Here is a 231167-nt window from a genome sequence, read left to right as displayed (position 1 = left end):
GCAAGAGGGATGTCTGCATCCCTGAAAACCTTACTTTAAAGATGTAGCAGCAAGACTTCTTTGCCTGGACAAGAGTGAAACAGAGCAGCCCTTTGCCTCCTGCTCTTTCTCTCTCCTTCCCTTTATTTCCCCTTTTCCTGGGCTTTTTTATTTCCGACATACTTCCAGACCAGGGCCATTCATCCCTTGCCAACATGTTTATTGCAGTATTTGTAAGACCATGTGGATGAATGGGTATAAATCCCAGTGGGGAGACTCTGCCTCTGGAGTAACAGGAGCTTTTTGCTTTCTAGTGCACAGCAGTGTAGTTAAGGAAAGGAGTCCTTGATCCTGGGATCAGACTGCTCCTGGGGGAGTTTTACCGATGCAGCTGCAGTGGTTTGCAGGGCCAGGTTGGCACACAGAATCACAGAGTATCTTGAGATGGGAGGGATCCACAAGGATCATCAAGTCCAACTCCTGGCTCCACACAGGACCACCCCAAAACCAGGCCCTATGTCTGAGAGCGTTGTCCAAACGCTTCTTGAACTCTGGCAGCTCGGTGCTGTGACCACTGCCCTGGGGATCCTGTCCCAGTGCCTGACCACCCTCTGGGTGCAGAACCTTTCCCTAACACCCAGCCTGACCCTCCCCTGTCCCAGCTCCATGCCGTTCCTTCGGGTCCCAGCACACCCACACCCACAGGAGCTGCTGTCTCAGCGGAGGTGGAGGTCTGGGACCCCCAAAACAGATGGGGACAGGGCCAAGGAGCTTGGCTGGACACCCGCTGCCCCCCAGCTGGTGTGTGGTGGGGAAGGGCCACGTCCAGGAAGGGCAGCAGGGCCCGGCCAGGGCTGTCTGCCTTTGGTAAAACAAACCATAATTTTGACCAGCATTTTTCTCATGGGAGTATCTACTGCCTCTGAAAATGGGTGATGTTACCAGCTTGTTTTATACAGACCATTATGGAGCTACCTGATCTGGCTGGAAATGGACGCCTGTGAGGTTTTGTGTTTCAGTGCCATCCTCCACCCCTCCTTCTGCTCCATAAAACAAGCACTGCTAGAGCCACAGCTGTACCCATGTCCTGTAGGGTGCCTATTATCTTTCTAATCAACATCAGAGCATATTTGCTTGGCTTACAGAAAAGATTTTTTCAGTGCAGAGGTTGCAAACTGAACCTGTGGGTTTGAAAGCCGGGCTACTTTTGCAGCGTGCACCCATTGGTAGCCGAGAGGCAGAAGACGGCATTTGGTTTTTCTGATGGTGCAAAGGGCAGATGGACTCCGCTGCCTTCCTCTTGTGGTATTGGCTTTGTGGGGCCAGCAAATATATATAAATATTTTGTGGGGAATGTGGCTGGGTAAAGCAGGAGAGAGCATGCTCTTGCAGGAATAAAGTGCTATTTCATGAGTTTTTTTATCTCAATAGATTTTTTTAAATTGCTGTTGGTTTAATCCTTGATATTGCTTTCACTTGGGAGCTGAAGAGTTGCTGGACAGATTATGTAAAGCATGCAGTCTCACAAGACAGCTTTTTTAAACATTCCCAGAGCTATTATATAAACTATCCTTTTCTCACAGCATCCCAAGTTTAGCCTTTGTTGTCTCCTCCTGTGATCTTCAGGACAGTTACTGTTTAATTATTGATATTTACAGCGTGTCAGCAGTTACGTGGTGCTGCAGTTCTGCAGGTAATCCTTGTACACCTATACTCAGGGAGGAAAATATTGTATTACGATGAGTTGTAAAATGATGTAAAATGCTGTTTCCCTTTGCAGATCTGCTGGGAAGGCTGTGCTGGCTCGTTTCTCTTTGTGCTCAGCAGTGCCTGTGCCCAGATCATTACAGCCGAGGCCCCGAGCTGCACGCAAGCAGCAATACCAGCCTGCCTTCCCTTTCAGAAGCTTCCCTTCCTCCAGCTGAGTCCCGCAAGTGGCAGCGTTAGCTTTTGGTAAAAACGTGGGTGAGGTGCCTGGTGAAACAGTCTCTCGTTAGGGCTCAGCCAGCCTGGTGGTCTTTCTTGCAAGCAGGTTTTGTTGGGTTGGGATTTTACACAGGTGGATGGGTGGGGAGCCATTCCCTAAAAATGTCCCATCGCTGCACACCAGCTCACACATCATAAAAATGGGCTTCCAAACAGGGCCCCAGTGACCTCCACTGATAGACTGCCTTGGATGCTGGCTGACAAGGTTAATTGACTCACCTTGGGCCACCAGCTTTCTCCCAGGACACGTTATTTTCCTCAGTCGGACTCGACTAATGGTAAGCCTTTGAGAACGGCACTTCCAAAAACAAAGGGCCTGCTGAGTGAGCTGTTAGTCATCCCTATCCGGGAGAGAAGGGACGGCTGCTCTCACAGCTCCTTCGTCTCTGCGGTGCCCTGCTCTCCGGGGACAGGGCCGTGGGGAGGCTGTGCTGAACCCGGCCTCTCCTCTTCCTCTGCCTCTTCCTCTTCGAGGAGAGCTAAGGGCAGGTCTGCGTGTTTCTGAAGTGCCTGCCAGCTCTCTGCTCTCTCTGTAGAGGAATTGTGGTTTTGTTTTTAAAAGCTGTTTATTTTTAAGAAGTAATGACTAATAAGCCCCCCTGCATTTTTCTAATGATGTCTGACACGTTTTATTTTGGCAAATAGCTGGAGCTCGTTGCTTCCCCTGACGGATGATCTGGCTCCGTGTCTGAGAGAGCTGTGAAGCAGGCTCTGAATGCCTGGCAGGGGTTATCCTCACTCTGTGATAGTGTAGTGCTCCTGTCTGTGGCCACAAAAAATCCCAGAGCACATTTTGGAGAATGTCATGGCCGGATTTCACCTTAGGAAGCTCTTCCTCTATGGTTTTAGTATGGTTTCTCATATTCTTTCCAAATCTGTGTCTGCTTTTCCGTGGCAATGAGGACATCTCCCGAGAAGGTGTTGTACATGGTACGCAAGTGTGCAATCCAGTGCTGGGAAATGGCTAGGGTTGTACCCAACTGGGTGTATCGTCTGTCCTACACAGGCATGTGAGAGCATCACCCCACGGCTTCTCTTTGATCCTGATACACCTCTTCACACAAAGTACAGTGTCATCTTGCATTTCTGTGTAACTGGTAGCTCTCTTCAATCAAAGTTTTGAGCTCATTCTGTGGTCCACGGGTTCCTTTGCTGGAATTTCCTATTAATTAGCAAAATACCTGCCCTCCAGAAAAACTGGCAGTCATCTGCCTGTCCGAGGTACCTGAATTTCTGCCAAACTGTCCATCTCGTGCCTTCTTTGCATAATGCACTCTATTACCGCGCATGCTTAATACAGCATCATTGTCTGGGAAATGGCATTTGCCTTTTGCCTTGACAGGCGTTTGACAGTATCTCACCACCTTTCCTATTATTTCCCCGTCACAAGTTTTACCCATAATGAGGCTGAGAATAGGGGCTGCTTTGCACTTATCACAGAGGTTGTCACAAATAAACTTCTCCCTGGCTTCTTGGAAAGAGCCCCCAGCACCGGGTGGTGTGGCTGTCACTGCCGGGTCTCTCCAGGATCGCGGTGCTCTGATGATCAGCAGAGTCCTGCGGTGCTGCAGGAGGATGCGTCTCTGCAAAGCAAAGGAGTTTCTGCAGGAGGAACAGCTCCTCTGATATTTTCACTCTCTGTACTCTTCGTGCAGGTGTTAATGACTCAGTTTTTGTTCCTAAGCTGTGATTTTCTGTGCTTTTTGCTAGAGTCCTTATGTGATGAAAGAGGGCACCTCCCAGGTTGGTTAAAATTATTTTTTTGAAAGAGAGACATGTATTAGCTTGCTTACCAAATATGTAGTGTTACTTACCGAAAGTAAAAATAACATTAAAATTAACATCTCTCCTGTTTTTAAAACACTCTAGGCAAATTCTCGGTTAAGAGCTAATTACAATTTCAGCTTCAGAAATTTTCTGTTTCTTCTTCCATCAACAGAATTGACCTTGTAGGGGACATACAGAGAGGATGATGATGTTGACAGGTGCTGAAATTAACAGCAGGTTCCCAAGAGCATTTCCTACACATTTTTCAGTAAAAGAAAACCAGAAACAAAAAGCATTAAAACCTTTTAGAAGCCAGAATATTTACTCCAACCCCATCAAAGGTCTCCTAATTCAGAACACACCACATAGCTTGTTGATTGCACTACAGAGCCTGTAATTTCCTTCAGACTACAAAAAGTTGTGAATAACCGATGGCACAAGAAATTTTGCTTGATGATATACTGCCGGTTGAAGTCAGATGTGAAACGGCTCTCAGCTTCCTGTTGTCACATGTAAAACATTACATAAAGCCTAAGGGAAAATGCATGTTTGCTTTTCTCAGAATTTAGGGTTAAGAAGCTGCTGAAACAATACTTTTTAACTCACGCTTGTATATAAATTTAGAGAGATTTCCCTTTTAATGATAGACCAGATACGTGTCGTCTCGGTGACAGATAGCTAAGGCTCCTGGCTAGTACAATAATGTTTGTCAAATAAATGGCAGCGGAAAATGGCTTGCAGTAGTCTCTCTGCCAACAAAATGTGTTTTGCCAGCCCTGTAGGTGGGTGACGGCCGGCCGCTCCGAATGGGGACAGTTATACAATAATAACTCGGCTCTATCACGGGTGATGCTCGTCTATGCAAATGTCGCTGTAATGAATCCAATTAGGTTTCTCTGCATGCAGAAATAAGCTGAACTAGCTGCATCTAATCTGGCTGGCTAGAGGACCGGGGGCATGGCTGCTGGGGGGCACACAAAGCTGGCAGAGCCCAGCCTGGATGCTCCCAGAGCCGGGGGCTGGCGACATGGGGAGCACCAGGGGACAGCACGGCGGCAACCCTGCGTAGTAAATAATTATCCATTTTGTATATTCAGGCATCTATTTTTCACTTTTGCTAAGGTTAGGTTATTGCTTTCTCTTGGGACAGGTAATCATGAAAACCCTCTGTCACTCTTTTTGGGTGTTTCCAGCAAATTTCCCGAGTGCAGCAGAGGACAGATGCTGCTGCGCGCTGAGGCTGTTGTGCAGCCGTCGTGAATGAAACGTTTCCGCACTTAATGAAGGAGGGGGTGTCACTTATTAAAGAAATTTTCCTTTGGGGCCTCCTGAATATTCATGACTTGCCGGTTCCTGCTGATCAATGTTTCTGCTGCCTCGATTAATCAGCTGATCCTGCCAAGAGGTTAAATGGGCTGCAGCGCTGCCAGCAAGCGGCCGGCAGCAGGGGAAGGGGCGCAGGGTGCTTGCCATGAGATGTGGAGAAGAAAGACCCATCTGCCATGGCTTTGCCTTGGTAACAGCCTTCGTGTCACCTAATCATGCAATTGGGGTTTTAGGCCAGGCAGTGAAAAGTGGGTAAATCCTGCGGGGATCTGAATAAACACGGGTAAACTCCATTTAGCCGCACTGACACCGCTGGCCCTGATTCTCAATGAACAGATTGCCTTAAAATCATGAGGATTTCTGTGTGATATGTTGGTGTTCATTTTTGTCTGTCTCCCAAGCTGGGGATTCACCCGATTCATATGCCAAAAGCAACAATGCATTCCCAGGGCACGCCGGAGCAATTTCACGGCTCTCCTGCACCCATTGGAGGTTCCCGCACTGCCAAGAGGTCCTCTCGATGTACCCAGCACAGGTACTGTCAGTCCCACGGTTGGATTTGTCTCCTTCACGCCATCGGGGCAGCTGAGTTTTCCGTGGCCTGGCTGCATGCTTGCAGGGCACAGCATCTCCACCTCTGATGTTTCGTGGCACATCTCTTCCCAGCTTCTGGGTGGTTTAGCTCATCTTTGCAGGTGAAATGGAAACACATGGGAGATTCATACCTGGCTGCGGGGGACCAGCTGAGGAGGTAAGAAGCCTTCTTTCACAGTCTTGAATGTTGAATGCCCCTTCCAATTCTGGCTCTGCTGGGCACCATTGGAACTGCTCAACCACAGGGCACGGCTGGCTGCGCCAGTCTGCCCTACATCCAGCTCCCCAGGCCCAAATCCCCCTGGCTTACTTCAGCCTGACACTGAATTTGTTATGCAGGTTTCATTATTTGGTGTGGTTGAAAGCAGACATACCGCTGCCTGCTGGTCAGCCACGAGGTGCAGTGGGAATCCAGCGGTCAGAGGCCAGAGACCTGTGATCCCCCTTTATACGGTTAAATTGCTTCCCTATACATCGCACCATAATTTACCCTATCAGCTTTCCTATTCCCACGATGCAATTTTCTAATGGCTTAATTATTTTATCCATATGCTAAACATGTGCTAAGCAGGATCCTGTCATTAGCAGCTGCTGACCTGTAAACCTGAGATGCAAGGAAGAAAGCCCAAGGAGTGCACTCCAAAGAAATGCACTCACTGCTGCAGACTGAAAGGAATTTTACCTTTAATCTTGAACACACGATGAAAGGAGTAGAAAAAGGACAAAGTAATACTGCTAAGGCAAAAGACTTTCTATAAGGCTTCAGTAGTAAACTTCTGATAACAGACATGAGAGTGGGAATTATAGCTGAAAGCTCTCAATCCTACATTAAAGGTCACTCTGTGATAAGGTGGCAAGTTCTCCAGCAGGGGAGAAATCTTGCCTGAATTTACCTGGGCTATAAGAAAGCTCCCAGGCCATCTGCAGATAGGAATTTTCCCTTGAACATGAGCTCAGATATGGGTTGAGTTTTTCTTTTATTATCATATCTCCAATAACAAATGATCCTTATCTTTTTAAAGCCAGCAGATATACCTCCTTGCTGTTTGCAGTCCAGATTCTTTCTGTTCATCCAGCAGACAGAACATCATGGTTTATCTCCCACTTCTGACACGCCAGCCTCCAATGCTTTCCTGTTACTTTTCCTGTTAATAATATATCCTATTAGCCTAAATTAATATGGTTGAAGTTGGGAGATTTGTGGTAATATTTATTCACCTTCTTCTATCTCTTTTAGTTTAAATTATTTCAAAATTATTTTCCAAAATATAAAAACACTGGGTCACACAATAATAGTTAAGGTTATTCATGAAGTGTGTACAACAATATGTACAGCTCATGTATGTCTTCTAATGTCTTATGTAGACATTTCCTAGTGTACGTGTCCTGCTCAAGACAGCACCACAGTTGTCTTGTCTAGACCTTTATCAGCTCTTTGAGGGACCACAGACAGGCATCACTTCTAACAGCTTCCCTGTCACTCTCTCAAGCAAATCACTACTTCATTTGTACAGATACATCAATAAGACTTCACAATTTTAGGGCTTTGGAGCATCGCTTTTACCTGTCATGTAACCCTTGATCAATGTTATCAGCTGTTTAAAGTCTTCCCAGCAAGGAGTCACTGTCTACCTTTCTTCACCTGGCCACCTTCACTGCTGAAGAAGTTCTCCATTGGAGTGGGACATTGGCACATACCCTGGCATCTAGTCCCTAGAAGAACTGGAAAGACAATGGCAAGAAAGGCAGATTAGCCTCCCTAAATGAAGTTTGCAATTTAATATGCAGTTGCTATTGCATACTGAGTGTTTGTAATAGAAGTCTAATTGGAATTCATAAATTGCTTGCAGACAGCTTCCCAAAAGATTACTTATCATCAATCTGCCAGTATAAATGACTGACCAAGGTACACGGAAAGTTGGCATAAGATATAAAATCAATCTTATATCCCTTTCATCAGGCTTGGTGGCACAATCTGACAATTTTCCACAGAAAATCAATAGCAATAATAGATGTCTCATTAGCGGCCTTCTCAGTGTTGCTGATTTGGCTTCTTTTGTAGGACAAAAATGTTGGCTGGAGTATTTTTTCTTTCACAGACACTTTCAAGGGATCTGGAAATATCAGAAATGAGCTAATTGTCCAAATTACTGTTAGAAGATTTCTTCAAAAAACGTCCAGTCTACTTTACAAGGATCCAGGCTAACTTTCCAGGGCCTAGGGCTGCTTTCTTGCAGAAATAATTTTCTGTCCAGAATCTGGCATTGCAATTCTCTTGAGCCTTTTCTAGGAAACTGATGATAAAATGAACAAAATTATTTTCCCTCTTTGGTCTATTAAAGATCCACTCAGTCCATCAGCAGACGCTTCTTACAAGCTAACAAAGAGCAAACCAACCTTTTTCTTCCCATGTGGCTGAGCCAGGTGGGGAAGCTTTCAGGCAGGGCTGTGTACCCTCAGCTTTGCCATCATTGCTGTTCCTCCAAAGGGGGTTTCCTTCCTCTGGCCTGGAGCTGTGGACACACTGTCCTGCCACTGACCTTGGTCAGCACCTCCTTTGCCCTGCACAGTGCCTGTCCTTGGAGAATCTTCTTGTACAGAGCTGGTTGAACCATGAAATGTGTAACTGCACTGAGGAGCTCGTTGCTATCAGATTGAAGAAAGATCTTTGAAGAACAGGCTGATGCTGTTCAGCACTGCTCAGCAACAGAAAACACACTGGTGTGATACCAGTGCTGTTCTAGCCACAAGTGCAGAGCACAGCACTGTATGGGCTGCTGTGGAGAAAGCTAACTCCACCCCAGCCAGACCCAGTGCATTTGGCTGGCAGACAGACATGTCATCTTGCATGGGAGGTGCGAAGAAAACCTGAGATTTTTCAAGATCTTCCTATTGCTCTTTCAGCCTCCCCATGGGATAATAACAAAACAGAAAATTCTCCGCTTTAAGATCTTGTCTTAACCAACTTGTACATGCTATCTTGGAAGAACAGCAATTGCTCCACTAGGTTAACAGTTTCAAACAGATGCTGGTTCTTTACAAATTACCTGCTGTCCAGAGCTGCTTATGAGCAACACATTGGCAATAACTCTACTTGCATGAAGAGGAAAACAGCCATGTGTCCACAAAAGAATCTCCTTGTTTATCCAGATACAAATCAGAGCTAGTGATGGGATCCCCAAGTGCTGTTTAGTGGGGGAATCCTCTCCATCAGCTTTTATTGTACAGAGAGCCCTTCCTTTATTGGTTACACACACCATGCTCAGAGCAGTGCACAAGAGCAGCCTCACCCACTGACCCTGGGCTGCGGAGCTGCCCAGTGCTGCAGAGGCTCCACAGCCAGAAAGGGCATTATTTGTATTGTATTGTATTGTATTGTATTGTACTGTATTCCATTCCATTCCATTCCATTCCATTCCATTCCATTCCATTCTATGGAGCAGGGCATCCATCTCTCAGCTTTTTGAAAACTGGATTGTTCACAGGAAAATGGCTTCTCCCACAGTGGAAAAGGCATGTCCTTTTTGTGTACATCTCTTGAACCACCCTCTGCACAGGCAACGGCAATTATATTTACTATTAATCCTTGGCCAGTCTCTTCCATGATTTGGTGAGGAATGACAGGGGTATCATGATGAGTTGCTACACTTGCTTCTGAGCTAGCATTTGCTGCAAGAAATGGAAGCATTTGCACCTCTAGTGCTCGGCATACTCAGATAGGGTTACATACACATCGTGATTTGAAGATCACCTCTGAAAACAATAAAAATAAATTAAAGTTGTTTGGAAAAGGCTCTTTTTCGCAATGATAACACAGACTTTAACTTTGGTGGTTTTAAGGCTCCCCAGAAGGTTGCATTGGAGTGGGTGCAGCAGTGAGTGGCCCTGCTGGGGGGGACAGTTGTGTCTTAGCAAAGACCAGCTCTGCATCTGAGGTACAGATACGGGTGGTCAGCACCCTGGCCTGGACGCCTGTCAGTGAGCTCAGTGCTGGGAGAGCGAGGACAAAAATGCACAGATTATTGTCAGTTTGTTTTAAAATGCTCCTGCCTCTCTCAGCGGCCATGGTTGCTGCAGGGCACGCAGCAGGGCCTCAGCCAAGGTCACCCAGCAGAGCATCACGAGAGGGGAGCAGAGCGGGGGCACGGCACCTCCCTGCATCACTGTCTGATTGCTGCCTTCACAGGACTGGAGACCTTCTCGACCTACACAAACTCTGAATTTCGAATTTCACTGACAAATTGAACATCCTCACCAACAGCGCTTCTGAAGCTCCAAGTCCTCGAATCTTTTTTCCATTTCCTGCTCGATCATGTGTATGCAGCACTGCACCAGGCGGTGGTTGCCCCATTTTCACCTCACATCGGAGCATGTCTGGGATGACCACAATATTTCCGAGGAATATAGGGCTGTTATATTTTCCCAGCTGGGAATCAAGGGCAGAGCTTCAAGCTACTGGTAAAGAAGGGCTCCCTGAGAGGCTGCATTCTCCCTTCCCCAGCAGCTCTCAGCAGAATAAGCCAAAGAGATTTCCAGGAAAATGAATGCACTATCACTCCACTTTCCCTGTTTGCCTCCAAAACTCCTGTTCACAGCTATTTTTTTAAGGGGGTCGTAACCTGCCAAGGATTCTTGGTGTGCATGCTTCTGCAAGGGCAGCGGAGTTAGAGGAGAGGGGAAGACCCAGGAGCAAGTGCGGAGAAGCAGGACCCCTGTGTGGCTGTCCCATGGCTGCATTAGTCTCCTTTTTCCTTAGTAGATGCTATGGGATGCCAGTGGTGGCTGATTTTCCCACCTTGTCCTCAGAAAGCAAAGAGAGCAACACACCTTACCTGGAGTAGGAAGAAAGGATAGGGCATTGCAATGGGAAACCTGCTGGCTGCAATGTACAGAGTAGGACGAACCAGAGAAGAAAAGTTACTGCAGTTTACAGCTTACAGACCAGGCAGTAATTTGTAAGGCATTTTCATATCCTTCAGTGCAAAGGCATGCATATGCGACACCTAGTCAGGAATATAAATGGTAAAAATAATTAGGAAGGTAAGACATGTAGTTTCAGTAACATTATTTAAAAACAATAACAACCTTGATTTAACCCTAAACATTCTGTGGTCAATTCTGATATTTCATTTCTAAGCATTCTTGAGAGAGAATTTTAAAAGCTCATTGACTAATTCACTGCCTTCTATTTCAGGAGAGCCTTGAGAGATGCTGCTAATGAAGACAAATGAAGGAAAAGGAACTTGACCCTGGAGTATGAAATTTTGCTCATTAACTCATGCTTCCAATTGGCTGATTGATATTATTTTGATGTAGATGGGGTAATTAATGACAGGAAGTAATGCAGCAGGATATGAGTTGTGTGGAATGCACTTCAGTCAATCTACCTTTTACTATGTCTTGGTTTATTTGCACTACATTTGTTATGCCACTGCCCGATGCAGTCACCACCTTCGTTCGGAATTTCCTTTACTTAATTATTTTCTTTGTTCTTTTGCTATTTTGGGAATTTTTTGTTTATGTTTCTGTATGTGATTTCCTAGTCTGTTTTAGTAATATGAGGATGCACTTTCCTGGCCATAAGGAATGTGAAACATTCAGCATGTGAAACATTTCTTACAATAGAAATTGCCATTGACACAAGCTATACTTCCTTCCTACTTCATTGGACAGGCTATTGGTATTGCCAGTAAATTACTTGTCACGAATCTCCTCTGTACTCTCACTTACATTATTTTTTTGTCCCAGAAGGAAATGAGCAAAATCTGAAATTTTTAACCCCTTTTTTTTTTTTTTTTTTTTTTTTTTTTTTTTTTTGACTGGGATGCCGGGCAAAAGGGTATGCCAGAACTTTTTAAAACTACACATGCTCCTGGGAAGGAAGTTGCCCTATGGTTTGAGCCAAAGGATTTTAAAACAGTAAAATACCACTGTGCTTATGATTTAGCTTCTTGATGTGTGAATAATGCATATCACCAAAGAAAAAGATGAGCTAAAAATACTGAGTGATGTGACTTGACCCTTGGAACGATCCTATAAATGTTTATGCATGTGAATAATTTTACACGAGCTTACTAAGGTGATAAGAGAATATGCCCAAGAAAAGTTATTGACCTGAATGTTTGTTTGAAGGATCAGGCTGTCATTATGAATATGTTTACCCAGATCCCTTAAAGAAAACTTGTGTGATCACGTTTTGTGTGTCTATCAATCTGTCTTTTGCCTCCTGAACCTTTGGATCCTTTGATGTAAACCTGGTACTTATACTTGAGGTCATACAATGAAGCTTCTTATATAGTACATGGCTTAAAAAATAATAACATTTTAACAAAGAATAATGTTATTTTATGCAGGATGCAAAGCAGAACATTGAAGAAAGTGCCAAAAATGGGAGCTTACATCTTGGTGCTACATGGCAGTTGCCTATGTGTACATCTCCAGATCCAGGGAACTGGGACAGCTCATTTGTGAGTGAGGGAGAGGAAAATGACCTCACATGTCCTGTAAAGAAGAGCACTCAGGTGAGCAATTATCAGACAATAGCTGATGCTCTGGAATTTCCTCTGACAACAGCAATTTGTTTGCTTGCATGTTCTCATGGGCATTAAAAGAGAAGTTGGGAGGACCAGGTACTCCGGCCTACTGAGAGTGACAGTGTGGTGGTTCAGGAGTGCGTTGCCTTTAGATTACAAAAGTAACTTTTGCCATTCCAGACTGCCCCATCCTGCTCAGGTCAACCACAAACATCCTCCAGAGGGTGAACATACTACAGGACATAAAAATGAGATTGTAACTCCTGGAGACACCCAGTGTTGGCACCAGGGTCTTGGCTAGGTACAGAGTGACTGAGTGACTGCTCATCACTCTCCTATACCTAGACATGGCATTCAGTTGTTGTCTTAGACCACGACACAGTGCTTCGCCCCAGAACTGTCTGCATCCCTCACTTTTTATAAATGAAAAACGTTAGGAAGAAAAAATGTCACTTTAAAATGGTGTAATCCATTGGAATATCCTCAGACTGATTCACGTATAGGCTCAGAAATGGATCATTAAATGATCTCATTCTTTAGCCTGTTTCAAGGAGCTAATAACTCCTTTAAAGTTCATAATATATACCCTTATAATTAATATTACTCTGTGTGGGCTATTTTTATGAGATAATAACAACCTGAAGGGAAAGTTCATCATGGTGGAAATATATAATGTAGCTAAGAGAAGGAAAGCTCTCACTCTCTCCAGTGAGAACTGCAGAAAGGATGAAGCAGAGAAGTTTTATCATTCAGCATTTACTGAAAACCTGTTGACTGTTTGTTTGAAACGAGGGGAATGGCCAGCCAGCTGGCAGCCTTCTGAAAGCCTGCGTGTCTCTTCAGAGCAGATGGTGCAAAGCAGAACCTGAGTACAAAGACTTCTTGGTTTGTCTTAGGTGCTCAGAAATTTGCTTCAAGGCACAAATGTGGAATGCTCTATGACCACCGCCACTGCTGTCAGAGAAATAGTTAGGGTAGGAAGCATTTTAACATGGGGAAGACAGCATTTCGTACAAAGCATTTGTTTTCCTGTTGAAATAAACCTGGTTCTGTGATCTCTGTGCCCCAGCACCAAATGCAACAAAAAGTCTACCCCTCTGGTAGACTTTGCTGTCTCTTCCAGCTTCTCCTGCTCCCCTCCACCCTCCCAGAGCACCATCTTCCCATTCCCTACAATCTCCACGCCATGATCTGCCCTCATTTATTCTCTGTAACTCAAACTCATCCCATCTCCTTTGAATCAGAACTCTCATTTTACTTTTTCTCCTTTTGTTCTCTAATGATCATTTATGAGTTAACTTATGCACATTAGAGCTTATATGAAAATAATAAATGTTCTGGGATAATTACTGCTGTAAACTGTCCTGGTTATAACCCTCTCAAAAGTGCAGGCCAGTTGCTGAAACTTTATATTATATGATCTGGAAACATGAAGCTCCCATGGCCAACTATTGATCTCATTAGGTAATCAGTCTGATGGATGTAAAGGCTGTAGTTAAAACTCTGTGGCATTTCTGACTTTTTGTCAGAAATGCTAAAATTATTGTTGATAATTCACTGTCTGCTATTTCTGTAGTAAGAAAATACCTGTAATCAGGCAGACCTCATTGCTCATAACACCCATAATCCCAGCACAGCAGCCTGATGTTTAACAGGAAAAACACTGATTTCTCCAGGAACTGAAGCCACTGCTCTGCCAGAGGCACAAATGCTTAAAAACTGGACTAGGTAACAGAGCTCCCCCTAATGTTGTTTTGATATCATACATCCCCCAGGCAGGCCAGGCAGGCGAGGGGGGTACGGATGCTCAGGGTGATGTACCTGGACGAGGAGACACTGCTACCAGCCCCAAAGGCGCTGGCTTGGCCCACTCTTAATGCTGGGCCCTATATGAGTTTAATGATCACTCCTGCTGCTAAGACCCCTGGGAAAAGGTCTTCATAGATCCTCAGGTTGCTAACTATAAAACAGGAACAAAGTAGAAGCTGTATTTCTAGCCCACCTCTAAGGATTAAAGGTAAATTCCATTCACTGACATGCCAGAGGTCCTTCACTACGGAAGGTCCCAGGGTTATGGCTCAGGTAGAATTTTTCAGCTGCTCTGTTAGTCTTTGAGTGCAGCTTTATGTAATGTTTCTTTAATCTGCCTCGAGGATCTCAGGCAGGATGGCTGCTTTTATTATAACCAGAGAGCCCCATAGCAGATCCTGGTAGCTTTTTTTTCCCTTTTTTTTTTTTTTTCTTCATTTTTCCTTTTTAAACTTCCTTCCACAAAAAGATATGGAAAAGATTGTTGTCTATGGGGAATAAAATCCACCATCTTACATGTACTCAAGCACCTATCTCAAATGCTCAGTGAAAAACTTTGACAATCCTTTAATAGATAGAGGTTATTTAATGGAGTACACCTGTTTCCATGCAAAGGTCCGAAAGCTTACAAAAGCCCAAAAGTCAGATGTGGCACAGATGAATTTAAGAAATGCGTGTATCTTGTTGGGTGGGTGACATTCTGGGTGGGTTTTGAGGCTGGGTTGGGTAATGATGGGAGTTACACTGCCTGTTGGCAGAGCTTGATCTGAAATACTGTCGCACGGTGAGAAATACCACAGAGACTTTTTAAGAAAAGCCCAAAAGAAATGACTTGGGGTAGAAGCACCACACTCCAGCCAAATGTCCCTGCTATGTCCCATACAGAGGAGGGATGCTGTGGGGCTCAGTTAGTGCAACCCCACTGGGACTAAGCATCCTCAGCTGAAGAAAATGTGCAACAAATTCTGGATGCTAATCTTAGCATTAATATTTGAGTAAACATGACAATATGGGACCTACCAAAAGAAGGAGACCAGACAAGTTTTTAAAAGACTTATCTGACTTGTGTGACTTGAGAGCAAAATCTGAACTGAAGCTGGAGATGAGGGAATCTTGAGTGGAAGAACTGGTGTTGCTTATTCCCTTGGATTTATCTGTCATGATAAAAATGGTGTTTAAGCATTTATAATTCTTTCAGATTAATTTCTAAACTGGTTTTGCAAAGTAGAAAAGACTCTCTGGTAGGATTTATAATCAACATCAGGGCAAAGGTTCACATTGTGACTTTAACATCCCCTAAGTGTGTTTATGTGGATGCCTGCAGATGAATACCCACCCTGACAAGTCCTACCTACAACTCAGAGCAAGTTCTCACAAGGGACTATTCAACTTGCTCTGTTGCCCCTTGGAGCACCCTCATCTCCAACAGTACTGCCAGGATCCATGAAGTTATTGTAAGGGAATTGCAAGCTTATCATTAGCTGCAACCTTTGTCACAGGAAAAACTTTGACAGGACTCTTACAAAAGGCTATCTGATGAGAGAAAGGCATCTGATGAGAGAAAAAATCTGTCCAAATGGGAATTTTTTTATGGAGAGGTTTGAACAATACGGCCTGCGGAAAGATGCAAAAGGTGTGAACAAATCAAAGGGTAAAATAAGTGCTATAAAATCTTGTCTTGCAAACATTACACCAGGGATCCCAGATATTACTTTTCCTTAACACTCACATTTTTCCTCTGTCAGTGCTTTCAATGTGATCTAATGCTGCACATCCTGAAAGGTCACTGGTTGTAGGTGGATTTATATAGTCCTATATTTCAAATAGAAATACACCCTTGAACTTTGTGTGTTTGCCCCCTTATATGTCTTCAGGAAATTCTAGAAGTGAAATACTAATGGGTAACACAAATCCTGTGTTAGCCCAATCCAGAGAAAGAAAGGCTGAAAGTGGATATGTGCAAAATGTAAATGGTATCTGCAAAGTGAATAGTTCTCCATGTCCACTGTGCTGGCACAAGAAAAACAGGTACACACTGCAAGGGATAGCAAGGTCAGGGGACAGGGGTGAGGCTGCTTGGGAAGGGTGTGGAAGCTCACCCACAAGAGACTGTGAGAAATGATTTAATCCAGGAACACTAAGTATAAATTCAATGTGCATTTGAGTGACAAAAGTGAGAACAGCAGGGCAAGGATTTAGAGAAATAATGATTTTCAAAACTGACACAGAAGTACAGACATGGAAAAAGATGAACTGAGCACCATAGCCTCAGGGCTAGACAAAATTGACTGGCACTAAACCCAAGGATGAATAAGAAATTCTGGGACATAAATCTCTTTCAGTGCTATAACTCACCAGGATCTAGAGAACTGTGCACTAATTTTAACATTGTTGGCAATCTGGTATTCTTTGATGTTGAAAGAAAATTTCCTATGAAACAAACTAGCTAACGGGGCCCTTTTGCCTCTGGGATAAAAAGGAAGGGAGAAGCAGTATAGAAAAGATTAAAAATGATGTGGGGAAAGCTATGAAAGGCACCAGGAAGCCCAGCTAAAGACCAGACTATGCAAATGCAGACCAGATGTAAAATGAGAAGCGGTGGCATGGAGGATGACAGGTGTTGCACAGAGATGAATAGCTCCTGGGAAGATTAAGAGTGGCCGCTGCTTACAAAAAAAAAAAAAAAAAAAGGCATGCAGGGTGCTGATGAATTCTAAAGATGTGGGAAATGAACAAGAAACGACAGGGAAGGAAGTCAGTGGAGAGAGATAACTAAGAGGAAAGGGAAAAAGGGATGAGGGGAAGAAGAAAGAACTATGAGATTTCAACATTTACTTATCATAAGTTCTCTCTTCACAATATAAAGTGCCATTACCAGAACCATCAGAAGAAGGAAAAGAATGGAGATAGCAAAGATGGAAAAGCACCAGGAATTTGCAAGACTTGAAGGAGACAAGAATTTACAACAGACTTGAAGGGTTCAGATGGCAACAAACGGAGGATGGGGAGAGGTGGTGGACTGGCAAAACTGAATTGCGGGAAAGGGATCAAAGAAGAAACATCCAAGAGCTGGGTGCAAATGAGAATGCAGAGAGGGAGAGAGAGCCTGTTTAGAGAGGCGTGGCTGAGCTCAAAGTGAACCTATGGGGTGAGAGTGGGAAAGGCAGGAGCAAAGCCAGGAGACAGCTGTGGGCTATGTCTACATACTGGAAAGTGTCACAGGGAGGCTGGCTGCTTGCAGCCATCGTGCTAATGCTTTCAATGCTTTTTCACCCCAACAGGGTGGCCGTGCCCAGGAAGCCTGTTGGGAACAGGGCCCAGGTTGGCGTTAACACCCAGCAGCCTCCCAGGGCCTGCTCTGCCAGTGAGGGGCTGGGTGCTGCTGCCCAGGATGTCGCCTGCCCTGCACAGGCGGCCCCCAGCAGGACCAAACCTCCAAGGGATGGGGATGTTGATGGGCTCTGAGAGGACACCACCCCCTTCTTCATCCTCACTACAAATAGGGGGCTTCCAGCAGGATATGGCCTGCTGAGCTGCTGAGTGGGGTTGTGAGTTAAATCCTGTTCAGGTAAATGCAGATCATCACACCACTGCCAAGCCAAAGGGTAAACATTGCAGCTACGAGAAATGCAGAACTGCGTGCAGGTGGCATAATGTAAAATACTAGGCATAATGCATATTCGTGGGGGTAGCAGCAATGGAAACAGACTTTGTATCGTTCCAGTTTGCCGAACATGGAGCCTGTCTTCTGTTTGCAATGGAATCTATCATGTCTGATGGCCTAGAGGAAGTGACAGGTGAACATCTGCAGCCGTGGCAAGCACAGCAGAGCTGGCCAGCAGCTACCCACCTTTATGGAGCTCGCTGTGCACAGAAAAAAATAAAAGCATCACAAGGGTGAGTCAGAAAAAATGCGTCTGTAACTAAACTGGCTTAAACCCTTGCCTCTCAGCACTGCAATCGTCGTTAATATCCAGCAGGCACTGACCTGGGCATAAGGGGAGCGCTGCAGGAGCTCTTCCACCCGCCTCGTCCCAGGCTCCTTCCCCAGCTGTGTGGAGCCACCTGCACGCTCCTCTTCTGCTCACAAAGGATTGCTGTGACATTGCCACAGCTCAGCAACGGGTCTTGTGGATTAAAATGTGGTGGGACGAGGGGGATGAGTACAAGAGGATCATGGCTGAGACAGTGCCATGGGTGCAGAGTGCATGCCTGTATGTGTGTGCGTGCACAGGAGCACCACGGGGGTGCAATGGAAGAGAGGAAAGTAGGGAACCAGATCAGTATCAGAGAGTCAGAGCTATTAAACAGAATATGAAGGTAAGGGAAGGAAAATAGATTTTTTTTTAGTGTTGGATTATTTTTGTAGCATGCGATATTTCAAGTACCTGGTGTGTTTGGTGCGTGGCACTTCATTAGTACAAAAGCTTTGCATTCATAACAAAGAAATGGGCAGTAGGAGATGCACTAACCATGTCTATGTCATCCTGCATGGTGTCCCCCCTCCTTTAAACAGTGCCTGGGGCTCAGACAGGTCTTGGTGCACCACAGGGTGGGACTGTGCGAAATGAGCTCCTAAAGACTGGTCCCTTCTGCTGAGCCTGGGGAGGATGGCCCTGGGATGCTGAGAGCCTGCAGAGTGCAGTAGGATGGGTTTTGAGCAGGTGAGGAGAATTTTACCCAACAGGCACCAAAATGACATGCGATTTTTGTTCTTCAGACAGAGATTGAGCAAGGAAACTCCTGCCGCCTTAAATCACAGAGGTGGTCGGACTGGGACCAGCTGTAGCAGCTGATTTTTATTTTTGTGAGAGACACCACTCTTTGCATACACTACAACACTCTGCAGGCTCTGAAGACATTCTTTCTCTTCCCATTTTTCGTGTGATAGAGCCCTAAAGCCTCTTGCCTTCATTCTTCAATCATCATTTGCTGTGATTGGTTCGTATATGGCCTTTGTTGAGGTTAAAATGATAAAGTTACAGATTTTTTTTTAGAGTCAGGGAGAAGGCTAGAAAAGCTGATTTTAGCTTTAGGGAAAGAATGAACTCACCAAGTTTTGCAGCTGAGTTTTTACAGAGAAACATTTCTTCACAAACTAATTGAGCATATTTAATTAAAAAAAAAATTAAAACTCCCTTAAGTACATATTTCTGCCTTAAATAACTACAGAAATTCAGATGGAATGGCTGGAAGAGGAAAAAAATTATCAAGTCTCATTTGCTTCCCTTACTGCTTCTTGTTGGCTCACTGAGCACATCCACCTTTTCATCCAGATGGTCACTCGAATTTTGTTCTGCTCTGGTTGTTACAGAGCATCACAGACCCTGCACATCTTAGGAAAACCCTTTCCTCCCTCCTTCTCCCAGAGTGTTAAACTGCCATCTTGTAAGATGAAACTAACCTTGCCAATTTGGTATTAAAATAAATTGCTCCGAGTCATTTTTACAGCAGGAACAAAATATAAGAAATGAGTGCTGATACACCCACACAAATACACATACATGCACGCACTCCCACGCGCAGCCATCCTGAGCGAAGGCTGAATCCCAGCTTCTGTACAAATCTGATCTGTGTTGTGCTCGGTTCGATTTGAAATCTGTAGGTTTTGTGGAAAATGCCTCAGAACAGTGTGCAGGGCAGTGATAACACATTCACAGCAGGGCAGTATAAATAGCAGATATGACCTGGATAAGATGGCTGATAAGTTCTGGCTTAGCCACCAGAAGATGCCTCCCCTCCTGCTTGTGGAAAAAAAAAGGATGCTTTGCATATTTTTAACAGAACTCCTTGAGATTCGTGAAGAAAAAAAAGTAAAATGTTCTGAATTGTCCAAGTCTAAGGAGCCCAAGTTTTCACTTTCCAAGATGATTTATAACAAAAATGAATCAGTGGTGCAGAGGTTGCTTACACTTGCTGAAAAAATTATCCCCAAATAATTGATACCACGAGCAAAGCTAAAGTTATGTAACTTGTAGGCACAGCGGGTAAAACTAGAAGATATTCTCTTGCGAGTAATCAAAAAAGACATTGACATGAACTGTCCTCAAACATGAAGGGTACTTAGATCCACAGATCCTGTCCAGAAGCATGGGATGGATGCATTTGAGCTCTCTTTGCAGTACTGCCCAGCTGCTGCTTCAATCCACATAATGTGCACCAGGGCAGTCAGGGTGGGGGACTTAGGACTTACAGTGCTGAGTTATCCATAATTTCCACACTCTTTCAACATGTGTTTGCAAAGGACAACATCAGTCCAGTGCAGAACTTGATAGCGTGTCTCTTGTCTGCAGAAGACAGTCTGTGAACATCATGTACGCAATACCTGGATTTTATTCACATCGAAAAATTATGATTTGTATCAGGCAGGTATCAATACTCTATCAGTTGAAAACTGTATACCCCAAAATATCTTTGAGCTAAAATTTAACATGCAACTCATACTTTGCTTTTACCTTATTAGTTGAATTACTTTAGAAAAGAAATTGAGATAAATGAATACAAAAAATGAACCACTGACAGTAATATTTTTTAGGGAGACAAGCTGCAGAATGAGGTTAGTTGAGTAGAAAAACTGTATTCTTTTCTATGTCTGTGAAGTAGCTTTTTTATTTTTTTTTTTTCCTCACGGGAAATCATTACTCTTTCTGGAAAGGTAATTGAAATGTTCCTCTGAAATAGCTTTCCTCTTGAAATAGTGGCTGAATCCTTCCTCCACCTCATCAACATTAGCTTCCAGTCCTTGTGGAAAACAGTGATTTGTGGAATCAGTGGGGACCAAGCACTTTCTCCTGAGTGTCATCCTTGCTCAGCTGAGCCATAGACTCAAGTGTCTCCAATTTTACAGAAATTTGCAGAGATTTTCTTCTGCTCTTTGACTGCCATTCATTTTGATGAGGATTCTAGGGCAACAAAGGATTGACTGAAAAGATTACTTCAACCACAGAGTTTTTTCTGAGTTTCAAAGACCAAAAAAACTCCTGTCCCCACAAGGCCTCTTCACCATCCCTATGAAGGATGTAGCTCTCTGCATCATTACTGACTCCAGGTCACAGCGACCAGTGATCCCCATCAGGAAACACACCACAGCTGAAAGCACTGGGCATTAGTGGTGACAGTGGGGATCTTAAAGCGTGTTCATCTGGTGTGCTCTTACCCAGTATCTTCCGTGGTATTTTGTGCCTCTCTCTTCAGCACCAGGACTCCTGAGGGCGGATCAGCCCTGTCGAATTCTCACCCCAGCAACTGCTGTGGCAATGGCTGTGAAATATTGCTCCTCTGCTGGCTTTGCTTTATGTGCTTGGTGCAACTATTGAAAACCTTGCCCTAGGGTCATCCAGCCGTGTGTTCCCTTGTCCATTAAAGCAGCTTTCATAAAACAAAAAGATAGGTGCTTTGGAGCCTTTTATGTAGGACAAGAAGCTGTATATTTTTATTATTATTATTTTCACTCTACTGCCTTCCAGCATATTACCTTTCTCTTCCAGACTGTAGCCTGGCTGACATTGAGAGCCTCCCTTTTTACAAATGATTAAAAAAAATCCTTAAAACTATTTTAAAAATGTTCAGAACTGGGAATTTCCTTGGCTCCTCTTTCTCCTTGTTTCTCTGATATCATCAGTATTTCTCTCTCATTCACTGGTAACAGGAGTCAGAGTATCTACCACATGTCACCTCTGGCTTTACTTCACTGTTGAAATAAGAGAGAAGGTTATCTGTCTCTTAAAAACCAAGAAGAAAAATGAAAAGCAACATTTTAGAATTTATTCTGAATTCTTTATCAGCATAGAAGCGAGGGCTGCCTCAGACCTCAAGGTCCACGATCAGAAGCTTCTGCTATTTATTGCTTATTTCAAGTGGACAGCCAGGGAAAGATGCATCAAACAGCATAGCTGTTAAAAGGCTAATACCCACTTAACAGCACAGTATACAGCAACCATTTCCAAACAGAACTTATTTTGAGATTGTGATTTAGCTCCCAATTAATTCAGATGATTCTTCCCTTTGAAGCTTATTTTCATTAGCTGACATCTGCAGATTCTTAGTACAAAATGTAACAGGACGTAGGTTTTTGAAACATTTTAATAGGAATTCTGGATTTTGCCTTCTGCATGTCAGGCGAGTGGGCAAATACTCATCTATATAAATCCATATAATTTCATTGGCTTCAGTAGAGATATGCAAATCTACATCAGATGACAATTTGTTCTATTTATGTAGCTGAAAGCGAATGCAAGATGATTTTAGTTTTGGAAAGTATTTGGAAAAAGTAATTGGTTGAATAACTGGGAGGTTGAATAACTGAATCCAGACATACAGTCAAATCCCAAGTAGTTACTGTGCCATCATATGGTGAGTCACACCTGTGAAAGTTCAGAAAAGTGCTGTAAATCCTAAGCAGAGAGAAAAGAAGGATTAAAACAAGGGAGAATTTTATCAGCATTTATCCAGTATCCTGGGTTAGGATAGGAGGGTAAGACTTTAGCAGGATAGCGTGCATCCATGATTTACTGCTTGATAAAATAATTAGATTTGCTGAGATATTATTGGAAATACTATGGATGTTATGCTTGCCATAAGAGAACAAAGAAACCCACCTTGTCCATGCTCTTACCCTGTAGGTTATTCTTCCCAGTTGCTAGTTCTGAAGGATGCATATGAAGCTGTTAGAAAGCCCTGTATTGACTAAGATGTCCAGTGTAATCCATTGGCTCATTACTGAAGGTAAGGTGCTCATGGGAAACTTAGTTCCTCAATATTACATGTTCTAGTGAGATCTTATTTTCCCAATCCTTATAATTATTTTAAACTTTGCCTTTTGGGTGATTTCTCCTTTACCCCATCTCAGTGCAATTAGCTTTTATTCATTTTTTGCCTGCTCTGTCCTGGATCTGAGCAGCTGCCAGTCTGTTGCTGGGCTGCCTTCCCGAAGCTGTGCTTGAGGCGCTGAATTCAGCTCTGCATTTTGCTGACAGGCTGGGGATTTAGGCTGGCTCTTAGGTGTAGCACCGACTAAAACACCACATTCTCCTTTTGGATACAGTGCTGAGCCTTTTATCATTATTAGGGGTGTTGTACACTTACTGTCCTTATATTAGCACAACATTTATACTGGAAATGATCTTTGGGGAAGTGGGATTCATTCTGTGAGGGCAGTTCAGGTACCGCTGTTTTCATTTATTCGATTTTCTGCTCTCTGCCTTCATTGCCGAAGACATTTCTGTTTTTTCTTTATTTTAATTTAAAATAAAAATAATTCATGGAGACAGGCTCAGGGATCTGACTGCTATTGGTATGTGTTCTGAGCTGTGATTTTTCTTTCAGCAGTGTAAGTGCATCACTCTGTGTGCAGCAGACTATGAAGGCACCAGCAGCCCTTAGCATACGTGGATGTTTCCTGACATTAAAGTCACTTCTGTAAGGTACAAGCAGAACAGTTTGTGTTTGCAGCCTAACTTCAGCACTCCCTTATCTTTTCCCAAATGTGAACAAGCTTACAAAGTTTTTGAATAGCATTTATGTAAAATGCAGAGTCTGCATCTGCATATTAGATACATCTGCATATCAGATGCAAGTTCTCCATAAACAATTGGGAGTCAATGACATGGATTTTTTGTCTGCCAGACAATTTGCTCCTAACCTAGAATAACACTTCCTGTTAGAGATAAGATGTGATCTTTCAAACATATACTAGCACTTTGCATTTCAAGTGTTTGGGAGGAAGATTCTGAAGTTGGAAAAAAAATCATATTATGTATTTTAAGAAAAAGAGAAGAGGGGATTACAAAGCGGAGCTCGTAGAATAAAGATCTCCAAAAGCTCCATTAAGCTCTCCATTAAGCTACTTTATAGTCAGCGCCTTAAAAATAATTAATTGATTGAAATTAGCTACTGTGGGATTGTCAAGAAAAGTCCATACAAAACAAATTAAGTTTCTTCTTTTACTCATAACTGGCCTCAGGAATAGCAATGAAGCAGCAGATGTGCTATGTGTCTGCATCAGTAACATTTATTACATACCTAGAACAAGGTTTTCAGAAGTAAGCTAAGGAAATATTGTATAGGTAGCTCATGAAGTGTGTAAGTATTTGCCTCTAAAGCCATTCTCAAAATGTAAGTAACAGTTGTGTACCATGAAACTGGGAGGAGGTTTCAAGTAGGTTCCTGAAGGGATCCGATCTCTATTAAATAGGTTAATGAACAAAATGAATAATGAAATAAAGAGTCATAAAATAAGCAGATGACTATAAGAAACAATGAGATAGTTAAAGCATTTTGAGGAACAGGTTTGGAATTAAAGATAATCTTGAAAAATCCACAAGATGGCCTAAAATCAGCAGGATAAAATTCAACAAAGACAAGTGCAAAGCACTACCCAGAGGAAGGAGAGATCAAATCCTTAAATAAAAATAGACAGTGGATAACTAGGAAGAACAATGTTTTGAAAGGCTATGAGGATTATATTGGATTACGAACTCAAATACTGGTCAATATTGTGGTGAAGGTGAAAAAGCAGGCTGACCTCAGCGTGGGGGGTATTGACTGAGAATTTTTTGTAGCCTGCAGAAGAGGCATAAGGGGCCTTGTCTGGGGCACCAGGACCAGTGACAGTTTTAAGAAGCGTAGTCTGTTAAATTTGATTAATTTAGCCTAGGGGAAAGAAAAAAGAGAGTAAGTCAAGGTGGTCTTTTTCAGACAGACACATCCAATGGTGACTGTGCTCTAAGAAGAAGAAAGTAAAGGACCAAAGAACCAAACAAGACTTGGATTATATAAGGCAATCCACCCACCCTACACTTGGTGCTAAGGTGATGAAAACCTGCAACAAGGTAGTTAGGGTCGCTGTGGGGTCTACCTGACTGGAAGTTCTTTGAGAGAAAGGTAGAAAAGCTCCTGCCAGAGATGGACTTGCTCTATGCAGTCCTGCCCCAGTGCAGAAAGGCTGTACTGGGAAACCTTTTTCAGACTCCTTCAAGCCCAGTATTTCTAAGGAAATGCCCGGGGGGTTGAATTTCGTACTGCAAGTGAGCAGTAGTCAACAGGTAAGCTCTCGAGGCTTTTGTCATCATGTTCTAGATAACAACACTTGTACTCTGCATTTTGGCTACTTTTTTTTTTTTTTTTTTTCCACCACCAGTACTTCCATTTCTGTCCTGTCATTTCGAGTCCCTCAACTCCAGCCCCCTCTGCTTCTGCTGTTCCCTGCCTACTGTGCACCGAGGAAGAGCACACAATCCAGCTGTTTTGGGATATATTGATGTTTATTGGCCAATATGAGTGGTCAAAAGAGAATCAAAGACCAAAGAGAACATGTATCTGTGGAATTCACTATGCAGCCTTCCCCTGAGTATGAAAACTAATGTGGGTTTCTTTCTTTGATCCAGCTGTGAGTTTCACAGTGTTTGTAGAAACTTGAGGAAGCTTTCAGACCTTCACACCTCTGTCAAACAGCTGAAATCTACTAATGGGATCAGAAGTTATTGGCAGACAGAGGGGGTTCAACAGACAGACAAAAATATGACTGCAAGTGCATTATTTCTTTAGTTAATCAAGCAAAAAGTAAGAATACTTTTGTTAAAAAAAATCTATATTTTATGTTTCTGATTGCCACAATCAATGATGCTGATAAACATTTTCTTTCTGTTTTGAGAGAGATACAACATATTATTCTGGAATTTTCAGCATTTATGAGCATAGTCTGTATATCACCTAATTAGCTTAGGACAGAAATTAATAAATGAGTTTTTAATTTGTTCTGATTTGTTTAAACAATGCAATACTTTCTACACTTCTAGCATTTCCAATAGTTCAGATAAACCAAGATCTTGTGTATAGGCCATATTTGGAAAAAGTAGGTTACAGTTACTGTAGTCTATTAAAAACCACTAACATTTTGCACTGCTATTTTTTCTGCACTGTAATTAGATTCAGGTTGAGCTCATGCAATATCTAAATGCAGACTCCTAGCTCGATAGCTAATAGAATCAATCGAGACCCTTCACATACTGGCATTTTGTTTGCAACAACCGTGGTAGTTGTAACAACTCAGAGGAGCAGGACAGCGGTCAGATGCCTCTCGATTCCCCACTGGAGGATGGCCTGAGGCAGCTCTGCTGGCAGAACTGAGGCAGAAGCACAGCAAACATTGTTCAGTCACAGTAATTGTGTATCTTGGGGACTCCCAGTCCGTTTTCGCATTGTACTGGTCACAGCTGAACAGATTTCTAACACCGCCAACACATTACAAATGACAGGCCAGAGTCATTACTGCGTTTTAATACTAAAATAAAAATACAATGATCAAAGTTTCCTACATCTCTTCCAATCCTTTCTAACATGTAATTAAACATGTAAAAAACATGTAAAACTTTGTAAATAAATAAAAATGTAAATAAAATATTTGGTCGTTTCCTTCATCTAAGAGGATGCTGTCTTTCCATCCTGCCCTGTATCTGGGCAATGAATGGTAGGCTTTGAGTCCTGTGACATAGTTTTTTACAAAGCTGTAAGTAGATGCATGCTTGCAGTAGCTTAAAAACTGTTTGTGTCTCATTTTAGATGTGGCTGTACACAATAGCTGTTTGGGAGCCGGTCTGAAGGGACTGTGGGAGGAGGCCCTGGGGGATGAGAAAGGCTCTTTGACCCCTCTGTGATGCAGAGCCAGAACAGCCGCCCTGGCACCCTCGGCGCGAAGGCCCTCCACCTCTCATCTTCTCCCCATGCCTCATGAACACAGGCAGCACAAACAGCAACCCAGTGGAACAGGAAGGCTGAAGCCTTCTGCCTCCAGCTGTTCCCAGGAGAGAAGGGAACTGGCAGCAGCTGGAGTCGTGCCCTGCCCCATCTGGCTCCTGGCAAACCTGTGTGCTGAGAAGAAGAGCTGCTGGGGGGTGTTTGTGAAGGAAAAGGGGGTGTGGGAGTGGTGGGTGCTACTGGAGAAGGGTGTTTGGGAGGACTGTGAGGAGATCGGGAAATAGAAGGAACTTAATATGCTAAGTACATTAAAAGGATACTTGATAATCGCTGGCCGTTTAGCAGGTGCAATTTCGGTAGGTATTAATGGTCAGGCTCCAGGAGGGGAAGTGCACTCCCATCAGGCAGCTGACCTTTAGAGCAGCCTGCGGCAGTGAAGAGAACCAGCACAGGCACACTGATAAAAAAAATGCTTGTTTATTTATTTGTCACTGATACCTCACCAAGTAAACGATTCCACATTAGCTTAGCTCAATCCTAACAGCTGCTCCTTTCAAAAGCCCCTTTTCTCACTTATCCGCAGCAAATGATGCATCTTCAGGTATTTGTTCAGTGCACTCCAAAGCACAGACTCCCTGTGCTGTGCTAAACTGTAAATATCCGTTTCTGAGCTGCTCAGCATATGCGGTTTCTAAATAATTTCATAGGCTATTCACTTGAGGGAAAGTTCATTACACGTAAATTATTCTTTAACAGTGAATATCGATTGCAAAAACACGGACCACAAAATTAATTTACCCTTAGCTGTATTAGAATGACTATTCCTTATAGTTTCAAATAATTCTAAAATAAGAGGATGCTTTAAGGAGCAAATATATCTTGTCAGCGGTTTAAAATTAGATCATATATTCTGCATGACTGAAATCTGCTCCTTATAGGATGTGCATGCACATGTGTGTGGGGGAGAGGGAAAGAAAAGGATCTTATTACTACTCTTCTCATCTGCACTTTTCAATTCCAAAAGGGAATTTTAGATTAAACCAGAAGGGAATTAATTGTAATTGCAAGGTTTTGTTGCGGACAATCTCCTCTAAAATTCACCCTTTGCAAACTGCTTCCTGTCACGAATCCCTAAGGTAAAAGTAAGATGTTAAGCAGGTGGATAACTTTGCATCAAAGAAAATGGAAAGTTAAGCAGGGTTTATTTATTTATTTATTTATTTATTTTTGTGCTACATTTGTACTACTGGTCATGCCAGCACTATAACTGATGGTTTATTTGGAAAGGCCTAACTGCGTGTTCAGTACTTACAGGTGCTCCCAAAGGCTATGTTTTGGGGGAGCAGGAGGACAGCGGGATGATCGGCCAGCTCTGCCTCCACTCTAAGCCAGTGCCCTGCAGGTCAGCCCTGAAAACCACGGGCCTGTGGGCTTCACTTTGAAGACAGAATTGGGAATTAGCGCTGCGGAGGAGGATGACGGGCAGTGCCCGAGCAGGCCTGGGTTACACAAGTGGCAGCCCCACACGAGGGGACGGGGCAGCACCTGAAGGAGCCCCCTGCTGAGGAGGCTCCCCTCGCCCCTCGCCTCGCCTCAGGGGCACCAGCCCTCAGCGTGACTTTAACGCCCACCGCCCCCTCGCCCCCTCGCCCCCCTCGGCCCTCCGCTTCCCGCCGGGGAGCCGCGGCCGCTCCGCGCCCGGCCGCCAGGCGTCGCCGCCACGCTCCCCGCGGCGGAGCCCCCGCCCCGAGCCGACCCCCGCCTCCTCGGGCGGGCGGCCGCTGCCTGCGGGCGGCTCCTCCGCCTCCGCCCCGAGCCGAGCCGGGCCGGGCCGGGCCGGGCCAGCGGGCCGCAGGTGAGGTGAGCCGCCTCGACGCCTCTCCGCTGCGCCGCCTCCTCCTCCTCCCTCCAGCGCCGTCCTCCCGCCCCGCGAATGGCTGCCGGCTGACTGGCAGCCGAGGCGGCCACACGGGGCGGCAGCCGCCCGGCGCACACCTATAAGGACCGGCGGGGAGGGAGGGAAGGGGGCGCCCGGCGGTGAGGGGCTGGATGTGGCGGAGCTCCGCGGCGGTGGCGGGGAGAAGCAGAGCGCTCCCAGCAGCCGCCGTGCCCCGTGGTCCCGGTGAAGCCGGCAGCGAGGGGGCAGTCCCTCAGCGCAGTCCCCACGCCTTCCTCCTCCTCCTCCTCGTCTCCAGCAGCGGCGCCCGAAGGATGCGGAGCGGCGGGGCGCGGGCGGCGGCGGGGCGCCGCGGGGGGACCCGCTGCTGCTGCGCCGGGCGCCGCCGCCCCTGCGCGCTGCGCTGGGCAGCGCCTCAGTGAGCGCCGTGGCAGCGGCCGGCCGGGCTCGGTGCTGCTGCCGTCGCCGCTCCCGTCGCCGGAGGGGCTGCGAGCAGCCCCGCTCCGCTCCGAGCCGGCGGCGGGGGCCGCCACAGGTGCCTCGGGGCCGGGGGCTGCCCCCCGCCGTGTTGCAGCTCGGGCGCCGCCGAGCTTCCCTCGCCCTGCGCCGCGGCTGCCTATGCGGAGCGCGGCTTGAGTGACTCCGCCGTGCCTGCGCGACCGGCGCTGCCCCGGGGACATGGCTCTGCTCCGGCTGCTCCTGCTCCTGCTCCTGGCCCCGCGGGGGCTCGGCGCCGCGGCCAGCCCCGGGCAGGCGGCGCAGGGCCGGGAGCGGGCGGCCAGAGGCAGGCAGGCTGTTTACAACCACATCAAGAGCCGGGAGCCTCCCCCGGCTCCGCGGAGCCGCTCTACGGAGAGCACCATCTTGGCGCAGCGGCTCGCCGAGGAGGTGCCCCAGGACGTGGCCTCGTTCCTCTACACGGGCGACTCCCGGGAGCTGAGGCGTGCCAACTGCTCCGGCAGGTACGAGCTGGCCAGCCTGGCCGGCAAGTCGCGCTTCACCTCGCACCCGTCCCTGCACGGGGCCCTGGACACCCTCACCCACGCCACCAACTTCCTCAACATGATCCTCCAGAGCAATAAGTCGCGGGAGCAGAACTTGCAGGAGGACCTGGAGTGGTACCGAGCCTTGATCAGGAGCCTCCTGGAGGGGGACCCCAACATCTCCAGGGCAGCTATCACCTTCAGCACGGAGCCTTTCTCCTCGACCCCCCAGGTTTTCCTCCAGGCCAGTAGGCACGAGAGCCAGATCCTCTTGCAGGACTTGTCCTCCTCGGCTCACCGCCTGGCTAACGCCTCCATAGAGACAGAGTGGTTCCACAGCCTGAAGCGTAAGTGGAGGCCGCACCTGCACAGGAAGGTCTTGAACGCAGGCCCCAAAACTTTGGAGAACAGCTGGAAGAGGCGAGAGAGCTTCACGGCAGATAAGAACCACATCAGGTGGTCCTCGCCTTACCTGGAGTGTGAGAATGGGAATTACAAACCCGGCTGGTTAGTGACTCTCTCAGCAGCTTTCTATGGACTGCGACCAAACCTTCTCCCCGAGTTCAGGTAGGAGGAGGGCTCCGCTGCTCGCTCCCTATTCAGAAGGGGGTAAGGTGGGCTTCCCAATTCTGCCCGCTCCTCGGGAAGGTTGCGCTGTGCCTCTGCTGTGTGACCTGATCAACCCTTCCCCGACTGGCTGCTCAGTCACACCGCAGTGCAACCTCAGGCCTTCCTGTTGAGCGTCACCTTCATGTGTCTTAGGGAGCTGTTGCTCGGGAGAATTACTTCTATCTCAGTCTGTAAAACAGGGTTTTCTTTAACTGCTCTTACTGAAACAGGTGTGTATGTGGGTTATGTGCCGGGCATGTTTCTGGAGGAGAGAAGATAACAGGAGCTGCCAGTTGCAGATTATTTCTTTGCAAAAGATCTTTACCGAGCTGTTATTTCTTACTTTGCTGCAGAACTAAAAGTAGCTCAACCCTAGCTGTGATTTTTAACCAGCTGGGAAACAATGTTGTCATGCCGGTAAACTGCAGTTTCTGGTCTTCAGGGCACATCCACTGTGGGGTGCTCAAGCCTGGTCAGTGTGTAGGTGATTGTTTGCCACTGCAGGTTTCTCACAGTGCATGTGGTTACAACCTAAACCAGCAGTTGGGAAGCTTTTCTTGGGGCATTGTTTGTAGGACCCCCACCCCATTGCAAAGCTGTATAGATGATACCTGGCACAGGTGAAGAATTGCTTGTTTCTACTGCTGTTATTTCCGGGAGTTTGCCACCAAGCTGTGACTAGCAGAGAGGAGGATATGGAAGGGCTATTCTTATACCTTGTTCTAACAGCGAAAAAAGATGTGTCTAAGGTGTCTAAGCAATGAGAGCAACCTGTGGGGTATGATATGTCAGATTTCTGCACTGGCACATTTGTAGTGGGGATCATGTGTAATTCTGCTGGGGAATGCCCACTGCCCCGAAGCAGCTTTAGTGAAGCAGCTCTAGTCCCTCAGGAAGTAAGGGAAGAGCACAGAATTTGCTTTGCGCTGTGATTCAGCGGTGGGTGAAGACAGCTAACAACACAGTGGAAATGGAAGAGATTTTGCCACCCTCGAGTGCCCAGGCAATTGTGTATATGAACACTGGCTTTCTTGGCTTAGTTTGAAATCCAGTGGGATCAAGCAGGTATGAATGCAGTCATGTATTCTCATTTAAAAAAAACAAACTTGAATAAAGAGTGGATGATTATGTATGAAATTACCTTTTGCTCTTCACACTTCTGGGGCTGGTAGGCTTAGGGTAGAATGAGCTCATCTGCAGTCTGTTGCTGAATTCCTTCCTCTCAAGACCAAAAGCCAGGAAAAGCTGTACTGCAGAGCTCTCCTGGACCCCAGCAGGGGATCCAGAAAAGTTCAGGGAACTTCTCAAAGTTTGAAATATTTGAACAAACTTGAGGATGCAGATGAAAGCTAGCGTAGGCAGATGTTCTCTTGGTGGGGATGGAAGTTCATGTAACCTGAAGAACCTTTAGGCTGGAGGTGGGGTTGCAGCCACCAACTAAATATCTGAGAAATTAGACTTTGATATGAAATCTAACAGCTTTGTTACCTTCAGCTGAAAGAAGAGCAGGTTTCTTAAGCAGCAGAGACTGAGATTCAACTTCATCTCTGTGCCAAGCTCCTGTGATGCCAGGAAGCATCTCGGTGGTGTAGGTTTCTGCTGTGGTAGCTCGTGCACAGGACACACCAGGTCCACTTGGCAGTAACCCTGGCCAACCAAGGCTACCAGTAGGGGTCCTCCTGGGCGCGGTACAAAGCACTGTCTGTTTTCCTGATTTTCTTGGCCTCCATTTACCATGTGGGATTCACCTCAGTTAAGGAAACAATAATTTGTTGTAACTCAGATATTTTGAAGGGCATCCTTTAGGCACATTTAAGCATGGAGAACTTCTTTTTCATTTAAGAGAAGTTGCAATGGGGTATTGTATAAGTGTTGCATTATTGTTGTACTGCTGTGGGATTGAACAGTTAGGACAAAACCAACAAAGTTTTGTATCAAACCCACAGATGAGTTGATAAACATTTCTAAGAATCTCAGCACGTTTTACTGAGACAACTTGCAACTTCATAAGAAAGCAGGTGAAAAAGTGTGTGTATATATGTATCTTGGCAAAGTTAAATGATCATTCCAGTGTTTCTAGTTTGAGATATGTTACATGAAAGATGGCCTTCTAATAGGCTTATCATGTGAAATGTTGAGAAGATAACTCTGCAGCTCCATAGAAAATACTAAAACCAAAATAAACTTCTTCCCAAGACTTGTGGGACATCTTAACAGTTACACAATATTCTAAGTACCTGATAGGTGTGCAGCCTCAGAGTGAGTTCTGAAGAGCATAAACGGTCTGAAATATAAGCACGTAAAATAAAAATGCAAGATCTAATACAGCAATTAGTACTAGTGTTCTAATAACTACAAGGTCCCTCATGAAATAAGCCTTATTTCCCCTCACCATCTGTCTGTCAGTGACACAATGGTTTAACTTTAAATTCCTATTTAAGGCCCATATGGTAAAAAGCAGCATGTATTTTAGTCTCCATCTTTTTCAAAAGCCACATCGGTTCTCTCAATGAAATATCCCTGAACCATCTGTTAGGAACACTTAATGGCTCAGTTTACATGCTCCTTCCATTTAATAAGGATCACTTTAATGGGATCACTGATGGTACTTCAGTGTGTGCCCCTTTAATGCTCCTCTTACAGTTCATGTACTTTCTTCTTTGCTGACATTTATTAGGTTTATGGCATGCTACATTAGAGTAACAGATTCATGAACTCATTTTCTTCATGGAAAAAGTCTTTTCAAGCTGTAGAAGGAAAAGCCATTGCACCTACCTGTTGGTGTATCTTCTGTCCCAGTAGCAGATGGGTACATTGCACAATACAGTAATGGGAAGAGTTTTATGAAGATGAGACTAATAATACTACTGGTTCTGTTCAACACATGCTACTACTGCAGCACTGTCATCAGTGAGTTTCTGCAAGTGCAGTCGCAAGCAAAGCATCGCCTCTATGTGGTGAAGGGTTGTGCCTTCTGTCAAAGGATGCGACTGTTACAGGCACAGGGCTGTTGCAAACAGCTTGCTATTAGTCTTTAATTTTGTACTCCCCCATATACTTCTCCCTTCACGTGAGGTGGAAGCCAAACTGTGGAGTGAAGGCCAAGAAGGAGAAGGTCTTTTTAGTTGTCTTGACAGGGTTATTGTAGGCCAACTACTGAGATAAGCGGAGAAACCAAAGACGTGTTGATTGTGCTGATGAACGTACTGCAAGCTGTCTGAGGCCAGTGGGACCGTATCAGTGGTGCTGCCTTTGCACTGCTTCTTAGCAGTGCTTGCTGGTGTCTCGTCTGCTTTCCCTGGCCTTTGTTCTGCCCAAAAGGAAGGGAGACGATGTTCCCATCTGCTTAGCGAATGCAGTGCAGACTCATTACGAAGTGAGGAGAGGATTCGCAGAGACTGGAAGCAATGTGTTGGTGACATTAACCATTCCCTTCTCCTTCCTTCCAAAGTCTGCGCTGATGCAGTTTGCAGCTGGAGTTCAACATCTGATGTGTCTAATTGCTCTACAGCTCTCGTGCTGCACAGGGTAGAGCACTGGTAGCGTTTGTTGTTAGTGACCCTCCTCTGCTACTTTCTGTTGTACGGTGACACTGAGCCACGTTCTGCAGCCCACAGTGATCCGGCTGGACTCTGCAGTCCTGCTGTGGAAGTAGGAGGGTGTGAAAAGCTTCACCTTGTGGCTGTGTTCCATTTGCTAAAAGCACTCACTTGGCCCCTGGAGGGGAAATGGGAGGCTCTCGTTGCTTCAGCACTCTAGTGGGTGGGTGGGGAGGGTTACTCCTTGATCTGGAAGGAAAGTGTGCAAGTAGTCTGTTACTAGGAGCATGTGAGTATGAGTGGTTTTTTCCTTTTTTTTTTTTTTTAAAAAAAAAAAAAAAACAACACTCTCCTAGGTCACTGAGTCCAATCTCCTGCTAACCAAAGCCCACTTAATGTAATCAGTTGACTCAACTTCATCTTAAAAAGGTAGCTTTCCCTCTTGGCTCTCCACTTCGATGGCCTGATGGGTTGGGATAGCTTCTTCTGATTTCTGATCTAAATTTATTCAGTTAAATATCCATTTGTTCCTGCTCCAGAACTGCCTTCTGGCTGAAATAGCTGTCTGCAGACATTTACTGCCCTGACCTATTTATAGGCAGCAGCAGGTCCTTCTCCACCTTTGGTTACTGGACTGAAGAAACCAGCCTCCTCCAGCCTCCTGTCAGGAGCTCTCTGTTGCCATGGTCCCTATTTTCAAGTCCTGTTCCAGTGTTCCTTGAATATGGTTAGTCAGATCCATGTGCAATGTTTCAGCCTCATGCGATGACATCAATTACTCCCAAACTCTGATGTATGAGCTGTTGCTCTTGGAGTTCAGAACGTTCTCTTGTGTGCTGCTCTCATTTTCTTTACCGTCGTCGTGTAGTATGTCAGCGTTTTGGGAAGTGGTCCTTGCTCGCTTTTTTTCATCTAGGAGGCCTGAATGCCTTTAGGATAAAGGAGCGGTTCTGCCTCTCCGTGTTCCAGCAAGGTCGTGTTTCACCAAATACAGGGCAGCATTTGCAATCGGGTCTCTCAAGGGCTGCTGTGAGGATGCAATGGCATAATGGCTGTTTTGGCAGAAAGGAACGTACTCAACAAGATGAGTAAGGTTTGGTTTTTTTTTTTGGTTTTTGAACAATGCTGTGTTCTGCAATGGCTGTGGATACCTTCGTTCTGAAGTTTGGCTGAATCAACAGTTGTTTCCTAATATTTTTTTCTTCCTGACATTTATTCCTTCTCTCTTAATTATTTGAAAGGTATTCTTTGGTGTAAAGATTAATCTTTATTGCGCAGTTCAATTCAGCTGTTTTTTTTTTTTTTTTTTTCCCTAAAGGCAGTATTAATGTAATGATTTCCACTGTACTATTAAAAACTACTCAAACCACTCTAGGGTTATCCCATAATGGGGTGCTTAGTTAAGGAAACATTACTGAAGGCAAATTCTACCACAAAGGTAGAACTACCTATGACAAGTAATTTCTTAGGGAATATACTTCTGCTAAATATTTCACAGGTGTTAAGTTGGTAAAATAACCATAAAAGTAGACATAAAAAGAGAGAGTTTCAGAACTTGTAACTTTTTTGTTTTAAATATGATTTAAGTTCTGACTTTAACCACCTCTTTTAAAAAAAAAGTTTCCCCATGTATTTTCAATCTAGTCTCAGTACTGAACTTGGAAAACAAAATTCATTTTAATTGTTTAAGGAAGATTACTAAATGTCATGGCATCATATGTTAGTTATGTAATCTTGAAAATATTTTAAAATGGTGAGGCTGACATCTCCTCCTATACCATGCCCTGACCCATATAACATGATTGAAAGTGCGGGTGGATTTAGAACAGATTTTAAAAATGAAAAGGAATAATTTATTTCCTTGAACTAGAAGTTTTGGATTTATATATGGATTTATATTTCTGAAAAGAACAAAGAAATATCTACTTAGTATGATTTACTGTTGATTAAAGAACCCCCCCAGTATTTTTTAAATGTTCTCTAGACAATCAGTGATGTATGTGCCTTTTACGTATTAGGTCACGGATGAGAATAAACTCGACAATAATGGAAAAAAAAAAGGAACAAGGAGTAGGGAATTTGTTTTGGAAACATGATTTGGATTTCTTCACTGTTGGAGAAACATGGGGGTATTTGAAGAAAGAAGTTAAATATGACCAGGAGAGGACTGAAACACGTACTGTGTTTGTGACAACACTTATGTAGCACGTGGTAAGTTGGAATAAAAGGAATGAGCTTTTTAGGTCAAACTGCTACTTCCAATCCTCTGTTCCCTACCCGTATCCTCCTTGGGTAAGGCTTCCAGCACAGCAGGCTATCAAAGGTCTTTTGAAGGGAATGGGCATGTGACAGTTCTTACTATCGGAGATGCAGCTCCAGGCCTGTCACCTCCTATTCTGTCTATTCACGAACCTGAGCTGAGATTGAGAAATGTTCCCAAAGATAAGAACAAAAGTATTGCTGTTAGGTTAGATGAAAGGCTTATGTAGTTCTGTCTCCAAAAGCAGCTTCTGGCAGGCACTTAGGAAGCAATATAAGAAGTGTTCGTGTATCTTGGTTATATTCCAGTTACAAATAATAAGCAGTACAAAAAACTTTGCCTTTCAGACCGCATCTGAAAGGGCATTGCTAGTAGGTATGGATTGAACTGACCTTCATAATTTAAATTTATTTTTAACCCATTTTTGTCTTCTACAATATAATTTGGCTTTGGTTTCCGTAATATAATTGAGCTGTTTAAAGAGCAATTGTTACTTTCTATTTTTAAATTTGCTGTGTGATAAATTTATTTGGACATCCATGATCCTTGTCCTAGAAAAACACTTTTGCAGCATTCTGCATTCAACTTATCCGGACCAGTCAGATTTAGTTGTGGTGTGTGCTATATATTTTTATCACCTGCAAACTTTGTCAGGGTTCACCTATTTTTGGTTGCTTGTAAACCTGTTGAGCAAAGCAGGGATAACTGTGGTGCCCAGCTTGTTAACATCCCTACAGGTGAGAGCTGACCTCCTGTCACACTGATACTCTCCAGAATGGCTGAGCAGTGGGAGCTTCCTTGGCTCTAAAAGAGTGTAGTGATTAAAGCATAGTTTGCTTTCTGTAAAGGCTCTATCAACTGAGTTCTTTTCAGATCATGATTGTCTACTGGCCTTACAGATTTTATTTTGGACTGCCTTTTTCTGAGGTATTTGACAAGTTTTTGGTTATTTTGGTTAGATTTTGTGCTTCTAACATGTTGATCCTATAATATTTCTTGTTTTTTGTCTTGCCGTCTTGCTTGAGTTTATGCTCTTCCAGGTTCCTTTATTTGAACATTGGTTTCCACTTTTCACTTCTAAAATTTCCCTGCTATCTTGTAGATCTTTAGTGTTAGAAGTGCAGCTGTAGTCAGGCTGAAGTCATCTCTCCTATGTAGGATCCTTCTCATTCAAAGCTCTTTTTGTTCCTAGCCTCTTCTTCCTTATATCACTTTCTGTGCTTGAGGCCCTTTCTCTCCACCTGTCTTGTTGACCCTATAGATAGTAATGGGAATATTTGAAAAATGTCTGTTTCTTGTTGAACAGTCTAAACTTGGTTTCAAGACCTTTTTTCATAAGCAGAATCTAATGTAAGTGGTACCCCACCGTTGCTGACACTGCAGTGTTCCTAAATGAGGTGGTGCCTGGTCACAGAATTTAAACACTAGCAGTACTTAAACACAAATCCTCCAGCAAAAATATCACCACCCCTCAAAGTATCTAGGAAATTCTTTAACTAAAATGCAGGGAAGTCCTCAGGCAGCACTGCATGCCATAAATCTGAAGGCTGAATTGAATACGAAATAATTCTGCAGACAACAGAGGATTCAGCTTTAAGTATTCCACCCTTGTAGTACTCTTCCAAATGGCCTACAGGGATTTTCTTTGCAGGTGAATCCTAATTCATGTGCCCACACTGTTATACTTCACTCTTCAGTTAAGTTTATTTTTAGTGAAAGCTGTTCCTTCTGTGAAAGTGGGCTGAAAAACAGCAGTCATGCTATGGCTAAGGAATCAGGCAAGTCTGTCTGTCCTATCGCTAAGAAATCAGTGATAACTGAATGACCGAACCTAAATCATGTTATATGTAATATCCCAGTAGGCTCGTGTGAATCTGGTGGTTACACTGCAGTGTAAAGGTAACAATAGTTCTAGGGACATCGAGGTGATGTAGAATCCCGAATCTTAACTTTTGAAAATAACTTTGAACAAGCAGGAGCTGTTGATTACCAGTAAGACGTTTACAGCTGAAAGTCACTTGTGAATTTGACAGCAGGATTTTCTTGGATGGCCAAAGACACTTTGAAGTGGACTCAGGTGTCAGGTAGCTTGCAACATTTGAAAATTAATATTCTTGAATGAGCCAGTTTACAAAATAAGAAGGCGCAGAGGTTTCCAGTCTGAAAACCTTTACTATGCTAATTACAGTATGCATTTATCTAGAGGTGTGTGGATTTGCAGATTTGGGACATCAGTACAGAATTCATTTTTCTCATTTCATTGTTTTTTGGTAAGAAAGATTTTTTGAAGGACAGCTTGTGGGGGGTGAATGAATATGGCAGTAAGAACCTAGGAAGGCATTTAGATGTGAGGGACGATGTCTGCTTTGGCATGGGGTAACCATGCCTGATACCTTAATTGTGGCTGGTGAGGGCCATTTGTTTGTCTCTTTAAACCCACCACAGTGATTTTGTTTTCCCCTAGTTTCTAACGCAACACATTATGAGGAAGTTTACATGAGGCATGCAGGATTCATGCTTAGACAGGATTTGTTATCAGTCAAATGAAATATATATGGTTTTGTTGGTGCTTTTGAAAGGCTTCATTATAACTTGGAGAGACTTTTCCCCACAACCTTTAATGTTAAAGGATCTGCTACTGTGTATGGTTCTCTTTATTCCTAAATTTCAGAAGGCTTCTCTGATTCTACAATTAATAGGCTTTAATGCCGTTGATATTTACTGCTTATTACAGAACTGATTATTGTAAGAATCTTATTCATACATTTGCTATCAGCTTCTCCTATTTGCTTGCGATGCTTACAGACACAGCAATAAGTGAACAAACCTAGAAGACAAATTTTGAATGCCTGTTTATCTGAGCTGTGATGACCTCTGTGCCAAAAGCTTCCTAAGATCTAGAGGACAAAGATATTGTTTATCACCATTTAAATGCAGGCAGGCTGTTCTGTGCAGCTCTGGCTTGAGCTGGATGGGAGAAAGGGCAGATGTTCCTTCTGGTTTTTTATGGTGAGACGGTACAGGCAAAAAAATTCTTCTGTTGATACAGGTTTTACAACACGTTGTTACAATGAAATATTATAACTACTGAAACTATCAAGATAGCTGGTAGGTTGGGAAAATAAGCTTAAATCAATTTCTGGCACAGATTTTGAGGCAAACAGAATGCCAACAAACAGTGGTACTGGAAATTAAGACAGACACGAAAGCTTCTTAAATCAAACCTCTGACCCGACAAAATCCTTGATGACATACTTCTTCAATGATTATCTGTTATGTACAATTCAACCAATTCTTCATCTGTAGTTGTCCAAAATGTTAAACACGAACCTGTAATCTTTAGGTCTTTTTTTGTGTAAGGACTGTAAAATTGTGGCGGAAAACAAATATTTATAGTTATAAGGAGATTAACAAAATATACTTACTTGCCAGATGGTCCACAATTACCAGTAATATTGTTATTAACTTATCACGGTGGCTCGGGTTCAGCCAGGCAGCACTGTCAGTGTGGATGAATGTGTTATGCTGACAAACTGAGTCGACTGTCATACAGTTGACGTTTGTCTTGATCACTTCTGTTGAGATAGCAGAGCTGCAATTATTTCCAGTTAGTCCAATAAATGTAACACTTACAGGTAGTTGGTCTGTATACATAATAGGAGGATGTGTTCTTCCATATGTTCCGTTTTCCGAATGCTGAATCAAAAATAACTGAAAATGTGGGTGTCTAGCCGGGCTGTGCCAGCTACTGTATTAATCACAGATGAATTTCAGAAATATAGCATCATGTACATATTGGTGTACCCTACGTGTAATGTTGGTGGGGTACGAGTCTGAGACGGTGTTTTCAAATGGCAAAGCATCCGAAATGAATGCAGTAAAAGGCTGTACCATCATGACGCCTTTTGTAAATGCCACACGTACACTTAAACTTTTTTCTTTTGAAAGCATCATGTATCATCAAGTAGTTGCAAGAGCCTGGTACTACCTCAGCAGGACTGTGATGTCACCATGAGCCGAGCAAATTGCAGAGGTACAGTGAAAAAGGGTTAAAATGTGCTGTGAGGGAAGACAGTGGAAAGCTGTAGTATTTTTTAACTCTCAGGAGAGATCTTCACAGTCCTGCTTCTGGACTGCACTGTTCTTCCTTCCTGTGGATTTTCACCACAAACTCATAAAGCCCTGGGAAAAGGAAAAAGCAGAGCAGTGTAACTGTATTGGAAGTTCAGGTTGTGCTACAGAACTGCAGGCAAGAGATGGTAGAAAGGATAGAAATGTCTGTACCGAGATCTTGAAGACTGGGCTTTGTGGAAAGGCAAGTGTTCTTGTAAGAAGTTTTAACATGAGAATTCAAATGGAAAATGCATTGTTTCAAATGAAAGCACTTTGTAGTGTTCCTGGATAAAGTGTTGTGGAAATAATTTGAAAATAGGTAACTATCAGGCCTCTGTGGCTGAACAGCCAGAAAAAACTGACAAAACTCAAACATGAAATGGAAGTGCACGAGAGGTGGAAACAGGGTCAGGTAACCCTAATATGGAGACACTGAGCATGGATGGGGTTAGGGAAACCAAAGCCCATCTGGGGTTGGATCTGACAAGAAACATGAAGGGCAACAAGAAACACTTTTGTAAGCATGTTGTTAGCAAAATTAGGGCTGGGGAAAAGGTGGGTCTGCTGCTGAAGTGGACGCTTGGCCTTGGACAGGGAACACGGAAATGGCCAGTGATACCACTTAGCAAATTCTAGCTGTGTGTGTGTGCTTTGTAACTATTCCTCCTGCCCCAGCAGTGATTAGTTTACCCTTCATTTTCATTTTGTCTCTTTCCAGAAGCCTTTGTAGAGGGAAAGGAGAGTTGCCTCTTTGACCAGTTAAAAAACGAATGCACGTAAGGGAAAAGCTTTCCCTGTAAAGGAACTGAAGGCCTACTTTCCTAAGGTGTGTGGAGAATCTCCCAGGTGAACCTGTTGCAGTCCTAATAAGGATAGATCAACATTTTTTTTCCCACCACATGAACTATTTTCTATAGAGTAGTCAATGATGACCTAATGCTTGAGAGACCCTTACCAAAGTGCCCTGTGTATAACATGAACTGAGGAGGCAGGCACTTGCCGTAGTCCTGGGCCCGCTGCCTGCTTCATGCACTTGAGCTCTTCACACCTCTATGCAAGCAAAGTGAAGTCATTAACTTGAAGAGCAGATCCTGTCCCTGGCCTACATGTTAGTATTTACATTCAGAAAAGTCCAGAAAACATCAGAAACCTATCTGGTGGGGTCTGTATGTGACCTGTTGAGGAGTTAGTTACATCTGCTTACTGTATGTACTCCAGGAACAGCTGAGGCAGGTATCTTCTTACTAGGTTAAGGTAAACTTGTAACCCACCAACATAAACATTTTAGGAAGCATTAGTGTGTACGGTGTGGCAGCTTTTCCCCTGAGGCCAGTGGTTACCTGGAACCATGGAAAAAGCAATTGGGAGGGGAGGAACTGTAGTTTTAGCATTCCCTGAGGAGGCTGATGTTCAAAACAAGTGTGGAAATGCACAGAGCTAGGAACGAAAATTATTTTTGCATATTCCAAAAGCATGGTGTGTGCTATTTTGAGCTGAATTTGCCAGAACATGCTTAGACATTTCAAGTGATTTCTAAGTGTGTCCAGTATCAGATTGTGTAGATTCTAGGCAGGAGACAGAGGGAGGGGGTTGAAGAGCATCTGTTTGAGCTTCCTATTTAGGCACATAGATTCCTAATGCAGTCTTCCTCTGATCACTAAAATGATGAGCTTGTCTTTCTCCAGTGACTATCTAGCATGTCTGAGGATGAATGTCCAGATATAGCTAGTGTGGACACTTTGGTCTTGGTCATACTGGCGTCAGATAGGAGGGAGCAGTATTGTCCTGTTTTGAGCAAGCTCACCCTTACCCCTGTTCTGATTTTGTTTACAAGTGACCCCTCGATGTCTCTGTAGCATTATTATTTATCATTACAGTTCTTATACATATTGTGCTTTAGCTAAAAGAGTCAACATGCTTTGAGGTGGGCAAGGATGGCCATGTCCTTGGTCTTTGAGAGCTCTTGTGAAAATCTTGTGGTGCATCCCAAGGCCTGGGAAAGAGATCTCTGAAAAGTATGACTATGGTATGTTGAATCTGAGTAAGCTCTGAAAGTTAAGAACTGTTTGTACAGTGCCTCTGGAAGACCTAGAGAATGGCATTTTAAGAAATGATCTCAAAGCATTTTGGTACCATTTATGTAGTGGTAACTACACAATGTATGTTAGGCAGTTTGTTTCTGAAATCTGACATTAGCAAATTAAGAGGTAATGTCGCACCATTTCTGTCTTTGGTGAAGGTGAGGATTAATAGCTGTGAGGGTAGTACACTGCCTGAAAGGGTGGTGGTGGTTGTGCCATGCAAGGTCGTATGGTGGAAATCAAAGCTTTTGTCTGAAGTGGCTGAAACTGTTGAATTAAAAGAAGTGGTACCCTAGACTTACAAAGTCAGTACGGAGCGTTTATCAGTTCTGAGTGAGTCTCTTACGACCTACCAAAATTCGCATACCAACATTTTTGCCAAGTCCAGAGCAGTCACAGCTACTCTCACAAGCTGATGCTATAAATGTTCCACATCTAAAGTCATCTTGGAGATTATTTTAGATAAAATGAGGAAATTGTTGGAGTTTTTTTTAGAAATGCAACTCCAAACTTACAGCTTTTGTTTTCTTGTGGTGATTTCTGAGTTTTTTTTTTTTTTTTTTTTATAAAATGGAGCACTGGGTTTGAAATTGGTTGTTAGCTCTTCATTCACAAAAATGTAAGGGAAACTTTTGATGAGGAAAACACAAATGTTCTTGGTGTCCAACTAAAATAGTTCAGACAGTCGTCAAGGCTTTGTGTTTGGAGGAAGCATTTTTTCTTGGCTTTGTAGGCATCAGTGGCCTACTCCTGGACTGTGCTGCCCTTTCAGTGGCTTGCATCTCTGTGAGAGGAACTAAAGTGCTGTTTTATCAGCGTAGTCATGCAGACGTGGAGAGAGAGGTGTCTGGGTGAGTGCTGGTGGAGGCTGCTGGGCAGCAGCTGGGGCTTCAGAGCAATGGAGGGGCCTTGCTTTGAGAAGACTCCTTGGTGGGGACTGTTTGGGTGGGATTTCTCCCTGGGGTGTGCAGATGTGATGGGATTGCCCCCATGTGATCACCTAAGGCCAGGGAAAACAGGCAAAGTCTTATAGATTATCCATCACAACAAAGATGTGGGTATACTGGGGCAAAAGTAGTTTGCAGGTGGCTGTAACTTTCTGCAGTTGAGGAAGAGTGGAAATATAAGGCTTTTTTAGGATGAAGAGGGTAGCAGACTTGGTGATGGTTAAGCAAAGAGAACGTGGATGGCCCTGATTTTATTTTTTGTTATCGCTTCCTCCTCATGAAATCACTGGAGGGTTGGGGTGTGTCCAGGGACAATACAGAAGACTTTTTGCACAATTGTTTTGTCAAACAGCATTCCCTGGAGTAAAAGGGAGGCTGTTGGTGTCACCTGGCGTGGCAGTCATGTATGGTTCTGGGTGCTTCCTGGCCCCAGTGCTCAGTGTGCCCTCTGGGTTGGCTGGTGAGGCTGCTGGTGTCTGAGACAGAGCAGGTCACTCATTGTGCTTATTTTAGTTCTTTGCTGCATCGTAAAATGTGAAGGGCGTTAAATTATTTGAGTGTGTAACTTATTCATACCTGCCACCTTACATCTATTGAGTACGTGAGATTTGCAGATTTCGTGCCATAATGCAACTCAGCGAGGTCTAACATGAGTATGTCTCTGCGAGCATGGCTTTGGGAGCACAAAAGTCCTCATTTCTCTTCTCAGACATATCAAATCCCATATTTAGAGGAAAAATGTAGTTCTGCTTTGCAGGTTATAGCATCATAAAGAAGTTTGGTGTATTTCTGTAGTCACCGTGTTCAAGGCTGTTTTCTCTTTTTCAGAGGTGTCGTTAAAGTGGACATAAATCTGCAGAAGGTGGATATCGACCAGTGCTCGAGTGAGGGGTGGTTCTCGGGAACGCACAGATGTCATCTCAACAACTCCGAGGTACGTTTGTAAGGAACCAAGCTAAACCTCAACAGGGAGTCTTTCCACTGTGAATAACTTTCTATAGTATAAATGCTAGCTATTTTATAGACTCTAAATGTGGTTTATAGACTGAAAAGACCTTCCTATGCAAGGTGTTATGGTATGCATGAGTTTCAGGAATGCCTGCAGTTTAGGAATATTGGCATTAAAGCAGAAGCTAAGTTACTGTGCAGAAATATAAACTATAGGAACAGAATATCAGTGAAAAGATTCATGAAGTTCTTGCGAGTCAATCAAAAACCATTATTTTACATTCAAAGTTAAAATAAACTTTTAATGTGTGTATCACTTCTGACTGGACAGCCTTGTAAAATGCAGTAGAAGTGGCTGAAATGCTGGTACTGTTCATTCGGAGAAGCTTGGTGTCTTGCAAGAATGGTACAGAATAACAAAATTGGATGCTATAATTCTTTTTTAATAGAAATGCCAACATTTTGACAGAGCTGACTAAATGTTTCTGTTCAACTCCTTCCTGCTTCCCCTTTCTTCTGAAGGCCTGTGTCTGGCTCCGTCTGTCAATGTATCATAGATCATTCAGCTTGGCAAATCATATGTACGCAATGAAACTTAAAAACAAAATATATTCAGTGATTTTTTTGATTACATATAATGTTGTTTTCAAAGGTGCGCATTTGTTATCTGTGAGACTGTGCTCTTCGTGTACTTCTGTACTTTCAGAAAGCACAAAGCACAGGGGAAGTTGAAAGCTGAAAGAAATTTGAAAATTGAATCAAATTAGGAGTTGTTTACCAAACTACTCATAAAATGCTGTTTTATCCAAACCAAAGCTAAATTTAGGAAAAGAATTTGTTTTGAGGAATTCATCAGTTAACATTTTTGAGCAAGAAAAACTCAGAATTGTTGTAAACATCTTTTTTGGTATTTTTCACTTATTTTTTTCTTAAAATATATACAAAATGAGAAATCAAATGTTGTTTGATAAATAAAAACTAAATAAATTTTTCTGCAAATGGATTTTTTTCTTTGTCAATTAGTTTTTGACTTCTAAATTCAAGGGAACGCTTTTCAATATCTCATGTTTCCTCCTAGAAGAAAATACTGTTCTGAGATCTGATAAACCTTGTTTTTTAGTATATGCTAGTTATCCTATACATGACTATGTATTTTGACAAGTGCTTCTCCTTTTCCTAATGTCTTATGAGTGGAAATGTCAGCAGAGGGGTGGGATGGTAAGTTACATTTCTTCCTGCAGCTAAGAAAAGGAAGGGGGAAAAGAAATCTTATGAGAAGACCAAGAAAAACACATGTAAAAGTAAAATGGAAATAATGAAGAACGATCACTGGCGAGCCTTAATGCACCTTTGGACTGGTTCAAAGCCCACTGTTTGCTGTAATGGGTTCTGAATCATGCTCTGTGTTCTTAACATTAAGCAAAACACAATCTGAGTGAAACCATGCTGGAGGTAATTTCAAAATTATACCCTTTTTTTCCAAATCTGAGTCCTTAACTGTGCGTCCTGGAGGGAAGAATGCAAAAAGCTACTCCCTCTTGAAATAAGGTGCATGGCATGGAGTGTTGAGGCAGGGATGGTGTCTCCAGAAGCTATGAGCCAGGGCTGGGTTCTCTGCAGTCTGGACTTTACTCTCCTCCTGAGAGCATGGAGGGTGTTTCTTACCTGCTGAGGGAGAGAATAACACTTTTTTTGTTTTACCTAAAATGTGGAATGTACATTACAGATTAGTTCTTCATGCTGGGATATTGGGCTGATGTTACAAAGGGTGCTCTATTTTTCATAATAGGAAGATGCATGGTTTTATTTTAGTAAGCTTACTGCATAAATAAAATGTGTTCTGTTCTGCTACTGCTCTACTTCTACACAAGAAAAAAGAATGTCCTTGGCTGCTCCGCCAATTTTGCTACCTAGACCTTCATGGCATATCAAAGCCACTTAGGCATCTAGTGACACCTAGATGTAGATGCTTAAATGTGGGTGTCTTAACCTCAGATTTGAATCCTTCCTTTCTCTACTAAAGCACAGATAAGCAATGTTACTCACAGGAACAGGAGTTCTTTAATGAGCGATGCTGTAATATGTCAGCTGGGCTAATGTTCACAGCTTACGGTGTTAATAAGATGGGTGAGGAAATGAATGCCACTGCATGAACAGCTTGTCAACTTGTATGTAGAGCAGAAACCTCTCATCTGTCCTTGACATTTATTAGTGTTAAATCAGCAAGGGTCTCATGGCTGAAAGAAGGTAATGTCAACCTCCCCCAGACCAAAATGCGGCTTGTCAGCAGGGAGTGCTTTTCCTTATTGCGTCTGAAGAGGATGAGACTCCTTGCCTAATAACAGTGACACTGGGATGGGGAGTTGCTAGGAATAATCTGTGGAGAATCTCCTTTTCCTCTGTGGTCTCTTTAGGAGGATTTCTGTTTTCTATACAAACAGATCCCATATACTGCTTTTCACACTTCATTTAAATAGAATCTGCACTGTAGAGTAGAGTAAGGGTAGGTTACATAGCTGTGCAGTAATGCTTTCCATACAGCTTGTCTTATTCTTATAAATGCTAATGAAATGATGTTGCCCATCCTTTCTTTCATCTTCTTAGATGAAAACACAGAATCACCTGCTAATGCTGGAATGCTTTGTCACAGATTACAAAACCAGTCTCAAGCAGAGTAAAGAAAGGGAGCACAGATTTAAGTCTGTTAGACCCTGCTTCATCTTTTTAATTTTGTTGAATGACTTGAGCGTTCAGAGATGCGTTGTTTTTCCACAGACCCTTTGGTAAGCCTTTGCCTTAGCGAAGTTCCCAGTTGTCTCTGGAAGTCTGGTTACCGCACTGCCCTTACTGCTAGGCCAGGTACCGGTGCCATCAAGTCTAAGGCATAAAGCTCAATATTTCAGAGAGATAAATCTCTTCTTCCTTGTCTAACACTACAAAAATATAGCAAGTGACAGAGAAGGGACAGGGGGTGACTGGAGAAAAGAAAACAATTTACAAGTTCCGAAAAGGCTTCTTTATTTTGTATTATTTCAGTTTTGTAGCGGCTAATATTTCCTAGATGCTTCAGGTAAATTTTCCTACTTTCTGTGCTGTCCTAAAGTGTTTTTCTTCCAAACAAAAATGAGTTTAGAGAGGAGGAGGTGCATTATGGCAAATGTAAACGTGCTGGGCGCTGAATAAACCAGAGGTCTTTATGTGCTAAGGCTAAAACAACAAGAACAACAACAACAAAAAAGATGGTTCCTAGTGTCTAAGAGAAAACGAAGGTATTTCTGCTCAAAATACTGTATTGCCTTTATGCGCTCTGGCACAGAATCATTAGAAAATGATCCTAATTTGTGACACTGTGATTTAGCTTTGAGAGGTCTCAAATCTAACCTGATTGTGTGATGGAATAATTGTAGTGCTCTTCCTTGCTTGAAAGAAAAATAGTGTGTGGTTGGGGAATTGAAGATTATTACTACTCAAATACAGAAAATGCCTAGACATCCTATTTCTCCTTTAACCGCTATCTGTCCTAGGTATTCCTTAGGACGTGGAATGTTGACTCTTAAATACCTTGCTTTATCTATGGTGCACTCAAATTGAATTCTAAAAGCAAACTCTGGGAACAGGGACTGAAAGCTTAGATTCCACTGCTTTTAAATTGGCTACCAAGGTCCCTAGTATACAGTCATATTTTTTTTCCTGACTTGCTCTCTTTTGTGCCCATCCCTGATTTCATAGCAGCCTAGATGAACTGGGAGAACAGTGGTCGCCTCCTCCAACCTTTGGATGATGAGGCAGGCAGATGGTGAGGCTTTGCATGATGAAGCCAAACTGTAAAAGTGACAAAAGCCTGCTTCAGTTTCTTTTTTTAACTGTATCAGCTAAAAAGGAAGGGGGCTGCGGCCAGGTGCTCTGTTCTTGGCCTGGGGTAAGAAAGGACAACCCATGGTGAAGCACAGAGCTGCGTTCTCCTTTCTGCCTTCTTCCCTGAAAAAATACACAGGTAATTTGCAGTGGGTGAGGTGGGTAATATATATGTGCAAGACAAGAAATAATCAAATGAGTTGGGTAGGGAACAAAATATTAAAGATAATTCTGAAATTAACAGGAAAAAATTCCTAATAACAAATAGAATGTGCTTTCATTGTACAGACAAGGCTGGTTATGAGAGTAAGAAAGCATGCATTTTTAGTGTTTGAAAGACTTAAAGATTTTTCTCTTAATATACAAGGTTATCTCCCCATACGTTCTGTCAGCAACTGCTTCTACCTTTAGTTAATGACTTTAGAGTCCTTGTTGAGACACTGACAAAATCAAGTCAGAGGTATGTTTGAAGAAATCAGCTGGCATAGCACGTTGAGCTTGGCCGAACGCTTCCAGCCAGCAGCATCAGCCTGTGAAAACTGCAGTGGCTTCCACGCCGTTCCCCCAGCCTTAATGAGACTGCCAACAGCTTGCACTGTGAGGCAGGCTCAGCTGACATCTCTCTGGGTTGCAACAGTATTCCACAAATGACAGCGTGCAAAAATATCTAGAGGGAATGAGAGAGGCAGAGTAAACAAAAAAAGCTTCATTGCTGTCTGTATATAGCGTGTGTATATTTCTGTTTGTAGGAAGATGCATAGGCCTACTGTGTGTGTATTTATTCTGCACAAACACAACCAATGGAGGATGGAAACATGAGAGCAATACAGTCAAATTTTTTCCTGTTTAGCAGGCAAAAACGTTGGTGGCCATTGCGTTTTACTACGGTGTACACAGCATTACAGGAAACCAACAAAAAAGGTGGGGAAGGCTGGGGAGGGGTGTGTGAGGTTAAAAATACAAGTGTAATGGGGTTTGTTTCTCCCAGTGAGTTGGGAGAAAGGAAAAACAGTGCTTTCCAGGTTTTCCAAACAGATCCTTTCTGGTGCCCTTGTCAACCTGGGAAAAAGACATTTAATGCACATATTCTGTGGGACAGGAAGCCTGACAAGAGGTTAAAAGTCATAACCCAGTGGGTCATATCCAGTGACACTGATTTTGCTTACTACTTGCATGAATTTTCTCTCCATTAGGAAAAATGCAGTCAGAATGAGAAGAATGTAAAGAACATGTACGTTGATGATACAATCTGACAGTAAGCAGGGTTTGCAGGATATAGTTAACTTTTAATTTGGAAGTAATCATCATCCCTGGAGTTACAGATTGCATTCAAGATACAGCAGGAGAAGTACCAGCGTAGAGAGCATACATGAGGTGATATTTCCCTTTAGAAGAAAACAAGACCTTTAGTGGTAGAATGTAATTACTAAATACTGCATCAAATCCTGGGCCAAAGGGGAAATCTAAGGTAGGAAGGGAGCAGCTCAGTTTAGTACACAGATAAAGAAAAAATAGTCATCGCTTTTTGCTTTCAGAAGCAGAAAGGGGTGTCTGTCCTGTCAGACTGATGGCTGCTCTTGCCATTCAGTGTGTCTGAAGAACATGCAGTAGACACAAAGAGCATTTAGGATGCTGTTTTAAAAATAACTTTGCATTGTGTGCATTCATGGGAAAAGTCCCTTCATGACAGTATACCACGTCTAATCTGGTACTCCTCCAGCCACCATTACGTTAAATAAGGTAAAGGTTTGTCAGAGCTTTCAGTGATAAACAAGGTGCTATGAAAACCAACTTTCAGTGTAAAGAGCAGTCAGGTTGCTTAGCTACAGCTATCTTTGCCTTTTCAGAAAAAAAAATCTTAAATGACTCTGTTTTGAAGAGTTACTCTTGGTTTGCTGTGTGTTCTCCTAAAGAAGAAAACCTTTGTAATGTTTCCTTTCATCTTAGCAGTATTAACGAGCATCTAAATTCTTCCAAGTCAGTTCTATTTGCAGTGCTTTTCCTTTCCCCAGATTAAAAAGTGAAAAGCTGTAGATGACTGAGTGCTGTCTGACAAAAATTAAAATAGCATAGATGTATCTTTTTTTTAGTTGATAGGCAATCATTGCATGGCGTCGATTACTGGTAGTTCTTTCACATCTATTGATACAGCTTTCAGATCTTTCTCTGCTGGACATACTATCATTATATTGGGCAACACCAATCAGCTGAACTGGTGAGCCAGTCCTTGCAGGATGAGGTGCGCTGTTTTAAAAAGTAAAGTAAAAAGAAGTTAGCCTTGCTGGATTTGTAGAACACTGACATGCCCTCACAGAGGTCTGGGCCCTGTAAGCTTATTTCATTTCATGTGGATATGGGAATCGAGTGATCCTTACACCTTCATTCTGGGGAAGGAGCAGTAGCTAGTATTTAGGGTCCCTTAGTCTTTGTCTTCAGATTCTTGTTTTCATACTGCTCTGTTTTTTTCTTCCTTAAGGTGAAATCATTGAACTTTGTAGGAGAAAAAGAAAAGGCAAACAAAAACTCTATAGTAAGGGGCACTTGTATGAGGTTGGGTGGCTCAAGGGATTGGGGATAGGAGTGTTTCCCACCTCCCTTCCAAATTACAGATTTTAGCTCTGTTTTTGCAGATGTGCTTTGAAGAGAATCTGAGTGTGTGTGAAAAAGCCCGTGTAACAGCTGTAGACGGTGGGGGAATAAGTTTTCCCCTTGTGTTTGGGAAGGAAAGAGATAATGGCCCAGGTATCTAGTTAGCTGGTGGGACATGGACAAAATGTGCCTGGTAGGAGCAAAGGAGAAGTGTCAGAGGGAGGATGGGCACAGGAGCTCGTCCTTGGAGAGAGACTGACAAACTAACTTTCTGTGGCATGAAACTGCAGGTCAAGGTCTATCCAAGGCCACAGAAAACCTTACAGCAAGGAGCCATGGGACTATAGCCAGGCTGGACTATTCTCCTTTGGGAGACTGGCTGAGTTACCTTTCCCACATATGAAGTGATGGTAGCTTTGTCAAATCTAGTATAAATGGAGCAGAGCTTCATCCAGGAGTTTCATTTGTTACCAGCACGTTCAGAGGTCGTACAATATCTGAAAAATCACAATCACAGAATGGTTGAGGTTGGAAGGGACGACTGAAGATCATCTAGTCCAACCCCCCTGCCCAGCAGGGTCATCTAGAGCACGTTGTGCAAGATGGCATCCAGGTGGGTTTTGAATATCTGCAGAGAAGGAGACTCCACAACCTCCCTGGGCAGCCTGTTCCAGTGCTCTGTCACTGTCACACTAAAGAAGTGCCTGTCCCTAAGCATTAAGCATGGTTCGATAAACAGATGGTAATTTGGTACTGAAGCATTTGGTCCGTTCTATGTGAGATTGGATATGTGTATCTTTGAGGACATGCAAGTACTCCAGTATCTTGTGAGATAACATAAAGACCGTTACCCCCATCTTACAGCTCAGACACGGGCAAAATATTCTCTCAGCTGACAGACATCCTGCTGACTCAAACTGATGTGTGACTTCCCGGTGTGCAAATTTCTCTCTCGAGTTTGGTTTCTGCACAAAGTTACATAGAGTGTGTGAGTTGCAAGGGAGTCATGGTGTTCTCCAGCCAGGGCCCAGTCTGGGTTGTCTTTGGAGAGGGGTTTTGGAGTGTGGGTAGCATGCATCCACCCCACACTCTAGATGCCTACAGGATGAGTAAGCATCCTGATGTATTTTTGTAAACCTGTGTCTGAATGGATTTTCTTACTGATCTTCAGTTCTGACAGAATGATCAAAAATGAACAAGCCACCCAAACCCCTCTTAGATAAACACAAAACTGCAGCACTTCTTGTCATAGCAGAGGGTGCCTACTTCATGTGAACCACACAGACGGTTCCTGAATTGGATACTTAGCTATTTGTGTACTCAGGCCATATAATGCAGAAGGCTTTCTGTTTGTGAAAATACAAAATTCTGCTTGAGCAAATATTCTACAGCGAATTATTTTTATTCAAAAAAAGTGGGCTTGAGAGAGTAGATAATGCTCTGACTAAACCAATGGAAAACGATTGTCCCCCTTATCATAACATTTTTATTAAATGTAGCAACTGCTTCTCCTGCTTTTTTTATACTTCATGATACCTGCACAAGAGACAAGTTTAATTTAGCCTTAAGGAGAAAGTTCGTTCCTTTTTTTCTGTAACTATTCTACTTTTTCTATAAAATTAGATTGAACACACATTAAAGATCCCAAGATGAAAAACTAAAGAAAGTAGCTGCTGAATTTTCATATTCAGAGCCATAGCAATAGCTTTAATGGAAACTCATATAGTTTTATTTTTTTTTGAGTGCCGTTTTATAGCAGTGGATATTAAAATACCATCACTTTTGTTCGTGACTTCTGGTAGAAGGTGAATGGTTTCTTTTCTCAGTGTCTTTTTGCAAATACAGAACTGCTTTTTTGTTTGTCTATGCTTTTGTTTAGCTACCAGTAATTCATATCATTTGTTCTTGTTTGCATTTTCCAGGACTGCAAACTGATGGCTATCAGGTCGTCCATTCACTGGGCAGCTGCTAATCTGCTAGAAATTTGGCACTGTATTTGCTAAACTACTTAATAATCTTTTTTTTTGGTGCCTCTGCATTGCTTTGTCTCCTTATCTTGTTTCAGATCATGAATATATTAAGCACTGTCCCTAATATGGGAATGCAGAGTGTTTGATTTTTACTCTTTATCTTTTTGAATATTTTTCTTTTTTGTTCTGGCTAGTTTATAACCTATTACTGAGCTTCATCTTATTAATGCCTTTCTTCTTCATTCATCTCATGCAAGGGTTTTACTCTTATTTCTTCAGTGAATAAGTAGAAAAAGAAAAAAAATACTTCTCAACATCTTGTGCACATGAACTATTGAAGATAAGATATTTACTGTCTTGGATTCTTCCTTTACGCAGAAGAGATGGTGAGGAAAAGTAGATTTTACTGTAGAAACAGATGGGACAATCTTCTATTTGTAATATTGCATTGTTTTCTGTTCATAACAAGATGAGAATTCCTCTGCGGCTAAACTCAGCCCCTAGATTTGCCACAACTATTGTTCACAGGGAAATCAATTTCTATTTTCTTGCATAAAATAGATAGTAGGGTTTGCTTATGGAGTTCTACTCTGCCAGAATATCGTAGTTGCTTTCCACCCTCCATTCCATCTAATCATTGCTTATTTTTTCATCTTTCAAATATAGTTATCTGGGAAAAAAGTAATATTCATGGAGTCGTGTAACTGCATTCTGATTTAGGTGAAGAGAGTCCTGTAACTTTCATCCAAAACATTTGAAAATAAAGCTAACATGGTTAGTCTGACCTAAGAAGCAAACTGAGCTTTCACTAGAGCTAAGAAATTGAATTAGTGGCGACTTATTTGAATAGTTTTTGGGTATGTATATTCATTTACATCTGTCTGTGTGTATGTATACACATCATATTCACAGGCATGCATGCCTATGTGTGCACACGTAGGGAATGTGAACAATCGTTATTTGCACTAGATGATGACTGCTCCGTGATGAGATGTTACAGAGGGTTGGGAGGTACTACTGCTTGTTTAGCACATGGCCCCGTGCTCTGGTACAGGCTGTGGAGGCTAAGCAGCTGGTAAGTAGCTCTGCAGAAAAAGCCTGAGAGTCCCTGGTGGCACCAAGCTGACCATGAGGCAGCGGTGTGCACTAGTGGCAAAGAAAGTCAACAGCTTCCTGGCCTGCATTAGAGGCACTGCTGGCAGGTGGAGAGAGGTGATCCTTCTCCTCTACTTAGCACTGGTGAGGCCACACCTTGAGCGCTGGGTCTAGTTCTGGGCTCCCCAGTACATGAGAGAAGTGGACGTGCTGAAGAGAGTTCAGTAAAGGGCCGCAGAGATGACGGAAGGCTTGGAGCATGTGTGTTGTGTGAGGAGAAACAGGGCATCTCATCTACGTGTATAAACATCTTTTCAACAAAAGGTATGAATACCTTTGAGTATTTTGAGAATTGAGATGGAGCCAGCCTTGTTACTATTCAGAGGCAGGATAAGAACCAATAGGCACAACTGAAACAGAAAGAAAACTTTTTTTTCCACACCATGATAAAGTCCTGTTGCATTGTAATGGAAAACCTCTTGATGATAACATGTTGTGTAAGTCTAGAAACCTATCTACCAGTCAAAGCCCTGCCAAAAAACATCATTTTTTCCTCTTGAAAGGTTTAGAAACCTTTAATACGTTTTGCCAATTCAATCGCTAATCATATCCATCTAACATTGTTGAATAGTTGTTGTGTATTTTAGCATAGACAAAACAGCTTTCTTCCAAGAAAGGAAGTCGGAGGCACTCCAGAACTTGTAAACTTTTACAAGGCATGATAAAACATGCTTATATTTCTAAATGTCCAAGACATACCACAAGCTGGTTTTACACGTCATAAATTGTTACCCTGATGTTAATCACTTTCCCACAAAATGGAATTGCATATATCACATGAAACATAGGAAAATAAGTTTCTAACAGCTTGATTTGTAAAGTCCATGTTTTGAGAAATCATATGCGTTTCTAGATGAAATAAAATCTAGTGACTATTTACATATAAGTTGGTGCTCCAGTACTGGCTAAGAGTGTCAGCTGTGGGCTGGGACCCTATTGTATGTGACATTGCACAAACAGAGCAAATATTTGCCCTGTAGAGCTTAAACTCCTGATTTCATATTGTTCTAGAGCTCTGCAAAGTGAATACTGCGTTATGTAACCTGAGGGAGGCATTTCTTGGTGGTTCACCTACACCAACTTCTGTGGATAACTAGGAGGATGCTTGTTTGAAATGTCTAAATAAAATGCTTCAACCATCTCAATATGAATATTTTGGAAGATTTCTTAAACAAATAAACAGTCAAGATTGGTGTTTTTTTTTTTCTTGGTACTAGTGAACTTTAATTTTGAAGTTTGCATTTTCTTGCAGGATAGGACTACATAATGATGATTGCTTTCTAAGGGACCACTTTATTGCTACAGTCTATGTAATTATGAAAAGCGATTTTTATGAAACATTACTTAGCCACTTAAAGAAGAGTTATTTTTAGAGGTTTAATGCATTTTTCAGTTACGTTTCTGTTCCACAGGTGATTGAGTTGCCTGTAATTATATATCAGTAGATTATTTTAGCTACTTTCTAATATTATTCAACAGAGATGATGCATTGTCATTTTTGTTACAAGTATAACCTAAAAATATTTTCTTCACTGTACACGGTTATAAGGAGTCCCATTTTGTATCTTTGTCATGCTATTGTACTGCACCAAATTTTAGAGTATTTTCCCTATTTTTCTGCATCTTGATTATCACGGTGTTAGATGATGAAAATGTTGGAATACCTGGAATAGATGATGCACTGACTTTGAAATCAACATCTTACTAGCTCTTCCCTAGCTCTTGACTTAGTTTTGTTTAAGTGTGTATATATGTGTATTTCAATTTAAAATTTTAAAAGAAGAAATGATTGATTTTTTCTTCTTTTCAATCGCTTTACTTCTCTCTACATTGACTACCCAGTAAAATACTTCGGAGTTTCTCTCAGCTTTTCCTTCTATTTCATGCTTCTGATCTCTTCTAAGGTATTTCCTATTAATTATGTTTTCTTACTGCCTTTTTAGTGCCTCTAGTAAATTAGCTGTAATACAGGTGTGTGTTTCAGCCTGGAAGAGCAAAGGCTGTGAACCTTCCCCACCCACATGCACAGAGGAGGGTGGAGGTGTGAACCTGGAAGCATTTCTTTGGGTTGTTTCTTTAGCCATTACAGCCATGAGTGCAAATGTGTCATAGGCTGGTGATATTTGCACTGCTAACCATGAAAACCAAATCCAAATGCAGTCCAATCTGCGCTCTGTGGCTTACGGCTGCAGACCAGGAACCTTTCTGGAAGATGTGTGTTAGTCATTCCCATGCTCCTGGGCTCAGGGCAGAGGTGTTTCGTTTGAAGCAGTGTGGTCTGTGCTATAGAGTTGATCAGATTATATTATCTAATACTCCCCGTTGGCTTGAAATATATTCTATAAAGTCACAGAAGTGCTGAATCATTTCATCGTGTGTACCTTTGATCTTGTTACTATTTCAATTGCTGAGGGTTTTTGAAGTATAGTAAATTGTCTCCTCCTCTTTGATGTCTCTTGTAAACTAAATTGGCTGAGAGTCTTCCAAACCCAGACAATTATACAACAGCGCAGTGTGATTTTATTTAGTCTAACCCCATTAGTGAGCTTTCTGCTTCAGAGCTGGTTTCTCTTCTGCTTCAGCCACTCATATTTGTGAAGTTTTTACCAATAACAACTTGACTAATGCACCTGGTGGTGTGGTGGGAAACAACTTAAAAACCTTAAAACTTTTTACTACTCTGTAATGAATTTCAAGAAGATGGGAATAAAGGTGATTGCTTTGAAACTGCTTGTGGCTCGACTCTACAGCAGAGCTGTGAGCAGTCAAGGAGCTGTGCAGGAATGAGGGGTTTGTATTAGTGATGTCAGCTCTCCCTCTATGCTGTGAGGGGTAGCAGCATCTGGCTCGCTGCATCAGCAGCTTGTGTCTATTTTTGAACCTGTTCTGCTCACACACGTGAAAACTATTCTTAACATAGCAGAACAAAAATAGAGGTGTAGTAGAAGATGCTTTGTTTTTCCTTCATGCATCTTTATCAGATTTGTTAACTCAGTGGACAGTTAACAGCCTAATTCTTGTTAAGCTTGACTCTGTAGTGAAAGTTGGTGAAGGATGTCCAATGCGTCTCTTGACAATTTTCCTTGTGCCTTCTTAAGCTTCCCTGCTACATTTTGATTATAGAATCAATCTTGTGTATATTTGCTACATCACGTCTTGTGGAGAGAGACTAACCAACGCTTTGGAGCCCTGCGGAAGTCTGCAAGCCTGGTGGGGAGAAGCGCCGGATGGGTCACATTTCTGTCTTCCCCAAAAACAGCCTGTATGAAGGAAAACAACAAGGAGAGTTTGGATGCTTGCCTGAGACTGCCTGTTTGGCATTTGGAGAGGAAAAGCTACAGATGTGAACTGAGTGAACCTTTTTTAGAATAGATGTAAGAATTGTGGAGCCTTATAATAAGAGCCTTAGGCAATCTTTATCCAGAAGACAACGGGTTTTTAGAGAAATAGGCTGAAACAAGTAATTTACGGTTTGCAGATTCACCCCAAAATGTGGTAGCTGGACATCTATAAGGAAAAAGTTCAGGTTCATATCAGATGTCATTAGACTTCAACTTTGTACAAGTAGGGTGAAAAGGAGAAAAAGACAAAGTAGATTCTCCCTTAGACCACTGCTGACACTGATCTCATGAGACTGAACTCAAGAGGCTGTGCTTTGAATGAAAGATTGCATGCTGGAGGGATGGTGAGTTCTCAAAACACCTGGAGGTATTTCCAACGTAGATTCCAAAATGAATATTTTTCGACACTTCTTCAAAATTGGATTGTTTTTATCTGCCTTTTCTCACAAAGTATTATAGTGCTTTTTCTTGTCTCTGTCAAAACGCCATTAACTGCTATTTCAGATCTCATAGTCCAGAATTTTGAGGCAGACATAATCTGATCTTCACAGTAAGGGCCTCTGGAGTAGTTTCTTCAGGAGAGATGGCAATGTTGGGTAGGTTCTGCAATTTGATACTGAGTACCAGAGTTGCTCTAGTTCTAATGAGGACAAGTATTAAGAACTTTTTTTTTTTTTTTTTTTTTTTTTTTTTAAAAAAAAAGCACTTAGGGAAAAATGTGTAGTGGGTTCTACGTAGCAGATATAAAGACTAATACTGACTTTGCAAAAAATATTGACTTTGCAATCAAGTAGACCATATTCAAGTCAAGGAGAAGGGCTGGGATGATAGCGAAAACACGGCACTTACTGGGAAAAGCACTTGGTTTTCCAGTAATTTTTTTAATGTCTTGTAATAAATCAGGTTATCAATAGCAAAGCAAGTTTTTAGGGCAGTAATTAATGATGGGATGGATTTAGAACTGTCTGGGCAATTCTGAATGATCAATTTCCTCTTGTTGGTTTGTAGTTACGGGTGCTGGATAGGAAGCTTGGAAATGAAGTGCGCCTTATGGCTTGTAAGGAAAATAGTTACAATGATTAAAGCTAACATTTGTTGAACTATGTCAATCTCTGTCCATGAAAGTCATGCTGTTAAGTTAGCTGTGTAAGGACAATAATTTTAAAACTGGGTTGTATTTGTCTCTATACAGTCATGTTTAAAGTATTTATGCCCTATTTGTCAGTTCACAAGTGAATTCTGACAGAGGAGCCATGAGCTATTGCCATATTGACAGTACACCTTGCTGAGTGCTGTTGCTTTGTAAAACACAGCTCAGAGTCTTTTAGGTCATAATAATAAGAAGATCCTTTCTTATTTTTTCTCCTAGAACTTGAAGATTACAACAGTGTTCAATTGATTAAAAAAATGCTTTCAGGCATAAGAAGTAATGAAGAAAAGAGATCAGCAGGACTTTTAGCTTAAAAAAAATAAGTGTAATGAAAGATAAATAACAGGAGCTTATTACTTGAGGATATAATTATTTGAGAGAGCATGGTGAGGATATTGACTAAACAAATCAGATGGTGGAAAAAAGACTTTTTATTAAATATCATAGGTAAACACATAAAAATGGAGGCCTGTTAATTGATTTTATTCGTGGTAAGTGAACCATTTTTATTTGGTGGAATGCTATGTAGGAAGCAGTTGTAAGGTAAGTTACAACTAACGTATATTTTAGACTCTAAATTTAGACTGCTCTTGTGTATAAATTGCTACCAGGCAGTTCTTTCTTTAGAAAAATCCCCGTTTTTAATGTTAGTTTTAGATTATTCAGAAAGAAAGTAATGCCAAAGCTGTTCTGAGACTTTTTTTTTTTTTTTTACCTAGTAAGAGAGAGTGTAATTCAGCTATTAAAGGAGACGAGGATACCTGTGAAATCTTGAGAAAACTCAAAGCGAGAAGCTGTTCCCATAAAGATGATAACGAGCCCTAGTGGGTGCTCTTAGAGAGTTGGTTGGTCCACAGCTGATCTAAGGGTTTTCGAGTATACTGGGGCTGCCAGCACCTTAGATTCCTGCAAAAGCTATGGTAACAATTTTGGCATGCCAGCTTCTTCAGCTGCAGGACCAAACCTTCTGAGGGACCTGGTACTGACTTTAGGCACGATTTGAAGGACTGCAGAAATTCGGCAGCTGTTAATGTTGATACGTTTTTGGATGAAATGAGGACAAAAAAAAGCTGATATGGTTGAAGGGTTGTCTTGTTTTACTATTTTTTCATTGATGCTTGGCTGTAAAATTCACACTAATACATCATTTATGAATCTCAGGGTTTGTGGCTGAAGATGTTAGGAACAAGTAATCAACTGTGTAAGTCTAAAAGAATGCAGAGAACTATTTGTAGTACAAAAACTTGACATTATTACTCAAAGTATAAGATATTTTGTCATGAGGCACTTTGAATTTGAAATTGGAAACTTTTTTTACTGTCAAAATCCTTGCACAGAAATAATCTTAAAAGAAAGTCCCCACAAGTACAGGGAGCTCAGGAAGAAAATATTGAACTAAGTGCGGGTGGGGAGAAAAACTGGTTGCAATTTCAGGGGAAATTCCTCTTGCCAAAAAGGGTCTTTCTGTAGTAGAAATGCCTTAGTATTCCTGACAGATTTCTACATAAATCTTATGTTAGTTTATGTGAAAGTGGAGTAACTTTAGTTGAGAAGCTAATCCCTTCTCCTCTGTAGGAATGTCCTAGGAGAATACTCCTACAGAATAGCTACAGAGGAAATGTCTTTTGGTTTTGAGGTCAATGTCAACCTTTAAGAGTAGCTTAAAAGATAGGGGGGGGGGGGGGGAGGAAGTAATCTCTTCCTTGTTGTTTTTGTAGTGTTTGCTTTGATCTTTTTTGGTGTATTAAACAAAATTAACACATTTTATTTATCTTGGGATGGTGGTGGAAAGTTGGGATGCTTTGTTTCAGCAAGGAAAGCAGTGTCCCCATCCTCCTTTGGCCTTCCACAGCCCAAAAAAGATTTCAAGTCAATCCAAACAAAATACTTTAGGTTCAGACACCAAAGTGAAAAAGCATCTTCAGAGATCTAATTGCAGGTTCTCCAAGACCTGTAGCTCTGAAACCTTTGAGCACTGGTATAAATTTGCACCAAAACCATACGAGTCAGCAGTGCTGTGTGTACATGGAGAGGTTTGGCTACCACAGTCAAGAGCAGCTGGTCCGGTGTAGCCTTCGGAGATGTGCAGCTCTGCTCCTTGCAGGGCAGTGCTGCCATGGCTTTGGTGTAGGATGGAGCTCTGCGCTGCACAGCCCTGCCCTGCAGGTGCTGAAAAGGCGTCAGACTCGGAGGGAGTTAAAGCACTATTTGAGTTATTGTTATATCTCAGTGCTGTACAAAGGTTGCTAAAGAAATTTGTTGTGGTTAATGCTTCTCACTTTTTCCCGGAAGAGAAAACTCTGGTGTTTTCTAGTTACAGAGATACAATCTTAAAGGCATAACTCAGCCTTTGATTTCAGGCAATAATGATTAAGGCTTTGAAAGTATTTAGAAGCTCCCAGAGCCTGCTAAAACGCTTGTTTGGGGAGAAACTACCATATTAAACATTGAATAAGGTTGCTTATGGGTAAAAGGATCCTAAATTCATTAAAATAAACCTGTCTGAAAAACCTTTGTTCTTTGTTCCACCACACAAATTCTTGCCATCAGAGCAGAAATAGATATTTGCCTGCCACCTTCTGCCTTAGTCCTTGAGCTTCTCCCGTAGCTTCCCCATGCAACTGGCAAAGTCTGCAATGCTCTCCTACAGGTGTCCCCCTGTTAGCTGGAAGTTTGTTAGTTTTCTGTAGAATACATTGGCCTTCAGTAGGACATGAGTTGGTGAGGACCTTCCTGGAAGAAGGTGGGAAAACCATTACTTTTTACTTTTGCTCTGCCTGAGAAGTCAAAATAGATCAAATAACTCCATTATGCAAACAAGTGAGGGATACATTGGTCATCTTTGTCGCTCCCGGCTCATGCATTTTGTATATGATATTTCCTTCCATTTAATGAAGGAAAAAAAAAAAGGAAGAAAAAAAAAAAACCCGAAACTTGAAAAACTCGATCCTGTATCCTCAGATAGTAGCTGCTTTTTTTTTTTTTTTTTTTTTTTTAAATAAAAATGTTCCTGCCAGTGCTGGTTTGTAAGAAGCCAGGTCACGGTGTCCAGTTTACCCAAAGTGAAAAGGCTGGATCTAATTTTAAAACTAGAAACTCTAGAAGAGTACATTATTTTTGATAATTATTTTACTGTTATAGTTGATGATTTTGTTTTTATGTAGTTGTGTGCCTGGCAGGGAAGACAAATATTTTTATTTGAGATCTAGGTATTTTAAGAAAGAGTGCAACTGAAATACTGTGCAGAAGGGAGCATATCTTGCAGCTTGATTCATGTCTTAATCTTAACCTGGTAGGGGGAAATGTAACATTTGCAGTTAATTAAATGTTAATTGGCAGGTTAATAAAGGGTTACTTTTTCTTGCTTGCTTGCACTGTTTTTTGCCTGTATTGCATAGAGTTCAAGGAACTGTTTCTGACTGTCAAATCATCAGCGAGCCTTGTATTTTTGAGCAATTTTGACCCGAGGCATTGCTCTAGTAACTGTCACATGTGAAGCATTTAGGTCCCCCCTAAGTCCCAAAACATGACTCAGATTTTTGTTTGTTTTTATTATCCCTTCCCTTTGCTGTTTTATATTTGCAGCTGCTACCTAATTTCTGTATTCATGATTTTTAACAGATGTTTTCACTTTAACATCCACCCATACAAACTCAACTTGAGATCTCAATATTAATATGGGCTCTTGTTTTCTTTTTAGGAGACAAGATCAGGTTAATGTTTGAGTGAGTTAAACCTGACCATATTTGTGTATCATATAGATAGATACAAATGGCTGAATACAGAAATAAGAAGGGAACTTAGTGATCCAGTTGAAACTAAGTTACTTGGTCTTTAAGGTATTGATCAGGCACCTTTCTCCAAAGTTGTGTGTTTTAAAGTTTCAGGTTTAAATGTTATTTTTACCTTGCTTTTCCCAAGTATTTGTATGCACTGTGTCTGCAATATTTGTCATTTAATTGGTAGGTAACAATGTCGATAATGAAAGTTAAGCAACCTAGTATGCACATGTAGAGTCTGTGAAAAGACTTCCAGGACTTACCCTGCATCGTTCACTATACTAAAATGGCACTTTTATTTATGACACATTACTATAAATAAATGCTGATTTTTTTTTTAGGTTGTGTACTCCCACTGGAAAAGAAGAAAAGCAGGTCAGAAAGCATAAATGTAAACACACAAGTGGTTTTTGGAAGTAGGGCTCAGCCCTTAGAGACTGAAAGCTCAATTCTCTTGTGACCGATAGGTGCTGAGCATGCCAAAGGTGTTTTTCCTAAGAATATAGCGAAGAAAGCTTTGATAATCTGGTTGAAATAGTCAAATACTGAAACAAATTTCTAACTGACGTTTTGAGATCAAATTGAGGAATTGCACATTCTCAGGGAACTTAATGACAATATCTGTGTTGTATTCAGTGGCTGTAGGGTAGCTAGACCTTAATAGCCTTACTTAAAAAAAAATAATAAAACAAAAACAAAACAAAAAAATGTTAATAAGAAAGGCTTGAGAACCTTGTTTCTGTATAACACTGCAAACAACGAAAGAAATACATTGAGTGTCTAAAGTCAAAATATTTTTTACCCTGAAATTGAAGGCTCTAATTTTAAAACTGTTCTAGGACCTTGAACCAATATGAGAACAGGAAAGCAGCAGGAACAGGACAGAAGGACTTAAACCTCAGTGGTACTGAAGTGCCGCTTAATTTTCAGCACAGGCTGAAGTCCATTCCTGATTTGAAGCCTGGCTTGGAAGTAACTGATGAAATTAGGTCAGTACCTTTTTAAAGTGGTCCTCAATCAGAGTAGGGTACAGGACTGTTCTCCTTCCATGTTTGGGGTACCCTTCTTTGTAGTGAATTTTTTTGCACACCTCTGGAGGAGACTTGTAGTACCAAACGGGATTGTTTATAGGGCCATCCCGTGTCACTCTTTTCTCTCTAAGGTATTTCCACACTTAAATAAGAATAAAAGTGACAGAATTTGATCAATAAGACAACTTTCAACTTCCTAGCCTGCATGGCATCAGTAGTGAAGACTGATAATGCAGAGTTTGGGACTGATTGCTCCAACCAATGCTTGTGTGAGGATAAGTGGTCTGACTATTAGACAGGTGTGAAGAAGGCATTGAGAATCTCAGCCTTTTCCTTATCCTCAGTAGTCATGTTCCCCACTGCATCCAGTAACGGATGGAGATTCTCCTTGGCCCTCCTCTTCCTGTTAATATATTTGTAAAAACATTTTTTGTTATCTGTTACCACAGTGGCCAGGTTGAGCTCATGCTGGGGTGATACCACAAAGGGTGTTGCCTGGGGTGATCAAAATGGTATATTGGCATTTGTCTACATAACTGAACCCTAGAAGACTCTGGTCTGACAAAGAAAGCAGGCCGTTTTGTTTTTCTGAAGACCGATAAAGGCATACAAAGAATACTAATAGTGCTTATATTACCTAACAAGGCTGGTAAAAGTCCCTAGGCAAAGAAAATGGTGTGTATGTGGGGTTCGTTTCATGGTGGGGAGGGATAAGAAATGAGGTTTGGGGAAATAGAGCAGGTAGGTTGAGCTCCGTGGATCTCATTTGTTACTACTGAGAATCTCTTCATTCTCTGTTCTGTTGCAAAAATGATGATTTCCCTACTGAGTAAAAATCACATTTTTTAACTTGACAGTTTTGCAACAGCAGTAGAACTGATTATTAGTTTTAATAGGCCAGACAGATACTGGAATTTTCTTGTTGATGTGAATCATTGCATAGGTCTCTATGAGTGCTAAGGAGAAATAGGGAAATCTTATTTTTTTCTGCATATCTTATATGTCAGTAGAAGGAGGAAATGATGTGCAAATTTTATTGTAACTCTATTGTTACAGGCATGATGAATGTAAGATTAATGAAATACAGGACCATTGCATTCTCTGAGAAAGATGATTATTACCCTACTCCTGTTACACCTCAATTCACTGGATATAGCAAGGTATTAGGGGAAAAAAAGTGCTGTTTAATGCAAGAGCCATACAATCGAGGAATCATCGTTTCTTTGTCACTTACTCTAAGCATATTCTTAAACATTCATTTTTATTCAGTGAAAAATTATTAAAAGCTATTTTCAAGCATTTTTTCTTTTGTCCTTCCATCTTTAATCTCCATCTCAGCAGTCTGTTAAGACTGTAAGTATTTCAAGGTGAAGCAAACAAAAATTAAAGACACCAGCTGCATTACTAACTGAATTAAAAATAATGTAGCAGTAGCCGGCATATGGACTGAACAAGAGTCCTTCCAATTTTATGTTATTACTCAAGAGATTACCCCAGAATTTGTTTGTTACATCCTTTGTGAAGCAATTCTGTGCAGTAATTTCCTGAGCAAAGACACCAAAAGACCAAGACATTGTGCAGCACAGGTTATAGAGTTATCCATGAATTCCTGCACTAAAATTGGTAGACTACAAGACTATGACTTGGAGAGGGAGAGATCCCTTCTTGGTTTTGCATTTCAAATGGTAAATAATCTGTTTGGCCCCATGATAGGTTTTTCTAGTGAAAATGTCTCTTTTTCCGTATTTGCATTTTTCTAGCTTCAGTTCATTTTTGTCATCATAAATATTACACACCAATTCATACATATCATGTAAGCATCATCCTCATCTAATGATTTGCTTTACTATTGATTAACTTCTTCCACTGCAGGTATTTGGATGGTAATCAAATCAAATTTGCCTTCTTTGTGTAAATGTGTTTCAATCTGAAAAACTCAATCCTCTCATTTATCATGAAGAAGCCTTCCTGTAAAGCACATTTTCTGGAATTCAACTCATTTTTATGGATTTTTTCCTGAATTTACTCCAGGGTACCAATCTTCCTTCACAAACTCTATACACCAGGAACTGGCAGACATCCCAGATTGTGCTTCTCCATTGCTGAATTCAAAGGTGATATGATCTCCCTACTTCACTATTTGATATTTTGCCTGGTCTTGTGTTCAAAGATTATAATTTCTTTAGTCTTTCAGGCAAACAGAATCTTTACCTTTGTTCTTTCTGAATGTTTATACTTCTGAGTAGGTCAAATCTTTTGGGAAAAGAAAAAAAAAGGGTTGGTATCTTTACCCAAACTGTAGCCTGTCATGAAATAGGAAATAATTTTAGTAAATCTTGAATGCGTTGATATTTTAGCTTAGCTTTTTTGTTGTCATTAAGAATTTGAAATGTGAAACACATGCAAGTATTGTATTCCTATATCTGTAAATGATATGAAAAAAAAAAAAAAAGAAATCTGTAGTGAACTATGGTTGCAGGTCTCTGATGCTTCTGTATTTACATAGGATTCTTCCCTAAATGGGTTGGTTACTTAACCAGACATGGTCTTTTAGGTTGGTATCACTGATGCGTTTATTATATCAGCACTTAAAAACATGCCAGTGAAAATAGCAGTTGGCATAATACCAAATAGTTTTATTTAAGAAAGAACACCCTTCAAGGCAACGTTCAACAATATAACAATGCCTAGGTATCAGTTTTCCTTAAAATGTTCCAAATGTATTTACTTCAATTTGAACTGGATGCTGTAATTTTTGATGTATCGTTCAGCATCACCATGCCAGTGTTTAATGTCAGCTGTATTGATGTGAGTCTTGGGTAAATTAACTGAAATCAATGAAGTTGCCCTGATACACTGAAATATGAAACGTATTTAAATAGCTTGGTCAACCAAGGCTTGGAGGAACCATAGTCATTTTATAATTCTTGCTAAATAATTTCATTTTTCTCTCCAGCATGCTTGTAATTTCTTTTTCAGTTCCAGTAAGGTTTTAGGGAAGTATTTGATCTTGGTTGATTTTCTTCAAATGTTTTGGAACCAACCACATGAGATCACAGGCTGTTCCAGAAGTTTGTTAATTTAGCTGACAGAAATAATAAATGTATTTCCCTTATGAGGTTGTGTCACTTCAGCTTCTAATAACTGGAACCAGTCAGGCCATCTTCTTTAAATAAAGAGGAGACTAGCACTAGAAGTCTGTCTAGCAGGGAAGTATTTGTGCATATTTCCTAACCTTTGACTAATTCCTATAGCTGTTTTTGACATTTTGCTTTTATTTGTCTATATGTTTTCTGAAATTTGGACACTCAGACAAGACAGTCTTTTAATTATGTGCCATAATATGGTATTAATGTTGTCACTTCATGCTTGCAATATTCCCCTCCTGATATGTTCCAGAATCAACTGTGCCTTCTTAGCAATCAAGAGTAATTGGTGCTGAATTTCAATCGCTTATTTTTAATCCTAATTAAAAAAGAAAAAAAATCAAGCAGAAAAAAAATGCAGGTATTTAAAAACAGAAGAAATATCTGCATATTCCTGCAAATTCCTAAGGTTATTAACTGAAGACTTGAATTGCCTCTAAAGATTAGCTATTACTATTCATTGTAATTCTTTCATGATGAAACTGGTTATCATATGTTCTGTGTCCTTTTTTAAGTGACAGAACTTAATTTTTGAATAGCTACGTATTAGTAAGGTCCAGCCCAATGAATGGTGAATTAAAGAGGCGCTTTACCACAGCAAGGCTGTGTTTTTCATGTGTTTCTCATGTCTGCTTTGCATCCTGTCTTACAACTCTTTGCTTCTGTGTTAAGATACCCTCACCAGGCACTGCTGTGCAGCATCTGTGTTTTTCTGCAGCCTGCACTATTGAGTGTGGAGAGTAACTGGTTAAAACTCCATCAGTCTGAACCATTCATGCTCATCAGTGGGAACAGTTCACAAGGGTAGGAGTGCATCTTTTCCAGTGAAACTTTCAGATGTCTTAACCCAATGCACTCCAAAATAAAGTAGTTGGATCTCTGTTATGTTGAAGATGCTGACCTGTTTCTGCTGACCTTCTTCTGCCCTGAGAACTTAACTATAAAGTAAAATGCTTCCCTCTCTCCTCTATAATTATAATTATATATTATCAAAGAGCTATCTTAGTGAGTCAAAATAAATCCTGTAATAAACTTGAAGGAAAGACTGTACATTTAGGGACAGTTCTTTGTGCTGGTGTGGCTGTTGACCTGGGAGAAGCGTATCTTCTTCTATTAGCACAAAAAAGTAATTTTGTGATCAAAAATATTCTCAGCTTTTTCAGAAATTTAGCTTGCTCTTGTGTTAGCAGATTTCTAATTTTTCCTTTCTTTTTCTTGCTTGTGTCTGAACAGTTTTGTGAGTTCCCAAAGGGTAACAGCATCTAGTAGGAATGGCTGTGGCTGTGGTAATGGATTTTGATAGATAAATTTCAAAGCTTCAGAAAAACAAAACACGAACTACTTAGGCTGTCACTAACGCAACAGAAGATGGATAATTATGTAGAAAAAATGAAAGCCTCTGAATCTTGTGAACTACTGCTTCTGGTCTTTTGGAGAAGTCTTCCTAGCCTTGACCCACTATCTTGAAAACAACAAAACTATTAACTTACTCTGGTTCAAAACTGTGATTTCTCCATGAGAGTGTGCACACACAACATCTTAAGGGGCTGATCAGAATTGAATGCTAACTTCACGTGGGTGAATTGTCCCAGATCCCTGCTACTGTTTAGTATATAGTATAGCTTTTGATGCTATATATTGACTGACTGAGGTGTCATATAATATTATCTTTGAAGGGTTCTTAATTTTTTTTTGTGGGTGTAGTCATATGTAGTAGATATGCTGCAGCTTTTGTGAACTGTTTAAGAGTACGTTGATTAAGCGAGATGAACCTACAGGCCCTAAATATGGTAAAATTGATATTATCTAGCTTAATTTCACTGTTTCTGGTGATCCCTGTCTTGCTGAGTCAAAGTGGGGCTCTATCTCTGTGTTCAATGCCACTGGTAGGCCTGGACTCCAGTGAGATCTCTGTTTGCTTTCAAGCGCATTTAGACTTGGACATAACATGCAAAATTCCAGCAGTCAACTATGTTTTGTGATGAAAAAGTAGTCTTTCTGCCTCCAGCTGTGTTATGAGCAATTGTGAATTGTTCCTCCCTGCTCAGCTTCTCCATGGCTTTCAATTTATTGACTTAATCATACCTCTAGTGAAGCATCTCCTTTCCAAGCTGGGGAGTCCCACTGGGTTCAGTTTCGCACACTGCTATACATTTTCCCCTTAATTTCTCTTTTAACTTGGCCAGTGTTGCTTTTGGCACTAGGAAGCTGCCAGGTCCGCTGTGAAGGGCAGGTCTGAAAGCACCTGCTGCTTTCTCCGTCAGCAGCACGGCCACAAGGGCCAAAGTATTTCCATTCTTTTCTTGTTTGGACTTGCATGCAAACTTGTGTTCCACCTGAGAAAAAGCTTTCCTGTGCATTGCTTTTCCCATGCTTTACTTGGCTTCCCTGGAGTGTTGGTTTTGTGTTTATGGAGGTACTGTAGAGCTTTGGCTGCAATTAGCAGCAGTTTCCTTGATGTCTGTATTATTATTCAGAGTATACCTCAATATGCTTCATTCCACTGTAAGAGTATAGCCTATATAGTGTAAAGAAGCAAGACACTTTTTAAAATTAAAGTAGCTATCCCATAGCTCATTTTAATTTTGGAAATATAATCTGAGCTATAAAATGCTTCCAATTTTATGGTAGGTGTTGGCATCCTTACCTAAGTATTAGACTGTGGATATATGTGAGAACTAAGGCTAAAAGGGTTATAACTTGCTCCTGCTGCCCCCTTGAAAGCATTGCCTGGAGTGGTACCGGTACCAGTCCCCTGCAGCCAGCGGTGGGGTAGTGGCTGTAGGCTGGGAAGCCCACTTTGACCCCTACATTGTGGTCCACTGGGGCAGTGTATGGCAGTGAGGGTATCTTTAATGTTTAAAAGGACGTACAGTATAAAGGCCGATACTTCAGCACTGTTTCTTAAATGGAATTTTCATATAATGATATTTCTAGTTTAAAAAGAAGTCAATGAAAACAGTACTTGGAACACACGCCTGGTATTGTAAACACCGGCAGAATGCACTAGATGATGTTTTAAAAAGCAGAATGTGCAATTTGTCAGCAAGCAGCCTTCCCAAATTCAGTCAATGGCAAAAAAAGTAAACAGTGATCAGAACTAAACCAAATCAGGGGAAAAAAAAAAAAAAAAAAACTAGAAAGAAGTGTCTGAAGTTTTTCCAGTTATGGACGTCTTGTTATTATTTCTTACGTAAGTGTCAGATTGCGTTTTGTATTGGTGGAGCATGTTGTGGGTTAACTCCAGCAGGCAGCTCAGCACCACACAGCTGCTTGCTCACTCTTCCCAGGTGGGATGGGGGAGACAATCGGAAAGGTAGAAGTGCAAGGACTTTTTGTTGAGACGACAGCTCACCCGGTAAAGCACAAGCCACGCACGAGCAGAGCAGAAGAAGGAATCCAGTGGCTGCTCCCACCGGCAGGCAGGTGTCAGCCATCCCCCGCAGAGCTGGGCCCAGCACGCGTAGCGGTCCCTTGGGAAGACAAACGCCATCACCCCAAATGTCCCCCCCTTCCTCCTCCTTTCCCCCAGCTGTTACTGCCGAGCATGTCACCATGTGGTGTGGGACATCCTTTTGGGCAGCCTGGGTCACCTGTCCCGGCCGTGTCCCCTCCCGGCTCCTGGCGCACCCCCAACCCCTCGCTGGCCGGGCAGCGTGAGGAGCTGGAAAGGCCTTGGCTCTGTGAGAGCACTGCTTGGCAGCAGCTGAACACCCGTGTGTGGTCACCACGATTTCCATCATAAATCCAAAACAGAGCATCGTGTGAGCCTCTATAAAGAAAATTAACTCTATCCCAGTCAAAGCCATGGCATACATAGTGTGATGTGGTAAAGAAACTAATAGCCAAGTGAGATGGTGTATGACAGAAAAAGAAAGAAATCAAGGATACTGTAGTAAATAATCTGTGTTCCTGTTTGTATTAGTGGAAACAATCTGTTTTAAACATTTATTAAATGGATACAGCATTGAAAATCAACTTGAGAAAGTGGCTAATTTTGACTGAGGGCTGTCTTTAAACCAGTTGATGTCAAAAGACATGACTGTGTGCATATATGTTTATAACATAGATGGTGAAGTTTTGCATTTTTGGAGAAACAGTTGTTCGAAGAAAGGTTAACAGAAAGATCTATTTACCCCTTTCCTCAAATAATAGAACAATGCAAAAACATTAAAAAGCAAAATATGATATGCGGCACAATTGAAGTTTTTCTGTTTAAAGTGGGTGAATATCTCTTAAATTATTATTATTATTATTATTATTATTATTATTATTATTATTATTATTATTATTATTTTAATCCTGACTAGTTCTCTAGAGTATCTGTTAGGGATTTCGTGTGTGAGTGCACAAGTTGTTGTGGTTTAGCCCGGCCGGCAGCCAAACACCACACAGCCGTTCGCTCACCCTCCCCCCTCCCTCTCCGGGATGGGGGAGAGAAACGGGAAAGTGAAGTCTGTGAGTTGAGATAAAGACAGTTTATTAAGACAGGGAAAAGAATAACAATAATAATAATAATAATAATAGTATTAATAGTAATAATGTGTACGAAATAAGTGATGCACAATGCAATTGCTCACCACTCGTTGACCGATGCCCAGCCTATCCCCGAGCAGCCGGCCCCCCCCTCCACCCCGGCTAGCCACCCCTATATATTGTTCAGCATGACGTCAGATGGTATGGAATACCCCTTTGGCCAGTTTGGGTCAGCTGTCCTGGGTCTGTGCCCTCCCAGCTCCTGCTGCACCCCTAGCCTGCTCGCTAGCAGGACAGAGCGAGAAGCTGAAAAGTCCTTGGCTTGGTGTAAGCACTGCTCTACAACAATTAAAACATCAACATGTTATCAGCGCTCTTCTCATCCTAATCCAAAACATAGCACCCTGCCAGCTACTAGGAGGAAAATTAACTCTGTCCTACCTGAAACCAGGACAGAAGTGCAGAGCCAGACTGTGCCCTCCTTGCAGCGGGGGATGGATGCACGGGCCTGCTGACATCCACCGCTGAGTCTGCAGTGCGTTCCCTGTTACCAGCTGTGCTGGAAAAGAACGTGCCTTCCGCAGGCTCTCTGGTACCGATGGGTTCTGCTCACGATGTGTTCACACAGGTGACAGTGTACTGTCTATCCCCCAGGAATATGTGCCATTATATGGCTGTTGATTGCCTGTGGTGACAAAGCTTCTGAAATTTTCCTGTTGTTGTAGGATGGCTGTCTCCCCATTACTTTCAGCTCTTTTCCTTGGGGCCAGCTGAATATTAACTAACTTTCCTAAGTCTGTGCTTACTGACCCTTGCATATCTATGTAATTGCCTGCCATCTTCCTAGGAGAGATGCATATGTAAGGAGCTTTCTGGGGTAATAGGTTGTACATTTGTTTCACTCAGGAGTATTCTTCCAACATTTACACAAAAATCGTGTTAAATGGCTGGATATAAATACACACTGCAAAATGCACATAACTCCTATGAATGTGAACACTTTTATTGATTAACCTGTTCAGCGTATTTGCTGTTGTCTACCATCCTTCCCAAACAAGCTGACAGATCCAGAAACAATTCCTGTACCTCACCAGCTGCAATGCTTGTGGTGATGACTGGATTTCCTCACAAGAGTCCCGGCAGCCAGAGCCCTGCAATCTCTGCTGCTGCCTATGGTTACAACACCCAGCTTTCACGGTCTGCTGTAGCCTTTGGGATATGGCTATATTCTGGAGAAGAGCTCTGCCTTTTCAGGGTGTGAGGAGAGCACCATCCTTTATCAACCTTCTCTTCCAGCACTGGTTTGTTTTTGTACTCGAGGAGGTCAAGGTCCGTCTGACTGTTTTCAATCTTTCCCTCTCCAGTTGTGACTAGGACCCTGAGATACTTTCTTTGTCCATATTAGTGACATTCTGGGAAGACACCAAATGGAAAAAGCAGGTGACAGCAGAAGAAAGGATTCTTTCATGCGTTGAGTAGTTGAGACTGAAATTTCTGAACAGAGAATGCCATGGATGCTAAGTTTACATATGTTCAAAAAATGCCTATTGCCATACATTGCTGTGTCCTAAACTCACATGTTTTTTTCCAAGAGATCCTCCTATAAACATCTTTTTGTGCAGACACGTTAGCTGTGCAGTAATCTTCTAGAAGCTGAAGAATTATAAAGATCTGTGTTAAAATTAGAAATCTACACTATTTACAGCTCCCAAAAAAAATACACAGACACAAAGAAATTGTATACAGTTGCTGACTGTGGTTATTATTATTTTTTTTTCCTGCTAAGTCTACTTTCTATTTGATTATCTTGTGGTTGTGGATGGCTAATGGCTCCCTGGGTTCTGTCGCAGACAGTTTGTGCTGTCCCTTAACCTCAGGAGTGGTTTCTGCTGCTGCCTGCCCTGCGGGGCTGCTCTGGCCCTGTGCCACAGGTGACACAGGTGCTGTTATGCCGCAACAGTTTTACAGGGGAAACAGCTGAGATGATGAATAGTTTGCTTTATCTGCATTTTTGAGTGTATAGTTTGTAAGAACTAGCCAACCCAGCCTGGCTGTCCTGAGCTAGTAACTCTGCTAACAAGGGAGGCTTGTTAACTTGTCTGCACCACACCATGCATGCTGATACTCTGCTTCCGGAGCAGAGCAGCAATGCTGCAAGATACAGCTTTCCACTGCAAGGCGTGAGCTTGCTTTTCTCTTCCAGCCTCCACAATTTCGGGACCATTAAGCCATGGACTTGATTCAGCAGCAGAATTATTGCTCACTCCCGCAGTACCTTAGCCAGCCCAGGTTGAGTTTAGCTGTCCAGCAGCTGAAGTCAGAGCTCCTGTTTTATGCAGTACGCATCCCAATCTGTGATGTCATGTGTTTGTTATGTTTTCTTTTATTATAGTTTTTACACACCATGTGCATATCTGCGCATGGTGCAAAAAGGTGCAGAGTTTGCCCCTCTTACTCCATTGTGCTTTGTGTCCACCTAATGTTCACAACTCTGTAGCTGTTGCAAATTATTATGGTATGTAAGTAATTTGCAGCCTGATTCCATATATAGTTGTTTTCAGTGAAAACCCCAGAAATAGCAAGGTGAATTTAACTGAAAGTCTCCTACTCCTAGCTTTGTCAGTTCTATCTGCTTACTCAACCCGGTCAGTGGTATCATCATTTTTGCTGTTTAACTCATGTACAGGTTTGTGCAATGAGTGAGTTCCCTTTCACGTGTAAAGCAGTTTTGCCTGCTGACAGATGTGCTTGCAGCTGGTCAGACCCTTGGCTGTAGCATGGACTTAGCAGCCTGTGTTAAGGTGGGGGCTTCTGCACGAGGTGATGTTGCAAGACTCAGTGTAGTGAGTGTTGTGCTCAGCACTGAAGATGCAGCTTCAGCTGCGACTGAGATCAAGTTAGGTGAATTTGTCTCTTTTTTTTTTTTTTCTCAGCAGGCAACATCTGAAGTCATTTTCAGTGGTTGCTTTGGAAGAAACTGGTTAAGTGATCATAAGACTCTGTTGTCCTTGCTGTAATGTAGAAGTGGTGACAAATTCTTTCTCTGGTATAGAGAAAAGTGATCTGGTCTCTCCTACAGTGTTGCAGTTGTTGTATTTGAAGGAGGACTCGAGCATGGTTTCTTACGATAGCTTGGATTGAGTTGTAGGACTACAAAATTTAGAATATCATTCTAGATCGGTGACTGCTGAAGTGATGGCGTTAAAATGAAAAATTGTCATCTTTTTAAAAAAAATCTCTGTGTTAGGTACTAAATCACTAGAGACTTCAAATTTTGTCTGTCAGAACCACTGGTATCACTGGAACCTTGCTAAAACTTTTGTATTGTTCCTGTAAGAATTTTTAAAAGTTTCTCATTTTTTTTTTTTTTGTCAATTTTGAGAATCCTCTGGAGTGTGACAGAAAGCAAGAAAATTTCATTTAATTCAACAGACTTCAATTTGTTCCAGATCAGCCCCAAATAGAGACGCACATTTATCCCCTCTTGATGCCACTGGAGTGTGTCGTTCACAGAAAAATTGAGTTTGGTCCTTGAATACTTCCTTTGGTCAAATTTAGCTTTAATGATTTTTTTTTTTCATTACACTGGTTACTGCAGTGTGAAAAGCAAAGAGACAGGGAATACATCTCAGTCTGTTGCAGGCTGCTTTATGATGATGCTACTGAAGGAGATTAACAGTAATAAAGCATACCAGAAGGGTATAAATAATGCTTGGAAATTCATACATAACCTTGTATTATTTATGTCTTAAAATATTTATTTACTGTGTGAATTGTGAGATATGACCCCTTAATGCCTGCTTCGAGTCTGCTTTTTTTTTTTTTTTTTTCTTTTTTAAGGTAAAGGAGAAGGTTAATGCTTCGTAACCTTTGAAATGGTCACTAAGCTATTCTTGGATAGTGCAAGGTTCAATTTCTAGCTGCTCCTGAATTATTGGTTGCTAATATTACATCCAAATTGAAATGAGGGGGAAGGAGAGTGAAAAGGTTACAAAAATGAAATTATGTGATTCTCTTGTCTGATATTATGCCACTTCCCAGGAATAGAATAAAATGCTTTCTGCCGTTTGATAATTGAGAATTGCAGTAAGGGATGTTCCTGTTGATGATGGCCTGTGGGCTATTAACTTCCCTTGACTTGAATGATTTTCTGTGAGGAGCTGTGGAATTTGGAATTCACTGAGTCTTACTCTAGTGTAATTTTTGTTCTTTGAATTATTCAAAGGTATAAAAAGAATACAGTAAAGATTACAAAATCATTTACTTTTCCTCTGTCTGAAAATCACCACAACTTAGCAGTGACAGGAATTAATGTTTTAATGTTGCTGAAAGAAAATATTGGTAGTTTTTGGTGTTTTTTTTTAATACAATCTAAAACCATTTGCTACTTTACATGAGGGCTGTACCTTGTGCATACATTAAATATTTCCTAATTTTGGACTTGGATTAAACCAAAGCTGAGAAAAGTGTTCTTAACCAAGAATACTAAGAGCTGAAATCAATCAGGAACTGACAGCCTGATGAAATGTGCCACCTACCTTATAATTCTTTCAGATGGAGACTGGTCTGTAAAGGCAAGTATTCATTTGGGAAGTGTCGGACACATCAAATTAGATATTGTAGCTTTACAGATTGCCACGACTCATTGATTCCAAGGCTATGTAGAGAAGATGCGAATATCTGGTCTGATCACCTGCATAATTCAAAGCACAAAATGTCACTCAGTAATTCCTGCTGTGGAAGACATTCATTTGTCTAGTACGGAAGTAAAAGCTGTCAAGTCTGCTAAGTTGTAGCTGAACTCGTGTATGTCTTTGAGAGAAACCTGCAATCTGAAATTAAAGACTAATCAATGAGAAATTCCCTAGTTTCTTTGGAAATCTATTCCACTTTGTTACTTGTGGCTGGGGATCGCTCACTTTCTTCTGTTAGATTGAACAGTGGTGTGATTGGAGCGCATTAAATGTATGCTAATGCCAGCCTTTCTCCATTTGCACCTTCTTCCTCGTGCACTTTTTTCAGACTGCAGTTCTCGACTTGATGAAAAATGTGCAAAGTGAGATGAAATGACTAAATTCCAGGAGACAGAAGTCTAGCAGGAAGTAAAATCACCATTGAAGAGACAATGAAAGGAGAGAATTTCAACAGCAGAAAGCACCTAGTCCTGTAATATGGTGAATATTGTAGCGGCTTTGCCAACAGGCAGACGTGCTGCGTATCAGCTGAGATAATTAGGGTAGTAGTGCTGAAATCACTGAAGTTGTTTAAGTTTGATTGAGAACAGAATTTGGCCACTTATGATCCGTTTTTAGCGTATTACTCATATAAACCCACAAAGGCTGGTGTAGTTTTCAGAACAGATGTCCTCAACGTTTATTTAAGCAGCCCCATCCAAATGTTCTGACACTTCTGCTTGCTGTGCAGGGTGTTTCTTGAAGCTCTATTTGCAAAACTCTTGGATAGGGAGGAAGACGTTAGTTCTTGCCACAAAAGTGGGAATTTAAGACTGCACAACCAACCTATATTTTGAAGTGGGAATTGTGGAAATGGTGTATGATAGGAAGGTATGTAGATTATTTCTATTAATTCTGGAAAATTAATGGCCCAAATTAATAACCCAAGCTATTCTATGATTCAGGGAGGCATGGCAAGGCTGGGTGTTGAAAGGTACATCTCTGACCTCTTGGTCTAGTAGGATTCTTCCTTTTCTGCTGTGCATGGTAATTTGTGCTTTCTCCCCAGTTCTTATCTGCTTACGTGGTAACTCTTTGGGAACAAGCAGTTAAAATTGCTGAATGCTTAACTGAAGGATGCTTTGCAATGGGAAATGCTTTTGGGTGTTTGTTTTTCAAATGTCACCCGTCTCTCTCACCCCTCAATGTATATGTTAAAATCTGATTACACATGAATGTTGTGCTGTAACGCCAGCCTGCAATATGGTACATAGAATCACAGAATGGTTTGGGTTGGAAGGACCCTTAAAGATCACCCGGTTCCAACCCCCTGCCATGGGCAGGGACACCTCCCACCAGACCAGGTTGCCCAGGGCCTCGTCCAACCTGGTTTTGAACACACACCTCCAGGGATGGGGCATCCACAGCTTCTCTGGGCAACCTGTTCCAGGGCCTCACCACCCTCTGAGTGAAGAATTTCCTCCTAACGTATAATCTAAATCTCCTCTTTTAGTTTAAAACCCATTCCCCCTTGTCCTATCATTATCTGCCCATGTAAAAAGTCACTTTCCATCTTTTTTTATAAGTCGCTTTTAGTATTGAAAGGCTGCAACGGGGTCTTCCCAGAGCCTTCTCTTCTCCAGGCTCAACAGCCCCAGCTCTCCCAGCCTGTCTTCATAGGAGAGGTGCTCCAGCCCTTTGATCGTCCTCTTGGCCTTCCTCAGGACCCACTCTAACAGCTCCACGTCCTTCTTGTGCTGGGGGCCCCACATGTAGTTGCAGGACTCCAAGCGGGGCTTCCCAAGGGCAGAGCAGAGGGGCACAACCACCGCCCTCCCCTTCTGGCCACTCCTCTGTTGATGCAGCCCAAGATGCAGTTGCCCTTCTGGGCTGCGAGTGCACACTGCTGGCTCATGTCGAGCTTTTCATCCGCCAGAACCCCCAAGTCCTTCTCTGTGGGGCTGCTCTCAATGAGCTCTTCTCCCAGTCTTTGCTCATGTCTGGGACTACCCCAACCCAGGTGCAGCACCTTGCACTTGGCCTTGTTGAACCTCATTAGGTTCAAGTGGGCCTGCTTCTAAAGCTTGTCCAGGTCCCTTTGGATGGCATCCCCTCCTTCTGTGGTATCACCTGCACCACTCAGCTTGGTTTCATCAGCAAAATTCCTAAGGGTGCACTTGATCCCACTGTCCATGTTATTGATAAAAATACTAAACAGCACCAGTCCCAAGACAGACCCCTGAGGGACACCGCTTGTCACTGGCCTCCACCTGGACACAGAGCCATTGACCACAGCTCTCTGGCTGCAGCCATCCATCCAATTCAGTGGATACACTGAATGGTCCACCCTTCAAACCTGTATCTGTCCAATCTGGAGATCAGGATGTCGTGTGGGACTATGTCGAAGGCCTTACAGAAGTCCAGGTAGATGATGGTGGTTGGTCGTCCCTTGTCAACTGATGCAGTCACTCCATCACAGAAGGGCACCAGGCTGGTCAGGCACGGTTTGCCCTTGTTGAAGCTGTGCTGGCTGTCTCACATCACCTCCTTGTCCTGTATGTGCCTTGACATTGCTCCCAGGAAGATCTGTTCTGTGATCTCCCCAGGCACAGAGGTGAGGCTCACCGGTCTGTAGTTCCCTGCAAACATATTCCAGCCTGCACCATTTTTGGTACAGCCAACTATCCTGACAGAATTAAACTGTACAAGTGATTTTAGAGATAATTTCTGAATTTGATACGGTGTTGGCTTCCATGGGTTCTTCTAGCTGAGCTGCAGCATTGTGTCTAGGTTGAGAGGTAAATCCAAGCATTTTGTCTAGGTATTGAGAGAGAGATCCAAGTACGTTGCTCCCTTTTCCAAATAACTTTGCATTGTGTTTCAGCTGTCTGCGTACACACGAAAAAGCAAAATGATCTATTTCTGCATTTTTATTTTTGTAGGAAACAATATTTTATAAAAAAAATACATCTTCAAATTTTCTTTAGGTAAGGACATATTTAAAGTTATGTATATTTTATGCATACAATTGCTGCACTGTATTCTGAACTCTATTTTTAACCAATGAAAACTGAACAATTAATTTTTATTTCTGATGTAACGTTACACTGGCATAGTATCTTAAGGTATAGGCAGTTGTCCCTAACAGTATTTATTTTTGTTCAAACATGATGACAAGGCCAAAGTCAGCACTCGTGAAATTAGTTTTGAGGGCAAAATTGCTTTGGAAAAGTAAGTAGGGTTATCCTGATCACTGAATGCAAAGGGATCTTTCACATCCTTTTGCTCAGCAACCAGGGATAGGCAGAAGGGATTTAGTTTTATCCTCTTATCAAGGCTATAAATAACTTCATAATTAAAATATATAGGCTTTGTGAGTCGAAATTCTGAAGCAATTTAAATGTCAAATAGTAGCAATACCTTATTGGTAGACATAGTCAGCTTGTTATGTCTTCTGATTTGGGCTGTGCCTGGAGTCTCCTATATGTGATGACAGCGAGCCTTGGCCTTGGTTTCCCTGAGGCTGTGAATTCATAGTGCAATTAACACTGCTATGCAGCAGTGTCCATTTTTGTCATTGATGTAATTCGGGATCTTATCAACTGCCTGCGTAAACAGCCTGTAAAGGTGTGCTGTGGTGCAGGGGATAATAAGCATCCTCCCTGTTCACTCAGCATCTCTGAGTGATCTTCCCCAGAGGGAACGACAAGAGCTGAGGAAAGAACAAAGGTGGAAGTGCACAGGGAGATGGGGTAGCTCACAGGCTGTCCAGGAGTTCACACATCCCTGCACCTGCCCCGTGATTTAGCTCTTGGAGCCACTGAATATCCCTTTATTGCTACTTCTTCAGAACATGCATGCACTTGTCTACGGTGTGAGTATGTTTCCTAAGCTACAGTGACTGCCTTATTCCCATGTTCAGTATTATACTGCGATAGTTCCTGAGCTCTCATGTAAATCATTCTGGGTAAAGAGGAAAAATAATAGCAGCAAGCCCTGCAGCTGCTCTGGAGATGCTTAAATACGAGGGGGTACTTCCCCAGTTTAGGGAAGAGACATTTTGATGTGGGAAGCCATCCTGCTTTCTTGGAGCAGCTCAACATGACTTCCAGTGCCAGCTGGGAGCAGCTGGATTGTGACCTGCCACAACCTGCTTCTTTAATGTTTTCTTGGGCTTTTAGCACAACGGCTAGGAGCCAGGTGAGAAAGGAGAAAGGTTTCCCAGTGCACAAGCTGCCTTGTTTGAGGCTGGTACCTCCAGGCTGCGTTCTGCAGTACAGCCACACCTGCTGCTTGGTTCCTCCTGTGTTCAGGGAAATAGGACTTATTTAGAAACGTAAACACAATCCTGTCAGAGGAATTTGTAAGTCTGATCAATTGCTTCTCTTTCTGAAAGCAATCCCCAGAGCGCTATGATGTTATATGTCAGGAGAAGTAGCCATGCCCATATCATCACCTGCATGCACAGATTAGCAAATCAGATTGGCTTGGCTTGCACTTCTGTTTTATGCTTTTTCTCCTAAGCTGCCTCTCCTTGCCGCTTCAAGATAAGTACTCTGAGGTGTGACCTCAATCTGTTTCTAAGGGGTGAGAAAAAAATCGGAAAACCAAGAGAAAGCTGAAGGGCAATATGTCTGTCACAACCGAAGCAGAAAACCTGGAAGGAGCTGGTACTAAAATTTCTGTTAGCCAGCGGGATTTTTGCTGATTCACACCCGCGGCAGGTCTGGCCTGATGGTGTGGGAGAGGAAGAGCCGGGGAGATGGATCAAAAGCTGTGATGGTGAGGAGTGACGAGCAATCCGAGCCTCCTTAACGTGACCTGATTTTCGAGAGAGCTGGCATTTAGCGCATTCGGTAATCAGGCCTTTTCAGGTGAATCAAGCTGAGACATCCAGAAATCAGAATATGCACAAGAACTGGCCACTGTGGAAAGTGTTGCCAAGACCTATAAATACATTTGCAGTAATAATAGAAACGCGAGAGGAGAGCGTTGCATCTATAGGAAGAGAAACAATTTATCTGACTTTAAGTCAAGGGAAATTCCGGGCTGTGGCAGATATTTGCTGGCAAAACTTCACGCTGCAGCTTGAAACGCTGCTGCCCCCAGCTGTCTGCGTGTCCCTGCTGTCAGAGACCCCCACCCCTGCTACGGGACAGAGAAGGGATTATGGACAGGTACATCACTTGTACCACTTCAGGCTCAAGTTTTAGTGCAAGCCCAACTATATCAGCTGATTTTCGGAGGCTGGGTGTGCGCTGAGTTGCTCAGGCATGCCGGAGGCAGAACATGCACCTGGGGCAGCAGCCAAAGCCAGCCCTGCTGCCTGCCAGAGCCTGCAGGCCAAATATTCAAAGCAATCTGCAACAGGTGGGTTCTTGGGTGCTTCCTCTCCTTGTGAAGCATCTCAACACTGATGGCCTTTTAAAGAGGCTCTTTTTTTAAAGAGCTCTTTTGGAATAATGGTCTGTGTGATAGGTATGCGCTGTAAACTTGTCTTTTGATGACGATGCAGTCTCAGCCAAACATCTAAGTTATGGTGGGGTTAACAAGTGCCTGCTCTTCATTTAACTACTACAGCTATTGATTTGATCAAGTCAGAGTAATTCAGACTGGAAGGAACCTCAGGAGTTCATATGGACCAAGCTCATTTCGATGCTCCTGGTCTGCCTGAATAAACATATTAGCGTAAACCTTTCCGCTGAGTTTTTAAGTTAAGCTGAGTACTTCAGAATTCCAAGACAAAAATGGGAAATAAAAATATAAAAAGAATTTCAGAGCAATGGAAAGAAGGTTGAAGAGAAGGTATTTAGAGACAGCCAGTCTCCTCCATGCAATAGTAATCTTTCAAGGTCATGGCCAGAACAGCCACAAGTAGGACGGTCAATTTGAAGAAAGAAAATCGAACTTCTAAAGCCAAATGTGCCAGGAAGGGCTCAAACCTGAAGAAAATGATTCTAACACTAGAAGCACTCAAAAGCAGTTACTCAACAGTAGCGCAGATCCCATTGCACTACTGCATTTGTAAAAAAAAAAAAAAAAAAAAAAAAAAAAAGTGAGAGAAAGAGAACAGGACCATCTTTACAGAATTTAGAAAAGGAAACTAAAAGCTTTGAAGGTGAGATCACGGAAGAGACTACCTGGAGAGTTGTTTAAGAACAAATGGATGAAAGACAAAAAATGTAAAAACCATGAGGGAGCGGAGTGCTTCCATCAGCCAGGCACCAAAATGAACTCTGAACAGCCGTGAGGTGTGGTTTAGTGTGCCCTCAGCCCTGGCATGTTGCCATCCCTCCTGGCAGTGAGGTCCTGCGTATGCGATACTGTTCTGAGACACCTATATCGGTGCCAGATGGGTAAGTTAGCTGAAATGTGATGGACCAAGACAGTTAACTAGATGCAGTTTTCCAACTTATCCATCTCTGTAGTTACTGGAGTTTTCTGTGGAATGAAGTTTCTCCCTTCTTTAGGTCTGCGTAAGACACTGAAAGGAAACCCTGATGACCCATGTAGACAAAGACTGCTTTGCGTTGTGGCTCATGTAGCCTGGACCACATTTGGTCCATAGAGGGAAATCTGCAGAACTTCTGCCATCACATTTGGGTGCTTGCTCATTTAGATCTATGCACAATTTCTGATAAACAGAGTTATAATTTATATATAAGTGGATTTATGAGCTCATACTGTTTGTTTCAGATGATCCAATGTGATATTTCTGCTACCACCGAGTGATGAATGATGGATAAATGCCTTATCATATTTACATCCAGAAACATTGCAGTACATTATTCAACGTGTCATATTTATCCACTCCTGCTGACAGCTTTAATGAACTGCAGGTCTTCTAACTTTTATTTTCCTTGTGGTCACTTCTGATTATGTGACCAAAATCATTAGTGAATGGTCAATGAAGTCAGGCAATCAAGCACTTCAACAAACAGCCTAGCACGATTTCATTTGCTAGAACAAGAGCAGAATGATGTTATTTATTAAATAGAAGGTCTAATAATGAAAATACGGTGACTCACAATGTGCCTGGTGGTTTTCTTCTGTGCGATGTAATTCCTTCTCTCTCCCGCCACAAAAATCTATCCCTATGGGAAGCTCCTCTCTAAGTCATATATTTGGAAAAGTAGGACAATTTCAATTCTTCCTCCCAGAAAGGTGCCTTCTCCTCGGGCTTCTGAGTCATCGTGGCTGTGACTCACATGGCTTGCGTTCATGAAGATGAGTCACTCCAAATTTTCTGGCATTAAGGCGATCCTACTATCTATCAGTGTGTTATCTGCTGTACACTGAGAAAATGTTCTGAGCCACACAGTTGTAAGTATGCATTAGAGATAAGTAATAAAAGAGAGGGAAAATCTTTAAGCAAGTGATGGTTAGCTTGATCTCTCCTTTTGGGGGACGGGGGAAGGTGGAAGAAGAGTGTGATAAAGCATGAATTATTCTGGTGGCATTACCAGCTGTCATTCATTTGACTGCCAAGTTCCATGGACAACCATTCAAGAGACAATGTTAAAGACAGTTTTGCCACTGAAGTGTGAGAGAAGACTCTGAGAGGCTGGAATAGCCGACATCTGAAAATAAGAAGCCTTTCACCTCCTCCAATAGATGTAGGAAGGGTGTTAGCAGCTGTAACAAAAAACTGTGAAGCTGGATAGTGATGGCATGATATGTAAAATGCAGGATTAGATGTTCACATTTTTGTGAGCTTTTTTCTTTAAAAAGAGGAGGAAAGTGGTAACAGCAAAAATGGTTGTACTTTTATCATTTGACTGTAGACAGGCACTCGGAGCAGGCTCCTTGGAGGCCTAGGCAGGTTAGCTTTTTGAATTTTCCCGTTTTGCTTTTTCTTCACTTCCTCCTTTTCTTTTAAGTAGGGGAATGGCACCTAGACATAAAACCAGCAGGGAAAGAACAGTATGTGTGTATCTTCTTGGATTGTTATCCAAGAGGAAATGTGTGGAAGGACTTCAGCACCCAGCAGAGCAAACTGCTGTAAAGCTGGGCTATCTCAGGTGGCTGAGCTCCGACACCGAAAACTGGGAGCTCAGAAGATGCAGCAGAAAGAGCACTGGGTTAGGAGGTGGGTTTAGATTCAATTCCCTGCTCGGCTGCTGACCCATCGTAGGACCTCTGACAAATCACCTAAGGTGGCAGAGAGGTTCCTCTACGCACTGCTGAGCCCCCTGTCATTATAGAAAACCATATGTGCTTTTTTTTTTTTTTCTTTTCTTTTTTTCCTGTGGAACACACCATGCCTCAGACTTTTAATTTAAAACACAGCTGGAGGAAGAGCTGCTGCTGGTAGCCTTACTTTGTAATGGCTCAGTAATTAAAGCTCCTGCCCAGGATGAAGGAGACCAGATTCCAATATTCTTCTTTCTGAGTGAATATAGATCCACACAAATCAGAAGAGTAATATGCCACCAGGATAATGCTGTTCTTAGCTGGGACACTCATCTCTGTTCTTGTTGACTTGATGGCACTGCATAACCAAGGGTTCAAGGTAGATTGGACAGGAGAAAAGGGCTGGAGGAAGCACTGGCCTCACTCAGCTGGTCAGGGACGTCACGAGATGGGGAGGAGAGCTGCCTTTCTCTTGCTGCTCCCAGCGCTTTCCGTATTGTGTACAGGGCTGTAGTCATGTGTGAGTTCCTTGTCTTGCACAACGAATCATTAATTCTGTCTGATAATGCCTCAGGTACCTGGCTGAGGAGTGCTCCCCACCTCCTCCCGCCCTCCAGCTCCATTCACACGTGCAGGGTCGAGTGTCTCGTGGGTAATTTTCTTGGGATTTACATGGTGTGGGTTTGAACCTTGTTGAGACAAGAGGGTATCGAACCCACGTTTTTCCACATCCAGTGCAAGTGCTCTAACCCCCAAACTATTCTGTAAGTAGTGGAAAGGGGAAGATGCTCAAATAACCCACTGCAGCAGCTGCGCTCTGCAGGAGCCGGCTTCTGGCAGTATTGGGGTGCCCGCACACCGGGCACAGGGAGGGGAAGGTCCTGGGTACTTGGCTTCTGCGTCTGCTTGGATAGCAGCAGCTCAGTGAGTGTAGAAGCCTGGCTAGGTCTTGTCCAGGGATGCTGTCAACAGGCTCAGAGCCTTCAGTGTTACGCGACCCTGCATTTTTTGCAGGGAATGGGTGGGTGGGTTACCACGTCTAGCAATGAAAGAAGCGCTAAGGCTGAAGTCCACCTGCCGCTTTTGGATGCGTTCCTGAGTGGACTGAGGTCTTGGGTGCTGTGAGGCTGAAGGCTTGGGTTGCCTTCTCTGGAAATTTTGTCACTGAGACTAAAAAGTTTTCATTCGTAACCAATGTGTTTGAACCCCATGGTATTATCTTTATGTTGGAGCTTGTCTTTTTAGAAGATAGCAGCAGGGACATAGGTAAAGAGTTTTGCTTGGTGATGTTTTTGCAAAAAAGTTGACCATTTAGAGTATTTTTTAAAAAATACACATAATTTTGATTGATGTTACAAAATTTGCAGAATTGAGCAGGACAAAACTGATCAGCTTCTTTCTTCTTATTTTAGCGCAGTCTTGTGTGGGAAGGAGCCTGATAACTTTGTGAAAGATAATTTGAAAGAATTCAAATTATTCTGAATTAAAGTTTAATTGTTGCAACATGCATTACTGTAATTATTAGAGTTGTTTAACATCCCTTTCCTCCAAATACATGCTGAGTTTGAGTCAGTTAAAGCCTCAAACCAGTTGGCAGTGTCCCTTTAAAACTGCTTCACTGCTTTCGTTAATCTAAGTGGCACAATAGTGCCACGAAGGAGCTTAAGACATGCATATTTTATGAGTATTTCAGAGAAGCACCAGACAAAAGCAGGAGGAGGCTATATCTAAGTATTACTGCTTCACCTATTGTGACCTTCTCAAGGAATTTTTTAGATAAAAGAGAAGCTGAAGCTTAACTGCAGAGCTGGGGTCAGAGATCATTGGAAGGGGAAGGAAAACAACAATGCAGGGTGTCTGAGGACACTTGCTTCTTGTCACCTTGGTCTGTGCCATCTGATCATCAAATTCTTTGCTCAGAGCTTTATTCTAAAGTTGTTGGAGTCATTCAGAGCATACTAACCCCCAACATTTGTTTCTGATTTTGGGGCAAAATTATGTAAGATGTTGTTTGGGTGGTTCCTATTGTTGTTAACTCTGAATGCTGTGAATTTCATAGGATTCCTAAAACATAATATCCTTTACTTTGTTTCTATAACCTCTGTGAAAACAGCTTTTCCCTTTAATGGGAATGAAGGGAAATGTTTGCTACAATGAAATGCAGTTGTTGCCTGTTTAAAAATAAAACAGCACAGTTGGCATCCTTTTAATGTTTCCAGTCCTAGAATATTTACAGGTTAATTCAACTATAAAACACCATTGGGAATACTAGTTTAGATGGAGCGTTATGCAAGTAAAATTAAGTGTGCAACACACCTTGTGTTTGCTAGGCAATGCAGAGATATGTGGAGTATTTTTATTGCATACAAATACATAGAAAGAACTGCTGTAGGTACCATCCGTCGACAAAGAAGGCAGCCAGGGACAGAGGTGACCTCCACGCATGATGTAGATGGAGCACGCAGGATGTTTTGGGACCAGGTGGGTGTGCAGTGAAGCTGGCAGAGCTTGCTCCGGCTGCTGGAGCCGAGCAGTGTGGTGATCCTGCCTCTGGCCGTGAGGCAGGAGCTCAGCTGGGTGAACGGCCACCTCGGTGAGTCTGCAAGGTGGCGTGTGAGAGGCACAGGATGCTTCCAACCTGTGAATAGGTGCAGGTTGCTGAACGCTCTGACTCTGGGATTTATTTCAGCTTTCCCATGCAGCAGCCTTAGAGGACTATTTGCACCGAATTTTAGAGGTACTGTCAAGGCAGCTGGAGTTAGTTTCCATTATTTACTCACAGGCTTTATGTCTGTGCCATCTTTTCGTCTTCCTGTTCCCATATGGCTAGCTGTGGAAGCGCTGATCGTACCATGTGTGGTTATTGGCTGCCTTCAGCTGACTTCCCTACCTAACAGCAAAAACACGCCATGCCAATGTCAAATGCTGGGTGCTTCTTTCTTCTGATTGCTGCCTCTTTCCTTCCCTTGATTTTGGTTAAACTGAAGTTCACTGTGCCCAGGCATGAGCAGATCTGTACCTCTCGGAAAATGTTTTTTGTTTGCTGTCTTGATGGGATCACAAAGCCGTGCTCCTTTTTTGCAAACTGTCTGAGCAGCACACCTTCCTCCTGGCAGCTGCTGAGCTGTCCCAGTGTGTGGTTGGGCTCGACCTCCGTAGAAAAGCTCACCTACTTTCTTCTCTTCCTAAGTAAATAATGTGCTACATTGACCTCAGGCACCTACGTGCAGCTGGAGTGCCTGACTTCCTGCACAGGGCATTTTAATTTGGGCTTTGTGCTAAGACAGCACATGGTCTTGGATCATCTCTCAGGCAGGGTGAGCTCATGTTGATTTGGAGAAAGGGCAGGGTGAGGTCATGTCTACCAGATTGACTGCACATCCCTTTGCAGCGTGGGCAGGGATAGAAACGGATAACGTAGTTACCTGAACCACGAAATCCTCCCGGGAGTCCTCTAAAGCTCTGCCTCATTTTCAGTGCACTGCTCAGCTACTGCAACAGCTGAAGCCAGGGTTGTACAGGCAGCAGGCTGTGTCAGGTTGGAGCCCGATTGTCCCACATGAGATCGAGCCAGTGTCCTGAATGAAGAGGAGGCGGCAGCCTTGGATCATACCGTTATAGGCAGTAACCTGTCATTCTCCTGTTTATCTCAGTGCTTGCTGGGCCACCCTACGTTCCTACCTTGCTTCCCATGCCAGGCAAAGCAATGCTATAAAGGTCTCAGATATATAAATTTCAGGGCTTTGGGGTGGAGGTAGAAGACCTAGAGACATTTAAAGAAAGGATTTTTTTTTTCCAACAGACAAATAACATTTTTCATATTGTGAGAAATGGGCATACTGCTTTAATGAAAGATCAAAATTTGTGCTTAAGATTGTGAAAACTTTATAGTCAAAGTAAGATTTAGTGTAGGGACTATGAGGCAAAGTTATTAGGCAGGGCTATTTATCTTGTTTATGATATTTTTCTTCAAACTGACAATAATCTATAACTAGGTAGTGATAGCAGAAAAAAAGAAATGCTGACATTTCTATGATAACAGTGGTGCACTTGCAGATGTGACATCCCTTGAAGAGAAGAAAGCAGTAAATGAAAAAAAAAAAGCAGGTTGCTTTGTTTTTTGATAATACTTGTGGCAGACGTATGGAAATGTTGCTGTTTTGATATATTTGTTTGTAAAGTGTGTGGTTGCGACTGTATGAGAACATGAGCCCTCTCAAACAAGGACGGTGGAGATGCTGGGAGATACATGCCACGTCTCCCTTTGGCTTTAGAAGCCCTTGGGCAGGTGCTAGTGGAGGCAGACAGCCGCCGAGGGCTGTGGTTTGGCTGCTGATGGTCAGATCTGTGTTATCTCGTGCTCTGAATGAGGGTGGCTCACCCTGTCCTTTGTTCCAGAGGCCTGGATTTGTCCCTTTCACTTGGTGAAAGCTTGGTGGAGGTAGTCAGGAGAGATCTTTGCAGGTAGCACACATAGAACACTGCTGGCAAGAAAAAATTGCCATCATCCCTGCCAAAAGTTAAAACAGCAGCTTTGAAATCTTTCTCTGAAAGCCTCTGATGCAGCATAATGCTCAGCTAAGCCAGCAGCCCCAGTTTGCACTGTGGTACCCGATGTGCTGCCCCAGCCCCACAGCTCTGCTCTTGGGTCATCTCCCTTCCTTCTGCTTGTCACTGCCTAGGGAAAGGCATGTTGCTGATCAAGTGGAGAGAGGCACTGTATGTAAATTACTGGAAGATTTGACGATAAATGATTAGAATTGAATGTTAGAAATGTAAATGACCCAGACTTGGACATATCTGGGGAAAATTGGAGGATACAGAGGATTATGTTGATGAGATGCTGAGGAAGGGAAAGGTTCAGGCTTGAAGTTTTTAATGAAGTTTATTCATACTTCCATTTGAATTTTCATTTGGTTTGACACATGTATGGTAACAAGGATAGAGGAGCTAAAAAGAAGGAAATAAAGGACAAAAATCTTTTTTGGAAGTGAGGGGAATTCGCGCAACTTCAGAGGGTAAATGTGCTGGAGGCGAGGTGTCAGGAGAGGAAGCTTACACGGGTTTCAGAGGAGCTTGTTGTCTGGTGTCAGAGCAGTCTCTGACTCATGACTACTGGCTCTCAAATGTCAGCCCAGTCAGCCCAGAAAGTCTTTTGCTGAGTTCAAAGATAAATGAAAAGAAGGTCAGGTGGTTTAGCTGGAAATGGCGCCAGGGTAAAGCTGGATGTGATTTGTGAAATGGAACAATCAGTCACATCAATTCAGAGGCAAGTATATGCGTAATATTTACAGTACATGGCCAGATAAGATGGTAGAGAAAGGATCTGGTGTGGGGTATTCAGAAACACAGCTAATGCCATGGCCACAAGAGGAGAGTCCGGAGCTGGAGCAGTACAGGCTGCTCGCCGGGCCTGCAGTGCCACCAGGAGCGCCTCAGGGGGCTGCTGATCGGAATGGTCCCTGTACCCTGGCACGGTGTCAGTCAGTCTTGGTGAGCTGAACTGGAGAAGTCAGATGGCCAAGGGAAAGCCAAGAGGGGAATGAGGCCGCAGTTTGCTGTCCCCAGCTTTACCAGGAACAACCTTTCTGAGGTGCCCCTAGGGAGGAGCTGGGGCTGAGTAGCAGGGCCCCGGCAGCCACTGTGCGGTACCACAGCGGGGCTGACACCATTCCCTGGATTGTTGCTCTTTCCCATCAGCCAGAGACCGTAGCAGAGCTGGTCTGAGCTTGGAGGAGATTGTTTGCTTACCATTTATGCTGTGTTATGTTTGTTTGTTTGTTGGTTGGTTTGTTTTGAAATACAACCTAATAAGAATATATTGCATTTGGGTGGACTCATGTCTTTTCCAAGTGAGGTGTGAGCAAAGATTCAAAGTCTGGGAAAGGGATTTTCTATAGTCTACAAGTGGGGGTGTAGAGACCACTGATGACTTGCCCTTCTATAGTCTTCTGCTAATGCTATTCTAGTACTCCTTGCTCTGTTCTGTTCTGTTCTATTCCATTCCATCCTGAAGTACAGAGAAGTGGATAGAGTGAGGGAATGGTCTTAAACTAAAAGAGGGTAGATTCAGATTAGATGTTAGAAGGAAATTTTTTACTCAGAGGATGGTGAGGCACTGGCACAGGTTGCCCAGAGAAGCTGTGGATGCCCCATCCCTGGAGGTGTTCAAGGCCAGGCTGGATGGGGCTTTGGGCAACCTGGTCTGGTGGTAGGTGTCCCTGCCCGTGGCACTGGGGTTGGAGTTAGATGATCTTTAAGGTCCCTTCCAACCCAAACCTATGGTTCTATGATTCTGTGACCTGGGTCTCTCACTACAGGTTCTGCTTCCCCGAATTGCTGCAAACCAAGGTCATTTTGCTGTTCTCTGGAGAGAAAGTCAGGTCTGCATGCTCTGGGATCGGCTAGTCACTGGGAAGCAATGTCATTGCCAGGCTTCACTGTGCTGAACACTTGCATATTTTTACCAGGGAAACTTAACAAAAAATCTTTTCCATTTATTATTTATTAATGTTGGTGGAGTTATAAACACTGACCTCTTTTCATCCGAGGTCTTTGCTGTCAAATACAGAATGGTTTATGTATGTAATGCCATTCTTGACAGCCTAATCATGCCGTTGGTAGAATCAGGTGTGTTCTGCCTGTGAGTGAGCTGCCTTCAGTGCTACGATCTGTTGAACTGGCAGAGCAGCCTCTGGAAACTTTTTAAGAGAGGCAGCCTTGCTGTTGCTGCCACAAACTGTTCAAATTGCAGGAGGTGAACCTTGGTATCATTATAATGCACAGAACAGATAATACAGGGTTTCATTTTTATGTTGAATAACAAAATGGGTAACAGTTTCTGATAGGAATGAATAGCAGGTTATGGCAGAAATGATCCTGGAGCAGACTGAAATTATTCCCATATGATCTCGGAAAGACTCGTGGTAATATATGAAGATGCTGTTAGTCTTGGGAGGGAAGGAAAAAAGAAGAAACACTGCTCAAGTAAGCTTAGCCTCGTGGTGTAATGCAATGATGAAATGGTGAAGCAGTAAGTGACAAGCAACAGACACTCTGCCACCAAGTTATAAACTGGGATTATAATGCTATGGACTGTATTTCTTCAGAAATATATACATATTTTTACAGAGTAGTGTCTTCATGTTGATATTTATTTAAAACTTGGCTCAAAAACCATGTAAGGCAGGAGGAATTTTTACACCGACTTTGATGTATTTTGGCTTAATTCCGTATTGCACAACTTTGGCATTTTTTTGTTTTCTGTTACTTCATGTATGCTGGTTAGAACTGAGAAAGCTGAAAAATGCCCAGGTAAGCTTCTTCCTCTTCTGTGTCAGGATTTATATAACTAGAATTTGACTTTTCAGCCATGTTTTTTTCAGAGACGTTCACAAAATATTTTGGTGATTTATTCTTGGTTTATTGTAGCTTTTCTCTTCAATGTAATATTCCAAATGCAAGGCATCTCGTTTGGCTTCCTTAGAACACACTTAACCCATGATATGTTCTGTACCCTTATTTATATTACGAATGGCTAGCTGTGAATTATTCTCATTTCTGAATTCAGGTTTCTTTGTTTTTACCATTATTACTATTGGTAAACTGCTTGGCTGATTATATATCAAATAAACTCAGCCTGTAAAAACAGAAAAATGAATGTAGTAAGTAATTTGGATAAGGAAAGAATCATTGAAACTTTTTATGATTCCAGAGTATTCAGTGAAAAATATGATGAAAGGATACCAAAATGCATAGTCAGTGGTTTAAAACAATTCTTACGACTAAAGATAATGGATATATGGAATGACAGCTGTTTACACTGGTAGATAGTTAAAGAAAGCGTGGTTGCTTGTGTATGAAAGCAATACAATAATCCTACTACAAACACTTCATTAGTTTCTAGATAAGTGAGCTTTTGAACTGAACAACTGCAGATGAAGGAATATAAAATTTAAAGCTTTCTAAGTAAGATTATGTGGAGAGAAATATCAGTGTTGCATGCATTCAGTCCACAGCCGCTGAGAAATGGAATGAAAAATCATGTAATTCCCAGACAAAAAACTCTTCCTTAATTTAGCTGAAAGTGTAAATACATATCTGCTAATTAAAAATCTTATTAGAGTGTTAGAATTTCCCAGTGCACCAAAAAACAAATCTTAAATTCAAACAAAGGGCTAAGCACATATGCAAATGTGTACGCGTATCTTCGCTGGAAAGAATAGCTGCACACAAATCAGAGACATTTTTATCAGTAACAGTAATGACAAAAACTAATAGCAGTTATTTATTCACCTCAAACTTGATTTTTTTTTTAAATGCAAAAATGACCTTAGTGAATTGACAGTTCAATTCCTGCATTTTCTTGCTATTTATACATTTCTGTTCTGACACTGAAACTCCTTTTTAGAGGAGGCATCTAATAAGTATTAAAACTCTGTAGACTTACTAAGAGGATAAAGAAAATAAATGTTGCCTGTGTCCTAGACTTTTACTCCTGTATCTCCTGGAAATCTTTTCAAACTGTTGTTCCAGTGCTTACAAGACAGCCAAGGGAAGACGGCAAAGGCTTGTTGCTGGTATGTGGGGAAACAATCTAGGTTCCTTGTTACTTGCTTGCTTTTAAATATAACAATTTTAGAATCTAAATGAGATTAGGAAGTACATTTTTTTCGTAAGCAGTTCTCTGTATTTCGTCCTCATATTAGTATCCATGGTGTTACAACTGCAGCTGTGATTAAGGCTGGGGACAGTCTGATTAATGATGTCTGTCTCAACAAGGTCCAGCCGCCCCCCAGCTGAGAGAAAATTTCCAGTGATTCACAGATTGAAATGAAGCAGACTCAGGCTGTGCAGCTTGCTATCAAGGTCACAAACGTGGCAGATGATGGATCAAATGCTCCAGTGTTTTCTGGCTGTGCTCAGGCCATTGGTGCTCACTGGATAGTTTTGGCAGCTTTGGACCTTAGATTTTGGGACAGATTCTCACATCTTGCAGCTGAGCATCCTCTGTGGTTGGGAAAAGCCCATAAAGAAACAGTGATGGAGGTCACAAATATGCCTCTCGCATTTCATGAAAAGAAATGAGCAGAGGCAGCAGAAAGCTCACCATGGGGAGAAAGATGTGGGGTGACTTCATCTGTTTCATACCAGAGAAATCACATGAGCTTAGATGTTATAAGTGTCCCCATCACACAAAATGATTTTATGAAAAATGAGCTATATCTATAAAGAAACCAGACTTCTTTCATTGTACAGTCTGCAGATTTCTTTTAATTATTATTTTGATGGTAACAAAGGCATTCCAGAGTAGCAAAGAGAGATTTAAAAATGTTAAATGCTGTTGTCTCCCACCCTTTATACAATCCAAGGACTAAAAGCAAGGACTTCGTTTTGTCAGTACTATAAAGCTCTGTGCAGTCTGGGGAGATATTCTTGAGAAGACTAATTTCTAACAAAATTCGGGGGACAAAACCTAGCGCCAACCCACAGACTTGCTGAAATCTTGACTACTAGCCACAAAGAGTACCTGTGCAGGTTGCTTTGATGTGCTTCTGTTCCTCTGTGGCCTTTTAGCTACTTGCCGTTCTGAGATGGCACAAATGGATAGTGAAGTGTTACACAAAGCAACGTTTCACTTGTCAGCTGCACCCCTGCTGTTGATGCTTCTCTCTAGGGAGCCATTGAGTTAAATGGTGCAGAGTCAGCTGGCTGGGTTTTTCTTCTCTCCTATTCAGTGGCTTCACCTCATTACCTCCCAGGTGAAACTGGAGCTGTCTGCATCAGCAGCCTGGTTCTAATTTCAAAGAACGAGTTAGGATTTATGACTATTGACCGCGGAAGGCCAGAGCATTGAAGCACTAGCCTATTTTAAATCTGTTTTACCCAGTTCTTTTGCAGTCGCTGCTGCTAGAATTAATTGTTGGGCTTTTTTGGTCAGTTTTGTTCTCAAATACTGCAGTAGAAAGTTGAAAAAAACGTCGGAGAAGAGGGCAACACTACAGAGGAAATGTATTATAATCTTCCCTGGGACTCCTGAGAAATGGCACAGTAATCCTAGATGTAACATTCGAATAGTGCTTGCAGCTCTTCATTTATCAATTTTAAAAGTGCATAGCTAAATATAGAAGTATGCAGAACATAAAAATGCATTAATAAAAGAAAGGGAAATAATAATGGTTTGTTTGCTTCTCTGCTCTAACAGCTCAGACGATGCAGCCTGAACGTTTATAACTGTCATTGTCAGATACGTTTGAAAACTCATCTTACCTATTATTCTAAAGCAGTTATTTAAAAGATGTAAATCCTTTCATTTCTATGGAGATGAGCAATGACAAATAATTACAAGTGTAAGCTAGGATCAAGTGTATCTGCAAATAAAGCCTGTACTCTCGCAGGACATCTGCAGCTAAATAGTGCCTGAATCCTGGCTGTGCAGTGAGAGGTTCCTTGGCATTCATTTCCTAGCAGGCTAATCCTACAGTGACAAAGCTTAGGAAGGGGAAATCCGTTTTCTTCCTTCCCCCTCGGCATTAAGCGTAACTTATTTAATACAGAGGCAACAGCTACAGCAAAAATCCCAAGCCCTGCTTGTTCAGTTACTCAGAAATTCAGCACAGAAACCGAGGAAGTCGGACCACATGGAACAATTTCACATGTAAGGAAACTGCAGACAAAGAGTGGGTGAAGTGGCAGAATTTGAGAACATTATTTTACTAAACGTGGCTTCATCCTCCGGCACGTTGATGCTATTTGCAGTGCTGCTTCTCACAGGCACCAGGTGGGAGAAGCACTTTGCGCAGAGCCCCTGGGAGCTGTTCATGTAAGAGTGCTCCACCAGTCTGCGAGCCGCATTGCCAGGCAGCTCAGAGGTTACCAGCTTTCTGTTACCACCTGCTCTGAAGACACAAAAATTGCTGAAAATGTGGTAACACAAATCATTAGAGAGGAAGTGTGTTTAGAAGCTGACAGAAGGTGTATGGGGTTGTAGGGAGCTGGATCATCCTGAGGGAGGATGCCCAGCTTCTTCAGCTGATGTAAAGGTGTGTCCTGAGTTGGTGTCCTTTTGGATTACACAACTTTCTCTGAAACAACAGTTAGCTCACATAAACCTGCTTGATGACTTTGTAGTTCCTAAGTATTTCATGTGTCTTGTGTTACTAGCAGTGATACTGTAATTGGGCTTGTCCTCCATTCATTAATCCAAAGAGAAAACAGATTTAATTTTAGGCATATTAAGCTGACCTAACAAAGGAAAGGAGAAGGAGGGAGAAGCAAGAAGCAAAAAAAGACATGGAAGCAAAGATAAAGACAAAAAAAAAAAAAAAGCACAGCAGAAGTGTTCCTGCAGGCATAGCTGAGTGCTGTGAAGGTGTCTCGTAAAGGCAAGGGCTCTGGAAGACAGACGGGAAGGAGCCAGCAGCATCTGGGAAGCCCTGGCAGAGCACGTCCAAGAGCCCAGCAGCCACACCACCCATCTGCATGCACGGGGCTGGCCTCGCCCTTGCTGGCCTCTTTGGGCTCTAAGTTCCTTGGGCAGGGATCATGTGTCTGCCATCCGGTGCTCTCATGAGTGCTATAAAATGTTAGAGTGCTCTAACGAAACATGTGAAAGCCTAGAGGGCACCTTGAGCAGGAGAGATATCTGAGAAAAAAAGGTAAGCTCGGTGTTTGGGTGTGAGAAAATGGGAAGTGAATTTTACACCTGCCTCTGCCCCTGACAGTGACCCCACTAGTGTCACATAATGAATCACAAAAGTGGACTGCTGCTGTGAGCCATGGGAGTGTGAATGGGTCGGCAGCCAGGTAGTTAAAGGGTGCTGCTTTTTCCAAGGCTCCTTCAGAGACCTGAGCTAAACTGCTCAGAGATCGGTATCTCTGCTGTCCATGCTGTTGCACTGTTCTGGCAGAGACCGAGAGAAACCACTCTCAGAAATGATGCTGAGTGCTAGAGCATCCTCTGGGGATTTGGGATGCAAGCTCAGGTCCTTCCCTTGTGAGGGAAGGTTCATCCCAGGTTCAGATCCTTCCACATGAGGAAGGGAGCAGAACCTGTGATGTCCACTGTAACTCAGGAGGTGTAGGGACTCCTCGCATTTCAGTGTTAAGTGGGAAACTCCCATTTCTGCAGTCACTGTTGAATGCATGTTTTAATCATATGGAATTTAACCTCTCCCTCTCCTCACCAATATTTTTCATTAGGTTGGATTCAGGTATTTAAGTAGTTTAAGTATGACTCGAACAATTCTTATTTTGCAAATAATAGTTGCAAAGTATTTGCTCAGCCCTATCCATGGTAGTGCTAGAGCTTTCCTTCAACCTGGTATTGTCTCTGTAAACTGGCAAAATACAAACAAACCCAATTTTTCCTTCAACCTTGTATTGTCTCAATACAGCTGAACCCAATTTGACATGTGAGGCCCTAGACCTGTGCTCTTCAGCTGGAGGACCCAAGTGTTGGCGATGGACCAAACACACAACGTGAATCTGTTAGGAGAACAAGCTGTGTCACTGCTAAGGGAATTAGGACAACTTCACTTTAGCGGGATGTGAAAGGAATTGTTTGTGACAATGACCAAATAAATCTTCCGTGGTGTGTGGGTGTTTAAAGCACGGAGTGAATCCCAGTGAGAAGCCAGTCAGCAGCAGCAGAAAATCGCTCTCGCCGGAGCAGAGCGGCAGATTTTGAGGCCAGCGTTGTGTGTGAAGCCCCTCTGTTAGGCAAGGCAGGTGGAAAAGGTCCTCAGGTTGATTTGCTGTTTAAGATTCAAGACAAAGGAAAAAAAAAAAGCATGTAGGTAGATGGAAATGGTCCTTTCTCTGTTGGTGAAGGAGGGCCCTGGGCCCTGGTCAGCAGGGGAAGGAGGGCAGGCACCTGAAGCCCCTGCCCGGCAGGACCTTGCCTGTTCCTTCAAACTGAGTGTTTTCATCCTGCTCCTGTTGAAACAAGTAGCGCCCAAGTCTCCCAGGCATGCTTTGTAACCGGGTTTTTGTCTGTTTAAAAGTGGGGAGGACACTGGGCTTCAGCCCTCGCCGCTGGGAGGGACTGATGCTTTCAGGACACTTACTACCTGCTCGTGATCCATATTAAATAGGGCAGAAAGTAAAATTGTGCTGTGCTAGGTATTTTTTGGCCAAAAAAAATGTGATTTGCTAATGGCCTTTCCTCAGTTGGATGCTGCGCAACTACATTCTTGAAATTAATATTTAATCAAATGTTAATAGCACTTTGTGCAGAGTTCAGATGTGCTGGTGAGGCTGTGCTGCATCCAGGAGCTTCACTCTGCTGTTTTGCTTCCAGAGCACTTGTGTGTGTGTTTTAAAGTGATACACCACAGATGCCTTTGGTTATATCTTTGCAGTCAGTGTAGAGGAAATATAACACAGGTAAACGTGACTGCAAGTTGTTTCACTGTATGAAGTTTTACAGTGCTGACAGCAAAATAAGACCTTCTGAGGCCATGGTTCCTTCAAAAGACTGGACAGTGTATTTTAGGAAAATGTAATAAATGGAACAGGACTGGCACTTACTGTCTCTGTTGTATATTTTACCCACAAAATTGAAGGTTCATGAAAATTATAGTAAGTTTTTCTTTTTCTTTCCTTTCCTCTATGACCACTAGGTCTTTTAACTGAACAGCCAGGCATGTGGCTTAATCTCGTGTGTTCTTGAGACTAAAACTTTTGCCTGCATTGCCAGATAGAAAACCTTACTGCCAAGCCACTATTAAAATTCTCAGTGAAATTAAATTAAAGGCTACATGTGTACAATTAAGAATAATAATGGGGAAAATCAATCTTCCTGGTGAAGTGAGTGTTGACATACGAGATATTTCCTTTCAGGTTTGAATGAAAATGCTTGTAATGTTTTTCTTCGGTTGTCATTCAACCCAACATTAATTACATTGCAGGGTTTCCCCAATGACATGTTTGTTGAGCCGTATGTAAGTGACAGGATGATTATGTCTAAATGATTTGTAAATGTGTTGGCTTTGAGGGCTTAAATATTTGTGTAAATGAGTCTTCAAAAAGCTGAGGAGTGCTTGTTGCCACAGATAACAGGATAACAGCTTTTTTTATGCACCTTATTTTAGGGTTCTGTTTTGATTGTCTTGCTCGTTTTGGTAGTTTCCTACTTCAGCACAACTACCATGAATATCAGTGGGATGGTTTCAGAGTAAGAAGCAAGCCTGTATAAAGAAGACAACAGAATCTCATATGCAAAGAAGCAATTTCAATTTTAGCTTTAAGACATAAAAAGCTATGATGCATCCTCCTCTGAGAGAAAACAGTGAGAAAACAAACCTGATGTTAAGAGTCTTAATGTGGGGAGTCTTACCTCTGTGGAAGAGGTAATGTGTTTGGAAAATAGATTTAATAGGATTCCTACACAGTTATTTCAAAGGACAAGATTTCATAATAAACAGCCTGGTTGATGCATGATTGTAATAGGGGTAGTATTCTAATGATTTTCCTTTCTAAGGAGCCACTCACACATTCAGTTACTGGGTAATTAACCTGAGTGCCGGGATGATGGCCTGAAAACACGCAGCAACCTATCCCCAGTTTTTCTATAAATAAAGAAATGTGTCTTAGACCAGGAAGAAAAGTGGAATGAAGGAGTATTGGAAGCAAGGCAGAGAAGAGAGAGCTTTAACTGGCACCTTTTCAAGTTGCACAGGTAGAGAAATCCCCTGAAGAACTGCGGCAGGGATTGCCGTGGGGCTTCCTGTTGGCATGGGTAGATCGATGAAGGAGCAAGGAGCTCGGAGGCACAGCGAGCGATGCTGCAGCCTGCAAGCAGGAGCGGGAAAGGGCAAACTCAGCCTGTGCTTTGACAGGTGGCATTTCCAATCCGCTGGGCAATTAGTGGGAAAGATGAGGAATTAAAAAGTATGGGGGGTTTACAAGATAATGGGAGAGGATGCGGTCTGCAAAGAGATCTGGATGTTTGTTGAGACAGTGACATTCTCACAGCTCAGATACGGGTTACTGCTGTGTAAAAATTGACAGACTAATTTACTGAAAGCAGAAAAATATCTCTGGGCTGTCAGCAGTTCTGCCACGAAACCGCTTTCTTAAGATAGGGGCTTTTTGCAACATAATAGCTGTTGTTGGTTGTCTAAAGAAGATGTGAACTGGTTAGGATATAGCACACTGCTGTGTTCTGAGCCAGCCTGTTCTGTAATCCCAAGTGATGCTACAAATACATATTCCAAATGATCCTCAGTTTTCTTGGAAAGATCTTATCTTTGTTAGTCCTGCCAGTGAAGTTCAGGCTGTGTACCTAATCTCTCTGACACCAAGTGTGATGGATAGAGTTTTAAGCAAAAATAATTAAAGTCTAAACAATTATGCAACTCTTTTCCTCCCTCAGAGACCCCACAGGCCACATTGCTGACTTCAGGCATAGCTCAGGGATTTTTTCACCTGCTAACACTGAAATCCAGCAGTTTCTGTGGTAAAACTTGACAATCGGTTGGCATCCCAAGGCAAGTTTACCTTAAAATGAAGGGAGAGAGGTTTGCTGAAACTGTGGGTTAAGAAAAACAGAGAATTCGAGTATTAAACATTTAGGAAAGAATTCACTGCTAAAGTTGGAATTTGATGAGGACCTGGGGAATCATGTGGCTAAATGAATGTTATTTGCTAATTGGCAATAACAGCAAAGGCTGTATCAGAGTAGTATAAAAACAGCCCTACCGTATGGTCCTTCTCGATTCTGCTGCTCTCCTGTCTCATGGGTGGCCCTTGAGGCTATGCGGGTCTTTGCTCTTTAGGTTTCATAACTTCTTATCAGTCTCAAAAATGGATTTATATTAAATTAAATGAGTATAAATTAAAGCATAGAAGCAGGTTGAAGCAGAGTGGATTTGATTCTAGCACCGTTAACCGGTAATATAAATGAGGTGACTGGAAGCACTGGAGTCACTGGAATTGTGTTGATTTAAAAGAAAGGCCAATGAGAACTGAATTGGGTCCTTCTCATTTTGTCTTGCAAGTGTCTGTTACAATAAACTTCATGTGACAGAGACCACATATGTCTTTTGTTCTGTGCGGCTCTGAGCATGTTATTGTGATTCTGAAAATAACTGCTAATCATTTCCTGAAGAATTGTCCTTTTGGATGCACCACTGTGTATTTTCAGCCACTTTTGACATTATGCCACTAAAAGCTGGTTTGCCTTTCAAATGTGATTCTTCAGCTGTAGTAGAGGTTCAGCAGTGTAATTGCCTGTGAGGGTAAATGGCTTTGTCTGAAAGATTCAGAGATTACAAGGTTGGGGAAGTATGAGGGAGAAAGATATTGGATGGGTCCTTGGGATCTACTAAAATTCCTCTACTGCACTATATTGAGAGAAACTAAAATAAGAAGAAACTAAAATAAGAAGATCTTAGCTACAGTTTTCTGGTGGAAAGAGGTTTTCATAACAATGCTAGTTCAGCCGATTTATTTATTTATTTATTTATTTATTTATTTATTTGAGGGAACATATCAGCTCTGGTCAGCTTGGTGCAGAAAGGCCAGGAGACCAACCTGGAGCACTGCCTGCTCCTCCAGAGGGCTGCCTTCTGACCACGGGCCCGTTTCTACCTTCTTGCCACCAGATTTCGTTTTTGTATTGAATTGTGTCTATGTTTTGTTGGAATTTTGCTTGCTATAGTTCTACACTGTGCTCTTACAGCTAGAATTCTCTCATTTACAAGCCATCTTTTAATCCAAATCCTAACTTGAATAAAAACTGGAAATAATCCATTAGACTAGCTGAGCAAGTCAACAATTGCTTTCAGAAAACCAGTTTTAAAATTGGCAATTTGTAACTAGAGGTATTAAATCAAAACGTGTAGAATATACACATTAAGATGTGATTCTGTGATGACATGATGTATTGCAAAGTGACTGCTATAGTACATTTCAGCATAAAGATGTGATGAAAATCAAAATGGAATTTTGTAAAAATAAAAAAAGTGGGAGGCATTATTAATGAGTAGATCTGATAACCTTTTAAAAGCATTATACATTATTTGTAGCTAAAACGAAGAGGCGTTCTAGGTTTTCAGGATGCTACTAGTTTCTGTGAATACTTGGGTAAAGTTTTTTAAGGGACTAAAGTATGCAGGTGAAAGTGTTTTTGTGTTAAATCATCTGTCTTGTGGCTGTGGAAACCATAATGAGAAAAAGGTTCATCAGTGCAGTATATAAATGAGTGTCATTCCTCTTTCTCACATGTGATAGCTGAAGGTGAATGAATGGGCACTTGAACAGACTTTGCTGCTGGTGGAAAGATGCATTTTTTAGATGGAGATGTTTCATTGCCTGCTCACTTCTTTACATTTGGTCCCTGCACAGGGAACTTTTCCTTCACAAAATGGCTAATTGTTGTAACAAAAGCCTGTAAAAGTTCACTGGGGAAATGAAGTTGTGCATTTACAGTAGATTCTAATTTGAAAGTTAGCCAAATGCTGAGCACATCCAGATATGTTTCCCAAATTTACTTTAGTCTGAATATAATTAACTTCAGTGTCTTTAATTTGCTCTGCCAGTACCATCACCACTGCCAATATTAACAGGATTTTTTTACAGGTCAGGGCAATTATAAGCACCATACCAGTCTCAAATGAGCTAATAAGGAGAGCAAAGAGTTATAGCAAAAGGTAAATAGAATTTAGCTTGTCAGGTTACCTTCTCAGTGGTCACAGCAATACTATACTAGTATATATATTACAGTCAGCAAGTTATTACTTGTTAGAGCAAGGATCCTTTATTTTTTTCATTTTTTTTTGCTCTGTTTTCCTTTTGGGTAAGATACTGACTAAATATCCTGGTATTTACACTTGTTCACCAAGACATTTATTATAATGCAAAGTTGTATAAAATACCTAATCTTGACATGCTTTGATGATATGCATGTTGGATCAAAACAGGAAGCCTTCCTTTCCCCCAAAAAGAAGTCCATTGATAAGAAAAATACATATCTTTAGTAAGACAAGCAGAAATGAAGTTTGTAGATAAACAAAGGAAGCATTTTCTTGGTGAGAGAAATGTAAGGAATTGACAGTAGGTAAGTTGCATTGACAGTCTGCTGAAGTATTTGTCCTGGAGCAGCCATGCAGATGCCTGTGAACTTCTGAGCGTTTTGAACCTGATCAAGAATCTCCAAACCTGACCTGGGAGCCTACAGACTCTGCAGGTCAACAGGGTTCTCGCTTACCAGGGCTCTGGTAATAAAGAGTGCTTTGCTTTTTCACCTGACATTTCTGACCTTTTTGAGGGCTTTCAAAACATTGCTTCTGGGTTTTGGGCTTTTCAGTACATTTCCTACAGCTAACTCCTTGGAAGGTAACTCCTTGGAAGGCTGATGTGAGTAGGAGTAGAATTTCACCTTAAGCTTCTGCCATAGTCTATTTGTACAGCTTTGTAATTCTGTACTAGTGAATGCAATCCTATAATATGATAACTATATCCAAAAACTTGTAGATACAGAATCCAGGAGCTTCCTGAAAACTATAAAGCAATGACAGTACTTGGGGGAGTTTGCCTTGGACTCAAGAAATCTCAATAGAAGTACTCATCCTCGAACTTGGCTAGTTTATAATTCCCTTACTGCACAGAAACACTTTAATACAATTTACCTTCAAGAGGTTTTTGTTTGTTTGTTTCTTTTAATGAAGTCAGTGGTCAAGATGAAATTTTAGGAGTCCCAGATCAGAAATTTGGAAGTCCCAATCTGTGTCCAGTTTGTGCTGTTAGATTAGGAAAAGTACTGGTCGATGTATTTGGAGAGACTGTTTAGGCTACTGAATAGGCTGGTGCCTAGATTTGTCTCTTGCTTCTGGAGTGTTGTGAATAAAACTTCTCTGCTGGGAGTGAGGTGAATGGAGAGCCCTTGTCCCCGGGGTGATGTGAGAGACTTTTCTGGGGAGGTGAGTCACAAGTCTCACTTCCTTGGCGACGTGCTCTGTTTTGCAACAGAACGAGGGTAGAAAGGACAGACAGGGGACCACGATAACAAAAAATGTAAAGCCACGTGTGCTATAATGTCATAATTCTTCTGGAATTGTTAGCCCAGAAAAAAAGCATGCACATTATTTATTTCTCATATGAAACAAGATCTGATTCCATTAGCTGCAGGCTAGTGAAATTATTAACCAAATATTTATTTCTTAATCTGAAGGTTGTTTCTTTTTCCATTGTCACCTTTATAATATCCGTGTGTTACCAACTAAAATATATGAATTTGGGACTGAGCCTGATTCTGCCTTCATTTGTCCTGGCTTTAACTTCCCTGGTCTCAGGGAGTGTCCACTCAAGAGAATTGATAGCTGTGCTGCAGACTCTTCAAGTGATTTCAAAATGAGACTTAAAAAGTGAGGTGATGCAGAGCAAGGGTGGGCTTCTGTGTGTGCATGTGTGTGTCACATTAAGGCTGGCAGGACTTTGGTGCTATTTCTGGAGTGGCTTTCAATAAAAGGGGTTTGCTTTGCAGATGAAAAATAAACTTGACATTTAGTTGAATCTGAGGCAAACTCTTCCAAGCATCTTATCGTCTGCTGAGGTTTATACATCTACGGTATACTGCTACCAGATGCTGTTTCACCATTTCTGAGAGCTCTGAGAACAAGAGTTACGCTTCCATAATTAATAATAGAAAACAATTTCCTTTTTAATTTTAACGATGTCAGAAGAGATCCAGTCCATCATGCTTTGTGAACTGGCTTCTGGCAGCTGCTGAATAATAGAGGGAAAACTCCAGCTTGTGTCCTCTCCAGTGGATATACCATGTTACTTGTTATTCATGAGTCCCTGTTTTCATTCAAATTCATTAAATAGAATGGGTGGGTGATACATGCCACTTATTGCCTAGAGGCTACTTTGATTCATGTGTTTCAGCATTACCTTTCTGCCACTTGCAAGTACTTGAGAAAGAAGTAATTACAATGCAGATAAACTTGCTGAATTTTCTGACGTTCTTAATGATCCCTGGGAAATTGGCTTCCAAATTTGCACTCGCATGCTTTTTCAAATAGTGTTACTCATGGTAACCCTGCCAGGAGTGAAAAGGAATGTGAAGTTGCAGAGTTTCTGGTTCCAGAGATTGTTTGATGCTTTGCTCTGGCTTCCTGCTGCAAGCTGAAAGAATAGAATAGAATAGAATAGAATAGAATAGAATAGAATAGAATAGAATAGTTCAGTTGGCAGGGACCTACAAAGATCGAGTCCAACGGCCTGACCAGTTCATGGCTAGCCAAAGGTTAAAGCACGTTGCTGAGGGCATTATCCAAATTCCTCTTGAACACCGACAGGCTTAGGACGAGAGGCCTTGCAGAGGGACCTGGATACATCGGAGCACTGGGCAATCAGCAACGGCGTGAAGTTCAACCACAGAAGATACCAGATTCTGCACCTTGGATGGAGCAATGCCAGACCTGGGCACAGACTGGGCAGTGAGTGGCCGGGGAGCAGCTCAGCAGAAGGACCTGGGGGTGCTGGTTGGCAGCAGGCTCAATGCAGGCTCATGAGCCAGCAGCGTGCCCTGGCAGCCAGGAGGGCAAACCCCATTTTGGGGTGCAGTAAAGACAGCACAACCAGCCTGTCAAAAGAGGTGATTCTCCTGCTGTATTTAGCGCTGGTGCAGCCTCACCTTGATTTTTGTGTGCGGTTCTGGTCTCCACAAAAAATAAAAGGATGTTAAGGCACTTGCGAGTGTCCAGAGGAGGGCAACAAAGCTGGTAAAAGGGCTGGAAGGGGTCCTGTGAGGACAGGCTGAGGACACCTGGGTCGTCTCTCCCGGAGAAGAGGAGGCATCTCTCTCCTATCCCTGTGGTGTTGCCATCTGCCATTGGGTTAGCTCATTTCAGAACTGGTGAAGCCACCAGCCAGTCTGGGACCTTGACTCAAAAATGGTGCATCACTGAACTGGGGGAAAGCAGAGTACTGAACCAATTAGAGCTATATGTATTTCATCATTCCAGTTTATATTTGAATTTAACTTGTATTTTGGCATGCATATTGCTGTACATCTTGGAGGATTAATTAAATGTGGATATATTTATATGGTGAAGATTAGTTATACTGAATATTTTTCCAAAAGAAAGCTCTCCTGCTTGGAGGTCTCAGTGGAGGGGGCTGCTACCAAGATTTTATGGCACCGTCGCATGCTTGTGAGTCTGGGCTGCTCCTTGGAGGCCCCTGACATAGCACTGACACAGAGCCCCACCAAGGCTAGGCTGTGGTGTTAGTTATAAACTTTTGCTTCGATTTGTTACCCAAAGGTATGACTGTAAGTCTTTCCCAAGAGTTTTTAAACCCTTTAAGCTTTCCTAGTGTTAAAGAAAAGGCTGAGTGAGCCAGGTAAAGCTGGCAAATACTGGGTGCTGGATTTTCATTGTGACAGTGGGACACACAGCACCTCTGCAGGACTTGTGCTTTGTAATGAGTACTCACTCAGCATCAATGCTTCAATGATGCTGCACTAACCTGGGGAGATCAAAGTGAAGCTGGTACTGTCGAGTGCCGAGAGTTCAAGGGGAAGTTTTTCTGACAGCAGTAATGAAGTGCTGCTACTGACTGTTGTATCACGCTTGTGGTGAGGCTTGAACAGCAGTCTGACAGACCATTGTCTGCATGGCTTTTGGGCAAGAAGAGGAATGATGACTTTGTCATGAAATCATTGTTTCCTTTAGTATATGAAACTGCGAAGGAAACCTGGTGGTGAGATTGAAAGTAGTCAAGAAGAATTTGTAGTTATCAAAGCTCAGGTCGTAGGTTAAATTGCTCTTAACTTCAGTTCTGAGGGACATCCCAATCTTGAGGGTGTAAGACGTGGCTGTAACAGTGGAAAATATTGTTTGACAAGTGGAAAAATTCAAATTCTGATACTACCCTGTAAGCAACATTAGCTTTCTTGGTGAGTTGACTCATTGTCAAACTATACAGTCCAGAATAGAGCAAATTTAATAAAAGGATTTTGCGGTGTGGACAGTTACTCTGATTACTGCATGACTTAACTGTCTTCTTGCACGAAAGCAATATGCTTTTAAAATGCATGTTGCCAATGGACAGAACCTAGTTGGGAGTTTTGTTCTATCAATGACCACCAAGTAAACAGAAAGACTCTGTAACAGACTGTCAGACTCTGTTTTGTGAAAAATAATAGTGTTTTCATTTAACAGTCAGTGAGGTGGCGATTTTCCTTCAACTGCTATGTAATGTTGCACTAATATAAAAGGAAAGAATGATGCAAAATTGAGCAGAGATATTAAAATTTGGATCCTTTCTGAAGCCACCTTCTCGGTCAGGTTCCACAAAAAACACTGAAGCAGAATTTCAGTAAGTAGTGATTTTGCGATGAGAGGAGCTTCAGTTATTCAACTCCACATAGCTGGACTCATCTCAAGACTCCTGACAGTCTTGAGTGGTAAAACCCTCTGGAAAAATGAGCCAGATTTTTAGGTACCTAAAGATGGACCCAATGCCAAAGAACCGGTGCATCAGATTATTGTAGCCTGTTTTCCTAATGCATTTTCTTCTGCTGTTAATTGATGTCTGAGGGCACCAGTGGCAGCAAAACCTTTTCCTTTGACTGTGGCATTGGTAAGGGCATTCTCTAGTGTTTAATAAAACTCTTGATGTAGCTCTTGCCTGAGCAGGGATAAGGGTAAATTAACTCTACGAGGATATCACTCTTCTGAAGCTTGTGGGAACTGAGGAAGTCTCTCACCCCTACCACACCGCCTGCGATCAGCCAGTAGGTTCAAAAGGTTATCGTGGATTGGGAAAACACACACAACTGTTCCACACCTTGCCAGTATGATCACATATGTCTTGCAAGTGTGTGGAACCAGCCTAAAAATAATGTTTAGAGTCAAGAAACGATTGCTATAATGGTTGCTGGGAATTGCAATAGAAGGGACAGATGTAGCAGCCGGCTGGAAGGTGTTGGATTAGTAATGTTGTCCATGTTAACTTATTAAAATACTGTGTACTGTTTTCCACCATTTTATTCCTCTGTCTGCATTAAGCAGCTAATTTAATGATTTATTGTAGCAGCTATTTGGTAGCTTTGGGATGAACTGTAAGAAATGTTTTTCCTTTCCAAAAAGCAGGGCCAGCAGGCTATCCACACTGGTGCGATTTTAACAGATGAACTCTTTCTAAAGAATTGAGCGGTCTACAAGATGTTCAGCCGTGCCCTCCTGTGAGATGAGCAGTGCAATTCCAGTGGACCCGCTATTACTCTTTCCTATTCTGATTGAGCTTTCTTTGCTAAAACTGCACAATTCTCATGGTGGGTTACTAGCCTGGACGGACTATTCTAGTGCTTCTTATCAGCCTTTAGAAGAGAACGTGAATGGCTGTTCTTAAAATTGTAAAGAAATATTTTTAATGAGGCTTTAAATGTGCAAAATGGATTTCATAATGAAAGTCATTTTTATTATTGTAGAGGTAATAGTAGTGGAGATAATGGCATTTATTGGCAAACGTAGACCAACTGTGAAAACTTGATTTAAAATGGTTAACATCAATAAATAATACAAAATGGAGTTATTTGGCATTTTTTTTTAAAGACATTGCAAAATACTGCTAGTTTGTTAATAATTTAGAAAAACATGAGTAGGTGAGAGGCAGCTCTGGTCCACCCTGCATGGGAATCAGAAGAAGGTCCAGCTGCTCCTTCACCAAAGGGTTTTGGAAATGCCTCACATTCTTGCAGAAATTGGCAAGCTCTCTTACTCCCCTGTGTTACTGTGTGGCCCATCTCCCAGGCAAACTTTTGTGATGTTTGCTGCCAAGTCACAGATGAATGCAGAAGCAGTTGGCAGAATGAGAAGTCCAGAGGCGAAGGACCCGTGTGTATTTTGGTATATTCCTTGACAGCTTCTGGAAGGACTTCTGCAGATAATGTTTGGCATTTCCAGTATTGCTTATGTATAAAATATGAAATTATCCTAACAGTAGGAAAAAAGTCTGGGAAGAGATTCAGTATTAAGAGAATTCTCTCTAATGCAGATAAGACCGTAAGGAAGTGAATTAGACTTTTCTCTTAATTCTGTCTAACCCATGCTAACAGTAAAAATACCTTCATTTATCCTCAATATGAATGAAACCTGGCCCGGAGAAAATGTCTTCAAGGTAATCAGGCTGCATTATTTAATGGCTATACAATTATCAGTCCCTATGGTGTCTGTTAACAGGTTCCCTTGTAATTGCAGTTTAGTTTTCTAGGAGAGGACAAAATGGTAATTTTGTCCTATAGCATATCCATCAGAAGCGAAGTTTAATACGTTTTAAAATGATATTCAGGTTACCAATGGCAATTCCAATCTGTTATATAAAGAGATTTTTTTTTCCTAAAAGTAGCCTGACTGTTGCCTGCACAGTTGTTTTCAGCAGTGATGAAAAATCTGCCTTAAACACTGTCATTGCTTCAGAGCCTTTGAGTGTATAAACTACACGTCTTCTGAAAGTGGCTGTAATTGTGTGTTTGTGATTTGGACTGTGGAAAGCATCATTTGCAGGCTGAGGTTGTGTTCCCCATATGTATGATGATAGCTGCAGATGAGTTTTCTGATGCTTAGCCCCTTCCTCCTGCAAGTAACCTGCTTTCAAGCACTCCTATGCTCACCGTTTTTCCTTCTCACCCTCTTCTAAGCAAGTACCATGATTTGTAATATCATATATCATATATTATAAAATACATTTCTCTTTACAAAATGCTCCATTTCCCTTTTTTTTTTTTTTCCACTAACACTTCACTTTTTGTCATGTTTGACCAGTTATTGTCTGTTAACCTCGAGTGATGATCAGAGCCCAAATAGGGCCATTCCTTAGGGCCAGGGTTCCTCAGGGATGCAGCCGGGTGACTGAGCTGTTCCACACTGCAAAAGGAGTGAATTAGGAGTTGGAGACTCTGCGAGCTTGAACTTTTGCTGAGTGGCTTCCTGTAGAACTGTGCCTGAATTGACATCAACTTTTCTGCTCATGGTTTGTTGGTAGTAGCCAAAGTGTCCTGATAAAAAAAAGATAACATGGATAGCTTTTTCCATTTTATGACTGTTTTGACACATAGCTAAGATTAATACAAAAAATCAGACATTATAGCTTTAATGATCACATGTAGCTTATAATTATTTATGTGAATGAGCTGAGACTCTTTATTATCACTGCTCGCTCTGGTCCCATAGCTGAACAAAATCAGAATAATGAGAAATCCCATTAAAATGCAGAGTGGAGTTTTTAGCGAAGCTTCAGACCATTGTTTACTCACCTGAGACAAATATTTTCCTGACGCCTTTGTTTTAAGCTGAATCAGATCAGCTGTTGGCGTGCTTTGTCTGACTTGGGATTTAAACAATTCAGTGTCATTATAAGTACATGGTTGCTGGGAGAAAAATTATGGGAGCCTACCAAGTAACCCTGGTATATCGGTTATGGAGTGTCCAGCCCTGTCGTTCCCTTTTGAAATGAAATGGTGTATCTGAAGAGAAAAACCTTGTGAATAGCGTTGTTAGCAGGCTGAATCCTTAGCTGCCTGGAGGCAAGCTGCCAGCTCCCAGGTGTGTGCACAAGGCCCTGGGGTGCACGGATGCTGTGCGCTTCTGAGGAGGCTGCAAACACATTTCAAAATGTAACCCTGCTCTTGGCAGGTAAATGAAGTGAGAGAATGTAATGGGTAAAGCCTTTTCAATGACAAAACTGTCATTGACTTCAGCAGATGGATTTTTACTCTTTTATCTTCTTTCATTTATTTTCCTGCATGGGCGTGCCTGACACATGGCAAACAGGATGGGAAAGGAGCTCCCGGGGTCTCGCAGGACACCTGCCTGCTTCAGCAGCTCTTATATGCCAAACCCAAATTGACCTTTACATATACAGTATTTTCTAGAATTTCCACATGTGCTGCCACAAACCACAGCGATGAAATGTGTTTATTTGTACTGTTTCTGTTAAATTTTATCCATCATGTCTTTACTCTTACTCCAACCTTTGAACAAGGAGTCGACTTTAGCCAAGGCAGACATCCCCATCACCCTGGGCATGCAGAAACACAGACTTTGAAAGCTGCTCATGTGCTTTGAAAAACTTGAAGTACCCGAGTCAAGGCTGGCTGTATTTTTAGTCTTTTTTTAATTTTTATTTTTTGTAATTCTAAAATGACTGTTTTTACCCTTCGGGTTGAGAATGTCACAGACTACATTTATTTGGTGGCTCATATAAGTTTTTAAATTAGATATAGCACATGATGCCACACACTTCCTTTTAAGCTATTAGTTTGTTTTTTATCTTGCTGTCATCTCCACTTCTATTTTCTTGTATGGATGTGATGTCTGCTTTGTGCATCTGCTGAATACTTTGTCACTTGATTTCTGTCCAGTCAGATCTGATGAATGGCTTTGCTTCTTTTATGCCAGAAGATTTGGCTTAGACTTCCAAAGCAATTGCACAGTTTATTCTAAGAATCAATTTTCTTTCAGAACAAATATATTCTTTATCATGTTAGATTTCTCCAACTTTGTCATTTACAACAATCAGCAGAAAAATTAAACCAATACAACCTCTTTCTGCTGGTTTAGATGGTGTGTCTGTGTTGATTCAGGACCCATTTATATTTACTTATAAATAATTTCAGGGTAAATAATCATATCTTACTCTTTGAGCTGACTATAATTTAAAAGCATAGTATGTTAAACTTAGGAATCATTTTCTTATACAAATATTGTAAAGCTGAAAATAAAAACTTGCAAACCCGGGAACAGACAGCTGGAATAAACACGTGCTGGAATAAGCAGACAACTATAACCCTCTTTTTAGCAAAGGTTATGAAGCTGATGTAAATTGTAACCAAGCAATCTATAAGAACTGGATAATGGCTGGAAGTTAAAGCAGTGTGAGTGCCAATTACGGGAGGATGTCCTGAAAGGAGTATCAGGGGAAGGCTCACTGTAGCTATCCTGCATCTTTTGCTGTTTGCCTAGGCACTTGCTGTTGCATACGTAAGAGACGGAATTAAATTAGGCACAGTTTTTAAAAGTTGATGACCACTGACGAGCAAACAGTACTTAGAAATACGGTGGTTTTATTCCCACAGCTTTGCTTTCTCGTTCATGATAAAATCTGAAACCAGGTCAGCTTTATGCTTCCCTTTTTTGCTTATGTGGAGGTAGGTATTTTTCAGGCATGCATTTTTCCATTGCTATGTTCTATATGGATGAAATCTTGTGTGACCTAGCAGCAGATTAATATCTTACTGGCATCATCTACAAAGTCTGTTGCGAGCTGTTCAGTCCCCATGCTCCCGGTGCCCAGCACCCAGGAGTGACAAAGGATCTGTCTGAAACGCAGTCTGATTCCCAGTTACATTAAATAATCTTGCTGTTCTGTCAAGGTGGAGCTTGCTGTGCTGGGCTGTATGCCCTGCAGAACCTTAGGAAGACCATGATCTCCGTAACATTTGCCCCTGCTGGTTGATACAGGAGTAACTTGTAAAATATTTTCAAGAAGAGATGAATTTCTTCATTTTAGGAATAGTATTTCCCGTCTTTTTGGCCACATGATATTTTGAGTTCTTCGTGCTTCACTGCTGCAATTTCTTAAAAAAAAAAAGAAAAAAAAAAGAAAGAAAGAAAGAAAGAAAGAAAAAGACTGTAAATAGTTCTGTTTCCATGAAACATTGGTAATCTCTGAGCATGCTGCAATTTCACAGTTTGAAACTGTATCTGCTTTCTGGAGGGACCCAGGCTTGCTTTCCCTCCCCTCCTTTCACCAGACTGATCCTTTTTATACCTTTGCATGGGATTTTATGGACTGCAAGAAATAGAATTTGAGTGATGGTTCTTATGTCGTACATTACAGTTGCCAAAGACAAGAAACACGGGTAATATCTTACACCAAAGGAAGAGAGCAGTGTTTGAAACACTCTTCGTTTTCAGGTTCTAGACTGGTCAGGAACAATAAAACAGAAAGATTATTAACTTCTGTTGGTATGATTACTGGATGTATGTGATCAGTAAAGCATTTATTCTAATGCAGAGCTGATTCATGAGCCTGTGACACATTTTTATATGAAGAATTTCTGCAGTGAGAATAGATTATAGATGTGGTCCTATGGGTGCTGTGGTATTTGAAGGATTCAGTTGAAGCTAGCTCTTTTCTTCCTTGGCTTCCAAAAGCAAATGTGTTATCTTTAGCAGCATGTGCATTCATCTTACAAAGAAAAAAGCCAGAAAACCACAACAGAATTTTCCCTTGAAATACATTTCTGAAGCATGATGATTGAAAGGTGCTGGAGATGACAGAATTTGCACATTTTTTTCCTTCTTTAGCTGCTTTTTTGTGCTTGGCTAAAGAGGTTTTGTTGTCATTGGACTTACACATTCATCTCACTTTGATGTCTCCCGTCCTCCACCTTGTCAACAGTCACATTTCTGTGGAAGATGAAGCGAGAAGAAAAATTATTTGCGCCTTTTCTTTTCTTTTTTCTTTTTTTTTTTTCTCTTTCCTCTCATGTTTACGTAAAGGCTGAATGAATTTTCAGTGTTCTTGCATGCTGGTTTCCTGCTTATTGTTGCTTTCCAGTAGCACCCACCGGCCTGCACTGACGTGCTGAGCTTGGCACTGCGTACACACACATGAAAAAAAACTGCTCTGCACTACCTGAGGGCACGAAAAGCAAAGTGGCTTTCCCAGTATCAGGAGGGGTTATGTCACAAAACTGAAATTTGAGATGAATGCTTGAGTTTTTATTAAGTGTCAGCATGGACTGTCCTCTCGTGGTTTGCATTTGATTTTTAAAACTTGTGTCTTATTTACTTAGCTCTGTCCCCTGCATCTTCCTCCCAGCCACAGGCAAGCAGAGATTTACACATATTCTGCAGTCACGGTCAGCAGCAAACAAGTGAAACTTAAGGAACTAAGAGGGCAGAGGATATTTTAGTTAAATCATTCAGTTGCTCACTGAGGAAATATGATTGTCTAGTTCCTATTCACAAAGGTATATTGATATGGTATATCAACTATATTGGTATAGTATCTATATACTAGTACCTATGCTGACAGGAAAGGCATCTAGGATGGCAGTCTATTTTGATGTGGTAAAGTGAAATAAGCATTATTGGGAAAAATAATTTACCAGTGTTTCTGCCTTCACATTGCCAAACTACGTATTTCTTCTGTGCTGGTCACAGCCTATTTCTTGTATAGAAGTGCTCTGACAATAGATGTTCTGTCACCATCAGAAATTTGCTGTGGTGGTCCTCGTGTTGGAATTAAGTGAAAATGAAGCTGAATTAAAGCAAAAGTTGTTTCACATGTTACTTCCTTGTAAAGGATGAAGAGAGCTTGGGAGGAAGTACAAGGGCTCCTGCTCATGTCTGTTTGCTCTCATTGACCTTGGTCAGATTTAGGCCCACAGCCATTTTGCTTAACCAGTCGTTGGCTTTGTTTTAACTTGGTAAATCTCCACTAACATATGGTTTCCAGCCTGGTGGGGGTACCCAGTACCAGCCCATAGGTACCAGGCTTTGTAAGTGGGCTGCAGGTGTCTGTGCTCTTCCTCATGCAGCATGAGCCTTCGCCGTCTGAAATCCCCTCTGCTCTGCTGGTGAAAAGAGATGGAAAATGCCTAGGAAAAATACAGCCATGTGGTGTCCCACCTAGGTTTGGAGGTGGCCAGGACAGACGTGGCTGTCGGAGCTGTGCTGAGCTCTGCAGGCACTGCCTGGCCTGGGCTTGTCCCCTGTCTTCTAGGAGTTGTCCCAGCATGTGGTGGAAGTGGGATCTGGGGCCTGGGTGCAGGTTCAGGGCCATGCTCAAGATGCAGTGTGGATGGAGCCTGGCAACTGGGGACACCTCACAGGGACAAAACTCAAATTTGCCACTTGGTCGGTTTGTCATGGGACAGGTTTGTTTGTAACTGCGCTGTTCACTAGGGATGAAACAAAAACAAAAACAAACAAACAACAAAAAAAAGCAAGTTGGAGTGAAATATGGCTGTGGGAAAAGTCCCTGAGAAAATAAATATTGTCAGACTGGAAGGGGTGTCTGCTCATTCTTAGAAGTCTGCTCACAGGATCTTGTAATGTTTTGCTTATGCTTCAATGTATATCTCAGTATACGGTTGTATGATCATCTGCATTACTTTTCTTTTTTTCCTTTCTCACAGTGCATGCCAATTAAAGGCCTTGGATTTGTGCTTGGAGCCTACAAATGTATTTGCAAGACTGGATTCTATCATCCCAACATCTTTTCAGTGAACAGCTTTCAGAGTAAGTGCCTTTGCTTGAGTCTTAGGAAAAAAAAAAAAAAAAGGAGAAAGAAACCAGAGATCATTAGTAATGCAGAGCTCCTTTTTATCCTAGTCAGGGTTATACAGTGAAATCCCAGTGGTTTGCAACTCTCGGATTATGTAATGATTTAAGGAGTTCTGTCCCTTTGGTTTGCCATTTGTGATACACTTGAGAATCCTGTAAAACATACCCACTTTAAGAACATTTGATTTGTAAATAAATTTAAAAATATGAAAAGAAGTCTTGCTATAGGGAAATAAAGACTTCTGGCATCTCTGTGTTCAAGCACAAGTATTGAGGAATTTAATCTAATAATTTTCTCTGTTGTTAGGTCAAACTGGAATGCCCTAGTCTCTGGCTTTGTGTGTGCTTTAATTGTTTTAATTTTACTTCATTTTCAAAGGAGAATCCAAAGGAACATGTCCAAGCTCTCATTCTTACAAACAGGCTATTAGAGATGGGTGAGTTCTGAGTCTGGTTGGCAGTATGATATGGATGACATATATTCCCAAGAAAGCACGTTGTGTGGTACTTACAGTGAGTTAAAGGAAGTAGGGAATCAGAACTCCATTGATATACAGCAGGAAAAATACAAAAAGAATACACAAAAAAATATACAACAAATTTACAAAAATACAAAAAAAATACACAGCAGGAAAAACAAGCATCTCCAAAGGTGGTGTCTGTTACTTTTATCATATGATCAAGGTGTGATCTCTGTGCAGACTTTGCTAGTGAATCCCATCCCCAGCTTCTTGGCCCCATGTTACAGTGTACCTGATAACTGGGTTAACACTACTGGTTTAGTGTTAACTCAAGAGCTGTAAATAAAGCTTCTAAGTTCCTTCCCAAATTAGTTACTCACAAGCTCTGCTTCCTTATGTTAAAAGTGACAGTGTTTATAGGCAAAAGGCGGGTAGCTCTTTTAACAGATATTCCTGTTTGTTTGATAATGGATATTCCCTGTTTATTTGCAGCCCCAAGTTCCAGAGGTTTCTTCCTTGACTTGTGTCATGGGATGGCCCATTTTTATTGATTAGGTCTGGTTCGGATATAGATTGGCTGAAGTATCTCACTCCTAACTCGGCCTATATTATATCTCCTGTAAATATATGTAGCATAAATAGCACAGTGTTTGTTTAAAAAATTACTTGGTGAGTGTTTGTTTCCCTTCCCTTTTCATATTGTGGAGTGTTGTAGAAGGCAGCCTTGTGATAGTGCTTTTTCTCTGGGCTCTCTATGAATCTTTTAATAGAAAAAGGATGATGCTTGGTTGCTCCTGCAGTGCAGTGAGTTATGATGGAGTTGGGATTTAACTCTTTGAATGAGCATATGGAAAAAAACAACAACAACAAAAAAAGCATTCATAGTTTTTTATCATACCAAATGACATAGACCACACAAAACCAATGTGGCTAGAGACATTAACAACAGGGATCATTAGGGATGAGATGCATTTTTATCTTATATTGGCTGTCTAAAGTGCAGATGTGTGGCATATATTAGTCATCTAGGTTTACACTGTAGTCAGTAGGGAGAGCATGGCTCCCCTGGAGGGTAATCCTGCTGCTTTGGAAACTTGTCTTTAGATGAGAGAAGTATCTCTTTAGGCAAACAGTCTTTTTTTTTTTTTTTCCCCCCTCCATGTACGACAGAAGAAGGAGCCTACATGACTAACTTAGATTGGATATTTTGCTTCTAAATAGCTAACATACAGTGAAATTTTCTCATGAAGCTGTTTGTATATACTGATGTTTAAGGGGGTGGAATTAAATGATCTGTGGCCTCTCTGATCTGGCCATGTGTTACTGTGAGCTAACATAAGCATGAGGTTAGAAAAAGTCATTAATAAAGAACTGCTTTTAATTCATCTAGATGCAGCTCAATTTGCCAGGCTCTAGAGATGACTTCAAAATGTGAAAAGTGAGACTGCTAGTGGGAGACTGGAAGTGACTGTGAAATAATGGAAGAAAAAACACTGGTTCAAGGGAACTTAACCCTGTCACCCAACTGCATTCTGTAAAAACAAAAACAGAAAAGACAACAAGGTTAAAATGGCTGTAGTATGTGTTTGGAGGTTCAATACAGTACTAATACAGGGATTCTAGACATGATTCCTGCAAGTTTTGACAGAAACTGTCTGACCTGAAGATCTCTTTGTGGAGATAGGTTGGTGAAGTGTGATGATAAGAGAGATGAAACTGCGTAGAAATGTTAATGGCGTAGAAAGTATTCCTAGAGAAAGAAAATCAAGAGGCAGGAAAGATTTGCAGGTCTCAAGATAAGATCTAAGTAGGTAGATAGATTAAAAATGACCAGTTTTGTACTTCTGTTGATTGAAAGTTTGAGTTCAGGGTTGTATCTTGAAATGGGGGTAATTCTTAATGATATTTGGATTCTGCACCAAAGCAAAATATGTTTAATTGCAGTTGCACATTGAGCCTGAAGTAACAACGTTTTAAGCAGGGACAAGGTTTTGCTTTAGGTCCAGATGAATGTTCAGGTTGAGACTGAAAGATAGCTGTATAAAATGGCTTTGCAGGGATGTTTGAGTCTCTACACAGTTTGCTCAGTGGGCAGGCTTAAAAGATTGCTTATCTACCTCCTCTGCAAAGTCAGCTGGAGACCTAATGCTGAGATGCAATGTTGCATAAACAATGTCCTCAGTAGGAAAGATTCTGTTTTTCTGACTTAGAGCAGTACAGTTTGGCTGCTCGCAAGGAGGTTGTGCAGCTTGTGTTGCAGGTTCTAGAAGTGTGCATGGGACAGGGAAATTTGGGCCGTTCTCATACCGATGGGGAAGCCAGGTAGGAGAGCTGTCCCAAGGCTGGGTTTGTTCTTCAGAACCGACAGTGCCAAAATATGTAAAATGATTCTCTTTTTTGTTGAATTGTTTAATGTGGACTCTTGGTGCTAATGGAGTACAGAGTTAATGCCATATTTCCAGTGTCTCTTTTGATCAGCTTTCAAGGTCAAACTTTTTAGAAATAATGAATATAAAAATTATGTCCATACAAAATTGTCAAGCCGTAGTCACATAGGATTTGTGACTCAAGTAATCTCATCAGAAACTGATTTTAGAAAAAGACCTATTTCAGGTATGCAAGTTGCTTTAACCTGAAAGTGCTTGAATACCTGGTTATGCACTTTCTCCTAATAGCTCGCTTTTAGGAAACACTATGAACTTATGTTCTTTGCCTCACAAGTTAATCAGATACGCATCAGAAGATCCTTAGTAGAACAGCCGTCGTTTGTTCAACCTAAAATTGCATTCTTTAGCAATACATTGACAATGAATTGCAGAGATTCCCCTCAGCTCTTGCTGTTTGGATGTGGAACCTGCCCAGTGCAAAAAGGTACTAGTACACCTCTTGTGTCTGGATATGAGACTGGAATGTCTCTGATAGTACAATGACCTTAAGTCCCAGGAGGGATTTCAAGTTCAACTAGAATTTCCGTTCTTTATGCCTGCCCCTTGGCTCTGGTTCTTCAGCAGAACTCACTTGTGCACATCTCTGTGTGCATGAAATCTCTTGCTGACTTCAGAGATACATTTCCAGGGTGAGGGTTATGACCATGGCTGATTGCAGCTTTGAGATGCTAGCAGATCCAGTTCCGTTCACACATGCTGCTTAAGTTACTGCAGCATCACTCTAATGTTTGTACTCCACATTATTGCAAAACAGGAGCAGAATCTGTCTTGTGTTCTGCTCACTGCTCAGCATGCCCCGTGCTCTCTGTGCTTACCAGACAGGAAAGGAAGGCTGGGATAGAAGAGAGAAGAACTAGGAAAAATACAGTAGAGGGGACATAGCCAAAGCATTTAAGTTTTTTAGTTTTCGTTTTCCAGTACTCAGGCATTATTTTTATTACATTTCATATTAGTTTGTGCCCCTATTCCTATTTTCCACCAATTCTTTGTTCTTTTCTCCTTCCATTTTACCCTTTTCTTTTTTTCTTACTGCATTTTTTTTTCTTTTCTTGAGGACGGTACTTTTATATATCTTCCTCCTCCTCAGGTCTAACAGTGGCACACAGTCTTGCAGTGTTCAATACAGTCTCACTTATGTCAGTGCTAAAACTGCTGCTGCCTTACATGGAGCAGAATTGGCTTTTTGTCTGTGTACCTTACCAGTGTTCAAAATATTTGGCCATCTTTTAGGGAGGAAAAAGTGCTTTTCTTCACTGGATGAGGCATGTGGAATCTGAAAGAGCAGCTGCAACAGGAGTAGGCACAACACAATGCAGTCTTGGCCTGGCAGTGCTGTATGAGGCAGTCACATCACGCTTAGCTTGGGCTGTCTATGGCTTGAGGTGGTGTTATATTGACTTGGGTGAAGGGATTGTGTCAGACATAAAAGGCGGAGTGGTTCAACTGTGCAGTGCCTGGCAGTGCCCTGGGACAGAGAGCCAGGGCAGGGGTGTGGGTGGACTTGGACTCCCTCTCCAAACAAGCTCACAGTCAGTGGTAAATACAATGGTCGGTCATTTGCCAAGAGCTTCTTTTAGAGGGTCTGAAAAATGTTCTTTCTTTTTGGTAAGGAAAAATAAAAAGGTGGAGATTGTAAATAATTTCTTATCACATTGTATAAAATCTCAAGTAGATCCAATTTTTTGGATCTTTCTTATATAAGCTATAATGAAGAATCATTGCAGAGTCAAAAGATGTTCACCAGATAATCAGTCATAGTTGGCAGCAGGAGATGCATATTGATGATCTTCCTTTATACACTGCAGAAATCACTACACCAGAAATATCTAAGCAAAGGTTTGCGGTTGCATTATGAAGTCATATCCTTGGGATATCTACTATAACATGCAACTGTTTATCAGCAATTATCCCCATAGTATGTTGTGAGCATACACATGAATAAACCTCTGTGCACGGCTGATAAGAAAATACTTGATAAAATAGATTTGAATGTATTTGCAGCAGCTTTTAGAGTTGAACATTTAAGAAATAAAGAATATCAAGTTTAGGACCATGCAACATTTTCAAGACACATGTGACTTAAGTAATCTCCTAACTTAGTTTTTAACTTACATTTTTTCAGTGTTTAAGTTTTCACACTGATAATATTTTATTTTAGATAGTTACCACAATAACACTTTATCGAAGAGTGGTGCATATGTGACTTAGAAATGTGAGGTTTTAAGAGATTAAATAATCTTCTAGGAAATGGACTAATTGAAGGGTGACTCCTTATGGAAATGATAGAGGAACAGGTGACAGTGGAAAAGTAGGTTTATATGAGTACAAATGGAAATGAAATTGAAAACTTGGGCAGGAGATAGTAGCCAAATCAAGAATGCACTGAGATGGGATGTAGAAGACAGTCACTTCTGTCTCTGACAGAGGTCAGTGTGGCTCTGTTGACGTATATGTTAACCGAGAAAATAAAGATATAACGTTAGATACAGAGAAAATGGGTTCTGGCAAAGCTTTTGGAGCGACAATGGGCAGAGGTCCATGGGTGTTCAGTCTGACAAAAAGTTTTAGTCAAAGGATGTCTTCAAGATCAGTGTTTCTTAAAGGTTCTCCACTTTCATGGGATGCCCAAGCATGGTTATTTTCCAACATTTCCATTCTTACCTCCCATAATCTGAGTCAAAAAGACACTAGATCTATTCTTACCATCTCTTGGTGTATAAGGAAATCTATCATGAGTCAGCACTACTCTGCTATATTCGGGTTTCCAACATCTTTGTTTAGAATAAAGCTCCAAAGAGAAATCCATGATTTTCATAAAAAATACCAGCCTGTTCTCACCATGGGATGTGAGAGAGAAGCACCTTTCACTGAAGGTGAGGAGTAAAGGGCTGCTGGAACAGCACACCAAATGTTTATTTACTCGCATGTATGAATGGTTTGTCCCTTTCCTAGGTTTTGCCCGTCTACAGACATGTTCCTGCACATTCACGCATACATTTGAGAAAGGAAGAAGTAATTATCCTTGTAGATAACCTTCTGTTTCAAATATTTCAACCTAAAAGTCTGAAGAGTTTCATACACCAACATGCATATGTGCAACATTACTGAATTACGCTGTCTCTTGAATTAAGACTAGATAAAGCAAGATTTACAACCTTCCCTGCTGGAGAAGGAAAATTTTGATAAAAGATACTGGAGCAATTCTCTAGCCTTGTGAAAAGTGAGAAAAGTTTTTGTGCTTTTTAACACACCATTGATATGGTTTCAGCCACATTCTCTGAAACTCCCCAACTTGTATTGCTGCAATTAAGGACTTTAAGCAAATTCAGCTTGCTTTCTTATTTACTTAACTTCATTCTGTTTTCACCCTTTTTCTTTCAACTGTTTCTTCTATTAGTTGACTGTAGGGTAAGTAGTCTTGTGGGGGGTTACGCTCAAGTGTTCATGGATCAGGAAAAGCAGAAATGCTCCTGTATGCTCTCTTGATGGGTTCACTTTGATGGGACAAATCTCAGCTCAGGAACAGTTGATTTTCATAGACAAAATATTAACTTGCCAATGGGATTTCGAGGTTTTCTAGTGTGTTTCTGTGAACCGTGAAAAATTATACTTAGTGTAACTGCACTGGTTTGGATTTGGGCACAGAATAGTGCAATTGTGCAACTGTTTGCTGAACAAATGTTAATTAATAAGGTGGTTTTTTATTTATTTTTTTTTAAGCTAATTATTTCACTAGATAGCATCTTTATGAAATTGAGGAGCAGTATCAAATAAGACCAGAGCTTTTACAGTGAACATTAAGTAGTTAATGGATCTACTCTTCATGTGTCTGTGTAAAATTGTTTCCTTATTCCCAAATCTTTGATGTAATTTTTCCCCATTCAGAAGTCTCCTTAAAAGAATTTCCTGTGCAGATTTAGCCCTCCTTAAATACAACGGGAATGTATTTAGCATTTAATGAGCTCACTTTCCCTCATGTCTAAATTGGTCTGCATTTTCTGAATGTGATAAAAGAGAGTGAAATGACAAAAGCAGCCCTGGCAAACTATTTCATCCTTCAGTGAAAGAGTAGAATGGGGAAGGAAAGGGAATCAGCAGAGAACTGTTTTGTTCCTGTATGGATGAGCTGTGCATACTGTACAATTAAAGTTGTCCCCCCTTTGCCCCACTTGATACTTTCAGGAAAGGATACAGATAATCGCTTTTCTGGAGGTGACTTGTCGGAGGAAGTCTACACCTGCCTACCCTGCAGGGAAGGATGTTCTTACTGTACAGATGATACTCCCTGCTATGCACAGGAGGACAAGTATTTACGGCTTGCTATCATCTCATTCCAAACGCTCTGTATGCTGCTGGACTTCATAAGTATGCTGGTAGTCTACCATTTCCGCAAGGCAAAGGTAAGCAGCCTTGTTTTACTTTAATCTTCCTTCTCACTGAGTAGTACAGACTCATTTATGTTAGGTGTGTAGCTTCTCATCTGGAGGACACTCAACTTCTCAAGTAAGGAGCACAACTCTTTCTCAGAAGATTGGATTTCCATACAGGAATGCTTTGCTGTAGGCATGGAGGTACCTAAATTGTTTATGTAATTAAAAAAAAACAAAAACTGAGCAAGTTGTCTCCCAGTGAAGTCTGCTTACATTTATAGATGGTCTGTAAAAATCAAGGAAACCTATTGTGTTCAAAGTCATTTTGGAAAATCAGGCCAATAATGGAGGTACCTAAGGAGGTATGTGGGTATCTATACACTCCAGATCTTGAAAGTCTCTGGCTCTTTTACCACTGCTAGGAAGGATGTTTGGTTTCAATATATTTGAGACGCTAGCTGGGTAATAAACTTTCTGCTTTTACCTCATTCAAAATCTATTTACATGTAATATCTCATGCAATTTCACTGTTGGCTCAGTAAATGCAGAATGTTCTATGAAACTTCCAATTTACTAAAAAAAAGAATTTAAGCTGGCATATATTCACTACCTACATTTGGAAGACGTAGGTGTGCACACAATATGCTACATTGTTGAAATTAATAGCTTCATCCATTTTCCATAACTAGATAAGCATTTCCATTTTGGTTTTTGGAACACTTGATCCCACAATCTTCCTAATCCTACACTGTCTGTATTACAAATGTGTGGCTCATTTTGAAAGACTTTAATATCCTGGCAGGAAATCACAGAATGAACAGTAACATTATTTTTTTCTCTCTTCTGTTTCTGACCGAGTCTTTGCATTTAATGAAATTGCATCAAATGATTCAAATTACAGACTTAATTGTATTTATAAAGTTTTTCATTATGAAAAGTATTTTGTACGCATCTATTTAGTTGCCTAATGTTAACTTAGCAGAAGAACTTAATTTCAATTCTGAGAGGTTTTAGTCCTCAGGGTAATGTTGCTTGCTTTTAATGGTTGTGTAAAATAGATCATGATGAAAGAAGTGTTCCTCATGAGTAAAACTTTTCTCTCTAGTTCTGCAAAGTGAATAGAGTAGCTTACTTCATGTCCAGCTCTTGCAAGTTTGCCCTGATTTTTTTCTCAATAAAGTATTGATGGTTTTATAAGAAATTTCTATACTTGTTCATAAATAGTTTGAGGTCAGATATGAATGAAATTACAGAAACGAACTTGCAATTGAACACTTACATATGTTTTGATATCATATTCACTACTGTTAAAATATATATATTTATTAAACATACTAGAGAAATCTTGAATTTCACAAAACCTGCTAGTTATACCAGGTACCTTTTTACTTTTGTGACAATCAGCCATTCCTCCAAAGTAAGCTACAAGCAAAGAACCAGACAGGATCTGAACATTTAATACCAAGGCAAACCAAGAAGCATATACACACCTTTCCTTGTTTCTAAAGAATTTTCCAGACTTTTACAAAAAACCATAAGCCTATTCTTTTCCAGATTACCTGTTACCTTGAGAGATTTGTCATGACATCTGAACATCAGAACCAGACATAGAACTATTTATTTTCTTTTTTCCCAGAATGTCTTTGAGATATAGCATTTCATTTAGTTGGACAGAGATGGATTCAATTATAATTTAGCTAACTTAGAAGAAAGTTTGACTTTGCTCTAAATGTGTATTTCACAAGGAAAAGACAAAGGAAAGGGAGACAAAAAAAAAGTTATGTGGAGATTAATAATCCTTTCCTTTATGATCATGTTTTCAAGAAACAGAAACTGAAAAATAGATGTTCCATTGCTTTTCATGGCAGTCAGCTGAGTTTTTTTCTTGGACTCCTTTTATATCCGGTATCTTGTTGGTACAGCATGATTTTAAAAAGAAAAAGATCTTGTATGATTAACATGAAATGAGAACCTTTATGAACAATGAGTATTTGCATAAGAAAACTGCTGGTTACATTCGATAATGACAGAAAATTGGAGTGAATGAAGAAAACCGGTAACTGTCTACTCTCCACCAAGGGGGAAAAGTCATGGAAATAAAGAACAGCTATTAAAGTATTCAAAATACCTGCATTTTGAGAATTTCCAACTGTTAGTGGAACAAACCTCAATTGGATTAGTGTATCCGTATGTGATTAAACTTAACTGTGTTAAACTGCTCAGATCTGCTGTACCGGGTGAGTGTCAGAGAAGAACATTTTTTGGATTCCCTCCCACATATGGCACTAGAACATTCAAATATTTAGAAAAAGTAATTTTTAATATAGCTTTTTAACAGAAAGAAGTATATACTGGTATGATATTAAGAAATAGTCTTCAAAGTCTTTACAACTGAAAAATAGAGTGATCAGAGTATAAAAATACTAATTTAACACCCCAGTGTTGAAAAGAATGAGGTGTAGATATGTGGCATTTTGTCGTAGTAGCTGACTAGTAAAACACGCTGAGTAAAATGGGAACTGGGTGGGGTTAGGTTACCACTCTGGTAGAAGTGTGCATAAGAGAACACTACTCAGTGCTTGTACTTTCTGGACGTTCCTGGTAAATATTAATTTCAAAAAGCCAAGGTCTTGAAAAGTTTGTCTGGCAACAAAAAGTGTCTTGCGAAAAAACATCCCTGGCACCCAGCCTGTTACTTTGTGAGTTACAGGAGTTGAGACGAAGAACAGTAAAGGTCCACAAGGACTCTTCAGATTACAGTAGAGGTGTCAAGCTTGGTCTCAAAAAGCTGGCATATCAGGAAGAGCAGGTGCAGATCAGAAGTATTTTAGAAAAGAGAAGAAAAATCTCAACTATTCAGATCACAGTGGTTACACATATTAAGATCAAGAGGTACTCATAGTGGAAGCTACTGGAAGAGTCACTCATCTACTTGGTTTCATCAACAGTGTGGAATATATGCTAGGTCTAAGCCAGTTGGCAAAATGGTTGACTGTCGGTAATAGATCTACTGCTCCATTCCCAGAGAAGATCATAGCAGTGAGAAGAGAGATGTTTTCAACAATTACTTCCAAAGAGTTATTGACAGAATGTGAAGGTACAATTTTATTTCTGACATGATCTTTATTACTAACCTAGGGTGTAATAATAATGATCTACAGGGAAACCTGGTAAATATCAATAACAGTGGTTTCATGGCTGAAGGATCTTGACAAAATGAATGGCTATAAATCAGCAAAGCCAGATGACAATCTTCTAAAAGTCAGCTAGTTCTGAAAGAACTTGAGAGGCTTCTTAAGGATCCTCTAAAGAGTCCTCTTTAGACTTCCAAAAGAACTCTTCTAACAAGTTGCTGAATTATTTACTGTGGAGCAAGCCACTGCTTATATTAATAGCAGTAGAGGAGGAATGGAAGATAGGAAATGTGACATCTGCATTTATAGAGACTGCTGGTAATGATGACAAGAGCTAAAGATCAGTAGGTCCAACTTACACACTAATTCATAGAAATTTTAATAAAGAACAGAACTACAGGTCTGTGAATAAGTGTGAGAAGTAGACTTTTGTGAGAATGTGATGTCCTTACAAATGCATTTATAGCTCTGTGAAGGTGGATTATTCCATATGGATGAGGGTATTTTTTCCAAGGACAACCAACAAAAGCTCTTAAAAATGATGATCTCAAGGAGCTAGGTGAGCTACACTTCTTGTAGGTAATTGAGAAATGACAGAGGAAAAGACAGTGCAGCAAATATGCTATAATTTCATATAAGGCAGGGAAATGGTGACACGGAAACAAATACTACAGTTCCTCGTAGTCTATAACAAAAAGGAATTCAACAGATCTCCCAAATGGTAAAATAAATAAATAAACTACATGTTATAGACAATTTTTAGTTCCTTTATGTCCCTCATTGGCACAGAACATCAAGGAGCTCAAAGTGTAAATCAATTCAAAAAGAGTTTTTCAGGAATCATGAAGGTTCTTGCCATTGTTGGTTATTTAATCACAGTGCTTTTAATGAAATATCTGGTTCTGGAAGTCCATGCTATTTATTGTTGGAAGCGGGGAGAATAGACCAAGAAGGATGGCTCTCTGCTGTTTTCCGTATTAAACCATGCCCTGAGATAAGACACTGGAGTCGAATCAGAAAGCCATACTTTTGTTGAAGAGTCATCAAGTTAGACTTCATTTCTGATCTTAAAAGCATTGTAGTTACTCATCTAGACTTGCAGAGTTGCATTTGATAGATGGCAAAACCAATATCAGAGGGACAAATCAAAATTCAAGTCACTTGTCCAAGACACAGTTATGGAAAGCTATCGCTGGTGACACTGACCAAAATTTTGCATTGCCAACCTATATATGAAACTGAAAATTAGTGACTTGAAGCAGTAGTCAGCGCTGGCAAACAGTGCAAAATGGAACTACAGGAAGATACTGTGAGAAAGCTCAGATCGATGCTGAGGAATTCATTTGAGGCTTTGTCAAACACAGGTGAAAGTGACTCAGCAGCTCTGAGATTAGCTCAGCAGCACTGTTAATAAACTGCAAGAGTCATAACCGGAGAAAATCACAGGCAGAAAATGTGGCCCTTTGCAGAGAAAAGAAAGCAGAGAGGGAGAACTCCAAAGTGGTAAGAAAAAAACAAAACACACACACACACAAAAAATCAACACACACAAAAAAAAAACAACGGAGGAATGCACAGAAGGAGTAGCAGAAGCTAAACCACTAATGAAAAGCTTTGTAGGGAAAGACAGAGAAAGATGAAAAATATAAGAGAGAGAGCAGATGCTGCTGCTATAGTGGGAAAAGATAAAGCATTTCAGCAGGGGAGTAAACGAAGGAAGTGTGCCAAACAAAGCCAAAAAGGAAAAAAAAAATAAAATTAACAGCTAATACAGAAGGGAAAGCAGATGTGTAGATCACTTGAAAGAAATCTCTAACTATTCTAGACAACAACAATGCCAAACAGTAATGAAAGCTGGAAAGCCTGACTGTGACATTAACATGAGCTACAAGAGGCTGAAAAACTCCCAGGAGATGAAAATTGATCAAATCCCATCAGAAATGCTGACAGCACCTGACAGCACCAGTTTGATGACATTGAAGGATTTCTGCAGTGGAGCCTGGGAAAAGGAGATTTTTCCTCAACAGTGGGAACGTTGGAGTGTTATTAGAGGGCCCCAATAGGATGATCTTGCTGAATACTGCAACTGGGGAGACATCCAGGCTTCTGCAGTGCGATACTAAGGAAGATGAAGCGACAGTGGATGCAAAACATGGAACCGGCTTAACTGAGGCTTGCAATTGGAAAGGAGCGTATAAACTAATAGGCTTCTCTTATTTCTTTGCTTTTCAAAAGGCTTTGACAGACTGTCTGAAAGGATCTTGCAGAACATCTTTCAGCCCCATGGAATCAGATCTGTATGGCTGTGTACAGAGATACAAAATGTTCTCTTAAGTCTTAACAACTAAAAAACAAATCAGCTCAAGGTGAACACTAGCAAACATTGTTGTGTGCTATGCCATTATTATTGCTTGGATAATGCAAACATTACTACTAAAAACACGTCCAAAAAGTATGAGGCACTAACCTAACAAAAGTAGCTGGATAGGCAAGGACAGAAATCACTGATGTTATAACAAACATTCTCAAAATTGAGAAGCTGAACAGTGATTTTAGAAGAAAATTTATCAACAAAGTAGGAGAGAACTCATCTGTGTGAGGAGTGTTATGTGAACCAATGGAAAGCTCAAACCAGGGAGCAACCAACTGCAGTATTGACTAAATGCAATGTGAGGGCAGCGGAGCAAGACACCATCGGGAAGAAACAGAAAGCTTAGGAAATTTTTCTATTTTGAAGTTAACATATGATTTAAAGGACTGGAGATCTACCAGAACATTAGAGAGGAAACCAGCTACCTTGTAAACAAGATCTTCCAAAAGTACTGGGCTGTGGAAGGACATCACCTACAAAGAAGATAAAGAGCTAATCCATTATCAGACCGCCATCAAAAGGATCAGAAACAAGAGCTGAAAATAACTGACCTTTTCATAGTGGCATACTAGTGCAACCATGGAGCTATCAGGTAGAATACTACTGCTGTGAGGAGTCATAAATGCCCTTACAAATGGTAAGAACCTCTACTGGCAAAGAGAACAGAGATGCTGATCTCAGCCCTCGAGTGGAAGAGGCTAGCTGCTACTTCTGCCCCAGGGATGAAGGAGAGATGAGAACATGACATCAGCCTTGGCTCACACTGACAGCAACCACAACACTTGGAAAAGATTGTTTTCAGCTCTTAAAAATAACATTAAGTGCTTAAAATAAAATATTCAAAACCGTGGTTCAGAGGGCTGTTGTAATATGGCATTAACAAGGATAAAGAAGAGCAGTAGATCCCATTGAAATGAAGGGCTTTGCCCCATTCTAAACCATATATGCTCCCAAATAGTAGAAATTTATAACTAAACCGCCTTTTATTGTGTTATCTTTTATTTCCCATTTATGAACACTGTTGGAAATAAAAAAACCACAAATGCATTAGAGAAGGAAAAAAATATATGGAACACTGATCAAATTAAAGCTTGCAGTTAACAAGACCACTTGGCTAATCATCAACAAGTATAAATCGTTTTAACTGTGGTAAATAATAGTAACTGACTGTTTTTATATTGTTTTTACTCTTTGTTGAATATAGATTTCCAGTGACTGGGGTTCAAGATGACTAGATATTTTATGGCACCAGTTTCCTATTTATTCCCACTAGTGTAAATGCATTTAAATGTTCTGCTAAATATGATTTCTAAACCATGAAGACTGGCCTTAAACAATGACATTTTAAACACTGCATAAAACTCCACATAGATGGAGAGACAACATGCAAATGAAACCTGTAGTTCTTCTTTTTAATACTAAGAAATCAAGAATTTCTTTTCATCCTTACTGCAACCATGATAGGATGCAATAATTCAGAATGAGATAATCACAAGCTATTGATGTGTGATATGTCTTTAAATATTAAAGCTTGCTGGCTTTGCAAACATACCTTTTTCTCTAATGTAAATCAGCCAATCCTTTCTCTTTTTTTTAACACTACAGTGGCATCTTGATGTGCTTGTGCCTGGATGCCTTTAATCTTTGGTGCACATTCTGCTTTTTTCTCCCTAGACACCAATTGCTGACATTTTAGCTGAAGTGGAAACTTGATAGAGGGAAAAGAGCTTGTGCAGATGGAGCAGCTGCCTTTACATGCTGTGCTGGTGGGCATACCTGACAGTTCACTCAGCACATACATATTCTGTGCAGCGCTTTATGCACCTTTTCTTCATTATATCCTTGGGTGAGAACCTAGTTTCTTGTGATTTCTTGGGGAAGTTTATTGTAGTCTTGAGGTTTGCAGCTTTAAAGATGTTGACGATGTTATTTTCAAAATAGCTGTTGCTTTTAGTGGAATTCTCATTTCCTCCATTCATAAAACAGAACTCATAAGATGTCCTTTCCTATTTTTATACATAGTTAAGATATGCCTTTAGGGATGCTGTACCTTTATTAATTCTCACATAAATAATTGCAGAATGCCATATTGAAAAGATAAGTGCATGGGCTGTTAGCCTCTGTTAGCAGTTGAAAATCAGAAACGACATACTGGCTGCTAGAGTTCCCAAAGACAGTGAACGATGGCTGCAGCAGAGTTATTGCCGTTCATTTGCAGGGTGTTGGGGCATTCACTTCATAAGCCCACAGGTTTCACATCTGTGTGTATTTCCATTTATTATAATAAATGATTTAAGGGAATTAAGTACTTGCAAACAGATAAATAAACCTATTTCCACCTCAGACATTGTAGGCCCCAGGACAAACTGATGTGTGAAGAAAATAAAGATCTAGATATACAAAGAATATCTAATGGATGCTCTTCTAATGGAATGAGCAGGGCAATAGGAGGCACAATTAGGCTACACGATGGTGCTCACTAGACAGGGTCTACCCTAACGGACAAGGTAGGTCTTAAACGAGACTTTTCATCAATACTCAGCAATAGCTGTAAGGATCCAAAATTCACAATCTTCTCCCTGTATCTTTATATTAAGCCAGATTTTGTCTCTGCAATGTTGAATTAGCACATATTCTTAGTGGCCATCCATAAAACATGCAAAGATTGTAAGGCAGTATGTTGCCTTCAAAGTGACATGAATCAGCAGTGGACTAGGACACATTTGCTCCACGTTGGCTTTCAGACTGATTCATGGCATGTACTTTCTTAGCCTTAACGTCTTGCTATTCAAAACCTTGCAGTTCGGAATCATTGTCACCTTCTATTCCATCAATGTTCCATAAAACTCTACAGCAGAGAGACCCAATGTTCTAGTCAGTGGAGCAGATAACAGGGTACTTCTAATACAGGGTCCTGGCTAGGAAGATAGTTGTCACGGGGGAGAGACAAGGCTGTAGTAGCCTTGAATGCATATATAAGTTCAACAGTATAATAATCTGATTTTCCTTTTAAAATAAACATAAAGAAAAAGATAATTGAATCCTTGAATTTCAACATATATTTCCCAACAATGAGAACTATTACAATATAAAATATTTTTTTCCAAAGCAGTTTTGGAGCTAGAAATTAAACTAAACTCAACAAATTGCTAAGCTTTTTGTTCATCTGTTAATGTTGGTCTTTGGTTCTTGAAGACTTTTGCATATATATGCTCCTTTCAGGGAAGCTGAGTAAACTAGATGGACGTTCACACAATGTTAAGCTTTTACCACTGATTCTTTGATGCAGTAACTTCAGGGTAGTTCCATTTACCTGCAGTTTCATTTGGATTTGTGAATGGATATTTACAGGTTTACTGGGAGGACACTTCCTGTCATGTCAGCAGAATAACAGTGACATTATTTATTTATCCTCCTATTTGTCTTGGAGCTGTATGCTGCTGTGAACCTTCCTTGTACAATCAATAGCAATAGCTAAGTCCCTGGTGGGTTGCACGATGTCCTTGGCATGCTTCCATCTCCAAGAGCAGACTTCCATCTGAACTAGGCCTTTCTTTTTATTATAACCACCTTAGTGTAAGCTAAGAAGAACTATTCAAAGTAAAAGCCCATCTTATAATGGAGGGACTTTTTAACCAACAAGTCTTGAAAATTTAGCAGCGACAATCATAGGTGTTTGTCTATGGAAGAAGTTTTTGTAAGGGGTTCCCTGAGCTGACACATCTTTGGCTAATAGACAGGGCACAGATTTGGAGACTGTAATTAACTGTAGCCTCTTCAGATCATTCAGACTAAAACATATGCCTATTCTTCATTCTTTTCATCATTTCTTTGGGTGAAAGTTGAAGGTTCGTAGATCACAAGCAGCAGCATTATACTATCAGCTTCTCTTTAGGACTTTGTGCTGTAAACAGTCAGCTTGCTTTCTGCCTTCTCTGTCCCAGCCATGCCTCCCTCCCTCTGAAGTAAAATCCTAACATTTTCCTCTGACAACTTCTCATCAATATCAGTAGACCTGAAAAAATACCTTCATCTCCTCCTGGTTCCCTCAAAGACGTCCCAGCTACTGCTTTCTTAGTTACGGTAGGAACCTGCTTGTTATCTAACATCTTGTTGGACTCAGCTCACTTTGCCTCCAGCTCTGCCAGAGTCTCACTGAACTCTTTCTGAGTTCCCTTTTATTACATGTCTTCTGCCAATCCTTGCCTCAACTTGCTGTCTTGTGCCTTGACTACTGCAATGCTTTCTGCTAGCCTTGGCAAGTGCAGTCATGGCCTGTTTGTATCTGTTCAACACGATGCTGCAAACAATTCCCTATCCTGCCATTTTGTGCTGTCCTTATTGCTTCTCTCTGTTGGCAGCGTAAATAAGCTATACCTTCTTGTTTTCAAGATCCCCCATGAGCTTTTCCCTCTCTACTCATGCTATTTATTTGATGCAAAAGTGTCAACACCAGCCTCCATCATCATCTTGTTACATTTTTCAAATACACCCCTTGTTCCCTTCATGCTTTCCTCATACTTGGTGGGGGCTTTGTGAGAGCCTCCCCTGCTCTCCATATTATGTCTTCAGATTCAGGAACTTACAAAGTGTGTGATACTGATAGGCTGGGAGTGCTGGCTAGTTACAATAAGTGATATTGCCTTGTTGTTCCCTTGGTCTTCCCATCTGTCCTTATCCATCTGTTTTCCTTTAGCTTAAACTCTCACTTCTTGGAGCAAGGGCAGTCTTCCTTACTTTCTCCTTGTGCAGGGTCCACAATAACTTAAGGATGACCTGGGGCTGGGTCTTTCCACCATACAGTGATAGGAGGAATAATTATATGTAGCAATATTTCCTTCAAAGGCAAGTGTGCTTTTATTTTCAGTGAAACATACAACCCATGATTAATTTTTTTTAATACAAGATCGTTTAGTGTGATAAATTCTGAGGAGATGAAAAATCTCACCATTTTGGGGGTCAGCATTTCTCAGATAAATTATTAGTTTGGAGCGGTTTAGCCATTTGGCTCTCATAAAGGAAAAGTGAATAAAATAAACCGGAGTTGGATTTAAAACCTTCAGAATTATGAGTTTTTGTTTGATTTGAAATTAGTATAATGATCATCATCTATAGTTCATTTGCCTTCTTAGTCATGTGAATAGTGAGTTTTGTTTTTTTTCTCTTTATCAAGTTTTCTCTACCCTTCTCTTCTTACATCATGCTCAGTTTGTTTCCTCTGAGATATCATGGGTCTTGAGCTTTGCAATCAGGTTGTTTTTTTCTCCTGTAATTTACCATAAACTATTTCTTTCCACATGATTGAGCTACAATTTATATAGACTGTTTTAGTGAGCTGTGGCATTATCTTTGGTAATAGGCAATGCCATGTTGAATGAGAAAGCTGAAATCCAATTCAGGTGTTCCAAAGCTATTTGTAAACTGAACCAGGAGAACATGCACAACGAGCCTTGTATCCTGCTAGTGAAATGTTTTTTTTTAATCCATCAGATTTTTTTATATATTCTGTTTGATCTCCTGCTGGTTAAACAACTATCGATATTAAAAGCGTACTTTATCCTTGAAGAGCATAATGCCTTTTTGTCTTCCTTTCTCTTCATTTCTGCATTAATTGAATGCATACCTAGTGAAGCAGGCTCTTTAGGTGATCCAGAATTTTGATGATTGTTATCGTACATATTCAACTTTTAAATTAACCGTAAGGATGTGAATAGATTGAAACTGAACTTGGACATCATTTACCTCCTTACTGATTTTTTTCACTTCCATATTCATTACAATTTAGTAAGAGCCAGGTATCTTGATCGAAGCTGGAGGAATTCCTGGTCTTGTAACAAAGATGTCCCTGGGACATTAGCTAGTTTCACTGTGAGGGTTCTTCACCAATAATATTTTTTCAAGTATCTGTATTGTAGGTGGTGTAGTGCAACTTATATGCAGCAGGATTTGTACTTCAAAATGTAGAACAACTTATCTTCATGATATATCATAACAGGTTTCATTACTTCTATAATAGAAAAGATAAGAGCCACATGAATTGAAAAATAAAGTATTTGGGGATTTCTTGGCTGCCTGATATCATGTGCACTTTTAATGAAATTGGTTTATGATTGATGGCTGCTTGACCTTTGCTTTTCCTGTTTTGTTTTTTTCCTCCAAGTAAAAAGTAAATTTAATGATTACATTTTATTTGGGCTTAGCTATAACTAGCAATAGAAAAAAATGACCTTTGTGTAAGTATTTTTTAAAGAGGAATAAAAAAGCCATGAGGATTATATTTATTTGGTTTAGGAATATTGCACAAAACTGCAAATGCCAGAAGATTCTGACAACTTGCCAATACAGCTTAAATGGAAACATGGAGCTGTAAGCCTATCTTTGGAAAATTGGCCTTTGCTATGAAATTTACTGTATTTGCAATCCATATTCTATTAGGAGGCTATTATTCAAAGAGAACAATTATCATTAAAAGTATTTGTCAGTGTGATAAGAGGTTGAACAGGGCATAGAATTTCACATTGAATATTTTGCAAAGAAATTTTCAAAAGAGACACAACCATTTCCGCTTTGAAGTGAAAAGCATTTCGTGCAAAAGAGTTGCTTGAATTTTGTAAGACAACCTACATTAATGAAATGAGATCTTGAAAATTCCCTTTTTGCTGGGTAGCAGTCCTACTTGGTCCTTGAATTTATTATAGAGAAGATAAAAAACAATGATTTACTTTTCTGCTTATTTCATGGCAGCACTCTTCTAATTTTTTAACTCTTTACAAGCCTGTGTACTTGGGGAAAGCCTTTTAGATAAATCTCCTTTTTTTCTGACATTGTTAAACTAGAATTATTCTTTCTGCTTAGTGGACTGTGGTTTGTCCTGGGATAAACCCTCAAAATGTTGTTTGCCTCATGTGGACAGAACCATCCTGTGCTAGGACAGTCCCCTCGTGCCAGGGAGCATATGGTATCTTTTCCTGTTTCACCAATACTTTTAGAAGGCATCTCTATCAGCAAGAAAGTGGATTTCTGAAACTTGAACTTTTTTTTTTTTTTTTTTTGTGGAATGGAATTGTTTTCCAGATAGTCCACTATGTGTAACTGAGGCTTCGGAGGAGTCTTTCCAGTTGTTTTGAAAAGAGTAGGAGTGCAATTTAGAATCATGATCCAACAGCTTCTCTTCACATCTCCTGTGTCCTCACATGTAGGGTATCTATAGTTCATCTATAGGACCTGCCAGACCTGCAACAAAAGGGCCATGCCAGAGTATTCCTCCTGGAAGCACCAAAGAATGAGCACACTGCTGACACCTGTACCTTTAGCTAAGCTTTTTGTTTCACTTGTTTTGAGGCAGTTTTGCTTAGTGATTTATCTAATCTCTTCGAATGCATCAGCTTAACATAACAGAGCAAACTTCTATCTGTTCTCTGTTTCCTAGCTTCTGGGCCATTCTGCCATGCATCAATATGTGCTTGCCAGCAGCTGTACATTGAGTGGTAGGTACCCTTTACAGTTTAAGAAGTATGAGTATGTTGTATGCAAAGTTGAGACCAAAGAGGAAATCTGTCTTCACTTTTTTCTAATGATTTCCTTTAGACCTTGTTTATCTGGAAGGCATGATTGCATCCTGGTGGTAAGCCACCTTTGCCAAAGGAAATTTTCTTTGAATCACAGCCCCACTCAGTCATTTGTTACATTATAAAAATGGCAGAACTATTTAATAAAAGAGAAAAAAAATCTAATTATGCCAAGTCGTCCCCTTACTATGTTTCCATGGTACCATGCTACATATAATCCACTGTGACATGTGGCCACGGAGGAATCTGCAGGCTTCCTGGACTGACACCAGAAATCTACAGTCCTGTAAATTCATTAATATAGAGTGTACCAGATACAAAATTACTTCAATTTTATTTTGGCTTTTAATTTTTTTTCATTTTTCTCCTTTCTGAAAATACTTTGAAACTCGTATCACTGACTTTGTGTGAAAATATTCAGAAATTCAATGCTAATTAAGGCTGCTGTATTTCCTGGATTGCTTAGGACCACAGAGAATTGTAATGCAGCATCTTCTGTGCTTGTTTATACATCATTTTAGCTTTTGGTTTTGTTATACTTGATGCAACTTGGATAGCTACACTTTTTTTTTTTTTGAATTGCCCTTGTGAAATTAATTGTTGAGCATTTATTTATGACCCTCTACCAGTATCCAAAAGGCATGTAGGACTTGAGTTTCCTAATGTGATTTGCTACAGAAATTGTGTTACTTCCTGAGACCTGGGGATAGAGAATTATTATTTATCTCAAAGACTATTGATGTGGTCAACATAGAATGGATGGACCAAAAAGCAAGCAAATCCAAAGGCATTTTTTTCAGCCCTGGTCAAGAAAATGTTCTCTGCTAAGGCATATTGGTAAGGGGGAAACAAAAAGGAAGACTGGGGATACCTGGCCTGTGCTACCTAGGAACTCCCCACCTTCTCATTAGTTTCACAGTCTACAGTAAAGCTCTAAGTTAAGAGCTGGATTGTCACTAGCATGTATGGAACTGATGAAGAGTTCCTTCCTACCCTACAAAAAGGCTCAGGAGCAAACCAAAAAGTGCAGTAACACTGAATTACCACTTTTCAAGTGTTGCGACATGAATGTGGTCTGGCCCTGCATGCTGTCCTCTAATGATACCTGAGTTACACCATGTGCTTGCTCCTCAGCTTTTGTAGTCGCCGCTTCAGTTTTCCTCCAGGAGCTGCCCTCTTCTTTTGGTCAGTTTCTCTATGAAGTAGATGAAGATAATATTTGAAATAGAGAATGAAACTCTGTTTTTATTGCTTGAAACACATGCAGTTCCAGCTCCTTCAGATCCAAAACTGGAAGCAGTAATAGGATAGAAAAACTGGCTGAAACCCAGTCTTGGAATGAGATTGGTGAGGAAGGTCAATGCATTGCCTTGATACCATCATCTTAACAAAGGCATCTGTTCATATGGTTTATCTCTAAGTCTTTATTTTATTCTGATCTTTTCATTAATCAAATGTCCTGAGAAGCAGTCTGGCTGAAAAACAGCAGGAAGTTCGAGAGGACTATGAGCCAATGCTGAGCTCTCACCACAATTCAGGAAAATCGTATACTCGACAACACGGGCATACCCAGTAGGCTCAGCAAGGCTGTTATTCCTCTGTTCGGTGGTAGTGGGGCTGCTCGTGGAATACTGAGCCCAGTTTTGTGCTCTGTGGTTCATGAAGTGTGGGGAAACTGGAGAGAGCCCAGAGGATGACTACTGGTGAGTGCTAGAGCATAAAACATACTGGTAAAGCCTGTGGAAGCTAAGCTTGAATAGGATGGCAAAGAGGAAGCTAAGGGGCAATCTAGTAGCAGCTTATTTGAAGGGTGTTTGTAAAGACAGATCCAAACTCTCTTTAGTAGCATCAAGAGTTGTAACAAGGGACAACAATCACAAATTATGGGTTGGGAAGTTCAGGCTGGGCATTAGGAAAAGCTTTCTCACTAGGAGAGAATTGCCAGACCACAGCCAGCTACCCATCAGTTACCTAGCTCCATTCTTGGAGGTTTTGAAGGCTTTGGAAGACAAAGCCATGGCTGACCTAATTGCTGTTGGCAGTACTCTTGTCTGAACCAGGAGATGGGACTAGATAACCTGTAGAAGTCCCTTTCAACAAGCATTTATATGAGTCAGTAATTCTTTGAGACTAGTTAGATTTCATTATGCACATTATGGATTATTATAATGTTTATTGATTAGATGCAAAGGATCTAATTGGATTAGTTCTGTGAGTTACTCTGTATTAAAGATAGCTGTCGGGATGCCTCTGTCTCAGCTGGACTGCAGTCCTCATTGCTTCACAGAACAACAAAAACTATGATAAATGGTTTGCTTTCTGTAATAGCATTTTTGTTTGTTTCTATTAATGAGAAAAGATATATGAGAAAGTTAAAAAATAGCTATATTTCTCTAATAAACAGTGAGTGAGGCTTTCTATAAAAGAATTGCTCTAGAGAGACAGCAATGTTTGCTTCACAGGAGAGCAGAAGTAATGAGCCAGCCTTTACTTCTGTGCCTTCCTAATTCAAAATATCTGTACGTGCTGAACTGAGATTTCAGTACTGAAACCAGAGTTTTAGTAAGAATGTCTCTGACTGTCTCTGTGTTTGGACCACCCCCACACCCAGGGGCAAGGTCTCCTTTCTCACAGGGCTGCCTTGGACCTCAGCATCCTGACTTTGCTTTCCTCATCCTTGCCCTGAGGCTCTGTCTCCTCTCCATCACTGCATCTTGCTAGAGTAACTGAAATAATCTGCCATGGGGTGACCTTGACCCACTATTATGTCTTGTCTTCCAAGGGGAAGCCTGCAAAGGCAATTTCAGTGTAGCTGCTCCTGAACTTGTTTATAGAATAAATATGCTACATCGTATGTTGTGACATCCATCATGTGGCATTACTCCGACCCCTATGTCTGGGTTGCAGATTTGCAGTCAAATCCTGAGTCTCACGTGGAGGTGACAACTAACCTCTGAGCTGTTAATATAGGAGTATATCTGGACTTTGTGAATATATGTAACTTCTTACTTTAAATTGCCAGCAGTTGTGTGACTTTGAGCAGTCACCGAAGTGCAAATGGCCAGTGGCATCTCACAACTGCTAGTAGCTGCATCCCAGCTGAGAGGAGAAACTGTGAACATTTCGAGTTTTATCCTCTTTGAGTTGGAGTGCTGGTCCGTTCTGCAGTGGTTTTATAACACAAGGGTATGTCCGCAGCTGTGAGTCCTGTTCCACTGCCTAAGTCACACTTGAACTCAGTTTTTCCATAAATGCGTCCTGAAGTATTCAACGTGCAGATGCAAACCTTTTTACTGTCCTATTATGGTGGTTTTTCTGTGTAGATCTAACATGACATACTCAGCGATTCAGAAGTTATCAAGCCCGTCCATCAACTGGGGGCCTTTATGTCCCATGTCCTCGCACTATTTTGCTATTTGCTATCATCTGCCTAAAGCTATCTTGCATTTTTCTAGTTGGTCCTTTTGATAGCTTACTATGAAACAGTTGATTGCAATTCTCTTGAATTTCCCTTATGGCTGACAGCTTGCACTGGATTTGCTGGAATTGTTTTAGTGTGCCATTTGTTCATAGCAGAATTTAAGGATTGTAACTTCTCTCTAAGAAACTCAAGCTCAAGATGCATAAGATGGTAGAGACCAGTACATAACCTGGTACCTGGTCTCCATCTTTACTGTAATACTTGCCATAATATTTTAATTGCTTCCTTCTGGTTTGATTCCAGAATTTCTGGATGGAGGCCAGATTGAAGCTAATGCCTAGTTCAATAATTATTTTTCCTCCTTCAACTTAAAATAATAATTATTTTTAATGAAGATCTCAAAAAAACAAACAAAAACAACTAAACAACGTGGGAAAAGTATGAAAGAGGTAAGGTAAGTATAAAAGTTAGTACGAAGCTAGAAGCAAAATAAATTGCAGTGTCAATTAGGTGCCTGCAATGTGTAACCATTAAGTGAGACAAGGAAAACCAGAAAGGACAGATTTACTGACACAAATAACTAAACACAGAAATGAAACCCTTGAAAGGGAAATGAGCAAACAGACAAAACAGCAAATAAACAGACCTTACAGAAGTTCAACAGCCAGAGAAATAAATAATCAACAAACAAAAACCCAAATAAATGCCAACAAGCAAGCAGATGTAAAAAAACAAAACAAAACAAAACAAAAAAACAAACAAAAAAAAACCACATTAACCCAGGCAGCTGATAAGGAAAAGAGAAAGAAATTGACATGACGTTACATGCAAATGTAGAAGAAGATTCCCCTGGGCTTTAACCCAAAAATACCCTGATTTCTGTGAAGGAGGTTTTTAATTGTACAGACAGCATTGGTGGAGAGCAAAAGGCAGAGGCTGTGGATTGCCATTTGCTTCCATTCTTTCATTTACTTTCTTAAAAGAGAAAAGATTTTTGTCCTGACATATGTGGACATATTCACTGCTATGTACATATTGAAGTCCTATGGAATCAAATATTTGTGGTGCTGCCTACAGCCACACCTTAGGTGCCTGTATTTGCGAAGTCTGCGTAGTGGCAAATTCAACTCTTGGTGGAAAAATGGTGCTCCAAGGCTGATAGAAATGCTATCTATCTAACATAGGATACCTTCTATCTCATGTATTAAGTAAAAAACCTTTTATTTTGGTTTTCACCCTTTTAGCTATTCCCTGTTTTTAAAGTTTTGGTACTGGCTGAAGGCTTCTCGCACCTTCTTGGGCTGTAGCGGCATCACTGGAGGAAAAAACGAGTCAAGTGAAATATAAATATTTCAAATAAATGTACTTGTCTTTTATAAACTGAAAGCTTCCATGTTACCTTTTTCTTGATAAAATATATACTTTTCTTTACAATAAAGAAAATTAAAAAATGGAATTTCAAACTTGTTGTTTGGGAGAGTTCTCATGTTTCCATTTCCTTCCCAATTTTTTATTTTCTCTACACTGCAAAAACAAAATTTTGCTGGTGCTGTTTCTTATTTGAACATTTATGTTTTTCTTCATCAACAGGGATGCCATTCATCTCTGTCAGATTACCTACTCCAATTTCTGAAGAATCTTGTTACAAAAAGCTGTGAATGTAGGGGTAAAACCTCCATTTTCTAAGTATCAAAGATGGAGATAAAGGCACAGTCACGACCTGGATTCAAGTTCATTTTGAATTTCAGTGTTGTTGTGGAATTCATATTTCTTTTAGGGCACAGAAGAGAAGTACATAGTCAGAATTCATAGATAATGGTTGCTTCAGGAACACAGGTGAGAAGAAAATCATAGAGGAGTTTATTGTTTTGGGAGAAGTGCTGGAAATGTGGCAGTTCTGTGCCCCTGCATGTTGCCTTATCATCTTGCCATCCAGAAGAAAGCTTGATAAGAAAAGGTTGATCAGGGTGCAGAAGACTTATTTATAAAAGGATGTTCACACAGAAGTTGTTTGAAGAACAATTTTTTAAGAACATTTTTATCTTCTCTATATGATACCCATTTCACCTACTTTCTTGGTTATTCTGTCATATAGAGATGCATAGTATAAAATGAAGGAAAAAAAAGCTTCTTCAGGGTTTGAGGGCTGACTGATAGTGGGAGACATGAGTTCACTGGTTATGGGCAAGGCCACTCTGCATTAATTCCCAGTGAGTAAAGTGGTGTTGTCTTGGAAAGATGTTGTGAAGAAAAACTGTATCGAAATGTGTAGAGTCAGGACCACATAAGGAGTCTTCTGGACATGGTCCTATATACTACTTGTTTTTACTTAAGATGTAGTGATTGGAACTTTACATCACAAAGTGGGAAATGGTAGTGGAGGCAGATTTTAACCTTTTATAATCTTTTTAATCTTTTCTTCCTTGTGTACTTCACAGAAGTTTTATGTCTTGCTCAGGCTAAAGTTATATGTTCATTAGAAATGTGAACTAAGTCATACTGTCATTTATAGTTTGTAAAATATATGCAGTTTCTGTTCTACATGTCAAAGCAGTGCGCACGATCCATTAACTTCAAACATAAAAGCTATAAAATAATTGAGAGTTTAGTCACTTCTTAATTAAAATAACATGAAAGTATTCTATTTAATGGTTTCATAACTGGCACCTAAACATTTACTTCCAGCTTTTTGGTGCTGTATTAGCTCAGAACAGAAGTTTCTGCAGAAAGCAGTCTTGAAAAGTTGTCTAGATGTATTGATTTTTATACTGCCAGTTGAATAAATTGAATGTATATCTGAATACATAAATAAGAATACATAAGCAATTTTACTACAGCAGCCATAAAAGATAATATCATCCATTTGGTTTTTGTTTATAGTTTTGGGATGCTCATAAAAAAATAAACATATTGTGAATACAGAATCAATGTGTTTTGTTTTGGACATTTTTTGTCTGTTGATATATATGCTTTGTGTATGTCTCTGGAGCATCCTTGTAGATGAAATGAGGCAGGGCTGTTTTGTGAGGAAATGCAGTATGGGAGTGCGGGACCGTCTTTACCTTGGTAGACTAGTGGGTGAGCTTCCCCCTCTATCCAAATGACAGAAATAAATTACATAAAGTGCTAGCTCAACTGAATTTGGTATGTCACTGATAGAGTGGATTGTGTGAGCCTAAAAAAACTTACAGTGGCATTTCAGTTACCCGTTGTCTAGCTCTTTGCCTTTGGGATTAAGCTTACATTTTACCCAACATCAAAATGTATTAACTGAGAAAGAGAAGAGAAAACACACCTTAATTTGGGCTTTTGAAACAAATGTCTTGCATTACAGGAGACCAGTGATGAAAATGTAAATATGAGCTCTGCTTGTGGGTCAATTTTCAAGTTTCTGCAATTGTTATGACAGGCATTGCATTCTATTTGGAAATACAGTTATGGTAGTTTAGCTGTTTGTGGAGCTCTGTTTTGTTTTGCTTTGCTTTTTAGGGAAACTTTTTGTGGAAGCATGTAAGTTCCAGGAAAATTTTGCTAGAAATATGTATGTTTCAAGTTCAGGGTGTAATTTTAGAGTGAGTTAGCAGAATAGTTTTGTGATCCTTAATATGTAGCTCTTGCTAAGAAAGTCTAAGGTTCAGATCCATGGATGACAGAACTCACAATAATGGACTAAAGCTGCACTACAGAAAGCTTAAGAGACGTTAGGAAGAACTTTCTAAAAGTGGAGATTAGGAATAGGAAAACACACATGCACTTTTCTTTCTGGCAAAAAGAGGAATAATGTATTTGCATCAGAAATTGAGAAAACGGAATGAGGCATTGTTACAGGGGATACAAAAATCTCCATAGTCCTTCTTATCTTTTTTATCTAGAACACTGAAATTCTATGCAAGTCTTACATTGCACTGTCAAGGAAAGAAAAAAGCAAAAGCAGGATTTGAAATCTTCAGTCTGTGTTGTGTTTCTAAGACTTGTTCCATCAAGAAAATTCCACCAGTTTTTGCAAGTCAAAAATGGACTCCAGGGCACCAAAAATTTGCCTGTAAATCTACTCATATAGGGCTCTTTTTTTTAATGATTGCTTTACTAATGAAAGATAAACATCTCCCATCTAAACCCATTAGAGAGAGTACCACAGACCATTGATTCCAGTCCATGAGAGGATTTTATGATGGGAAATGGTTGAAATTGCATGAAACGCATGATTTTTCAAAAGATTTTTGGCAAAGCCTCTTTTGCTGTCTTGTCTGACCGCATTGCTTGCAGTCAGGAAAGCGCTGCCTTCATCCAGAATAGTGAATGAAAGACCCTCTCAGAGGAAGGAGGTAGCTAAAGAAATGGAAAGCAGTGTTGATCTTTTGTCTTTAAGATAAGGTGCAGATGCACTATACATAAATTATCAAACTTACTGGAATAATCTTTATATTAAGGAAAAGAATTGATTTTTTTTTATTTTAAAATGGAAGAAAACTATGATGGAGATTGCATTAGAATTGGTAAGGAAATGGCACAATATTTTACAATCCTGACAAGTTAATGTCTAAATCAACATCTTTGTACAAAATTTCAAGGAAAATAAAGGTGCTTTCAATCTAAGAGTACATTCTGTATTCAGTAAAATTGTAGATTATTTATACATACTGTGGAAGCCAAGTCATCAATATTAAATAGGCAGGTCAAAATGTTCAAAGGGCTTCTTGAAATTTAAATAGTACAGAACAAATTCTGCAGTTAAATTCATATCTGTAATTTCCATGATTTGTAATTCCTCACAATTGAGATCCATTTTAGCAGTTTGAAAATGTATCCAGGTAATGTGTTGAATAATATTTAACATAGGAATGAGTGATTTTTGAAATTGGATTTTGTAAAACACAGCTATTGTAATGGGCTGGTGAATTAAAGAATGTGGAGCATGACAACATGATAGACAGCTTAATACTGTGCTAATAAGCATTACTGTGGAAGCATTATATTGATGGAAGTGAAGGTGCCTTTTGCAAAGAACTCAGCATCTAAACTGCACACAGAGAATTTTCTAATATTTTGTATTGTCTTTTTTTTTCTATTTGTTTGTTTCCTAGAGTATCAGGGCTTCAGGGCTGGTGCTGTTGGAAACCATTCTTTTTGGATCACTTCTTCTGTACTTTCCAGTAAGTCAAAATGAAATTTTTTTTTGGAAAATGATATCTTTGCCAACATTTAAAAACATTGCATGAATCACATTGGTAACAAATGTGTTCATCAAAATTATTTATGTAATGATTAGTCTAATGTGTTTAATAAAATGTGCTATGTTCTGTAAATATTCTTAATAACACTTGGATGGTTTACTGTATTTGAAGAAATTCTCCATCTTCGGTTAAAGAACATTTCAGGGTTTGTTTTTTTTTTTTTTTTTTTTTTTTTTTGTGTGTGTGTGTGTGCTCTGGGCTAAACTGAGTTTTAGCCTTGAAAGAAGATACCTCTGCTCTGCTAGGGGAAAAATGTACAGGGTATGTAAAAGGAAGACACTGATTATACCATATATTTCTTGGGAATGCAGTACAAGGGAGGGTGATTATTTTAGTGTATTATTGCTGGTATATATTTCAGTAAGTGTTTCTGAGGCCTCATGACATCTGCAATACCACGTATTTGGGAAAATGTGATGGCATTATCCATTTAAATGGGAAAAAAAAGTGATTTCACATTCACACAAGGAATGTATCACAAAACTCCATTAAATATATATACTTTATTTTTTCAAAAATCCCCCACTGAACTCATAAACCCAAGATAAAGCCTAGATAAACCAAGGCATCAAAGAGTAAATCAAGTGAAGTGAATAGAAAGTGTGCAGATCAGGAGACAGAAGCAAAGATGTAGTTGTGGATTGTTTTAAAATATGTTTATGTTCTCTTTTCCTCAGTAGTAAGAATCTTCTGTGCTTTTACAGACAGTTACTGAGTGACTGCTGGAAAACAAAACTCCTTAGTGGTTGTGGAACAAATAGCGAACAAACTGTAGTAGAATGAAGTGTGAAGAATGCTATAATAAACACAAATCCTGGTGGAATTTTTATGCATTATTTTTTGAATTGTGTTGGCCTTTCAAGTTCTAAAGAAAAGTGTGTGCATTTCTTGGATGGTTTTATGTGTCTTTTCATCTTTGACTTTGCAGATGTCAGGAAGAAAGAAGTTTTGTTTTTTTCCATATTGTACAAATGCTTTTTACTACTTGCATTGCCTCTCCCCTGGGTTTCCAGAGCTCCCTTCATGTTCTTTTCCAGTGAGAAGAACAGGAAGCCCATGCACTGCTCCCTCAACTGGTATAGAAATGGTGTAAATCATGTAAGGAAATTCATACCATAAAGCATAATATGGGGGATTTCATTTCCATGGCTGTCCCCTCTTGCTTTCCCAGAAAGCCATGGAGCCATGTCTTCCCAAGGCAGAGGCTCTATCAGAACCAGTCGGTGTTTGTACCACATTGGCTCCAAAGTTTGCCAAAAGCCTGATTATAGCTCTTGCTGTGCTGTGTCTGCAGTCTGCTCACCTGTGACCGGTTCTCCAGCATCTATCCCAGTTCTTGTCTTAATCCTCTAATTGTTGTCTTCCAGAAAGGACAAATGTCCTCTGGTGGCTGGCTGTCTTCAGGCTTTAGGAGCTCAGCGTCAGGGATGCTTACATAATGGCAATGGAGTTTACTGGCAACAGCTGACTTGAAGAAGAAGGAGCCTGTTAGATTCAAGAGATGGTCATCCGTAACCTTTAAATGCAGAGGGAAAAGAGAGGCAGTGGAGCTGGGAGGGGGCATTAGAAGACCAAAGCTTCCCCACTGTTTTTCACTGATGTTTAAACAACATTTTCCCCCTTTTTATCATTGACATTAACAATGTTAAATATACGACAAGTGAAAAATGACAAATTGACATTGTCTGAGGAAAAATGTTCTGCTAAAAAGTCTTGATGAGCCTGTCTCCCAGGTGGGAGATAAATACTTGACTGGACCTCATCCGTCTCTGTGCATCTCATATGATATTAAACTGCCCACTGAGAACACGTTCTGTTAGAAACTAAAACGCAAAGGGTACAACTTGACTTCTCTGTTAGAGCAGTTTTATGCTCCCACACTCTTTGGTAGGGCTCTCTTTCTTTCATACATAGGTAATTACTCATCGGGTTATTACTCCCACAGGCTGAAAGAAAAGGGAAAGTAATTTTATCATTTCTATTTTAAAGGTCTAAGGGGAGGGACTTAGTGTGGTAATGGAGGTCATATTAATGTTCAGACAGAGAAATTAACCAATTTCAGAGCTGCAAGAATATGATTTTGTAAAAAAAAGAAAACTTAGGCTAATGAAGAAATACCAGGATTGCAATATCCCGGTTCCTCTATTCCGAGGAAGATTTCATCACTTTCTGATCCAGGGCAAGAAAATTGAACAATAAATGTGTGAAGTGTGAGAGCACACATAAAACATAGCCAGAGAAGTCCATTATATCATCTTTAAGAAAGAAAAGACTGCATTTCTGCAAGGTATGAATTATGGGGTGTGGGTCCTTGAAATGGGAACTCTTGACATTTTGCTGTACGTGAATACCATCTAAATGTGCTCACCTGCATCTTGTTTGGAAAAAGGAGCACAAGGCACAGCAAGATGGAGTGGGAAAGAAAACCTGAGCTCTGAACTTAAGAGTCTTGTTTGCACTAGCTGAAATTCACACAAATGTTCATTCAATGAGTGTAGTTTATGGATTATGATATTTGTTATGTCACATACATGCAGAGCAGGTCTTCATTTTTCTGGGTCATGTGCACTGTTCATTTACCTCTTCCCATTGTTTGGTGTTTTTGTTTCTGAGAATAATTGGGAATATTCTGTTACTCTGTGATGTTAAAAATGTAGTAACATGCACACAGAGGTAGAGTTGATTTACCTACGTGAATTGGTCTTCATTTTATGAGAGGAATACATTAGAGATTTAGGAGTAATTAATGTAAGACCCAGGCACAGACTGGGCAAGGAGTGGCCGGGGAGCAGCTCAGCAGAAGGACTTGGGGGTGCTGGCTGGCAACAGGCTCACCATGAGCCAGCAGTGTGCCCTGGCAGCTGAGAGGGCAAACCCCATTTTGGGGTGCAGTAAAGACAGCATGGCCAGCCTGTCAGAAGCAGTGATTCTCCATATCATGTGGAGCAACAGCACAAAGCTGTGCCAGTTGAGGGTCAGATCAGATATAAAGTAAAATTTCTTTACCATGAGGGTGGTCAAACGCTGGAAGAGGCTTCCTGGTGAGGTGGTTGGTGCCCCAAGCCTAACAGTATTCAAGAGGCATTTGGATAATCCTCTCATTAACATTCTTTAACTTTTGATTAGCCATGAAGTGGTCAGGCAGTTGGACTTGATGATATTTGTAGGTTCCTTCCAACTGAACTATTCTATTCTGTTCTGTTCTATTCTGTTCTGTTCTGTTCTGTTCTATTCTATTCTATTCTATTCTAATATAAATCTTTCCTTTTATACACCTTAAATAAGCATGTTCAAGTATGTTTTCCAGAGCTGACATGAGATGCAAGTTAAAATATGAAGTGAAGTTCACCAGTTTGGGCCAGACACAACTGCAGCATGGTGTTTTCGTTTAACATAATACTTTTTTTTCTTTTTTTTCCATCTCTTCTATTGTGATTTGGAAGGCAAAACTGAAAACCTCAACTTTCATGGTCAAGTATGTGCAGACTTAAAAAGCTTGTGTTAGTGCATATAAAATGTAAAGAGAGAAAATGACAGAATTTCAATTCTAAACAACTCAAATCTCTGTTCATTTAAGGATTCAATGCTAAATCACATTCTCATTTAAAAACGAAAATTTCCACTTAGATTTTCTCAACACTGCTTAAGTCTTCTGTATCTTTGCTCTCCACTCCCCTGTGCTTTCCTAGTTCTTTCTTTTTCTGTATCCGTTCACCCAGTCTGTCTTGGATTGCTTTGAGGGCCTTCAGCATACCAATTTTGCTGTGTCCAGAAGAGCTTTATTGCATCTCTGCCTTTCCCTACCCTCCAATTAAATGGAAACCAAAACCTGCTTTATCGCTTAATTTCGTCCACTAATTGTTTCTGTTTACATGTCTACATGCTGTAATCTATTCATAGTGTAGAGTCATTAATTGAAAAATAGTATCACCAGCCAGCTGCCTTTGGTGAGAAAAACAGCTGTTATAATGCCCTTAGAATCAAACAGGGAGTGCAAATGATGGTCTCCACCAAAATTTATTATTCAAATTCTGCTATATTGATAACAACACACTGATCTTTCCTGAATTATAAAGCGGCAGAGGAGCTTTGTCTATTACAAATGCATGGTTGCTGGGCAGCTGTCATTCCTGAGGCTCTAATTTCTTACATTTTCTGTAGTTCTCACAGTATCATCTCTGACTTTCCTTTAATTAGTCTTTCCAATTATTGATAGACCTCCTCCAAATGAATGCTGTGCTCTCTAATCAATTTTCATTATATTTCTTTGTTCCTAGATTTTGAAGAGGGGGCCAAAACCTGAATGTCTTTTTCAATAGTCTCTTAACTTCTATACTTGACATCTGAAGGGAGGTTTCTCATTACTTTCCTTTTCCAGAAGTACTGTGATGCAGCTTTTAGACCTTTCCTAACTCCAATCTTGCTAATAATTGTAACAGGTTGCATTAATATTGTAAATATTACAATATTTTAATAGATCAGCCTATTAATTGCATTAGGGGTGAGATGTCAGCTGTTTTTAGATAACTGTAATGGATGCAGTTTGGAAAACAGGAAATTCTGGTTAGATACCAGGAAATACTTTTTCACTACGAGGGTGATCAAGTACTGGAACAGAGTGCCCATATTACTTGTGGAATATCCATACTTGGAAGCATTAGGATGACTGGACACAGCCCTGAGCAACCTAACCTAATTAGACCTGCTTTGAGCAGGGAGTTGGACTAGATGACTTAGAATCAGAGGATCATTAAGGTTGGAAGAGACCTCCAAGATCATCTGGACCAACCCTACTACCTACTACCCTACTACCAATATCTCCGACTAAAAACCATGCCCCTAAGCACCACGTCCAACCTTTCCTTGGACACCCCCAGGGACAGTGACTCCATCACCTCCCTGGGCAACCCGTTCCAATGCCTGACTGCTCTTTCTGAGAAGAATTGTCTCCTGATTTCCAACCTAAACCTCCCCTGGTGCAACTTGAGGCCATTCCCTCTAGTCTTATCACTAGTTATCTGTGAGAAGAGGCCAACCCTCAGCTCCCCACAGCTTCCTTTCAGGTAGTTGTAGACAGCAATGAGGTCTCCCCTGAGCCTCCTTTTCTCCATACTAAACAACCCCAGTTCCCTCAGCCGCTCCTCACAGGACTTGTGTTCCAGGCCCTTCAACAGCTTTGTAGCCCTTTTGCAGGTTCCTGGCAACCTGAATTATTCTATTGTTCTTTGTTGCTAATGTGTGTATCCATAGCTGAAAAAAGTTATCCTATGCTCACTAAGTAGTTAGTGATGAGAAACTGGGCCCTTTACAACTCGTTTTAGACTTCAGCTTGAGGGTTAGGTGAATCACGGTCTAGGCTCCATTGACTATAAAGGAAGCCTGTAGTATTTGCTTCGAATGGTGAAGAATTCCACCCAGGCAACTGTGGGTTATCTGATATATTAAACATTTTCCATACTGCTAGTGTACTTAAACTGAAACACCAGAATGCACTCCAAAATCCACGCAATATTATGATATCATTTCTACAGCCAGTGATAAAAGTTAGTGGGTACCATGATGAAAAGAGGCAGGGAATAATATCTTCTCCATGTTCTTGATACAACAGAAAAGAGGCACTGGGTTTAAAATCTAGCAAGTGAAAGGTATGTTAGACAGTGAGGGGGCGACTTTATAATAGTGAGGTCAGTTAGGCCATAAGATGAATTAGCTGAAGGGGCTGTAGAGCACCTTTTTGAAGACTGCTAGGATTTTTCTGTTCAGACTTCTCTTCTTTTGGCTCAAAAATCCAAATTCTTTGTCTTTCCTGCTGTCTGTTGTATTTCCAAACCTCTAATTATAGCAAAGCAGCATTGCTTTCTGTTTAGAGAAATAGAGATGCTGAGCTGCAGTGCACTGACACTCATGAAGCAGGTGAATAGTGAAGCCTGGAATAAACTCTTTACACTCAGGTATCTTGATGCATGTAGTAGGTATTAGGATCTGTTTCAGGGACTGTGTTACCCCCTCTTTCACACTTGAGCTAGAGTGACCTACCCTTTAGTGTTATGAGATTGAATAGAAAGTGGGGAGTGGTGTAACACAGATGTGGATGTGGGCTTTTTTCCCCTCAAATCATCTGTATGTACATTAGGACAGGGGAAGTGAGCCATGAATGTTGTGGGGTCTAGTCTGCGGTAGCTCTGTTAGTCATAGCCCTGAGCAGAGCAACAAGGTCACTGGAGAGCTCAGTTTTTGATATTAACGAATGTGAAAATGGAATAATGTATAATGCTTTTATGCATTTGTCCCTCAAGTATGCCTAGAAGTGATCCATTACAAGAGCTCAGTGACTGTTTATTTATTCTTTACATGTTGTTCACTAAGGCCAACTGAAAGATGTTGCCTTTTTCACATTCAGCACTGCTCATGCTGATACATTGGGGTGAATCTCAGGCTTTAAGCCCTCTCTCATACCTTAGGTGTTTTAGCTTGATTATTTTTCAGTATATAGCTACATCCTCTTTACTCATAAAATAGTTTTTAAAGCTCTTACAATGAACATGCATCATTTTTTTTCTTGTTTCACAGTAGCTAAATAATAGTATTCATGCCACTTAAGTCTAAGGGCACAGCGTAGCTCTCTGCTCTGGGATGATCACCACAAATTTCGCTAGTACTCTAGAAAAGGGTCTTCCTGTTTTACTTGGATCATAGCAGGTTAAAAGTCCAGCCAAAGGAAAAGGCAGATTTAAAATATCATGTTGTGAGGATTTTATATGTAAATTGTCCTGTTTGGGCAGAGGAGTGAGGGAACCAGGCGGAGGTTTATGCAATAGTTTTTTTGTGTTATTGTCAGACAAACATACTTTTTGAAGTTAACATGTAACCAATAAAGCAACAGCTTTTTTTGGAGAGACAGCTTGTTTTGAATGCAAAAGCCCAAACGGAGCTCATGCAGTTTCCACATTATAAACTTTTGCTTCAAATTACAGAAGACTCATAGGCGCTAAGACTTGTGTTCTTGCCCTGAACCTCACTAAGGCAAATGTTTATGACTCTTTCTACTAACCAGAAGCAGGCACTGAAAAATTTGTGCATTTTGAATAACTGCTTTTTGCAATAGCACAAAAACAATATGCGGAAGGAAATAGTTCTTCATGGTTCTGTTGTCACTAGTCTACATAGCTATCCTAAAAAAATCTGGTACCTACTCTCAGGGATATAACTAGAAACTGTTTAATATATGTTTATCCACTTCTAGAATTGTGATTAGCCACAGCTATATGTCTCATGATTGGTTATCTGCATGTAGATAACAAATGTTTGGTGTATTGGAAATTCAGTAGAGCTATGACATCATGAATGATAGGAAATACACAGGGGGAATTCACTGAGGAGACTGTTCTGTGTGTTCGTGCTTGTCTGTGTACTGTGTTAACAGGGTACCTTAGGCTGGAAGGGACCTCAAGAGGGCTGTAGTCCAATGTACTGCTCAAAGCAGGTCAGCAATAAGGCCAGCTGTTAGACAAGGTTGCTAAGGGCTTTATCCAAATAGGTCTTAAAAGCATCCAAGGATAGAAATTATCCATCCAGGCAGCGTGCAGTCTTATCACAAAGTGATGTGGTTGTAGCTTTTGAATCGTGGTAAATATGTGACATTGTTGGAGCATATAGTGGGTTTTGTAAATGGCAGGCTGTAGATAGATCAGTGAAGGCAGAGGTACAAGTGTTACCATTCTTTCATGTCTTAGATTCCCATGCTCATACCTGTGGCACTGGTTGTGATAACAAGGCAAAACCCAGTCTCCTCTTCCTGTCGATCCAAAGGTGCAGTACAGGATTGCAAGAGGGCAATGTTATTTTTACGACTCTGAAAGCTTCTTTGAGAACTGAGTTTGAAAGACACATTTGTGAGAATCTAGGTTCACTGAATAGCCAGGTGTGTATGCAGAGGCTTGAGAGCCAGAGAGAGAGAGACAGTAGTTGGTGACCTTGACCAATTGCCACATTGGGTTTTCTTCAGTCTTTTTATTTTAAGTGACTTTCTTGCACTGCTGGATTGTGGGACTTCAGTGTTTCAGTCTTGTCAGCCCTTCATTCATTGACATTAATCTTCTGGTCAGAGTAGTAAGGCCTTTACTCATAATGCCGCTGTCACTCACATAAGGACAGTGACTTGCATATGTAAGAATTTGTAGGTAAAGACCCAAAGCTAATGTCTTCATTACTTGTCACTTGTCTTGTTGCTTCAAAGTAGTATAAAAACAGACCACAATTGTGAAAAACAATGCACAGTATTTTGGCAGGGCTTTTTAACTGGTATTAACTGTATAACCATGTGCACACGTTAAAAATCTGCTGCATTTGAAAATTAAAAGTTGTGGGGAGATGATTTATGATCATAGAATGTGTTGACATACAAATGATCAAAGGGTAAAATGTGGGTAAATTCATATAGAGGAAAACAATACTGGGAATATTAATAGTATGCTCCTTACTGTTGCCTAGAACCAGGCTATAATGAACCCATTGTCTTTGCTCTGTTCTCCAAAGTGAATCCATTAGAGGCTTGGCTGGCACTTAGGTGGCAGACCACAGTACCATAGGCAAGCCAAAGAAATACTGAGGAATACCTCGTAGATGATATAGATAATCTAATTAGTGAAAGTCCTCACTTGGCCCCTTGTTTCTGCTTAATTATAGTAAAAACAAACAAACAAAAAAACAGGAAGAAATATTATTGAAGGATCACGCATATTATTTTATACAACATTTGTTGAATCTCAGTAGTGTATAGGCTAGAAATGATAGGAACCATTTTTCTCAGGCAAACATTTTGATGATCACACTGATGACTGGGCAAGCGAACTGAGTCAATATACACAACGTTTATTTTAGAAAATGCTTAAATTTTACTGTGGTGATTTAAGCATATGAAAAAATCAGTACATGAATAAAGGTTCTCATGTATTAATTCACATATTAGTTCAAAATATGTGACAACATTTACAGAAAAGATGATGAAAAATAATATACTACATTTTTATTAAACTGCAAAACTAAAGTCAAAAGGTTTTGATATTATAGATGTGCCAGGTTTGAATTGTGCCAGAAAGGAAAATATTAAAAGTTGTAGTCAACATTTGACATATTCTCAGTAGGACACAGTCCCTAAACCTTCACTAATTAGTTTAGCACCTGAGAGACCTTGTGTTGGTGGGAGATAGATTTCAGTCATTCTTCTTCAGTTACCCAAGTGTCTTTCAGTGAAAGCCAGGGGCATGTTTGTATTTTTCCACCAAATGTCTTTTCTCATTGTTTATACATGCTTTCATGCCTAAGACCAAAGGAGCAACAGATGTGGTCAAGTGAAAGGCTTGTACATTGCCTTTAAAAATCTTGCTGAACTTCCTCAGTTACATGGAAGTTAGACTCAGCTCTTGTCTGCTTACCTAGTTCAGAGCTGTTGTGATATGCATTAACAAGAATCTGAAGGAAAATGAAAGCAGAAGCATTTCATGCCTAAGGTAGACTTTGCTTAGATAATCTGATACTACCAAACTGTATCTTATATGAAATTGAGTGCAATTATAAACCTGTGCTGCCAGTGAAAAGGGTGCTGTGATAACCCACCATGCCTTGGAACATGAGGTTGAGATATTGAAGGTAAGGAACAGACAGGTGTGATATGTACAACTGAGTGATAAAACACGGTGTTTTACCTATCAAGTTCCATGTCGCTTGACAGAGCCCTCTGAGTCAAGACAGAGGAAAAGGGAAAGAATCTCCATCTCAAAACCTGTTCACTGTGAATATTACAGTAGCAGAAATGTGCATTTTTTCTCACTTGGTTTTTCTCCTCAGTCTCTCTTCTTCAACATGTGAATGTATTACGAACTTCCTAACCATCTACTTTAAGTGATGATATAAGTGATGATTTCAGAATGATTAGAAGAGTTGAGAAAGTCAATGCATTACAAAAAAGAAAGAGAAAAGTTGATGTTTTTAGAAGAAATTCTTAAGAAGGGAGATTTCATCCCTCAACGATGAGACTGCTCTTATTCAAGTCATTCTGCATGCTGAGAATATAGACAATGCAGATAGTGATACAATGTTTTTTTGATACCAACTGCTAAACATTGTTAAGCCATTTCCAGTATACAGGCAAAATGATTTGATAACTAGTGAAATCTTTACATGGGAAAAATCTTACATAATTATGATGGTGTTAGTGGAAAGTTTTCATTTCAGCGTAGCACTGTAATTGAACTTCTAAACTCTGGGATGAGATGTCTGTGGGATTTAAATCAGTGCCCCTGAACCACTTATCATCTGATGTAAATAAGAAATTAGCTTTTTAAAAGCTTAAATAACATAACTACTTAAAAGAGCACAGACAAATTTGCAACATAAAATAGAAGGTGCACTATAAAATGATCCAAATCCATCAGCAAGTACTAGTGTATAAGATATGCTGTATTTCCTCTAGCTATTATCAAGAATGATGCAGTAGAGTCATCCTTGCCAGGGTTAAAAAAAAATGGAGAGTTAGGGTTCAGAAGGTAAAAAGTTCACTGTGTAACTGAACTTGATTTCTGAAAATGAAGCATTGAATAGAGTAGCTCCTGGGTCTAAAACTACACCACACCAAGAAGGGAGAGGTTAGCTTTGTGTTCGTAGAAATAACAGTAGTACTGGGGATGGAATAGAAAGTGTTCACAAGAATAAGGGATTAGTATTTGCAAGAAACAACTTTTTGCTATGTGATGCAAACCTTCTGATTCATTGCGTAGCACTGTATATTAGGACCACATAGAAAAAGCAATAGTATTTTCCACAAAAGTTGTTTTATACAAACCATTTCGAGAGCCTCTGCATCTGTGGGACTAAGCATAGATCTGCAAATATATGCAAGTTTTGAGGAAGCTGTTACGGAATATCGTGTCCTTCACAGCCAATATTGAGCATCCACATAGTGTTCTTTCTTTGAAATCTGAATCCGAAGTAGACTTCTTGTAGTGTCATGATACAGTACACTAAGTCTTACATGTTCTTGAGGAAAAAAAAAAAAGAGCAAAGAGAGAAATATGTCAATTCAATCAAAGCTCTATCAGAAATAAATGGGAGGATTTCAAAGCCAAAATGTTTAAAGCAATTCCAAGAACATAGAAAATAAGAGGATGTAATGAGACTTTCTTTCATCGCCCACAAAGTTGCAAGTGGAAGAAAATAACATTTTTACCCAGTTCTCTCACAGTGTATCATTTATTGAGTTTATATTAAACTATTTAGATCATCCACAAGTTTCATTATTCTTTGATGTTAATCTTTATATAAGTCAGGGTGCTAAAGCTCTTAGCTTTATTGCATATTGTTTGGTAAGCTAAAGCAATGTAATAAAGAGAAGAAGGAAAGGATAATAGCGAGAAAACAGAATAGAGAACTTTGAGTTAAAACACGATCGAAAGTCTAACATAGCAACAGGAAAATTAATAAAAAATTGAGTAAATAGTATAGAAATGAAAACAAGATGGAAATGACATCTTGTACCTTGATACGGTGCTGATTTTTCTTTCATTGTCGCAATAACATGTTATAGAAGGTATCTGTAAACCCAAAGACTGTACATTGTGTGCTTGATCTTTGCTTGCGTAGATAGTTATTTCTCACTGCTCCTTGCAAGCTTTCTTCTCCTTTCCTGAACCACCACTTACATAATTGTAAAAGATAAATTTTTTATACTTTCTTTGTGCTTCCACTGTATTGACATGTGGTTTCTCCTCTCATATTTAAATTATGAACTCCTTGGTCCAGGGTTGTTTGACTTAGCTGTGCTTTGCAAAGCAGGGTCCTGATCAATGAATAAGAATCACATTACAAATGGCTGTTACTAATAATAACAATGAAAGTGTTTAAAAATATTTTATTAAAAGTGTGAGGAAGGACATGTTTGATGGTAAATTTCTTATCCTCCCAAAGGTCTGGTAATATGCAATTATTTTTATACTGCTAGAGAAGTTAGGTATACTTTCAGAAAGATCTGAGAATATTTGTTTTAGGCTTGAGAAGATTAAACCATAAAAATACTAACAGAAAAAGGCCAGATTCCAGTTCCACAAGGATTGTATTTCAGATGTACTCTACTAAGTTCTGTGGAGCTGCACCCAACTTGCATGATGAGAAGTTAGATGGTAAACAAAGCAGTGAGGAATCCTGGAGTAAGAAGAAAATCCACCACTCCCACTAGAGAGTCTTAACCTGCAGTTAAACTTAACAGTAAAGCGTAAGTCTTGAAGTTAAAGTAATTCCTCAAATGTCGTAGCTCTCTTGGTGAGAAAGGACTACCATTTACTTGTCTTTTTTCCTCTTATGTACTGCAGACAGTAGAAAGTCCTCGCTTTGTATGTCCAGTGTGAGATTGGCTTGTGGGTAGCCAAAAAGCAGTTAAAAGTGTACCTAAGCAGTCATTTGGAGCACCTGTGAACTGTTTCAGTATTAGGATCATTGGTTTGAAAAGTAATCTCTTGCATTACTACTACTGGAGGGCTGAGCCCACAGGAGCTGCAAAACATAGCCATAATGTCCATACACATTAATTCTGAACTGTTCTGGGTGCGTCAGATGGGTTCACACGTGCAGATCCGCCATGAATGCAGCATGTTCCTTGGATGTGCTGAAATCCTTGTGCTTTGTGGTTGGGTAAAGTTATGGTATGAATTTGTCATAAGAAACTGTAGCCTCTGCTACTACAGTGGCTGAGTTCCACTAAGGCAGCAACACATCGCCACTGCAGACATTTGCTGTTTGAGGGCATATTACAACCAGTTTGGGTTCTCCTTTGTGTGTATGAAGTTTGGTGCAGAAGCATTTTTGGAGAAAGGGACATCTTCAGTTCTTGGTTTGGCTTATTTTTCTGATGAGAGCATATTTTTACTACTTTTCCTGGGTGGTCAAGACTTCTTTGGCCATTTTCATTGAAATAAATTAATACTGTTATCTGTATATTCAGCAGCTAGATTTTGTATAGCATATGCTGGTACCTATACAGACTATAATGACATTCATGAAAAAAGAAGTTTTGTTGTCACATGGAAGTCCTTTCCACTTCTCCTTCAAGTATTGTATCTTGTTCCGAATTTTTATCTTCCTTCCAAATTTGGGATTTTTCTGTAGGAAAATTGTTAAAATAATCACTATTTTTAAATTAGCTTGTAGCTTTGATCTTCAGATCTCTTCTTCATGACTGTTCAAGTGTGCAAGTTGTCAGATTAGTCAGAGTCCAAAATAATTTTATATATTACAGTAGTATATTATTACATCTACTAATGTTGTTTATTTTGTTAACTAGCCTAATCCTTCTCAAATATAACATGTATTGGGGTACAGAGCAAGTATTCTTAATGTTCAGTTCACTCTCTTAAACTCCTAATCCAAAATCACCAGCATGCTGAATCATTGAAATGCTGTTTTGAAACTCTTTGGCAGAGTTTCCTGGCCCATGCAGTCAGCTGATCCTTTTTTTCTCTCTTTATTGATGGCATTGCCTTGAAACCTATAAAGAGCTAATCTGCAAAAATCCGTGTGCTGGGTTATTTAGTTAGCTATTTATATCCATATTTATTAAACTTGTATCTACTTTCCAAGCCTCGAGGCATATTTACATCTTTGAAATCATAATCTAAATAAGTTACTGCCATTGTAGCAGGCAATCTACATTCAAGTACCATTGTAGCAGGCACTCTATATTCAAGTAATCACCAGTCATTGCTACAAAAAGAGAAGGCAAAATGCTGCCATAACAAGTTTTGTTAAACCCTAAGTATATCAACCATTAATTCAACATTTGCACTGTTAGACAATTATATGCTCCATTTATGAAGGCCCAGGAATTTTGGAAGACAGCTGAATCAGTACCATAAATGCTTACAGTGTAAATCTTAAATTAGTAGATTTAGTAATGTATATGCGTTTGCCTGTTATGTTGCCAATTTCAAATGTCACCAAGAATACCAAAAAAGTCTAAATTAGATTTTTAGCTGTTCTTTTTGTGACTTTTCTGGAACCAAAAGACACAGAACACTACTAGGTTTACAGGCAAAGAGACTTGATTTGTTTTGACCCCAACCCTGAGTTCTGTGTTGGTTGTAGGAATAGCACAAAAATAACGAGCACTTCTTTTCTTAGGCATGATACCTTCTCTGTTTAGGTTAAGTGGCATCAATATATACAGCATTTGGAAAAGATACCTCCAGTATATTAGGCTTTCCTCAAGTGTCTAGTAACGCTGCTAACCTGATAACGTCAAAAGCCTTTTCATATCAAATAATGTACTCATTTCTGTTTTGACTCTCCAGTGTATATAGCAGTCATCAGAGGTGATCAAGAACTTGTAGACTTGACATTAATTTCATAGGAGATAGCTAATCAGATTTTCATACCATAATTAGAATGTATTATTGTTTATATTATGACAAAACCCCCAACAATGTTCAGATGAAACAAGCAAGTTGATGGAGGATGAATTATTGAGAAGACAGTAAATTTGGGAAAAGTCATTCTGTGTTATTTTCAACAGATGAAAAAAAAGAAATGTGGAACCTTGAGCTAAATCCAAGTAAGGTTTAGTTTTAACTGGTTGAAACTGATCTGTGTACTGAGTACGCTATTAAGTCTAGAGACCATGGCAGACTTTCTTGAGATTTTGTGGTCACCTAAGCAAATTCAAATAACATTTTTTTTCCTCCATGCATGTCTTTCCTATAGTGGATTAAATACTGTACTGTAACACAGGGCAGTCTGCTAGGTTCATTTCCTTAGACAGTCTGAAGTAATGCATTTTTCTCAGACATGTCACAAACAATCCTGTCAAATTTTGCCTGAATGAATTTGTTTTAAATCATAAATAGTTGTGATATATATATAGTGAGTGTTCAAGAACCTTGAAGAAAAGGGAGGTCATGGCCTTCTGAGTACTGTCAGCACCTCCTGTAAGTGCAGTTCTGTAGATATTTGTTCTGGCCAGTCTCAGGTATTGGGTATTATATTACATACTCAGTATTTTATCTCCTTGCTGTCTATCTTTCTAACTATCTATTTTACCAGCCTGGCACCTGTTTAATAATAATAATAATAATAATAAATTATCATTAAAAGCAGAGGACTGCCTAGCAACAAAACGCAGCAGAATATGTCCGTCATGGTAGAGGGAGGACCTCTTCCTTGATAAATTGTTGGACTGTTTGGAGGACTCCCCCTGTGCTCAGAAAGGAGTGAAACATTTGAAGAAATTCTCTTTCTGCTGTTTTATGTTGATCTGCTAATGAGCACATTTTGTGGACTGTGCAAGCGAGATGTGTCAGGACTGCAAATAAGAGCTGGAAGAGTGCTATTTCTAAGCTTTATTGTACAGCCACAACAAAAAGTGAGAACCTGGCAGGTACTGGTTTTAGCTATTTTTTCCAGTGTTTCAGAAAGGTGGAGACCAAGAAGGTTGAATAGTTGGGCCATCTGCATGGACTGTTTTCATAATACAGCTTCAACTTTTAACAGGGGAAGTCTTTTCAGGACTCAGCTTCTGATGCATTAGGCATTGCAACTCCAGGTTGCAGCACCTAATTTTTGTGCCTTGAGGTCAAGTGGGGCCTGTGTACTCCTGATGGTAAAGAGGTGTGTGCTCAGAGCCAGAGACACAGAAGCCAGCACGCCTGCTTTGGAGGTAGCTAACTCAGACTGTTGGACACACTGAAGAGAGAGGTTTGTGGTTTGTGATCTGCCTCTCTCAGACAAGGCCTAGATTTTGTGAAGGGGAAGATGCCTTCTTTCACAAAGGCCTGCAGATTTGAGCCCTGTCTTTGGGTGAACCATGCAAACCTTGCCCTTTTTTTACTAAGTATGGGTGGTAAAATACAACCTATACTATATAGTTGGTTTTTTTTTACCTAATATCCCGCTTGCCAGTATTTTCATTCTTGATGTGACACTCGAGTTAAGCTCCCCCCACTGTCTCAGGAGATACCAACTTCTACCATCTTGACAAAAGTTTTAGCACTAGGGTTTTAAGATATTCAAGCATGAAAAGCATTTCAGCCTTTTATGCTGCTATTGCTTCATTTCCATTTCTTCATTAAGCAGTAGAGGGTACAGGTATAAGCACAACATAAATATTAATATTACAGTGTAGTAGGGAAGGTATTTTACCTATTGGCAAGGTTACTTAGATGGAGGAAGGGGAGACCTGGTTTCTAATACCTGCTCCAATTAATGTTTAAGTAACACCCAAGCATTATTGATCACCTATGCACAAGATCGATCACAAAATAAATGAAGAACTGAGTAAAAGTTCAGAACAACTGGTACATAACCCTGGAGTACCAAACAAGAAGAGTTATCACTGGAACAGCACAGGTTGAACATGGTTATTTTACAAATTGACAGCCTTAACTCTCAAGCACTTTCCTAGAAACCTGCTAGTTGTTGTGCTCAATACAGGTGTGTTGCTTTTTCTAATCCTACTGAGTTTTTAAAATAATGAAAAAATGGCTCCTCTGAGTTACTTTGTCTTACCCACAATTTATTTATCTACAGTTATTTTACATCTTTGAAATAAAAAGCTATTTTAATCATAAAACCCCAAACCCTATGTAAAGAGAAAGCATATTTCAGGAAAACAAACCGCAGGTGCTAATACTGCTCTGGGTTTTTCTGTTCAAATCTGTGGGGCCTGAAAAGGCTTCATATAATGTGAGAGAGAGGATTTAAGTTTATAATGACAACTGAAAAAGACATTAAAGATCAAAGATAGGCCCATGAAATGCAGCCTTACATCTCAATCGTTTTTGTGGTTTATCTGTTTCTGAAAAAAGAAATTGCCTATGTCAGACAATAAAGAATTCATCAATATGTTTACTTGTGCATTTGCCAATACAGTTTTATGGAAAACCAGAATGCATGCAAAGGTTAGCAGATACAATGTTTGGGAGATGAGATGTGCCTGTTATCCCTTAGGGATTTTACGGTTATTGATTTTTCAGGTGATGAGCAGCAATACAAATTGCTGAGGTGTAATGAAACTTTGTTTTCCAGAGCAGGAGAATTTATCACCTTTATTTTCCCCCAGTCACATATTTCAAATTTTGCAACTCCCCTTTCATCTCACTCCCATCTTTCCTGCACGATTATAGTTCAAACTTCTCACCAACTACTCGGTGACCTCCACAGACTCCTTAAAGTTTTTCAAGTCCACATACAATTTCCTGAAGATATGCTCTGAGATCCATCTCTCCTACTTTCCACTTAAACGCAGCATTTCCTAGGGGAAGATTTCTGTTCTGATTTGTTGTTCACTTTAGTTGGTTGCCACCTACATGTGCTGAAGCTTTTGAAGACTGCTCTTTCAGAGTTGAGTGTGCTGTTCTTGTACTATTGAAGAAATATTCCTCCTGAGATCTGTAAAATAATCCTTCTTAGGCTTCTCTGAGTTTATCCAGGTACGTTGCTGATAGAGAGCTTCTGCTGCCACACTAGGGAGCTTCTTGACAGATTGTGTTCAGCATGGCTCGTCTGACATCATTGCTTTTCATTTTAAGGTTTTTGCATTTTTCTTCTCTAATGGAACTAACACGTGTCCGTTCAGAGCACAGCCCTTGATAGTCTAGTACATGTGTTACCTTCATTGTCATCTTATTTTTGTGTTTCTGCATTCCTTATTAACTTAAAATCTACAAAACCTATGTTGTGTTTTAGGCCCATTTATTTCATCAGTTGAATTCTTGTAAAGGTCTTTGCTTCCTTTGAGACCCACAGTTTAAAATAGTAGTAACTGGTAAACTGAGCTAGATAAAGCAAACGAACAAAAATGGCTAAAATCTATTCTTGTTTTTAGTGTTCCTTGTGCCAGTGTTGTGAATGATAACTATTACCTAGTTATTAGTTATTAGTTACTACCTGATGAGCTAGCATATGATTTCTTTAACCTATTGACTGAAGCTGCTTGTTAGATTCAGGTTAGAATCTCATACAGTTTAGCTGTTTCTCTGTTGGGAATGTAGGGATATATAATTATTCATACAAGTAGGTGATTAATTTTATATGTACAAAAACAGAAGTGCATAAAATGGAAAAAAGATTAGGAAGCATTTATACATGTAGAACTTGCATCAAAAAAGATTTAATGCGTTATTTACAACTATCCTCTCATAAGCAAACACATAACCATACACACAGAATCAAATTCTAGAACACCACAGTATCATTATATATCTACAATCTATAGAATCTCAAAGTTTTGTGAAAGCATTGATTTTTGTGCCATCCAAATATTTGCTTCTATACTGCTTTTATTAAGAATATTTTCCTCCTCAGAAACTCCATGACAAGTGCAAAAGTAGAACTCGGGTCTCCTGAGACTTATTTGTTCACCTTAATACAAGGACTTAAAAGGCTGGTGGGTCAGACTTCTCCAGTTAAGGGTTAAGTATGCTGCTTAAACTTCATGAAAGCTAGGAAATCCTGTCCCTAAAAGAGTAAATGTTATTTATAAGTTGATCCGGCAGTATCTTGCCTATGGATGGCAAGGAGTATAAGGCCCCAGCTATCTCTGTATTCAAGTTGATATGTCAAGAGCTGGCAGCTCTGACCTGTGAAATTAACTTTTCTAAATAGTCTAAAACTTCCAGCCCTTCATAGGTAGCAAGAGCAATGGTCAGAAGTGTGCCGGGTGCTTTACAAACAATAAACCTGCTATGACAGAATTTATTTCTATTATGTTTTCAATGGCTTACTGACAATGAAAATAGGAAGGCAGGAATTGTGCTCGTCCCAATTTACCTGCACTCTGTAGCCTAAATGCAGTAAGGAGGTGAGAAGCATGTTTCCTTGAATATACTCTGTCTATAGTGCTTCCAGTGAATCTCAGCTGCACTCTGATTATAGAGATGATTGTTTTTCTTTTCTTTCCACACTTAAGAACCAGAATGGCAGTAATACATCACAGAATGGAAGTTCTGTGGAAAAAAAAAAAAAAAGCTAATGAAAATTTGGAGAAGAGTTGTCTTGGGAACATATAAGAAGAAAGGTCTCCTCCATCACTGAGTTCAGTCCCCAGCTCTTTCAGACCACCATGGTATTAATCCCAATAATAAATTTATCATGTTGGCTTCTCCTTTATTAGGCCACTATTGAACTACTACTTTGCAGCATCCCTGAGCCATCCATGGGTATCTGGTTGCTTACTATGGATGTTTTTGTTTCCAGAGAAGAGGACCGATAGCAAATGTGCCTACATTCTGTGCAGAGGAGGGCTGGTTCTGCAGGCTGCTCTGCTCCAGTGCTGCAGGGAGGAGTGGAGCTTCTTTAGAGAGTCTGATATTTTGAATCAATTAGAAATTTAATTTTCTAAATTTCTTTTCATTTCTCTATCATAATAATTTTTCAATATCTGCTCAACACACCATAAATATTTGTCTGGATTTATTCAAAACAAAAATTTTCCTTTTGGCTAGAGCTAAAGAGCCTGAATGCATTGGCCCTCTTAGCAAAGCCATTTGTCTGCAATTTTTTTTGAAAGGCAACAATGTTCATATCATTATGATATGAGAAAAGAATGTCAATGGGAAGATAAATTGTGTTTCTTTTCTATTTCTATTGTTTCTATTATGAAGTGAATTTTGAGTTTGCAGCTGTGGCTGGTTTCTTCTGGACTTTGTTAATTCCATGGAATTTTAATGACGTTTTTTTTTATAAGGTTAATGTAGATTTAAGACCAGTGCTATCATAGATCATGTCATCTGTGCTGCTGTATGTCACTCATTTTCACAATTTACCCAGTTAACTTCTCTACTGAAGCCAGTAGCTGCAGTTTATCTGACACAGATTTCCCAGACAGGTGTCCACTCTTGATTTGGGAACATAAAGAGGAGGAATGTTCCCACTGCGTCCTCTGGTGGTTTGTTACGCCGTGGCCTTTGGCTTGTCCCCGCTGCTGTTCTTGCTACAGATACATAAGCTGAAAATGAAAAGTCGATAGTTCCAGCAGTGATGTCTGCAGTAAACTAATCAGCGCTGGCTGCCTGGAGATGTCCAGCTGGTATTTTGTGGAGAGAGGTTTTCTAAATTAATGTCAAAATAAATACCAATAAAAACTTCACTGCAGAGGGTAACAGCCAGTCCTGTGTCCTCCTCTTTGCTGTGGTTTAACAGAATGTTCCAAAGACCTGCTCTGTCCCCATTATCTTTTCCAAGTCACCATCTTAAAACGTGGTGTCAATAAAATTTCTGCCTGCTCTTGTGAACCTGCCTGAGGTATAATTCAGAGAGAGCACCCAGTCAGGAAGGAGGAATTCCTGAAGAACTAAATCCATCCAGTAGTGTCCTCTCACAAACTCGGTGTTAAATGCTGCACTGACCTGTTAGATTAATATAAGATTAGAACCACTCTTGTAGGAGATAAGGTATTTTAGAACTTTAAATAGCTGCATGTTTAATTTTTCACAAGTAGAAGTCACTACTTGAAAATGCTCACATAAAACTCTTCTCTTTAGATTTGTAGAGATTTCAGCCCTATTGTAATGAAATGCAAAAGTCTATGCAGGTCTGTTTTATGACCTGTGTCTTGCATTAAGAATACTTGGCAAGTTGCTCTGAATAATTTAGTCTGTTATGTCTTAAGATAGCGGCGGCTCCTGCAAGATTTATTTTAATGTAGACTACTTTACCATTATGTTTTTAAAAGGTTCCTTTTCCTTAAAATCACAGAGATGGTCTTAGAATGAATTGGTAGATTTTCCTTGTTTTCAATAAAATATTGTATTGCATGGTGCATTTCTTTATTCATAAAATGAGACTAGTGTACTCAACACTGTTGTTAATACATTTCAAGTATTTGGCAGATGACTGTGCTGAATAAATGGCTTTTTCATTTGAGATCTTTCAGCTCCTTAAGATGTTTCTCTTTCTGCTTCTCAGGTGACCAGATCTTTGCTAAGAAAAGATTAGAGTAGTGTATACAACAAGAACATTTTCTATTTTTTTCACATATGAAGTAGGTAAACTAGGACATTCGGTTTACCGTTGTCATCTACCCAAGTGGCATGTCACAGTAAAAAAATGCATATGAAGAGATGAAAGAAATCATTGGATTGCAGAAGTTATCTGGTGGAGGGAACATCTAGTTTAGTTAGATGATAGTTTGACTTTGCAACTTCCTTTGATTTTCAACTTCTTTAATTCTGCATTGGCGTGAACAATTTTTGAAACATGCTTATGCATACATACCTGTTGCCTATATAAAGCATTCTGATTAAATTATTCCTATTTACTTTGCATTATGTTTTTGAATGTAACACAAATCCATAAAAATTAAGTTATTGAGTGACTAATAAGTTCAGTTTCTCCTCTACACTTCGCTTGTGCTTCTTTTCTCATCCTTAGTATGAATGTGGCTGAAGCCCCTGCTCCCACCTGCTTATCACTTCTTGTGGAAGCGTCCCATCTGGTTATTTTATGCTTTTATTGTTGCTGCTAACAAAGCGTGTCAAATAATCTGCACTCAAAACCTGACAATTTGATCAAGAAACCCAGATTTTCACATATATTTCAATATTTAACTGGAAAGTAATCCAAGGCCTTTGTGCACAAGTCTTAGGAAGAAGAAACATCAAATAAAAGAGTGCAGAGCTTCTATGTGATCCACACTGCTCTTAACACTTTAAACTCCTCTTTTTGAAGGCAGGGAGCCAGATACTTTTTGAGTAGGTGCCTTTCAGTGAGGTCATAAGCTCCTACCTCCCTGGCTAGCTCCTAAATACCTACAGAATCAGCTCAATTATAATATTTACTGTACAATAGGTTAATTTTGTGCTTCAAGGCTGTGTGTGTAACCTACATATGTAAGGAATTTTTTTTTTCCCCAGTGCACATTTAGCTAGATGGATTCTGGAGGACTTTATGTTTTCAGACAAAATAATTGTTTCTCATATTAAAAATCTTAATTTAAATAGATTTTAAACTTTCTCTGGTTATATGTTGATTATGTGTTCAGCCAAGTCCACATCTGGCCTGCTCAGTCTCTGAAGTGCTGAGATCAGACAACTCTCAAACCTTCAGGAAATGACTTCTGAGGCTGTTTGGGTTGCTGTTAGGATAACTGTATTAAAGAATGTGAGGCAAATGAATGCATTTTGAGACTATGCATTCAGGTTAGATATAAATAGATATTTCCAGACCTGGTAGGATCTGTGACGTTCCACTGTTTCTCTTCAAATTGGAGGAAAGATATGGCAGCACTTGGAGTTCACATGGACATTCATTTTCTTCAAAACAACCTACTCAGAGGTGTCATGTCCAGTGTTAGCTGAGATTTGGCTTACAAACGGGGGAAAAAGAAGGAAAATAATTGAAGATACATCTCAATAAAAAGACATTCTAAGTATACAGTCCTGTGTCAAATCAGAATTATCTTGAAGGTTCTGTTTACTTAATCACCAAATAAATCTCTCAGGAAGCCAAATGAGCTTCACTGTAAAAAAATAAGTTCCATAAAGAGCCTTAGAGAGCTGCTGTTACTGCCGGATGAGGATGAATTTGAAGTATGATAAAAATTAGCTATAGCAATGCATTCTGGTGACTCAAGTTCTAAAAGTCTGTCTTTGCATCTTACACTGATGCTGATGGTTATATGTTTATACTGCATCATGGTCTTCCAAAAGACTATACAGGCAAGATTTGTCTTTGCTGAAATGTAGCTCGAGGTTTAATATATATTTTAAGACAGGAAATGGGAAAAAAACAGCTACAGTTGAAAGTGTACTGAAAGGATTTCAGTAGACTGTTTCAAGCTGGACTGTTTGGGTGGCTAGGAAGAACTTGTCTTCTTTTATGAAAACCAAAACATCTTACACAGCCATAAGGATTTTGGTTTTGATGTGCATATTGTCTGAAATGCGTTGCCCCCAGTAGCAGAGTGTCTCCAACACTTTGTACTGAGGAATTGATTCCATTCCAATTCAGAGGCAAGAATAAAACCTACTGAGTAGTAATCGTGGTTTCCTGCAGCAGCCGTGTGCTTTATAGAGACATTGAGCTAATGATCTGGCACAACTCTGCTTTAAAATTGTAGATTTGCAAGGATAACAGGGTTTTATGGTACTGTGTGTCCATAGGTCTAGCAGAGTAAAATATTATGGCTTAAAAAGTACATGTGGTTTAAGAAAAATGAGATAGAGATGGAAGGAAGTGCACTTATTTAATTAGCCTAAGAAAATATTCAGCTGTTATCATACCCCTGAAACGTTTTGTGTAGTTGCACCGGAAATATTTGTTGGTAGTCTGGGATTGGATAATGAGTTGTGCATTCACTAATATTTAAGCAGATGCTCTGAGCTGTGAATCATGTTTTGAACAGTGGTATGTGATGCCCATAGTGTACATAGGCTCATGAATGCCTTCATTCATGCCCATCTGTGAAGATGGCAACTTGCCTGCGTACAAGTGGATAGGTCCCTTTTCTAGAAAGCATAGTGCCAGACTGTTATGAGTTTGGATGGCAAGCTTATCTAATATTGCAAACAGTGTCTCTGGTGCAGGAAATCCCTTCTCACTATTAGCACAGAAGCATTAATAGGTGACTTGATATAGTAGGTTATCCTGGAGGTTATTTTATGTTGAAAGAAACTATTCAAACATGGCAGAAGAAAAAAGAATGCCCATCTCAAAGACACGGCAGGATACTGAGAGGATGAGTTGTATGTCAAAGGCAAATGTGGGAGCCGGAAAGAGCTCTTGGAGTGTCTGGTGGCTTGTTTTGCTGCAGAACTGCCTAGAGACAGGCCAGGCAAGGGCAGATGGTGCTGGGCAGTGGAACAGATCGGATAGATCTCTTCACAGTTTCTCCTAGATGCTTGTTAATGGAATTAGCCCAAAAGGCATTATCTTAAATGGCTGTGTCACATCCTGCATTGAGCTGTGCAGAGTACTTGCAGGGAAAAAGAAAAAAAAAAAAAAGTTAAGTAAAAAGTAGGTAATCTTCCTTTAAAGGTTTCTGTAAAGGTTAACTTAACACAGGAGAAATTTGGTTATTTGAAAATAAGAAAAAATAGTACTTTTGCATCTTTTTTTTTTTTCTAAAGTAGATGACTTTCACCTCAGATCCATAACCAGATGATGTTGTAGCTTATGTTCTAAGCTCCGTATCCCATTTCCATGTAACTAACATGGATAACTCATTTCTATTTATCTAACCTGGTAAAAATAAGAATAGTTGAAAGGTGAACTAGCCTCTCTCTTTGGGATTTTTGTGTTAAAGCCCTACTCAAAAATTTTAATATTTAGGTTTAGAACTTGTAGCACTGTCACTTCCTAATATTTTTAAAATTATTTGTTCTATGACTTATGATCTGTTGAGTTATTATAGTATTGCATATTCTTTCTCAACATGGATGATAGAAATTTGATGACTGCAAAGAAAAATGAGTTTTTGATCTATCTGTGATATTCTTATGGCTTAAGAACTGAAGTAAAAAGCAACTTGTCTACAATACGCTCAGTCCTCCTAGTGTAGGCTTTTAATTGACATATAATGAAGCAACTTTTCTAAAATAAATGCTGAAGTACCTTTCTAGTCAGTGGAGATGTGTATTTGAAGTCTTTAGGTCAAGATTCTGTCCAAGAAACTGAAGTTCTGAATTTCTTCAAGGCTCTCAAGGATACCAGGTTTATCCATGGGTTATCTATGGAACTTTTGCATTTTGATTTACTAGTCACTTACAGTTTAGGCAGAAAATCTATGCCTGATTTAGGCAGACTGATTCCCAGTCAGTGCTCCTTGTGGAGCTGCATGGTATTAAAATATTTTCACCTGGATTTGGTACCCTAGGTGAAAGCAAAGTTAGTCTTCTCACAATGTGCACAGTAATGGTAATCTGAAAAACAAAAGAAATATTACTCACTGTTAGTATTGCAGGGGTCTTATACGGTGTTTTTTTTTTCTTTTCATTTTTTTTCTTTTCTTTTAGTGAATCTTTCTACATGCTGTTTTTCTTTCAAGAAACAATGACACTGAAGCTATAAAACTCATGTATTTGCTCCTTTTTCATAAGGACCATGTCTGGTATGCTTTTGAGCTTTAAATTGTTCAGCATAGGTTCTCTTTGCACTGTTATTTCCTATCTGTCCTGATAACAAAAAATTACCACAGTGGGTGAGGATCCTGTATTGACTTTAGCCATTGTTTTTAGACAGTGTATGTATCTGTTCATCATGCCAGCTGAATGACTGGGCTTGCTGAGTGCTGTGTCAGCAAGCTAAGGCTCTCTTCCATGTCTCTAACTCTCCATCTCTAAGTGCTCTTTACTGTTACCTGGTGACCTTAGAAAGTCTTCTCATCTCTGACTTCGGAAGTGGTAGTGTGACTACTGGGACGATGTTTTGGCAAGGGTAATAAAAGCTCAAAACATGTTGAGGTTAAAAGCAAACATCTGAATCCATTTGTCCAAACGGCAAATGTGAGCCACATGGCTTCATGGTCTCACAGCTGCAGTATCTAGTACATGAACAGGCACTGGCTGACTTCTCTTCTGGTTTCTGAATATTTTTTCCTCAAATCTTTGTTCTTTAATGAACAGAAACTGGTGTCTAGTATTTAAATAGATTTCAGGAGCTGGTGAAACAAAGGATATCACATTTCCTCATGGATCGTAAATAGGTTTTGTGGCATCCATCAGCAAAATCTCTAAGCATTTTTGTTGAGATTTATGCTGCTAGCATGGTCTAATGCATTATAAAAGCAAAAAGTGAAAATTACGTGTATTCTTTAAAAGAATGTGATCCCACTCAAATCAAAAGCTTGAGCATGGCTTTTGGTGTACTGAGCTTCCAGGACAGTGCTTTTGTAGCCCCTTGGCTCTGATCCTTTAAAGATTACTCAATTTAAATATTGTGCCGCTAAAATTTACTGTGATTGTAAGGGACTTAATGGTGACAAAAGCTTAGAGACAGTAGTCAGCGGAACATCCCAATGAGCCCTGATGGAAATGGGGATGACATTCTTAGAATAAGCTTCTGGAAAGCCTAAGCAAGCAAAAACATTAAGTGCAGTAATTCTTGCTGTTCAAAGCCTTGGTTCATGCTAGACCACATGTAGCTTACAGAAGAGTGGGTAGAAATGGATGTTGGCAGCCTGGGAGAGCACTGTGACTATCGTCCATCATACAAACATAGGAAGAGAGTTTCAAAAGACCCAAAAGGGGGTCAGGCTTGGACTGAATCTCTGTCAACTTCCACAATGTGCTTGACCACTGGGCAAAGGAGTAGTTCAAATACGTCTACATTGAAATGGGGAAATGGGAACAGTTTTCACCAACATAATTCTGCCTCTGCAGCCTTCCTAGCTAGCTGCCACATGCCAGCTCCCACCGTGATGCATTTGAAGTGGTGCTTTCTTGGTTGATAGCTAGCCAAATGCCTCAGCTGCTCATACAAATGGTTCAGTGCAAATCAATGAGGTTTTCTAGACACAAGCAGTTAATATTTCAACAAGCAACTGCAGATAAAATTGCTGTGTCAGTTTTCATGGCAGAGAGAGCTGTTGCCCTTGTTCAGAAAATTGTGTGCCTGGAAAGTTTTCAGACCTTCCCATTTCAATCATCTGAAAATTTCTGCTTTCAGATCCACTTTGAAATGTTCAGAGTCCCTGCATGTCTATGTTTTTTTGGCTTTGTTTTTCTGGTTTGGAAGAATCAAAGATGGAAACAGGATGGTTTCTACCCCCCTGGCAAACCGCAGGAGGCAGGTTAATGCTTCAGACTTCACTGTGGTTATATTAGGATAAGAGGTCATTACTAAAATTCAAGTCTTTCTGAGCAACTTCATGCTGGATGCTCGATTTACACAAGCATGTTCATGGGTGTGTGGATGTAATTTGTTTTTCCATCTGATCTTCCAAGAGGCAGGCCTTTTGCTGCATGCAGAATTCATCAGATTCCCAGAAAATGTCTACCTTGAAACACTGTCAGTCCTACAGCAGTGAAAAAAGCAGATGAAATTTTGCACCCTGGTTTGATTCAACAAGCAATCTTTTTTTTTTTTTTTTTTTTTTTTTTTAAAGAAATAGCTTGATTCTGCTGCAAAAACCCACCATCCATCCAACAAACATTGCAGTGAAGCACAGCAGCTTCCCCTAGCTCACTCTGTCTCAGCTCACATCTGCCATTTTTGCCCCCGCTCTCCTAACTATGTCTGTGTCACCCAGAGGACCTAGTCCTGGGCTTTTGGCCAATATCCTGGGCTTGAATCCCCACATAGAAAAGCATTTACTTAGGAAAATAATATCATGTGGCAGCCGGTAGTCACAATACTACCTCTACTGCCAGAATGTAGTGACTCTAAATGAGGCTGTGGCAGATGGCCGAAAATGTTTCAGTGTTTTCTTTCTCTATATCAGGATTACGCAATTAATTTGTACTACAGTCCATGGTGGTGTTTTACAGGTTCTGGTCAGGCAGGTGGGATGCATCGTCTCTAGCTTTGCTGGACCAAGCAGGGTCTGGAGGTAGGGGAAAGGCAGTGCACAGCAAATCCCTGGGACAGTGGGCTCCTGGTGTTGCCAGCGGAGGGGGAAGGAACATGGGATCATCCCCACAAGGGACAACATCTGTTAAAAGCAGCAGAAATGTACTCCTGGTTCACACTGTGTCCGAGTCCACCATCCAAGCAGCCCTGCTTTATATCGGGGTGGCATTTTGCTTGATAATGATGGCATAGGACACCTGCAGAATTGGTGTTATGTTCCTGTTTATTGAGTGTTGGCCTCACGTGTGGTATGTGATAGATGCAGAGAAAGGCCTTTCTGTCTCCAGTGTTGCCTCCTTCATGTTTACAAGCAGTTCTAGAGCAGTCTAGGTCACATCCAGATGCTACGGTTTGCATACGCATGATTCTCAGCACCAAGGCTGAGAATTCAGCCTAAGAACGTGACAGATCTTTTTACCCATCTCTTGGATTATTAAATTGAAAGCTTTTCTTGTAACATTCAAATGAGCTGGGGTGGGGAGAATGGAGAACAGGCAGCGTCATGTGTGCACAAATGTAAGTTACAAGCACAGCTGAAAGATGGAAGATCTCTTAGCTGGAAGCTGGCCAGGGCAGCATTGAAAGGAGAATACAAATGGGTTGTCTGGGAGGAATCGTAGAGACAGGTAGGCAGCAGCCTGGGTTGCACATTAATGCCTTGATAGTGAGATAGAAAGCAAACAAACAAACAAACAAACAAACAAAAAACACAAAAAAAGAAATTAGTGAAATACTTAAGAAGAAAGCAGCAATGAATTTCGAAGAAAGAAGGTGTGGCTGGAGTACTGAGGGAAGAGCAGGAGCATCCATTGGGAAGCAGAGGGATGTGAAACAGAACTCAGTCAGTAGGACCTTCCTGTTGTTGCAATTGGAGAAATCTATAAGTGAACAAAAATGTTATTCTTGTTCAGAAAGTGTTGATGTATAGACAGATTTGGTATGGCTCAGTGAAAACATATGGGGAAGAAGAGGAAAAAGTCAAATATGACATTGAGATATTGGGGTTTCAGACAGGGAGAGGCCAGTGCTGTCATTTTTGACTGAAAGTGGTTGAGAGAAAAAAAAGAGCAGCTCACTTTTTGCTAGGTTTATTAGAAGGAGGAACTTTGAAGTGTAACCTAGTAAATACAGTCCATCAAACCAGAATTAGGCCAGCTGCCTATTACTGGAATAGCTCAAGGAAAACGTCCTTGTCTGTTCTCTTATCTTCTCCGGGTACATGTTTTCACTCAGTTAAGAAAAGTCAGAGGAATTGCATTTAAAAGTGTTGTCACTTCACAGTCTGTCACAGGGCTTTTGCCAGCTCCCTTCAAAAGGAGCTGGTGCCTAGAACTGTGCCAGCTGGTTGATCTGATCATCTTGTCACTTTACTAGAAAATCTAAATATACAGCAGGACGAACTGAAATATGTCTGCTGTCCTGTTTTGCAACTATTCTGCATTTGATTGAAGATCTAGTTTCGTGTTAAAGAGGTACTGAAGCTCTTTCTATCTTTCTGTTCTATAGGTTGTCATTTTGTATTTTGAGCCAAGTGTATTTCGCTGTGTTCTCCTAAGATGGGTTCGTCTTCTGGGTTTTGCCACTGTTTATGGAACTGTGACGCTCAAGCTACACAGGTATTTCACATGTTATTAATTTCCGTCTCTGTGGGAGTATGTGCAATCTGTGTGGGTACTTAGATTGAAGAGCTGCAAATATTACCATAAACAAGCGCCGTTTCTGATTTTTGAACCACTGTGTATTTCTCCGCACTATTCCTGCTGCAATTGCATGCTTCTAATCCCAGTAGAGAGCTGTGAATGCAGACAGAGATAATGATGGCTGCTCAATGGGGCTGAGTGTGAGAGGTGTTGAGCTGGAGCTGCAGGATTTGATGAAGAATATGTACATCAACTGTAAAATTGTGCAAGAGCCACTTTTCAAAGAAGGTGAATATATTCTACTTGAATGTAGGACAAAGTAAAATGTCTAAGCTTTCCATTTGAAGTGTTCATAGAAATACTCTATGTTTCTAAGTGTTTAAATACAGTGTTGGTGGGTGAAATAGAATACGTTATGGTGAATATACATACTCTGATTTCTTACGGCTCATAAGTCAAGGGCTGCTTTCTTCAGGCAATCACAGCTGACAGGCTGCACACTCACGAACATTGGTGCCTGCCAGAAAAAATGTATGGGAAATTCTGCGTTACGCTGGGGGAGGTTCCACTGGGTTGGCAATGCATTCAAATGCGATTCAGACATTAAGATTCAGAGTTCCAGCTTAAAATCCCACTTCTGCAGTCCATTTAAAAAGTGAAGCCTTTGCTGGATAAAATCCTAATGCTTTTCCCTCTAATTTTCCGTGGAAAAAACCTACTGATACATTCCTTAAGTATTTTTGTAGAAGTAAAGAGAAATACAGTATGCATCTATTGGTACTTAAACACCTTGGAGGAAGTAAGCTTGCTCATCTTTTTATCTTAGTTTCATAACATTGTTGGCATGTTAGATAAGTAAGCTTCAATATTATGCTCATAACTGAAAGAGGACTAAGAATATCTTGCTCATGGTGCACAACTGACTTGTCACATTTTAGGTGGAAACCCCTGCTATCCCGTTGGACTAGGGCTTCTTCTTGCATTTGTGTTCCTGGTTTCAAGTGTATGCTTTGGCTGGTAAACTCTGACTATATAACACTATGTCTGGCCACATCTTCTCCTTGAAATTCATCCAGAAAATCCCACACACTCATGGTACTTTCCAGGATGAACAGCTTCTGATGCAAAAAAGAATAACTAGAACACTATAGAAAAGATATGACAGAACTGGTGATTTGCTTGGATGATTCATTATCTATAGCTCACATATAGACAGAAACAGTCTTAAGACCACAGAAGACTCCTATCATAACTGCAGTTCTGCTAACCTAGCAGGTTGTTTATATTATTTTACATAACGTGAGGAAGCAGTGTCCTAACAGGGTAGTTGATCTTCTGTTTATATAAAGTGAGAAAAGGCTGGAAAATTCAGCAGAAAATTTTGCACTTGTGGTTTGTTCATTCAGCTCTTTGGTGTTACTTGGCACCTGTGCTGACAGGCTCAGTAAATGGGACAACGACTGAATAAGAAACCAAGAATGAACTACATCCTCATCCTTGATCAGTGCCGTACAATGAAGGCTAACAGCAGACTAGGCTGTATCAAGGGAGCCCAGCCAGTAGATTGAGGGAAGTGATTATTCCCCTTTACTTGGCACGCCTTAGGCCATATCCACAATTCTGGGTCCAGTTTTGGTCTCTCCCAAGGCATCAGTGAACTTGAGTGAGTTCAGTGAAGGACTACCAGGATGGTCAGGACTTGGAGCGCTTGCTGTGCAAGGAGAGGCTGAAGGAACAGGGCTTGTTCAGCCTGGAGAAGAGATGACTTTGGAGGGACGTAACAGTAGCTAGCCAACACCTACAAGGAGTTTACTGAGAAAATAGAGCCATGCTCTTTACAGTGATGTATGTTGGGACAACAAAAGACAATGATAAATTGAAATGGGAACTTTCAACTTTATACGGTATTATCCTCAGGCTCAACTTTATCCAAGGAAAACGTTTTCACCATGAGGGTAATTAAGCAGTGGAACTAGTTGCCAGTGAGGCTGTGAACATCCATACTTGGAGATTTTAAGGCCCAGTTTGATAAAGCACTGAGTAAAAAGCACTGGTTTGAATTCAGTGTTAACCTTGCTTTTAGCACTGAATGACCTCGTGGGACCATTTCCAATCTGATTGATTCTACATTTCTATATGAAACATGAAAAGAAAATAAATATTTCATGTAAACATGAAAAGAAAATAAATATTTCATGTATTAATCTAGAATTATTTTCTCTAAGAATCTTTGTTTTCCACTAAGGTTTCATGATCATTCTTTTCCTTTCTTCTTTATTTCCTTTTCATTCTTTACCTTCATGATACTTTATTTTAGTACTAAATATATCACTCAGGGAGTGTGCCTTGCAAAAGACTGAGTCAAGTTAGATATGTTTTATTGTATATATTCGCAACAATTATGCTAATTAAGAACAATATGATGCTAGTAGAAATTTAGTAGAAATTTTTGGCACATCTAGTTTAATCCGCAGTCACCACAGGGCTGAAGAATTGCTTATTACAGACACCATAAATACTCATGACAAGCACTGACTCCCTCCTGCAGATAGCCTGTGTCTTGCCTGGGGGAAAAACTGGATGCTAGCAAGGAACTGGTGATTTTTCTAAGTTTAATGGAAATACCAGTGTTGCGTATAAGCAGCTATTAATGATAACTAGAAAGTCTAAAGCTGTATTTCTCAACAAATGAGGTGCTTTGAATAGCACTGGAGCATGAAGGTTAGTTATCCAAAGCCAGGTGGGAGGCATTGGAAACTCTTGTTTTGTGGCTTTCTTTTCCCTTGGCTCCCCACTTCCCAAGGAGGGCTTTGAGGTTTTATTAGGGTCAGACAACAAGGAAAAATCAGGAAAGTAGCCAAGATCAGATACTTAAGGAAGAGTAAAAGAACAGGGAAGTCATGTACTGATTCATTCTTTGAACACCCATCACAGTCAATTTCCAAAGTGCCTCATCTTAAATTGCCTCTTTCTTATTCATTGCGCATTTTTAAAATAATGAGCTGATGTTTATGGGGGTGGGAGGGTCGGGGTAAGCAAATTAGGTTAATTTAAGAAATCTAACTGTAGAGCAATGAACATAAGACTCAGTACTTTGCTTAGCAATGAATTCCTCAAAGTAATTCTCTCAAGAAATAATGATGTTTCAAATTTAACCTTTTGGGCTTAAAAGAGCTGCTGATTCTGTATTTTTCAGTATATTGCTCTGACTGAAGACTCTTTGTGTCCCTTTTCAAGCCCTATATTTTGTAAACAGGTTATCTCCTTATCTTTAATATTTTGTGAGCTTCTGCCATCTTGGTTGCAGGATTAATACAGAATCCTTAATTCTGGATTAAAGCATAAGAATGGAAGAAAGCTATAGGTAAATGCATACAACAGATGTATATATATGTGTGTGTATGTATGTGTTTGTGTTTACACCTAGGACAGCTTATAGACATGTTAGGAGAGTGATGAGTTACAGACTCTCCTTCCTTTAGGCTATCAGTTCCAAGTCTAGGAATGGGATCTCCAGTTCTTGGCAGCCTCCTTTTCTTATATTACTAAGAGCAAAAGAGGAGAGTGAGGAAGTGAGGAGAGTAAGAAGGTGTGGAGGAGGTAATGTTCCAGGTAGAGAAAACAAGACGATGGCATAAAATGGCTTTTTTATTAGTTGGGATGGGGGCATTAGTGAGGGGATAGGAAGATGTAACTCTGTGAGGCACTTCTGCACTTTGTCTAAAAGCTGTGCTAAGATTACATTGCTGTGCCTTGCTGTCTGGTACAGTGTGACACTTCTAAGGCATCTGAGCAAGCGGTGGCCCTTCCTACAGATCTTTGCAGGTGATAACGGAAGGAGAGGGAAGAGTGTGAGTGGTGGGCTGTGCATGTCATGTGTCATGGTTCGGTATCTTACAGGAGAGGAAACTCATGCTAGCAAAGAAACCAAGAAAGATGTCAGGCTGCTTTTTTTGAAGCACTTGGGAGGAGGTGTGTGTTGATTGTGAGAACAGGAAAGAAGGGGAGGAGGACATGGTGAAACCTCCTCTTGTAGCTAGGTGAGAGAAGGAACATACAGATCCCATCTAGAAGAGGCTGGTGGGAATATGGGGCAGAAAGGTACAGACAGTGCTGTGGCAGTTGGAGCCTGTAGGCTTGTTTACAAGGCAAGAAAAGGGATGGTTTAATCAATCTGCAGAGCTGGGTACACTGCAGGGGCTTTCTATAACCATTCTGACCACTTCTATATATCTCTTCATTGGAAGACTACATGTTAACAGCTGAGAAGTTTGATCTCTGTTCTATTTGTGCATCTCTGTTTTGTGAACCCAATTCATATGATTTTATTATAAAATGCTTGGGGGCAGCTATCCCCATTTATCATATTCCCATTAAATAAATCACAGCATCAGCCAAAAAAGTCAAGTGACTTGTCGCTCTGAACTCCATTTTAAAGACCAACCACCCTGAGACAAACTTACTGTGAACACGATGGGTTTATGTTGTATTCCACGGTTCTTTGTGCTGAAACTTGCTATAAATCTCCCCCAGTCCCTGGAAGGAGAATTTGTCTGCCTCTCTTTCGAAGAGATTTGTGGAACTGTCAGCAAATGTTTCATCCTCCCTATAGTGGACAGCCTGCAGCCTGGGCTACATTTGACCCCAAGACTCATAAACTTTGGAGTACTCCTGTCTTGAGTGAGATGGCTTTTTATAGGAATCAGGTTTGGATTAAACAGGTAAAAACTCTTGTTAGTTTTGTGCAGTTATGTAGCAGAAGAGTAACCTAGGTTTCCTCATTAACTTTACCTCCTAATAAGGCAAATGAAGCTCAGTGACACCATATTTCTGTATCTTCCATGCATCCTCGCGGAAGGTTTGATGTGCAGTTTGCCTGGTCTCTGTCTGCATTGTCTTAAGCAGAAGTGAAGGAGTATTTGGTCAGACATGAAGCCACCATCAGTCACTCTTGAAAAGAAGCAGTAAGTGCAGCGTCTGGCACACATTTCTGTGCAGATCCCTGGAGAGAGTCAGATGAAGACACAAAAATGTGTTTCTGGAGAAGGGAGAGACACTTGGTCTGAAGCCTTGGCTGAACAGCGTAGCGTGAGCACTGCTTATTATCATTCCTGCTTCAGGAAAAAGGGCAGCTGGACTTCTGAAAATAAACATCCTGCACTGAGAAGATACTGATTTTGTACTGCCAGTTTCTCTTCTAAAGGGAAAATTAACTCAAGAAGCTTCCAAAATTTGCCAATGGTTGGCAGAGGGACTCACAGCCATGCAGCTTTTGCTGTGGGCTGCTGGAGCTCCATCCCTCTCCAGCCCTCTTGCAGACATCCCTCTTCTGTCTCTCCTCTTCAGTTTGTGTTCATGTAAGAGCTCCATAATGCTGCTTTGAATATCAGAGCCAGCAGCACTAATGAATCTATAAGGATTAAAAAAAGAGCCTTCCTGCATTAGTATCACCTCACTCTGAGCTTCATTTCCTGGTAGTGATGACTCGGGTGGGAGGGAGGCACCTAGTTTTGGCTAAAAGAGAGACATGAGGGAAAAGGAGAGGAATCGGGTACTTTTTTATTTTTACTATGACTTTAATTTAATTAAGAAAAACTAAATCAGTGAGACCAATACATTTATGTCCTCTTCCAGTTTTTTTCCCTGCATGTAGCAGTTTGTTGCCATATGCATTACCTACCTTTAAAAATGCATTACCTCTCTTTAAAAAAGAAGTAAAGCAGTGCATGTGGATTTTTATGTCACTTGCATTATTTGTAGCTCACGTCAGTGGTTTTTCTTTTATAAGAAAAGAGATAGTTCTAGTCCTATGGAAAGATGTCTTGGGTATATGGCAGAAAAAATGGATGTTGCTTGAGATTGTTGGTGTATATGAGGGGAACTTCTAAAGCAGCACCCCGCTAACTGCTGCATCCAATGCCGAAGGAAAAGAGATTTGTTTTATCTCTCAGTTCTGTTTTGAAACCCATTGGCCAAATTCAGCCAAAGGTAGCAGAGAATAAGAGGTTATACACATGCAATCCTACAAAGCTTTGTGAAAAATGATATTGGGACAGAAAACAGGTCTTCTGAATGGTCCCACAGGGCAGGAGGCTGAAAGGTGCAGCACCAGCAGATACCTCTGGCTGGCGTGCCCCAGCAGTCAGCACCCCCGTGCTGCCTGGCTGTTAGGGGAAATAAGAGAGAAACAGGGGCTTTGAGGGCTGGGGGCAGAGTGAAAGGCTGGGAGCTACAGTTTGAAAAGGAAGAAAGGGAGTTGGACTTGCTGCAAAAAGTCTCTGCGCACACAGTAAAAATGGAACTAAGTTTCACTAATTAAACTGCCCATGGAAAAATCTGTTTTCTTGTTAGCATGTCTTAACCTTAATCTGCCTGTTTGTTATTTATTTTATGTTATAAATAAAAACAGGGCTTAAAAGTTGAGTAATTCCATATAGCATTCCTGTATGATGCACTTTAAAGATGAAATTCTCATTTTGGTAGTTCTTCTAGATTAAATAACAGAGTCATATTCTGTTTTGTTGTGGCTCTTTTTCCCCATAAAATCTGCATTATTAAAATCCTATTCAGATGTTTTGTATCCCTGCCATTTTCAAGCAATAACTAGCCTTAACTAGACAGTGTAATGGTGGTTTCATATTTCTCGTTAAAATATCTACTTTCATATGTATAAACTAATAAAATGTAGCACAACTGTTATAAAGACACTTGGAGCACAATTAATCTTGATGGAGCACAGCACAGAAATGGGACTAATAAATACTATATTTGAGCAAAAAAATCAGCAACATTTAAAATACATAAGATTATTTGAGCTCTATAATCCTGAAAATATTCTTTGTCCATATTCCTATTAATAATTAATTTATATAAAAAAAATTGTAGATACATCTGTACGGCTATACAGTTCCATGGGCTGCTTTTTTAAATCACCTTAAGGTAGCGCACATTCTGCTGTATCTTAATAGACTAATTTTGGCTAGGAAAGTTCCAGGAGAAGATGAAGAAAATATTTGTTGTTTTAATATTAAATTATCTTGCTATCATGATTAAGAAAAAAAGCAGTGGTTGGGAAGGCCCTCTGCAGTGATCCACAAGTGTCATGAGACCTTTCAGATCTCTTTCGTTTTGATGGCATGCAACAGCCCCATGGCAGATAGTAGGAGAAAGGACTGGTTTTGCACATCAGATTGCGTGATGGCAGGAGGATGTCAGAGCTGGAGCTGAAACACAGCATCTCAGAGACCAGCTGAGTACAGGACCCCATCAGGTGGCAAAGCTTTGTGCTGCTGTGCAATACAGCAGCTTCTTCATTCCAGGTAGGCTTGCATGTGCACATTTGTGATACAAGTTAAATAACTCTACAGGCTTTCTTTCTTTCTTTCTTTCTTTCTTTCTTTCTTTCTTTCTTTCTTTCTCTTTTTCTCTTTCTCTTTCTCTTTCCTTCCTTCCTTCCTTCCTTCCTTCCTTCCTTCCTTCCTTCCTTCCTTCCTTCCTTCCTTCCTTCCTTTTTCTCTTTCATCTTTCTTTCCATGGGAAAGACAGAATTGGTTGATAAAACAAGGTACCTGCTGCCCAGCTGTCTGCTGGGTGGGATTATGGCATGACAGAGAAGCCAGGCATCATTCTGCATTACATGAGCTACAGGATATTTGTGGAGGAGTGTGAAGAGGGAGTTAAGTATATGACTCACACTCCACACGCAGGGCTTTGTCACAGCTAAGAAGAAGGAGGGATTTGCAGATCACATACGTTGATTGTCAGTGAAAAATCATGACTGCATGGGAGTGCTTCTAGTGGGCTTGTGTCTTATCAGGCAGTAAGCCTGATACTATTCAGCATTTTCAGTAGCAATGCAGAACCAAACACAAAATGATTGCTCATAAAATTTGTGGATAACACAAAGCTTGGTGAAACAGTAAATTTTGTTTGAGAAGGGATAGTAATGAAAAACAGTATTTATTGCCTGATACCTTGAGCCTAGTCAAAGAGATACACTTGAATACAGTCAAAAGAAATGATGGTTAGGCACTAGTTAAACCAAATTCAGTTTCAAAAGTTATCAGTAGGGAATTCATTTTGCTGTAGGAGGTGACATCTTTGAGATTGATACAACTGCCTTACGCCCTCTTCCTGAGATGCATTTTTAAGGGAGGTATGCAGTAGATGGATATGATTCAGTAAGCATCTGAGGGCTACTGAAAGTGCTTGATACTGTGAAACCTAATCTGTTGTTTAGATAAGCAAAAAGACTGAGAGATGGCTTCTTGTGTGGTGTATAAACAAGCAGGGAGAAAAAAAGCAGACATAAAAAACTCTTTAATCTATTGAGCAGAGGCTTAGTAGGATCTGGTGGTTGGAAGCCAAAGCCAGAGAAATTTGAAAAAGTAATCTGGCACGGATTCTTCTCAGCAAGGGTGCTTAGCTATTGAAAAATGTAACAAGAAATATGGGGAGTTTTTTGTACTGCTTTCAGATCAAGAATGAATCTTGTCTTGAAAGATATGCTTTACTTAAGTACGACTACAAATTACTCAAGTTTGTGTAGAAAAAATGCAATGATCCGTGTTATACAATGGATCAAGCTATATAATTTAGGATTTAGTCCCATACTTGACCTTTTTTTTTTTTTTTTACATATATGCAATAGAAATTATAGCAACCATATTAGTATGGATGAGTTTAGATGTTTTGTACTGGGAAAACTGGTGCCTGGACTAAATATTCTTAGATATGAGCTGCTCTTTTCCGGATTATCACGAAGGCCAAAAATTGCCATTATGTGCTTGAAAAAATGAGTCTCTATCTGACCATTGGTAACAAACCATTGGTAACATAAAACCCCGTGTTGCCATTCGTGGATGTAATCACTAGATCAATTGAGTTATGCCATGGCAGCTGACTGAGAATGACCTGTTAGCATGACCTAATTGCCAAGCTAAAAGAATAGAAGTGACTTAAATGGTCCTGTTTTACTTTGCAACTGGGGATAATTAAGCAAGTATATAAAATTAATGGCTATTCAGCTGATCGATAGGAAATCATTTAACTATTGTAAGTTAACCTCTTTGGGAGATGTGACTGCTCTTTGACACATAAATTTTGTCAGCATTGTACTGCTAGTCTGTACATTGGTGAGTTATCACAGAGTTATCATGTATGGGTTAGCCTCATATATGCTTCCCTGAGAGAGAGGCAAGTTTGTCTAAGAACTTCAAATGCAATAATGAGATCATGATCTGAACTGGGAAGGTCAAGACAACACTGCCTTGGCTGCCCAGGGAAGCTGTGGATGCCCAATCCCTGGAGGTGTTCAAGGCCAGGCTGGATGGGGCTTTGGGCAACCTGGTCTGGTGGGAGGTGTCCCTGCCCATGGCAGGGGGTTGGAACCGGGTGATCTTTAAGGTCCCTTCCAGCACAAACCATTCTGTGACTCTATGATTCTATATGTTCAGGAATGCATAGACAGTAGGTCCTGAAGAAAGCTTCATTATTTATTAATTCAGTTGCAAGTATCAAGCTATTGAATTCAGAGTAATCTGTAATATTTTAAATTAAGAATTACCACAAAATATTTGTATTAAAAAATAAAACTCTTACTATTGGAGATTATTACAGTCCAGTGGACCGGCAGGTTTTACATGGCTTAATGCCACATAAAACCACTGACACATGGAGTCAGCTGAGTTTTGAATTTTCTTGATTTGAGTTCTGCCCCTTTATGTGCACAACATGAGCCTGTGTACATAACTGCAATTAGTTCTATACGGTTCAAGCTGCAGCCTCTATGCCTAGCGAAATCTAAAAATAGTAGCAGTTAATAATCAGTGTAAAGTTTTGAATGCCTATTTCTTATGTATGAATTAAATCAGTTAGCAGTGGTGAGTTATGCAGGGACCCCGGGTCTCTTCCCAGCCATCATCACTGCTGTGCTCTGGAAGTTAACAGCAGTGCAGTCGTTCTGGTTGAGCCATATTCTGGTCTTGGCCTCTGCAACAGCAACATCTGTTATTTTTCTGAGATGTTCTTGAGCCAAACAATCCCTCTCTCCCTTACTGAGATTTTAAAGAGATGCCAACCATTCCTCCTGGGTGTTCCTAGGGAAGTTTAAAACTTCGTGTGAGTGCAGGGCTGCTGGTGGCGAAGCCCCTGCTGTTTGCAGTCTTTGCCTCCTAGCGTCTGTTTGCAGAGTTGTTATGAAGTGGCAGCTAGTTTGTGACTACAGATCTTGCTAGGCTTTTTGTTTTTCCTTGCCTATCTTTTTATCTATCTATCCATTAGACCCCTCTGACTCTGGCATCAACTTTCAGCAGTGCAGGCATGCTTGTTTTCTGTTTTCTATTGTACAGAACATCAGATGGTGGCAGCCAGGGATGCATGGGTCCTGCCTTGTTGCTCTGTGTGGTCCAGGGTCTTTTCTCTGATATGTTTTTCAACATTAATTTGACATGATTTTCTACTGTTCAATTATGAATAAAGCAAAATGCATTAAATATCTGAAATCATAGTTCAGTTCAAGCTACATAAATTCATGACCTGTGATAAGGGCCAATGCCTGAAGGTACCATGACTGTTTCACTAGGGCTATTAAAAAACAAGTTGATATGTGTGTAAGTGTGGAATTTTTTGGTACCATTATCTCACTGAAATAAGGCTAAAAATCTATCAGCTATTTTGCCAGATATTGTGAAGAAATCTGTGTCCACTTTTTTTGCAAGAGATCTTCTGTCCTTTTGCTTGACTTGTCTTTGTAGCTTTGGCGTATGTGACAAGCTTTTAGAACTTCTTTTCCATGCCACTCTTCATATTTGTTTTATGAAGTTGTGTATTGAACTTTGTATTTCATAGTAGTTTTTATTAAACCGTGTGGTTTTCAGCTCTCCTATGATTTCTTTCAGTCCCTAAATGACCACCATGTATTCCTTCTGACATATTTCTCTGGTACCTCAGAAATCATTCTCTTATTTGCTTTGAACACAACTCCATATAGTGCTGAGAGCCTTAAAACTGATAAAAGGACTGGAATTACACTGTCCCATCCATCCCTTAGTAACAGCCTTAATTACTTTATGCAGGATCTTTCCTCAGCAATAGTCTGCCTTCTGTCTTAGACTGGACAGACTTCTTTTCTTTTAAATCAGATTAACATAATCCAGCTCTGGACTTTGTTTCTCTGCACTTTTCCAAACGCTTTGGAGAATATGGCTGCAATGACCAAATCTCTTCCAAGTTTTTATTCAATTTGCAAATCACACTTTACTAGTTGAGAAAATTGCCTGGATATTGCTCTGAGAACCTTGTAGGTGGTGACTGTCAAACTCTTTTTAGAAATAGCAATTGATGGCTTCTGGTGAGTATCAACGCTGTCCTCTGATGAATAAAAACCTATTACACCCATGAAAAGTATACATTGGCCATTTCAGCATTTGAATGTATTAAAATTCATGGTTTTTCAGGGACATATATTGTGTAATGTACAGTTTTGTCTGTGACTCAGTCTTTTGTAAGAAAACTTTGTCAGTGCCTTCTCCTCAGAAACAGTGGCTAGTGCTCCATTCATTTTGTATGCTTTCTATGATGATTCCTTGGGGAATGAACAAACTCTTACAGTTTTTCACATTCTTTATTGAGATTTGCACTCACATCAGGATCACTGACATGAGCAAGAGATGAGCTACAAAATCCTTGTTCACCATTCTGTCTCTTTTCATATCCTTTTCTCATTTGCAGGATGGGAAACATGGTGCTGACAGCCACTGTCTATTTATACTCCTCTTTGAACTTTGCTCTTGGGCTCGCTCTTTCTCTTACCTGGCATTCTGATACTCATTTATTTTTTGCCCAGAACCCCTAGCTCTCATCAAAGACACTGAGAACCTCAGAAAACTGTTCTTCAGTTTTCCTGTACCAAAATGACACTTACATAGTTTAATGGTCTTTGTGCTAACAAACTACTCTTTTGGTTTGGACTGAAAATGTAGGCGTGGTGGCATTGCTCACCTGGAGCTGGTGGACTTAAGCCTTTCTTCAACCACAAGGCACTATCTCGTCTAGTACCATTAGGTACAACGTAGTGTTGATTGCAGATAGTCTGTGACCTCCAGATGCCTTTTTGTGACACATTTTTTTGATAGTGTTTTATATTTTGTACATGATGAACCACTACCTATCTCAAGATCTGTTTAGGTGATTTATTTGCTAGACAAATCTTAGTGGCTTTTCAAAGGGCTAATTCTGGGATCCCAGTGATTCCCATCTGGGTTTTTTCTATCATATGTCAGCCACAACCAGGTCTATTACCCAGCTAGTCCACCTTAAATAACAAGACCAATTATTCACTAGGGATATCGCAAACTCTCTTATTCCTGCCTCCATTTGGGTGTCTGTTTAAAATATCAGCGTTTCTCTATTAGGAAAAAAGTCACATATTTTAAAATTTGAGCGTAACAATTTCGTAGCTGGCTTGTTATTGTCCCTGCCTGCTGCTTGTTCCTCAGTGCTCCTGACTGCATTTGCCATTTGTCTGGGTGCAAAGGGTTTGCCAATTCCAACCACAGGAACCATGGAATGGCTAAACCACTTAGAATCATAGGATCATTCAGGTTGGAAAAGACCTTTGAGATCATCTAGTTCAACCTTTAACCTAAAGGTTGAAGTCCACCACTAAGCCATGCTACTAAATTCTACAGAAACCATATAGAACCAAAATCTGCTTTATTCAGAGGGTACAATCCAATCAGCATCACACAGCGCGAGTGGCACAACTGCCAGTTCCAGGCACTTTCTGCTAGATCTTCCTAAGGGGCAGTTTCCCACAAGCACATTCTTAAAAGGACTTGCTTAGGAGCTAAAATGCTTTGTATCTGTTAAACCTGCACCCCAGGGACTGTATAAACTTTCTGGAACAACCAAACCCATAACCTTTTAGACTCCGTCTGTAAGTCTTTCTATAAGAAAGAAGGTAGAACTTACAAACCGAGTCAGTGAACTTGGTAGTTGTTTTCTATACCTTGTTACTGGAAGCATAGTGATTATATTAAAGCCACTGACAGAGATCATCCTGCAAACCCAACTACTACTATTTATTCCAAATCCCAAAAGTGTTCCCTGTGTGGGTTCCTAACATCTATAATGAGTATACGATGGTCACAAATAGCATAATTGAGTGACCTAAAGGGTACTGAAAATCAAAATTAGAAAGGCAGATTTTGTACCTGTCTTCTCAGAAAGCAAGGAGCCTTTGAGCTTAGCTGTTTTCTAGCTCATTGCAGCCTGCGTGCAGGTCAAGCACAGTCGGATGTAGGAAGAACTGGCAGCCTGCCCTGCCCTGGAAAGCCTCAGGTCTGCCATCATGCATCTGCATTACCATGCAAAGTCACAACCATCAATGTCATTTACAAGACTTGTCAGAAGGAATACAGAAACCAAATGATGCATCCCAAGACTATTTTAAGTAAAAACACATTTTCTCCTCCCTTTTGTCTCTTCAGTTAGACTGTGCTAATTTCTTTTATCGTCTTCATGGTACATGAAGAAGAACATTTGAGCTGTTTTCTATATTCAGGAGTCCAAATCTGTTTCTTTTGTGATTAGCTCTTGTTCCATGCTTGTCACCAAGTCTGAATTTGGGTCAATATCTGACTATTAATTAGAAAGAAATTTTTTTAATTTCCCCCCTTTTTTTTCCTCCCTTTTTTTTTTTGAGGGGGTGTTATTTAGTTGTGAAGAAAAGTCACTGCCATGGCATTTCTTAGCACTCTGATATCTCTCTGTTTGGAGTATTTCTATTTAAGCAACTTCTCCTTAAAAATAATCACAGTTGTCCACACTTTTCTAATATGTATGTGACCTCAGAGGGGAGCTGGGACTCTTTCTGCTTGCTTCATCTTCACAGTTTTTACTGAGCTTCCAGCTTACTGTGTTTTCTACTAATTTTGTTGTCAGTAGGGTTTCATTGCTGTATGAGGTTAGATTATGTGGGTCTACAAGGATGATCTTTTACATTGGATTTTTGGTGAGAATCTCAATGTTTTTCATCAATCTGATAGCAAAAAAACTTTCCTCTTTCTTCCTGATTTATTTATTTATTTATTGAGATTAGCTCTCCTCTGTCTTTTGCAACACTCTTTCAGAACAGAAAAATTATTTTAATTTAGATTATCTTAAAATAGCCACATTATTCTAGTTTGGCTTTGAACCTTTGGCGACTAAGACTTTGACCACAAGTTAAATGGTCTGTGACATTATGTAAAACCTTTAATGACTGTGTTAGGACATGGATATACCAAGCCTTCGTTTTCATATTGAGGACAAGGTAGACTGACTTGCCAATGTTTAGATCCAGAGAACTCCACAAAGCCAGTTAAAATACAGCCCCAGTGTTAGTGTCCACAACAGCTACCGTTGGATGTTTTTTTGCTGATCGATGCAAAACTGGAGCGATTTAATGTTTAATTGAAGTTCATTCCCATGGTATCTGAATATCAGAAAAATTGTAGTTTTCCCTTTGAGTGAAGTACACTTAGAGTTTTAACTTTGTCTTCAGTATGACAATTGTGCTAGCAAAAATTCACAAAGCTGAGTGCTTTAAACTGCACTCTGAAATTTGTGTTTCAGCATACGTATAAATGATCTGCTACTCACGGGTGCTGAGTGCCTCACATTTCTCAGTGAAAGCATCAGCAGAGAGAAGTTTTAGGAGAAAATGTTTTCATCAAAAGCAAGCCAATACAAGGACAAATGTCTCCAAGCGGTTTCTGACCCAAACCCTGAGTATTACCTTTGGCTCATTTCCATCGTGCTGGGGAAGTCAACTGGCAGGTTAAGTTAATGAACAGGAAAAAAAGATTGCTGTGCTGCAAAAATAAGAGAAACAGCCTCCAGGTCATCTCCCTGTACCTGTTGGCATTCACTAGTTTATGATCAAGTATGCTTCTGTCACTTTTTTCATTATCTTATGGTGAACATGAGGCAACCCTTTACAGAATTCAGCTTGTCAAATGATGACACTTCCTCCTGTGCTTCTAAGAGGAAGCATAGAAGATGAGAGTTAGTGTTTCTTACAGTTCATTTTTTGAACTTGAACATTTCATTTCTGAATGACAAATAAACAAAATGGTTCATTACTTACTTACTCATATTTACTGAAGTTGTATGTTGCATTGATATATGTAACCTTGCAGGGGAGCGTGAGTTTTGCTTTGCCCTCGTCTTTAGAATGGATGATGGTGTTGTCCAATAATAAATTTTGAAAATAAAAATGAAAAGGTGTATTTTAATGGGCCCTGGAGATCAGAGTTTATGATACTTTGTGGAATATTCAGTCAAAGTTCTGAAGTTCATAGAACAAGTTACACAAAAAAGCTTCTAATCCGAGTATATTAGAGCATACTAAATCTTAAGGTCTCAGTAAAAAGCTTGTTGCAGAAAGCTTACTAAGAAAATATTAGTGACTGCTGAGTTTCTTCTATCCATCTATGCAACTGTATACTAACTACACAAAGATTACAGAATCACAGAACAGTTGAGATTGGCAAGGACCTCTGGAGGTCTTCTACTCCAACCCTCCTGCTCAGAACAGGCTCAGCTAAGAGCAGGTTACTCGGGGACATGTACAGTCAGGTTCTGAATATCTCCAAGGATGGAGACTCCACAGCTCTCTTGGCAACCTAGTGTTTGACCACATTCACAGAAAGTAAATTTTTTCTTATGTCTAAATGGAATTTAAGGGGTCTACAAGAAAGCTGGAGCAGGACTCTTTATCAGGGATTGTAGTGATAGGGCAAGGGGTAACAGCTTTAACCTGAAAGAGGGTAGATTTAGATTAGATATTAGGAAGAAATTCTTTACTGTAAAGGCAGTGAGGCACTGAAACGGCTTGTCTAGAGAAGCTGTGGATGCCACATCCCTGGAAGTGTTCAAAGCCAGGCTGGATGGGGCTTTGAGCAACCTGGTGTGGTGGGAGGTGTCGCTGCCCATGGCAGGGGGTTGGAACTGGGTGGTCTTTAAGATCCCTTCCCAGACAATTCTATGATTCTGTGAATTTCCTGTTGGTATTGCAGTTTGTGCTTATTGCCTCTTGTCCTGTCACAGGGCACCACTAAGAAGAGCCTGGTTCCATCTTCTTTAATCCCTCCCATCAGGCACTTATGCGCTTTGATAAGATCCCCCTGAGCCAGGATGAACAGTCCCATATGCTCAAGTCCTTTAATCATCTTACCGGCCCTTTGCTGGACTCCGATCCAGTATGTCCATGTCTCTCCTGTACTGGGAGCTCATGGCTGGACACAGCACTCTAGACGTGACAACAGTGCCAGGGATAGGACCACCTCCCTCAAATTGCTGGCCATACTCTGCCCAATATAGCCAAGGAGGCTGCTGGCCTTCTTTTCATTGAGGGCACACTGCTGGTTCATGGTCAGTTGGGCACCTGCCAATATCCCCAGGTCTTTTTCTGCAAAGCTGCATTCCAGCAAGTCAGAATGTACTGCTGCTTGGGGTTATTCTCTCCTAGGTGCAGGACATGGCATTTGTCTTTGTCGAACCTTGAGATTCCTGTTTGCTCATTTCTCCAGCCTGTTTTTGTCCCCCTAAATGGCAGCACAATCAATTGGTCTCTCAGCCACTCCTCCCAGCTTTGTGTCAACTACAGACTTGCTGATGGTGTGCTCTGCTCTGTTGTCCAGGTTGTTAAGGAAAAGGTTACAGTGCTGGCCATGGTATTGACTCCTGGGGTACACCAGTAGTGACTGGCCTCTACCTGGACTTCTTGATACTAATCACAGCCCTTTCAGCCTGGCAGTTGAACTCACTATTTAGCCCGTATTTAATCAGCTTGTCTATGAGGATGTTACAGAAAGCCTTCTTGAATCAAGACAAACAACATCCGCTGTTCTTCCCTCATCCAGCAAGATAGCCATCTCCTTGCAGAAGGCTATCAGGTTGATCAGGCACAATTTCATCTTCCTAAGTCTGTGCTAACTGCTCCCAATCACCTTCTGTTCCTTCTTGTGTTTGGAAATGGTGTCCAGGAGGATCTTTTTTTCTATCATCTTCCCAGGGATAAGGTTAAGTTAACCAGTCTGTATTCCCAGGGATCCTCCTTTTTGCCTTTCTTGAAGGACAGAGTGACATTTGCTTTTTTTCCAGTCCTTAGGAACCTCCTCCAGTCACCACAACCTTTTAAAGTATTGAGAGTGGCCTCACAATGACAACAGTGACATTCTGTCATGTTGCATGCATGGACTTCAGTATGTCTAGTTCGATTAAATATACCTTAACCTGATTCCTCTCCACCAAGGTTAAATCTTTCTTACTGTGGGCTTTCCCACTGGTCTTGGGCACCCGGGATTCCTCAAAGCAAGTCCTACTAGTAAAGACTGAGGCGAAGAAAGTGTTGAGTATTTCAGTCCTTTCCATGTCACCATCAGGTGTTTGCACTGTTCAGCAGTGGGCCTGCATTGTCCCTAGTCTTTTTGCTGCTGATACACCTGTACAAGTCTTTCTTGTTGCCCTTCATGTCCCTTGCCAGATTCAACTACAGATGGGTTTTGGCTTCCCTAATCCCATTGCTACATGCTCAAACAGTGTCTTTGTATTTTCCTTGGGTAACCTGGGTCCTTCTTCTATTTCTTGTACACTTCCTTTTTCTGAGTTTAGTCAGGAGCTCCTTGTTCATCCATGCAGGCCTCTTGCCACCTTTGCTTGATTTCCTGCACATTGATATGATACCTTCCTGAGCTTGGAGGAGCTTGAAATTTTGTCCCCATCTCTCAAGATCCTGAACTCCACCACTCATGGTCACTTCAGCAAAGGTTGTCCCTGACCTTCATGGACCCAGCAGTTCTTCCTTGTCTGTATGAGGTCCAGCAGAGTGCCTTCCTTCCTTGGCTCCTCAGTCGCCTGTGTCAAGAAGTTATCAGCGTGTTCCAGAGACATCCTAGATTGGCTAGGCCCTCATATGTTGCCCTTCGAGCAGGTCGCTGAAGACTCCATGAAGACCAGGACTTGCAAACACAAGGCTTCCCCCAGTTGTCTGAAGAAGGCCTCATCTACTTCTTCCTGATTAGGCGGTCTGTAGCAGATACCCCCTAAAGTGTCACCCACATTGGTGTTCCTGACCCATAAGCTCTGTTCTGAGTCATCAGCAGTCATTTTTAAGGACACCATTAACAATGGCTACTTCAGGAAGCAGTTCTAGCTGTTGAGGCACATTCCTAGCAGTATGGTATTATACAGGGCCGGGAAGGCACCAAGTGAGGTTGTTGAGTGTGGGGGGTCGCCCACAGCATGTATTTCTCAATACATGCAGTATATCTAATTGTTCTCACAAATTTTAAATCCAGAGAGACATTCAGAAACTATTTTACAAGAAGCTGTAGCTTCCTCAGAAGTGCTCGTGATTGACCTAATTAGCATTTTCTTCTGATTGCCACACATATTTACACATACTGAGAGTAAACATAGTTGAATGAGCACTTACCTGGCAATACAACGTGGAAGTTTATGAAAAGAACAAATTTATTCAGATACTGCTGATACTATACAGTGATTCTGGACTACAGTTCTTTGAATTTCCCTTAATTAGATGTTGTATTTACATGAACCTGTTGTGGTTTAACCCCAGCAGGCAGCTCAGCACCATGCAACCTCTTGCTCACTTCTGTCCAAGTGGAATGATAGGGGAGAAAATCAAAAACATAAAAGTGCAAGAACTCATGGGTTGAGATAAAGACAGTTCACCCAGTAAAGCAAAAGCTGCGCACGAGCAGAGCAGAAGAAGGAATCCAGTCGCTGCTTCCCACCGGCAGGCAGGTGTCAGCTGCTCCCAGCAGAGCTGGGCCCATCACGTGTAGCGGTTCTTTGGGAAGACAAACTCCATCACCCCGAATGTCCCCCCCTTCCTCCTTCTTTCCCCCAGCTGTTACTGCTGAGCATGCCACCGTGTGGTGTGAGACACCCCTTTGGCCAGCCTGGGTCACCCGTCCTGGCTGTGTCCCCTCCCAGCTGGCAGGGCAGCAGCTAAAAACACCCGTGCGTGATTACCAGTATTTTATTAAAAAATCCAAAACAGAGCATCATATGAGTCTCTATGAAGAAAATTAACTCTATCCTAGCCAAAACTAAAACAGAAACATTGGAAAAAGAACATCCATAGTGTAATTTATCTCCTCCAGTGTGTGAATGTAACTGATCTGCTTAAATAACGATAGTGGCAGTCAGTAACATGCTGGATTCATAGAGAAATAACGTATGGAAAAGCACAGGGATATTCTGCACTGCTGTGTGCTGTGCTGCTTGCACAAGCCAAGCTGAGGCTAATCAGAGCAGAAGATTCCATCCCTCTTCAACAGTTTATCAGATGTCTATTTTATACAGCTGGGGCTTTTTAGTTGCTGTTTTTTTGTTTAGTTATTTGTTCCTTTATTTTAGTATTATAAACAGAAGAGATGCATTCTTCTCATTCTTCTGTATGACTTTGGACAGATTTTCTTTTTTGCTTTAGCTAAGAAACTGCTGTGCACATGCTGATGTTCATTTCTTACACAGTCATCGCTCTACTTGTTCTTCTACCAGTAGGAGTTTTTCAAATACTGGAGTGTGAATGAGGGTGGGTCTAAAAAATTCTATTTTGGTCTGTTTGCCTGTACTGTAGAATTTCCTTTTTTCTAATGTTCCTAGTGAATGCTAAAAGGGAAGCATGAATAAGTTGGGCAATATGGCAGGGAATTTATGTGAGTAGCAGCTTGGCTACCAGCTAATGTCTGTTTGTCCCCTGCATCATCAGCATTCAGAAGAAAAGAGTGGTTTTGAAATAATTAAGGCTTGGAACCTTATTTCATTGTTGCTTTTGAGACATGGGGAATTTACAAATGTAAAATAAGAAGACTACAAATGGAAGGGGAGGGCTGCAGGTAGGGCTGCAACATTTAGAGCCAAATATTTACACCTTTATGTTGAAGCAGATTTACATCTGATGTTGTTCCTGCATCTTAAGTATCACCTATAATCCTAGGAACTGCACATGAAGCTGCTGCAGGAGCCTTTGGCATTTAACTTACGTGTTGGGCTTTTTATTCTATATGAGGTCACTGCTCCTCCATGCCAGCAACTGGGCTCTTCCTCTCCCTGCTGTGGGAGATGCTTAACACAGACAAGAAACTCAAAACCCAGCTGGACAAGGTCCTGAGTAACCTGCTGTAGTGGATGCAGCCTCAGTCATGAAGGTTGGATTAGACAATTTCTTAACCTCTCCCTTCACACCTCAGCTATTCTGGCATCCTGTGAATTAATCGACCAGAGCAAAAATAACTCCCCAGAGGCCTGATGGGCTTTTGTACTCTTGCCAGTATTTTCATTCCCTTCAGTGTAATCTACTTGCAGAGGACTGTTTTTAATAATAACAATATTTTATCACATGGAAATTTTATCCAAAGAAGTTAGCATTGTTTACGGTCTTGGTTTCCATTGGTGGTGACTCTGCTGTATCTCATGACAGGTGGAGATGTTCCCAATTTAATCTGTTGTAAGAATGGTTTGAATCTTATCTTTTGCAGACAAGCTGAAGAATAAACTTTCCTTTCAAATACACATGAAGGTCTTGGCCATGATACCTGCATGCACAGACCACAAGATAAAGTTAATATTTATTCTACAAGTGGAAGGAGAACATAGTGCTGATAAAGAGCTTCATTTTCAATAGAGTTGATATAAAACACTGCTGCCTGTCAATCATATTATAAAATGGTTAACATTGATTTTATTAAAGTGAGCACAAAACCCTCAACAAATATTTTCTAAGTATTACAGATGTGTTTCTTTTGACAGTTTTTGACCAACTCCCTCCTCAGGCTTTTCTATACCACATTCCATTAATCTCTGTCAGCTTTACACCGTATAATAATCCTGCTATTTGGATTTGAGAAGGAAATTGTGTCCAGTGGGTGTGATTACTCATTCTTATGCCTCAAAGTATCTAGTAAAATATAGTAGGACAGGCTCTTTTTGTTACATCTGGACTGTTTAACTGCCTGCCGTTGTTGTGAATGTATGTAAATGAGAGCAGAGCACAAAGGCTGGGCCTTTTAATGTGTTGTCAGGCCTCCTTCTCAGTGTCCTCATTGTGGTTTAAAAGAAATGCTGTTTTGGGTTGTTCTTGTTCGTGGTTACTTAACTGAGAGCTGACATATAAGAACTTTGCATGACTAACTTATATGGGCTAGTAGGAAAAGAGATTTTTTCCAGATATTAACTGTATTAATTTGTGAGAAAAGCATGAATCTTGGAAGTTGCGCTCATGTAAACCTCATTAACGTCAGCTGGAAATCAGGAACTTTTCTTCTTCGGAAAACCAGGTTTCCATATCTGCATTTGATTAACACTGAAGCAATAAAATTGGGAGGATGTCGTGATGAAAAATGTGAACATTTTTAGGGCTTTAGTTGGATGTGTAAAGGTGAGCGTGCTCCTGGCCATCCAACATGGAAGCAGCTCTGTGAGCCTCTCTCAGCCAGTTCAAAGTAACTTCCAGCCCTGAAACATTTTGAGAGAAGGAAAGAGAAAGGAAAAAACTATGCTCCAAAAGATAATAGGAGGGCATAAAAAATGCTGATGGGTATGAAGATGGGAGAAGTTCCTGTCCTTTCAGTTGCTGATGTTTGCTTCCTGCATCTTTAATAATGGATTGTCATTTTTAAGTGGTGCCTATTAACATAATTTCAGAGACGAAAATGAAACAAGTGCTTGCAAGTCATGTGAAGAGATAGTTTGGTGCCAAACGGTGCTCTGCACAGTGCTTTAGTGAGCACTCCACAGACACAGCACCTCTCCAGCTCTCTTTCTTTCCACTGGAACTTTTTTGAAGGCAACATACTTAAAACCAAATGTGTTAATGCCAAATCCAGGCAAAGCGAACTTGATCCTTTGTTTTGCTGTTGCCAGCTTTTCATCTTAGAGAGACAGTTTATTTTGAAAAATATTTCTCTTGAACATCCTCCAACAATGCAGTTAAACCAACAGTCAGCTACAGCTTTGACTCCACACACCTTCTCTACAGGAACCTCCTCCAAAAAGGCAATGGGAAGACTCAGAAAACTAAGGTTCTCTCTGACCAGCCAAGGCTTTTTTAAATGAAAAAAATAAAAAAAAAAAATCAAGACAGCTAGATAAATAAGACCAGAAAGAGCAGTGTTTATACCTAATTTTTCACTTGTGTCCTGTGTCCTTGTGGGGAGGTCTAGATATGATCCAACTTAGTGAGTTTTGAACTTGCACCAAGCTCTCCACAGTTTTCAGTGGTTCTTGGAATTTTTTTTTACAGGCTCCCAGGTCTACTCCATCTCTCCTGCTGTCACCCCCTGCTGTCTTTCAGGTCTCTTCCCGAGCTTGCTCAGCAGTTCATTGACAGACAATGAGCAATGTCATTTCCATCAGAGAAGTCTACTGACCTCAACATTTCCTAAATAATTGTATGTTTAGTATCTTACGTGTAAAACTGACACCAGGTATGACATACAGCATGAAGATCCTCAAGAAAGTTGCACCAGCTTGAGAAGCTGTCTAAGGAGAAAATAATTCAGCTCCTAAGGGGAAATTAATTTTCATCTCCACCTGCAAGAAGAGTTTTCAGAGAAGTCATTTGGTCACTGATGACAAACCCAGACTCGGACTCTGTGATTAGATCTTGGAAGTCAACTGGTTTGTTCCTTTAGAGCAGGGATGGGAAACCTTCTCATTGCTGGGGCTGGGGATGCTTCAAACACCTCTACTGGTCTGCACATTAGTGGGTTCCCAGCGATGGTAGCCAGTAACTGCCCCAGTCCATGTGAAACGGAGAGAGAGCCACATCTGGCCTTCAGGCTGTGGGATCTCAGATCCTGCACTGGAAAAATTCATAACAGAATCACACAATATTATTGTAAAAGCACTATTAAAAGTTTTTAATGTTGTTAAAGTAGCTAGTAAGATGGAGGAGATCACATAAAAGGAAATTTGATTTTCTGGTGCTTTAGTATAGAAACTTGCTATGTAATTAGAGATAAAAACTCAGTAAATTAATGAGATCTTTTTATTGAAAACTTTTTTCAATCCACAGTGTAGCACACATGAACTAATAGTTTCAAGAAAGATAGTTAGAAGCCACATGTTCAATGGGATACAAAGGGGAAAACAATGAAGCCTCCATCTATGAACAGTAAGATATTTCATTTATGAAATTATGGTTACGTTGTTTTCTTCCATTGCTGTGCACTGCTCAAAAAGTAAAGGATACAGTGATCTGTAAATATGCTATTAATATATAGGTCAGTCTTCACAATAAAGCACTGCTAGGAGAGTGAATTGTAATTCACTCAAATCTGCTAGATTTTTGTTTACTGTTTTTTGAAGCTGTGCATTCTTCTTATATATTACTTTAATAAAATAATCAAATAGGTTAAATTCATAAGAGTGGTGAAACATGTAGTGCATTTCTTGATTGCTAAACCGTCTAGTCCTGTTGAAAATCTCGTTTTGTTTTTCTTAAAACAGCAATTCTTCCAATTGTGCAAATGGATCACAGGATCTATTGTCATTAGCTTAAAAGGAAGGAGGTATTTTGCTTTTGTGACCACATTCGAAATGTTGAAAAAGTACTGTCTTTTTTAAGTTGGGCTTATCATTCTCTAATCAGAAGTGCAGTGCTTGACAGTGAACTAAGAAGGAGCAGAAAGGAAAGAAGGTCTTTCTGGATCAAGCCATGTAACCACCCCCAAATTTACTTTGGTCTGGATTTGGGTTTTATCCATGGCAAGACTTTTGCTATCTGTAGTGTGCCTATCTAAGAACTAAAATGCAAGCTTTGACATAGAGTTTTGATCAGCTACCTTATTGTCGGTCACTAGAAAACGCCTCTGACATTCAGAGAGGTTGCTGAAATTGTCCATGAGTGTTTTCAGCAGGAGAGAGTGCCTGTGTGGAGCAGCACTAACAAGGAAGGGGATTTGTGTCGTCCCCACTGCTTTTACGCATCAGCCTTTGTTAAAGCAAACATTGTCAGCCTGGAGCGGGAGGGGAGTTGGCTTTGTAAGTTCAACTCCACTACACCCTGTGAAGCAAATTTTGTAATGAAAGTCTTGAGAATGTGCTTGACCTGTTGTAGGAGAGGATTACTGGGAGGCAGTGCTTGAATGTGTTTTCACAGCGTAAGCTTCCTGATAAATAGTGACTTTGAGATCTTTGCTGCTGCCTATTCTGAAAGTCTTTGATAGGGGTAAAGGACTGAATGGCTTTAGATTTACAAAAAGTTAATCATCGCTTGATGATTTTTAAGAAGCAAATAATTAGCTTAGCCAAAGCTTGTATAGCCTGAAGGATTTATAATCTTTAGACTGAAGTCCTAGCAGCAGGAGTCTTAACGATATATGAATTAAGGTTTCTGCCACAGAATCACCTCAAATTTGAATGAAGAAGAGCTCAACAGGGTTGGTTTGCTTATGGAGAAAAATGTCTGAGGAGCTGACCTCATTTTTAACAAGCGATGGATATAATTATTTAAACGTATCTACCAGGAGGAAATTATTGAAATGGTTCTGTTAACCATTTGGTAGCAGATTCAGGGAGAGGCGGTGTTATGCCTATCCCAACATCCTGGGTTTTCAGCATTTTAGGAGTCTCACATAGGATTCTGTGGTCACGAGCTCTTGATTTTGGTGCCCCGAAAGTAACTGTGTGACATAACCTTAAACATGAGTAACTGGCAAACAGGAGACATGCCACTGCTAGTTGTCTGGGGTCAGAGAGATGGGCCCTTATAGCATACATAGTCACCATCACAGTGCTCTGCAGGAGCTCTGCGTGGTCAGGGCTTGACAGCAGAGGGTCAGACACTTCCCTGGCATTCTGCAGTTCTGCTAATCTCAGCAGGATTCCTGGGGGCATTAGTGCATTAAGTGGTTTATTAGAAGAGATAATTAGCACAAAGCAGCTGGGGATTTCGTAAATAAGAAGACTTGGTCTGCGTCACTGAAGCCTGGTTACGTGACATGGCACATCCCCAGTGAAGCCTTCTTACTTCTCAGCTCCCCAGTGCTTGGCGCATCCACCAGGATGGGCAAGTCCAGCTAAGGAATTGCCACGGCTGATGGGACCTACCTGAATGGTGATATAAACAAAAGCACTTCCAAAAGCAACACGCACACACAGTTTCAGTGCCTCCTGGCATGGGAGCCAGCAGCCAAGCAGAACAGGTGCGCGCAGCAGGGCAGTGAGCTGGGGAGCGAGGAGGCACAGGGGAACAACAAGCACCAGATGATCTGTCAAAGGACTCCAGCTACAATCCCTGGAATCAGCCACAGACAGACAAAACTTTCTGATCTGTTCTGCCAGGAAACTGAGCTTTCCTCAGGTGGGAATTTAGACTTGCAGGTAAAAGAAGAAAAAAAAGCGTATGTACGGCACAAAAAGTGTTAGAATCTGGGGTACATTTAAAGAAACCACAGATCATTCAGTGTGCTCATTCCAGGCTTACCCACATACTGACAGACAAAAGCTACTTCAACTCAATACATTTTCATCAAAGCAAGTCATATTTTTAGACTCTTTCTGTATTATTAAATATAATTTAATATATATATTTTTTTTATAAACATAATTTATGACCTTCCTCATCCTGGTCAAACTCTTGGAAATTATGGCAGCACAGTTTATCTCCTATATATTGATCGAGCACTGGGACTTTCATCAAAGCACTGGAGAATGACCTTTATAACATTTTAGTGGCACATTATATATTTAGTCCAGTCTTCCTCCATATGGTATGAATATGACTATTTTTAAAGGTACAGTGAGATACATATAGTATTAAAACTAATCTAGGAAAGTATTATATTGAGTATGTTAGCATTATGCCATGACCTATGGGTCTTTGCTGTGCTTACTAATGGTAGTTTTTAGCAGGCACTGAAATAAAATACATTTTTAACTCATCTTCACATTCCTGCACAGCTATGATTTCTAGCCATACATCTGAAGTATTTGTATTACATTAATTTCCTGTAATAGAAAATAACTTTAAAACTCTGTGGAAAGTATCAAGGAAACTATACTATCAAATCACAGTTTTTAAGGTAAATATAATTTGTTAAGGAAAAAAAGATATCACTGTTTCCCTGATCACCCTGTACCCAAGACTATTCCATCAGTAACTTGTAAATGTACTGTCAGGATGTCCTCAAATATTCATTAATCACATAGGATGTAAACTCTCAGAAGTATTCATACACCCAAATAATTGCCAAAGTTATTTTTCTAATTTGTGTACCTTTTCACTGGTCAGGACATGATGATGAAAAAAGAGTAGATTTATATTAGACATTAGAAAGAACTTATTTACTGTGAGGGTGGTGAGGCACTGGCGCAGGCTGCCCAGAGAAGCTGTGGATGCCCCATCCCTGAAGGTGCTCAAGGCCAGGCTGGATGGGGCTTTGGGCAACCTGGTGTGGTGGGAGGTGTCCCTGCCCATGGCAGGGGGTTGTAGCTGGATGATCTTTAAGGTCCCTTCCAACCAGATTCTGTGATTCTATGTGTATGATGCTGGTCTTGCCATGCCATTTTCACGCTGTTGACATGACACAGCTCTCAGCCCAGGTTGCTCAGGTTTAGGATGGCCAGATTAAATAAAGCAAAAAATCATCCTGATTTCATTGAGTTTATTCCATGCTGGACTTCCCGCCTATTTTTTGCTAAGGCCTTGAGAAATTACTTGGGAAGTAAGTAAGACAAGACTGATTTGGAGACTTTGAGCTGAGATGTGTTTGAGAAAGCTGTTTATTTGGATCTCTTAGCAAGATTTTATCCTTTATAGCCAAGAGACAGTAACTTGTGGTATGAGTGCATCTAAATACAAATTGTGAGGTCTTGGGCCCTCAGTGTTGATGCTCTTTCTTCAGTCATCTTCCTTGATGTAGAAAAAAAACCCACACTCAGTATTTGTGTGTGTGCATGTATGTGTCAAGTGTGAGGTGTGATTTTTCTTTGTATTGGCACGGTGCCGTACATGGGCTGTAGGTACCTCTTCTCTGATTTCAGTAGGATCACATCGGTTTGCAAGCTCTAAGTAACTAGTCTCATGTTCACTGTTACTCCAGAAGAAACAGATAAGATGTAATCCCTCTCCCATAGGAAGTCAATATACTGCATAAGAGCTCTTGACCCTTAATCTTTCTGATGTAGCTTTCATATCACAATAAAAATCATCAGTCTGGAACAGAACAGTTTGACAGGATGACTCAGTAAAGCCACAAAATGACACATACTAGAAATAAAAAGCAAACAAACCGTGCCAGGTCACTGCTGTCAAAGCAGGACCCTTCACCTGTTGTTCCTTCCACTTACAGAGTCAGCTCATAGTGTGAGGACCATGTTTTCTGTTCACAGGGTGAATTATTGATATGACCTGAAAATTTAGTATGATCTTATTTATTTTCTAAGATTATACATTACGTCTCAGGACATACTTTTTGCAGCAGCAGCCACATGCTTTGGCTGCAGTCCCTAAGCTGATGATCCCAGCTGGATCTGTGAACCAGGGTGCTCTGTCCTTTCATTTCTGATCACTTCTCCTCCTGTATTCTGGGCTACCCTTTCCTCTCTGCTCTCAGTATTTGCAATCAAGACCCCACCTTGTCCAGCTGTATAGAGCCAGGCCAAAAAAGAAAAAAAAATCCCAAACCCTCAGACCATATAGCTTAGGTGGTGCAGGCGGTAGAGTTGGGGGTTACCTTCAGTAGTTTCCAGACAGTTCATTCAGCCTGAACTGTCTTCTTACTCTGTTAAAAGGACAGCTATTGCATACTGGCTTTAATGCTGGCTGTAGCTGTCTGTAGGTCAAAGCTTTGCTTAAAGGCAGCTTTTAATGTCTTCCAGCAAAGTAGGTAGAGCACATCACAGTGTGATGTCTGATCTGCCTGTAAACAGAGCGGACGACATTTCACTGAAAATGATGATTGGATTATTCAACAGCAGTGCATAAAAGTGCATTGCGTGTGCTGAACAGCTTTAGCTGGGTAAAGAGCTAGAAGATGCTGAGGAGGATGGTTACATTTCCTCTTCTGCCTTAGATCAGAGGCAATACCTCTCAAACAGTGCCAAAAGCTTCTCACGACCAGGTGTTTTGGGGCATAGACAGGACAGGAGGAGGAGTTTTTTTCAGTTGGTATTCCTTTACTTGATACCCATGATTAAACATCAATTTGTTCAGGAATTTGAATCCAGGGCTACATATATATTCATAAATTAAGTAGCATCCGAAAACATTCCTGGGTGCTGGAACTCCATCATCTGGGCATATTTAATTTCTTAATATAGGTGTAGCCCAGAAGCTCTATATCTTACCTCCCTGTGAGAAATAGATACAGTGAGAAAAAGGATGACTGAGTATTGTCTACCAAGAACTCAGGGCAGAGATTTGAACCACCTTTCTGATGGAGAGCACCAGTCATCAGACAACACACAGTTCCTAGGCAATTTGGTCTCATATCACAGCAGTTAAACTTTCATGGTAAACTTAGATAGTATATGAGTCAGAGGTACAGGAAGGAGGATGGTGCTCCAGCCTGGTGAGTAGGGATGTTTTCAGGAGGGGAACCTCCTGGGTACGTCTCTGCTTTAATACAGGCTCAGTAACATGTAGGGGAGACTGAGGATGTGTCTGTCAGTGATGAGGTGGTGAGCAAAGTGGGTTTGGATTCGCATTGCCACAGGAAGACGAGGGAATTGCAACACTGGACCTCATGTTCTGGTTGAGCACTTTCATGCCTCAGCCTTTGGAAGGGAGATTTTCAACATCGCAAGTCTAACACAGCTTTTCTGACAGCTCTTCAGAAAAATATATATTTTTTTTTAAATAAATTAGAGGTTAGGTTACATGTAGGCCTATGTTTTGAAGATATAAATGGCAGTGGTGATGGATGTCTGTTTTTGTGAAAAAGATGAGGGAAAAAAAGAAATGCAAATTGGAGGGGTTTTTGACTGCTTTACTGCAGAATGTTATTTGTTTCACTCTACTTAGATCAATAAGTAGACAGGATACCCCACTCCCCATGAAAGATGTTTCACAGTCAGCAGTTAATGAGCTAGTACTGGAAAAAAATTTAATGAGTCCAGGCTTGTTTATGTCCAGAAAAAGTTCACAGTTCAGTAGAATCACCCAGAATTGCCTTTGGAGAGCCAAAATACAAAGAAAAGAAAACTGTATTGCTGTTCTCACATAGTTTGTGTGATTTCTCTAATTCTTAAAGCTTCATAAACATGTGTGGTAAGGTTTTTCTCAAATGGCAAACAATAGCAGTGAAAAGATGGTGTGTCCGATTTCATCACAAAAAGAGTATCTTTTTCCTTCCTTCCTTCCAAGAAGCTAAGTATCGATTGTCATTCACAACGTGGAGGAGGAAAACCTTTGCTCATACTGAATTTTAATGTTCTAAAAAATGAACATTTCCTGGCACTGCCTGGAACAACGGTGCTGTGGCCGATAGAGGCAGAAGGAAATTGTCTGCCTCGCCTCTGTGGAATATTCTGCCTATCCTTCCTGAAGTCTTTGGGAACCTGCTTCAGATATAAAACACTTAGCATCTGGGAAGGGAGAGGAGAACATCATTTACACGTGGAAGGATCAAAACCTGTGACTCCCTGCGGAGTGACTGTTGGGAGGGAAACAGCTGAATAATGTTGAACATATTCAGATCTCTGGCTTCACCTAACGCACACTGTGAAGGCTGTGTTTGTAGTCAAATGCTGATTCATTTTTATGGATGTGGAAAAGACTTTGTGCTTTTGCCTTTAAAGGCACTGCGTTATTGTTTGTCTGAGAGGCAGTGCCAGTTGCTTCTGCTTCCTTTTAGACAAAAATAAGCATGAATATTAAACTGGAGTGTGATTTTTTTTGCTGAAAGTGCAGGCCTGGCCATGAAATGATTTGGGATCTGGCTGAGGAGCTTGGTACACTGCAAATATTTGAGGGTTTTTAAAAACTCAACTTTATTAAAAAATTAAAGTTTCCTAAACCTCAGTGATAATTAGTCCCATGTGGATATCAAGAGTATTCAGTGGTCATGCTCACACTCAGGAATCTAGAACTGGAGTGGCTTTGAGGACAAAATCACTGAAAGAGTCCACCCCTCACTTTGAAAGTACCTTCCACGGTTACCTCTACAAGGAACAGGATGTTGTCTTGTAAGCATCAAAGTCTATGGGAAGAATATCAAATAGGGGGATTGTATGATTTGGGATGAGCAGACAGACAGCATCATAACAAAATAAAATCTCACACATGGTTGCTGTTTTATGGATATGACCTTCCCTTTTTCAAAGACAGAAGTCTTCCACTGGGAGCTGGAAGGTAGAAAATAGCCTGACAACACAGCATGTGAATGCATGTCTCTAGCATAAGTATAGCTAATATTTTCTATTAGTGCTCTGTAGCACTCTCTGGGCAGCAATCAGTTCCATTTAAATATGATGAATATGAAAGTAATAATGTTTCAAATTTTACTCTTGTACATACTGTCAAGGGAGAGAATGTTGATATATTTTTTAATAGTCTGATAGTGAAATAAAATGAGAATCTAATTCCTGCAACACAGTTAGTTCTCTTTTTAATTCTGCCATGTCTGAATTTTTCAGGGTTTTGAAGGTATTCCTGTCCCGAACTGCTCAGCGTATTCCATACATGACAGGTGGGAGAGTGATGAGGATGCTGGCTGTAATTCTCCTGGTAGTCTTTTGGTTCCTCGTTGGCTGGACTTCTGCAATAACCCAAAATTTGGAGAGAAACATTCCACTCATTGGCCAAGGGCAAACATCTGACCACCTGATCTTCAATATGTGCCTCTTAGACCGCTGGGATTACATGATGGCTGTTGGTATGTTCATTTTCTAGCTTACCCTCTAATGTCTAAAATAAGGTTTAGTTGCCTTTTCTTTACACTTTCCTTCTTGTAGAATATCTTAAAGCTTTATCAGGTTGCATAACATCACTTGAAAAACATCGAGGATAATGAAATATTGGCATATATGGTTTTTAAATGGTCTGAGAAGTATAATTAAAATATAGTGAGAATTTTATAACTTTCAAAGGTTTGTAACTTGGATTGTAGTAACAAAGTGATTGGTGCTCAAGAACTGTCATATTTGAAGGCAGAATGTATCTAGCTATTCTACGCTATTACACATGAGAAATTGTGGCAGGAATAACAAAGGCTTTGTGCTTCTGCACCACAGAACTGGACAGAGCTGTCATGTGAAGAGGAGAACTTGCTAGAGCACTCTTTCATAACTGCACAGAAATTAATATTAAAGTAACAAGAATAGGAAATGCCCATCAAACTTCCCAACTTAACATATTTGCTAGATGTGCCATCAGTGCTTGGGATAGGTAAGAGCTAAAAAATGCCACCCTGCAGAACTCTGTCATACCAAGGAGAAAAATAATACATTTTTGTTTCCTTTATTTTAAAAGTGGTTTCCCCATGCCAGGGTTCAGTTATACAATGTAACATACCCTTTCTTGGTGGCTGGACAGCTTCAGAGCATCTGTGCCTAGAGCCCTTGTTTCCAGTACTACATAGGTGTGCCACCCACCGTCTCAAATATGTCCGTGTTTTGAAATCTGAAGTAAAAACTTAACTTTCTGCCCTTTCCTTGTCTCCCCTTGTCTGTCCCACTGACAGAGCTCTGCTGGTGAGGATGAGGGAGAGGTAATGGGGTGTCCTCCTTGTGAGAGCGAAGGTGAGAAGGATAGAAGCAGCCTGTGGATATTAGGGGTATTTTCTCTGAGAGTACTGTACAGAAGGCCAGTGCATAGTAACACAGCCATTTTAAAGGACAAACCACTGCTTCCGGCTTCACCAAGGACTTTCCATGGGTCTAAGCTGCCCTGTCCCTTCTCATCTCTGTGCTCTGCTCTTCCCTCCTTCATGTAAGATCTCTCAGGCACACTGCTACCTCATTTGTGAGCGTACTCATGGGTAAACCACACAGAGATGAGTATAAATGAGTACATCTTGAAATGTGTCTCAATCTGGGTCCTTTTGTAGGTGTCTACTGATAAAATATAGCTATGCTTTGCTATAATGCAACAGTATAATCACCAGAGATGTTGTAAAATTAATAACGAAAGAGAATTAAATGTAGAGCATGATGTCATCTGCACTGAGCTATTTTGGATGAAAATTTTACTGCATTTCACAGCCAGTAATACAGTGTAATATTATTAAAACTTTGATACCAGTGGTTGTTGCATAATGGCAAACAAATGTTTTTATTCTCTTGATCTTACAGCTGTGCTAGTAAACTGAATAACAACTCAGATCTTAATGGCTAAATATTACCAATAGTCCCCTGTTGTAAGAAATGATGTAAATTGCTGTCTGCCTAGTGTTGGAAATAACAGACATTGGTTTTTAAGACTTACTTACACCTAGAGGGGGTTTTAATTTTTTTTTTTTTTTTCAAAATACACCCAGGGGTAGTAGAGGCAAAACTGTTTCTCAAGCCTGAACAAATTTGGATAGAACTTCTTTTGTTCTGTCATTTTGCCTTCTCATGCAAACTACCTTATAAGCAGAGTTACATTTGTGCAAGTCTTCAGTAAACTGTGGAATCACATGAGTGATGCCAGGATTTGTACAGCTACAGGTCTGTACTGACTTGTGTGTCTATACACATATCTGTGCATGTGCACTTTAAGGTGTTTATTGTTAACAGCAGTCTGAAAGGCTTACAGACAGTAGTATCTACTTACAAAACCAGATATTTCATATCAAAGAGATGTCAGGAGAAATACACATAATACAAAACCCCTCTTATTCCTGTAATTGACCGGGAGCAGCCTTGCAAAAGATTCTGTTACAAATTAATTGATAGATTATGATATTTCATTTAAAATACCAAACTAAAAATGCTGGATGGTAATTTATGAGAGGTTTGTTATTTCATTTAATTTAGCCAGGCATAAGATTTGTTACAAAACTATTGAATATTTTGGAATATATGCCAAATACCAATTCCAATACCTCACTGTTTCAATCTGCTGTCAATGTCTCACTGAAATGTGGAGAGGGAATTTTCAAGGTCACAGATTAGTGAAGTGAGAATTAACAAGGCTCTGTTAGAAAGTCATAATGAGATGAAGCCTTTATGCTACCAGAGATTATTGGAGTTAGGATTTATGATGCATTTTCCATACTAATCACACTACTTAGGCTCCATCTCAAGAGACTTTTATGGCAGTGAATGTTTTATATTTACATTTCCATTAAGTTTGAGAGGATGCTCTCTTTGAGTGAAGTAAGGACTTAGACATAAATGTTGTCACCATTTCTAACATTGCCCTCTGTGCTTTGTGATATGCTGATGAGAGAAATTGGCATTCAGTAAATGCTTGTTTTATCTATGTAATATAATGTAAGTTAGTATGCATTTCCTCGAGGTTGGATACTTGTGGGTATTTTATTTGTCACTTGCCTAGATTCTTTTATTTCCTTTGTATTTGTTTGTGCATCACTTTAGAGGCTGTGGCATCTGTCTCATTGACAAGCTGTGGCAGCATGGATCACAACCTGAGACTTTAGAGAAGGACCTGAGGGCCTGAAAAAGCTCATCCACAAAGCTTTTCTGTTATGGCCTGAATATATTCTATGCCTCTACCTGCCACAGCCTGATTTCTGATTTCAAGTTAGAAAAAAAGCAGGTGAAAAACTTGTGGTATGTAATGGCTCACAGTGTCACAAATCAAGCTATAACTCTTTATCCTGAGGAAAAATACATATAAGCAAAACAAATATCAGCACAGTACTTAAAAAAAAAAGTTTTCTACAATCTGGAAGAAAAGCAAAATAAGTTTAATGTGCAAAGCCCCTGGCAAGAGAGAAAGCTAGGCAGAGAGGTAAACATGCGTGCACAAACAGCAATAAAAAGCAGAGGTGGAGTCTTGGCAGGTGGATGATCCTGACTTCATTACAGCTAGGGTATTACCTAATATAGGTAGCATTTGAACTGTAGTTTTTAAAAATTCCCACATGCACCCTGTGTGCTTTTTTTCAATGTTTTATTTAAACCAGAAGTAAAAGGTAGGTATTAACCAAATGCAGCCAGGTACTTTTCCCCCAGCACCTGTGTGGTTCCCAGCTGGCAGGAGCAGTGCTCCTCTGGCTCAGCTGCCGCACTAGCACACTAATTGGGAGCTCAGGATTTGGGTCCTCGTTATCAAGAGAGTTTCAAACACAAGGCTCTGTCATGATTACTGAATGCCCTCAGCCAGGAAAAGGAACAAAGTAAGCATTTCAGTCTGTGTTCTCAAAAGAGTTCCCTCCCCCTGTTCATTTGATAATATTTAACCTATATAATCTTTGCATCTAAAGAGGGGATGAATTGCCAGGACAGGCTCTGACAGATTGGGAATTAAGACCGTCCATACAGTTCTGAGTTAGGGCATTGTAATACAGCCTTACAAAGCCCTTTATTAAATTTTCTACAGGCTTTCTGCTGTATTCAGTGAATGAGTGATTATTATTTCTTTTTGTTATCCCCATTAGATGTGGCCCTATGCCATATTTAGGGTATGTTGTTCAGAGTATGCAATGAATAAAGAATTGTTAATTTCCAAATGGGTGTTCTTAAGCCATGTTCTCTGTAGCATCAATGTACAGAGATTAGTGCCAAAATTGTCAAGAGCAGCTATCCCTTTTGGGTGCTGTCTAGAGACATCTAGGGACTGTTTTTTCCAAGTAGTGTTTATAGCCTCCTCTGTGCGGAAAGCCCAGCCAGAAGATACTTGCTAGACTTCAGCACTGACAAAGATCTGGCTTCAGTTCTCATGTTAGATACTCAGAAAGTGCATTGTTTAAATACATTGTTTGCTTGTTTGTATTTTTTAACAATGAGTAGCCATCATTCTTCAGTTTCCTTTCTCAAAAGTAGCTGGAACTTATGGCTGGAGCAGTTTGGGTTGCATTGCCAGCTGCTCTAACACTGCTTTTTCTTTGTACCTGCTACATCACAGATGAAAGCCTTTGCTTAGGCACCATTTCTACACCATGTCTCTGCTAAGGAAACCATGTACAGGTTCTCTTAACCACATTTCAGATTCTTCTGCAAACCACCTGCATGAGGATATGGCTTTGGGAGGGGCTGGGAGATGCCCTGACTTCATCTTGTCTTTCCAGCACTCTTGTTTGTACTTTAAGTCTTTCCAGGCCTTCAAGTATTTTAGATCTGTTGGCATTTGCTCACAACCTCTTTAAGATGTGAGAGAAGAGGTCCCACACCCAGCTTGCTTTCAGTTGCTGGTGGTAAATCTTTCTGATCCTAATTCTTCCTCTTTTATCCACACAAAAGTGAAGAGGATGACGGGCCCAGAAGAGTGGTCAGCTGGCTTTAATAACAACAGAGGCCTGTGGAAGGATTGAGGAAAGGCAGCACATCTGGGTAGAGGAAGGAATAAAATGGAGTATAAAGGATAAGAGAGGGAACATGCAGAAACGAGAGGAGTTCCTGGAAACTGTAGTCCATAAGTTTCATGTGGGGAGACTCCTATGGAAGGGGCACATGGATATATATCACACTCAGGTCAGTGGATATGTCTCCAATGTCTCCATTGCCAGGAAAAGGCATCTCTAGGTCACCCTCAAACCATGGGGCCCATGCACAGCCACAGACAATCCAACTTCTGGTAGAGAAAAAATGTCAGGATTTGACACCAATTCTCACTCCACACAGAAGTCTCTTTATGGCTGTGCCTGGCTAATTGAAATAATCCTGAGATATGCTGAGAGAGACGGATAATTTATAATTTGCTTTGAATAATTCAGCACTGAAGACTTATGCACGTAACCAGAGTTTGCTGAAATATAGGAAAATCCTTTCAGCCTAAGAAAAAAGGTTCTACTATGATATGGCACAGCTCTCCAGGTGGGAGACTGAACGCAGTGAAGCAGAAAGAGACTGCACTGGCTGGAAACAGAGAGCAATCTAGGACATGATTTTTCTGTTTAACAGTGGAGCTCTCTCAGCTTCAGAAGGCACTTGGAGTGAAGAAATAGATGGAAGAGTTGTGCTTCCAGATCTACAGAGCAGTTTGTTTCAGTACAGGGAATTTAAAATGTATACATTAGTTTGATGAGATAAAATGGGATGGAGAAGAAGATGAGTTGTAGCCTGCCTATGTTATGAATTTAGTGAGAGTTATAGTTTGTATCCAAAATCTGAGGAAAAAAAATGGAGCAGCTGTGGAACAATACTGTTTTGCAAAGTTCAGGATGCCAAATGGACTTAGTCAAGGTTATATTTTAAAAAGCTCTCCCTTCTTAAACACGTGTAATGAAAGCCTGCAAAATATTTCACCATCTCTGGAGAGCAGCGTCCTGTTCTTGTCCTGTGGTAGTGCTTCTTAAGCAAAATCATCATGGTCAGACATGGAACATCATACAGAGTCATGAAAACTGGCTTCAAACCTTCAGGGCTGTCTTCTTTTTGCAGGTAGCCTTTGGACAACAGAGTGCAAGTGAGCATGGGGATGGGAATGCTGGCTCAAGGGAGCTCCCTTCAGCAGCTCTAGCCCATGGCCGTGTCCACCTTGGGGCTGGCCTGAAGAGGCACAAGAGAAGGACGTTGCTGTCAGGGAAGGAGGGCTGAGCATCAACCAGGACAGCCTAAAATAACTCTCCTTCCAGACCAGGGCAGGAAGGAAACTCACAGTTTAGGATTTAAGCCGTTCACAAATATGGGTAAATTTATTTCCACAGTCATTCTTCAGTGACAAGGTGGCATTATCCCCATTCTGCACAGCCAGCACTGAGGCCCAGTAAGATTAGGGTTATATGGTCCATTTAATGTGGGTGTCCATTTTGCAATGCTTTTGGCTCAGTTACAGAGCTTAGTCAAATCTGTACAGAACGTGTTATATATGGTCTCACTGGCTGCAAATACAGCCCTGTGTGCTCACTTCTGCAGCCAGTTGCAGCAAAAATTTCAAAGTTGGCCCCCAACTAGCAAGAAAAGCATGCTCTGTGATCATCTCTCTGAAGCATGGCTTGAGTGGGACATTTAACTCTGAGGTACAAAGTTAAAATTCACTTCTCTTGCCTCCATAGCTCGAGACCACTTTTTTTTTTCTTTTTTCTGCAGACTTTTGTCTCTTCCACTAGGCATCCAAATGTAATATAACAAATTATAGAGCTTTCTTTATTAGCCAACCTTGATTTATCTCTGGAAGTGCTCTGTTACGTGCTGTAAATGAGTCTGGTCTCCCAGGAAATGATACGGCTAACTGAAGGTTATACATGCAAAAGGGGGCAAATAAAGACTGCATATGTGGTATTTTTATGTTAGTGCTGTCCAAGTTTTAGAGAGGACAAAGCTGGAGAGGTAAGGATGGAGTCCTTTCCTAAGGCCTCTAAGAAGAGTTAGCGTCCTAGTTCAAAAATAAAGAATTTCACATTTCTTGACTTTTCAGGTTTTCTTACGTCATTTTTGCTTTTCTTAATCTGTTTTTTAACACTCCTAATGTCCTGATGTCATGCCCTTACTACCTTTCTCCCTTTGCCATCTGCAGGTGTTTTTCCCTTGCCCATTCAAGTGTAAGGAAGGTCTAACTTTTCCAGATCCTAAAAGACAGGAACAAGACTTTGATCACTGCTTTCAGTTCCCCATATCTCAATCCACTGTTCCATGCAGTCAGCTGAAGTACAGACATCTGCCGAGCAGACAGTGAACAAGGACGGAGAATTCACTCATGCTGGGGCTGGGTGGGCAGGAGTGGGCCAGCCCACATCATCTGCAAGAAGATGTAGCAGAGGCTTTGGCACAGGTTGTCCAGAGAAGCTGTGGATGTCCCATCCCTGGAGGTGTTCAAGGCCAGGCTGGATGGGGCTTTGGGCAACCTGGTGTGGTGGGAGTTGTCCCTGCCCATGGCAGGGGGGATGGAAGTAGACAGTTTTTAAGGTGCCTTCCAACCCAAACCATTCCATACTTCTGTGATTCCGTGGCTGTCTCCGGACAGAGCTGTGCTTTATACTGGCTTTAAATATGAAAGAATAATTGATAGCACAGACAATTGAATGTTTACCAAAACCCAGTAAATATATTATCCCAGATCTTCAGGAAGTTTGTCAATAAAACCAACCCTGAGCGTGTCCTTCTTTACAGAGCAGAAACATATCACATACTGAGATCATTGTCCCTCCTTATCAAAAGGTGTGACCCAAACAAATCCCGGGTGAGCAGACACAGTGCACTGTTAAGTAGCAATAGGCCAGCAGCATCCAATGTGAGTCTGGTCTGGTGTGTTGGGTAACGGAGCTAAGTGCTCCAAAATGCTCCCTTTTCTAAAAACATGATGGACATTACAAACAAAAGGAATGATTTTTTTTTTTTTAACACCAAAGAATATAAATAAGTAGGTTGATTGATAGTGCAAAGACCAGATAAAATATTCTAAGGATAAGAAATAGATTAATAGCAAGAGATATATTTAAAGATTAATTAATCCCTGCACATGGCATATTGAGGCCATGTTATGTTTTCATCTCACCTTCCATTCATATGTGCATCTACTTGTGTCTTTAAAGCAATTATTCCTTTTCTTAGTCTCTTATCTCTCACAGATTTGCAAGTGAAATCTGAATGCCTGGTTTGGACATTTACAAAATAGCTACTCTGAGTATTTTAAAAGCTTGATTTTTTTTTTTTTTTTTTACTTCACATTTCCTGTCCAGATAGCTGTTGACAGCTGTCTCTCCTAGGAATTTCCATCATTTTTCAAACTAAGAAAAGAAGATATTTCTTGTTCTTGTGCTTAATAAGTAAAAATGGAATATTTTTTAGGCCTTTTGATAAATCATATTTAAAGGAACAAGATTATGTATTTGAGCTTTGAGTTTGGTCTTGGTGGGCTTGCATTATGCTAATGTAGTCCTTTAGTTGTCAAGAAGTCACTCTTCTAACACCAGGCTTGTGGTGAAAAATTGTTCAGCGAGCCACATTTTAATCATAAAGGATACTTGGTGCAAGAGAGTCACTAGGGTGCCACAAACAAAACTAGTAGGACTTCAGAGATAAGTGGTGCTCAAGAATCTTGCTCTTACCTATTTAACTATCTGTCTGCCTATCCTGTCTATCAAAGTTAGTTACAACTGTTTCTCATAAGTATACTAAATATATAAATTTATCAACTTATTTGATGTTGAGAAACCAGAAAGACCAACTGGAAAATAATACAGCAAAATTTTATAGCATCTTCAGATTCTCATTGCAATATGCACTAGTAGTCTGTAGCTAATTATATGAATTCAATTTTCCCCCTCAAGCACAACTTCTGCACAATACATTTAAGCTGTGTAATTAGTGGGTTTGATAATTAATTGTTTTTCAAGCAAGATTTTTTTTTTGTTACTGCTAATGAAATTATTGTATCGTTGGGCTTAGCAACTATAGGAACTCTGTTATTTTACCTTGTGTTTCAAAAGCTATTTCCTATCTGTGTTACCAGATGTCACACTAATTATTATCTGCAGACAGGAATGCCAGTTCTGCTCTAAATGTAAAGCATTATGCATTAAACAGTGCAAAGCATTATGCATTAAAGCATTATGCATTAAACAGTGCAAACTACTGTTATGCTCTAGTATGCTAATGCTTTGAAATCCCCTCTTGTCTTAGGAACTCCTTTGACTGATTGTGAAAGTGAAAACAGGGAAATTTGCAATCAGATCTGGGAATCATTCACTCCTACTTAATGCAGTTCACTGTAATTCATCTTGCTATCTAGGTCTGACTTACTTTCATTTGTGTTCCGAGATGTCTTGATTAATTACTTTTTTTCTGTCTGGATACAAAAAATAATAATTCTTGTACATCTTTAAGACTACAGCAGTGCTTTGTTTTTTGTTTAGTTTTTTGTTGTTGTTGTCTTGTTTGTTTTTGTTTTTAATGGTAAAAATAAGCAAAATTTGGCTCACGCTGTTTATTTGAAGTAGGAGTACTTTTAGCACATGTATTTTCATTCCATTAAAAGCCCAACTTTTTCAAACTCTCAACCTGTATTAGTATTGGTAACTAATCATTTCTACCAATAAGAGACATTCGGCTCTTCTCACTTCAGTTGTAGAAGAGAAAGAAAAACAAGTTGTTTGTGTTTTGGGGTAGTATGCCTCTTATTTCATAATTAGCTCTTATATTATCTATCCAACTCTACCGATAATTTATTTATTCATTTATTTATTTATACTGTGGGGCACTTCGGATGAAAGGCAAAATGAGAGGTAATGTGCTACGTGGCATGTTCTGTGGAATGCTTGCTGAAACACAGGACCCGTAGAACATAGGACAGTACAATACAGTGATTTGGCTTTAGCAACCTAATACTGTGAATGCATTCTTTCCTTTTCAATTTCTTCTGAAATCAATACAGAGCAATTAGAGGAAGGAATGTCATTACTTTGAAGAGAAATACCTCTCAGTGCCACAATTCTGCATATGCTAGACAAGTGTACCTAGAGAAAACAAAACTGCTAACATTTGTAAAGGAGCCTTTAATCTCATTTCATTGAAGCAAAATCTGTATTCCACCTGCTCAGAGAAGACTTCAGGAGCAAGATGGCTTGGTAGGTGATTCCTGCGTAGGTGTTTTTAAGGAGCTAGGGTAATAGACTTCACTGGTAGCATATCTAACTATATATGTGTTATTAGAAGCTTTGAAATGCTGTAACACTATGATAATATATGTGCTTTGCAGCAGTTACAAACTGTTATAAGTAGAAGAAACCAGAAGACCTGATCTCATAAGATATACAGTGCAGATGTTTTACTTCAATCTTTTGATAATGGGGGGTTCACAAATATTTGTGCACTTATCCAGACGAGACCAATAACGATTTGCTGATCACTACCACAGGGTGATATCATTGGTCTCCTGTTCTGGTTACAGTATAATAAAACGTATTTGCAAAAAGAAGTGTGAAGAAGAAATTATTTTCTATTATACTACATTTGACTGTATTTTTACTGTAAAGGTAATTTGTTTCTGTCTTTACATACAGTAAGTGGCACATTAAGATTTAGTGACAAAGTATGGAATTTCAAAAAACAACAGAAAGATGAATAAGGAACTTTTCTTTAGTGGAGGCAGCTGATTAAATTCATTTCAGAGCTGAGGAGCTATGGTAGGCTTCAGCTCACTTACTAGGACATCTAAAATCTAGATACTTAGGGTAATCATTGGAGTGCTTTCAATTTGAAGGAGAGACGTGGCACACCTCCTGCCATGTTAGGATGTGATGGTTTGCATTGCAGAGCTGGCTACCTGTTCACAGGCAGCAGGAGGATCACTGGCCGAGCTGGACACCTGACTTTTCGGTAGCTGAGTATAGGTGAGTTCAATCCCATCCCTCCCATTCTACTTTTTCCTCTCGAGTGTGTGTATGAACATGCTCTCACAAGAACTGAATGTAGCTGAGCGTCACTAACAAAATACAGCGGACAGTGGATTAGCTGCAAAAGTTGAACAAGCCCAAAGCAGTGTATGAGTAACAACAGGATCACACTCAACTTCTGAAGCTGTCCTGGAGCAGTGCCAGTATTGCAGGGGTCTGGTAGGGAATTGCACCTTGCTGGGCAGACGTAACCACTTCCAGCCATCATCAGCCCAGAGTGCAAGGCAAGAGGTAAAGGTGCCAGCTGAACTCATAGCTACGTGGCAGAGCTGAGGTTTTTATTTTTTGCAAGGGGAGGTTTTTCAAGATGGATATGAAATTATTTCATTTATATCGAAAGCAAATTGAATGATGTCACAGCAGACTGTCTACTGGAAACGAAGCCAGAGGACTAGTGGGTGCAGATGAATGAGCTCTAACAGGATAGTTTAAACTGATCCTGACCCTTTACTCCTCCGTTCTTCCTTTACTCATTTCTCTCCTAACAGAGAGAAACACGTCATTTCATATAATTACATTAAGCCCTCAGAAATGACTCATAATATTATGGGCACCAGCAGGATTAACTGTCATGAACAGTGGAAAATTTTTAATCCAAAATACATTATTTTATCTGTGTTATAAACCTTTGAAATGAAACTGTTGACTTAGAAACTTGTAGTCTAGTAGTAGCACCAGTAGCTGCCTCTATAGCAAGAACTAAAGCTACAGGTAAACATATTTTGTTATTTTAAGTAATGTGAAGTTTCTATAGTCCCAATTTGAAAAATGAGCAAGAAATTATTAGACATTGTCTCAAGCGAGAAATTATTAGACATTGTCTTAATGCTTGTATATTGAAAAACCAAAACACCATGAATGCAAAGGTTCCTGATCTGGAAAAAAGAGGTGTTTAAAATTAAAACCAGATGCATGATGCACAGTAACAATATCTGAAAGTATTTGAATGCCTGTGTGCACATATAAATTTACAAGTGTGTACTGTCTTTATCTACTCATATATACAGAAGATACTATAGTGTTTCGAATTTCCTTCCTTTTTCATCTATAAAACTAATTGCAAATTATTTCTTTTTGTTCTTCTCACAGCTGAATTTTTATTCCTCTTGTGGGGTGTTTATCTCTGCTATGCAGTGCGGACAGTCCCATCAGCATTTCATGAGCCACGTTATATGGCTGTTGCAGTTCACAATGAGCTCATTATCTCTGCTATATTCCATACAATTAGGCAAGTGATCTGTAGATCTAGTAATTAACTATTTATCTTTCAGGTTTCGTATGGTGCAACTTAAAATGGGTAAATGGGATAGGATGAATAATGGAAGGTCTCATAAATATTTAATTCTGCAGATTAAGTAACTACTAAACTTAAAACTGTTCCCACAGAATTCAAGAATATGTACAGTCAACTTGTAAATCATATATTTAGTTAGTTTGGTTTTTTTTCAGTATTGCTAGCTGATACGATCTTGGATGAAAGTATATGTGATAAATTAGATGTATGTATGTATCAGTATATGTGACAAATTAGAGGTAGCAGAAATACTGTCTGTCTTGAATCATTTGCACTCTGCTCATTGGTTTGTATCCCTAGAAAAGCAGCAGCTAAGGATGTTGGTTTGTATGAACTTGTCCTGGTGTGGAACAGATTGGCAAAGTGCAGCTGTATGTTGAGATAATTGTACTGGTTTGTGCATGCAGCACAGTGGTTTATATGCTGACATAAAAAGTCATTATGCTGTAGCAATAATATAAGGCATGTGTTTCTTATAAAACTTCTAATGAGCTCTATGTTTCATACTTGTAAATCATTAGAATAGTAACAGATAAATAACGGTCTTTGCCAGAACTACATGATAATTACCATATATGCTTTGCTACAGAGTACTTTGTAATAAGGAATTGGTCCTAGAAAATTCAGAATAGCAAGATAGCACAAATTTAATCTCATGCTCTAAGAGATTCTTAGGACTTTCTTATGGCATTCTTACACCTTCCTTTGCCTCCTGACAGACCCTATCCCTTATCTACTCAGATATTTTTTTAACATCACTCCGCTGACAGTCTTCAAATACTCTTCTCAGTTTCTTGGTCTGTCTTGGAACTCATGTTTCTCTCTGCCTTCTTGATGTTTTCTTCCATGTTGAGTGATTTTTTTCTGAGTAAACACCAGTAAAGCAAATCTTTCATACGTGTTACTGCCAGGTGCTTTTTTTCTCTATTATTGTTATAAAGTTTACAATGCTTCTCAGGCTTGCCACTTTTTATTTCCTTAACCTTCTCCTAACCTATCTTGACATCCACACACATTCAAAATCTTCTTTACTCCCTAAAACAAAAACATCTGAAAAAATATTTTTTAAATTTGTATTTGGTTGAAGTGTATTTCCATTTCTGATAGAGTAGATGTAAAATTTGGTTGCAGTACTTTTGAATTGTCTATAGCCAATATGGTAGCCCTTCAGTCAAATTTCCCCTCCCATTAATTAATGTTCCTAAACCATACTTTGGTCTATGGTAGAAGATACAGTTCAGTGCATTAGGAGAGGTGGGCTGCAAGTTTCTTTTAGCAATAGGACAGGATGAAAGAAACCTTGGATTGAAGGGAGGGGCAAAGGGGAAAATGCAACATTTTCCTTCCTTCCAACCACTAGGATTTTACTTGAAAAGCATTAGGAATTTGAGAAAAAGGAGGGATTGAGCTCTTTTTTATAGACTTGGTCCTATTGCATTTCTGATCAGGCCAGTGATTTGTTTGTTTTCAGTAACAGATTTCCAGACTTTATTCATTTTTCCAAGATGTTCCTGTAGTATCTGAAGTTAACCAAAATACATGGAAATACATGATCCCTCCTGAGATTATGTCTATATCTTTATACACAAGTCCCAACCTGGTCTCAAGTTCACTTTTCCTTAACGTGAGTTTGTTGTGTTTTTTTTTTTTTTCTTCTGTCTTCCCTGCCAAGCTCTGCATGTAACTGAAAGAGCTGAAATGTAAGACATATCTGAGTTGTCATGAAGTTGAAAGCACCACAATCTTGAAGGACACCTACTATTTTGTGGCAGCAATCCAGTCTGAAAAACCCTGAAGCTCGTAGAAGACTGATATGAGCACTAAATAAAACCTCGAACTGTTTATGTTTGTTCTTCTTTAAAAGTGTGATTCCCATTTCAGAAACAGAGGATTCTTGATTGTCTTCAGATCAGCATAGTATTAAATTCCTGCGTTGCTCTTTCTTGAGAAAATTGAGAAAGAACATTTCTCAAAATGTTCTTCTCAAAAGTACTATTGAGAAGAACAAAATTTATATGGGAAAATCTCATTTGAATAGAAACTCTGTCTCCACATTGATCAGATACAGGGCTCAGTGAATAACTTGCATACTTGTCACTAGCCCCTCTTATTGTCCCTTCTTTCTCTTTTTCCATGCTTGTTCTTCCCCCATCCACCTTAGCCCCTCTCTGTCCTTGTGTTTTCCCAAGTAAACAACACACCCCTCATTTCTTTGTCATTTCTATTGGTTCCAGTTTTGCTGCATGGGTACTCAGTCTGGTACTTCTGGCTTCATTACCTAGGTAATCACAGCCTTACATTGGTACCGCTGACCTTGCAAGTTCTGCTCCCCACAAAACCCCCAATGCTCCCTTCAATTACCTCTGCAGTTTGGCTGTCTTTCCCCTTTAACTGCCTGTGCAATTGTGCCATTCCTCACGGCACAATCTGTAACTTTTGTCAGCTTTTTGCTCTGTCATTTGTTATATCCAACAGTCTCACATGTCGTCTCCAATAGCTCTCAAGATGTGTTCAGATAGCTAAACCCCAGGCCTGAGCCTCGTTGTCTGCCTGCACACCTTAACAGCAACAGGTCTGTCAGGAAGAAGAATTTGTAACATTTTATTGTGCTCATGAAGCACTATATTTACAAAGTAATAAACATGAAATGATAAATACATTATTATGGTATATAAGGCAGTGTTTCATGCCACACTATTTCTGTTAACAAAAGCTTCTGCAAAATATGCTTCTGTGGACTTGGATAAGTTGCAAATCTCATTTTGATCTGAATGATTTATTTAGACCTGCAAATTACAAGCCAGTGGTATATCCATTCATCCATTGCATTGCTTACCATTTATATCTTTGGGAGCTCACTAAAGCAGATAAGCCAAGCATGCTTCAGCTAGCTTAACTGCAGTGCTTGTCCTGCCACTCTTTTAGAAAGCTCAGCAAGGAATTGCTTCATGTAGGAGGTTCAGCCACTCATTTCCTAGGGTTTGCAGGGCTCTTAACCCTGAGCGGTCCTACATTCAAAACCATTTCTCTTCTCCCCACTAAAAAGCATTTCAGTTAGTTATCTCTTTGATGACTTATCAGCCACACTCTGTAGCTGTGATCTCTGGACATCTTGTATTTACAAAGCGCACTGCAAATTTTCATAGTACATGTGCTTACTTAACCTAAAATCATCAGTTCAGATTCTTAATGTAAACTGCCATAACTCAATTCAAGCCACAGAAGCTGTGACGATTTACACCATCCAAAAAAACACCAGCTAAATTCAGGGAAAACGTGACACTGAGCAATGTCCTCAAAGGTCTGTTGTTTCTTTTTATACTTTGTTCCATCTTGTGTTTTATTTTTTTCTGATTCGTTTTGAAATCGTGGTATGTAGGTAAAGCATGTGCATTAATGTTTGGTCTGTATGAAGCAGTACAGAACAAAAATAGTTGTGTTTGGCATTTCAGTGAAAAGAATCCTAAAGAACGTTAAAAATGTTAAATCTAATGCACCGGAGAAAAGGCAGTGAATTGCAACACAATTCTATTTTCAGATTCATTCTTGCTTCGAGACTTCAGTCTGACTGGATGCTGATGCTGTTCTTTGCACACACACACTTGACTGTGACTGTCACTGTCGGGCTACTTCTGATCCCTAAGGTATTTGGTTCTGCCTTTTTTCTTTTGCCAAGACCGAGGAACATAAATGTCTTGCAGAAGCAATTCTATATAAAATTAGTAAGCAACTGGTAGAAAAGGAAGATGTAAAATTTGGCTGTAATGCCTAAAAACAGATGGGTTTTTTATTTAAAAACTCTTACACATTTTGAAAAATTCCTTCTTTCAACTTTCAAAATTCCAAAGATTTAACAGACATTTAATTTCAATTTAAATTAAACAAAAAATGTGATTTGATTCATATGGGAAAGAAAGGATCTTGCCTGATGATGCTTACTTCATGTATTTTGGTGACTGTGTCGTTGCGAGTGTTATCGGAGATCAGACAAAGAGTTTGGCCAAGGGGATAAAAAGACTAGGGTGTTCTGTTAAATAAAGGTGGAGTAAGGAGCTCAGACTAGCCACGAGATGGAGCAGTTGGGACTTCAACCAGGCAGTTGTTACTGACTGGAAAAGGAGAGTCCTGTGCAAGTCAGAGCCTGGGACATCCAGGTCCTGCATACCAAGGAGAGACTTGGCCCACAATGTGGAGCCAGGAGCGGAGCAGGGTGGGAAGATGAATGTGTGCCGGACATGAGAAGATGCAGGATGGGAGGGTGCAGGGAAGAGAACAGAATGAGCTTTGAGCATTGCGGCTCAGCTCCCATCAGGCTCCGAGAATGAAATGACAATATGTCAGTCTCACCGGGGGTAGGAAAACCCCAGGTAGCTCCACCTGTCCCAACACCAGTCTGAAGCATTTGAATGTAGCTTTCTTCTTATGCAATACTCCAGCAAACACGTGATTTTATAATTGCTTTTGGAATGACCACCAACGTCAATCAAAAGATCAAGAATCAAAGAGAACAATGAAGGTGAAAGTTGCATATGAAGGAAGAATGCTAAGCAGTTCGAGTTAATGCAATTTTCAGTTTAATGAAGCTGCTATGTCTATCTTTTGCCTTTCTGTCAGAACAGGGTATGCTGATAAACTCTCAAATATACATACATTAAACAGTCGTAAGCAAGGGACACACTGCTGCCTTAATACTGAATATCCTTGTTACTTTTTAATGACCCAGCTGGTCTTTAGCAATAGTTTTATTTTTTTTATCCATATGCTTTATTACATATCCTCAGAGATACCTTTCTAGACTAGCCTAGAAAATTTGTTAACCTTTCTGAAACTGACTCATAGCTAAGGCCCAATGTTTCCATTTTTAGCTTATTATCTGTGTAACACTATACAGACTTGTCTTCCAGCACCCCGAAGAATTGAAGGAGTTAGGAGAAGATTCACAAGGTTTAGTTCCATTCATAAAGTCCTGAGGCCAGATGACTACGTGAGCAATAGTAACCGCAGATGAATGAATCCATATAAATAAAAAAAAAGGTTGACACAACCTCTCTGCAATGCTTGATCTGAGCATTTGCTAAAACTTACAAGAGAAAGATCATCTTCTTTTTTATTTTTTTCCTTTTTTTTTCCCTTTTTTTTTTTGGCCACCTTATCTCTTCTTTTCCAGGGTCAGGATCTAAAATGGGAGAACTGCTTTCCTCAGGATTATTCAACTGCATGGAATATAAAATACAGTCTTATGATTTTAGCAGCCTAATTGCTAATTCTCACTGAAAGACTGTTCCCATATATTTGTCGTACTCGCTTAATGTAAATGCATTGTAAAGAGGCTCAAATAAGCATCAAAACAAGTACAAAGTGTTGTTTTTTTTTCTAATACAGATCTCTAAACCTTTCAAGTTAACCCACCATGAATATGAGTTTCTTCCATACAATGCTGATATTCTATAGGACACTACTTACACCAGTAGAACTTATGGGTAGTATTTTGAGTTTAGAAAACCATATGAAATCTGTTGTGATTGACTATGTCATGAAAACTGTTGATATAAGTTTTTACAGTGCACTGATGGCAACATCTTTGTTACGAATGCCTATTGCAGTTTTCACATTCAAGCAATAACCCAAGAGATGATATAGCTACAGAAGCTTATGAAGATGAGCTCGATATGGGTCGATCCGGATCCTATCTGAACAGCAGTATCAATTCAGCATGGAGCGAGCATAGTTTGGATCCTGAAGATATTCGGGTATATATAACTCATTTAAATATCATTTATTTCAATAACACTTTTTCCTGTCAGTAAACTGAATCACACTTGTTTGACTTTTTTTGCAGATGCCAGATGAAACAGGTCAGCTTAGGTCTTTCAATGATTCTGGTATCAGGTCATGTAAAATATCAGAGAAAGAATTCACTAGTGTGAAGAGAAGTCACATTACTTGTAGTAGTGAAAGTCAAGCTGGAGGCTGAGGAGGAAGAAGCATCCACAGCAAGAGCTGTTTATCAGTTTACATGGACTCTTTGAATTGTCTGGAAGCATAAACAGCATTTGGTGTCACTGTGATTAGTCGTTTGTACATAACATATACCTAACTATATAACATATAATTTTAACAAACATATGAAATAGAAACAAAACTACATTATTCCTACGTTACATGGTAAAAGGGCAATTTTGCCTGGAATTTTTCTTACTTACAATCCCAGAATACATAATATCTGTAGGGGTCAGCAGGAAAGCTTGTACCAGGGTATTGTAGGAATGTAACTAATTGTGCATGCTGTATGATGCACAGCTATGCAAGATAACTGGTTTGTGCACCATGGTTGAACTTAATTTTAAGGTAGAAAAACATGAGATTCAAGTTCATGGAGGAATGGCATATTCAAGAGTTAGAAAAGAGAGTGAAATAAGTTTTTTAGAGCAATGGGTAATGCATTCATTGGGCTGCTTGTTTGACTGTTCACTCTATGTACTATTTTTGCTATTTACTCTACTTTACAGGATGAGTTGAAGAAACTATATGCCCAGCTTGAAATCTATAAAAGGAAAAAGATGATTGCTAATAACCCACATCTCCAGAAAAAAAGGTGCTCTAAGAAGGGCCTGGGACGCTCAATAATGAGGCGTATTACAGAAATCCCGGAGACAGTCACCAGGCAGTGCTCCAGGGATGAGAAGGACCTGCTGGAGCACAGTGCTGTGAAGAACACGGCTACACTGAAAAAAAACCCACAGGATTCCACCAGTTCTGTAAAGCCAAAAGAAGAGACTATCAAAAACAGAGTCTTTTCATTAAAAAAGTCCCACAGCACTTACGATCATGTTAGGGATCAAACAGGAGAACCTAACAGCTTAACTACAGAAAGCACAGAAGTTATAGCTGCTGAGAATTCACTTCTGGATACCTTGACTGGTAACGATTTAACCAAAAAAGCTCCTGAAAAGGTTGAAGCAGTGTCCACTGAATCGGTCCCTTTGGTGTGCAAATCAGTAAGTGCACATAACTTAAGTGCAGATAAGAAGCCTCTGCATCCAAGAACATCTGTGTTACAAAAATCCCTCAGTGTTATTGCTAGTGCCAAGGAAAAGACTCTGGGACTAACGGGTAAAACACAAAGTCTAGAAGAGAGCACTAAATCTCATAAAGCTCAGCAGAAGGGTAAGGAGGCCAGCAAAAAGCACTCAGCTTCTGATAAAGGGGAGCATAAGGAGTCTCACCGGAAGAACTCTACCCACTCTGAGGAAGCAAAGAAAACCCATAAGTCTGGAATTATGAAACAGCAAAGGGTTGCTCAAACACCCACAAATCCAGACACAGGCCCAGGTAAGTCTCTGCACAAGGACACTTTCGACATAGGAGAAGTTTGTCCTTGGGAGATATATGACCAAACTCCTGGTCCTGTGCCTTCTGACTCTAAGGTTCAAAAACATGTATCTATTGCTTCCTCAGAGCCAGAGAAAAATCACCCTTCCCAGCTGAAGGGGAAATCTCATCATAAGCAGAAGACACCCGAGGGGTATCAACAGTCAAATCAACAGAGCTCAGAGAAGGTGGAGGCAGCCACTCGGGAGGCACAAGAGCAGCAGGTTTTTGAAAATGAGAAAAAACAATCAAATTCCAAGTCTCAGGTCTCACCTGGGCTGAAGTGTGAGAACTTTAATAGATATGCACCGAATATTTGTGCTGTGGAGCCTGATGAGCTACCCCCGAAAGCAGTGGAAAACATCAATAAATTGGTGGAACAGAAAAAAAATGCCTCTTCTGAGGGAAATGTGCTTTCATCTGACTCCCGTAAGCCAAGTAGTTACTTGCAGCAACCTTCAGCATCTCGAGCTGAAGTCTGCCCTTGGGAGTATGATACACCAGATTTACCAAATGCAGAAAGAAGTGTAGCTTTATCGAACACCTCTGCTATAAGTGCAAATAAAACAGCAACACCTCGAAAATAAGAGGCTTTTGGACTGAGGAGAGTAGCAACATTGAGAAGAAAGACAACAGGAAAGACAGAAGGGACTTAGGCCAAAAGGATCTGAAAATTCCTAAGGAGCATCACTTTAATTAAAGGAATCAGCACAACAAATATGTAGGAATTAAACAAAGCAAATTATTATTATTGTTATTATTTATTTGTTGAGTGCCAACAATGTGATTAGCAGTGCCCAGAATGTGTTCCCTACTCCAAGGATTGTACTGTGTCAATGAAAGTAACCTGCCTTTGTGAAATCACTTCTCCTTTAAAAGGAAAAAAAAAAAAGTGGTAACAAACGCACACTGTAAGTCTTAACAGAATTATTTCTGAATGCCACAACTGGCTTTAACTCACCCTTGGGACTTTAGAGATCCAACAGAAGTAGGGCACAGAAAATGTCCTGATGGCAAAAAGGGGTATCAATGAGCAGCTGTTAAAATGACGACTATTCACTTTGCATATTTTAATCTTGATAGCACTGCTAACTCAATGCATCCCAAAAATACATTTTATATAATGATTGCTCTCATTTTCTTATTACTGTGTGTTTAAGTACATTGTTGTGTCTCATATTAAAGCATTCCAGATTGTATAATTTTTGCAAATAACTTTGATATTATGTGACACAACAACACATTTATGCAATCTGCAGATATTTTCTTCTTATTGTAACTTAAAATACCTGCTATAGACTTTTTGTTAATATATAGAATTACAGTAATCTTCCACTGGCTGTGGAAGCCATAACTCTCATTGGGAAATTCCTTTGGGCTTTGGGAATTTTTTTTTTCTGTGATTTGTATAGTGAACTTTTTGTTTTATGCTCTGTTATTTAAATTTATAGTTTGATACTGTATTATTCAGGGGTTTTATACACAGCAAGTTATTTGTTATGCACTTCCCTGTTAATGCTCATAGACTTTGTTAATAGCAGAAATCCAGTCGTCTTAGCTGCATATTCTGGTAAGTCTTAGGACAACTTATCTGTTGTTTGTTAGAAATTGGAAAATATAATCTAAGAAACCAGAATAACAATTTTAAACATCCATAATGATGATCTTGTTCAGTATTTCATACTGAGGATATAGTACTAAATGAGACAAGCAAGAATGACAATAAATATACCCCAGAAATGATGACCTGCTTTACTAACACCGGACAACCCTGGGAAATATATTAGCTAGCTCATATGGAACAACAGTTTACTGTTTATCCCTGTTGGTAAACCTCCAGAAATTGGCCTTTGGAGATACACAAGTGAGGAGAGAGAATCTGAAATATTACTCTTCCCCTGTATATGCAATTGTAAGAGACGGCAGGAAAGAAAATGATGGCATCTCTCTCCCACTCTCCAAATGCTTAGGTTTTATTTATTTATTTTTAAGTTATACATACATTTACAGTAAAAAGTTAGTATTTAATACAGTGCTAATTTTCAGTAATAGCTACAGTCCTCATCCTGCATATGAGCTTAATTCAAAGGTGGCCCGTTTACAACTATGAGTCTTAGTGCAGAAACACTCATGGTATACCATCAGGGCCTAGGAGGTATCATAGAGAATCTGTGCATCACTAACAATAAAAACTAGGTTCCACCCTCGCCCATCTGAATGTAGTACCAGTGAAGTGCTATTCACTAGAATTGGCTGTAAGTACCGTACTCCAAAATAAAGACAGCTCAGTCCTAAAGAACTTGTGCAATTTGAGAGAAGTGATGGGATTCAATGAAAGAACACGAAATGAGGATGATTGAATAGAATGTGTTGTTAAATATATATATAATATATATATAATAGATATTTATATATGTTTAATATATATATAATGTCATATCTAATACACACATGCACATACACGTATGTAGTATAAACTGATTTTTGTGGCATCATAGAAAAAGTGGCTTAAGATAAAATGCAACGATCAGAGGGACTTAGACAAGCTGGACATGAGGAGGAAATTTTTGTCCTTTGACAAGGACAGGAGAATACAGGCCCATCTACACTGACAGATCAAGACAGACCTGATCTTCCTACTGCCTCTGCTAAGCCCAAAGCTGGGACATGCAGATGCCTAAGCCAGTTGGAAACAAGTCAGCTCAGGTCCCGGTGTTGTCTGAACACATTGGCCTCACTCATAAATTCTGCCAAGAGTCAGAGCTCGTTAGCTCTAGGTGACAGTGGCCAAACTGCCCCAAGCAACCTGGTAAGCCTGGACGGTACTCGATTCCACCGTGGGGACATGCTGACTTGGGTCTTTGCTGTCCTGGGCTGGTCTGACTCCCCCACCCCTCTTTTATAGGGTGTAGTCATAGCCTTGGAGACCTGGTCTCTACCTCCAAGACACATCTTCTGGCCAGGACCCTTACTTGGGCCATCTGTGCACCCACTTTGCCCACACAGTGCCACTGATGACCCATGTGCAGCGCAAATCCAGCTCGCTATTTAGTTTGGAAAAGAGATGAGGTTAGAGCCCGTGTGCCCAAATTTCCCCTCCCCAATCCCAGACACTCACAAAATTTGGCAGTAACTTTTCCATCAGCTTCAGTGGGATTTGATCAGAGGGAAAGTAACCCTAAACTGCCCTGCGTGGGAACAAGTCCATCCTGGGAACACAGCTCTCTGGAAGTCCTGCGGGGGCATGTTGACCCTTTCCAGAGAGATACACAATTAAACCTACTGAATATGGTGATCACCTTGTGCCTCTCCTACCCCTGGAAGAAGGTCCTGCAGCACATCCAGGAGGTGGTTGGTATGAACAGGGGAGGAGGGCAGCTTACGGCAGGTTGCCCTTACTCACAAAAGTGCTGAGGTTAGAAGTGGGCATCTGTAGGGGAGTCATGAAAAAAAGATTTTTGTACCTCCTCACTGCCTATTAGAGAAGACGTTCACGAGGAGCAGGCACCAGCCCTCATGCCCTCACTTGTCCTGTCTCCCTTCTTTACCTCAAGGACACGCTGCTGCTTGGTGGATGCTGCAGCAGCCACCAGGGGTGAGGGCATCCGCATCAGCCACACAGCACCATGGTCCCTTGCTGCACTGGCAGGATCAAGCCCTTCATGCAAGACTGTATCTGTGCCGCTGTTCTCTGTCTACAATTCCTTACTCATTTATTTTTTTCTTTCTTTACTAAAGATATCCTCATTAGAAACACAGAAACAAAGTCCATTCTTTAGCTGGTGTAAATCAGCCCAGCTGCACTGGCAGCAGAAGAATGAAGGCTGGTTGACCAGGGAAAGCACTGGCTTGTGTACTCTTGTTTGGTTTTGTTTTCTTTCATCCTGACCCTTTCCCTCACTTCTTAAAAAATGTCTGTTATGGTTCTTTAGGCTTGTTGTAGTCACATATCCTAAGACTGATACAATCGGAGAACTTCCCTTCAGAAAGCAACAAAGCTTTCCCCAGTTTATTTAGCAATGGATATTTGGGCTACAGATTCAATTGGTACTTTAGATTATTTTGCACTTAAGAAAGAGGGGCCAAACTTCACTCAACTATTATATTTCACTATGATGCTGCTAGAAACATTGCTTAATGAAGACATACTAAGTTAGACATGACTAATGTTCTGTATTTCATAGATTTTTCTCCACCAGCATATATTAGCTAGATTGCTTAGTTGTCTTTTTCTGGAGTTTCATTGTCATTATTCAGCCAAGAGAAGTGCAACTCTAGAATTAAGATGTTTTCTAGCAGATCTGTTAAGAGAAAAGATAATAAACACTAAGGTCACAAACATTTGCTAGGTTGTCCTTTTAAATGCATGTGCAAGCTGCATTTCTCCTTTATTTCTAAGCCATGGTTTATAAATAATTAGATTTATACCAATCTTATTAGACTTGTATAATTTATGCAAGATTATGCGCTTTAAAATATAAATCAGTACACACCTATCATCAGCTTTGGTGGCGTCATAGACCTGAAACTGGACAATACTTTTATATTTGCTCTCCTTAGGCTTTTGCATGCATATGACAACAGGCAGGCCTGAGAAAACACTGCCTTTTGACTTTTAACATTTTAGCTACTCCAAGTTGTAGAGTATATAAAGCTGTAAGTCTCTTCACTTTATAATGTGGTTCTTATAACAATGTTATCTGGCAACCAACAGCATCCACCATGAAATACTTGATAGATTTATGTTGTAATGTGTTGCAGCATGTAAATAATGTAACTTCTCTGCAATAAAGCACATTTATATGAAATCTGTCTACAGCCTTTTTTGTTGTGATTTTTCTGAAGTCATTATTGACCCAAATTAAACAAACTAAGCATCAAACCTGTAAAATAATCAAAAATGAGTTTTACAGGATATGTGATCTGATCACAACATCAGCATTTTCAGGATTTTCCTTGTTTTCTTGACATCAACCATTGGACTAGCTGCACGCTGTGTTCAGGATTTCAGGTTGTGGAAATAGCATGACCAACAGGTCTCTTTTCTCAGTTGCTGCAATTTAGAGACCAAAATTGTAGGATTTGCACTATATTCTTCTGAAAGTAATGACAACTAAAACGTTAGAAAAGATTAGGAAATAAATAGATGGCTGCCTATGATGTCATTGTAAAAGCCTATAGGTCACCTGTACAGTATGTGTGCATGTCTGGTTTCCTCATCTAATGTAGAAAACATAGAAAAGGTAACAAAAATGATCAGAGACAGAGAATGGCTGCTGTGTAAGGAGTGACTAGATCAACTGCAGCTTGTTTAACTTGGAAGTGAGATGACAGAGCATGATGATACATAAAATAACAAATGGTCTGATCTGAAGATGATTAGAAAACCGGTATATGCTGGTTTTCATCCTGCAGGAATTACAGAACACCCAGGGTGGCCATCATGCAGCATTTTAAAACAAATGAAGTTTTCTTCCACATATGCCATAATTAAATTGTGGAGCTCATTTTCACAGATTGCTGTGGATACCAGGAGTTCAAAAAGCACTAGGCAGGTCATAGAAGAGAGATTTATCAAGATGCCTGAAAACGGTGGATGAAAACTCTTAATTTGCAGTTTGCTTAAAGAATTGTCTTTGCATAATCACCCTGGTTTCTTTCCATAATCAAATACTGCTAGATATGGGGCTAAGTGAGCCTTTCATCCAGCACAGCCTTTGTATATTCTTATGTCTGTATAAATAGTTAGGCTTAATTAGTTTATTTTCAGTTGTCATACCATTTTTATTATTGTCCCATTATTCATGGAGGAGTTCCAGTAGTTTCTTGCACAGGCACATATTCATTTAACTTTCAGAGTGCCTCCTGAGTTGAAACACTGCTGTTTCTGTAATCATCCTGAGTCATGATATCGAGGAGTGATGGGGCCATGACCATGAGTGGGAGAGAAGGGGAAGGGAGTTATGTACATTCAGTAAGTGAACTGTGCACAGTTCTGCATATCAGGAAAATATAGCCTGGACATTTTACTCTGAACTACTTCATGGAGTTAATCTCAAACCTAAGGCTTTCAGGCCCGGTGTCATAACCAACTGGGTCTTCTGAGCTCCACTTCTGACACTTGCATGGCTTTTAAGGAGTAAGGGAAGGCCAATCCAGTTCTGGGCTCCACAACACAAGAGATGGACTTACTGGAAAGAGTCCAATGTGGGGCCACCAAAATGATCTCCTGTCAGGGGAGGCTGAGAAAGTTGGGTCTGTTCAGCTTGGAGAAGAGGATGCTCAGAGGGGAATCTTACCGATGTTTCTAAATACCTGAAAGGACGATGCAAAGAAGATGGAGCCAGGCACTATCCAGTGGTGCCCAATGTCAGGTTAGGAGGCAATGGCTACAAACTGGAACACAAGAGGTTCTGTCTAAACTTCAGGAAGCTCTTTACTGTCTGGGTTACTGAGCAATGGCCCAGAGCTTTTCCCCCTCAGCAGACAGTCACTGTGAAGAAGCCTCATCACAGTGGCAATGTGAAGAACAAAATTATTTTGACCAGAACTGGCTGGACAGAACAGGTTTAGCTACGTACATCGAGTGCTTGAACTTTTACATAGTTGAAATAATGTCTTCCACCATATATATATATATATGTACTAGAATATGGAGGAACCATCAAAGAATTTTTAAATTTAGATTTTTTTTTTCTATTATAACTCTTCAAAATGGCATTTGATTTGGTTCAGACTTATACAGTGGCATATCTGCCTGCAAAGAAGTTACTTCAAGCTGAACACTTCCCACCCCACCCCACCCCCCCAATAAAAATAGTATTTCTGACAGATTGGAGCTAACTTCTTCCAGTTCTAAAAGAGCTAATTTCATCAACTGAGAAATTAGCTTTAACAGTGCTAGAAATTTAATAAAAGATATTAGGTAATAATTGATTGTTTCAGTTGGTTTGGCAGGCCTTCATCATGTTGCAATATTCAATCTTCTGGTTCTTTAATATTTGGAAAATTAAACTTTCTCCATTTATGCAGGTGATTTTTCTGTTTTTTTTTCCATTTATTTGTGTTAGCTCTTTTAAGTCACTGAAAGCATACAAACAAATCAAACACTGAACATTTTGCCTTCAAATTACTGCATTTTAGATTTCTGGATATCTGAGTTGGGCCTAATTTTTCATTGTGTTCAAAGCATGGAAAAGAGTACATTGCACCCAAAATAGCTATATATTTTTGAAGAATGCGTTTATGATCTTCTTCACAATATAGATATACATATTGTATACACAAGTGTGCCAACATGAATATACAATCCATTTAAATACTTTCAACCACTATTCATAATGTACAAAAATAACCTGTTTATCTACATGTTGATTTACACTGCAGAAAAACTGTACTGTGATTCATTTTTTCCATTAGAAACAAATCAACACATTTCTACTTGCAAAATGAAATGAAGCGTAAGGTTTGCATATGATAAATTACATCCAAATCTGTTTATAAATCTCTGTGGAAACAACAGTGAGCAAGGGGTGTTGGTACCACCTCTTCTGGCTGCCACTCTCCTTTTGTTTTTTTTCCATTCTTTTTTTTTTTTTTTTTTTTTAAATTTTCAATTCATTTGAGTGAGAACAAAGGGCCTGTCTGGATATTTTTATTTCTTTTTCTTTACTGTTCATGGGAGCAAAAAATATACAGAATCATTACACCTTTGTAGCTGTAAAAGAAAAGATTATCCAGTAGATGGGTAAAAGGCCTTAGAAGTAAATAAAAGAAAGGATTGCTAAGCTTGGTGAATGGAAGTCTTAGGATGAAATTCAACCCATTGGGTGTATTTCAGATCTATCAGCTTAAAATATGTGCTAAATTATGTGTTTGCTTCTTGGCTGTTGGAGAGATGTTGGACACCTCTCCAGTCCCACCATGGCATGGGCTATCCTGCCCACGTGCACCCTCTTGCTTTCCTGCCTGCTGTTAGCCTGCTGCTGCTTCATGATGGGGAATCATAGAGTTTATTCTAAAACCTGCATTTTTTAAAATCTGCTTGGCAAACACCCGTAAGGGTGGTGGCTTTCTGTCATGTCTTTTCCCCTGCTGTTGCACAAAGGTTGACAAGAGCCATGAAGAAGACATGGCTTTGTGTGCTGTGGACATGCAGGGGGACAAGTGTGGCAGTCCCTCTTTTGGAGGCCACCTGGATCTCTTTGGAGTTGAACGCTATTCACTGTGCTACTTGACAGAGGATGTCGACAGGGAATTTAGGCTGGCTGCATGCTACAGATGAGAAACAGGCTGATGCAACATATTTCAGTGTTAAAAATAGTGTCGTGTAATGATGTCTATGTTGCATGAAAAAATTTCGAAGCTACAGGGTGGTAAGGACCATGACGTTCCAAGTGATCTCGGTGACTTTATCAAGGGGAAATCACAGCAGCGCTGAAGAAGACACCTGTCCAGCTCTTCCCACATTACATTTTGTGAGGTACTTGGCAACTGCTCATTATTTGTGTAAGCTAGCAAAATTTCCTAGTGCTCCTTTGTAGCCAATGTACTTTAATAATTACATTTCTACTTGCTGTAATGTTTTTATTTTAAAATATATCAGTTTCTCTTTGTTGGTGGCAGTTTTGTTATCTCTAATTTTTTTTTCAGTTATTTTACAGGAATTTGGTACAAAATTTTGATTTGCATCTCAGCTGCTTCATTGCAAGACCAGCGTTATCATCATAAATTGGTTTGTGCTTGAAATCAGAAGGCAATAGTTCCAGGGGTTGTGGAATTTTCATTCAGAAATAGTTGAATATTTTAAAAGACAACTTTGAAAGATGTATTCTGCAATTATATATTCTGTCTGGTTGACCATTCTTGCAGTAAGTAAGAATAATGCTGTGTTCCTTACTAAGTGGTGCTATACGTATGTTTTCTTCCAGGATTTATGATTAATTATAGATTGCCATTGTGCACTGCAAGATCTTTATGTTCAATCTTTGTTGTCTACATTACAGTTGGAATTGCCAGTTGAATAATAATAGGACAAAAGTCCAGTTCTTAGCATTCTTAGGTAGATTGTGTTTTTTGTTGTTGTTGTTGAATTGTGTTGTTTTTTTCTTTTTTATTTGCCATCTCATCAATTATGAGAAACATTTTTTACACACAAACTAAACTATTACTTGCCTTGGTG

At 40.4% G+C, this 231167-nt stretch overlaps 1 protein-coding gene and 1 long non-coding RNA gene across 4 annotated transcripts; both read left to right on the top strand.

The window, feature by feature from the left end:
* Window positions 1-18157: 18157 nt before the first annotated feature.
* On the top strand, window positions 18158-25030 carry LOC121065577. 2 transcript variants are annotated; one of them, XR_005817160.1, is made up of 4 exons: window positions 18158-18208; window positions 22616-22718; window positions 23319-23416; window positions 24690-25030. It is a non-coding gene; the product is annotated as an uncharacterized LOC121065577 (long non-coding RNA). The 2 variants fall into 2 exon arrangements; XR_005817159.1 differs by lacking the exon at window positions 18158-18208 and adding an exon at window positions 18395-18658.
* A 4111-nt stretch (window positions 25031-29141) lies between these two features.
* Window positions 29142-225430, top strand: GPR158 (G protein-coupled receptor 158). 2 transcript variants are annotated; one of them, XM_040548547.1, is made up of 12 exons: window positions 29142-30134; window positions 43945-44050; window positions 113523-113625; window positions 120761-120978; window positions 142527-142595; window positions 171726-171835; window positions 202517-202755; window positions 214411-214549; window positions 218154-218259; window positions 220219-220365; window positions 221125-221947; window positions 222074-225430. In XM_040548547.1, exons 1-12 carry the CDS (start codon window positions 29263-29265, stop codon window positions 222571-222573), a joined length of 3432 nt encoding a protein of 1143 aa, XP_040404481.1. In that variant the 5' UTR covers window positions 29142-29262; the 3' UTR covers window positions 222574-225430. The 2 variants fall into 2 exon arrangements, with proteins under 2 accessions (XP_040404481.1, XP_040404480.1); XM_040548546.1 differs by having other exon boundaries at window positions 221125-225430.
* Window positions 225431-231167: the final 5737 nt, after the last annotated feature.

The sequence above is a fragment of the Cygnus olor genome, chromosome 2 (genome assembly GCF_009769625.2).
Source record: "Cygnus olor isolate bCygOlo1 chromosome 2, bCygOlo1.pri.v2, whole genome shotgun sequence".
In the NCBI taxonomy this organism is placed as follows: domain Eukaryota; kingdom Metazoa; phylum Chordata; class Aves; order Anseriformes; family Anatidae; genus Cygnus; species Cygnus olor.
Note: the sequence above shows the minus strand (reverse complement) of the source record. Positions and strands in the feature narration are given on the sequence as shown.

Bases quoted from the DNA above. Each gene is read 5' to 3' on its own strand.
- GPR158 (XM_040548546.1), top strand. From the start codon at position 29,263: ATGGCTCTGCTCCGGCTGCTCCTGCTCCTGCTCCTGGCCCCGCGGGGG. The intron at 30,135-43,944 runs GTAGGAGGAGGG...TCTCTTTTTCAG, and splicing joins AACCTTCTCCCCGAGTTCAG to AGGTGTCGTTAAAGTGGACA. The intron at 44,051-113,522 runs GTACGTTTGTAA...CCTTTCTCACAG, and splicing joins GTCATCTCAACAACTCCGAG to TGCATGCCAATTAAAGGCCT.